At 47.8% G+C, this 229,163-nt stretch overlaps 2 protein-coding genes across 2 annotated transcripts; one reads left to right on the top strand and one right to left on the bottom strand.

The window, feature by feature from the left end:
* The first annotated feature begins 22,999 nt into the window (after window positions 1-22,999).
* Window positions 23,000-34,932, top strand: GNAT1 (G protein subunit alpha transducin 1). Its single transcript, XM_090021282.1, has 9 exons — window positions 23,000-23,118; window positions 26,952-26,994; window positions 27,491-27,632; window positions 27,918-28,075; window positions 29,027-29,155; window positions 29,969-30,098; window positions 31,066-31,219; window positions 33,069-33,264; window positions 34,792-34,932. Exons 1-8 carry the CDS (start codon window positions 23,013-23,015, stop codon window positions 33,257-33,259), a joined length of 1,053 nt encoding a protein of 350 aa, XP_089877408.1. The 5' UTR covers window positions 23,000-23,012; the 3' UTR covers window positions 33,260-33,264; window positions 34,792-34,932.
* Window positions 34,933-38,191: 3,259 nt separating this feature from the next.
* On the bottom strand, window positions 38,192-223,701 carry GNAI2 (G protein subunit alpha i2). The gene is made up of 9 exons (XM_090021061.1): window positions 223,441-223,701; window positions 122,645-122,687; window positions 117,543-117,684; window positions 111,686-111,846; window positions 70,244-70,372; window positions 57,792-57,921; window positions 54,366-54,519; window positions 40,790-41,014; window positions 38,192-39,422 (listed from the first exon to the last, which is right to left on the bottom strand). Exons 1-8 carry the CDS (start codon window positions 223,556-223,558, stop codon window positions 40,824-40,826), a joined length of 1,068 nt encoding a protein of 355 aa, XP_089877187.1. The 5' UTR covers window positions 223,559-223,701; the 3' UTR covers window positions 38,192-39,422; window positions 40,790-40,823.
* Between the last annotated feature and the right edge of the window lie 5,462 nt (window positions 223,702-229,163).

The raw sequence follows: 229,163 nt of genomic DNA, 5'->3' as shown, positions 1-229,163 counted from the left end.
TCACAAACCCAGGTAATTTATTTCCTGCCATGTCTGTTTATGAGCCGACAGGTCACAGCTGTGGCCAGGGGGGTGTTGTGTTTCTCAGGCCTGGCCTCTCCGGCCCACAGACAAAGACTCCTTGTTCCTCCAGCTCCTTCCACCCTCCTGCTCATCTCCCACTCCTGGACGCAGGCATGCAGCAGACAGGGAAGCAACCTCCAGAACCGCAGGAACAGCTGCATGGGGCATTTCTTGGCCCCATGTGCAGCTGGATACTGTAGTGGGGATGCCAGTAGACAGCTAGAGCTCTGCTCTGCCTGGTGCTCTCTCTCAAGGGGGCTTGGTCTATGGGATCCCTATGGCCCACAAGGGCAGAGGATGCTGATAGCATGGGTGAGACTCCTGGTGTCATGGCCTGGCTCATCAGGCAGCAGGGATAGGTAGATGACCTGGGATTCCCCAGTGAGGTGCTGTTGGCTTCCCCCCACTCCACAGCCAGCTGGGAACACACAGCATGTTTTTCCACAGAAGTCCTGCCCTGTTCAGCTCACAGCGGGTAACGAGGCTGCAGCAAAACTCCAGACCCAGGCAGCTTCCATCGGGGAGGCAGGGCAATTCACCCCTGCGCAGGTGTCCCTACAGCAAGCCCAGAGCAGGACCTGGCCCCAGCTGGGCTGAATGAGGCAGTCAGGGCAGCTAATCCCTTGAAGCCACAGGCAACAGGCCTCATCCACTCCAGCCCTTAAAAGCCAGGCCCAATACACAGTAATAGCAATCTAGGCAAAGGTGAAAGGTCTTGCACTTGACCCTCCAGGTGCTTCCTTGCTGATTCTGTTTTTGACTTCTGATTCTGGTAGGACCCTTGGCCTGCCCTGATTCTAGTTTTTTGCTCTTGATTCTGGTTAACCTCTGGTTCTGGCTTTTGGTTTCTGATCCTGGTTAATCCTCAGTTTACCCTGTCTCTGGCTCTGGCTTTTGACCTCAGTCTGTCTTGACTTTGGCTATGGCTTCACTTCCATTTCCAGCACCAGGTGCCTTCCTACCCCTAGCTCCTGGGAAACCAATCTGGACTGCACCCATGCTTCAGGTGCCTAAACACCAGAGCAGACCACCCAATGTCCTGTTCCTAATGCAATGTGGTGCTGCTCTAGGGATGAGTCAGCTCTGAGCAGCGAAGGACCCTGCCTCCTCTGCTTCAGCAGCTATAATTTATGCAAGAAGTGAGGCAGAGGACTGCAGGATGGGCATTTCAGACTTCTGCAGAACTGGATGCAACTTCTCAGCCACTGAAAAATATCAGTCAATTGGACTGAAACCATTCCCCAGTTGGGGTCAAATTCTGTGAAGAGTTTCCTGTGATAAAATGCTATGTCATCATGCAACCGAGACTGTCTCATGCTGCATAGGAGCAAGGGCGCTAATGGAAGATTGCACTGAGGGCATCCTTGATTTTTGCAGCCTTAATAGTGTGTGTGTGTGGGTGTGTGTGTGTATGTGTGTGTGTGTGTTTCTATGTGCACATGCATGATATTTCCTAGGGATTTTTTTTAAAAGTAACGGGAAAAAATTTAAATCCCACCTATGGCATCATATTGGTTGGAGTAACATGGGCCCTTTATGGTAGGGATGGGCCCTCTGTTTCCATCTCCAGATGTCTGCCACTTGAGCTAACAGAGTAGCAGTGAGCAGTGGTGGATTGATATCCACTCCCCAGGCTACCATTCAAACAGTGAGATGCACCCTTTGTCTAAGCTCTTTCCCAACAGCAGAGAGTGGCGGGGCTCTAGGCTCCTGCCTGTTCTCCCAGTGTCTGACCCTTCCTACCCTATCCCCTCTGACTGTCTCTTCCCCACTCCTGGCTCCTTGTCCCAGTCCCAGACCCCTTGTCCAGCTCTTCTCAATCTGTTCCCTTCAACCATTTCTCTGCTACTAGATCCAAGTTCCAGCCTACTTATCCTGTATCAGTTCTCCCCTGATCCCCATGCTCTACTCTGCCCTGTTCCTAGCTCTAGTACCCATCTATTTGTCCAGTCAATCCCCATTTCCCTGCCCCTAGGTACTTTGCAAACTTGCTTCCCCTTTCTCCCATGCTGTTCCTCCTAATCCTGATGTCCATCCCATTTTCCTTGTCCAGGTGGCCCCAGTCCCCTCTCCCCATCTCCTCATTGGAGCTGTTCCCACCCAGCCAAATGGCTCCCTTGTTTTCACTGCCCAGCTAGTCCCAGATTCTTCACTCCCGCCCTCGCCCTACCAAACTTCTTATTCCAGTCTACTCTTTGTCTGGGTTTAGTCTCTAAATTTCAAAGCTTTATAACATGACCAAATTTGGGTAAGTTATGGGGATGACAAGAAGCATGCCCTTGGCTGAGAGACTGGTGCCTGTCCCTGAACTTGGGAAAGCTAGAACAGTTCCAAAAATAAGGTTGCCATATATTTTCACCATGGGCAAAGTGATGCCTGTTTCCCTGGCCCTGTCCTGTGAAATAACAGAACCATTTTGGTTGATGTAGTCCAACAGGGCAGATTTCAGCCCATTCAGTCAGAGTTTGGCAGTTTCAAGCAACTGAAAACAGACAGTATGGACAGACAGACAGACACATAAGGCACTTCAAGCTCTGCCTTTTTTTAGGTGCTTTTAACTTGCATACAGATGTACAGCTGCCTCCCAGCTGAAGTATCACTATGAAGCACTTCAGCGTTATCCTTGTTTCCTCCAGGGTCAATTTTGGTAATTCAGACTGATTTGTAGCACTGGCACTTTCATCTCTCCACTCAATTTTTATAGTGCTCTAAAGTTGATTAAAGTGCTATAAATATTACATCTGTCCATGAGAGTCTGCTAATGAGCCATGCTGGACAACCTGATAGGCAGTACTCTATACTCTAGGATGGTTTAGGAATAGCGCATCCTGCATCTTTGCAGAGGTTTGGACTTAACTGACCTTTCCAGCCCTCAGATTCTATGATTCTGTAATCTTCATTATAAAGAGAACTAGCAACCGCCTCCTGTAATCTACCTTATTCAGCGTGTGACCCAGGCATAATGTATCTAAACCCCACGCTAAAAGCAGAGGGATTAATTTCCTCATGGGTTTTTTATAATCCCATTGCTCTTGTAAAGCCAGTTCTTGAAGAAGTTTACAACATTCCACAAGATTAGTGATCACTGGATGTGAATGTGAAATACCTCAGCCTGTTTCATGTACAGAAAAACAAATCACTTTACACTGAAATTGAGACGGAAATTTGCCAGTAGCAATTCAGGTTAATGATTGTTATGGAGTGTTTTGACTGTCCCTAAACCAGCATTATAAACCCAAGAAATCTGGAGAAAAAGTTACATTTAAGATAATATCTTAACACTCTAAGGCAAGACATGCAAACATCTAATTACCCTTAACTCTGCCCACTAGTGATACCATGCAGTGACCACAAGGGTAAGGCATTCTAGAGCAGTGGTTCACAACCTTTTTTGTACCAGGACCCATTTGGAAAGATCAGTGGCCAGTCCCGACCCAGAGCCCCTCACTTCTGACCTGCTGTCCCTCAACCCCAGGCCCTGGCTGCCTAGTGTGTGGGGTAGGGGTGGGTGCGTGAGGCAGGGAAAGCCCCAACCAGTCCCCTGCAGACTGCAACTCTCCCAGCATTCAAAGGAAAACCCACAGTTTCACACATTTTTCTTCCTTAAAAGAGAATCCATTTTTACGGTTTGTTGATCCATATTTTTAAGTTTGTTCGCAACCCTTCATATTTTCTTGCAACCCACTGTTCTCAGGGATTCGGTCCCTGTGGCATCACAATGGACCCCGAGAAAGCACTCATAGAGTCATAGAGAAATACGCTGGAAGTGACCTCCAGAGATCATCTAGTCCAAACCCCTTGGCTAGGCAGAGGTCCCTCTCCAAACTGTCCCATACAGCCATAGTCTAAACTCAACATAAGACTACCATCAACCCTGACACAACACAGACCTAATACCCTAACCTGACACAGGTAGAGCACAGGAACTGCAGCAGCCAATATCCTGCTTCTATTAAATGTTGCTGCTTCTATAATGTCTCAGACGGGGCATTTCTAATCATCTGCACATATGCAGACCCAAAACAGCTTAAAATTAACTTCTAAAGGTAACCTCTGACAAACCTACAAAGCAGCTAGTAGCCACATAAGATGGGCTCATAGCTGCTATGAGCCGGAGATGGGGCAGCACCAAGCCACTAGATAGAACATGTAACTCCAGTTCTACATGTGCCGTTGACTACAGCAGGGATGTCAAACTCATTTGGTCCTCTCAGCCGGTCTGTGGGCCAGACTGGAACCAAACCCCTGAGGACTGGCTGCAGCACCCAGCCTAGTGCTTGGGCTGTACTCGGGACCTGGTCCATAATCTACCATACACCACACAGCCTTTGTGGAGCACCGTCTTGTATTCAACCACTCTGGCAGCAACCAGGTACCAGTTCTCTGCACCCTAGGCTCCAACTCTGGAGGTACATTCCCCAACAAGCTGTTATCAGCAGTAGAAACTAGGGCTGTGCAAAATTTCGCCAGATGTTTCGTCTTGAAGCTGTTTCAATCTCAAAACGGTGAAATCGAAATGAAACAAAAGGCTTCAAAACAGCTTTGAAATGAAACAAGGGCACTCGAAACGCACCCCCAGTGAGGAGTACGGCCCAGCCCCGCAGCCCTCCTGGGGGTGCAGGGGATCCCGATCTGCATGCCGGATGACAGAAGGCTACCGCTGCCGGCAAGTGTCAGGACTTTTGCTTTGAACAGTATGAGGTGCAGTTCCCCAGAAACCTCTGCACCTACCTCCTTGAAACTTGGCAGGCTTCATGCCCTCAGAAGAGTCTACCATCCCTTCCATTTTCATCTGGGCAAGAAACGACAAGGTTTTAGGCATTTTCATGATTCCCCATTATAGCCTATGGGAAAATGTCGAAACTCGTCAAAAGAGCAAAGCAGTTTCGACGAAACAAAATGGGACACTGGTTCAAAATGAAATGAAACGACAAAACAAAACACTGGCCCTTCAAAATGGCAAAACGGATGTCGAAACAAAATGATGGTGTTTTGCACAGCCCTAGTACAAATATCTTCCAGCATCCTAGCTGGACTCTAGGCTAAAAGGCTCAAATCCCACATTACCCGTGCCCAGTCCCTCAGAGGTCTGGGAGCAAAGGCCAGCACTTCCACACGGTGGTTCTCTCCCCCTTCCCTTATACATCCTCCCACCACTGCCTGATGGACAAATCATGGCATGGCACCAGTCTCATGTCCATCATCAGCGTGCCCTCCCCTCCCCTACACCCATAGTCCAATAGGAGCCCTAGGCACCAAGTCCCCCTGAGAGCAAACACAAGGGGGAACAGAGCTTTGAGCAACCTCACTGCAGCATCCACCTGCATGCGGAGTTCAAGAAATGGCCATGTGGCTGTTCCTGGGGCCCCACAGTTTGCTTCCCTGTCTGCCATGCGCCTGTGTCCAGGAGCAGGATACAAGCAGAAGGGCAGAAGGAGCTGAAGGAACAAGGAGCCTTTTGTCTGTGTGCCGAAGCAGGCAGGCCTGAGAAACACAACAGCCCCTGGCCATGGCTATGACCTGTCGCCTCATAAACAGACACAGCAGGAAATAAATTACCTGAGTTTGCGATATGAAGGAAGTTTATAGCTGCTGCAAAGTGCGGGAAACCCAGCTGGCAGAGGAGGAAGCGGGTAGGGGGCAGGGACTGGAGTAACTAGGACTAGGAACAACAGGCTAGGGCAAGTGAGTACACGGACTAGGGACAGACATTACACATAAACTGGTTTAAATGATCAGAAACTAGTTTAAACCTATAGATTCCATAGATTTCATAGACATTAGGGCTGGAAGGGACCTCAGAAGATCATCAAGTCCAGCCCCCCGCCCAAAGGGCAGGAAGTCAGCTAGGGTCATAAGATACCAGCAAGATAAGCATCCAATTTGCTCTTGAAGGTGTTCAGAGTAGGTGCTTGAACCACCTCCAATGGCAGGCTGTTCCAGGCCTTGGGGGCTCGGACAGTAAAGAAATTCTTTCTTATGTCCAGTCTGAAATGGTCTTGCAGGAGTTTATAACCATTTGACCTTGTCATCCCCTGGGGCGCTCTGGTGAACAAACGTTCCCCCAGATCCTGGTGGTAACCCCTAATAAACTTATAGGTGTCCATCAGATCACGCCTGAGTCTGCACTTTTCCAGGCTAAAGAGCCCCATGGCTCTCAGCCTGTCGTTGTAAGGTCTGCTTTTCTGACCTCTGATCATGTGTGTGGCTCTTCTCTGCACTCTCTCAAGCTTCTCCACATCCTTTTTGAATTGTGGAGCCCAAAACTGGATGCAGTACTCCAGCTGCGGCCTCACCAAAGCCTAGTACAAGGGGAGAATGACGTCCCGGGATTTGCTTGAGAAGCATCTATGGATGCAAGCCAGAATTTTGGTTGCTTTACTAGCCGCAGCATCGCATTGCAGGCTCATGTTCATCTTGTGGTCAATGATGACCCCCAAGTCTCTTTCTTTCATAGTGCTAGCCAGCATAGCACTGCCGAGCCTATAAGGATGCTGCAGGTTTTTCCTCCCAAGGTGGAGAACCTTGCATTTTTTGGTGTTAAACACCATCAGGTTCTCATCCACCCATTTGCTGAGCCTGTCCAGGTCAGCCTGGATCACCCTCCTGTCTTCTGGTGTGGATGCTTTGCCCCAAAGTTTGGTGTCATCGACGAACTTGGCCAGTCCACTCCTGACTTCAATGTCCACTTCATTAATGAAGATGTTGAACAATGTGGGTCCAAGGTCAGAGCCCTGAGGGACCCCACTGGTCACAGGACACCATGATGAGTGACTGCCATCAATTACAACCCTCTGGGTCAGACCACGGAGCCAATTTCCCAGCCAGCGGATCGTGGTGGAGCCAAGGCCACAACTGGCCAGTTTGGCCAAGAGGTGATCATGGGATACCAGATTGAAGGCTTTTTTGAAGTCAAGATATATGACATCAATCTCATCTCCCTTGTCCAGGTGATAGGTCACCTGGTCGTAGAAGGAAATGAGATTGGTCAAGCAAGACCTACCCACAACAAATCTGTGCTGGCTATCCCTTAGAATGTTGGTGCCGGCCAGTCCATTAAGGATGGCCCCTTTAATAAACTTTTCTAAGATCTTCCCTGGGATAGAAGTCAGGCTGATGGGCCTATAGTTAGCCGGATCAACTTTCCTCCCTTTCTTGAAGATTGGCACCACATTGGCCTCTTCCAGTCTTCAGCCACCGCACCAGAGCGCCAGGAGTGTTCAAAGATCCGTGCCAGGGGCTGGGCTATGATGCTCACCAGCTCCTTGAGTACCCTGGGGTGCAGATTGTCAGGGCCGGCTGACTTGAAAGTATCCAGCTTCTCAAGATGTTCCTTCACGAGGTTAGAATTAATGGAGGGCAGGGGATCTCCCTCACCCAGACCTCCCTGTCCCGTAGCGGGCATGGGTGTCCCATGGGACTGATGAAAGACTGACACAAAGTACCCATTTAATAGGTTGGCTTTTTTCTGGGCGTCAGTTGTCAGTTGCCCCATCTGGTTCAGCAGGGGTCCAATGTTGCCCTTGCTTTTCCTCCAGCTCCCCACATATCTGAAAAAGGACTTTTTGTTGTCCTTGATGCCTGAAGCTAGTTGGAGTTCAGTTGCAGCCTTGGCTTTCCTGGTTTGCTCCCTGCATGACCGGACCAGTGCAGAATAATCCTCCTTGGAGGTGAATCCCATCCTCCATCCTTTGTAGGCTTTTCTTTTTAGCCTTAGGAGGGCTGCTAGATCCCTGGAGAGCCAGGGGGGCTGCTGTGCCCTCTTGCTGCCTTTCCTCTGTGTTGGAATAGATTTAGCTTGTGCATTGAGGATCGCTCCCTTGAGGAGCAACCACTCTTCTTGAACTCCCCTCTCCCTTGGGTCGTGGTTCCTTAGGGCCTGACTGACCAGCCTCCTGAGCTTGTCAAAGTCGGCTTTTCTGAAGTCAAGGACTTCTGTGTTGCTGACTGACTTGCCAGCTTTACAGCAGATGGTGAAGGTGATTAGCTTGTGGTCGCTGTCACCCAGCTTCCCATCGATCACTAGGTCACCGATTAGGTCATCCCCTGTCGCCAGTACCAGGTCGAGCAGCACTTTGCCTCTCATTGGCCTATAGACTTCTTGAGTTAGGTAGAGGTCATCCACACACGAGAAGAAGCTTTGCAACCACTCGGATTTTGCTGAGCAATCCTCCCACGAGATGTCCGGGTAATTGAAGTCACCCATGACAACCATGGTCCTGGAGCATGCGACCTCAGCCAGCTCCCGGGTGAACTCCTGGTCAAGGTCAGGACTTTGGGTGGGAGGTCTGTAGTAGACTCCCACCATTGTGTCCCCTGTGCCATGTTCCCCACAAATTTTAACCCAGAGGGTCTCTAGCTGTCCACCCTGGTCGCCAACATCAGCTTGCAGGGACATGTAGCTTTCCTTAACATAGAGAGCTACACCCCCGCCCCTTTTATCTACACAATCCCCCCTGTACGGGGTATAGCCATTTATACCCATGGTCCAGTCATGGGTGGAGTCCCACCAGGTCTCCGTTATCCCAATGACGTCATAATTCTTTGCACTGAGCAGGAGGACAAGCTCCTCCTGCTTGTTCCCCAAGCTCCTGGCATTAGTGTACAGGCAGGGAAGTGTCTGAACAGATGTTCAGTTCACATAAACCAATTTAAAAATGCCTGGAACCAGTTTGAAATAAAGCTGGTTGAATGTAGTATCGGACTTAACTGATTTGGGTCAAAACGGTTTATGTAATGTTTGTCCCAGACCCTTTGCTTGTTTAAGCTAAACCAGACACCCCCAGCATGCTGACATGTTCTCTGGGCTGGGTGGGGCTCCCTGCTCCACAGCAAAGCTGGCCCCTCCCCTCTGCTCTTTGGCCAGAGCTCCTGTAGAGACCTGCAGGCCAGCGTGGTTTGCTGGCTTCCTCATGCCCCCCCCCCCCCCCGCTCCCCTTCTCACCACTCACTGCTCAAGCAGAGATCCTTTCCTCTTCTCTTCCACAGCACGAACTGTAGCCAGCATGTGGTATGCTAGCTAGTGCTGTGTAAGACAGCTAGGACAGTGTCGACTTAGGGCTTTTTGGAGGTAATCAACAGCTCAGATGGTAATGTCCCTGCATTCCTTCCTTTGGAAAAAAGCTGTTTAAGAAGAGCTTGTAATGAGCAATATTTTGTTTTCTGATAGGGTGTTAAATGCTGATAACAAAGCTGGTAAATATTCTGTTATCAAGGGGGGGAACCCCACCCTAATCACAGTGAGTGTGGGGGGGGGCTGGCCACACACCCTCAGCTCAGCCCTGAAGAAGGGAAGGGAGGATTGCTCTAGTGCCACCCAGCTTCTAGCCTGAGACACTGCAGACATGTGCCTGCATTTCTGGGATGTCTGTCCGGTTACAAAACTGATTTTGCCTAGCCAGGTTAAACTAACCTGCAAAGATTGAATCAATTCAGGCTCAGACTTTTTGAATGTCTGTCCCTAGCCATCAGGTCCCTTCCAGCCCTAAACTTCTGTGAAGCTGTAGATTTGATCTGGCTAATTTGTCTGGAACATGAAAAATTTTCAAAAAACCCCTCAGATAAGCAGAGGAGTAATTAGCCTTATTAGTCTGATGAGACAAATGCAGTTCCTTCTGTTCCAGGGAGATACAGAAGATCCCAGATAACTCCCCCCCACTCCAGTTAAACACACAAAGGACTATCAGCTGCTGTTGTTTGGATACAGTAGTACTTCATAGAAGTGCACCCAAACAAGTAGGTTACACCTAGCACTGCCTTCTGTCCGAGAGACTCTGCTATGCGCAGCAGGAGCCAGGAGTCGCAGCAATTAATGCATGTGAAAATACTGCAATTTGCCTTTCTCTGCATTGCAATTTTAATCTGTACTATTTACAATAAAAGCCAACAAACGCTTGCAGGAAAGGACTCCAGACCTAACTGAATGAACAACCCCTCTAAAGAAGAAAATATTAGGAATAAGCAAAGAGCCTGCCAGAAAAGGGGGGAAAAAAGGACCGATTGGTAATGAAAGCTGTTTCGGAGGTCAGAGCTTTAAGAGCTATAGTGAGAATTGCCAAGCGTTATGCTGAGTTAGATTCTGCAAAGGAAATTAAAACAAAAACCAAAAGGTTCTGCAAGCATAGAAGCCAAAAGAAAACAACAGAAGAGAAGTGAGGCTGCTTCCCAGCAAGGACAGGGTGCAGATTAACAGTAATCTAGGTCTGGCCAGAGACTGAATGGCTGATTTGCCTCAGTTTGCAGTCAGGAGAATGCCACTGACCTCAGGGCAAAGACAGGATGGCTAATGAGAATGAGAACTGGAAATGGAAATTACCACAGCGGAGCTGGAAACAAAACTCAAAGAGCTCAATGCACTAGAGACGAGAAACAGGATAATCTTCATTCCAGAGCAATGCAAGAACTGGCACATGCAATTGTAGGTCTGGGAGCAAGGATTTTTAATACATTTATTGGAGGTGGAAATGTCTGAATGGAGAAGAACAAGTGTGGTACCATTCTCTCTCTGCTCCCCGCTCCCCGCTCCTATGTCAAACATCTGTTGGACAGGCATTCTCCCCACCCCCCGGGCTGCTTCAGCCCAGAATCACACAGCTATGATGAGTTTGCTCCATCAGGAAGCAACTTGGGTCCATCTGAGCAGTAATTATCCCCAGCACCACAGTCACCAGACTTGGGCTGAGGCACCAAGCACAAGCAGAAAGTGTGAGTACCCACTGGACACAGGTGCACAAGCGGAGAGAGACTAGGGTTCATGCTTACGCGCCCCCCCCCCCCCCCACGTTCCTGAGACCCCATCTTACCCCTTCCTCAGAACCTCACTTTTATACCAATTCCAAAAAGCTCCCGCACCCACCGGCCGTGTCCCCCATCCACCAAATAGTATCTGCAAAACCTGTGACATCATTCCTAGACGTACTAGTCACCAGCATGAGCTGCTCCACGTGGTAGGTAGCCCAGCTTGGTCTTGTATATTTGAGAAGCTTCTCTCCCCGCAGGCACTCTGGTTTGTCTGGGAGACACTGCTTGCTCATGGCAGCCTTGTGCTTTCAGTGCTGGCTGTGGTCTGTTCCCCAGCATAACAGCCTCTCCTCTCCTGGTACCTGGCTCCCTCCTAGGCACAGGACATGCTGTCGAGAGGACAGCTCCCTCAGCAAGCTGCCACTACAGGGCTTTTTCCTATCCCACCTGGTCAGTAGTCTGTTATCTTTACTTTATGGCCAGTCTAGGAAGGGGGAACCCCCACGGGATGCTTCAGTGGAAAGGCCTCAGATCCTGTGAGCCAGGGCAGGCAGGGTGTAACAGCACAGGTCTGGCTGGGCATTTGTTTCTGCTCTGGAAAAGAATATGGTCTCTCCAGAGCAAATATGACCTAGATCTAAAGGGTATCAATGGAAGCCTTCATGGAGCTCAGTGAGAGCAGGACCAGGTCCTCTATGTGTGGGACAAACCTACTGGGATCAAGTCCAAGATATTACCTGGGGGACCTACAATAAACTGCAGCATTCTTGGACAAAACCCTAATCATCAGGCCCCCTTGAGTCCCCAGGCCAAAGCTGAACTGTTCCCTGCACATCATGCTCTGGTTCCCTGCCTATCCTAGTCCTGTGTATTCCAGCAAAAGCTTGCTTCCCTTCTTGGTGATGATGTGGCAGCATATGCTCCTCCAGCTTTCTTGCAGTGGGTCCTGAGCTGTGGACTGTCAGCAGCTGAGGGAGGGACAGCCCAGCCAGCAACTCCAATCAGACATAGCTTCCTTCCCTTCTTGAGACAGTTCTGCCATACCTGGGGAGAGCGCATGGGAGGCAGGGCTGCCCAGGCCGTGGTATGGAGGGTGGCAATGGGAAAATGTTCAGAGTCATGAACCAAAAATGACAAAGTCGTAAGGGTAATACAGAGTGCCAGAGTGAGGGACTAATATATGGGAGTGAGGAGGGGAACACAACTAGGTTACAGAGAATACAATGTTAGCCAATTAAGCCCCCGGGGGGAATCTTTTCCCATAGTGTATTTCTGTATCTCCGCACTGAACAGGGGCAGAGGTGACAAGAGCTCGTACTCAGCATCAAGCGCCATCAGCAAGCTGGTCTGCAACCAGGACATGGCATCAATCCAGCAAACCATCCTGTTTGGCTGATACAGGCGCCTGCCTCAGACCTGCCACCCCCTTAGTGGAGGGAACAGCTGAGACGTGGAATTCGTTACACCCATGGCAGAGGAAGTGGGATATTCCCCACTTGGATGTGGCAGGTGGTGGAAGGACTTGGCAAGGCTGCAGGGGCAGTGGGGCAGCAGGGGCAGGCCAGCAATTGAACGGCTGAGTGAAAGACAGTATTTATCAGCTAATAGGATCTTTCTGGGTCATTAGCATTGTGGATGCCTGATTGGAGTTGCTGGCTGGGCTATCCCTCCCCCACCTGCTGGCAGTCCACAGCTCAGGACCCATGGCAAGGAAGCTGGAGGAGCATATGCTGCCACATTATCACCAGGAACAGGTAACCAAAACCTCCACCTCCCTTTGGTCGGGTTCCTATTGGAGCCTGCAGCACAGAGCAGCCCTCTCTCCCATGGCAGCAGAGGGCAGCAGCCATCCAGCTGGGGTGACCTTGGCCAGCAAGAGGCTGCACAGAGAAGGCTGGCATGGAGCAACACTGGCCACAGGAGAAAAGAAGCCGACTGGGGTTGTCTGTCCTAGACCAGGCTCTGGGGCAGCCCCTGGAATCCTCTGCCCTCCAGTTCTCCTTGTGTCAGCTGCTTGCCCTGCCCAGCCGGGTCTCTGAAACAGGAGCACGCAGTGGGAGGTCCTTGGCCAGCTGGAGCCAGCTGGGGCCCAGCAAGCCAATGCCAAGGGTGTTCTAATTTCCCCACATGCCTTCCCTTTTGGCCAACGTGGGTGGTGCTCATGTGTCTGGTCTCTGTGGTGTGTGGCTGCGGGTACCTGTGCCCAGGAAAAGCTCATCATAGTGCCCATCTGCCACATCTACCTGGCCCACAGCAATGGTAGTAAATTTGTAGTCGACTTTGCTCCTTACCACTGAGGCCTGGCAGTGCACAGGATACATGGCATTGTATATCATGCGCATGACAGTGATCGCCTGGTCCGGGTACTCCTTGGTTGACTTTGTGGATGGGGTGAAGGTGCCATGCAGGCACTGGAAAGCAGGGCAGCGGGTGAAACAGTGGCATCACTGGTGCCCCTGCTGACCCACCTGTCCCTTCCCAGCCTCATTGGACTGCCCTTGGGTACAAATGTAGTCCTGAGAGGTGCAGCCCACCACTTGAGCCAGCCTACCCCCCAGCATCAGGCAGCAACACTTCAGGGTCACTCCCTCCACTGAGGCCTTTCCCTGTCCTGTGACCATAGTGGGGTGGAGCCCCACAACCATGGGTTTGCAGCAGTACTTGACCTCTGAGTACCACCCCCTAAGCACTCCTGTCGTCAGCGCACAGGTCTGTCCCGGCTGTGTGGGTGAGAGGATCTTAGCCTCACAGCCAGAGCAGGGCCCCAGGGCTCCAATGTGAGCTCTGCCAGTGCCCAGCAGCCACAGGAGACTCAAAGGCCACCATTAGGATGTTCCTGCCGGGCCCTTCTCCACTGGAAAGAGTCCAGCTAAGGGGAGCAGGAGAGAGGTGGGCTGGCTGCACAGGGCTGCCAGGGAACCCGACAGCAGATCTGGAGATTGAGCAGAGCAGCAGGCAAGGAAAGACTGAGGAAGGGCAGCAGAGGGACATGAAGGGCTGAGAGAGAAGGTAGATGCAGGAAAGACCAAGCAGATTCTCCACGAGGAAGGAAGGGCAGAGGAGATGCATGGATGGAGACAGGGAGAAGGGGAAGCAGAGCTGGGGGGCTCTGCTAGGGGAAGGAGAGAGGTGACCCACTTCCGACTCTGCCCTGGACACTGACCCCTCCCTGCATCCATGTAGCAGAGTGGAGGGGCAGTGCTGCACTCACTGCACAGGGATGTCACAGCCCAGACAGACACTGTGGGCAGGCACACTGCCACAGGCACTCACATGGAAGCAGTGGCAATGCTATTCTGTGACATAACTGGAAACCAGTCCCACACAGCTGCCTTGTGATGTACCAGGTGACCCCATCTGTCCCCGTGCTACCAGCCCTTGGTCAACCCTGACGCAGCTCCTGGACAGGCTGTTTCTTCTAGGGCCCCAAGGTCCCTTGTTCTGGGAGACCTGCTCCCTGCGGTGAAAATAGCTGATTCCAGGGTGCTCTTTCCTGCTGCCTCCGCTGGACCGCACAAGGCTCCATCCTGGCCATAGCTCCCATTCCCTCCCCCTCCCTTGTTCTCTCTCCCTCACCAGGGCTGAGAGACCATCCTGCTGGCTGCTGCCTACTGCTGCCAGTTCAGTGGGCCCAGATGTCCCAGTCCTGGCTCCTCCCAGCAAGGGGCTCTGTCAGGAGAACCCTGGGCTGACCTAGATGTGCTGGGGAAGGAGAAGAGCAGGGGGCTTGCTGTGGGGACTCCCAGCAGGAGCCAGAGCCAAGACTGGGCACCATCTGGAACTGATCTGGGGAAAGCAGAGCAAAGCAAAGCAAACAGGCAGGCGCTGGGGCAGAGCGGTGTCCTGCTCTCAGTCACAGCCCATCCATCACTGCCAGGGCAGGTGCTGAAAAGCCATCACAGGGCTGTGCTCTGCCTCCCAGGGAGCCTGGCAGCACCTGCCCAGCCCTGCTGAGAGGCGCTTGGCAGGCTGCCATGGGCAGAGGCCTGGCCTGGCCTGGCAAGAGGGGAGCCCCTGCAGCACCGCACACTCACGACAGAAGCTGGGGCCCTGGGGCCTAGGCAGTGCCCTAAATGTTCTGCGCCCTGCTCAGAGACGCTGCTCTCTGCAGTGAGCCTCAGGAAGCCCAGATGCCCTCTGCTCCCAGCCAGGGGTCATGGTTAGCTTGTCCCTGCCGGAGACTGCACCACTGTGCCTTGTGCTGCAGCACCTGGGTCCAGTGCCTGCTGTGCACTTCCAGAGCTTGTCAAAGAACAGATGAGTCCTGTCTGGTCCTGGCACAGAGCAGATGACCTGGGCCTTCAGGGCCATGCTCCACTTGTTCACTAGGCAGCACTGACCTCCACCATTCCTCTAACCCAGGGGTGTCAAGTGGATGCAGGTCCATGGGCCACATCAGGCCCACACCTTCCCCCCTCACCCACATGCTTGATGCAGTAGAGCGGGCACCCTCCTAGGTTAATCTGAGACACCCGTGGGTGGTGCAGTCTGGGACCCAGCCCCAGCAAGTAGCAAAGGAGCAGCACCAGAGGCTGGATCATGGGACTCTGTGGGGCCATATGTATGACACCATTGTTCTGAACACGGGGAAAACGTTGTCCTCAGGTGTTGAGGGAAACCGTGGGGTGTCCTAGTGGCACTCTCCTGGCTTGTCACTGCCCAGCAGGGGTGCTGTGAGGAGTGCCTAGGAACATGGGCGATTGCAGGGGAATCCCTGGGACTGTATCCCGGCTTGGTTCACCAGGGGTGCAGCTGCTGGGGACAACCCTGTGATACCATTGCCAGTGGGGGACAGCACTGTAGATAGAGGACAGGACTTTTCCAGTTCAGGGACGCTCAGCTCAAGACACAGCCAGTCCCAGCAGGGTGCACTGTAGAGTGCATGGCAGAGGCAGTAGCTCTTGGGGGGTGGGGAGGAAATCTCCCCGGTACTCCACTCCCAGCCATTCCTGATGTGGGGAACTATATGTAGCAATGTGGTAGTGTTCGCTCTGGGACAGCTGCCTGGTCCTCCGTCTGCAGGAAGCACAGTACCTACTAAAAAGATTAGCCCATTATGGGATAGAACAAAGGGCTCTGTGGGGTATCAGCCAATTGTTCCTGGTAGAAGAAGCAGAGTTTGTCATTATTCCCCTCAGCACTGTCTGGGATGTGCAGGTGGGAACAAATGCAGTGTTTGCAACCAGCCATGGGGGAGTGGGAAACCATGCAAATACTCTCCCCAGTGCAAATGCAGCTACTATCTTCCCAGGGAGGCAGGACTACGGCTGCTAGCTAGCTCCTTCTCCTTGTGAGGGCTGAGAGGATAGACTGACTCACCTTGTCACTCCTTGAGAGGCCATTTCCATCCCATCCCTGATTTCTGTGTCACCCTGGTGATGGGTCAGAGTCCGGGCCATAGACTTGAACCCACAACTTACAGGGCACATGGGAGCCCCAAGCCAGCAGGCCTTCTATCTGGAATGTGTGTGCCTGAGTTAGCTTTCCTCAGGGAAGTCTAGTACTCAGCACACATTTACTCCTGGAACATTTACTTGTTGAGAAAAAGTGCTGCTTGTGGCCTGTTTGTACTGGTGCCTGGGAGGCGAGGGAGGCAGTGGAGACATGCTTCTCATTCCTGCATAAATTCCTCACTGAGAGAGGAAGGGGAGTGGAGAAATTCCTGTAGGGCCTCTAGCTGGCTTGGTGCCATTCAGATTTGCTGGAGGTGCCTTTTGAGGGGTGATCTGGACAATACAAGTATGACTAGGCTAAGCTGCTGCTGCTGTGCTTGGTGGGTCCCCACCAGGCAGCCAGCCTCTAGCGATCATCACTGGCACAATGCAGCACTGCAGGCTGCTCTCATTTGGCTGAATTGGTCCTTAGCCTGCCTCCGGGTTGAAGACATAAGCATCCTGTCAGGTCTCAGCTGTCTGGGCATTAGGTTTGCTCCATGATCACAGCCAAGTTCAACCTTCCAGCTGGCCAGTTCCTCCTTGGCCCTCTCTGGAAACACCTCCTGCATTCCCAAATGCTTATCCTGCAAAGTGCCATGATGTCACCTATTGACTGGTGCATTTCTGAGTGCTCTCCAGACTGAGACATGTAGCTGAGCGCTTTTCTCAACAGCTGTTTGCTATGTGACCACTCTCCAGACAGTGGGACCCGCTTCACAAGGCATAGGTCATGGTGGGGGGTGGACAATTCCTCACTAGTGCAAAGGACCCCTTCATGGCAGCAAGCACTTCCCTGAACTCCACAAAGCTGCTCTTGCTTGTGAAGTTCAGTGGCTTGGCATGGGGAACAACTGTACGGGCACAAACTCTGTGCTTACCTCCAGGGGCTGGGTCCCCTCAGGTCATCTCCAGACTTGGATGACAGTGCTGGGCCTTTCTGATGGAGCAGTAGAGGCTCCTGTGTTTAGCTGTGCAGGTCTGGGCTTTGATCCTATCCCAGAAGGTAGAGCTGAACACCCCAGTGGGGGAGCACTGCCTTGCCCCCTACGCCAGCCTGTCCATAGCTCCGGAACAGGAGGGCTCAAAGAGATGCCTTCCCGGAAGGGCAGGGCTGGGAGGGAGAGTTAGGGAAAGACACACAGCTCCCAGCAGGAGGAGGCATAGCACAGGCCAGAAGTCTCCATGTCATGAGACACTGCCAGGGTCACCCTGGCACTGGGAAGAACAAGGTGGTGAGTGAGTCCATTAGTCACCTGACTCATTTGCAGGAGCCCCCCATGCAGATCACTGTGAGGACAGTGCTCAGCAGCAAGTGAACGAGCAGAGCTGCAACAGTTACAAAAGAAGATTAATGAAAGTGGGATAAATTTATGGAAGGGAAGGATGACAGAAAGGTGGTGGACGTGTGTAGCCGTTTGCTATCCCCAGGTTGCAGAGCAGAGTGGAGGGTGTTTGGTTATCCCATGCTTCTGGGCTTGACTGGTTGCCACATGGGACTGGGAAGGAATTATTCCCCCTCCTGCTGCTACAGGTGTTGAGGTTTTTATGCCTTCCTCAAGCACTGGGTGCAACCAAGGCAGGGTGTGCCAGTGCTCTTGCTGAGCATTAAACTCCAGGGTTCCTGGTTAGATGGAGTTCCTCATTTGCTCAGGGTTAGATTGATCTCCACATTTGAGGGCAGGAAATAATTTTATTCTATGGTCAGATTAGAACAGACTATGATGGGGTTTGCCTTCCTATGTAAAGGAATGAAGGGGCATGGCCATCTTCCTTGAATCATTAGTGTGTATTTAAGAAACTTGCAGTGACAGGATGTTGATATAGCCCTACTTTACCTGCAGCAGACTAGAGTCTTCTTGGTGTCCTGGCAGTCATGCAACATTGTTCTTGGAGTTTTAGGAATTGGTTAGGCAAGCACTTATACGGGATGGCTTGGATAGGGATGATCCTGCCTTGAGCTGGGGGCTGAACTAGATGATCTCCTGAGGGCCTAATCCTACTTTTCTATTATTCTGATTCTATAAATTGGGGGTCTTTATCTGAAGTCTGATGGACACCAAACCCAGAAGCCCATGAAGCAGTGACCAGTTGTCCATATAAACAAGTCACTCTAAAACATGACACATGCAGGGATCCATTCCCACCCCTCTGTACTTCTTGCACAAGTACGTGTAATCTCAGCCAATGGAGCCCAGGGCTGTTACATGCCAATGGCAGGAAGGGCTTGTCTGGGAATCATTTCTACAAATGGTAACAACACCTAGGGGTGAGCAGGGCACCAAGCAGGGGCAGGGCATGGTCTACCCACACAGATCCCTGGCCACAGTCTGACAGGGTCTGGCTGTCAGAGTCTGACATCCTCAGTCCCTGCAAGAGGTTCATCTCTGCCATTTGTCCCCCTGGAGCCTTCTGATCCCAACAGGTGCAGCTCCATGAGGCTGGAAGCACAGTCCCTATTCCTTGCCTGCCCCCCCAGCAGCAGGTTCACCCAACTCTTTCCTGGGTTCACAGTGCACACATTAGAGATGCGTCTTCCTATCTGAAGCAGCCATGGGGAGTTGATTCGTACAAGGCCAAGCACCCTGCTGCCTCCTCAGAATGGAGCCTGACGGCCTGCTCTCCCCTTTGTCATCCCAAGGGCAAACAGAGTTGGCCGGTAATCCTTCCCAGGGCTTTATGTCCATCTCTTCCCCTTCTGTTGCTCTCTCACTTCTGAAGTTGCCACACCCTGAGCCCAGCCAGGGAAAGCCACTCTTCCCTGCTGGGTCACAAGTAAGTCTTTTGACATCATGCTTAATTTTTTTAAACAAATTTTCTGAAACTAAACATCAGGAAATGACTGTTTTGTTATTATGCATCCAGGCAAAGCCTTTTTTCCACATTTTATTTCAAGGTTAACCATCAGCAGTGCTTGCTTAATCAGTAACTCTGGCAGTGTATTGCTATTAAATGCAGCTTCATTTCCAATTCCAGGGCCTACCTTAGGCTGAAGTTAAGGTTGAGAGCTCATCTCAGTATGATGTAAGTAAAAACACTGCAGGAATGTCATAATGATTTCCAAAACTGCAAATCCAGAAAATTCAGAGGAAAAGTTAATTAAGGTATACAGATGACCTGCTTTCCTAAATGAATTGGGATTAGATGGCACAGTGCTTTGAAGGAGATGAGGTGCCACATAAATACAGGATAGAGTCCTGCCTCGAAACAGCAGAGTCTGGCTAGATTTTTGGTTCCTGGAGTATTTTATCACTTGACATCCTGGAGCATTGTCCTCTTGAAGTACTCATTTGGCTTACTTAGGGGATCAGGCTTTTCTCAGTAAAAGCTTCAGGGTTCTTTAATTGTGAAAAATAAAAAAATAAAATTTTTTAAAAGCTCAGAAAAAAGATTTAAAAGATTAAAAAGAAAACAATGGTTCCTTCCTTTTACAGCTGCATGTGGTCCTGGCTAAAGAAACTGAGTGCTGTAGAGGACGGTGTTTGCACTGAGGGCAACCAAACCTGGCATGATACCCTGCTGTCCTCCACAAGAGTAAGAGGGCACCAGGCCCTGGATGGAAGCGGGGGATCCAGGGGGCAGGACTCCTCCCTAGTCTGACCTGCCGCAGGAAAGCCTGAGTCTGGCACCATCAGGGGTGTTATGTCCCAGTGCAGTCTTTAGCTGAACTCAGCAGTCACCCACACCCATGCGTGCCTCACAGTTTGGAAGAGCAGCAGCCTGTGGTGGCAATGCCCTTGCCCAGAGCCAGGCCCCTCCATGGAGGCATGCCCAGACTGAGGACAGGGATCTCTGCAGAGAGAAAACAGGGCGACAATGGGATGGGCATGCTCCTGCCCTCTCCTCCATCCTCCAGGGGTACAGTGATAGCCCTGAGTCAGCTCCTTCCCCTGCTTCTCCACACAGCCCAATCCCAAGGATGGCACCTGCACTAGATAAGGGCTGGAAAAGGCAATTGCCATAGGGGCCTCACTCAGAGCAAACTCCCGGCACTGCCCTCTGGGTACAGGTCCAGGCCTGACCCTGACCAGACCTCTGCCAGCTCGGTAGGGGTGGGGAGAAGAGGAATGGCAGGGCTCTGGGGCATGTAGGGGGTGCACAGTAGAGGTGGATAGGGGACTCCACACACATGAATGCAGCAGGCCTGGTGTGCTCACCCTCCCCTTCATCCCGAGGTGCTGGGAGGGATTTGTGGTGGTTTTGCGCCCCCTGGTGGCTGAATGTGGCACTGCTCAGCAGAGAGCTCAACCCCAGCCACACGCTGCTGGTCCAGGCCGCTGCGCCCCTAGCACCCCTTCCGCCCCAGGCCTGCTCGTGGCATGGGGCTAATGCAGTTCAAAGGGCTCTTGATGCCTGATCATCCCAGGTGCACCATTTTCAGGCATAGGGGAGGCCCAGGATATAGGCACCAACCTTTCCACTGTGAGGACCTCGGGGCAATCTGCTCTTGATCACCTGGGTCCTGAGTTCCATGTGCTCAGCCTGGCATCTTGTGACAGGGGATGCCTGGCCTGGGCATGGGGGCACTATCACTCAGGCAGTGCTCCAGCCTCACCATTGCTCACTGCCTGGCCTGGTACTGACCCATTTCCCTTCAGTACTTTGGTGTCACCTGCTTCCCCCTCCCCCCACAATCCAAGGCAGAGTCCCTCTGCCACTGTGCATCTGTCCATCCACCCAGCTGCTTTGGGCTGCTCTGCACACATGGATTTGAGCAGGGTCTTCACTCTTGTGCCCTTCTCTCAACACCCACTCCCCACAGTATGTAGGAGACTCCCAGGACCCTACTCCCAGGGCCATTCCCCCTTCATGTACACCCTGTGCTACTCCGTTTACAGAGCGGAGCATCTGTGGGTGACAGGGACGTGGCACTAGCTCGCCTGGCCTTCTTGTCTCAGCCTCTTGCTGTTCCAGGCCTACACTCCAGTGCCTTGGCCACTTCCCTCCTTTCTCAGATAACCATGATCCCTAGGGCTGTTTTTCAAGCAGTTGCAAGGGATTCATTTAGCTTTTCACCTTTCTGAGTCCTCCCTCCCTTCCCCTCAGGATGCACTTGACAGGAGTTGGGTTTCAGGAAAATCCCAAAGGTTGATCAGCTCGCACTTCCTAGGAGGGGAGAACAGGGTGCCACAAGACACTGGTCCATTATATTGACGGGGGGTGAGGGGGGAGAGGTGCAGGGGGCTGCAAGTTGTGATGAGAGACAGCAGAGCTGTATGAGTAGGAAGCTTGTCCAGCACCAGCCAGATCTCAGTCTCACTCTTTCACAAGAATTATTTTACCTTTAAGAAAGGCAGAAAGTTTCCTCGGAATATCCAGTGCAGCTCCCGCCATGGTACATTCCCCCACACACGTTCCACACCCAGGCAGACCTTTGAGCTTGGGCTACCAAAGACTTAATCCCTCTCCCCACTCTCCATTACAATTCATGGAGTCCCCGAATCCAGCCAGGCACATGCCTCTGTTGGTCCAGAGCCCCATTGCCCTCTGCTGCTGCCATCCATGCCCCAACTCAGTGTTGATTGCAAGCCAACCCCTCCGCATGCCACTACCCAGTACCCTAGCCCCTTCAGCATGCTCTGCCTTGGCTCTGGGCCTGTCCCCTGAAGTGCCGTCAGGCTGCTGGGTGCTGATGTCTCTGGTTCTCCTGAGGCCCAGGTCCAGCTTGAGCTCCGTTCATTGGGGTCATGCAGGCTCTTGGGGACTGGTGGATTGCCTGGGCACAGAGATGCTTGGAATGAGCAAACTGGGAAGTATGATTGAGGGACTGCCAGCCCAGGGGCAGAACACAGCAGGGACTAAGGGCAGACAGGGGCAAGGAGGTTTCCCTGGGGCTTTGCCCCATTCCCTAAGCCCCAGTGGGTCAGCAAGGAGACTTCAGAGTTCACTGCACTCCCTCTCTCTCCCCTTTGCCCCCCAGGAAACTCTGTGCCAGGGAGCTTTGGCCTGCAAGGCAAGGAAGAGCACCCTGCACTGATTCTGTCCATGCCAAAGTGGCCAGCCTGGATTTACCCTGAAGCACCTTAAGCTGGGAAGCCTTGGTCCCTGTGTGTGCTCACAGTGGGACACATGGCCTCTGTTGATGCAAGACACTGTACGTGCAGAGGCTTTGGGTCAGCTGTCTAACACGGAGTCCCCTATATTACCAGCAGAAACCGATTCTGACTTCCGGTGACTTGCCCAAGGTCATAGAATGAGATGTAGGCTCAGGGCACAGCTCGTCTGGTGCCAGCCCCAGGCCACCTCCCCTCACAGGAAGCTGGGGCATGGATGGTGGGCCAGGCTGTGAGGAAGTCCCTGCTTTTACATGTTGATGATGCATCCCTGGATGGGAGCAGATGGAGGCTGGAAATTGTTGCACTCAGCAGGTAGGGGGATTTGTGGGGATTTATCTCAGAGATGGGTTTAAGGCATCAGCTCATGGGGCTGCTCATGCCGCTGAGCACAGCAAGTCTGATCAGAGTGAAACAGAGGGAGGGGAGCCTGGGCCCTACCTGCTCCTTGTCCACCTGTCCTTGCCACAGATTGGGCAGCAGGGAGCACATGACTTCCATGGGCTTCGAAATCCCCCATTGTGGGAGACTGGCTGGCACTGTGCATTGGAAGGAGTGTCATTCTTCTCTGGGGTTCACGACGGAGCAGGAGGCAGCGAGCGGAGGCCTTCCAGAGTTAGTAGTGGGTTCCAGAGGAGACAGGACAAAAGCTCTGGATACTCCCTGGGCTTACACTACTGCTGCTGAGTGGCTGGATCAAGAAGAGGAATATACTGAAAGCCAGATGGGAGCTGGGGCCAGCGCAGAAGAGAAGCACTCGCGGGAGCTAGAGAAGAAGCTCAAGGAAGATGCCGAGAAAGATGCCAGGACAGTCAAGCTGCTCCTACTGGGTATGTGCTGGGTTGGAGGCTGAGCCCCGCTTTTCCCTGATCTCAGCCAACACCCTAGATCCTGCACCACCCCCTCAAACCCCTGCCCTGCCCCTGCCCCTGCCCCTTGGCCCAGAGCTATCCACCAGACGCCCTCAATCCCAAGCCAACCAATACCCAGGTTCTGAGCCAGCATCCAGGCAGTGAGACTGTGATGCTTGTCCTACCCAGGTGGCTGGATATGGTTTGTCATCATGGTGGGAATGCTTGATGGAGGGGCCCTTATACTGGCTTGATGGCTCAGCTTAGGGCAATGCCAGGAGGAAAGAAGAGCTGGCAGCATTTTACTAAGGTATTAAGCATCCACAGGCCTTGGCACTCAGCACCCCTCTCACTCCTCTCCAGATCCAGAGCTGGTGAGAGCCAGAGTCCTGATCAGTGGGAGACAGCATGTACAGCTCTGCCTCTCCATGTCATGTGTGCTGCAATGCAAATGGCCCCAGGAAACTCTGATCTAGCACAGAGAAGGGGATGTTTGCTTATACTTCAGCTTGGCCCCCAGCTGGTGTAAGCAGCACTGTTCTACTGACTGTAGTGGGGTGGATCAGCATGTGATGTGAGCCTATGTAGTCCCCTTGGCTCCCTTAGCACCCACCTTTGTAATTTCATGGCAGTTTTGCAAAGTCCAGCTGGAACCTGGACTTGCTATTGCTAATACTTCATCTTGTAGCCTTGCCAGGGCATTTGGAGATAATGTCTTGGCATCACTGGCAGTCTGACCAACTTGCCTGAGCTGGGAACAAAGCACTTGAACTCCAGGGCTTTGTCCCTGAGTTTGTCAGAGCAAATCATTTACAGTGTGCATGCCCCAGGAGCTGTGGCCGCTGAAGCTTGGAGGAGATGCTGGATTGCTGTGGTTGCCACGTTGCCCTCTCTGAAGCTTTTGCAATGTTGGAAACAGGTTGCAAAGCTACTTTCTCTCCATGCCCTGCCCTACAAAGGTGGGGTGTTAGCATCTCTTTTTCTGCAGGCCTGGTCTGCAAAGCCCGGAGGAGAATGTCCGATCTCATTATCCATGCCCCAAGGATAGACACTGATCATCCATCTTACCTTAATGCCAGCTAAGAAAAGACACTGGGGCCTCTATAATCCTGGCTTGGTATCTCCAGTGCCATGAAAAACAGCATCTGCAGGGAAGCTGATTAATACTGTACACTTCTTCTTGCCCCTGTTCACTGCCAGGTTTGTGCTTAAGACAAGCCCTGAGCACGACACCAATAAGGAGGGTAGGGGCAGGATAACTGAGCAGCTGTCCCCATCTTGGCTGATGGACCAGGAACTGAACTGAGGGTTTTCAGTCCCAAAGCAAATTATTAAACAGTCAATTGGTGAATGGCTAGTGGGTAGTAAGGTGGTAGAAAAAGCTGACAAGGGTTTGTCAAGAACAACTTGCCTTGTCTGATAGGACAGCTGGCCTAGTGAACAAGGGGAAAGCAATGAATGAGATGCAGCCTGACTTCTGTAAGGCTTTCAGCTCTGTCCTACATGACCTTCGCGTGTAACAGCTTCTGCATGAGTCACTGTTAGATGAACATACAGTTGATAAAAAAACTGACCTCAAAGACTAGTTTCCAGTGGTTTATTGTCAAACTGGGAAGGCAACATAGGTAGGTTACTCTAGGCACCTGTCCTAGGCCTGGTTCTATTCAATAACTATCTGGAGGATGAAATATAGGGTTGGCTTAAAAATTGTTGACAATATTGAGCTGGAAGGGCTTGCATGGTGGGGAGGGTAGGATTAGAATTCAAACTGACTTCAGAAGATTGGAAAGATGATCTGAAATCAGCAAGATGAGAATTAATAAAGACAAATGCAAAATATAATGCTTAGGATGGAGAAATCAAACGCACAAATAGGACATAAGTATTCCCTAGCGGGGCAGGGAATAGTAGCAGTATAGGAAAAAAGGATCTGGGGGTTTCTAGCAGGCTACAAACTAAACAGAGTCAATAATGAAATATATTGTTTAAAAGGTAAATCCCAGTCTGAGATATGGTAGCAGAAGAACTATACTTAGGACACAAGAAATAGTTATTCTTATTCAAAGTTGGTGAGACCCAGCAGGTGTGCTATGTTCAGTTTGGGGCTGTAAGAAAAATGAAGAACAACAAGAGTGATGTAAATTTTGGAAGTCATGACCTGTGAAGCTAGATTGAAGGGACTGGCCTTGGTTGATCTACAAAAGAGAAGACATAGCAACAGCCCCAGCCCTATGTTGACATAAGGAGGATGGTGATCAATTGCTCTCCTTGTCTGGTAAAGGAAGGACAAGAAGAAATCAGCTTACTCCACAGCAAAGAAGATTTAGATTGACTCTTAGGAGAAAGTTGCTTAACTCTAAGGTAGTGAATCACAGGCACAGATTCCTGTGGAGAGGTGGAATCTACTTTGGTGGAGGTTTAGAAACAGGTCATACAAAATCTATCCTGGATGGATGGGCCAGGTACACTCAATCCTGCCTCAGGGCAGGGTGACCACTTAAGGCGGAAGTGTAAAGGTGGGTGGGCAAAAGGGGCACAAGTCCCAGGCACTGACTAGAGGGGTGGTGGGGGCTGCCTCACCCTCCCATGCCCTGTTCCCCCCAACACTTCCTCTGTGGCAGCTCTGGCTCCAGCTGCAGGAAGAGCAGAGAAGCAGCAATGGTGTACAATACAGGAGTGGCTGGTAGCTCGCTGCTACTGTGGGAGATGTCAGCTCCTTTTTTTTGTCACTGAAAACCAGTGGTTTTTCAGCTATTCAACATACCTGTCAGCCCCAAAAATAGGAGGTGACATCTCCCCCAGCAATAGCGAACCTCTGGCTATTGCTTCTGTAGTATGTGCCTGATCTGTTATGCCTCAATCTTGAGGTCCCTTCCAGCCCAACTTGCCCCTGATTCTAAAGCACATGTGGGCAGAGCTTGAGCTGAAGTGCCAATCCCCACCCTCCTACCTAGGGTTGGAGCATGCTCCCTCCAGGAACGGGCGCAGCCAGGAATACACAGCGCCCCTTGCCAGTGAGTTCCAGCCTCATTCCAGCAAAGCCCTCCGGAGCAGGGCCCATTGCTCCCATCAGCAGGCTCTGGTTTGCTTTTCCTTCAGTGCCCAGCATGCAAATGCACAAGAAGGTGCTGCCTTACCTACACCAGTGCCTGACCTTCACATTGGCCATAAGTGGCTCTGAGTCATGGTCCATTCAAACCAGAGCCAGCATGAGTGCCAGGTTTAAGCAAATTAAAATGCAGATGACTTGCTGTGACATTGCACTCGAGGGCTTTGGCTGTCCACCAGAAGCCAGGCCCGTACGAAGCTCCATTCCTAGCTGTGCTGCTAGCACACACGCAGAGACAGGTGCAAACCAAAGGCCACATGCTGCACATAAAACCCTGTCCCACTCTGTCACCCTTCAGTGGCTGGATCAGGTCCAGTGGTCTATGCTATGACTCCCCACTTACAGAACTGCTCAGAGAGCAGGGAAGGGGTGGGAAGGCCATGACCCACCCTTATACATCCTGCCCACTTCTTTCTTTATTCCAGATCACCCTGTCTCTTCTCCCTTTTACTGCTCCTTCTTCCTCATGTCCTTCCTCCTCCCCTTTCTTTGGTCCCACCAAGCCATGCTCTTGAGCTGAGAGGAAGAAGAGAAGCTCTGGTGCTTCCTACTCTCTTAGCGGCCCAGAACGTGTGGGTGGACAGATCTAGTGGGTCTGAACCCACAGCCTCCCATGGCAGCCAAGCCCAGGCAGTGGGATGGGTTCCACTTGACTTCTCCACATGTATTTGTGCTTACCTCCATGACTGAATTTGTCCCCTAGGAGCTGGTGAATCCGGAAAGAGTACAATCGTTAAGCAAATGAAGTAAGTGTAATTGGACTCACCCCCCAACCTTAGACCTTTCCCTACAACACCTCCTCTTAGGAGAGCTTGGGGCTGGAATAGCCAGGAGGACCCCGCAGCCAGCACTCTATCCCATTCCCAAGAACCAAGCTTTAAGATGGGATTTTCAGCATTAGCCCCAGTCTGGGTAGCACAGGGCCCTTTCCTGATCCATGGATGTCCCTGTGGTGCCAACTGTGACATGGCAGCATGTAATGTGTGCTCCTGAGAGACACCATTTCCCTCAGTGCCCCAGGAAATGCTTTCCCAGCCTCCAACTGCAACCTGGTGAAGCCCTGACTGCCTATACCCACTACCATGGCATTCCTCCTTGGTCCCTGTAATGTTCAGCTAGTGGGACATTCAAGTCCATGGGCCAGGCAAGATGCCTTCAGTACTTTGCTGAGTATTGGTGGGAGTCCCAGCAGCAGAGCCTGTGGCTCACTCTGAGCTCACCACCGACTCCTGTTCCTGACAGAATTATCCACCAAGATGGTTACTCCCTGGAAGAGTGCTTGGAGTTCATCGCCATCATCTACAGCAACACTCTGCAGTCCATATTGGCCATTGTGCGTGCCATGAGCACGCTGAACATCCAGTATGGGGACTCAGCCAAGCAGGTGAGTCATGGGGGTGAGGTGGGGTGGGGATCAGTGCACACCCCACTATGGGGCTCTCTGTCTCATGCATGGGGTGCAGAAGGAGTTAGTGAAGCTGCTCCAACTTTGCCTAAATAGTCAGCTCTAGCTCAGGCAGGAGAAGTCTGTGCTTTTGATCCTCAGGTCATGTCCTTGCCAGTAACAGCCCACCCTCAGCTGTGGTGCTTCCCCAGTCTCCTGGCTGTCTCACTTCTGGTCCCTTGGGCAGCTGGAAGCAGCTAACACAGCTGTGCTCTCCTTCTGCAGGATGATGCCCGTAAGCTGCTCCACTTGTCTGACACTATCGAGGAGGGTACCATGCCCAAGGAGATGTCTGATATCATCATGCGCCTCTGGAAGGACACTGGCATCCAGGCCTGTTTCGACCGCGCCTCTGAGTACCAGCTGAATGACTCAGCTGGCTAGTACGAGCTTCCCTTTGTATTTCCCTAAGCAGATGGTCCCTAGCTAGTGCTGGGCCCAGGGGATGTGGCCTTTGGAAGGGGAGTAACTAGTTGACCCTATCAGAAGACGGAGCAACTGAAGAAGCTTGACAACCAGTGAGCTGCCTGCTTCCCTTTTGGTGATGGGGAAAGATTGTCTGACCCTGGTGACAACTCGAGACACATTCTCCTGGCCCAGACTCACGCCCCAGCAAGCCATGGCCAGTAAGGGAGGAGACAGGAACACCAGGGTACAGGCTGAGGATGGGCGAGGGCGTAGTGCAGGGTGCTACTGGGATTCTGGGTTGTGGGACTCCCAAGAAGCCCCTCAGCAGTGCTTGGGTAGCTGCCACAGCTCTAAGGGTGGTGTTCTAGTCTTTTCTGGATACCTAGGTGACCTGGTTTGGTTGTCACTTACACACAGATTGGCATGCTCTTTCTGCACATGAATGGCTATGTATATGCCTGGAAATAAAATGCCAATTTGTAAGTGGCGTTTTTGGGGATTGGACCAAGTAGATGACCAAATCCAGTCATCTAGGCATCCAGAAAGGGATATAATCCCACCCTCTCTCCTGAAGACAGAATGAACAGTTAGAAAAACTTCTGCTCCTCTGCTTGTTCCTGGAGGCACAGCACAGGACCTCAGGTAGGCAGGGACTGAGGCTGGAGGAGCTTGGGAAGATCCATCCCCGTACATCTCACAGTTGGGGGCCTGGGATTGGGGATTTCTGTAATGTAACAAGAGTAGCAGGTACCACCCACAGAAGTATCTAGATATCTTATATTTAGGCCCATGTATCACCCTAGGACCAGCAGCCACTTGGCATCTGGTCCCAGATGTGCCAGCTCGGGGTGGGTGAAGAACCCAGCCTGTGCTCTGGGCTTTCAGAACTGGTAAGCATCTCATGCCCTCTCTTTGTGCTTGGGCAGTTACCTGAATGACCTGGAACGTCTGGTCACCCCTGGCTACGTCCCCACAGAGCAGGACGTACTGCGTTCCCGAGTCAAGACCACCGGTATCATCGAGACCCAGTTTTCCTTCAAGGACCTCAATTTCAGGTGTGCTAAGCAATGGAAAAAGGGCCAGTGTCAGTCTATGCAGTCTTTCAGGGTTAAACATATGCTTCAGTAGCTAGCTTCACACTTGGGTGGAGAAAGCACACCCAAGGAAGCAGGCTGACAAAGAGTGGGACATTGAGTCTGGACAGGGCCCCAAGAGACTCTGGGTAATGGAGAATGGGATGCTGGGTTATGCAGGGGACCCTGAACACTTTGTTAGTTTAAAGACATACTCCAAGGTTGGGAGCCACTCCATGTCAGCTTTGGCCCAAAGCCATAGATAGCCAGTGAGTACCCTTGCTGGCTATGACACAGGTGTGCTGATGACTGCACATTTTGGGCAGCTGTCATGGTTGGCACTAATCCGCTCAGGACAGGATGGAGCATGGGAATCAATCTCCCTTGCTACTCTCTAGTGTTTGGTCCTCCATGGTAGGGCTCACGAGAAGTGTGGTAAATTTGTCCTGAACCTGCTCTGTGGAGAACCAGCAGCTTTCTCCAGGGTCACAGGATCCACCATCATGTCCCCACCATGGAAATAGGGTCCTGTTACCTGCTGTGCACAGATTTCCAGTGATCTTGCACGCATCAGACTATGGACCCAGCTATGGACAGCACCAAGCTGCCATCAAGCACACGCAGTCAGAGTTGCCCTGTAAGAAGGTGCCCGGGGGGGAGAGGGAAGCTGTAGCTATGGCTGCAGGTCTGGAAAGGGGAGCTATGCTCTCCAGAGGGGTCTCCCTTTCTGCTGGTGATGCAGTGGGTGAGGTCCTGAGCATAGCTCTTCACAGGTCTCCTTCTTTCTCTCGGCAGGATGTTTGATGTAGGTGGCCAGCGCTCAGAGAGGAAGAAGTGGATTCACTGCTTTGAAGGGGTCACATGCATTATCTTCATTGCTGCCCTCAGCGCCTACGATATGGTCCTGGTGGAGGATGATGAAGTGGTGAGTAGATCTCAGACTCTGGACCCAGGTTAGAACAGCCTGCAAGATGGGGGGCAGGGGTGCAGGCTACCAGAGATGCAATCCACTGGCAGTGGCTGACACAGAACCCATCCTTACCCGGCTGCCCTGGAGATAATGCACGTGCCAAAAAGGGGCTGAGCAGAGCATCAACTGTGCTCCTGTCACACCATCTTTGCTGCCACGCAGAGAGGACTCCTCACCCATGCAGAACCCTCTGAAGCCATCCCATCACAGAGGGCTTCCAAACATACACAGACAGTGTGGTCCAGGCCAAAGACCCTCCACAACCTACCAGCTTTTAGTGTGGATAAGACACACATAGGAACCAGCATTAGGCCCAGGCACCTTGAACTCCCCACCCTGAATGACCTGGACCTGTTTAAAGCTGGGTCAAGTGGGAGCAGCCTTTGACCTCAGTTCAAAATGGAGCTCAGACTTGCAAGGCTGGAGCCATGGCCATGTTTCCATTACAGCCTTTCACATGAATATAATGCCTGGAAATATCTCATCATTTAGCTGCCTTGCTTCTCTGTGTATATATGTCCCAGTAGGCTTCAGGGGATAGCAACATCCAATTGGGATTCAAAAGACATGGGTCCTAGACCCGCATGGGACTGCTTTGTGTCTATTTGCCCCTCTGTAATGTAGGAAGAATGATACTGACTGACTCCCTTGCAAAGTGCTTTATGGCTAAAAGAAGTGGGTTTTGTTATTAGGGGCTCAGACTTGCCAATTATAGGCAAATAAGATGACAGGGATTGTAACATGCAGGCCCTGCACCTTACCCTTGACTGCAGACATACAGAGTGAGTGACTTGAGAACTGGTCAGCCATCAACTTGGCCTGGCTGCCTCCCTCATTTCTCCAGAGGCTGGTAGAGGCTGTAGAGAATCATGGCATATGATATAATGAAAGAAACCTCACATTGTCCCCTGTTCCACCCAAGAACCGCATGCACGAGAGTCTGCACCTCTTCAACAGCATCTGCAACCACCGCTACTTTGCCACCACCTCCATCGTCCTTTTCCTCAACAAGAAGGATGTCTTTACAGAGAAGATCAAGAAGGCCCACCTCAGCATCTGCTTCCCAGACTATGATGGTGAGTTCCCAGTCTGTAGCAGGCCTTTGGCATGGCCAAGCTGGCCCTAAGACAGCTGAGGTTGAACCTCATGGGGGCTTTGCCACTGACTCTGTTCTGGCTGTGCTGTGCTTTTCTCCAGAAAGCAGAGAGGAGGCCAGGTGTATTCCCAGCCCTAAATGGCTTCCTGGAGGAAACAAAAAGAAAAGCTATTACAGGCCTCAGCAGCATCAGTCAGCATGCTGCTCACGTGGATTATCATGGAGCATAGGGAATCGCCCTCACTGTTTCAAAATGGAAAGACAGGACACGTATCCACCCCCCTCCTATCCTCACTGGCGGCATGGCTGGAGCAGAGCCGAGCAGAGCAGGGGCAGATACGAGCTGACCTTTGCAGCTTTGGGGCTCCCTACCCTGCTATCTTTCCCCCAGGAGTCCCACACCAGCCGTGTGCCCCTGCCTACTCAGCAGCAGCAGGGGGATGCTGCCACTGCCCTCACTGTTGCTGAGAGGGCAGAGGGAGCCTGGCCATGGGGGTACAGATAGTGCAGGGCTCCCAGGGAGAAGGCAGCACGGCAGGAAGCCCTGAGGCCACAATGGGGAGCCCACTTCTGCCCTGCACACAGATCTGAGGGGTCACATGCCCCCCATGTCCCCTCCTGGGAGTGCACATAGAGGTGGGGTGCCCTCCCTGGATGATCTGCCTGCGGCTCCATCCTGCTCCATGCCCTGGCCCCAGGCCCCATGCACCACCCTGGCTGGGCAGCACCTCCATTCCCTCCCCCACTGTGGGGGCCTCAATCTGCTCCCCGCCCATGTACCCTTCCCCCACAGAGTTACCTACAGGGAACTATTCTCCATGCTGCCTGTCTGTCTTGCTGGCCACATGCATGTGTGCGGGCATGCACATCCATGTGGAGCCCCCTGCATCCTGCTCCCAGCAGCCCCAAGCAGCCCCTTGCAGGCTGGAACACCCGCCGTTTCCCCAGGTTTTCTGCAGCAAACAGAAAACCTGGATCCCTGAACAACACCGTGAATCTGGGATAAATGCTGTCCTGGAGTCATGAAGCCTGAGTCCTGGACTTGATGGTCCCATTCTGGGACTGTCCCACCCAATTAGGGACAGGTAGTCACCCTAGGAGTTGCTGCTGGTACAGGTCAGAAACCAATCTCACTAAATACTAAGCCAGCTTTATGGGTCCAGTGTGCAGCAGCACATGCCTGTGTTTTACACAAATGGCCACTAGATGTCCCCACTGCCCTGGACAAATGCACACCCCCCCCCTTTCAGGTGTGTCAGGTGCTGAGCCCCAGATGGGGTTCCTAGGAGGCTGAGGGGAGACAGGGATTGGGGAATGGCCTTCTGGGTATATGGACACTGAGGCCCCAGGGTTAGAGGGTAAAATTTTGAGGAGGGTCCTGACCCTGAGTCCTGGGGGTTCTAGCATTGGGATCAGGGGCTGGGAGGGCTGGGGGCTCTGGGGTCTCCCGACATGGGTACGGCTGTTGCTCCTCCCAGCCCCGCTCTCAAGCCTGGGGTCCCCCGCCCCTGCCCTGGCTCTTAAGCCTGCACCGCCCCACCACACTGTTCTCCCAGTCTCCCCCCACCTCCCGGAGCCAGCTCTGTTACGCCACTGAGAGTGGGATCTGGGTCTGGGGGCAAAGCAAGGGAATAAAGCAGAGGAGGCCATGTTAGAGTGGGGAAAAGTGGGGCCCCAGGACTGGACAGGCCATGCAGAGCTCTTCGCAGCCACTTCTAGGAGGCTCTGGGAAACATCAGCACCCCGCTGAACTCTCTGGGTTCAGGGCAGGCAGCCAGCTCATCAGCTTAGCCAGCCCCTAATGCTGTTCTGTCAATGTGCCCCTACAGGACCCAATACATATGAGGATGCGGGCAACTACATCAAGATACAATTCTTGGAGCTGAACATGCGCAGGGACGTGAAAGAGATCTACTCACACATGACCTGTGCTACCGATACTGAGAACGTCAAGTTCGTATTCGATGCTGTTACCGACATTATCATCAAAGAGAACCTCAAAGACTGCGGTCTCTTCTGAGCCAGGTACCACAGGCCTCCTCCCTCCTCCCCCAGGGGCTGCAGGCTCCCTCGATCCCCACATACCAAGTCCTCCATCTCCACTGTGGTTGCCTGCACTACACCGCTGAGTGGGCTGAACGGAGAACAAGGGAGGGAGCTGTGGTCGCTACCTACTCCTGGCAAGAGCTACTGTTGGGCTTGTATGAGCAGGATGGAGGATGAGGAGGAGCCAGTTAATGGGGCTGGGGGTTGGACAGTGAGAATAAGGGAAGGCTGTAGAGGAGGTGGGTGGTGGGACTTAAACACCAGAGGCCCTGGCCACCCATGTTAGCCTGCCAAGGCATGGTGTTGTGTCCAGTACCCTTGCCTCCAGCAGGAAGACTACAGGGCTCAGGCTGTGACTATAGGCTCAGGACCACTGCACTGATCCTTTCCTGTTACTCAGCAACGGCAGGAAATCTCACTGCCAGGCGCTTCCAGCTTCCTTGTTCCTCTGGGGCTGGGCCAGGCTGGAGGTCCTGAGGGGGAAAGCAGCACCCTCAGCCCCAACTCTTGCCACACAAGAGGTGGAGCTGGGCTTTCTTGGGATGAAGTCCGGCATAGTGCACTCTGGTACTTGGGCCTGTTCTTGGGAAGTGACTGGGACTCCACAGCAGGCAGGTGGATGCTCCAGCTCCTCCAGAACAACTATCCTGTCGTGCTGCCCCACAGCGCCCTGTCCCACCTGCAGCTGGCAGAGGTGCTCGGTTAGCAGCTCCTCCTGGCCGGCACTTCACCATGCTGGACAGACAGAGCAGGAGGTGCTGCTTAAAGCTGCCACCAGGTAGTGAGGCAGGGGGGAGCAGGCAGCCAAGCTAGCCACAGGCTCACAGTAGCTACTGGCCTAGTCACAACTGTGTCCTCCCATTCTGGTGCCATCCCACCAGCCCACATAATTCAGCCTCCTCATGGGCTGTGTCCAGCATATGAGAAAGGCCTGGGCAAAAGCTCATGCCAAAGTCTCCTGAGCAGATGCTCAGAAGGCCTGGGCCTTCATTCCTGTCTCCTCATCACCCCCAGCAGTGTCACCCTCAGATGGCACCAGGTGTACAACTGGGGGCAGGGGAGGCTGATGGGGCAGTGGTCAGGGAGAGGCTGGAGGAGGGAGCTGGTCCCAGCTCTTCTGACTCAAGACAAGCCCCAGTTGTGCTGAGCTCCCAGTATGGCGCTGACTCCCTGGAGAGGTGCCCATGGTCATAAGAAGCCAAGGTAGAGCTTCCCCTGCTGTGTGGAGCTGGAAGCGCCCAATCGGACTCCGAGGGCTGGCACATGACCCCCTCCCAACCTCCCTGGCGGAGTCGGGTCCGTGCCAAGGTGCAGAGCGAATATGGGCAGGACTTGGCTTAGGCTGCTCTCTGCCCAGTGAGAAGGAGGCTGTACTGGGAGCCAATTACCCTGCCAGGGCATAAGAGGTAGGGCCTACACCAGCCAGCCCCTTGCTATCTGATATGCTCCTGCTCACCCTCATCCAGCAACATCATAACCAGTCCCTTCCCACCCCTCTCTCCATAGACCTCCTGGGGCTGCAAGGACGTCTTCCCGAGAACACAGACAGCATCTCCTGGACCCAGCAGCTGAGGGCATCTGCCCCAGCTCTTCCCCTACGTAGCACAGTGTGGAGACCAACCCCTGCGCTGACACCAGCACCCTCACCTGCACCACACAGCACTGCATTGGACAGGCAGGACCAGGCCCAACCCTGCACTGCCACTGCCACCACCCCCACCACTTCAGAGTAGGGGGGATCCACCCCTTTCTCAGCACTGAAAGGCTATTTCTGGTACCTTCTTTTACAATGATCCAGATGCCAAGGAGGTGCTGCTAGAGCCAGCCCAGCTGTGCAGGGAGGGTGCATGTGTGGCAGCTGTGCTAAGTGGTGACACCCCCCCCCCCAAACTCCCCACGCAGCCCTTAGCCGTCATGCACAATGCCCCCTATTGCACCACTCCCACACCTCCTGTGCTGCTGTCCATTCTGGGTTTCTGTCCCCTGTTGTGATCCTGGCACAGCTGCCCACTCATATGGCCAATGAAACTCAGCCCACCCCCAAGCATTCCCCTCAGAGCTCTGATTGCACCCTTGGGGACATCCCACCTGGAGCAGTTCTGCTGTGGCAGCTAAGATGAGCCCCAGCCATGGCTTGTGAGTCTGTCTGACCACCCACATTTGGCCCCTGGGATGCACCAAGGCCATCTTGTCCAGGTTGCTTGGTGGCATCTACTCCTTCCACTCTGTAGCAGAGGACCCCCTGCCCTGGGCTTCCCAGCACCAGCCCCCAGGTGAAGAAATGTCTCCCATGTGACCAAGGCTTGAGATGTGGTCACCTCCTTTCCCCTCCAGTCCTCTTCATCTTGCCCCAGAAAGGAAGGGGCCAAGCAGCACTCTGTGCTCAGGGGAATGGACAGATGCCAACACTAGGGATGGGAGGCAACAGCAACAGCAGCCCCCGTCTGTGTCCACAGCTAGCCCAGCTGACCCCAGGCAGGCAGCTGGGTTGATGCAGTATGAATTACTGGATGAACTTGCCCACTGGAGAGAACTTAGTGCTTGGTGCCTCTCCCACCCCCAAAAACACTGGCCCTACTCTAGGGCCAGAGGAAGCAGCAGCAAAGGGCTCCACTACAGGGGTGCTGCTGTGCCCAGAGCACATTTACCCCGATCTCTCAAATGAGATTCCCATTGTCGTGTGGATCCTTGTCCATGTAAACTTGGACCAAGCCTTCCCCCTCCATTCACCCACCCTCAGGCTCTGGGGTGAGTGGCAGTGGGTCCAGCTCTGGCCACGGTATGGTACCACAGCTGGTGACATCCCCCCTGTCCCCAGGCTGGGAAAGAGCTAGAGCCCACCCACATCCCTCTCCTAGGCTCAGAGGAATATTTTGCAATATGCCAGGGGGTGTGGGAAGGGGTGAACCCTCTGCTCCTAGTGCTTTGTGACTGCAGCTGATTCTTGACCTCCCACCCCGCATGAGGGCAGGGCCCTGGCACCCGTCACACTCCATCGCACCCCACTTGTCCAGCAACAGCTCCTTGTCAACCAACCCCACCACCATCACACACCCTTCCATGTGCAAACATTTGTCTTCACCTCCCATCCACAGGGAGGCAGGTCACACTCTTGGCAGGCAGATCCCTTGCTTTCTAGAAGGCTGTCTTGGCTATTAGCACCCCTCCCCTACTCTACCCCTGCATGGGCAGAGTTAAGGGGAAACAGCCCGCTTGGAAATCTCCCCACAGCTGGAGCACTGAAAAGGGAACACAGCTCCCTGCATGCCCGAGCCCAGGACATTGTTTGCAGTGGACTGTGGTGTAGCCTAGCTTCCTGTGTACACAGCGATGGCTTCAGCTTTCCCACCAGATTTCTGCTGGTTCTGGGTCTGGAATGTTTCACCACGGTGGCGATTAGGCGAGATTTAAAATAAAGCATCTTTCAGGCACATGGGGGTGGGGGTGGAGTTGTCTGTTGTGTCCAGTGAATCCTTGTCCCCTTGTCTCCTAGCAAATGTACTCTACTGCATAACATTTTCCTGGCATGAAGCACTGGTGCCCGTGATCCTGTAAGCATATCCAGACAGCACTGCAGCCAGTTTGTTTTCTACCTGGGATTATATCACATCAGATTTATGAATAAAAAGATTTAGCAACACCTTTCACTTACTCTAGCCCTGTGGTACAGTGGGAACCAAGTCGTCTGGAACAGGGGGCTCCCTGGTTAGGAACAAGTCTCAATTGCTGGGCATTGTCAGCTATCCCCCTCCACCAAAGGGCTCCCCTCTGCTACCAGTTGTCTCGAGCCTGGCTATGCTTTACTACAAAAAGAGAAATGTTTGCTCCACTGGCTGTTTGCAAATAAACCAAAACCCAGCAGTAATGACTTCCAGGCTGGAAACTCATGCCAGTCAGGGGAAGGGGCAGGGTTTTTACGGTAGAATTTGAGGGTACCAGGAACACCAAAATGGCATACATCAGCCATTGTGTCTTCTCTTACCAGAAACCCTGGGCTGTGAGGTTCCTCAGCTGCAGTCCCAAAGCAGCCAAGGTTCAGGTCCAGATGCCCATGTGGCATCCCATGTTAGCCCAGACAGCACAGTAGGTCCAGGATCCCAGACAGGCTGTTTGTAAGGGACTTGGTTTTCCAGGTGGGCTCGTTTCAACTCAGGGGTCGGGTCCCTGGAATTTCAGGAACTAGGCATCATGAAGAGTTACTGATGACTAGGGGTTACCAGAAGCATTTCCAAGGGGCCTGTCATCAGTGAAAGGCCAGCAGGTTGGTCAGCTGCAGCAGCTCAGTGCTTTCAGGCTCCCTGTGAGAGAATGAAAGTGTGCAGGGGTGGGCAGATTCAGTGCTGGAGGACAGGTTCTGCATAAACTATCCTTATTCCACAGGCCTCAGTGGACCCATCACCCCCAATACTATCCTAGCACTGGGATCCCCCTTGTTCTGACACCCCTCAAACCTTAATGCATAGACTTCTAGTCCAATGTTGTGTAGTTCTTTCTGCCCCCCACTGCCTCTGCCCCTGCCCGATACTTGCTGCAGTACAGAGATCCACCCAACAATGGATGGGGACCTGCCTTCATGTCACTTGGCTCTTGGATTATAAGCAGAGAACGGGTTTACTGCTCATGATCTAAATGACATGTGAAACCAGGACCCAAGCAGCACCATTTATGATAGCTCCTTCAATGTCTTCTTCCACCACTACCTCAAACTCACCAATGGCAGGAGAAGGCCCAGACAGACTCCCGTTGGGAATCAGCTCCACTTTGGCATTCCCCACTGCTCCAGTCCAGAAGAGGAACCCAGGTTCCCCCCACCTCCCCCAGTATTGAGAAACAGTGCCACCTCCATTTTGGTGAGGCAAGACGCAAAAAAAAAAAAAAAAAAAAAAAAAGAGGCATAAACAGAGCATTTTCTTTCTACAATTTTATTATTTCAAACCGTGTGAACAATTTTGGTAAAACATCATGTGATAAAAGCTAGGCTGCGTCCACTGTTTGCTATTAGCCCCTACTGGCTCTCGATGAGAGAGAAGCTGGGCTGCTTTTGTACAGCAGTGTTTCTTCAACCGACGCTACAGTTAGAGCTAAGAAACTACATTTAAAACAGAGTTGACAGTACAGCAACCTCATGAGCAACCCTGCCTGCTGGCAAGCAACAGGGAAGGAAAGGAATGAAAAAGAAGTTGACGGGATCACCACCACTTAGTCCTTCACTGGCATCTTAGCCCTTAGAAACCTAGTTCTTGCTGATGGGAAGAGACATGTTTAGAGGTCCTGGGATGTGTGCTCTCCCCGGGTGGGGACTGAATCCAGCCTGTGGCGGGGGGGCAGGGGTGGGAGGGGGATGAGGAAAAGGGGAGGTTTTATTTTAACCCAATTCCGAAAACACAAACATGCCAGAGCAAATTATGGAATAGATGTAAACGTACAGACAACCTCAAGGCACAAAATTTTTACTGTAGAAGATTCTGTGAAGACAACTTGACCACTTAGTACTTGACATTTTTAAATAGTTTTTAAAAAGATTTTCTTTTAAAAAGCAACGTAAAATAAGCCTTTTTTAATTTAAAATTTTTAAAGGAATGTTGGTTTATTGTTTTTTTTCTTGCTGGCTTGTGCAAATTACAGGAGTGCAGGAGACCTGCTGGATCCCTGCAGAGAAAAGAGCCACAGTTTAAATGTAAACATTTGGAAGGTGATTTCTTTTAAATTAATAAAAAGGATGATTTGAAGCAATTTCAGCCAGTTAAAAAAAAAAAAAAGTAGTAAAAATTTGGGTTTCCTCATTCAAAAAACAAAAAACAAACCCATTGGAAAGCCTGCAAGCTCATGTTCTAAAGGAAAACAGAATGAAGTGTTACGAACTGTAGCCATAGTTTTGTGATCCATGAGTAAGTCTTTGTGGGCATGAACTGGAGAGAAAACTAATGAACAGGTTCAAATACAAAGCCTGGAAGCAACGGCTGAGGGAACAGTGGGGAAAAACAGAACCTGTCTCTGCAATCATGGTCATTAACCAAAGTCTCTTCATTGGGGAAAAAAAGAAACAAAAAAATGAGAAGCAGAAGTCATTAAATGATGCAGTCCTTTCTTTATCAGCATCAGCCTCTTCCACCTGGTACAAAGCAGTTCAAGTAATCCTAGGGGGAGAGAGACACCCATGAATGTTATGCTGGGGAGGACGGGGAAAGCTGCTTTACCACTAAAACACCAAAGCAGATACTGGCAATCTGTGGGCCAGATCCAGGGAAAAGTGGTGGTGGCAGCTGTTATTCTAGCACTTGCCCCTCTCCCCCCACCTCTGACCCAAACTAGGTCAAACTGGCCCACCGCCTTAAAAGGTCGCCAATTGCTGCACCGAAGGGCTGTAACCTCAACTTCTTGGTGTCCTTTATGGGCCTTCCTACACCGCTCTCTACAGGGAAAGAGCTGGTGGCAGAACAGGACAAAGCAATGGCTCAACTTCTCCAGATCACAGCTGGCACCTCCTGCTATGCAGATGTCTGCAGTGATGGGGCACAGTGCAATCCCCTAGTGCACCTGGTTTTATAAATCAGTGTCTGGCAAGCCCCTGGCTGCTAGAGCTACCCTCCCCATAGCATTTTGTGGGCTGACTTAGCCACAGAACCCTAGGCATTGGCCCCTCCTTGCCACCTACCTGCTGCCCTGCCCTCCCAGGCTCTCCTGAGCCTTCTGCATGGACTCAGGTGTGTGGCAATTACCCCCAATAAAATGTGAAGGCAACAAGGGGTAGGGGTGTCCCTACCCTACCAGCTGCCTCCAGAAAATCCCATGTCTGGGCTTGCTGCACTGGAACAGGACTATTGTCTGCTTGCCCTCAAACCCTACATGCAACCACTTGATGCTAAGGAGGTGATGGCTGGCTCAGATTCCACTGGCACTGCTCAAATCTGTGCCATGTGAAGTGGGAACACTATGCAAGCTACAGACAGAGGCTGCCCTTCTCTCTTGTACGCAGCAGCCCCTCTCTCTCTCCTGTGCTCCTCTTCCTCAACCCCCTTCTGCCAGCAAGATCTACCATGACCTGGTACTCAGCCATTGTTGATGGGATATGCTGCCCTGTTCCATGCAGCACAGCTGTGGCCCACTTCGCTCACCAGGACTACTTCAAAAGGAGGCTGTATATCTGATTGAACACCCTAAGGTGCAGCTTGGCAGGAGGAGACTGGCAGGCCTCCAGATGACTGTCCTGGCCACTTTTGTTGCCTTTACACTCCTGAAGACAAGGGCAAGGGATGCTGCCTCTCCATGAAGAAGGCAATGCAGTAGGACTACCAAGTCCTGGACTATAAGGGATGCTGGCATGCAGGATTTGTGCTCCACAGCCTTCCCACCTTTCAGGCACACCATGGCCATACACTCTCTTCTCTCCCCTCTTCTCACACCCATGCCAGCTGGCCACTAGGCACCTCCCCCCAGACCCTTCCCATGGCATCCACAAATATTAGTGCTGGCCTGTCTATCTCAGATCCCCGGTCAGCCTCACCTTCCCACATTACTCAGCAGGTTTAGTTCCTAGATTAGAAAAGACCACAATCCTTCAGGTTGTTTTTGATGATGACATCGGTGACGGCATCGAAAACAAACTGCACGTTCTTGGTGTCGGTGGCGCATGTGAAATGTGTGTAGATCTCCTTGGTGTCCTTCCTCTTGTTCAGGTCCTCAAACTTGCTCTGGATGTAGCTTGATGCATCATCATACTTGTTAGCCCCTGTGGAGGAAAAGAATGGACACAAATGAGCCCATGCCAAGACTCAACCACCCCAAACCCCAAGCTCTGGCATGCTGGCCCCTTCCCCACTTCCTGCCTCAGTTTCCTGGCAAAGTAGATCCTGACCTAATGTGTGCACTGGGAAGGATTGAGCTTTGCTGTTATGAGTGCTGCACAAAGCAGGGCCACCCCTATACATCAGCTGGTGAAGAATGAAGATGCAAGGTGGGGTAACAGCCAGCTGAAGTAAGAATCCAGAAATCCCAACAGATCACTGGGAAGAACCTGCACTTAATTATAGCAGGTTATAACTGGCGGCTACAGGAATGGTGCTTTGAGGAGGGCTTTGGCTTCCTCAGCCATGACCGGCACATCATGACGAGAGACATGCTGGGATGGGACGGGCTCCACCTTTCCCCTAAAGGTAAGCGTGTGTTCTCTTCTGGGTTGGCGGACCTCCTCCGGCGGGCTTTAAACTAGGCTCGTCGGGGGAAGGGGAAGATGAGGGCGGAGGAAACATCAGACTGCCAGACCAAACAGCACCCACAACTACAGCCCAGCCCAGACCAATGAGCGAAGCAAACAAACAGGTAAGAGAGAGGGGCCAGGGTAATGCTGGGACTAGGGGGTCAGTACACACACCTGCAGGAGGCCTCAAATGCCTCTACACAAACGCTCATAGTATGGGCAACAAGCAGGAGGAACTCACCCTCCTGATGGCTGACACCAACTCGGACATAGTGGGGATTACGGAAACGTGGTGGGACTCTACGCATGCTTGGGCGGTCAATGTCAAGGGCTATAGGCTGTACAGGAGGGACAGGATAGGAAAGAGGGGTGGGGGCGTGGCGCTCTATTAAGGAGGAATACACATCCTCGTTAATTAGCAAGGAGCCAGGGGAGGGGCACTCAAGTGCTTTGGGTTAGAGTACAAGGCAGTCGAGGGGAAAGGGACTTAACGGTGGGAGTCTACTACAGACCTCCCAACCAGGGAGAAGAGCTTGACCAGGAATTCTTGGGTCAGCTCACAGAGGTAGTGAAGGCTAAGGATGTGGTTGTCATGGGGGACCTGAACTTCCCGGACATCTGCTGGGAGAAGCAGTCAGCCAGGTCTGAACGCTCACGTAGGTTCTTGGCCAGAGTGCAGGACCTCCATCTAACCCGGGAGGTGCACAGCCCCACCAGGGGGGACGCCTTGTTGGACCTAGTGCTGGCCACGGGTGATGACCTGGTAAGGGGGCTGCGGGTGCTCGACCAACTGGGCAACAGCGATCATTGCCTGCTGGAATTCACCATCCAGCGCAAGGTGGCAAAGGCATGCAGTAAGGCAGCGACCCTAGATTTTAGGAGGGCAAACTTCAACGAGCTAAGGAGGATAGTTGGAGAAGCGCTGAGGTCCCGGGGGGGGGGGGGAGGGGAGCCAGGTGTCCAAGGAGAGTGGTCCCTCCTTATGGAGATGATCCTCCAAGCCCAAAGAAAGGTAATCCCAACGAGGATCAAAGGGAGCAGGAGAGCACACAAGCCTCCGTGGCTCACCAAAAGCATCCGGGAATGTCTCCTTGCTAAAAAGGAGGCTTACACCCAATGAAAAGAAGGGGTCATCACCAGGGAGGACTATTCTGTAGTTGCTCGGGGATGTAGGGGGGCAGTTAGGAAGGCCAAGGCAGAGATGGAACTGGGACTAGCTTCCCAGATTAAGGACGATAAGAAGTCCTTTTTTAAATACGTAGGGGGTAAAAAGAAGGTCCCTGGTAATGTGGGGCCCTTGCAGGACGCCATGGGAAACTTGGTCATCACACCAGACGGCAAAGCTAACATGTTTAACGATTTCTTTGCCTCCGTCTTCCTAAGTAGGGACCAGAACAGCCACCTCCCTGCTGGGCCCCCCTCGGGCCCGGGGGGAGGCACACCTGGGCCACGGGTTAGCGAGGATTTAGTTAGGGAGCTTCTGGAGGGGTTGGACGTATTCAAGTCAGCTGGTCCGGATGATCTCCACCCTAGAGTTCTAAAGGAACTGGCCGAGGTCATTGCAAGTCCCCTGGCACGGCTTTACGAGCACTCGTGGTGGTCTGGTGAGGTACCGGAGGACTGGAAGGGGGCCAACGTGGTCCCCATCTTCAAAAAAAGGCAGGAAGGAGGACCCGGGAAACTATAGGGCGGTTAGTCTTACCTCAATCCTAGGCAAGCTGTTTGAGAAAATTATGCTGGCACACATCCAGGAGGGGCCAGCAAGGGACTGCATGCTTAGGGGCAACCAACATGGGTTCATCAGTGGCAGGTCCTGTCAGGCCAACCTGGTGGCCTTTTACGATCAGATCACCAGATCATTAGATGCAGGGGTAGCAGTGGATATAATCTTCCTGGACTTCCGGAAGGCTTTTGACACTGTCTCTCACCCCGTTCTCATTAAGAAACTGGGGGGTTGTGGTGTAGACACCCACACAGTCAAATGGGTCGCCAACTGGCTGGAGGGCTGCACCCAGAGGGTGGTAGTGGATGGGTCCTTCTCAACCTGGAAGTGGGCAGTGTTCAAATTTGCTGATGACACTAAGATGTGGGGGGACGTGGGCACACTGGAAGGATGCAACAGGCTACAGTCAGACCTAGACAGGTTACAAGGGTGGGCGGGCGAGAATAGGATGGGTTTCAACACAGACAAGTGCAAGGTGATGCACCTCGGGAGGAACAACCGGCACCATACCTACAGGTTGGGGAACTCCCCTCTTGTCAGCACGGAGGCGGAAAAGGATCTGGGGGTCATCATTGACGCCAAGATGAACATGGGTCGGCAGCGTGGGGAGGCAGTTAGGAAGGCCAACTGCACCTTGGCATGCATCCACAGATGCATCTCAAGCAGGTCTAAAGAGGTGATCCTCCCCCTCTATGCGGCACTGGTCAGGCCGCAGCTGGAGTACTGCGTCCAGTTCTGGGCGCCACACTTCAAGAGGGATGTCGACAGCATGGAGAGGGTCCAGAGGAGGGCCACTCGCATGATCAGGGGACAACAGGGCAGGCCCTATGAGAGGCTACAGGACCTGAACCTGTTCAGCCTCCAAAAGAGAAGGCTGAGGGGGGATCTAGTGGCCTGTTATAAACTAGTCAGGGAGGACCAGCAGGCATTGGGGAAGTCACTGTTCCCCTGAGCACCGCCAGGAGTGACCAGGAATAAGTCACAAGCTGGCAGAGGGTAGATTTAGGTTAGACATCAGGAGGCGCTACTTCACAGTCAGGGCGGCTAGGGTCTGGAACCAGCTTCCAAGAGAAGTGGTGCAGGCCCCTACTCTGGGGATGTTTAAGAGGTTAGATGAACATCTTGCTGGGATCACATGACCCCAGTATTCTTTCCTGCCTATGGCAGGGGGTCGGACTAGATGATCTGCTGAGGTCCCTTCCGACCCTAGAAACTATGAAACTATAGCCTCATCTAGGTCTCACCCAAAAACTATCCCTTCCTATGATGGGGAACCCAAAGCTCTAAGGCTTTCACATGTTAATCTTGGCTACCATGAACACAAAGCTTTGCAGGCAACATCAACATGCCTAGGTTTCACCTGAATCCCTGCCATACTCTTGGCTTCCGTGAGATCCTGGGGCAGTGACTTCAGCAGGTTAGATGAGAACTGGGTGAAGTCACCTTTGATCAGCACCTTTCAATTCCCTGCTGATTCCCTCAGATTTTGTATCATTACGGAGTGCAACGAGAATCCCCCAGTTCAGAGGCATAACAAATGCCCAGGGTAGCAGTGGTTCCAGCTGCCACCACACCACCAGTGATATCACATGGCTGTGGCAGCACCTGCTATCTTTCTGCACCTTGTCCCCAAGTTGGTGCCCCAGTCTAGTTATGCTACTGCCTCAGCCAATCATTACTTACTCTGTGCCTCTATATCTGAGCCCCACTTCCTGCTGTGTGCCATGTCAGAGGTGGGCAAGAACAGTGAAGCTAATACTTTAAAAAGTGTTTCTCCATTATTTTAGGAAGTACTTATCATGAGGTACTTAGCCCCATGGTCTCTGGGCACTATACATTCTAATATTTTTACCCTTTCTAATATTTTTACCTTAATGCCTATACAGGAGGGTAAACAAAGACTGGAAAGACTAGGGGCTTGTCTATACTGGGACACTCTGGCAAATTAATCCAAACTAATTCAAGATAGATTAGTTAAACCACATTAAGTCCCAATATAGATGTTCTTGACCATAGGTTGGTTTTAAATTTATTTTCAAAGTGCATTAAGCTAAACTGAATGAAGGGTTGTTTAATGCAATTCAACCAAACCACTTTCTGAAGTATCCCAGGTAGACTCTGCACATTCCTTAGTAGACAAGCCCAAGGACATGCTGGAATGCTGTGGCAGAGAAGGGATCCAAGCCCATGCATTGCTCCACTCTTTCGTCCACCCTCACCTTGCTAAGATGACCACTACTGTGGTGATCGTTGGTGATGACAGCTGTGCACTGGGCAGAGAGATGTATCCAACATCCCTTGATGACAGCAGCCACAATTAATAACTCAACAATCAAATGCGTCCAAGCTGTTCCCTAATGTGCACCTCAGCATTTGCCAGCACCAGGGTCACAGAGCCGCCTGCTCATCAGCTTTGCCAATTTCCTCTCAGTAAGAGATGGAAGCTTCCACATTTTGCTTTTGAGCAGGTTCTGGATACTTTCAATTCTAGGCTGGCGAGTAGGTGCTCAGTGGCTCTAGTGCTGGGCAGAAAATGTGACAAAGCAGTGTCTGTTTAGTATAACAATGACTGTCCTTGGTTCTGTCTAAAGTATAGACACATTTCCAATATCTTGGTTTTCATTAGACAAAACTTCCTTTTGCAGTATCTGCATGTTGAACCTGCTCGTTAGTACTTCTATTGCAACTGCACCTAGGGTCCCCAAGAACAGAATCAGAGGAATGAAAGGCTGGGAGATACTTCAAGGGCTTGCCCCGTCCTACCTCCTCCTTTGAGGGACCTAAGAGCACTACTACTAGATGTTGGGGCAACCTGCTCTCAACAACCTCCAGTAGCAGGCACTCCACGACCTCTGTAAGTCACCTGTGTTAATTCTTAACTAACCTTAAGAGTTTTTCCTAAATGTTCCCCAATATCTAACCTAAATATCGTTCTTTCTAAAAATTAAGCCAATTTCTTCTCATCCTACCCTCCCTGATCATGGAGAACAACTACTCGCTGTACTCTATGTACTTTGTCTTATGTTATGTTTATGTTTGATTTTGATGTTATTTTTTACTTTTTATGTATTAGAAAATTATCATCAGTCTTCTGGACTAAATAAACCCAATTCTTCAGTCCTGCCTTATCCTCTTAATTCTTATTGCTTCTCCTCTAGGCCCTCTAGTTCGCTCACATCTTCTTTAAAGAGAGTCTGCAATACTCCAGCTGAGACCTCACCAGCACCACACAGAGCAGAATAATGAATAATCTCCTGTGTTTCACATCAAACACTCCTGTTAACATCTTTCTCACTGCGACATCTGCCATTTTTGCAACAGAATTGCACTGTCACCTCATTCAGAATTTGTGGGCCTGTCCCCACTTCACCTTTCCTGCTGTGTAGCTGCCCACCTTACTCGTTGTTTTGTATTTGAGAATTTGATCTTTCCTTCTTATGTGCAGTACTCTGTATTTGTCTTTATCGAGTTTCATCTCATTCATGTCAGCTCTCTAAATTACCAAGATCATTTTTAATTCTCTCATCCTCCTCTCTGCCACAAAACACCCCCTTCCAGCTGGGTGGCATCCCCACACAGATTGTTCTCGTTACTCCATCATCTTTGTCTTTAAACAAAATACTGAATAGGATTGGGCCCCAGGTAGAACCTGCAAGACCACACTTAAGATCTCCCTGTTCAGCAATCAGTAATTGATGGCTGCTGTCAGTACAATTTTCCAAGCACCAAGGTTAAAATTTTTTTTTTTTTTTTTTTTTTTTATCTGAACTGTATTTTGCTAGGTTGCATATTACTACATGGCCATCATGTGAAACAGTCTCAAAAGCTGGGAGTCAAGACATATCGCATCTACTGCTTCTCTCCTACCCCCTAGGCCAGATACCCCGTCAAAGAAGGACTTAGATTGGGCTGACATGATCTGCTTCTGACAAATCTACGTGGGCTGTTTCTTGTTACTGTATCACCTTTGTTTCCAAGTCTGTTAAACAATTTGTTCAGAATCTTTCCAGGTATCACAGTGAAGCCAACTGGTTTATAACTCCCTGGGACCTTCTTTTTCTTCTTTTTTTTTTTTTAAGGTACGACGTTTGCCCTTCTTCAGTCCTCTGGGACCTCCCTCTCATCATGAAGATAATCACTAATGCTGCTTGCAGATGTTGAAAAACAAACAACAAGAAGTGCTTTACCAGAAGAAGCAGCGCATTACTTCAACCTGGCTCTGCAGTATCTGTAAAGATCGGGCACTTCACTGGGGCTTTTTGGTGCTTTTGTCTAATAGCTGATTCAGGGGGCAGCAAGGCAGGCCCTACGAGGAGAGGCTACGGGACCTGAACCTGTCCAGCCTCCACAAGAGAAGGCTGAGGGGGATCTTGTGGCCTGTTACAAACTAGTCGGGGGGACCAGCAGGCATTGGGGGAGCCCCTGTTCCCCCGAGCACCGCCAGGAGTGACTAGGAATAATGGTCACAAGCCAGAGGAAGGTAGATTTAGGCTAGATATCAGGAGGCGCTACTTCATGGTCAGGGGGACTAGGATCTGGAACCAACTTCCAAGCAAAGTGGTGCTGGCTCCTACCCTGGGGGTGTTTAAGAGGAGGCCGGATGAACACCTTGCTGGGGTCATTTGACCCCAGGTACTTTCTCTTGCCATGGCAGGGGGTCAGACATGATGATCTGCTCAGGTCCCGTCCAACCCTACCAACTATGAAACTATGAATCAGCTATTAGATAAAAGTACCCAAAAAGCCCCACTAAAGCACCCAATCTATACAGATGTTAGGTGAGCCAGGTCCAAATAACATGCTGCCTCTTCTGAGCACGTGCTACGCTTAGCATAGGAGCATAGGGAATTTGAAGTGCTGTTTTGTTTTGTTTTTTGAAGTCTGCAAGCAGCCTAATGGACCAGAGTACAGGTTTCCCTTGCCAACCACAGTTTTGAGTATCCACAGTTAATATTCTGTGCACCATTTTGGCTACCGTGGTATACAGTTTTAAGTGACCACAGTTTTCTGTGGCTGCGCATCAGCCTGCCAACCCCCGGCTCTGCTCGTGACTCTCCTTCCTCCGCCCCATAGCCCCTTCTCCCCCAGCCGGAGGTGGCCCCCAGACCTGCCGGAGGCGCATGCAGTGGCAGGGAGCTGCCTTACCCGTAGTGGCAGGGAACAGCAGGCTCACTTGTCACTGTTCCCTGCTGCCCTGCTTCCCTCCCCAATGACACAGCATGGCAGGGAGCAAAGAAGCTCCATGGGAATTTCCTTGCCCACCGCTGCTTGCCTCATGCTGCCCCGGCAACACGCCTCCTGTGCCTGCTGCTGTTTTGAGGGGCACAGCTCTGCGCTGCTGCCCCTGTACAGCCCCAGGTGCAGGAGGTGCAACGCCAAGGCAATGCAGGGTGAGCAGTGGCAGGCAAGGAGATCCCTGTACGGCTTCTATGTTCCCTACGATGCTGGGTTGTGCCATTCAGACAGGTGGGGGCAGAGAACTGCTGTGATGCGATGTGATGTGCTGTGCGGGGCCGGCCGATGTGTCCCTCTCTTTCCCCCTCCTTATAAGAGGCGAACACACTGGGGGAGATGCTACCACTGTGCCCTGGGCACGCTTCATCCCTGCCTGCCAGCATGTACCCGCTATAACCTAAGCACCCCTAGGGGTATGCCTATGCCCGGTTGACCACCCTATGTATTAATGTTAAGTAAAAATGGTTTTTATACACTATACTGTACAGTATTCAAATCCCCAGCCCCATTTTCCCCATAAGCCTTTAGTTTTACCAACTGTGTTTTTGCCAACCACGGGACCTTTTCAGAACCTAACCCCCGCGGTTGGCAAGGGAAACCTGTACTTCAGCCAGTCCCTCGAGTGCTCTGGGGTGAGTTTTCTTAGGCATTCCTGCTGATTTGAACAGCTCTAACTTATCCAACTGTTTTTTAACCTGGACCCTATTTCTGGATCAGGACATCCTAGTCCTTTGCTTCATTCAGGGTCAAAGCTAGAACAGTTCAGGTCACTCGTGCAGATGTAACATTTACAGCATAACAGCTGCTGCATGCTCGAGAGGCAGTTCACCCTCCTCTTTTACAGTTGCTAAAAGGTCGGTTTGTCCACCCCATGGGGTTGGCCACACTGCCTGTTCTCTAGCACTCCCTCTCCATAGGTGGGCCTACAAGTACTGGCTTGAGAAGCTGGATGGGAAGCTGGCAGTGGGTCCTCAGAACCCTCTCCTGCACCACCCCCAGGGCTGCATGGGTCTAATTACCCCAAATGTCAAGGCTGGACCTTGGCAAAATATCTGCTTCTCTTCTGCTCTTAAACTAAAGGGATGCTCTCCCAGGGCTCAGTCCCAGCCTGGCTCTCCATGTCAGCGTAAGGGAAAACATGGTAACTAGAGGTGGTGGCACTAGCTCTGACTCTGGCTGCTGGAGCAGAGTTGCATATACCCCAAAGGAGGGAGTGACTCTCAGCTGTGCCCCCCTTAAAGACTCCAGGGATTCAAGTCTCATGAGGGTCACTGTAAGCATAGCATGAACTGTTGTATCACCTCCTCAGAGCCGTAGCACAGAGGGTCCCCCTTGGTTATACTGGCACATTAGCCAAGGCAGTAGCATGCTGCTGGCACATGCACTACTGGGCATTTAATTCTCTTCCAGGAGTGGTAATGTTTATTTCGGATGTCAGACAAAGGGCTCTGAATTGAACCAAAGGAGAAACAGAGGTGCTTGGTGTGGTAAAACACCCAGGACAGCTCATGAAAGAACGACATAGGGACAGGTTGCTCGCTGCTGTGTTTATTGAACCTATTTCCCACATAAATCCATTTCTGAGGGTGCCAGGCTGCTGCTCCAGAATGTGTTGCTAAGTCTGTTTTGCACTCGGGTAAGACATGCTTCTATTTCAGACGGTTTTTATACCACTGCAGGCTGGGACTAACTGTGAGAGTGGCCTGACCTGCATAACAGCCTGTGGATGAGGGTGGAGAACTGAGCTGGCATTAGCATGCCAGGAAAAGTGCCATAGCTCAGCCTGCCTAATAGAGTCCACTTAAGGAACCTCCAGCAGGCTGCGATTTCCAGAGGGCAGTGGGGGAAACCCTAGTACTGGCTGAGCTCAGAGGGGCCTGGCACAAGACCTCGTACCAGACAGATGGAGCAGGAACCTAGAACTTCCCTTACAGGAGAACAAGAGCTGACTCAGGGCCCTGAAGGACATGCAGGCATCAGCACTCAGGAAGCTTACGTTTGTAACACAAGCTTTACATGTTTGGGCTTCTCCATTTTCTCAGGAAGACATGGTGTGGTTACCTAGGATCTGACATGGTGCAAGACCCCACATCCGCTCACTTCCTGCCAAATCGGCAGGGATGCAAGATGGCAAACAAACTAATGATTAGAAAGCTGGCCATGGAAAAATGACTGTGGGCTGGGACTGGGAGCAGCTGCTTAAGACTGTGCTGACAAATGACAAACACGGAGATACTTGACCACAGAGTTGCTCCCCCAGTCTACACAAGGTCTCACAGTACAAGTTTCAGTTGCCATCATATAAAGGTTAATTTCTCCCTGATCTGGCCCAGTTTGAGTGTCCTAGATGGTTACTACAACAGCACCCAAAAGAAGCAGGGTCAAAATGCTTCTCTAACTCAAGGGTCGATAACTGGGGAGTGCCTGCCTGCTCAGCCATTGGCTGCAGCCAGGACATATGGTGGCAGGCAATCGCAGGACAGCTGCTGGCTGAACTGCACAGTGCAGAGCTGCCTGGTTTATTACTGTAGTGATGCAGTAAATCAGGGCCATGTGGATACTTTTGGGATTGGGGTTATTTTAATTAGGAGGCAGATGGAATTTTAAACCTACTCATCTCAAGAGTGAAGATGATGGCCAGGTGATCCAGCAGCTGGGCACTAGCCTAAGACAGGAGAAAGCTGGGTTGAAATCATTCCTCTGACTCAGACTTCTTAAGTGGCCTCCAGTAATTCACTACTTCTGTTTGTGCCTTTATGCCCCATCTGTGAACTTGCAATGCTACTCCCTGCCTCCGACATGCAGGATGGAAACTGCAATATAAGAATGCTTTCCAGGATGTCAGCATTGTTATCTCCAGTTTGCAATAAGGAAGCAGAGGTAACAAGGAGGAGGTGACTTACCAAAAGAGTGCCCTGCAGCAGAGACTAGAATAGAATCCAGTTCTGCTGAATCCCCAGGCCCGTGGCTCCACTCTAGTCTGTGCTTGTCCTGCCCTACCTCATATGATAGAGACTGTGACAATGGGAACCATCCACGTGCTTGTGGTGCTATCCCTGAAAGGGCAAAACTACTTCCACCAAGGCCAGGCCTGGCAAAGAGCATTCTAGGCAGGTGGTGGATGGGATGCAGGCACAGAAGCAGTCCCTCCATTGAGACCTGCACTGTATTCTTGACTGGGAGGGAATGGAGGCTCTGAGGATCTTTTCCCAGGTCATCAACAGTACATGGAGTTAGCCCTGCAGGCTAAGCACTGCCACAGGCCAGACATGCCCTGCACTGAGGATGGTCACGATGCACTTGGATGCTGCTGATACCAGGCAACAAAGTAGCTGCACTGCTATGCAGCAAACCCCACCCCAGCTTTGAAAAGCTTGCTGCTCTTCTGTAAATATCTCCCATGCTGCTGGAGGGCCCATTCAGCCCACTACTGGAATCTCACGGGAAGAAGCCAGAGACGGATTTAGCGTCCAGAGCTTAATCATCAGGGTCAGGGAGCTGCTCAGTAGCAACCTGTTTCCTGCTCTCCTGACCCACTGTACCTCCTGCACTTCCTTCAGTACAGAAAGAACAAGCATAACAGCACTGGCCTTTCTGGAGGAGATGCCATCATTCTTTCCATCGCTTGCATCTCAAAACCAGGCCACTGAGGAGATGGCCCAAGGGCCTGCCCTGCTGGGAGAACATGCCAGTCTCAACTCATATGTAATGTGGGTACTGCTATGTTCCTCTTCCCTTTGAATCCCCATGCTCTGCACTGAATCCAAGGTGCTTTCCCTATGTATTTGTTGCCTTAAGGTAATGGCTGGGATCCTACATCACAGACCAGAACCCCACTGTATTAGAGACTGTCCTGACATAGTAAAGAGAGCTTATTCTGTTACCATCTGGGCTTGTCCAGGGCCTTGCAGAACTGGATTTGTCTGTGACCAGGATGGCAGGGGGCTACCTCAGCCTTGTGCAAGTGCATACGCAGATTCTGCCTTTCAATAGATGGCAAACTTCTTATTCCAATAGCAAAACTCACTGGGGATCCTGGACAGCTCAATGGGACTCTTCTTTAGGTCAAAAAGTAGGAATCTGTGCACTTGAAGCAGGAGCTTGGCTGATACCATGAAGACTGATCCAGGGACCCTCGAGCTAGATACATGAGCTATTGTAACACAGGATGAAGGCCCAGGCTCTGTAGCCAGGGCTGTAACAGACGCTCACCTGCTGTGATTTGGGTGGGAGCATGACACTGAACATACAAGCTAATCTTTCTTTGAGCTGTCACACTCTCTGTTATACTGTGAAGCAGTCAGGTTCTGATGAGCATACATTTATTAGAGCCAACTCATGCCATTTTTCAGCCAGCTTCTAGAAATCCTGGCCACTAGTTGCAGATGGCTTTGGCAAAGGCAGACTTTGTACAGATACATTTGAAACAGGAACTGCAGGTTGATGAGGCAAAGCCACTAGAAGGAATGGCCCAGCTGGTTTCCTCTTCTCCAAGGCCTCAGAAGTCCTAGATCCAGCTGGGAGAACACCGCTCCTACTGGAATCCTTGGAACGATTCTGTCCGCTTGTTAGTACCTGGGCTCTATTAACTGACCTATTGTTCAAAGTGCATTTAGATTAGTGGTGAGTTAACAAAAAGGACCTGCTGAACAGGACTTGGGTACAGCAACCCACTAGATGTACCTTACAGCCCTGGCTTCCCCAGGTAGCCCTCTGGAAGCTTCATATCCCAGCTTCTCCCTGCATCACCAGGCTGCAGCCTTTAATTGGACAATTACTTTTCCCTTTCAGTTTGTGGTGGCTGTATCCTACCTCTGAGCATGCATCTACTTAGCCAAATCCTCTGTGAAAGCCTGTGATAGTTCCCACACAGGCTCTGCAATATAAAAGCAGCTGGGTCACGTGAGCCTGTGGGCTGAGAAATGCTAGCATGGGTGGGCAGGGCAACCTGGTCCCCATTCTGGGGAATTCTGAAGTGGCAAGAGCCTAATGGAGCTACGAAGCAGACAGCTCCCCTCCCCTAGCACTTTTTGACCTGGTTTATGCACAGGGATAAGCTCTTCAAACCTTATCTTCCTCCCTTCCGTCATGGTTGCCAGATCAGAGCTACCAAAGGGAAACAGCTAAAACCAGGGCTGGTTCTGGTGCACTAGGATGATGCTATTGACTGCAATTTACAGAAAGGTCCTGGATGGGCTTTTCAGCCCAACTCGAAAGGGATTTGCCCCACAGGCCACTACCTCCATGGAGCTGTCCTCCCTGCTGTCCCTTAAATCCAAAGCTCACTGACAATTAAGCGGTACTCCCTGTGGTTACTGCTTACCTGAGTCCATACCAACCCTTTGATTCCATTTCTCTGGTACTGGCAGAAGCCTCCCAAGTCAGGGCATTATCATCAGACTTTAATGAGCCCTATTGATTCTAATCTACACTGAGACCTTATACCAAGCCATACCATACTACCTGGGTGTCAGCTGAGCACCTGCTTATGTACTCACATCCAGGGTTTTTAATCAGGTGTTTCTTGTGAGGCCTATAAACACAACCCTGGCTTAGTGCCATTGGACCTCTACCTGGTAGCTGCCTCTTTACACCCACAGCATGTACCAAGAGGCAGAGATCTTACAACACATCTAGAAAAGCCACACACATATGAGCACGGGGCAAGTATCAACTAAGTCCTTAGCACTTCCATTTCCACCTTTGCTTTGTGACCTGAAAGACCACACAACTTAACGCTACACACAAGAGTGGCCCAAAGAGGGAAAAGGGAGAAGGCTGGGGTGGAAACTCTTAAGAGCTACAAATTTATTGCTCCCTACCAAAGTGGGGTTGGGTCATGGCCCATAACCCTAAGCCTTGCAGAATATGAAGGAACTGAATGGCCACCTGGGTTTCACTGGTCAGAAAAGAGCAACATGTTACCTGTGTATTCTGGGAAGCAGATGGTCAGGGGGCTGTGGATGATCTTCTCCTCAAAGAGGTCCTTCTTGTTCAGGAAGAGAATGATGGATGTGTCTGTGAACCACTTGTTGTTACAGATGCTGTCGAACAGCTTCATGCTCTCATGCATACGATTCTGGCAAGACAACCAACCAAATGCTCAGTGTGCTGAAGAGAACATGCTCAGAACATGAACCTGGTTAGCAGCTAGGCAACTGGCCAGAGCAGAAGAAAAGGATAGCCTTGCGCGAGTCTGGGCTTCCAGAGATCTGGGTTCAAATGTCTTGCACCACTAGATAACCAACGTGACCATAGACAAGGAAAGTTATGTAGGGTGTGCCTGGGCTTCCATTCAGGGTTAATGTCACAAGTAGCCCAGCTCCTACAAGCCATGACTCCTCTCACTATTTACTCTGTGACAGCTTCCTCCCAAAAAACGGAAGGAAAGACAAGTAAGCAAGCAGACTGTCTCCTAGAAATATTAATGGAGATCTTCTAGGAATTAGTCTGCCCACTGCTTGTTTCTTTTTCTGTGCTTGGCTCTAATTATGGTCAGCAGAGATACAGTGAGGTACAAAAAGGGCCATAAATCAGACCCAGAAAGCTGCAGAACTGATGCTGACCCCTCTTTCCTGGTGCTGCAATCTACACTGCAGGCAGGATAGCAAGCCAGGAGGGAAACCTATCTCAGGTCCTGAAGCTCAACAGAGCTTCTGAAGGCAAGTTCACCTGCCACTGGCAGCAGGGAAAGGAAGGGGGAGTCGGGGAGAAGTGGCAGCAGTGTGGACACAGCTTTCAGCTACCTGACCCTGGCACAATTCTGCACTGGCAGGAAGCTACACTACCACCCTAATTACGGAGCAGGAGGCTGAGGAAAGTGGCAGTAGCAGCATGGGAGCAACTCCCAGCTGCCTGGCTCCACCTCAGACACAGGAAAAGCCCCCACCATTGATATGCTGCCTAAGCCACCTGGCCCGAGTGGAACTGGAGTCCAGTTATTCTGGCCCACAGCCCATTAAGACAGCCAATTGCTTGGTGAGAGTGTGGAATGCAGGGCAGAGATACTAGCAGTGCAAACATCCCCTCACTGTCTCTGCTCCAATGGGGATAAAGGTGCCTCCCTGCTCACAGGCTGGTACAAGGGTGAGATGTGCTTATGCTATGGTAATGAGAATTGTGCAGGCACTATCAACAGAATGGCATGAACTGGTTTAAGAATGCAGTGAGACCTTTAACAACCAGCATATCTGCCTTTTGAAAGGATGAAGTCCTGGGCGTTGTAATGGTTCATGGCCTTGTCAATTATCCACCACTTCCCAGTGGGTCCTGCTGCTAGCCTTCACACCTGCATTATCTCAGTGAGGTGTGTGGTGACAAAGGTTGTAGTTTGGACATGTTCTTACTTCGACTACAAAAGTTGGGAATTAGGAGACAGTCACTCAGTTAAACTAAATCAGAGATGGACAGAGGGCCTGCACAGGTTGCTTACTACTCCAGAATAAAACCTGTTGTGTAGCTCTTCTCATTCACTCTCGCCTGTGTTCATTGAACCTGGTGATCACTACTGGGTGGTCATGTTTCTTCTGCATTTGAAGTGGAGTGCTCAGGAAAACTGGTTTTAAAAGTAGTTCTGAGAATGGTTTTAAGCCATGCTAAGTGCTTTTAAGCCATGAATCTCATGATGAGGCAGGCCTCAGACCAGAAAGGCATGCGAGTCGCATCAGATGGAATTCCCAAAGGCCAAACAGTTACAGCAGGTAAATTTAAGACAGCAGCACACAAGGATTTAATCATCAACATTATGTGGACCAAGAGAAAAGAAACAGGAAGAGTAAAAGGAAGATAAATTAGTTTCAAAATGTGCCAGATGCTGGAAAGTGAAAGAAGGGCTGTTCTATGTTTGTAATGCTATTAGGTGATTTGTCATGCCCAGACCTCCTGTAGTTTCTGTGCTACTAGGGTTCAGATCAACTTTATGCTGGCTGAGGCTGCTGGAGCAGGCAGGGAAAGCCATCCAGCAGGAGCTCCCTTCTGGGGTTGGTGCAGTTGCACTTGGAAAGCATAGCCATCGCTATCAATTGCTGGCCCATGTGTTCCTGAAATTGTGTGCTCCCAAAACTAGGGGTACATTGATAGAGATTTTTGCGGGTGATACCTATAGCCAATTTTTTAAGGAGGCATATTGGCCAATACTGATTTGATTTCCAATACCAGCCCAGCAGTGTGGAGAGCTGCCTCCAGCTGGTAAGTCTGGTGTGGTGGGAGAGCAGATCAAGGGCCCTCTGGGGAGGGAGGTGTGGGGTGGAGCAAGGGATGGAGTGGTGGCTTGTCCCAGGGGCGCAGGGAGGGGGTGGGGAGCAACTCCCACTGCCGTATGCTGCTCAGCCAGGAGCCACTGGTCCGGCAGCTTGTCTAGTGCTTGCCTGCTCATCTGGGTGGGGGGGGGGGGGGGGCGGGGGGGGGGGGGAGAGGGAGCGTGTGCCCCCAGATCTGCATGGGGCAGGCTGGGGCTGGACCAAGCTCTTCCCAGCAGGACGGGGCAAGGCGGGGCAGGGCTGCAGTCATAAACTCACCATAGCAGCCCCACCCCGCCCCACCGGGAAGAGCTTGGCACAGCCCCTACCCCAGCCCCATGCTTCCCTCCTCGTCAGGGCCTTGATCTGTTCCCCTTCCACCACACCAGACTTACCAGCTGGAGGCAGCTCTCCATGCTGCTAGGCACTGCAGCTGCGCACACGCACAGGCCATTTATTGGCCAAATTACTGGCCTGATATGGCTGATTTCTGATGCATTAAATTTTCTTTATATTGGTGCCGATCCAATACCAGACCGATGTATTGGTGCACCTCTACCCAAAACACATCAGCCTCATCTTCTGGAATGCCAGGCTTGGGACAGAAGGAAAAGCTGTAACAGTATAGGCTGGTTGAGTGTAAGGGCTCCACATGAAGCCAAAAAACTCTTGGTGATGGCTGAAGTGCTCCTGGAGCTATACTACTGGGTATGGTTTGGGCTCTGAACACATGGCAAGGCAGCACACAACCTGGTTTCTTATGCTGAAGGCATTGACTAATGAGTCTGCCAGGGTGTGCAGCTCCTATACAGGTCTAAACATCAGAGACATTGCTCATTCCTGTTCTCTGATGCAGACAGAATGCTGCAATGGTAGCCAGAAGAGAGCTGGGAAAGATGGAATAAGAAAACCAGAGGGATAGAAACAGCCAAGGAGTATAAAGGAGGCCAAAGAGATCAGGCAGAAGGCTGCAAAACCCACCGTTCAGCAGCCATGCCCGACTGGAGCAACAAGCCCTTAGTGATGACCCTGTCACTCAGAATGGGACAGCCAGCAGGTGTATGTCAAAGCTCAGAGCAATCTAGGCCCAGTCCAACCTCTCTCCTTTACTTACCATCTCCTCGTCCTCAGCCAGAACCAGATCATAAGCACTGAGAGCCACACAGAAGATAATGGCCGTCACTCCTTCGAAGCAATGGATCCACTTCTTCCTCTCCGACCTCTGGCCACCCACGTCAAACATCCTGCAAGCAAACACCCCATGTCACTATGGCACTAGAGCTCATATACCTCTCTACTGGAAAGCTGTCCTAGTTCTTGGAGCAGAGGTCTCCAAGCCAGCTGGCTTTGCTACTGACTGGCTGAAGGACCTCTGACAGGTTTTAATCACTGCTCTCTGTGTTACTTTTCCCCACAAAGAACATCAACCTCACAGAACCAAGAGCTCAGTTAATCAGCTGCAGGCTGCCCTAAGAGGCTCAAAGGCACTAGCAAAGTGAATCATTCTTTCTGTAAGTCTTGTGTAAAGTAGCTCATACGACTTAAATACTCCTTCCTCATCTCCAAAGCATTAGTGGAGCTGGCCAAATTGCAATTCACTGGCTGACAAACTTTGGGGCTGGGTGCAGTTAGGCTCCCTCAGCTCAGAACAGAAACAAGCTCCTTACCTTCACTCTTAGACTTGGACATGAGACATACAGCTGCAACCAGGTCCTCCCCAAACTACAGTTTATAAGCAAATCCACAGTCATTCAGCAGCTTGGATGACTCATCATGGTTCGTGTCAGGACACTACCCGATTGGTACTCAGTAATTTAAGCAGGTAACTGTGTTTTGTTGCCTTTGCCATTCAGGCAAACTCGCAATGCAGTTTAAGCGTGATTAGTGCCTGTATCTGTGCAACTAGGCTACCTGATGCTCCCTGCCATATGCATCTTTGCTGCATGCATGAACCCTCTGGGCACTTAAAGGTATGATGGGAGACCTGCCACATTCTCCTAGAATGCACTTGTACAACTGGGACTGGGTGTCACTGGAGCACAAACATGGGGAACAAACTGTTGCACAGACGCATCTCAATTGTGCTGTACTGGGTCATATGGCTGTCGCCTCCCACAAGTAACTGAAAAATCAGAGTTGGCCTGGAATGAGTTGGAAGCAGAAGTGATTCTCAGGGGAATACTCACAGGCTTCTATCAAGGTGCATTTTAGCATGCGCTAGCTGGTCAAGGCAAATTAAGGCAGCTCCCATCCCTCACAACCCCTGGATCTCTCTCAGCTGTCCAACAGGTGTTAAAACTACAGGTTGCCTTGCCCACATTAGGTTCTAACATGCAGTAGCTAACATGCAGATAGAAATGTATCCTTTCCCTACTGTACATCTTGTAAGAAGACAGGCATGTTTTTACCCCAAGTTAGTCAACGTGAGGTAAAAGCCTATTTAAGACAGAGAAGGTTGCCAATACAAAAACTACCAATGATTCAGTTTGAGGTGGGACGTTACAACATGCTTAAGGGGAAAGCATCCTTTTTTCCCCCCAAGGAGGCATTTTTTCAGCTCTTATAAGAGTGTGGAGTATGTTCTGACCCCAGGAACAAAGGACGGATCTCTAGGAAGACACTGCCAAGAAGAGCTTGGAAGAAAAAGCAGTTCCCTCTGCCCATTTGTCAGGGGGAACTTTAACAGCCTTGTACATATCTGGACTGCTGGACAGATAGCTTGATGGAAATACTTGGCTTTGGAGCAGATTATACTCATCGTATGCATCATCACTGAGCTAAATAGGATTAGAGCACAGTGTTATGGCACAACATGCAGGTGGTCCCAGGGATTAGGACCCGACTGGTTTAATGCATGTACTTTCTGTGTTAACCTGGTGAGCATGGTACACGGCAACCCATCCCCTGGCTGTCAGAATGTGCAGAGCAAGAGTCAGGGACTGTTATTCCCTGCTCTGCTGCTGAACTGATGCATGGTGCTGAGCCAATCAACTTCAGCTTTCCCCACTTGTAAAATGGGAATTATCAGGACCTGCCACAGGTAAGGTGCAGACAGTGCTCTGAATAACAGCACTGTATCATGAGCTCACAATAGCATCCTAGCTTCTTGGGGGTGCAGCAGGACCTTCCTGCTGCTCAAATCTAAGCTCTGGTGTCAAATCTGGCATGTTCAGCTATCTCCACACAGAGCTGCATGCAGAGGGGTAAAAAACAAAAAACAAAAACAAAAAAACAAAAACAAAAAAACCCCAAACAATTTAGTGAAACTGGTTCTAATGAATTGATATTGGTTCCACTACAGTCAGTAAATGACAAACTGACCTTATTTAAGTGCATCTACACAAGGAGGGTTGCCATGATGTAGGTAAATTGGTGTACAGCTGCACACACACAACAAATAAATTGTGCCAGGCCAGATTCAGCTGTGATCAGATGGATTTAAGCTGCTCCACTGTCCATCTTCTGAGATGGACAAACTGCAGCCCTACCAGACCTCTAGCCACCCAGAGATGTGCAGGAGAAACATGCTGGAGAAGACTGAATTTCTGATACTGAAAACAAATGAAAACCCAACTGTTTCAGGCCTTTTTTCACACATCATTAAAACATCAAAGATGGCTGAAATCCAAATGTATCCCCCATGCCAAATATGAGGCACTGTGAGCAATCTCACTAGACAAGGATTCCCTGCTCTCATGGCCATTATTGGAGGAAAAGGAGCAAGTGTGGCTGTCACTGGGAAAAAATCAGAGTTTATTATATGCAAAATATTTTCTGTGTTACGGTTAACTCTATTAGAGACAAAAAAGTGCTTCTGCATGTTAAGCAAATGCAGAAGAGAGAACCAGTCCCTTCTGATCTCCCAGAAGCAGAAACAAATCAGGGCAGTTTATACACTGACTTAGTTCTGTCCAAACCACTTCTTTCCACATCCAATGACAGCATGATCCAGTAGGTGAGCTGGCCTGGGAAGAGAACAGCACAAGGCTATGCTGAACTGTCCCAATTTGGACATGGCCCATAGGGACCATGACTCCTAGCATGTAGCACCCTTCTTTGTTTCAAACAGAGGTCTGGAAGTCTTACAGGTTTCTACAGCATTGAGTCTCAAGGCAACTGGGTATTGAGGATCCTGGTGGAGTCTTCTATTCTGGCCATGGTGACAGAAGCTGCTCAACACAGATCCACTAGATCAGGGGTGCTCAACCTCCAGCCCATGGGCCAAATGTAAATTGTGGAACCTTGGAATCCAGCCTGCGGGACCCACCATGGGTCAGGAAATGGGGGTGGGGGGGAGCAGTAGCAGTACCACCACCCCTTCCCACTGTCAAAAACCCAAGCCCCATAGGGAATCTGAGCCAAGCCACAAACCTCCCCCTACACAGCCAGATGGGGTCTAAGCCACATCCCCTTTCCTCCACATGGCCAGATCGGGGTGGGCTGTGCCCCATTCTCACAGCAGTACTAGGCCGTTCCCTCTCCTCTGGGTGGCTGGTTCAAGGGCAGTCCATGCTCACTTCTCCTGTCCCCCTTCTCCTGCCCTCTGTGGGGCCAGTCCATGCCCCCTTCCCTCTGCTCAGCAAGGCTGGGGGCAAGGCAGACACCCCTCCCTCTTTAGGGCTGGATCAAGACTGGCTGCCCACCCTCCCCCTCTGCACAGCACCATGGGATCCCACTTCACCCAAAACAGGCACCACATTGGGTCCACCTGCCAAATCTGGCCCATAGAGGGACCAGACACTGCCCATCCAGCCCACCAGACAAAAAAGGTTGAGCACCTTTAGGATGAGCCTAATATCTGGTAGTCAACTCTAGAGCCAAGACCCCCAACTGAGAATACTTCATTTATGGCTCTTGCCCGCTTTGTGGATACATTTTCCCCTGGTTTACAACAGGGTAAGTAGTTCTGCTCTGACACCTGCACATGGATCTGCCCCTCTTATGCAAATTGCTGGAAGCCATCCAGCTTCCAGCAATCTACCCACCCAGGACTCAGACACTCAAAGTCTAGGCACCGCCCTACTTTCTGCCCTTGCTTGAGGTGGCCAAGTACACTGTACCTGATTCTACCTCATGTTACAAATCAAGAGAATTTGAGATGTCCTAGTCAACAACTAGCACCTCTGGACACAAAAACCCTTCCCTACTCGTTTCGTTTTGCTCCTTCTGTAGCAGGCTCTAGGCTGAGTCTGAGGCTCTTTTATGACATACATGAATAATTTTCTCCATGCTCACCCAGCACCAGTGGCAATAAAGAACAAGGCTGACAAGCGCTCACAGATCTGCATTCCAACATCACTCCTACACAGGCCCGTATTACAATTCTCTGGACGCAGATCTGTTTTCTTTACATGGCAATTGATCAGCCCTTCATGTGCCTCGTCTCATCATTTCAGTTGCCTAAGAAATAGGGGTGAAAAGTTATCTAGTCTCTCTCTCCACAGTTCCTCAGAATGCATTTCCTACAGCAATATTAATAAAGTATTTGTACACTCTCTGTGGACCTGCTTACAACTGCCTGCACCAAGGGGGATCAGACTTTCTTTCTCCAAAGCCTTGTATTTACTGTGGGAAGGGGAAAGAAATGTTATTGCATAGTAATGCCTTAGCAAGCCAGTTCTCATACATGTTAATTAAGAGAATTTCTGGAAATTCTCCAAAGGGCAGACACAGTTGACATCCATGTCAGGATCACTGAAGTGCAACTATGATGGCCTGGCAACATGTTGAGGATGTTGGATGGTCACATACCAAAGCTTCTCTACTGGGAGTTGGCCTCTGGCAAACAAAACAGCAGCAGACTTCACAAATGCATTAGGGACTGCTCAAAGGCTCATACAAGGCCTGCAACACTGATTCCTATAACCTTAAGCATGGGACAGGACAACCTGGCACTGGATAACCTTTTCAGGTGTAACCTTTCTTGAGAGCCAGCACATCCAAGATCATGAGATGAGGCACTTGAAACATCCTGTTTGATGGAATGAAAGACTACTCTCTGAAGATGGAGACAGGCCAAAAGGAGATGGCTAGGGTACACATACGGTAGGAAACACAAGGCTTATCCTAACTTACTAACAAGTATAAAAACTCTTATCTGCCTCATTCACACTAGGATGTTATGATTTATCCAATATCACATGATTTTCTCCAAGCAAGAACTTGCTCAGCACACGTGCACTTCACCTCCCAGGTCATACACAAGAACTTGGGCATGGCATGGCACAGCACTGCCAGCCACTTGGTGCTGCTTGGTGAAGGAACTCTAGCCCTAGCAGTGAGCACAGAAGCTAGAAATGAAGATGCTCTTTCCTACAGATCATCTCCCCAGGAGTATTTATGGCCATGGCCACTTTAGTAACAAAGGTTGGGACATAAGCACAATGCAGAGTACAGCAAGATGGCACACGTGCCACTGAGAACACCTTTTGGCAATACAGTTTCATTGTGCTTAGGCATGACCAGGAAGAAGCCCCGCTTGGGTCTCCAACGCAAAGTAAACTGGCAAGGAAGCACCATCTTTCCTGAAAAGTTAACAAATTCAATAAGGAACAAACCAGAAACAAGTCAGGATTCCTACACTGCCTGTCTTCTCAGAGTGCCTCGGAAGAACTGAGTTGCCCTTGAACAACACAGACCCACAGATGACACAAGCCTGTGAAAGGACTAAGTCTCTTTGACTTCAGCAGACTTTGAGCTAGACTGTTTTAGAGCAGTGAATTGTTTGTGTGTGCAGGCAGATGGGATTAGATGATGTTCAAGGTCCCTTCTGCTTCCGTGGTTCCATGATTCAAATCCATGGCATTTCTGGGGCTTGCAGTTTGTGACATCTAAAAAGCAACAATGTAGATATCACTTAAGCATGGTTGTCCATTGGGTTTTAGTCCTGGGTCACAAGATACTTCCACCCGTTATACTCTGATTAGAGTCAACTGGATCTACCAACCAACAGGATTCACCAACCAACAGGATGCAGCAGGAATTAAGTCACAGTTTGGACATCACACCTTAACATGACTTGAGGAAGAGCAACGCATTCTTCTTCAGGGTATATGATATCCAGTTATGCAACATCTCAAAAGCAAAGATCACCAACACTTCGGTAATAAAAAAACAGGCAGGGAGTTTTTCCTCTGGAAGCGCTCCTTTCCTTCACCAACTACAGGGCACCCTCTTCCTTGTAGACCTCCCTGTACATGTAACACAATGAGCTGGTGCAGTTCACTGCCACCAGATTAAACACAAAAACAGCCTCACTGCCTAGGCCAAGTCTCCACTCTGCTTCCCAGGGCTCCTTGTTACTGAAGTATGCTATCAATGCAGGATATGAAACTTGTTTTGACCTCATCATTTGGTATGACCATGTGCGAAGACTTGTAAACTGGAAAGGGGCTTAGGCCAGCATGTGATTTTAGTTTAGGCAGGAAAAAAATGGAAATGGAAATCTTTTGACACTTTTTATACTGCTTCCCTGAGTGGCATCACATTAGAGATGCAGAGCGCCTAGAGTAGCAAGGAAAGAATTCTTTGGGGGATAATCTAGTTTTTCATCCCTGGAATTTAATCACAGAAGCTGAACCAGGGACTTTGTTTTTCTCCTGAACATCTGCATTTAAAAAGCAAATAAAGGAAAAGACCATAAATGAGCTTTCATATTCTAAGGTGGGGTGGGCAAAATACAGCCTGCGAACTGGATCTGGCCCACAAGGCCATTCTATCTGGCCCACGGGGTGCCGAAAATATTAATTTTCTAAATTCTTATCTGTCTTTTGTTTCTGTTAGATAACTTTTTCAGGTGCAACTCTTCTTGAGAGCTGGCACATCCAGGATCATGAGCCAAGGCACTTGAAACATCCTGTTTGATAGAATGAAAAACTGCTCTCTGACTATGGAAACAGGACAAAAGGAGATGGCAGATGGCTGGGTTTGTTCAATGTCACTTTCCCCTCCCGCACAACACACACACACAGGCTGATATGCCCCAGGGCCCCACACACCCCTAGGGTCAGCTCTGCTCAGGAGATCCTGGAGAGAGGGCTATGCCTCCTACTAGTGAGGAAGGCAAAAAACCATTATAACCTTTGAAAACATTCCTTTCTGCCCCCAAGCATGGTGATCAGTCTGGCCCTGAGCAGAGGAGGAAGACCCTCTAGTCAGGAACCTCTGTTGCTCCCAGCAGGATCACTGGTACACCCTAGCTGAAGTTCTCAGCCTTGGCTGTAGCCAATACACAATGCTTCTGGGGAAAGCTTACAAAACACCCTGACATGTAGGAGAAAGGGGGTGGAGGAGTGGGAGGGGAACAACCAGCGAAGTCTAGAAGCATGGGAAATACTCACAGTAGAACACAGGCATAGTTACACCTAGATCATACACAACCAGTGACTGCCCAACCTCTTCTTGAACACCTCCACCAGTGATGGAGAGTCCACAACTTCCCTAGGCAGTCTACTCTATTGCCTCACTACTCTATCAGTGAAGAAATGTTTTCCTGATATCCAAATCTAAAGCTTACTTTGTTGCAACTTCAAGCCACTGATCCACATGTTCCTCTCTGCAGCAAGAGGGAAAAAATGCTTTCCTCCTTCTTTATGGCAGCCCTTTAAGTATTTGAAATCTGCTATCATGTATCCTCTTAAGTGCCTTTTCTGCAAGCTGAACATGACTAGCTCCTTAAGCCTCTCCTCGTATGACTTGCTTTCCAAGGCCTTTATCATCTTTATCGTCTACCTCTAGACCCTCTAACTTTTCCACATGCTTTTAAAACATGGAGCCCAGAACTTCACACAGTACTCCAAGTGCAAGCTAACCAGCACTAAGTACAGAGGCACTATCACCTCCCACGTCTTGCACCTAATGCTTCTATGGATGGATCCCAAAACTACATTTGCCTTTTGTGCGGCTACATCACGTGGCAGACTCATACTGAGTCTGAGATCTACCAAGACTCCCAAGCCCTTTTCCATAGTGCTGCCATCCAACCAGTGTCACCCATTTTGTATTTGTGTTTTTGATTATTCTTTCTGAGGCACAGCACCTTGCATTTGTCCATATTGAACTTCATCCTGTTAGCTCTAGCCCAACTTTCCAATCCGTTGAGATCCTTCCACATTGCACTGACATCCTTCAACATGTTCACAATCCTTCCTGGTTTCATGACATCTGTAAACTTGCTCAAGAAACTCTCTATGCCAGCACCCAAACCATTAACAAACACGTTGAAAGGCACCGGACCCGGGACAGACCACTGTGGGACTCCACTCAAACCTCCTACATTGTGACATGGACTTGTTAATCATTACCCTTTGCTTGTGGCTATTGAGCCTGTTATCTACCTACCTTGTAGTAATTGTATCCAGCCTGCATTTCTTCACATTGTTTATGAGAAGGTCACGTGGGACCTTGACAAAAGCCTTGCTGAAGTCCAGATACACTATATCTACAGCATTCCCTTCATCCACCCAAGCAATTACTTTGTCAAAAAGGAGACCAGTTCTGTTTGTCACTTTTTGTTCTTCACAGATATGCCATGCTGGCTGCTTCTGATCAACCTGTCCTCCTCCAGATGCTTGCAAATGGCCTTTGTTAGAATATGCTCCAGTAACTTCCCAGGTATTGAGGTGAGGCTAATTCCCCAGGTACTGCTTTTCTTTTTTTGTTTGTTTTGTTTTTAAAGAGGGGCACTACACTGGCCCTGTGCCTGTCTTCTGGTACCTGACCCATCTCCCATGACTTCATGAATATCACTGCCAAAGGCTCCAAGATCTCCTCTCCCAGTTCCTTCGGTACCCTGAAATGAAGTTCATCCAGCCCCAATGACTTGAATTCTTTCAGATCCAAGAAAAGCTCTCTGACCATCCCTCAATTTGCCCCATTTCCTATTGAGATAGTCCTTATTAGGCAGCTGGTTGCAGCTTATTTTTTTATAAAGACTGAGGCAAAGAAACAAAAAAGACAGATCTGCTCAACAGTTACTTTGGTTAGGAGTTCCCCCAGCTTGTTAAAAGAGGACCCACAGCTTCCTTGGTCCTTCTTTTCTGGCCAGCATCCTTATAGAACCATTTCTTGTTGTCTAATTTCCTTTGCCAAGTGCAGCTTGTTCTTTATCTTTGCCTTCCTGATCTTGTCTCTGCAGGTTTTTGCTAGTTCCTAGTAAGCTTTCTGGGTGACCTGCCCATTCTTTCATTGCCTGTATGCTTTCCTTTTGCATTTGAGACATTTTAGATGAGACTTGTGCAACCATGTTGGCCTTTCTTTTTGTGTGTTCATCATGTTGGGACAGTTTCTAGTTGGGCTTCCAGTACCGTGCACTTTAGAAGCTCCCAGCCTTGCTAGATACCTTTATCCCTCAATCTATCCTCCCATCATACAATGCCTATTAACTCCGAGTCAGATGAAATTCCTTTTTGAAATCTAGCATCCTAATTTTGCTGACCTCAAACTTTCCCTGTCTCAGGAATGCTATCATATTGTGATCACTTCCTCTAAAAGTTACCCATCGCTTTCACATCTTCCACCAATTCTTCCCTGTTGGTCAGGACAAAATCCAAAACAGATGATCCCCTAATTGTATCCTCCACTCTCTGGAATGAAAAGTTGTTCTCCATACAAAAGCAAATTCAAAGGTCCATCAAAGCAAATCTTTTTTACAAATGGGGCAACCCAAAATGCAAACCGGTTGGGTCAAAACTACATATTTTGGTTTTGAGCTCTTTAAAATGTTTTTCAGTTAAACCAAAATATATTTCAAGGCCAACTGCCATTTCAAGTTGATAATTTAATGGAAAAAAATATTGAAATAAAATGGTTTCCCAGAATACTTTCCTCCAAAACTGGAAAAAGAAAACCAGTGAAAGATATACATTTACAAAATATTTCAGTTAAGCAAAACCTGCATTTTTAAGTAAAACAATTGCCCCCAAAATGTTATTAGTGAATAACAAGGTGTTATGGGAGCAACACAGATTCATATCAATTCAGGAAGAGATATTTGGATCCAAAGTAATTTCATTAAATTAGGATAAGTAACTCAGCAGGTAGCAGCTTGGGATTTTGCTATTTGTTAAAACGACCCTTCTGTTAATCATTTTACGTCATCCCAGTAGAACTTGCTAACAGATTTATTCAGTGCCAGTAAAGTCCTTAAGGAGGTCGCATGCAATTCTGACCGCTGAATTAAGTGCCTCAAAAAAGCACAGCCCTGAAAATGGACTCGAGTGCTAGTGAAATAAAGCAGCACTTTGTATTTTGTCTTTAGACCCTCATGCTCAATTTTAGTCTTGTTCTGACTACAATGCACCAAAGGAGCAGAGGGGATGACTAGACTGTATCAAAAGAAAAGACTTAATTGGTCTTTCCAATGGTCACAGAGAGGTTAAGTCCACCGGCTGGGCCATGACCTGGGACTGAGGCAGCCTGGATTCAATTCCGTGCTCTACTTGGCTTTCTGCGAGGCTCATACAAATCATTTTGGCTTAGTCTATACTCCTAAGTTTTGTCAGCAAAATCCATTCTTCTGGAGTGGAGTAAAGCTTTGCTTCTGTGAAGGCACAGGTTAGTTCAACAAGGACCTTGAATGAACCTTTCCCTTTCTGTTTCCATACTCCGACCATGAAAAGCTGGATTTTCCCGTGCATGTCCAGCTGTGCATGCCTGCACCATGTTTAGTGAATGGGCTTGAAACCCATATCCCAAGCTGTATGGGTGGTGTTGACTCAGGTTCAGAATTTACTTTCCAGGCTACTTACTGGAGCAAGGCAGACTTACCTAGCGGTAACGATACCCAAAAGGGTCCAGAGCAATGACAAAGGGGTTACACTTTACAGCCAGAATGGTGCCAAAACTTTCAGCCTGAAAGCTACTATTAAGCTGGCAATATCCTATGCTTTTAGCAAGCTGATGCTCCTCACGCTTCAGCCAAGTGACAAGTGTCCTTAGACAGCAGCATTTTGTATACTTATGGAAAGCATAGTTCTACTGTATCTGGTGACCTGGGCTGCAGGGTTAGGAAAAGAACAAAAAAAGTGCATCTGCTCTCAAAAACATTTCCACAATCTTTGGTTGATGGTGGCGTTTCCTTTCAGGGGAACGTTTACTTTTCCTACAGTTTTCCTGCAGGTTCCACTCTACCAGGCTAGCAAGTATGCCTGTGGTGTGCTGCCAAGTGCCAGAAGTCAGATCTTTTTTAATCCGGCCTTCAAACTTGCCAGACTCACTGCAGTGCTAATGAAGAAGTAAGGCACCATGCTATCTGTGGCTTGCCATCATGCTAGCTAGCACAGATTGCTTCAGTCCACCTGCTGTCGGCAGCTAGGGCTTGTGCACACATAGACTATCACCTGCAGAGCTGGTCTGCAGACCCTCAGGAAAGAAGGCAATTTAGCTACAGGAACCACAAATTTAAAAGCTGGAAGTGAAAATATAAACCAAGCGAGAGCCAATATATGCGTCTTATTTCTATTTTATGGGTTAATTTGGCACTTGAGAAAACTGAAGAGCAGCACTGGGTAGCAACACACTGCTCTCATGGCTCTGCTTCCCAGACCTGCTGTATGCCACCCCCTCCCAATGCACTTTTGCCCTGGTAAGCCAGCAGCTTCTCTAATTTCAGCATTTCTACTGCTATCATATTCTGGGTTCCTGCACTCATAACTATTCAGGTACAGGCTCCCCCTCAGCAGCTCTGCCAGTGCACCCCAACACTAGATCTCTTTTTCAGAACCAAAACCAATCTGAAATCACAGAAGATCAAAGAGCACCCCAATGTCACCTCTACCTAATAAAAGGGTGTGGATTCTGTTCTCCAGGGCAATTCCCCATCACAACCCCACATTCCAGAAAGCAGTATTTCTAATAGGTGCATCCATGGTCCCCATTTCTCTGATGTGCCAGGGGCCGTATCACCCTTGTAGACACTTTGCCCCTTTCTACCATATTTCAGTGGAGGATCTCAAAGTCCTGTAGAAAGAATCAGCTAGATGCTGACCCCTTCCCCAACCAGCTAAACATAGCTGTGACATTAAATTCCCCATGTTGGGGGAAACTGAGGCACAAAATTAATAGAGTGACTTGCCTAATGTCCAGCAAGTCAGTGGCAGAAAGTAGATTAAACCCACAGTTCAATGCAGATACTGGAGCTGCAGCTGTTTACTCCAAAATGCCACCTGATTCCTCATCCTGTATAGAGCCTTACTCTAGAGGTCTCTCCTGCCATCAGAAGCACAGAATTACAGGAGGCATGGGGAAGCCAGCTTCGGCTCTGTTTCAGCTACACGTCTATAGTTAAAACTACACTGCAACCTTCCTCCCTGTCCACAGCAGGGTAAAGTGATAAATGGGTCTCTTTTAGCTTCTGAATGAGCAGCCAGGAGGACACACCGCAGGGCTCCAGACTAAGATGCTGTGACTTAAACATGGCCAATCTGTACTGAGAATTACTCTGGTGGCCTGGCAGGTTACCGGGTCCCCAGGGAGAGTTAGGAAGTGCTCTTGGGTGGAGCAGAATCAACCCAAGGGCCACCAGAAAAGTCAGTGATGTGGCCAGTAAGTCTTGCATTCAGAACTTACTTGAAATGCAGGTCCTTAAAGGTGAAGTGAGTCTCTACGATGCCTGTGGTCTTCACCCTGGTCCTCAGCACATCCTGCTGGGTGGGAATGTAATCTGATCTGGCTATCCTCTCCAAGTCATTCAGGTAGCTGCAGAGAGAGCACAAGACAGGGGGACGGGGTGGTATTAGCACAGCAAGAAAAACATGACAGGATACATTTGAACCATCAGGCCTCTGTTCTTAACATCACTGCACAGAGCAAGTGCCTCAGACAGGAGAGGGGAAGGAAAGCAGGAGATCATGCAACATCCCTTCCATGGGGACTCTGACACGGGTGTGAGGATTGAAGGACTGGTAAAAAAAAACTATCACTGACATCTTTTTTTTTTTTAATCCTCGTGCCCAAAGTCCCCCTAATGCCCTGCTTTCTTGGCCAGAGAGGAGGGCAGGGTTACTAGCTTAAATTCCAAGAAGCTGGATCCTCTCATTAATATTAGCTGGCAGCTCCATTTGATGGGATTGAGGGGAGGGAGCAAGGGGAAGGGGAGGGTCACAGGCCAGGCAAACTACATGCAGTGCAGCAAGGCATTGTGGCCAAGGTGAGGCACTGCACACTGGGATATGCAGTCCTGGGGGACCATACACATCTTGCACCAACGTTTGCAACTTCTTGCATTACCATGCAGAGCTTTTCTTCCTTGAAAGAGTCAGAGCTAGCTACACAAGTTTCTTCACCATTTTAACCCTTTGCAGAGCTTTTGAGAAAGCCACAAGCTACCACAGCTGGAAGCCAAGTACAATAAACACGAAAGCCACAGATGCATCCCTGTAACAGCAAGTCACGTGGGCAGGTCCAGGAACTCTGGCTTTGCGAATGGTGCCAACAACACCTTAGGTTTACTGCTGATGGCTGGGTAGAGTAGGTGCAACTGAAGCTTTCCTAGAGCTTGTGGCTGCCTCTCTCCCTTTCTTCAACACCCCACCAAGCCCCTTCTCAGCTAATCAGGACTATGGAGCTGCATTACTATGACACAGCTCTCAGGAAAAAATGGAGAAAGGAAAGTATTCATCACTATGGCAACAAACCACAGAGAGAGCTGAAACAATTTATAGTTCCGTACCATTTATAGTCAGCAAACAAAACCCTGCATTCTGGGAGGAAGGGGGAGGTACCTCTGGGCAAAGGGCTGGGATGGAGAGAGGCAGGGCACTCTTGAAGGCAGAAATACTGTAATGAAAAAACTGTGCCCCCTGGCAAGCACCCCATGCCCCTTCCCCCCAGGAGGCATGCAGTTCTTCCTTATGGACCAGAGGACAGGAGTCACAGGATGCCCCACACACAGCCTGCAGGAATACAGGTCAGTGTGCAGACCTGCTTGGACCAAGTGGGAAAAGGAGCAGAGAATGGTGCATCCTCCCAAAGGCAGGCTCCGATTCTATAAGGAAAAAAAAATTACCAGCCTCAGAGAGCAACAGCACAAGATTTGTGTGCAGCACACGCAGGAGTCAAGGTTTCTCAATACAAGACATCCTTAACTAAGCACGAGCTTTGCACATTCCCCACAGTAAGGCTCAAGTACACAGATCTAAAGTGCTTGGGGCCTCATCCACAAATTTGCTGGTATGAAGGAACACCCATCCTCAGCAGTCTCTACTCAAGAGATGGCACTATATCCAGGCTGCTCTGATCATCACCCATGTACTATACCATCATATATTGGTGGTGTGTGGTACGGTCAGTCCAGCCCATCTCCATGAGCTCTGCAGGGAGATGACCTGACATCTGCTGCAGCCAACTAGAATAGCTTGGCATCTAGGGTCTGTAGAACACACACCTTCCAGACAATTTGTGGGACCAGTCTTTTCTCTCATTTTAAAAGGAGTTAGCAACAAGTTCCGGCACCAGGCAGCACCACAGGTACCAGGAACTCAACAAGAGTGTGGCCAACTGGAGGAACAAGTCCAAAAACCAGTAAGGGAGCGCAGCAGAGCCTCAAAATGCTAAATCACACCCTGCACAGATGCTGCCTGGAAGGTCAGTGCGAGACTGCACTTCCTCAGCACTGTTGCTAAACTGTGTTATTATAAACATGTGCCCTTTAAGCTAATTAGACCAGGCTAAATCGCTGAATTTGTGGCACTATAACCTGATAAGAGCTATGCTAAGCTTGGAGATACTGGATTCCTCCCCAGACCCACAGACCAAAGGCAACTCGGCAAAAGTGAGTCAGGGCAGGCTGGGGAATGGCGGGGGAGTCCACAGCACTGTTTTATGACATGGTAATTTGCACAGCGTAAAGCCATCTATGGGGAAATCATCTAATGCCTATTCCACAGGAGAGTTCCTAGTCTGCCTGCCACACTAATTAATATAGCATTTCCTTCGTTAGGTGTTAAAGACTTCTCCTCTTCAATAGCTGGTGAATGGAAGCCTTAGGAGCAAAATGAATCTTCAGGTAGTCCTTCATGTAACAGAGAGCACAGCCACTAATGAAGCCAGGGGCAAGTGCAAAGTTTCTCCCATGGGAAAACCCAGCTCAGCCCAGGAAGACCCTGCCATGCAGAGCAGTTCTGCTCCAGGTGAGGGCCTCCTGGGCAGAATACTTGACTACCTTGACAGCACTGCAGGCCAAGTGGGATTTGCATATAAGAGCTTGGCTACAGCTCAGGCATCCTGTTGATCACTCCTACTGCCCAGGTATCTGGCTCCTAGATAAATCATTACCACATATACCATAAAGATGCTCTGCAGACGCATCTTTTAAGCTTGCTCCCTCTAGTCTCAGGGAAGGTTCAAATGCCAAAAACGCAGGTCTGATGCAAATCCCTCTGAAGGCAGGATTGGCTAACCTCCTGTCTGGTTCTGGTCTTTTGCAACCACTTGGGTAAAAGCTACAGTTTTGTTGCAGACATGACAGGAACCAGGAAGAAGAAACTCTCAATTCACATTGCTACCTTAGAAGGGAGAAAGCAGGACCCTGAGAATCGCAGTTCAGAGATGCTAGCCTATGGGAAATGGCCCATGTTCCATACAAGCGGGAGGTGAGGAAGGCAGCCAAACACAAAGGAACCTAAAGTAGAGAGGAAGAGTCTTATAACACCACTACCAGAGAGCGTGCCAGCACCAATGGCTAAACAGATCAGTCCCAAAGGACTGATCCCAACACTGAAGTTGATGGAACTAGTGCTGATTAACAGCAGCTGGTACAATCCCAATAGCCTGGGATCCAGCAAACAAGTACACCTGCAGGAAGAGGATGTGCGCCTGTGCACCTGTTAAGTCCTTGAGCTTCAAGCAACGTCCAAAAGGATGCAGTCCCACCCTGCTCTCCCCCTGCTAGCGCACTGTCATCAACTTCTATTTAAAAAAATACTTGCGTGCTACAGTCAGGCTGTTGTAAACTGGCTGCTCAAAAACAGCCGGAAACGCTGCACCTCAAGGCAAAAACAGGAAGTAGAACCTGGAGACAGGGCTGGGGCTGCGCCACGTGCTGCAGCTATTTTGGCCCTGCATATGTACCCATGCTCCTGAGGATGGCAGGTTTAATGTAATAAGTAGTTTACAGGCAGATGCGATACCAAAACTAAACCAGCCCAGTCCGAGTCTCTAGATTAGGAACCCCCCACCTATGAAGGCTGTTTAACCATTGTGTCTGTGTACTACAAAGGCCTGAAAGCAATTTGTTAACCAGATGAAGGGCAAATAAAATTCCTCTCTCAGTAATCTCAGGCACCCAATGCTTGGCACCACATGAACTGACTTTTGCTCTGGGATTCTAAGATTAAAAGCCCTGTAAACTTACTTTTAGAAAAGCAGGAAAGGGTTTTTTGCCAGCCCCCATCTCTCCTGATGACTGCTGCTTTGCATTATCAGTAAATCCTTGCTAATTTCAATACAATGCAGGATCTTTACTTCCTTGGGTAGTGCAGTCATCCCCATGCCTGGGCAGGCATTTGTGGTATGGACACAAAGAGGGCAAGAGGTGCACAGTAACACCTGTCAGTTCAGCCAGTCAAGTGGAATGAAGCACCATGCATGCAATGCTGGAGGAAATCCCAATGTTGGGAAGGGGAAAAATGCAGCAAAAAGCAATTGCCAAACTTCTGGAAAAGTGGAGTGAGGGGGAAGATGTAGTGCAGCACAGGGAGCTTGGCCGTGTAACAATGCCTAGTGACCACACAAGGGAATGGAGAACCGGACATACCACCAGCTCCTGAGAGCGCGGTCAGGAAGTCAGGTGGAACCACCCTTTCCTGCCGTCTTCCAGGGCTCGCCCTGGGGATGCCCATAAAAGGGCTGGTAGCTCGCCCAGCACCTGAAAAGCTGTGACAGCCCCAGTGTCCGAGGATCCTCTGAAATGGGATTTCTGTCCCAGACCAGTGAGTGCCAGGCACTGCCCACTGCATCTGCCAGGAGGCAGCTGCACAATGCTGTGTAGTGCTGTGGAAACAGCTCTGATGCTTCTAGGGTGAAAAGGTTCCCGGGGCCAGTTCCTGAACTTAGAATAATACAGTTGCACTCACGCTACACCACACCAAGGCTAATTAGTCAGTTCACAGTTATGCTAACCAGAAGCACCATGAACTGCTTCAAGTTCCGGATGTCCCTGAAGCATCCAGGACTGTGACCTAGACCCCACTCTGAAAATGGGTCCCTTCGAGCCAGGGCCCTCTGTCTTGCAGACTGGAGGTTATGAGGAGCTGGAAAGTTTGGCATAGAACTGCTCCTCCCTGTCCTGCTGGCATAGTGCATCTAACACAATAGGCTCTCATCTCTGTAGGCATCTGTGAGCCTCAAAAGTGGTTTTTACCATCAGTGATCCCTCCTTTGCATTCCCCTCCACCTCCTGCAGGTAAAGCAGAGCAGTACTGATACCCTATTGTATACGGTGGAAATGGAGACAGTGCTGCTCAGGTGAAGTGGCTCATATCCCAGCAATTCTGTCAGAGTAAGGAACTGAACTGAGGTCTCCCAAGCCTTGAGCATCCTGCCCACTAGACCATGCCTGCTACCCTTCACAGTACACACACAGCAAAGGAATAAGCCACAGAGCTAGAGATGCACTAAAATTTGGAAACCAGGGCAAATCTGTGACACTCCCTCAGTGTGGGATTCCCTGGCTTTTGTCAGTGATCCGTCTCCAATCTCAGCTGCTGCCTTACCCCTGCTGCTCCTGCTATGAAAAGCTCTGTTCCAAAGAGACAAGCTGGAAGACTAGGGAAGGCATTTGCAAAGCCCACCTCAGTGTGGGAACGTCTGAGCCAGCCAGCACACACTGTGCCTGTCACTTTGTTCCTCTGCCTGCCGAGGTTTAATTATGCCTAGTGTAAATGCATTCATTTTCCCCCACATGTACCAGCTCAGAGTCCCCTGCTGTGGGCCAGGTCACCTCTTTTAAACACAGGCACCACAAAGCAAGGAAGGGTGGAGGGCTGCTGGAGTCCTGCTTATCTCAGAAAAAAGCTGATGCAAGATCTTGCAGGGGAACATTGCACTTGGCCTGTGCTTATCACTGCTTTGGGATGGAGGCAATTAAAGCCTCCATATTAGTGTTGCTGTCTTATTAAGCAGTGTTCAAACAACAGACCCTGAAGAAAACAACAAATGCAATTAAAGCAGCTTATTTGCAGACCTTGCCAGCTAAATTACATGTTACGCTTTCTTGTAACTCGTGTGCTCATGCAGATCACTCTGCCTTGCCTGACCCACAGCCTCAGGGATTAATTTGTTGGATCCCAAACAGTGTGTTCACAGTCATGATGATTTCCAGCTATTCCCAAATAACCGGTTGTGTGGATGTTAGAAAAATCAGAGCTGCCACCACACCAGTGGTCAATTTCAGGAGCATCAAATGCAGCAAAGTTGCAAGACCCATTGGCACCATCAGACCCATTTCAACCTTCCTGCTTGTAAACAGACCCTCTTATTTCTCCCCAGAAAGAGGGCCAAGTATCTGGAATTATTCCAGATCCATCACTTTACCCAGTAACTTATAAGACATAACTTGGTCTCATGGTGCAATGCAGTTCTCTTTGAGCCCCTGTTTAGCAAGGAAGGATGATTAGGTGGTATGGCAGGCTTGGGCCTCAGGAGAGCCAGGTTCAAGTCCTGACTCGGCCATAAACTCCTCTTTGGTTGACCCTATACACACCAACACATCTGTGTGTGCACTCCCCATATGCCTAATGGACAGGTACATACCTCACTCGGAGGCAATGAGGACCAACTAGCGATTGCTGACTGAGGATAGAGAACAGGCAAGAAATATTCTCTGTAATTTAAAATTCTATCCTTTAACTCTCTGCTGGTGAGAAACAGCTGGGAATCGACCAATGTCCTTCCAAATGGGAAAACCTGCTCTGTGCTTTTTTAATTCTTCGTTAAGTCATCACCCTTGCATCCCCTGAACACTTGCTCTCTTAAGTAGTACTATGGGACGATAACCAGTACGACAGGGACAAGAGCCCAGGTGAGGTATAATGAGCACCATGGATTCAGCAAACAGATGCATCTTCACCAAAACATTCTTACGCATCCGCACCCCTGAGATTGCCCTGTTCCAGCTGGGGTCCAACCTAGGCTTTCTAAAGGAACACAATCATGATCGGTTTGGGCCTTCCCCTTTAGCAGTTCCCTATTTGATGGTTCTTTGTGCTGTGTTGACAGTTTCATTCCCCATTCCCTTCTCCAGATCCTTGCCACGATTGAGAGCCTCTGTCCAGATGTATCCCCAAGTATAGCTCTTTAGTCCCATTCATTTGATGCCACTGAACAACACTTGACACTACTAAATAGGGAGACCATCTCCAGGTTTGGCTGGGATAGTTCTGGATTTGGTAGGCTGGTCCTGCAGTTGGTCAAAAGTCCCAGGCCAGAATCTGGCAGGGAGGCAGAGTGGTATGATGTGCCAAGCAGGCGGGAGGGCAGGCACCACTGCCACTGTGCAGGAGCAAGGAATGTAGGGACCTCAGATATGGCAAGTTAGATAGGGTGACCAGGTCTGCCTGCCTTGCTTCTGCAAAGCAGCAGCAGTGCCTGCCTGGTGCACCATGCTACTCTGCCTCCCCACTGGACTTCAGCCAGAGACTTTTAACCAACTGGCCAGGACTGACCTACACAATCCAGGACTGTCCCGGCCAAACCAGGACATATGGTCACCCTACTGCTAAACTACTCAAAGCCCTTTGAACATGGAGCTGTCTTAAGTGATCAAATTCTGCTCATGGTAATGTGCAAACTGGAATTTTTCAATTTCTCCTTTGGGGGACACAAATATTGGACACCAGGAGAACATGACAGCTGGTTATTTCAGTTAGATTGTGGAACTCCCTGCCACAGAAATTTTAAGATGTCAAAAAAGACTGACGTGTTCTACTATTTCATCTCAGCTTTCACAAAGGACCCAACTGCCCTGGCAGGTGGAGGGGTCATCTCTCTCAATTATACCGCATCTTGGCCCGCAAAAAAACTTCCTGCAGCAGCTTGGCATCCCTTTGGTCTTAGGACTGGAAAAAAAAAAAAAAATCACTGATCATAGGAATAAGGAGTTATTATGGTTTATCTTCCCCATTTAGGGTCAACACTTCTGTCAAGAAAAGTTTGGTACCAAAACCTGTCTGGATAAAAGACTGAAGCTTATTAGTAGGGTTCAGATAATTCATGCTTATACTACACTACAGATTTAGGTAATTCTCTGCATTCTAAACAGTAGCTTAATGTTCAATTTGGGAATAGTGTAACTGAAGAGTTTCAACAGACCTATCTGCCCAATTTACCAGATGTTTGACTAATTACTTGTATTACCTGGACAAATACATATAATGAGAACATACATAACACTTTGCATTGGAGATTCTGGACAGCCTTCACCAAGGATGGTACATGTCATCACCAATCTACTAAGTGGGAAACTGAGGCAGAAGTTTCTCCCTCTCTCACACACACACACACACACACACACACACACACACACACACTCCTATTACACTGATGTGGGTCCAAAGCAAAACAGAAGTCAGACTGGTCTTTGTTCCAACTTTCTCATGTAGAGAGAGACCTGAGAAGGGAATAAGATCTCAATCACTACTTTCCTGGCAAAGTTTTTGGACAAATGGAAAATTAGAAGGATTATAATGGGATAGGCAGCAAGAAAGGCTAGTTAGCTGCAAGATTAAGTGGGATATTTTTTTCCTGACTATCTAAAACTGATTTTGATTACACCTATTTGACTCAAATAGCTGACAAACACAGTTGGAAAATACAGACTAAATCTCTAAATGCTCTTAATTAAAGGCTGACAAATTTTTCCTAGTACATTTCTACATCCTCCAAAGAGCCCTTCTGCAGGAAAACAGCAATTGCCACATAGAAGCTATCTAGCCAGTATCCTGCCTTCAGAAAAAGGCTGTAAGGATGCGGCCGTCTTTGGAGCCAGGGAGGCAATTTGCCCTCCCCGGCCCAGTATTAAATCCCATCCTGGTCTCCAATGGTTTGAGATTGCCCTGAAGCACAAATTAATTTGACACTGACATTTCTAAAGGTGAACAGAGTAAAATTCTACTTGAAGCCACATTTCAGGGCTTGTTTATCTAGCAACAACAAAAGATTGCACCAATTATTCTTCCTTGCAGGTCACCTTTAAGCAGTTTATCACTCAAGATGCTCTTTCTAGATGGATTCTGATGAGGTTTTTCATTGTGAATCCCCTGCGCTAAGCAGATTTCCTGATGTGATCCATAACAGTCCTTCACAACAGCCCAGACAGTTTGGCTGTTTAAACTGGAGGTGAATCTCTCTTTCACTCCCCAGGTTCACTTTCAAAGGAGAACTCCACTAATGGGGATTCTGTTCTGTGGTATTTTTATTGGACTAAAGTGTGCAGAGGACAAGAGGGGTGAAAACCAGGAGGATGAGCAATGCAGAGTGTCTGAAAGGAGAAGGAACAGTGCATGTGTTTATAAGAGATTTTCTGTGGACTTTCTGGATCTTTTTCTTCTCCAATGAGATTCCTATTTTATGTAAACAGGCACATCACAGAACTGGCTTCCTCCTGTTGCCATGGAAAAATAAAATTGTTTGGTGGAGTTGTTTTTTCACGTACGGCTTCAGTAATTTAGCAATGACCACGCTAGAGCAGAGCAACAGACCACTACTTCAGTATCCCATTTTCAATGGTAACCAGCACTAAAAGCTTCAGAGCAAGGATGCCCAACTTCTGAGTGGCCGGCTGCCACAGGACCCCCACTGCCAGGATATGGGCCCCCTGCCACAATACGTGGGCTCCCAATGCATCACATGAGCTCTCCCTGCTGCATATCACACACAGCCCTCTCACAAGGGCTTTCCCTGCCAGAGGAGTCCTGTGCCCATGCCCTGCCCTGCAGTATCTAACTCACCCCCTTCCCCAGCCATGCAAGTGACTCTATTGTACTGCACTGGTGCAGATGCCACATGGGGTCCCCAGATCCCCCTAAGCCCTCCAGCCACAGGCTCCCTCACAGGCTGTGCTGCACTGCCCTGAGGAATGGGGATAGGTAGCAGAAGCTGGAGGAAAGAAGAAGGGCAGCCCAGGGACTCTAGCAGCAGCAGCAAATTGTAAAGTGGCGAGTGGTATCTCAACCAAGAGCCTAGGGACACAACCTAACCTTCCAGGAGCCACATGCAGCCTGCAAGTTGCCAGGTTCAAAGGAAGATGCCAGAATCCTTGGTAGCAGATTATCTCACATTTAATCATGGCAGGTTAAGTTGCTTCTTGGCTCTCATTAGTTGGAAATCGGCTTAGCCCTGCAGCACAGGCAGTTGCATCCCTTCCTAGTAACCCTTACCTAGATAAGTAACCAATCTTTTGAGGATAAAGACAACAGCCCAAATGCTTGAAACCTAAACCCTCCACTTAAGCCGGTGCAATTTATGAGACTCATCTAGGCAAAGGAAAGCCATGCTGGTTGACCAAAAGAAGAAATCATTCATGACACTATGCAGACATGCACTGGCCAGCATACACACTGTAGCAGCTGGGAAAGGGAAAGGTAATGGCACATGGAAAACACTGAGATGGGAAAAAATTGATCCGGAGTTCGCACATTGCTTTCTTTTCCCCCTCCACCTTTCTCTCTCTCCACTGTGTTGAGTCATGATTCATTCCCAAGTGCACACATCATTTCCCAGGGTTCAAAATATAAAACTCGGAGTCTACAAGGCATCTGTAACAAAGTGTGGTACTGCACTCTGCATACAACAATAAGCACAGAGGAAAAAATATCTCCCAACAATACAGTGACCATGTGTCCCAGTTCAGCCAGGACTGTCCCAGATTTCAGAAGCCAGTCCCAGCCAGCTGTTAAGAATTATAACGGTGTCCCAGACACAGATGTGTCCCGCACAGTCTTGCCAGGAGTTGGAGCGACAGAGTGCCCTGCAGGTGGGTACTACTACCTGCCCAGTGCACCGCCCCACCCTAGCCCCGCTGACTTGCGAGAGCAGTGGAGAGGGTGGAGTAGTGTCCCAGATTTCCTTATGGCCAGCCTACCTAGCAGGCCAATGCAAAAATCCCACAGCTTTCCAGGGATGTTTTCAGATATCCTTTTTATGGATGCAAATTAGTTATCAGTAATCAATTCTTTAAGGATTCAACCTTGGCAGCAGGATTAATCATCCTGTTTGAATTGTGAAAAGGATGAGGTTTTAAACCCTGTTGTTGCATTCTAGCATTCACCGCTAGGGATCCAACCCCACTGCAAGCTCAGCACCAGAGTGCAGACAGAAAAGCAGGGAGACTCCAGAGCTCATGACACCAGCTTCAGAAAGGAATCTATGGCAGGCAAAGCTCTAAAAGTTCTCTTCCAGCAGCTAATACCTCAAAATATTGCAACTTGTCTTCCTCAACACTGGAATTTTAACATGAATACAAATTAACAGCCAACAGAAACTTGTAGGGCTGGACTCCAGACTTAACTGCACAAGCAACCAGCTCAGCAGGAAGATATTAGCAAAGAACCTATCAGAAATGGGAAAAAAAGACCTGTCAGTAAAGAAAGCTATATCTTGGAGGTTAGAACTTACTATATCCCAGCAAGAATTGCCAAATGTCAAGATATTTTAGACATACCAGCTATCAAGAGATTTTGAAAACAAACCTGTAGGGAAAATTAAAAAAAGAATACAGGGAAGAAATTGAAGCTGCTCTGCGCTGAAGATATGGTACAGGTTTAAGTTAATCTGAGTATTGTCCAAAATTTAAGTGCTGCTTTGCCTCAGATGGCAAGAACAGTGACAATGCTGGCATGGAGTGAAATGTAGGGCAGTGAATCAGAACAAGTATGCAGAAATGGAAGTTACCACCATAGAGGTAGAAGCAAAGCTCAAAGAGCTCATTTCACCAAAGCCAGGGAACTAGACAGACAATCCTCAACCCAGACTGCTGAAAAGAGTAACTGGAAGTCACAGGCCCAGTCACAAGGATTTTTAATAACTATCAATGCCTAATAATGGCTATTATGCCTATCCCCTGTACAGGGAATAGCATGCACAGTGCTTATTACCCATGGCTGAGGTAGACCAATAATAACTGGAAGACATATACAGAAGAATTATGAGGATAATTAAGGGAATGGAGAGCCAGGCTCACAAGGAGTTTACTTATTTAGCTTATCAAAACAAAAGATATAGCCTGGTGTCTATCAATACATGCATGATAAACACTATCAATACATGCATGATAAACACCAGGGAAGGAAAAGGGCTGAATGATAAACTGCCCATGAATCAAATTATACCGAAAACTAAAAGGTGGTTTCCCCAAATACTTTAAAAATTGTATTTGATCAGTTTAAAAAAGGTATTACAGGGACCTGGCTACCTGCAAGGGTTAGGGACTGGACCCTTCCATTCCAAGACCCCTAAATCTTTTTTTTTTTAATCTAATCTAGACAAGTCTGTATAGTACCTCTCTCCAAGGGAGGTCCCAGTATTTTACAAACACTCCATAAACCTTGCAGTGATCCTTCTTCTCCACCCCCATTTCACATGATAGGTAAACTAAGGCATGGGGAGCTGGTGGTGGGGCAGGGGATGACAAAATTACTCGACTAAAACCATGCAGAAAGTCAGTATCAGAATCAGGAAAGGCACCCAGGAGTCTTCATTTCTGTTCCCTCGCTATTCCATCAGATAATGCTTATATTCCCATGTGGAGCCAGAGGGGAGTTACAGGCACAGTGATTTCAGAGACATGACGATTGCATTTGGAGCTTTGGTTTGGGCAGACAAGAGGCAGCACATGAAGAACAGAGCCAGCCTCTCAAGGCTTTGGGAAACCAAAGCAGTTTTGAGATGGGGTATTGATTTCTAGGAATAATAATTCAGGACAGAGTATGGGAGGTACAGCATGAAGTTGCAGTGCATAAATAATTAGGGCCAGTGGAAACTTCAGAGAGATTAAAGTCCTGAATTATCTTTGAAGAGTTTGAAACTAGATGCATTAAAATTATGTACCTAATCACAATCCCGATTAGAATTCCATGAGCAAAGCAGTGAGCCAATATTTTGCTGGCAAATTAAAAAAAAAAGTCCTGTGACTCTCAATACTTGCTTTTACACAGAGTTTATCATTAGACATCAAAACACTTTACAGTAATGATGCAGTTTCATACTGCAGATTTGGGAACTGCAGCAGAGGAGAAGCAACTGCCCTTACATCACCCAACAGGCTCATGGCAAAGAGGAAAACAGAACGGTGCTCAGTTGGCTTCACTGCGTTAACAGCCTGGGACTCAGGAAAGCTGGGACACACCAATCTTGTATGACCCTTAACAGTCCATTTTATTTGCTACAATTTAACATCCCATTTCCCAAAGACACCACCGTGACTATCATCCTCCCCCTCTGCCCCCCCAAGGGTGATAAGGATTGTGTACAAGATGACCAGATATGGTGGTGATGGGCCCCAAGCTGCTGTGGCAATTTTAATTGCATCAAATGGTTTTATTTAAATTGTGCAAACCTGCTTATTGCAGGGAAAGAACAGCTCATTCCAGGTTAGCATTACCTTTGCCTGGTTGACTCAAGCTAAATTTATGCAAGGAAGGTAGATATCTATTTAAGAGCAGTCACATAGCTTTTTGCACCCATTCAACTAAATAGTTTTTAGGTCATCTCATTAATTCTACAAGTGCAGCTTTTCACAAGTCAGGTATGTACTACAGAGAGTGCTGCCAACTCCTGTGATCTGCATGTGAATCTCAGCCCCTGGCAGACATTACACTTCAGACATGATTAACTGGCTAACTGTGTCTAAAGTAGCTGGCCACACGTTCAATCAGTTAATGGCATGATAAAATGAGGAATAATTCACAAAGTTATTATACCAAATGTAATTTTGCAGATTGGGGAACTGATTACACAAAGATACGTAATCACTTGGTGTCTGGTTCCTATCATGCTGTAGCAGTTGTTGTGCCTGCCACTCTAAGAATAGCAGGCAGGCTGGGGAGTAGCGGGCAAGCAAGCTCAAGCCCAAATAGGTGGTCACGTGACTGTAGGCAGCTGCCTGATTGGGGGAGGGCTGGGCAGGGAGTGAATAAGCCCAGACCCTGGGAATAGGGCCAGCAGTTGCCTCTGGGGAGCTGGAGGAGCAGCATCTCCCAGTCAAAAGACTGCAGCTCCTGGAACATCTATCTGGAGGTCAGCGTAGGAACTATGGGGATGGAGGAGGTTCCTACTGGTCCTGGGTAAGACCTGAAACTGCCTAAAACAGGGCGGGCATTGATCTCTTTGGGTGCCCGGGAACCCTCCCCTGTTACACATACCTTTAATTCAACATCTGGCCTGTGCCCAGCCTCTAGAGCACAGGGAAGCCTTTCAAGACTCCCCTGTGCTCCACAGGCTTCAAGCACACCTAGGTTGATCAGGGCTCCCAGCAGGGAAGCACATGGTGCACTCCCATGGCTGGAAGCTCCAATCAGCTGATAAAGGCTCCCAGCCCAAGTCCAGGAAACAAGCTTGCTACTTGCCAGTGGAGGGGGAGCCCAGGATCAATGAGGTGATGGGATCTGATGCAGGATTCCACAGTTGCACATCCTGTCATGTATGCACTGATAACTATGAAAGTTTGGCTGGACCTACACCTGAAATTTAAGTGACCAAATTTAAAACAACAGTGAATCTTGCACAGGAATGCAAGATTGTGACTGGGACCAAGCAAAATGAAGCAATCCCCAACTGATTTAATCTCCTGTGCTAGCTGCAAATTACCCAATGTTTTATTATGCTAAACCATTCATTCATAAATAACTGTGTATCCCTACAGGACCATTTCTTCTTTAACACATCCTCCCTTGATTAAGGCATATTTCTCAGAACAGACACTCAGTGTTTGTCTGGGGTTTGCAAATGTCTCCACAGACCATCACTGGTGCAGAGTACTGTGGATTCTGTTCCATTGTTACAACAACTACCCAAGAAGTGTCCTGTGACACAAGGTTCAATGCCCTGAGGTTCAGTCAATCATTTGGTTGAGGTGTAACTGATCAAAACTCTGGACTGAGTTTGCAAAAGCTTGCAAAAACTAGTTTCACAACTGGATGACCCAAAACAGGATCTGAGCAGTTAGCAATTGTAATATGCTACCTGCTTTGTTCAGACTTTTAAACGACCAACTACCAAAAGGAATGCTTTCAAGAATACAACTGAACAATATAAAAAGGAAACAGTTGTCAGCAAAGTGTGCACTCCAAGAAAAAGAGAGAAATCATTGCAACATAGTAACCTGCACCCAGCTGATTGCTCCCCAGGAGGGATACACACCCAGTGAAGACCACAAAGACTGAAACCACTTCCTGCCTGCATTGGTGAGAGAGACTCTCGCAGCTAACATACTAGGACTTTTGTAATAGTGCATTTACTGAATGTTGGGAAAGAGTCTTTCTGTCATTTAGTTTTATAACTTGTGTGTGGTATAGTTATTAAAGCCTTTCTGTCATTAGTTGAACAAGGCGTTGTGTCAATCCTTAACTGCACTAGGTTTGAATTCCACTTTTGACTGCAACATGCATGCCACGGCAGGAAGCACAACTGTTGGGATGCCACATCAGATCCCATCACACCTTTACTTTAGTATTCATCAGGGACCTTAGTAATTGATGGTTTCTCTAAAGGTCCAGTGGCTGAAGTAGTGTGTGCGCACATATCTCAACTTTAAGGAAAATATGTGGTGAAAGAAGTTGGGGGGGGGGGGGGGGGGGGGGAACCTGACCCAGGTACAGCCGTAAGCAGGAGGAGGAAGAGCCTCAAAAAAATCGGTCATCTTCAATAATCTCCTGATGTCCGAACATCTGAGGATGGTGAAGCCAAGAGGTCAGGACTGTAACGGAAGACACCATGAGTTATTGGCACCAGGGAACACACTGCATCCCTACTCACTTTCTGGCACATCTACAGTCTTCACTATAAAGTGAGTATTTGTGGCAAGGGCTGGGAAGCCTTATGTCTTCCCACTGAGCGGGGAGAGGAAGAAAGATCTGTTGTTTAAAACGTAAACTCAAGTCACAAAGGCTTCATTCACGCTCCCCAGACTTGATCTGCATCCCTAATACTTCAAGGTATTTGTGTGCTGCCTGAACTCCTCTAGTACTTTATCTTCTTCTCTCCTGGGGGATTCTGTAGTCCGACTAAGAGCATTTGTCACTAGGAGGAATGGATTTGTGATAGCAGCTTTGTCACAGTGTGATATCCCAGAATGGCAGTGGAGGGACAAAGTTCCATCTACAAAATAGCTCAGAGTAACATGGCAGTGAGAGGATGTGATTATATGAACCAAAACAAATATCATCTGCACTTGGACAAAGACTTAAGCTTGTGCCCTTTTGCTTCTAGTAGAAAGGGGCCCAGAACTGTTTTTGGCTTGTTTTATTCCCCATGTTAAGAATGAGTACACACACAAGGGCTGGCACAAGAGATCTGGATGATTAGACAATTCATGCCATCAGGAGAACCAGGAAAGTAAAATTAACCACTTGAGAAGGAATGGGGATATTTGGTTAAAGCACTTCTTCACTCAACACTCAAAGGTCTGGGTCTCTGATTAAGAGATAAGGTGCACTGGGCTGGGGTCCCTGGACCAGCTGGGTGATTTCAGATCAGAAGGGACAGAATGCATTTAGCTTGCTATCCCTGTTGATCTCAAATTGTTTGTAACAAGTCACCCAGGAGAAAAAAAGTTCCCCCATTTCCATTCTAATTAAATTAAATGGATGCCTCATTCTGGACACGAAGCCAGAAGAGCCCACACTCATTACCACTACACTTATTTTAAAAGAAGCTAAATTGGGAGGATGAACTGTCAGTGACAGGCAGAATAACAGGAACTGAGGGGGAGGCATCTGGATGTCTCCTATTATAGACAGAATCTTGGAATAAGTTTTCAAAGCAAGCAAACTCCAGCTGGGGGAGCTGCCTCTTATGCAACTGAAAGCAGGGGGTGGTGATGATAATGCAAAAAGAGAGGGGTTCACATCTGTGGAAGACCAAGCAGGGATTTCCTCACCTTAGTCCTAAATTTAAAAACCCCGAAGACTAATGCAGAATTTGATATTAACAAAGCATTAAGGCTAAAGAATTATACTCTTAAACACTGGGATTTTCACTGTGAAGAGACCTAACAGCAGCCATTTACCAGTCGAAGCAAGTACAGATATTTTGGCTTCAGCTAAAGAGTTAAATAAAAGAGTGCAGAGGTACAATTGGATACAGCTGCTGCACCAGCTTAACTGTTGAATTAAAGGGGGGGAGAAGGAGCAGGGGAGTCAAGATCTCAGCCCTAACACTGCAATATCAGTGCCTGCACTCAATATATTTCATGCCGTGAGACTTGCACACTAGGAAGATGAATGAATACCAGTAAATGGTCCTGATCTGAAACTAGCAAGATTCCAAACACCATGCATTCTTTCCCCCTTCCAAGCTTTGAGGCTGCGGCTCTCATTCCTCTCACCCCCCCCAGTAGATGAGAATCCATCATCAGCTGTTCATTACATCGCCCTAACACCATTAGGGAAAAAAAAGCACATCTTAATGATAACCAAACTCCCTTCTGTTTAAACAACTGTCATTTAAAAAAACCACACACACAACCTTAAACGGCAGAGAAAACGTCAGCATTGGGCCTTTCCTTTCAACACTCAGCCAGCACAGATGATACATCCTATGGGAATACACAGTAGTGGAAGAAAATACAAGCTTGACACAGAAGAAAAAACCATTCTTCTTGTTGAGAATAATCATTCTTTGAGCAATTTTTCTATTATGAGCAGACACTGGAGCCATTCAAAGGCTACAAAAGTACCATCCCGGGGATAGTTGCCTATTACTATGGAATGAATCCCTGCAGCCCAGTAGCATTAGCTTGTGCCAAAGGAGCCTCTGAAAGTCGAGAGCAAAGATATACAGAGAGGGGTTCTGATTATTTCTTAGTAAGCTAATGGTTAGCTAGCTACCAGTAAAGAAAATACAGCAATCACAGTTACACATGCACCCCCCTTTACTAAATAAAACACACAGGAGCAGAAACATATAACCAGGATGCCAGCTTGCTTAAGACCATAATGCCCACGGGGATTTAGTATCGCTCACCTAGTTAATAACTTTGCCTACTTATTATCCAAGTCAATTTACAGTTAGGAGCTCGAGTTCTGAGATATGACAGTTCCTCTGGGTTTTACCTTCTTTCTCTGAACTGTGCTCTAACTCAGAGGTGCCGAACCCCAGGTTGCAGCCCAGTACCAGGCCACGAAGGGTTGGCTGCCAGATCGGAAGTGACCAGCATACTGCAGACCAGCAGTATAAAAAAGGGTGGGCTGCTGGTTCGCAGCATGCTGGTCACTTATGGTCCGTGGTTTGCTGGTCTGTGGTCTAAAAAGGTTGGGAACCACTGCTCTAAACTAACCTAGGCTGTGAGTCTGAAGGCAAAGATGGTATAGAGCAGAAATCACACTGGAAATTGGTGGGACCTGTGCTAACTCCATTAGGCATTTCTGAATATCATACTTTACTTTTTCTGGTCTGTATCTGCACAAATCTAAAATTAAACATTCACTAAACAGTTTGTACCAGTAAGTAGATATCATTTTTGAACTGTACTAAGTTTTTTTTTAAATTTAGACTTTAGATTTAACACCAAAAATCTCAACAGTGATGTCAGATCAGAGCTAAACACAAAATATCATCTAACCCTCAAACTCAAGCCTACAGATGCTCTTTTCTTGAACACAGAGGTCCTGCCCTTGGCTGCTACATGCCCCAGCATGCCACCCTCCATTTCCATTCAATGTGGCACAAGCTCTGTGCTAACACCCGAAGTATCTTCAGGGGCACTCTGAATAGAAGAAAAGGCAGTTACACATTGTTCTATTAGACAGGAACTAAACATAGCTTCCCATCAGGGTGCCCCACCTTCCCGGGGCAGTTTCGTAACGACACCATTGTGTTCCATCCTCCTGCCATGTGCCAGGGTGTGCACTGGCTTCCAATGCAATGTAGACAGCATCTTATTCCATAGGGCATCCAGAATCTAGTTTTCTGGTGAGGAGCAGTTAATTTTTCTGGGCAGAGGTTACCTGGTATTAATTAAAGGGAGGCCACTCAGAGCAATAAGGGAGAATTTGCAGATGGGCTTAATGTGCCTGTAGTATGTAGCCATCTCTGAGTTCAGGGACTCTCCAGCAAGGCCGTGATGTCAGACAGATCAGTACTCTCCCCACAAAATGTTTATCAGTTTATACTGCTCGTCTGCTGCTTCCTGTTCCCATTGAGCTTAGTTAGTGGTTGGTTCCCTTTTGGCTCCAGACAAATGCTTTCACCAGGCCAACAAGCCTTCCCACTCCCTGCTTCCTTGATTGGCACAGCACTGCTCTGAGAGTTCTCAGGTGAAAGAAAAAATGTTTACAGAGGGTAGATGGGACAAAAAGTTTCTGTCCCACAGGCTCCTGAACCTGGTGCCAGGTGAGGGACTGGAAACACTGTCCAAAGACACATTAACATTTCCTCTCTAAAAGGCCTAGACTGATTCAGCACTTGGGCTGGGAAAATTAAGACCAAGTCTGGGGTGTCAAACTCATCTGCACCCCCAAACTGGATCTGGGGCTGGTCCTAGGCTGAATCCAGACTCAGTGGCAGGGGCTATTAAAAACCCTTAAGGCAGCACAGTGGTTAACAGCTGTGACTTGCCCACCCCACCCCTCCCAGACACCAACATATGTCCACACAATCAGGGCTCCATCTATGAGATTTTGGTGGCAGACCCTGGCCCCCTAATCCTGGCCCCTCTGCGATCTCCATGGGCTGGGTGGAACAGCTCCACGGGCCATATACTTGACATGCCAACAAATTTATTTTGGACACCTTGCTTGGCAGCCTGCCCCGAGACAGTTGTATGTACAATATTACCAACACCTTTCATTTTACAAGCTGAAGCTGTCAATTTGAATGCAGAGAAGAAAGTGCTTAAAAAAAAGACAATCAACATTGGTACAACTGAACTTGGTGGAGTTGAGGTCCATCCTCCTCTTCAAAACAAGTCTCCACACACCCAGGGGAAGCAGCAAGCCAAGGTCGAGTACAGCCCTGTGACCGGGAATTCTTGGTCATCAGAAAGTTTGCAAGTTGCTCGAGTCCATTCCTTCTGCTTAAGTGCAGAATGAAGAGGATGTGAACTTACTTGTGTACTCTGCAAACACGAACAAACTTCTCTCTAGAGGCCTTGAGAAACAACGTACCAATGAGAACACAGAGAAGCTTTCCTTTTACCAAAGACACAGCAGATCTTAGCAAACAGTAGTGCATGACAACTGGAGAACTAGAAAGAACTGTCCAACAAGCAAGACAGGCACTTGGGAGTCGAGATGCCCAGTCCAATTACCTTCCTTCTCCACAGACTCCCTGCATGACCAAGTTCTGAGGGCTGGATACTACCCCATCAGGCACTTAAGTATGATCCTATTCCACCCTGTTTGAGCCTCTGAAATATCCATTAATGCATCTGTTTTTGTAACATGCTATCATCTCAGCCTTGAAACAAAGTTGTACCAAGCAGCAGTGAGGAGGAAGACCCACCTGCCTTTTGCATTCCATTTTTCAGGGGCTAAAAGGAAGGTGGAACAAGATCATAATTAGGCTCCTAATCGGTGGCACAGGCTCTGGCTCCTAGTCTGTCTGGACTGCAGTTTTCCAATGGGGATAACAGCAATATCCTGTAACGGGTGTTGCAAGATGCTCAGATATGGCAGTGATGGGGAAAATAAGTTTCTGGAATAGGAAGAGCTGAAAGTATGTTTGTTAATAGATTTCAGTCTGTGACAAGATGATCTAGAGGAGAACCCAATGGGGCTTTTCAGTCCAGTGTTAGACTGTGGGCATAACTTGTGGTCCAGATGTAGGAGAGGTGGTTTCTGTGCCCAACTACATATACCACCTCTGTTACCTTGCTCTTCCATATAAATATGAGCACTGAAAATCTGGCCTAACTGTAGCCCAAACACAGCCAAAAACACCCTATACTGGCAAGCAAGAGCTCAAAAAGGCATCTCTTTGTTAAGCTTAAGATGTATTGTTAGAAAGCCTGCTTTCTCCAAGCATCTGCAGTTCAGCTGCCTGAATTAACAAGTATACAGTAGAACCAGAAATATCTTGAACTGAAAAACAACTATGCCCTGGAACATATGAATGGGGGTTCCTGATTTGTCATCCTATGCAGACATCTCTGGTTCTGGCAAACTGATGGAGTCCTTTTGCCAATGAGTCACCTGCAGGATCCTTCAGACTCCCCTGCCCCCATACTTACGTAGGTCTAAAAAGCTGCTGCTCTCACTTGCTTAGGCATCTGCACCAAAGCTTATATCAGAAAAGGTGGTCGTATTCTGTATACCGGCCACTTAGGACTTGTATAACTTCCCTGGTAGACTAGTACAAGGTAAGATGTGAATTTAAACTGCTATCATCATAGCATCATCCGGACAATCTCCACTCCAGAGTGCTGAGGGAATTAGCTGAGGTCACTGCGGGACCCCTGGCACGGCTGTACGAGCATTTGTGGTGCTCTGGTGTGGTGCCAGAGGACTGGAAGACGGCCAACGTGGTTCCCACCTTCAAAAAAGGGAGGAAGGAAGACCCAGGAAACTATAGGCCAGTCAGTCTTACCTCGATCCTGGGCAAGCTTTTTGAGAGAATTATTCTGGCACATGTCCATGAGGGGCCAGCAGGGGAGATTATGCTTAGGGACAACCAACACGAACAACCAACACGGGTTCATTAGTGACAGGTCCTGTCAGACCAAACTGGTGGCCTTCTACGACCAGATCACCAAGTCCTTAGATGCAGGGGTAGCAGTGGACGTAGTCTTTCTGGACTTTAGGAAGGCCTTCGACAGTGTCTCTCACCCCATTCTCATTAGAAAACTAGGGGACTGTGGTGTCGACACCTACACAGCCAAACAGGTCACTAACTGGCAGGAGGGCCACACCCAGAGAGTGGTGGTGGATGGGTCATTTTTGACCTGGAGGGATGTGGGCAGTGGGGTCCCCCAGGGCTCGGTGCTCAGGCCTGCACTGTTCAACATCTTCAGACGAGGGGGTAAAAAGCACCCTGTTCAAATTTGCTGATGACACTAAGATGTGGGCACGTTAGAAGGGAGGAATAGGCTACAAATCGGACCTAGATAGGTCCCAGGGGTGGGCAGATGAGAATAGGATGGGATTCAACACTGACAAGTGCAAGGTGCTGCACCTGGGGAGGAAGAACCAGCAGCATACCTACAGGCTGGGGAACTCCCTTCTCATCAGTGCAGAGGCAGAAAAGGATCTTGGAGCCATCACTGATGCCAAGATGAACATGGGCCGGCAGTGTGGGGACGCGGCCAGGAAGGCCAACCGCACCTTGTCATGCATCCACAGATGCATCTCGAGCAGGTCCAAGGAGGTGATCGTCCCTGCCTATGCAACACTGGTCAGGCTGCAGCTGGAGTACTGCGTCCAGTTCTGGGTGCTGCACTTTGAGAGGGATGTGGACAACATGGAGAGGGTCCAGAGGAGGGCTACTCGCATTATCAGGAGGCAGCGGGACAGGTCCTACAAGGAGAGGATAAGGAACCTGAACCTGTTCAGCCTCCACAAGAGAAAGCTGAGGGGGATCTAGTGGCCTGTTACAAACTAGTCAGAGGGAACCAGCAGGCACTGGGGGAGTCCCTGTTCCCCTGAGCACTGCCAGGAGTGACCAGGAATAATGGTCACAAGTTATAAGTTACACTGCATACAGAGTGGACAGATGACCACTTTTCCTGAGGTAGCTGTATACAACCTGTACTGTCACACATTTTTGCTTCTAGCTGGTAGAGGAGCAGGTAATAATAAAAAATCACAGAAAATTTGGGTTGGAAAGGGTCAGAAGTCTAGTCCTACCCACTGTTCAAAGCAGGACCACTCCCAACTAGATCATCCCAGCAGAGACTTAGTCTAGCCCAGTCTTAAAAACCTCCAAGAATGGTGATTCCACAACTTCTCTCAGTAACCTGTTCCAGTGGTTTACTAACCTCCTACCTAGTGATAAAGTTTCTCCTTTGAGCGAACAGCTACTTGATAGGGAGCTGTGAATCCATGACACACAGTGGTGTTATTTAACCCTGGTGAAGTTTACCTGTTATTTTTTCTGGAGTAATTCTACCCCAATTTGAGTTCCACCAGTGCCCATCTATAACTTAACTGAAACATTCAGTTCCCCCGTCCCATCCCTGCCATGTGCACCCCACACAAAGACCAATTACATGAATGTAAAAGTCATGTGTGTGTTCAGTGTCCTGTATAAAACTGGAATCAATATTTAAAAAGGCAAAACAAAGCATATAGCTCCCCAGCTGAAAGCTCTCCCTGGAATCCCACGAACTTCAATGTTGGTCTGATGATACAACTGCAGTGCAACACACCATTACAGCATGAAGGCCTTCAAATGAGTCCCATGCTATCAGCAGATGCTCAGCTCCAGGAGAGGTAGAAAAAAAGCCCATTCTGTCACTCCCTGGGATGATCTGGGGGAAGAGATGGAATCAAGTCTAGCTCTCTTAGAAGGGCAGGTTCAAGCAGCACTCCCATATGGTAGACAGTCCTTAGAGGTTCTCCTGAAATAATCCCCAAGCAGCATTTTCACATCAATTTACTTAGAGAAAAAAATTATTTAGAGCACTTTAAAGACCTGCCAGGGGTCGGACTGCACTTGCATTATATTTGCTCTGCAAAGGGGCTTAGGTATGATTGAACATCAGGCCAAAATAATCACCCAACAACAGGGCACCAGTTAGAGAGTAATGACATTCCAGCTTAAATCAGGACCTCCTGTCAGCAACACAACACAATGGCTTCCTAGAGGCTCAAAATCATGGTGAAGAAAAAGGAAGACTTTTCTGAGTAGAGAGCCTCCATTGGTTGGGGTGGTCATTTCAGTTCAAACTACATCCTCTCCCTACCAGTGGATCCATAAAAGAAACGCGGAGGATAGGGGAATTTGTTGCCTATTGTCAGCTCAGTATTACGGGGGAACCCTTCTACCTGCCATTCCCCAAAGCACAGGACTGCAGTATACATGATCACTGCAGAGTGTATACAAGCATCAGGTATAACTTAGCTGTTTGGATGATTGCAGCCAAGCCAAGAGCAACTCAGGTTACCTGGGTAATGACCCAGTGTGCCTAAGGATATATCCCATGGCTCTTTGTGCTGAGATACTCTAGGATTCTTTACCAATCGATGCCAACTTTAGGAAACTTTGTCTGCCCCTTGGGTAAAGTTGTGGGAAAGTACTGAAGCGATTTCATTTGCATCTTCACTGCAGAGCAAAGAGGTTCCAGCCCAAAATTAAACTAGCAAACTCAGGTACCTGTAGCCACAGACTTAGAGCTAAAATGTGGGCTGCAGAACCTACCAAAGAAATTAGGTAAGCAAGTCCAGTGTAAAGCTAACTTGCATATTTGTGTACAACATAGCAGCCACTACAGTGTAGACCTACTCTGAGACTTTCCTTGGCTCTTTCTATGGGAACTGCCTACTTAAAATCCTAACACCGAGCTTGCTATGTCTCTCATTAGAAGTTGGGACAACCTCCGATTTCCAGACAATTAGCCCAGCCTATACATGGGTACTGGAGAGATGCACACATTATAATTAGAGAGAGAAACTGAAGAACTGTTGATGAAAACTGTATGCTGGCCCCAGCTGTCCATTTCTCCCTTCCTCTCTCTATTGATTAAAATAAGGGAAAGCTTCCAACTTCCCATTTACAAGCTCAGATGGTTTATTCTAAGAGCATTCTCAACAGAACTACTGTTCCTGGGTGACATGCTGAATGGTCCCAATGCTCGGACCCAGAGCTTGCAGTCTGGGATCCTGTGCAATTTAGGGAACAGCCTGCTTGCTACAGCAGGAGAGAATCTGAGGATTTAGAGTTGGAAGCCACATCAAAGCAGCAGGCAGGCTTCCCCAAGGGGGAGTGGATGTAAGCATGCTGTGTTTCCAGTGGGGAGTTTCTCTCTGTGGTTGTTCTACTGGAGAGCACTGGGATTCAAGCAGATTAGGGCATCCAGGTTTCCTTTCCAAAACAGAGTTCTGTTTTCTGTACTGTGCACTCATCTCTGCCACCACCCCCTGAACAGCAGGAAGCTATTCCATGAATACAAAGCCATGGGTATCCTGGAATGACCCCAGGCCTTCCATGTAAATAAGATGTATGCCATTTCCTGAACATTTTTAGACTTTTCCTGCCAATGCAGGACTCTCTGTTGGACCTGTGTCAGTCAAACCCCCACTCCTTGTTTAAATATGTGCCTCTATTTACATGTCCAAGAGGATCTACAGAATTAGGTTGTCCTTAGGACGGAAACATACAACCAGCCATAACTTTGCTCCCAAGCTGGGAGGATATAAGCTCCCACTACTGTGATTAAAAATTTCCCCTTTTTGAACTAATAAGGCCTAGCTCTTATTGCCCATTAGATCTCAAAGTGCCTTAGCACATACTTTTCCCCCACTTCAACAAATGGAGAAACTGAGGTACTGCAGCTTGTCTGGGGGGCAGCAGGAGGGCTGGCTCCCCACTGCTGTACACTTTCCTGGGGAGAAACACATAGGGCAGCACATGCCCCCCCAGATTTGTGTGCAGGCCAGGGGTGGATGTGGGCTGCTCACTGCAGGCTCAGGACTACTGCAGGCAGGGGCCTCCACAGCAAAGCAGGGCAAGGAGGCTCGGTGACGGTGCCAGGAGCCTCTCACTGGTCATACTGCCATGGCGAAGCACCCCCTGCATGCCTGGGAACAGTGGGGGCCACAGCTCCTTGCTGCCGCTGCTGCCAGGTGGGCAGGGGGCACCTTGCCATGGAGGTGTGGCAGCAACGAGCCTCTTAACCTACCAGCATTGGGTCCTGCCCAGTGGGCCATGGAGGCCCTGGGTGAGGACAGCAGGTTGGAGAGCCCCAAATTCACAGTGGGCTGATTGTAGGCACTCCTCCCCCTCCAGGAGTGCTTAGGTGCTGCAGTGGATGGGCAGGGGGCTGTGGGTCCTGGCCCTAGTCCTGTAGCCCTGGCACCTGGGGGACCCCACTCAGCTGCAGGGTGCAGCCCACAACCCAGAGCTGCAAGTGTGACCCCTATGGCAAATAGGTTGAGAACCACTGATCTAGCAGTATAAACAGATGTCACCAAATGAAGCAGATCAGCTGTGGTGGGGTGTGTCCTGCTACAGTAAATCCCTTTCACTGGACAAAATGCATATTGTCCATTGTCTTGCATCAGGGCCCAATCCTGTGGGGAAACAGACAAGCTTACCATGTGTCCTGGGCAATCTCTGGGGCCTATGTTTGTAAGCAGGGAAATCCCAGCTTTCACTTGGCACGTATCTCTGTAAAACAAAAAAGCCCAGGCAGGCTCCCCAGGGCTTTGGGAACCTAAATCGTTTGCAGGAATTCCCAGGCTGACTGTTCACCCACCATAAAGCTAACAGACAACTACCACAATAAAACAGCAGAAACTGTTACCGCCTTTTTAATAATCACAAATTCTGGGCATTTGTGGTATGACAAGGGGTACACACATCAGTTTCCCTGACCTTTATGCCACCATAAAAAAATGTTACGATGGCAAAGGCGAGGTCCATTTCCACCTCAAGTCCTAGCCAATTGCTCTATCCTTTAAGTTGCACTAAGTGATCCCAGATCTTTGCTGCATGGGTGTGTCAAGCAAGAAAGAAGGCACTAGTCTGAGACTTGACAGATCTGGGCTCAATTTCCAGCATGACCTCAGGCAAGTCACTGTATCTCTGTGCCTCACTCTCAGACACAGGAAGAGCCATCCTTTCTTTCAGCTACCTCTGTCTCCTTAGACTGGGAGTTTCAACAGGAAGGGCACTAGGACTTGAACTGTAGTTGGAATCTGACACATCAACCTCTTGCGCACCTTCAGAAACCCCTGGCTTAGGAAGTAAGTCCTCATGGCAAAGCCACTTCATGCTACATGCCTCTAGAGCATTAAGCATAAGGGAATTCCTAATACCAAAGAAAAATAAATAAATCAGCATATGGTATTACAACAGTACCAAATAAGCTACTTGTTACAGTTTTATGTGCGCACATCTGGGTCACATTCACAGGTTTGTCTAAGATTCTTGTGGTTTATTGTTAAACTTCAGCCCCAGAACCTTGGTACTTTTGTGCATCTACCTCCCATGGTTTCAAGAGAGAGGACTTCAGCGCCTAAAACACTTGTGAATCCGGACAGACAAGCAATATGATTACTACCCAGATTTCACTCCATGGTAAATTTACACCACAGTAAGGAGCAGGCACAGGACCAGCAATCTCAAGCTGGGTGTGTGAACTAGGTGCCGTTTCAGCTCCTGGCCACTGAGGTAGGGGGAAGGAAGCAGAGTGGAAATCAGTTTACCTTGCACACAGGACTACCTGAGAATGAAACCAATTACAAGAGCAGCACAAATTTACACCTGGTGAGCCCTTCCTCACTTTCCAAGGAATAATTTTGCCCTGGTACAATGTTACTTGCACTGGATCTATATTATGTGTCCACTCCACTTTTATCGCAGGGTAAACAAGTTGTGTACCTTATATGCTCTCCTAAGCAAGCAAAGGGAAAATAGTGTTTGCCTAATCTGTACACATCAAAAGCAAGACAGTCAGCCTGTTGCTAAGCTAGGACACACTGGCACAGAAGAACAGATAAAGTGCTCATCTGGACTGTTCTCTTGTTATAGGGACAGTTAAGGCAGCTGCCTGTTAGTCTATAAGGTCTCAAGAGGTACAATACATAAGGGCCAGGCATGGTCTCAGCTTTTTGAAGGTTTCTCAATGGCCTACATCAGACTCCCACCTGTGAGTAGAATTTCTTCATCTCCTTAGTTACAGTAACAGAAGAGTGATGACTCCCAAGCCCAGGCTGACAACTGTATCATCCATTTATGTAAAAGCAGCTTTGATCGAGACAAGCAAAAGGTGCTCATTTTTCAACGTCTGCTTTTGCTGTGTGGCAACAGCAAAACTGACCAGCCTTGTAAGCAAAGCTCCACGATACAAACCAAACAGCATCATCAATCTCTGTAAACCACTTCCTAAGGGGTCAAAAAAAACAACCCACAAGAGTTTATTTTCTTAAACTAATTTATGATGACACAGGGGCACTGCAGAGGAAGAAGTTTCAGCTTGCAAACATGCTGACTTGGAGAGAGTTCCCCAAAACCAAGTACTCTGGCAGCATTTGGAAGAACTAGGCAGAATAAACACGTACAAACTTTAGAGCTAACAATTGCCACCACCTGGAGGGGCAATTCTGGGCTAGTTCGGAAGAAGACTACAATAAGTTTCCCTGTAATTGTATCCTTGTTCTTTTGGAGAAGAGACCCAGGCTCAAGTAAAATTCTATGCTGTTGGTCTACATCACCATCCTGGGATGCACCCTTCAGGAGCAGTATTTCCTCTCTTCAGGAATGTGTAGTTCGAACTCCACAGCAGGATATTAAAGCAAGACACCCCAGAAGAAATGCATGCCCAGAACTATTACATTTATCACATACAGGAAAATACAAGATCAACAGTGATTGAGAGCCCAAGACCCTGTTCACAGGTAAAGACCCAGACGCTCAACAACCACTTGTTCTGCTGCCTGGTTATACTTGTGCTATCGTTAACTGCAGATCACTGTTTGCACATGCTTGGTTGTGGCTCTTTCACTATAGACTTCTAAAGCTGAGCTGTCTTGGGACTTGGCCAAAGCTGTGCTGCAAGGACACTGAAGTGTTACTGCATGTTTTGGCCCTGGAAAGACCCATCTTGGCTGTTCAGCCTGAGGATGTCCTCACAAGCTGTCACTCTCAGCGCCCCTAATGTTCTCCAACTCAAACAGAAGAATGGCTTTGAAGAAAGTGTGCTAAATGCCTGCTAGCACTTAGTAGGCTTCACACTGACATCCATCCAAACAAGTCTGACAATACAACTCCAGCCCCTGCAGGCTCTTCCTGACCTTCAAATATTTCTTACTGAACTTCAAAAGGAAGAAGAAAGTTTTCTTGGAAGGTGGTAATGAACTTGAATTTATCTTCAATCAAAGCCTTTGCTCAAAACAGAAAAAAGGGAATGGCAAAATAAGCCAATCCCCCATGGATGATCCTTTGCTGCATGACATTTGCTGCTCGTGGGTTCTTGCTGCAGATCAAGAAGAAACACATACCTTTCTCAGGGTACTTCACATTTTATACTGCACAGACAAACTTGGACAGCTGAAATTTAAGGAAGGAACTAAATTAAGTTAAGCACTATAACATGTTGGATCATATTAAGTAAACAGCATGAATGCTAGAAAAAATGTTTATTTAAATGTTTATATATACACACAACGCAGCATTTTTCAATCCAAAACCTAAAGCCTAGCCCACTGACCCCATATTTAGGGAACAAGAAGATACTCTTATTTTCAAGGGGGCTCAGCAAATAAGTCTTCTGGTAACTTTTGTGGGATTCAGGGAAAGCATCTAGCTCTTCTGGTAAGCACCTTAAATAGGGATTTTCAGAGCTGACCTTTAGACACTAGATTTTGAAAATACTGAGCTATATATACACATATGCTCCCCTTGTAGGCCTAAGTCTACACTGCATGGGCTATAGAAGAAATACAAAGACAGACAAGAGTCCAATACCAATGGATGAGTATAACACAGAGAAACAAAGTTAGTCAGAATGATGGCCTGTTGTCTCAACACATTGGCACCTTATTCTGTCAAGTTCTCTGTAGGCTTTACAAGGAAGGAGTTTTATGAGGGGATTGGAAAGAAAACAATGAGAAGTCTGTTGGGAACCCCCTCTTCCCCAAGGACCAGCACAGGAAAGAGCACAAAAGCCTTTGTTTGAAAATCAAACAACTGGGCAAAGGAGGCTGGTGTCACAGAAGGAGCTAATGCTGAATAGAAGAGGATGGATGGAGGAGACAGGCCAGGACTGAAGACAAATAACAATGCTGGATGTGACAGAAGTGCATGAGCACCAGCAGAGCTCCTCTCAGCCCTCTCAATAGGGCCTCAATGCTGTAGCTTCTTTGCTGCTTTTTAAAGAATGACTGTGAACCTGATGCTAGAGACATACCCAGGAACCAAGGGACACCTATACATGTGCCCAACGCCTGCTTTGACATGTTATAATTAGAATGGGTTGGTTGAGCATGCTCCAGCACCCTCAGCATCACATGTATTCAGCATCCCCGTGTTTCAAAATGTCAGCAGAGGCATCATTTTGAAGTGCAGGATGCTGAATACACAAGATGCTACAGGCATTTTATTAGAGCAGCTGCCAAGAGCTGCTCTAATTAAAGTTACCCCTCCCAACCCTGAAGCATGTGTAAAGATGCCCAGCTGCAGGCATCATACACTTCTTGTGTTGGTACACCTCTGGCAGGACTTAGAGCAACTGGCTCTGCTGGCATGAGTGAGAGTTCAGTACCCAGAGCACATTCAGATTCTGGCTCATGCCAAGATGGCCAGTTCAACAGACACCTACGCTCTGGTCTCTGAACAGGCCCTGGAGGACAAAGTCTCTGCCCCTCTAGCTCTGCAACTGCTTTGTTTATAAAAAGGCTGGTGGCCACACCCCATGCAAAGCAGGTCATATCAGCACAGACACCTGGGACGCTGGCCACTGTGACACAGGGGAGGAGCAGGATAGCTACTGCATGTCCACAGCTCCTGGCTTACACCTGCCTGGACATGCAGGAAAACAATTGTTGAGGAGGGAGCAGAGGGAGGGCTGATGGATTAAGAAGTGACCCAGAAATCAAAGAATGTTAGGCAAAGCATTACCACTACAGCCTGATCCTGAATATCACCAGGATCTTTACAGTGGCCTCTAGCCAGCTCCAGGCCAGGACCATGGGGACGTTAAGTAGCAGAAATCTCTGCTTGACAGAGGATAAGCATTTATTCTTCTCCCCCCACCTGCTTCCTATCAACTGAGGTGCTGGGACACCACCAGCCATGACTCCCATTTGCTGTAACAAAGTAAATTGCTCATCCCTGGGACGATCTGTTTCCACATGCTTCTGGCAGGGAGACAACAAGGGAAAGACCAAACCAAAGAGTCCTCCATCCTTCACTAAGAGACCGCAGTGCATTTACAGATGCACCATCCATCAGGGTGTTTCAGATGGTTTGAACTGAAGGAATAAGGAACTGTGTGGAAGCAGGGAGGGACTTGGAGCCTCCCCCAGGCTGCCTGATGGCTTGGCCTCCTGGGGACGGATGATGCCGTGCACAAGGCTGCAAAATGAGGAAGTGGTTATGAAACATCCTTTTTTCTAGTTGTGTTTTCACTCAGCAGGGGCCATCGCTAGTGCAGCTCCAACACCCTAAAGGGAATTAACAAGTCCTGATTTGCAAGCATACCCCCTCCACAGAATACCTGGAAAAAGCTACTGCTAAAGAGTCAATGCCATTCAAGCTTTGTGCAGCCAGCCCCTTCCTTCCCTCTCCTAATGGACCCATATTCTTTGTACCCTACAAGTCATTAAGCAGAATACCAAAGATGAGATGTGCTGGGGTACTCTCAGGCAGGGCTGCCAACCTAACAACTTATGGACCTCCCACTCACAACTTCTCCCCCCACCCCAGCATCGCAGCTCCATCTAGCTGTGTGGCCCAGCATACCTTCAAGGGGAGAACTGACCAACCCCAGCAGAAAAGACAACAGCCAGGACATGCAGCAGCAACAGCATATGGCTTAAGTGAGAGGGTAAAGGGAACTATGGAGCCTTCTGAGAGGCATAAAGCCCTTACATAGCTCCCTGCAAGGCAGAGCACCACTTGTACTCAAACATGAAGTGGTGCTGCCGTGCTCTCTCTCTGTCCATGGACGCTTGCATTCCAGGTCTATTGCAATGAGACGACAGATTTTTAAACAAGTGGCATTCACTGTTTCTGCATCTTTAATGGATGGCTTTTTTAATGGAATTTACAAGGTAGGGGGGTTTTAATGTCCTTCTTCATGGACTGCCTGTAAATTTATGGGCGGGTGGTAACCCTGCCACTAGGTACAAAGTCCATATGGTCCCCATTGAGAAAAAGAAATGTATCACTCCATCTCCCCTGCATGGAGAAGAGAGAGCATAAAAACCCCTTGGTAATGGCAGGCTTACACAAAGGAAAGGCCTGCCCACTGTTCTACCTCTCTCTGGGTTACCTTGCCAACAACCCCACTCTAAATTCGTTAAACAAATTAGCAGTTGGTTTGTGAAACAGAATGCATGAGGCAGTGGTGTGCTTCTGTTCCAAGAACAGCCATTAGACCCAAGCAGCAGAAAGCTGGTTACACTAAGATGCCCTGAGCTGAAGCACTACTGGGTCTCGCTGTGTTAACAGAGAGCCTTGTTTGAAGACCAGCTTGAAAAAATCCATTGCAACATGGCAGTGACTTGCAAATCCAAACCCTGCCAGCCCAATGCAAACCAGAGGCTCTGGAACACGGGCAAAGGACATGATCAAATCAGGCCACAAAACAACAGTAAAATGACAGGGGGGGTCGGTTTTAGCTGTGTTGGTCTAAGGACATAGGCAGACAAGGTTCTTTCGGTGAATCTGATATCTTTTATTAGACCAACTTAAATAGCTGGAAACATTTTTCGTAGCAAGCTTTCGGGTTTAAAAACCCTTCGGCAGGCCAAGGAAGTATCTGCAGTTGATGTGTGTATAAAAAGACTGAACTCAAAATGACTTGCTCAAGTTCAGAGGGTGTTTTAGTGGCACAGTCATGTTGCCTATTACTGGATTCTAACCTTGGGGATGGGCCTATAGAAGAAAATCCCAAAGCAGAGGCTCAGACTCAGCTGTAGGGAGAAATTATCTGAAGTTCAGAAAGGACAACTTGCAATCACGACAGCTTTCACTGCCTGCCTGAAGAAAGCAAATGTAAATGCAAGCAATTCAATTTATTGCAGCTTTGACACATCAACACTTGAGACAAGTTTGGAAAATGAGCAGGGTGGACTGATTTAAATCAAAATGACTCAAACCATCAATGCTAATCACAACTCAAATCATCAAGCAGGAAACCTTAAAGCGGGGCGGGCAATTATTTTGGGTGGAGGGCAGCTGACTGAGTTTTGAGAAGCCATCAAGGACCGCATGAGAGGCAGCCCACGGCAGATAAATATTAATTTTCTAAATTTTTATGTGCCCTGAGGGCCGGATAGAATAGTCTGGTGGGCCGCATCCGGCCCGCAGGCCGCATTTTGCCCATCCCTGCCTTAAAGTCATCAATTTTAAACTTGTTACCTAAAGAATGACCGATTTTCATTGGCTTCTACAGAAGGCACGGCAGTGCGGCATCTCAGACTAACTCATTCAGAGGCAGGAGCTTCCATAAGCTACACCCTACTTCAAGGGTTAGCAACCCCTGGCATGTGTGCCCAGCACAGCACGCGAGGCCATTTAGCTCAGCACGCCACTTCCGGCCTGGGCTCTAGGCAGCTGTCAGCCACGAAGCCCAGCTTGCAGCCTCCCAGCAGGTGACTGGGAGGCTGCAAGCTTTGCCATGGTTGGCAGCAGCTACCCAGAGCTTGGGCCGGCTGCAGCCGGGAGGCTGCAAACATCTGCTTCCGGCTCCAGCATTAGCTCCATACCGGCGGGTACATACGCACCTCAGAGCAGACTTTGTCCAGTGGCCCAGGAGCCTGGCTCTGTGTGCCTGTGCATCTGGTTCTGTGTGCACACGTGTCTGGTCCTGTGCATGTCCTGGTTCTCCGTGTGCATGTGTCTGGATCTCTCTCCCCTCTCATTTGTCTTTTTTCTCTCTCATTGCAACATGCTCAACAGAAGAGGAATACACAACAAAAGGCAACATTTATGATTATTAAATAGTAAACTAAAATATTTGGAAAAATTCTTCTCTGCAAGCTTTCAGATACAAACACTCTTCTTCAGGCAGTGTCAGCAGTTGTTTTGTGACGCTCCCCTCTGCCTGAAGAAGGGTGTTTGTACCTGAAGGCTTGCAAGATTTTTTGCAACTATTATAGTTGGCCTAATAAAAGAGATCAGATTTACCTAAAGAACCTTCTCTGCACACAGCCCTGTATATAGTCCTTCATTTTTACATGTTGATTATATTGATGAACGAATAATTCACCAGCTTTTTTTACTAGATTTTTTTTAAAACCTGGGATTTGTATCAAACTGTATTTAGATGTAAAATGGAATTCACTTGCATCTTAAACTTGGCAGGGTGGGAAATGCACTGGATTAAAATAAATACCAAAGCAAGTTTCACATTTAAAATTGCAGTCAGTGAGTTAAATGGAAAATGCAGCAACTAGAAAAAGTTCAAGATTTTAGAAAGAGATCTCATTCTCCCAATTCCTCACTTTCAACTCCTGGGCAGAAAGAGGAATCCAAATTTTTCTACTTCTTCAAACCCCAAATCCATTTCTCAGCTCTGAACAAAATCAGATATTGAACTGAAGGAACTACAGTTGAATACAAAAAAAAAAAAAAAAAAAAAAAATGAAGAAAAGAAAGAAACACTCTCAAAACCAACATGGAATACTTCAGCTTTTTGGTTTGGCACATCAACCAGGTCTGGTTCCAGGTGTTTAGCCAGTAATGCTTAGTCTACCACATCAGTTGTTGGACTTATCTTGTACTAGACATGTCCTGCTTGAGTTTTCTTTTTTCTTAACTAGTTTTAATTCTTCCATAAATTTAGGTTATAATAGGTTGAACATGTTGTCAAAAGGTTCACATTTAAGCATTCTAAAATGTATTTAATACATCTAGATCGGTTAGATTTTTGTAAACAATTTTTACCCACCCCAAGAGTAGTCCATAGATAGTTCATAGTAAATCAAGGTTGGGAGAGGTCCCGGGCAATTGGAAAAGGGCAAATATAGTGCCCATCTTTAAGAAAGGGAAGGAGGAGGATTCCAGTGAACTACAGACGAGTCAGCCTCACCTCAGTCACTGAAAAAATCATGGAACAGGTCCTTAAGGAATCCATTTCTAAGTACTTGGAGTAGAAGGTGATTAGGAATAGTCAGCATGGGTTCACCAAAGGCAAGTCATACCTGAATAACTTGATTGCTTTCTGTGATGAGATGACTGGCTTTGTGGGGAGACGAGTGCATGTGGTATGTCTTAAGTTTAGCAAAACTTTTGATATGGTCTCTCACAACATTCTCACAGGCAAGCTAAGGAAATATGGGCTAGATGAATGGGCTGTAAGGTGGATAGAAAACTGGCTGAAGCATCAGGCTCATAGGGTAGTAGACAATGGTTCAATGTTTAGTTGGCAGCCAGTATCGAGTGGAATGCCCCAGGAGTCAGTTTTGTTCAGTATCTTCATTGATGACCTAGAAGACGGCATAGAGTGCACCCTCAGCAAGCTTGCAGATGACACCAAGCTGGAAGGAGTAGTAGGTATGTTGGAGGGTAAGGTTAGGATTCAGAGAGGCCTAGACAAATTGGAGAATTGGACCAAAAGAAATCTCATGAGGTTCAATCAGGACAACTACAAAGTCCTGCGCTTAGGATGGAACAATTGTATGCACAGGTACAGGCTTGTGACTGACTAGCTAAGCAGCGGCTCTGCAGAAAAGGACCAGGGAGTTACAGTGGACAATAAGCTGAATATGAGCCCACGGTATGCTCTTGTTGCCAAGGCGGCTAACATATTGGTAAAAGTGTTGCCATTATTCCCCTGTAATTTAGCACTTATGAGGCCACATCTAGGAGTACTGTGTCCAGTTTTGGGGCCTCCACAACAGAAAGGATGTGGACAAGTTAGAGAGTCCAGTGGAGTGCAACAAAAATGGTTAGGGGGGCTGGGGTACCTGACTTCTGAGGAGAGGCTGAGGGAACTGGGCTTATTTAGTCTAATGAAGAGAAGACAGAGGGGATTTAATAGCAGCCTTCAGATACCCAAAGGGTGGTTCCAAAAGGGGATGGAGTTAGACTGTTCTCAGCGGTGGCAGATGATGGAACAAGGAGCAATGGTCTCAAGTTTGCAGCAAAAAAATTTAGGTTAGATGTTAGGAAAAACTCACTCACTAGGGAGGCAGTAAAACACTGGAACAGGTTACTCAGAGGTTGTGGAATCTTCATCCTTGGAGGTTTCTAAGACCTGGCTAAACTAAGTCTTTGCTGGGATGATCTGGCTTTGAGCAGGGGGGGTTGGATTAGATGACTTCCTGGGGTCCCTTCCAACCCTGATTTTCTATGACGAGGGGGGGGAGAGGGAAAGGATAGAACAACAGAACAGAATGGGATACAAGAGCTTAGGACACTGCCTTGTACTTAAAAGTAGGTTCAGTTTTAGTACCAAGAATTCCAAGAACATGTGCCACAAGGAAAGCCAAAAGGTCAAAGCAGAGCAGAGGAGACCATTAAGTCACCACACATCATGATGCTGTGTGGTAATGCAGAGTCTTGACACCACACTGCATGATACTGAACAGTCCTAGCAGTGCCACCAGATTTTCAGTGGCCTAAACTTCTAACTTGTACAACCCAAGAACTCCAACGCGGCACACTTTACTAAGAATCCATAGACTGGACAATACAATAATGTCATCTTTGAATAGAGAAGTTTCCAATCCGAGACAAAACTGAACGCACTAAGGAAGAGGCTTGGAAATAGCTTTGTTTTACCCACTCAGCCTTCCAAAATAAAATGCTTTTACTAGGGACAGAAGAAGAGAAATGAAGGTGAGGGAATGAGCTCCATGATATATTACAGCTTACACGCCTACTAATCTACCAGATTTCCCACAGTGCCAGTCAAGTATTTGATAGCTCATCCCATAGCCAGGGGTCTGGCCCTACGTATTACTACCGCTCTACTGACTGAACATAATACTTAGTGTCATACAACAAATAAAAATTAATATTTTGTACTTCCATCATACTCTGCACCCAGAGACTTTGAAGTGCTTTGCAAAAAGCTGGTCAGGTCACTATCATTATCCCCATTATACAATTGTGGCAATGCAGACAGAGTGGAATGAGACTTACCAGCATCAGTGGTGAAGGTGGGAACAGCACCAGTGTTTGGTGAAGCCTACTCTTCTGCCCTGGCCACTGTGCTTCCCTGTCTACACCCAGCCAGTGGCAGACTATGACATTTTTCAACCAAACTGCAGATATGACATACCTTCCTCCCCCCCATGCCATCAACCTACCAGATACCCCCACCTTCCTAGACTGCCAGTCATGGACACTTCAGCACTCAAACCCAGGAAATCTGTAACCCTCATCCAGTTCTTCTTAGTAGGTCTGAAATAGGAAACTTAGCAGCACCTAACATCAATCAGCATGGTACCCAAGCTTCCATGGAAGGAGCTTGGTGATAGCACAAGAACACTCCAATTACTGGATGGGTACAATCTAATGTACATTGGGAACTGAATATTAAGACAGTAGATGGTAGCCAATAAGGACAAGAGGAGCGAGTAGACTGACAACACCACTCTTCTGGGGCTACTGTGGCAAGTATTTAGGACAGAAAGCCCCTTTACTGATGCAAACAGCATGAGCTTTCCCAGAGATAAAGGACCAATATTGTGCAGTAAATGGCACAGCATGGCCTAGTTCAGAGGTGGGCAAAATCCAGCTTGTGGAGGGGATTTGTCCAGCCCATGGCATGTTGCTCAGTCCCGCCTAGCTCAGACACTGCCTGGCTGTGGCATGTCCTGCCATCCCAGACACACAGTGGGGCTGGGGCAGCTCTGTGGCAGAACTGCTTCTCTAGGCAGCCTAGGCAGTGGCAGCTCCTTCTGGCTGCCACCACTGCTGGTCCTAGCCCTGTGGTACCAGTGGGGACCCATGCCACAGCCCTGATCTGGCATGCCCCACGCCTGCTCCAGACTTGCCTACCCAGGTTCAGCAGCAGCAACAGGGACTGGGCAGAAACTGTTGCTCAGCGCAGGGCAAAAGTGGTCCTTACTCCTTGCCACTGCCAGCACTTCCTGGTGCAGCTGGCAGAGCCCATGCCAAGCTGCCCGGTCACTGCTGCCCCACTGGGTGACCTGGAGGCAACGGTGACAGCGCTGGAGACGCAGAGCAGCCTGGCACAACACTGGCTCTGCTAGCTGCACCAGGAAGTGCTGGCAGTGGCGGGGGGGCTGCTTTCCCCCACAACACTGAGCAAAGATTTGTGCCCAGCCACTGCCACCATTGCTGAATCTGGGCAGGCAAGTCTGGAACAGGTGTGGGGTGGGGCTTCATGCAGGCCCCCACTGGTACCACGGGGATGGGGCCAGTGGCGGTGGCAGCCAGAAGGAGCTGCTGCCACCTGGGCTGCCTAGCAAGGCAGTCCCGCTGCAGAGCCATCTCAGCCCCACTGCGTGCCCAGGGGTGGCAGAATGTGCCATGGGAGGGCAGTGCAGAGTGGGCACAGGGCATCCTGGGGCTACGCGCAGCTGGAGGTGGCAGGGAGGTGCTGCAGGATATGCAGGCTCTGGACTGTAGTGGAGTGGGGGCAGGTGCTGACTGCCTCAGGGAACATGTGCAGGGGGCTCCCATGTACACCCCACCAAACCCAGAAAGCCTCCCATGCAAACCCCACAACCACACCCTCCCCCCCCACACAAATCACATACCCCATAAACACCACACCCACCCACACCATCCCCCACACCCCTCTACAAGCGCCCCCCACAAACCCCCATGTGCCTCTGGAGGGAGCCTCACTTACTGCTTCGCACACACCCCACCAGATATGCACCCACACAAACACCCCCAGCCACCCTCCACACATCCCACAAACCCTATTACCTGCACATTTCCACAAACCCCCCCACCCACACATCCCCAAACCCATCCACCCATACCCCACCACACCCCTCAATATACAAGACTTTGTTTCATTTTGAGCTATTATGCAATCACCTCTATACACACACACACCCCACAAATACACATACATCAGGACATTTAACAATATTTTTGTTAAATAAAATTAAAGTGTTATTGAGGATGTTTGATTTTTAGTATATAATTTATTTTATTTTCCGGTTGCAAGATGGCAAACCACCTTCCCAAAAGGAGTACTTCTGGGAGCAAGGGGAGGGATTTCTGGTGGCAAATGTCAAGTCAGGGAGCAGGATTTCCAGTCCCAAGATGGTGACCAGGGGGCAGAGCTCAGCCAACCCTGCAGTATTCAACAGCTCACCAAAACGTGTTAAGCAGCCCTCCAGCTGAGACTCTAGAGGACCATCTAAATGTTAAACAAGCAGAAAGGTCCCAAGGACTTCCCCATGGGATGGAGAGGCTTGGAAAGCACCTGGCTATGTGCTGATACAAAAGATACTAAAGAAGCTTTCCTAGGACTACACTGGCTCGCCTCACCCCATAAATTCCACCTAGATTACTTGAGAGACTCCGGTGTGTGAAGAAGGAATGCATCTGTGGTGATTAATAGGCCTGTGTGAAGCTTCAGGTGCAGATTTGATTTGGAGGAGATTTGGCCCAATTTGACAGCTGAATCTCCAAATCCAAACTGAATCATGAGACCAATAAAAAGGTCCGAATCAATCTGAAACTCTCCAATTCAGAAAAGATTCGGAGAGCTTTGGAGATTCGGGTAGTCCCTGCTGGCTGCAGCAGGGAGCTGGACCCGGACTCCATGCTGGTAAGTGTGGGGAGAGGGCTGGAGGGGGGGAGGGGACCATGGGGGGGACCCATGGCAGGCCCCATCCCCTGCCTACTCCCCCAGCCCCCCCTATGGCTGCCCCACCTGGCCCCAGCTCCTAGCTCTTAAAAAAAGCCCTTTTTTACCAGCTGCTGCCAAGCAGGGGGGGCGCTCCCCGCTACCCCTCACTGCGTGGGGGGAGCTCTACCACAAGTTCCCATCCCCCGACCACTCTCCCACCCCCCCATGGCTGCCTTGACCAGCTACTGCAGTGGCCTCAGGGCTTCTGGGGGGTCATGGCAGAGCCCCACCACACAGTATGGGGATCTCCTCCCCCCCAAGCAGGAGCCAGTGAGTAGGGTTTTTGTTGTTGTTGGGGTTTTTTTGTTTTTTGTTTTTTTGTTTTTAAGAGCTGGGGCCAGGCAAGGCCACCATTGATGGTGCTGGAAGAGTGGGCAGGGGATGGGGCCTATCCAATTCAGAGATCTGGATTATTTGACTGTCCCAAATCGAATTACTGTCCCCTGAATCAGCCCAATCCAAAACCAAAGTGAATACTAACCACTTCGCATAGGCCTAGTGATTAACAAACCAGTCATCAGGGTTCAGGCCCAGCTGCAGTATGACCTAGTCCAAGAGCACCTCCTACAACCTACGTCTCCCCAGGGCAGAATCTTGCAAAGTTGCCACGCCAGGGTTCAACATTCAAGATTCATACCACAGCATGAATGAGCCGGCAGCGCAATGACGAAGCCAGCAGGGCAAATAACGCTGTGGCGTATATCAATCAATGCATCTCCAGCAAAACAAAGGAGGTGATTCTCCCGCTGTACTCAGAACTGGTGAGACCGCAGCTGGAGCACTGTGTCCAGTTCTGGGCACTACCACACTTCAACAAAGACACGGACAAGCTTAAGAGTCCAAAGAAGAGCCACCCATATGATCAGAGTCTTACATGGCAAGCCATACAAGGAAAGGCTGAGAGATCTGGGACTCTTCAGCCTGAAGAAAAGATGGCTGAGACTAGGGGAGTACATCAAGCACTTGGTGAGCAACTGTTCACCAGGGTACCTGAGGGGAAAGCTAGGAGTAATAGCCACAAACACCTGGAAGACCAATTCAGGCTCAACATTAGGAAAAGCTTCTTCAGTCAAGGTGTCCAGACTGTGGAATAAGCTCCCTCCAAAGGTGGTGCAATCACCTACCCTGAAAATCTTCAAGAGGAGACTAGCCAGTTACCTTGCTGGGGTCACCTGACCCCAGTTATCTTTTCTGTTTCGTGCAGGGGGCTGGACCCAATGATCTTCCAAGGTGTCTTCTGGCCTTACAATCTATGAATCCTATCCAAATTCAGCTGCCCTGCCAAGTTCCCCTTTGAAAGTAACAAGCCATGTGAATGCAGAGACACTGAAGAGCCTTTTCAAAACAAAGTATCATTTAATCTGAACAGGAGGAATAAAGCACAACAGCAGGAAAGGGGAGGGGGCGTTAAAACACTCTGGGCTCCATGCGTGCACTTCTCTGACCTAGAATTTAGGTGGCCCAGTTTATCCCAGGCATCTCACATCTGGAACTGGAGGCAGCTGCATGCCTGCAGCCTCTGCCACTCTCGCTCAGATTCTGCTCTTCAGAGGTGGCCATTTCTACCACTCAGTTTTCTGTTTGTGGCCAGACTAATGGCTGCAGACAGGCCTCAAAGACAGGCCTACCGGAGATGGCTGCAGACAGAGGTCTCACAACAGTTCTCAATATTGTCTGAAAGCTATCATATGCTTTCCTGCATACACGCAATCTATGGCTGATGGTATTAACCCCTTTGTAGTTCCATAGCAACTAACAAAAACAATCAAATGGAGCAAGAAAAACACTTCTATAATGTGAAACTGGTATCCTTCATGTCCCTCACATCGATGTTGGGAGTGTCTGCTAAGACCACCCCTCTGACTCAACAGCTATACATTGCTCTGATCTAAAAGGTCTCTGTAAGGCATACTATGTTGCATCACCCAACAAAGCTAGTAGTCTCATGATATGGCACCATGGCAATTGTTGGTCAAAGCAATCATGCTAATTGCATATATAAATTTTTATTCATGGAGTAGGATGATATGCATGGGCTGTGTTCCAATCACAGGCAGAAAGCCACCTTGGGTGTGATGCAGCCTTGGCTTTCATGCTCAGCACAAGCTGGCATTTGACACACACCGTGTGAGGCTCTGGCACCTGTTAGCCCTGGTTTCCATCAGGCTTGGGCATGAAAGAGAGGTACTCACTATGCAGCAGAGTCATTCAGCTGGTACTCTCGGGAACGGTTAAAGCAAGCTTGGACTCCGTTATCAGCCCACAGCCTCCGGATCACATTGGCGAGGTCCTCTGGCATGATTCCCTGCTCCTCTGCAGTGCAAGAGAGTGCAAATAGTTGCCGAGCATCATCCTGCAAGAACAGCAAACCACAATCATTAAGAATGCTCCTGAACACCAGGTGCTTCTCACAGATTTGTAAACTCATAGATGTTAGGGGCAGGAAGGGACTTCATGAGATCATCAGGTCCAGCCTTCCACGCGCTTGGGTAGGAAAGACTGCTGGGGTCAGATGATGGGGTTATGACCATCCCCTATAGCAGTGGTCACCAACCAGTCAGTCAATCTCGATCAACTGGTCAATCGTGGAGCCTCTGACAGTCGATCGCAGTCTGTCAGAGGCTCCATGATTGGGAGCAGCAGGACGCACGTGGCTGGGCTGAGTCACACCCCCTGCTGCCCAGGCCAGGCTGGGTAAGTAGGGTCAGAGCCTGGGTAGCTTGTCCAGGATGCAGGGTAGGGGCAGGCTGGGGGCCAGGGAGTGGGGTGGGAGTGGTAGATCCTGGGGTGCCCCTTACTTAAAAAAATTGATCTTCACCATAAAAAGGTTGGAGACCACTGCCCTATAGCAACGGCTGACTGCACTGGAGCTTGTTCAGATCTCTGGCCCACAGGAGTGCAGTGCTCTGCAGCCCTAAGGGGCCTGCATGCAGTTTCCCAGAACTACCCCAAGACCCTGCCAAAGAGAGATTGCATTTCCTTGAATAAAAGGGCAAATAACACTTCAAATCTCTGAAAAGAAGCCATTGCTGTACATGTCACGGCTGTAGCAGGAAAGCTCAGGCTCAAGGACGCTATTGATTTAACTGCAAATGCAGGGCTGACGTCAAGCAGACAAACTAAACATCAATAATTTAAAAAAAAGTGCTGTCATGGCTTATCTTTGGTTACTTCACCCTGGGAGAAAAAGTAACAAGCAATATGGATTAGCCCATAAATTGACCGCCCGCAAACTCGGGCAGGGTCATTCTGGAGTCATTGCTTTTACTCAGCGGTTTTTTCCTTTTTGCTCGCACACAAAATTACAGTAGCTGGGGAATGGGGGTGGGGGGGAAGAGAGCAAGAACAACAGCACTCCTAGCTCATCACACGTCTGCAGGGCTCTTTGGGCAACAATCCATGTACGGACAGACAAACAAGTCAGAGCAAGTTAAAAGGAGTGGGAATTCACCCTAGAGCAGTTGATATGGCAACTGTCTGTATGGGTGTTCCTACCCTGCAGTAGATGGTAACTTAGTCCTATTTCATTCCCACTGCCTTTTGATTCGGTACAAGTTTGCCCATCTGTTCATCCCCTAATACGGAATGCTGGAGATGAACAGGAGCCCCAAGCAGATGATTATGAAGGAACTAGCAAATTGCCTGTCAAGCCTGATGGGGGGGCAGAGCCCTGTGTCAGCCCCGCCCCTCACCTGGGCCTGCTCCTCCTCTTGCCTCCCTGCAACCCTGTGCTTGGGGCCTGGCCCTGCTCCTCCACCCCCATCTGTTCTTCTCTTTCTCCCCACATCGGTGTCGGGCCCCTCCCCCACCCATCCTGCCATTGCCACCACATTGGGCTCAGGCCTGCTCCTCCCTTCCCCCTTTCCCCACTGCATTGGGCCTGCGGCCGCTCCCTCCGTCTGCCCCCCACTGCTTGGGGTCTGGGCCCACACTACCCGCTGCTGCCTCCAAGGATGCCCCCAAACTCCACTGCACTGCTGCCACCTCCTGTCCATAATGCTTTATCTGCACTCAGACTGGCTGCCAGACAACCAATCAGGGTGCAAATAAAACATTATGGGCAGACAGGCAGACTAAGGCTTTTATTCTAATACAAGCCAACTGCCCGTCAAGAATGGAGCAGGGTTGGGGGGAAGACTGGGATGGAGTGCCACCATCTAAGGCAGGAGCGGGCAAAATATGGCCTGCGGGCCGGATCCAGCCCGCAAGGCCATTCTATCTGGCCCATGGGGCCCCTAAAAAAATTAATATTAAGAATTAAGAAAAATTAAGAAATTAATATTTCTATGCCCTTGGTCAAAAATGACAGGAACCAAGGGCAGTAGGACCCAGGGGAAGCCCAGCAGGCTCCAACAACAGTGGGGCCTGCCTGGCTGCCTGAAGCCCCACCCAGGGTTTCTGAGCTGGGAGCATGTGGCTGCCCCAGCGGGGGAATCTCAGGTAAGCTGTGGGGGGGTGGGGGGGAGGGGGCAGAACCCGGGCAAGGACGGAGTGTGTGTGTGTGGAGGGGGGGGGGGAAATGGCCCCTCCCCACCCACACCCAGTGCCCTGTGCTACAGCTGCTTGCAGCCCACATGGGGCTGCCTGTGCCTTCTCCGGACAGCCCCATGCAGGTTGTGAATGTCTGCAGCGTGGGGCACCGGGCATGGGAGGGGCCGCTTCCAACCCCTGCACTCAGCTTTTCCCTGGGCTCCTTCCCTGCGCAGAGAAAAGCGGCTCCTCCCCCACCCTACAGCTGGCCCCCCACGCTGCAGGCGCTCACAACCTGTGCGGGGCTGTCCGGAGCAGGCAGAAGCAGCCCCAGGCAGGCTGAGGGCAGCTGCGTGTGGCGCTGGGCACCTGGCAGGAAGGGGCTGTGTGCTGCCCCCCCTCCTGTACTGCAGGGCTGCTCCCCCACTCTTGGAGCACTCTGATTGGCTGTCTCCATCAGCCAATCAGAGTGTAAATAAAGCGTGACAGACAGACAGAAAGATGTAGGCTTTTATAATATCAGAATTTGGGCCAAGTCTGCAGCAGCAGGAGGACAGGAGGAGCGGGCCTGGGCCAGAGGGAAGAAGGAAGCCTGCTCCTCCCCTCCCCTTGCCGTGTCTGGCCAGGCCAGGCCCACTGCTCTCCCCCCACTCCTGTGGCAGGCCAGCTTCTCTGCCCCGCCTCGGGCTCCACTCCTCCCCCCTCCCTCCCCCACACTGCATCAGGCCTGCTCCTCTCCCCAGCACCACCACCACCACCTTGGCCCTGCAGAGAGTAACAACGGAAGGGGGGAGGGGTGGGTCAAGGCCAGACCTGGTGGCCTCACCCCCACCGCAGCATCCCAACCCCCCTCCCCTCCAAAGAGCAAGGGGGATGGCTGGGCCAGCTCCAGTGGCCTTGCTCCCCCCCACCCCCACTCCATTGCTGCTACCTCCAGGGAGCAGGGTGGGGAGGGGAGGGGCGGGGCAAGGCTAGCTGGCCTGGCCCCCCTCCGCTCTATCCCCTGTGTCCCTGCCATCATGACAGCGCTGCATCAGGCATCCACCTCCTGTCCAAACTTTCTTCACATTGTGATTGGCTATTTCAGTCAGCCAGTCACAGCGCAAATAAAGCATTATGGACAGACAGAGAGACAGATTAAGGTTTTTATAATATTAGAATACTGCAGTTGAAAAAATTCTTCTTAGCAAGCTTTCAGGCACAAACACCTGTTGTAAGGCTGAAGAAGCATCTGCAGATGGTCTGTGCTCTTCCTGGATGGAGTTACTGAGTGAGGATAAGCTCATGCACGCAGGTTCAAATGAATTTGGGATCAGGGAGAAATTTTCCCTTTTGTTCAGACTGGCAAGGATCATTGAAATGGGGCAAGAGGAGGGGGATGCCCTCCTCTGCAACAAAGTGCCTGGTTTTCTGACCGCATTTTAATTTAACTAAGTTCCTGCCACTGCAGGTCCAGCCCTTAGAGGTGCTTCTCACCTGCAGAAAGCTGCAAGTCAGGGATGTTAAGCTTCTTTGGCCCTCCAGGCTGGATCTGGAGCTAGCTCCAACAGAGGTGGTCGGCAGCAGTGCCTGAGCCATTGTGTCAGTTCAGGAGACGCATGAAATAATACAACCATTGCTTGGCCTGTAGCAACTGAACCTGTAAGTTCCGTTTGCAGTGCGACCTGTGAACAGGGAGACTAAGGTCCCCACGCAAGAAGGGAAAGGACTGTTGTGCTGGTGCAGCTGCCAGCTTTGCAACAGATCCAGCTTCTGCAAGCCTCTTGTGAGCCCTGTCATCAGGCCATCCCCCAGCCTGAGCTCTAGCAACAGTGCCAGGGCTCTCACCACAGGTCTGTGCTGTAAGAGGAGCCATTGATAGCAAATGGGGAGAGCTATCAGAACAAGTGTTAACCCATCCCAGATCCTGTCTGCAATGCAAAAGGAAGTGAGTCACACTGATCTTGGTTTGCCTGATCTTGTTATACTAACAATCCTGGGGTGATCCCAGCTGCAAAAGGAGAGCCTCTCCCTTGGCCTGCACCAAGTCTCAAAAGATTTTCAGCTACCATTGTTTGTCCAAGGACAAAATTAACCAGAGGAGCCTTAGGCTGCTGGTACAAACCATCCACATCTGGCTGTTTGGCCACGGTGAAACACTGCATTCTGGGACTGGTAGGAACTGTGGGGGATCTCCACTGCCTTGTCGTCAAGGCTGTCTACAATGCTTCTAATTTCAGATGATCAACCAAAGCAAACATGGATTGGGTAGAAATCTGGCTATTCTTGTTCTCTATTCGGAGGATAAGGGCAAATGCCAAAAAAAAAAAAAATGATTAGCATTTTAAAGCTACAAGACGACGTTTTCTCCCCCCTCTGCCATCACAAGCACTGAAAATGGAAGCAAAAAATAAATCAAAAAAAAAAAATCAAAAAAAAAAAATCAGGCTACAATGGACACGACTGTTCCTCTAAGACGCACGCCAGTGAGCAAAACTGCTCTAAGAAGGGCTGAAGTTAAACCAAATGCTAGAAAAAGTCTCCTGTAACAGAACCACTCCTGCGAGCTGAGAGATCATGAGATTGCAGAATGGCTTACTCAAGAGAACCACCACAAAAAGAAACTTGAGTACCCCCACAGGATTCAATCCAGGTTATCAGCATCTGTCAGCAGCCAGGATCTCACTAATGGAACATGATTTGAAACCAGGGAGAAAGGGATGATGCAGAGCAGGGGTTGTCAACCAGGGGTACCTAGGGGGTACTTGGGATGGCCCCGGGGGGTACGTGCAGTGGTGCAGGGAAGTGGCACACAGCAGTGGTGTGGAGTGGTGAATGGCGGCTGCTGCGTGCAAGTTCCCGACGCCCCCGCCACTGCCATTCACCACCCTGCACCACCACACACCACTTCCCCACTCCCTGCCACGGGGAGGAGCTCAAAGCTGTTCCACCATCTAACCAAACCAGAAGGAAGCATGGCAAGAGATTGGGAAGCACCCACTTAATGAGCCCCACCCTCTTTCGAACAAGCTGTTTAGCCTAATCCCCATCAACCTGATTTTGCTAAAGCTTCAGTGAGTTGGACTGCTAGGTCACTTGGGATACAAATCAATGCTGCAGGCATCCCAGCCAGGCCATTTAGACTGGCTGCTGCTCCTTTCACTGCAGATCTCAGAACACCAAAGGTGGGTTCAGTATTATCTGTACTCATCAGGACACAGTTTGCTTCACAGCACACAGAAAACAGACAGTGAAGCCAGAAACTAAGCCCAGCCATGCTGAATCCCAGCCCCATGCAACAGGGACACTTCTCTCCAGCTGAGATCCAGTAGGTCAGAGGCGGCTAGAGGGAATTCCCTTGGGGCTTTGCAAGCAGCTGCATTACAGCATGCAAGCCTCACACTGACAGATGCACAACTCTTAATAGACTTCTAAGAGCAACGGCTGCTGGCTCCTGCCAGCCTGAATGGGACTGCTGGACCAGCAGCTTAAGTTCCCACCCATCACACAACCCTCAGGTTCAGAAACACATCATATAGAAGATCCAGCCTTCAAGGAAAGGAAAGAAATTTCACAGGGCTTGGAGAAAAGGCAACTCACTGCTCTTGTTGGATCTCCAAAGTCAATCTGCAGGTTCCCCATGGCTTTGATGATGGCCATTATAGACTGGATGGTATTGCTGTAAACCACAGCTTTGTACTGCCTGCATTCCTCTTCTGAGTAGCCATCTTCATGGATAATTCTGGAAGACAAGGAGGGGGCAGGGAAGTGAACAGCGTCAGTTCTTCACAAAACAAGTCAGAAGTTCCTCCAGAAATCACCTTCACACTACACTCAAGACTTCTTCAACAGTGGGGATCTCCAGAAGCCAGCCTGGCTTGCTCAGTACACACTGCCCACTTCAGAAAACAGGAAGCATCCCTATGTGAGGCATTTCCTTGGGAAGGTCTGGCTGCCTGCCATGCAGGTACCATCTCCAGGCATGGCACCAAAAAAAAGGTACCTTGCTGAAAAGCAGCATGGGAGGTCAACATCTGCCCTTTGATGCTGCCCAATTCTCAGGGGAAAAACTGAGCAGAAAGGTGCTAGATACTGACTGGTGAGAGTCCCTCAGCATTGCCTAGGGCAGGGCACGCTTATCCTCACCCTGCTGAGAACACAGGGCACGGCAACTTCCTACTCAAGGACTGGACTTGGACCCAGACCTGGATCTGGATTTAGCTTTCATATTAGCTAATCAAAGTTACCACTGTCAGGCACACCCACATCCACCTTGCCATTAAAAGGCAGGTTACATGGCCTTAACCCCTTTGGACCAGTTAGGAACGGCAAGGCTGAGAATCCCCAGGCCTGAGCCATCCCAGAGGAGCAGCAGGGGGCTGAGGTCTTTTGCCCTTCCTCCCACTCCCCCAAATGCAGATAGTTAAAAGAAAACCCTTGGCTTCACTGTGGCTGAAAGGGTTGCAAAGAGGCACAGAGCAGTGACACTAAACAGATGCTAGTCAGTTCTGTCTGGAGCAGCAAAGTGGTCCCCCACCAGCTAATCAGTTCAGGTTGATTTGCTACTTGTCAGTTTTCTAAGCCTCAGCATTGCCAGGTGTATGATAATTATCGTATTTGTAGGATAATTTCAAGCCTCGTACGATATACGATAGATAGTACTAGTAAAGTGTTAAAAATGTATGATACTTTGTGTCATTAAAATGTGGGAAAAACAAACATGCAAATGACTCCACTGACAAATCAGAGCTGAACTAGCTTACTTGGATCACATGATCTCACCAATTCTCAATTAAATTGGAATTTGACAGGGACTAAAATGAGGAGTAATATTTGCTATTTATCTTTAACTGGAGACTTGCAGTGAGCAATACAGAAGTAACTGCAAAACTATCACATAACTAAATCTCATCGTGTAATATTAAGAGCTTTATTTTAAATGCTATATACAGACTTAAAAAAAATAGAAAGTCAAAGGAGTTTTGCATTTGCCTTGTTTGTAAATCTCAGGCGTGTACCCAATACAGTAAATTGCAAAAGAAAATGAAGAAGATTTACAATACACAGACCTCAACCACAAAACAAAGAGAAAGGAATAATCACAGAAAAAAACTTCAGTTTAGCCAGTCAGAGAAAGGAGTTAAATAAGACTTCATAGTCGATAGTATCAAGTAGAGTAGTGCAGGGTATGATGACAACAGTATATGGCAACATGGTGTTACTTAAAAAAGAAGAATTATTGGCACGCTTACTTGCATACTTATTTTTTCAGTGTACGATAGGTTGTTTTTTCCCCAGAAAATGATTATTTCAGCTTCCAATATAATAATTTCATATTTAAGACCTAGCAATGCTGCTAAGCATGACATGCTAGAATAGAAACAGGGCTACATAGTGGAACCTGCCCAGCTCCAGCACGCTGCAGAGAAGGGAAATGTAAAAACCCCAAAACAGCCAGACTGCAGCACTTCAGGACAGAAACATTTTTTTGGAAACATTACAGCCACTCTTATTATAGTCTAGTCTCCTCCCTGCTAATCTAACAGTGATCTGTTACATTAGGCTCCCATTCTGCAGGGGACCTCACATGCACTCTTAACAAGAGGTACAGAAACAAACAGTGCAATAAAGGATCTGCATATTTAACTACACTTGATTCTGATGAGTTTTTTCTATATTATAAGAACATAGAGATGCACCAAGCAAAAGGCAGGGCCCAGTTACATTAGGTGCTGGACAGATGTAACACAAGATAATCAGGTCTAAAAAGCTGACAATCTAGAGTAGGGGTGGACAAAATGGTGGATCTGGCCAGCACCCGAACTGCATTTCCCAGCAGCCCCTGTCACCATCACTGTAGCTGGTTTCCATGGAGACCCCAGGAACAGCAGTGGCCAGGGTTTCCATGGAGACTAGCCCCAGCAACACTGACAGGGGGCACAACTGAGCAAGGAGCTGCTCCAGGGCTGGGGCTGGGATCTGGCAGCAGTGCTGGCACAGTCTGAAGCCAGGGCAGAGCTGCAATCCACCGCCTCCACACCCCTGCCTGCAGTCACCAGATCGCAGGTCTGCCCTGGCTCTGGACCACAGTCACTGCCGCAAGATCCCAACCCCAGAGCAGCTCCCCACCCAGCTTTACACCCTGCCAGTGCTGATGGGGGCTGGTTTCCATGGAAACTCTGGCCCCACACTGTCATGGCCCTGCCGCTCCTGGAGTCTCCGTGGAAACTGGCTGCAAAAAACACACAAGGGCCACTGGGAAATGGAGTTCACTGCAGGCCCAATCTAGCCCACAGGCCAGTTTTGCCTAGCCCAATCTAGAGAGACCCATGGACCTGTGAACCCCTGCCCTTCTTCCCTCTGGAAAAAAACAGTGGACTGATGCACTGACAATGAAGTTACCTCACTATAGTCACTTAGCGCTGGGAATTCCACCCACCCCTTCCGAGTCCCGGTCCAAATCCAAATCCCTCCCACAAAGCCCTACTGCTTAGTTTCAGTCATGTCCACTGAGGAGCTGCCCGTTCTTCAGCAGTGGATTGCCCTCCTTCCAAGTTACCAAGTACTAAGGAGATAAGGGCCAGTGACAGGAGCAGAAAAAGTAAAGCTCCCAACGTGTTGCGAGCCATAAAGGCTTGGAAATGACTGGTCTCTGAGAATCAGCTTTCTTTACTGTTAGTTGAGGCTTTAGGTTTCCCCAGGAAGCTTATTCCAACAGATCCAGAGGGTTCCTGCAGTCAGGCTCCTCCGTCTTTGCTGTGGAGGGTCTCTCAGTTTCTCTACAACAGATGTTTACAAGTGCAGTTTGCTTTTGCAAAATCCACAGGGTCTTAAAGCAATTCATGGGGAAGGAGGAAGCTCCAAACCCCATCTTCATTATTCCATGGATTGACTTTCAGGGTAAGAGCAGATGATCTGAGGATGTGGCACAATCTCAGACAGCTTGGCTGGGTATTTGTAACAGGATGTCTACACTGGAAGAGATTTGTGCAGAAACCTTTCAGCTGATTGTAAAGCTTGCTAGCTTGGGCACCAGTAGCACAGAGCTCTTCATAGGCTGCAAAACCTCTCCAAGCAACATGGCAGCAAGCAATTAGCCGTGCTCCAAGTTCTGTACACAGCACCTCCTGCTAGGCGCACACTGTGCTGTATGTCCCTGCCATTAGGGAGACACACAAGTGCTTTCAGTTTCCCCACTTTTACCTCTTCCAGCCCAGTTCTTTCCTTTTTATGTAATCATGGCCAGATGCATTTTTGATGTTACCCTCCATATTTAATTGCAGATTGATGAAATATTCAGAAGGCAATTTGCCCTGGGTGGCCAGGAGATTGAAGTTTTGCCTGAATGAATCAAGTGCTGAGTATTTCACACCAGCCCAAATTAATGTCACATCTAAAATTAGATGGCATGGCTACACGGGGAGGTTTAATCAAAAGCAGCAAAGGCTTTTGTTTTGTTCTTCTCTCTTCAAAGTGGCTGTGCCCACCTTACCTCTTGTGGAGCTGGGAATGGGATTAGAATTTGCCATTGTGCAAAGGCCTGCAGAGGTGCCACTAGGTTTACATGACTTGATTGCTGAAACTGAGCAGCTTTATTTAAAAGGCAAAAATAGCATGTAGATAAACATTTCCCTTACCTTCTCCTCTGTTGCAGCTCCTTCACACCAACTACACTGCAACACCAAACCAGCAGTCCATTGTATAGTGAGCCCTTAGCATTCAGTGCAGTGGGAGCAGAGGATAGGGTGGAGACAATTGAGCTGGACAGAGCTCCCCTTTCCAGGCAGTCACTCAAAAAGGGCTCTTGTCCAAAGTAAAAAGGGATGGCTCTGGGGCACCTGCAGGATGAGCAGGCTTAAGCATGGCCTCAGCACTAGGAAGCAATTAGACAAGATGCTTCTGCCATGGATGCTCTTAGCCCACAAGTTGGGCTCAGCCTCTGAGCAAAGTTCATTACAAGATTGGACATGTCCTCAGGATGGAAAATATTTGCTCTAAAGAGGTAGATGCAATGCAAAAACAAAACAGACTGACAAGCCAGTGTAAGAGAGGAGCATTTAATACTGTATCCTGCCTCCCAGAGCAGCATAACCAGTCCTGGTTAGGGAGATGAGCAAGCACCCAGATGCCAGGCAACTCCACAATGGCTGAAACATCAGGGACCCGGCCACCAGACAGTCATCTGAGATGGACCAAACTACACTTAGAACTGCACGGGGAAACTGTTCTGAGCTTGAGGCTAAAGGAAAGGAGAGGTTTAGGAAAGTGACCAGACTTCCTCCTCTGAAGATGCTGTCTGCCTTTGGCAGGGAACATGCAGTCTTAATACAGTGTTAGTAAAATAATTATTTGTTACTATATGGTTGAAACTGCATCTGATTGCTGTCCCCACACCACTGTTAGCCATGCTCAAAATGGGAAAGACGTTTTAAAACAATCAACAACATGAAAATCACTATTTCTGAGAAAGTATTAGAGACCAGCCATAGCCATATAATGGATGTACCTTTACTGGGCCTAATGGAATCTACAGCCTTTATAATTCCTGCACCATTTTTGGTGTTGAAGTCACACACGTTGGCATCACATCACCTACTTAAGAGTATCCGCAGAACACAGGACCCACTGTTCCTCCAGCAGGCTTGTAGGAGTGAGGCAGGCACAAAACTCCAAGAAACAAAATTAAGGGAGATGTTACTTACTTCATCTGTTTGACGATTGTGCTCTTCCCAGATTCTCCTGCACCTGGAGAGAGAGGAAAAAGAAGTGCCATAAGTTGCCACCCTACCCCAGACTTTTCTGCTATGTAGAAGAATGGTCATGCAATGGACAGGGTCACCCAGCTGTGGCTGTTCAGCTTCCAGCCACACACTGGCTCCCAGCACCAGTGTCTCTGATCCTTTTGGTGTATATGTGTTTGATGACACTGTCAAGTACAGCCTGGAGTGCTACCTGACTTGGGATGTTATGGGAACCATGGCTGCAGGTTTGCAGAGAGAGTTTTGAAAAAGGAACAGTGCATATATGGCACAGTATTAACCTGTTCACCCTTATTCTCTGCTCATGCCCCAATGCTACTTCAAGTGCATCTCAAATCCTGGGACACTAGCTGAGTTTTCCAGTGGGAAAACTGGAAGATCGTGGGCTCAGCTGCTCGATGGTTCAGTGGGTGGGAAACTGGCTATAGGATAGGATCCACAGAGTTCTCATGAACAGATCTGCATCATCCTGGTGCGAAGTGGCCAGTGGTGTCTCTCAGGGGTCCATGATTGAACTGGTGCTTTTCAACATCTTTATCAATGATTTGGATGGGGGAGTGAAAAGTTTGCTGGCCAAGTCTCTGGATGACACCAAGTTATGGGGCAATGTGGTCACGTCAGAAGATACTGTAGATACAGGCAGACCTGGACAGGCTCAAGAGTTGGGCAAACCAGATCCAGATGAAGTTTAACACTTCCAAGCGTAAGGTGCTCTATCTGGGGGCAAACAACCCTCAACATATATACAGGCTTGGTGGTGACAGCTTGACTTGCACCATGGCTAAAAGGGACCTAGGGGTAATGACTGACCATCGCATGAACATGAGCCATCCACGTGATGTGGCAGTCAGCAGGGCAAACAATACACTGGCATGCATCAACCAATGCATCTTGTATAAAACTAAGGAAGTGATGCTCCTGCTGTACTCAGCACTGTTGATACCACAGTTGGGAGTACTGTACCCAGTTCTGGGCACTGCACTTCAATAAGGATGTGAAAAACTTGAGAGGGTCCAGAAAAGAGCTACCCATATGATCAGGGACTTGCAAGGCAAGCCATATGAGGAAAGGCTGAGGGACCTGGGCCTCTTCAGCCCAAAGAGAAGGTTGAAAGGGGACTACCGCTATATCAGGAATGCATCAGGAACTCAGTGGACAACTGTTCGCTAAAGGCACCCCCTGGGAAGCCCAGGACCAATGGATACAAACTCCTGGAAGGGTGCTTCAGGCTTAATACCAGGAAAAACTCCTTCACACTCAGGGTGTCCAGACTGTGGAATGAACTCCCTCCAGAGGTGGTACAGTCACCTACCTTGGAGGTTTTCAAGAGGAGACTGGACAGCCACCTCACTGGGGTCACCTAACCCCTGTTGTCTTTCTGCAGGGGGGGGGAGGGGGGGAGGAGCTGGACCCATTGATCTGCAAGGTCCCTTCCAGCCCCTAACAATCTATGACCTATGAGACTGCCAGTGGGACTACAGAAGCATGAGGACATACAGACCAGGGCTTTATAAAAGAAATGCACTTGTGGATGAGGAAAAAAAGGTAAAGAAAATCAAGAAGAGGGTAGGAACAGGCAAGCCTTCTCCCTACCCTGGAACAATGCCAGCTCAGAACAAAAGGCATCAAGGCTGGCATTTTCAAAACTGACTGGTGGTCTCCTGTCCCCAGCTGTAAACACCTTCAGCCCCAATTTGCAGAGGGCTGCTTCTTAACATGACCAAATTCACCAGTCACTTTTGAAAACACAGGCCGAGGGTAAGCGATAAACACAGCAAGCAAGACTCTCAACAGCAACCAAGGCTCCCAGCAGCTAAATCACATGGGGAAAGAGGATAGTTCTGCTGTTGAGCAAAAGACCTCTCACTAGACTAAATTAGTGGAAGAGCTAGGAGCCTCTGGAAACCCCTTAACCTAACCTGAAAGCCCCTGCCATCAAAGGCATCTCCTGATTTTCAAGAAGGGGGTGGGGAGGAACACCTTTCAGCATCTATGTGTAGATAACAGACTGGGCTACAAAAATAAAGAATCTCAGCCATCTCTATATTGCAGAGTCTGTTTGGAAGTGGTGCCACCAGTAGGCAAGTTCTGGGACAGCCCCTCAAACCCTGCAGCATTTGCTCCACCCACCTCAAGGAGTTATGGAGGGAGTTAAAATCTTATCACTATCTGCAAAGGAACTCATGGTGTCATGGGGATTAGAAAACAGACACCTCGAACAAACTTGGATGGGCAGGTCCCTCAAAAATCACATTCTACATAGCGCCAAGTCATGTGCAGGCCGCCTTAGACCTTGGGAAAGGGTTGGGGAAGGAGAACATTGGGCTGCACATCTGAATCTGGCTGCTGGGCACTGGATGTGTGCACCAAGCGATAGATAGGTCTGTTTCCATTACAGGTCTGTTTCCATTACCACTGCCGTTGGAGTTTCTCTGTGCAGTCACCCTGCTCCCACACTGGCTTAACCACTTTGCTGGGTGCCCATTAAACTCACTGACATCCAGAGACAAAAAGAGGCTTAGTTCTTGTCCCCTCTGAGGCAGTCAGAGGAGACGAGACAAACTGCATTGGGTTGCAGCAGCCTCAGGGAGGTCTGTAGCCACTCGACCCAAGGGTGGAAGACAGCCAAAGCAGGTGTGGCACAGTTGTATATTAAGCAGCTATGCTAAAAGAAACATTAAATAGGGCACTTGATAGGTAGATAAGTATGAGATATTAGTGCTCCATAATTAATCAAATCACTCTTAAGTTATTTAAAGCCTCCCAAGCTCTCACTGGCCAAATCGGGGCCATGCCAATGGCATCAGAAACATCCGCTGCCTCTGATCGGGAAAGACAATAGGTAGCAGCTCCTCCAGCTTGCCACCTTCTGCTCCCAGGTGCCAGCAGGGATAGATGGCACAGAAAGGTAAGCCCTATCCAGAGACACATCAGCAGGGGAGTGGACTTCCAGGAAGTCACACACAAGCTGAACACTGACAGGTCCTTCCAGGGAATGAGAGAAAATAGCCCCAGCCACCTTTGACAAGCATCAACCAGAAACCAAGTGTGCCACACTCCATTTGCTGAGGCTGCTGCTCTGCAAGCCAGCTTGGCAGAGGCGGCAGAGCTTCTGCCAACAACACCAAGGTTAATCAGGGAGGATAAGGAATAAGAAGGTACAAGATCTACACTCAAGGCCAAGATCATCCCCTCCTGCCCTAATCAAGCCACTTAAGTAACATTTGTTTCCACTTACAGAGCTTCAGCTAACAAGTTCTGATCCATGAGCTGGAGTCAATAGCCTGGCTACTCCAAAGCCTCATCAGCAGGGATACTGGTTTTCTCCCATTTAAAAAAAATTCCCAATTTTCAGTTAAAAAAATAACCCCAAATCCACATTTTTTCTGTGATTAAAATTAAACACTGCTATATATCTATTTAGAGATATATAGATCTCTCTCTCTCTCTCTACTAGGGAACTGCCCAGCATGAATGACAGAGCATTTCTGGAAGTGTTTACATGCCCAGCCCCCCCGCTCACCCTTTGGGGCAGGCCATGTAAACAGTTCCTCCACTACTGCCTCCAGCCCAACAGTTCATGCTTCCAAACCCAAAGGAGGGCACTGCAGTGTACCTCTGTGAACAATAAAACTATTGGAAACATTGCTGTGGCAGTGCCCTTTCTAGTTCTGCAAAATCTCTTCCAAGAGGGAGTTTCCAAAAGAAGGAAAAATGAAGGCAATCTGCATATGCAGTCAAATAACCCTCACCCTCCCTTGCCTCCCAAGGACTAGCTCAAGCCCAAGCCTACAGTCAGATCACACATCACTCTGCATGTGGATGGAACCCACTGACTACCAGCTAATGGCATAGATCAGAGTGCAGATTTTGGACCTTGATCTACAGCACAGGAGCCAGCAGTACTTTGTTCCTGAATTTCATAATTAATAGGCTCACATATCATAAATATCATAGACATTAGGGCTGGAAGGGACCTCAGGAGATCATCCAGTCCAGCCCCCAGCCTCTTTTCATAAGGCCTGTTCTCCTGCCCCTCTGATCATGTGCATAGCTCTCCTCTGGACTCGCTCAAACTTCTCCACATCCTTTTTAAATTGTGGAGCCCAGCTCCCAACCCCAGGGGCTCTCCAGCAACCTGGTGACCAACTGTTTCTCTGACTTACTCAGCTTAAAATCAAACACTCCATTAAAAACCCCATAAGGCACCTGCTGAATTTTTTATTTTTTTTTTTTAAAAACACAGCAAAGCCCCAATACCATCTGCCCTCTACAACATTACAAATTTTCATCTACCACTCAAGAGCAAACCATGCCCTTTAGTAAGCATTCACTGAACCAGGTCCAGCAACTTTCCTCTGAAAGTCTGCTACCACTGATAAAATAGTGTGCTCCTATTAACAGGAAGAATTTCAGAGGAAGCTCTGTACATGTAGCCAAATCTTAGTAGCCTGGACATCAGGACAGCGACTCTGCTGCTTAAATCTTCTCCAGCCAGGACCTTAGACATATGGCCCCTATGGGGTACAGACTGACGTGTTTACAGATCGCCAGTGTTTGTGAATTAGGATGATTCTGTTCCATTTTAAACTCACCGTTTCCAAATGCCCATGAAAAGGACAGCTGTTTAACACAACCACTCTGCCTACACTGCAGATGGAGGAAGCTAAAACCCAGCCTTGCCTAGCCAGTGACAGGGAAGCCCCTGCCATGTGCAGCACAAGTCCTCAAGGGCTCTGCTGGGCCTCCGTCATGCCCCATGCTTGAGCTCACCCCAAGCCCCTGTGCCAAAGCTCCCTACAGTTGCTCTCAAGTGCTCCAGAGACAAAAGCTGAGAGGGACTTAGGGTGGCAGAGATGTAAAGAGCAGCTTGACAGCACAGCAAACTGGAAGGTCCTTGCCTCGTCTAGTATGCTTACAAAGACACTAATGAGGGGTTCTAGATCTTGCAGTGCAGCCACCCCCTGCCTCAAGACACAACATTGAGCTAAAACGTTCTTAGTCTACATGCAGCAAAGCTACGACCCTAGTACCCATCTATTGCAGGGAGCCTTCCCCCCCCCCCCCCCCGCACCACCCCCCAGCAAGAATGGCAGGAAACTTGTAGCTAGCTATCCCATTGGCATAGCTGACAAAGCATCTTGTATGAGAGGAAGGCAGCAAAGCCTTGCTGATTACATGGCAAACAGCATCTCCCAGCAATGCTGGTGCCCATCAGAGTATATTTTAATCAGCTGAGGAGACTCTGTAGACACTATGCTGGGCACTATGCTGACTCCACAGATCAAACCAGCTGCCTTGCTGGTGCCAAGCCTACACTACAGCTGCTCCATCCCTTTCAAGGAAGCCATTGTCTCTCATCACTGCTAGGTACCCAACAGCGACTCTTGCTGAAGGACAAGGGTCAGCAGATGCTCTTTTAGGCAGCCTGCTGTCAAATTGCCTAGTGCAGGAAAAAATCAAGCAGGCAATAGCAAGCAGCTAATGATGAAGTTGGCCTTCGAGGTGGAGGCAGAGAAGCAGAAGTATTTTCATTAGGGACCTGGATATTCTTTGAATGGCCTAACATGTCAACCCTGCTAATTTTTCTTCTGATGGATAGAAATTTGCAGTCACATTTCTGATCTCAGGAGGAGTCCAGGGAGTAAAAATCTTGAACAGCCTTTCCACATTCCTTTCCCACTTAGCCATTACAAGAAAGTTAAAATATATCTATATCTATATATCTATCAAGCCTGATCTTTCCATGCTCTGCTATTTAACGAACGGAGCATTTAACATGCATTTCCAAGACAGGCCAAACAATCTGCGCACAATGGGGCTGCCTGCTGAGAGAGCTATCCCTCCCATTGCATCGGTCTCCCCCATGCCCTGAAAGGGCTCAGCAGAACAAGCAGCTCAGAATGCTTCAGCCACAATCAAACAAAACCCCACACCATTTACCAAGGCATTTCCATTCCTCAGAGCATATATTTTTTCCAGGCCAGGCTAATCTTTGCCTTTTAACACAGACTAAATCCCATCCCTCGCTCAGAATCCTGCAGGCACGATGATTTTCAAAGCCATAGCAACAAAGCAGACAGTCCTGATGTGGCTGAAAACACAGGCATGCTGCTCTCACTACGACTCTCCCCCAAACTCTGCTCCCTAGCACTGGCCAGCATCAGGCACTTCCTGCAAGCAAAAGGAGTTTCACGCTCCAAGCTCACCACTGCCAGAATCCTTATGACTGCTACCTTTACCCTGCACTAGAAACATTATTCAAATGCTCATTCTAGAGACCTCTCACAGAGAAAGGTGTGAAGTGCTTTGGAGAGGGTTTATTTGTTGGGGAAAAATGCAGTCTGATCAACGAAAACTATATAGTGAATGGTTTGGGCCTCCAAATTGGTGGGACTCTAAACAGTTTCAAGTATCTGACAACTACTGAACAAGCTCTTGAGTCTTCATGTTGAAGAACTATTTAAGGATTTAGTAAAATTGCTTTAACTAGAGCAGATGCACCCAAAAATCAAATTTTTTTTTTTTTGCTCAATCCCAGTCTACCCCCTCATCCCCACAATTTTTTGGGTTTGTCACCAAACCCCAAAATGCCTGAATCATCCACAGGAGTGGGCAATTATTTTGGGCAGAGGGCCACTTACTGCATTTTAGCAAGCCATCGAGGGCCACATGATAAGAAGCCAGGGGCAGATAAATATTTATTTTCTAAATTTTTTTTAGGGGTCTCACGGGCTGGATGGAATGGTCTGATGGGCCACATCCGGCCCCCGGGCCACATTTTGCCCACCCCTGTTCTAACCCCTCTCTCAATACCAAGCACAAGGCAACAAGGTCCAGACCAGTTCATAAAACCTGGGGTTGACACTCAGCTCTACCAAGGACTTACTGAGGCCTTCAAGCCAGGTATGTTGTCAGGGGGTAAGAATCTTGCCTACATCTGTAATACTGTAATGCTTTGAGATCATTGGATGACCCTGCTAAAAAGATAAATAAAATCTTAAAGGAAAATAATCAAAGGACTCTGTCCACCACAGCTCTTAATACTGACAATAGTTCTACCTGCTGCTGCAAAAAGGGTCAGTGTTCAGTCTGAAAATATACGCTGCTCATAGGCACACTAAGTATTGTTTGTTGTTGGCAGCACAAGCAAATGGACTGTGCCTAGTACGGTAAATACACAGGATGGTTTTGTAAGACTGGCTGGATGGGCAATCTCAGCTGGTTTGAATGGAAGCAGCAGTTAACAACTGAGGACTCATGTGGCCAAGACAAAATGAAATGCACTTCTGGCAAGAGCTTACTGCAAGGACAAAAACAGGACTCAACAGCCAGCTGGGGAGGGCATGAGATCCTCAGTTCCCTTCTCTAGCATGTCCCATGCTGTCCTGAGCTGAGCCAAGAGCTCAAACGCAGTGTTAAAACCCAACTCCACTCAAGCAGCCCTTTACAAGAAAGAATGGATGTTGTTGAGGTGTATAGATAATTTGCCTTTGCTTAGTCCAGCTCTGTAAAGACAGCATAATTGTAGCTTGGCTAGCTGAGGCCATCCCATGCAGGCACTCCAAGGTCCTAGGAAGCCTATTGCTCACTCAACACTAGCTGGGCAGAAAAATATCGAAGGGAAAGAACAGTACTTCTTGATAGACAAGGCACCAGATTCTACTCTCCTGGAAGACAGCAGCTGGCCAGGAATTTTGCTGCTAAAAAACAGGGAAGTCTTTTAACTAAGACAGCCAAGCTCAGAGTCAGCTTCACCCAAGAACACAGACTCTTGAGGCTTATGGGAAACAAGCCCATGTCTTCTATTTGCAGATGCACCAGTTTCTTTGCAGACAGAACTCCATGCATGGCCCTCCCCTAGTCTTTGAAGTTCAGAAAATCAGTACCTTAAAGCAGTTGCTAAATACTGGGGGAAAAAAGTGATAATATCTTTCTTTAGTATTATAATATAAATGCTGCTGCCTCCAGCTGTTCTCTATAGTTGCAACATATTCTTGAAACCCAACTGCATCCTAACTCAGAGCCAGATGCATGTTCAGTTGTGGAAGCAGCATTAGACATTATTCATATTTTGGATAATATAATGAAGGTTTTAAAATAAATCTTGATTGCTCAAAAGGCACTCTTTCTGCAAGGTGCAGGAATAAGATTGATTTCTAAGGATACAAGTCATTCCCATCTCCCTGACACCACATGCAGACACTTCCCTTTGTGTTTTCATACAGCCTCTGCTGTCACTTGTTTAGTTTTAGGATTGGTTCAGAAAAAAAGCAAGGGCTTACAATAGATGCAGACTTATGTGCTGTTTTGCTTAGCAGACAAACTCCTGTGTGTACTTTTTTCAGCACAGACTTTTAATCACAGATGTTGCTTTGCTCCTGAAGAACCTAATATTAAGAGACAATTGTGACCCCACACCACCAGTAAAGTCAAGCCCTGACTATAGCAGTTTGCCCAATCCTACAATTTCAACTCAGTTAAAACAATCTGAAACAGAACAGAACAAAAACAAACAAAACCCCCAAAACAGACAAAACAAAAATCAAACTTTTTAGAAATTAAAAGACAGGAAAAAAAAAACTCTATTTTCCACAGCAGCAACCAAAGCCCAGTTCAGGAAAGGGCAATTAGTTATTCGCATTCTGTTTACCTACCCAAGATTTCCAGATACAGGGTTCCCAGCACAGTATCTTTAGGCATTTCATTCGATTTAAGAGGTTACACTTTGGGTTCACACTCCTGTCATTCAGACAAAAATCTGGTACAGGGTGAAGCAAGACGGGCAATCCTAATCTTCTAGAAGCTAGAGGTCTGCACTGTGTTCTAATGCATAGACTAGCAAACAAAAGCATGACAAAAAAATTCACCTTGCTCAAAAAACACTACCTAGTTAACACAAAGATTAAGAGAAACCTTTAAAACAATCCCCTTATGCCCAGATAATGCACACAAGCATTATGCAAACAGGACAGACTTTTCCAATAGGTGCAGCCAGTTCTTATCAAATGTTTTCTTTGGACTTCATTGTTTTGTGCCATAATTCAAGCAAGGTGTGAAAGTGCTTCCAGATCCATATGGATAAAGGACACAATCTAAGATCATTACCCCTCTGGTTTCACTAACCTTGATATCCAGTCCTGTGCCTACCTGCTTGCTTTCATTTGCCATTCTTTCATGGATGACGTAGGCACTTTTATTTTTTAACCAATTATAATATAAAAACACCAGTTCCCATTTTTGTGCATCTGCACTGAAGATGCCTACATGTCATTGTGTAACAACCCCCACCCCGGCCCGGTTTTTCTCTTTCTTTCTCTTTTTTTTTTAAAGCTTAGAAATGACTGGGGAAGGGGAGGGAATGTACTTTTGACACTCTCTCTCTCTCTCTGCCCCTTCTATCCCTTATATGTAGTTATGGGTAGTTATAGGCAAGCTAAGGTAAGTTCTTATATGCCATTATTGTGACAAGCCCCTTTTTATATAGTAAATAGTGCTCTGGTATTTTTGTACTGATTTCTACCGTTTTATACTGTATTCCTATTATGTTTGTATTGGTTTTTATTGTTTTACATGGATATTGTATGATTTAGGCCTGTTCCTGTAAAGTTAGCCAAAGTAATGTCAAGTCTCCATCTTGTACTGTCAAGTCTCCATTTTGTGTCCCCTGCCTGGGCAATACCCTATCCTAATCAAGTTGTAACTGCGACTCATACCTACCCCTCCTATGTAAATTGGTTCCTGGATGAATGGGAAGTGAATGAGGACCTAAAATAGCTCCTGCTGAATGACAGGGCCATCAACTTAATGACCAGGCCATCGCCTTGCACTGACTCCTGCTGATCCACAGACCTACTCCCAGGACCAGAGACAAAACCCAATATTTGAAACAAAGACCCTCCAGAAACCAGCAACTACACCATTGTATCCCACTGGACACTGAGGACACCTAGAACTGCATGACCTCACCTGGCCTGGACATGTCCTGCCCACTGGAGTCACAAGTAGCCCACTCCTATAAAAGGGGTGGTAGAGTATAACCTCCTTGGGATGCCCTCTCCATCTGGACCAGCACTATGCCACATCACCTATCCACCCAGTGACCCTGGACAACACCTTTCTTGGAGAAGACCCTGACTGGCCACTGAGGATCAACTCGCAGCCCAGGACAGGCTTCTTCCTGCAAGCAAGAGACCTGAACTCTGTCTCTGCACAGCTGGACCTCAAATCCCTCCATTAAGCCTTTCCTCTCCTGGTGCATGCATGTGTGTGTGTAATTTTGTATCACGCCTTCCTGTCTAGCAGTGCAATACTGAGATCCCGAGTGTTGATCTGGTGCATGTCATCACAATTGTACTCTGGTACTCTACCGTGACTGTGGGAACAAATGCAAAGATGTTTGAATACACAGGCAGCACAAGAGGAAGACCGACTAAATTAGTAACATAGGTGCAAGTGGAGAGACTGTCCAAAATGCAAATGCATCCCATGTTTTGACCTGGAATAGGTACCGGATTCCAGACACTATCATGTTTAAGCTACTGTCTGCATAGCAAAACGAAGGGCTGACAGCAGCAGCAGCAGCAGCAGCAGCAGCAGCATGTGCTACCTAGCATGCATAGCAGTAGTAAAAATACAGCAGCCAGGGCTTTGGTTAGCCACTACTGTCCAACTTCTCCAAAGCCCCCCAAGTAGTATTAGCAACCAGAATACATGCTAAAGCCTGTGCCACCACATTTACACTGCATTAATTATGTTAACTAAATTAAGCTAGCACATGCCACTAATCACTTTTTGTGCTGTGTGGACTTGTTGCTTAGGTTCCATTTTAGGTATGTGACATGTTTAAAACCAGCCAGGCCACTAACAAAGGCAAGCAAGGCCTGAAATTTAAAGTTACTGGCATAGGATTGTACAGGCCTGGGGAAGAAGCACGTGGGCAGCCTCTACCCTAGACTGCAGGAAGGAAAGCAAAATAGGTCACCCAAAACCTGTAGAAGGAAAGGAAGTGAAATAACAAATCCTAATTCCTTCCCATCCACAGTGGACGCAAGACCAAGATAAAAGCCATTTTTGTTAGGACACGTCTGATTTCATGACATAAAAATGTTAATTCCCACTTAAATTTTATGCATGGCTGCAACACATGGCCTCAAAGCCTGTTCGACATGAAAGATTCACATCTTCCAAACCTTGAGAGGGAAACAGCAGGCTGGGCAGAAGCTGCACTGCCACACTGGAGGCCAGAAAGCAAACAGCCTTCCTCAGTCTCTGGGCCTAGTGATGGGGGCTGTATGCATTATAGGTCTACAGCCCAACCCTTCTCAACAATGCCTGGATTGGCTGGAGAGGGTCACTGGGGTGTTCCCCAGGAAGCAGACTGAAGGCCAAGCCCAGCTCAGGAACTCCTTTGACAATACTGTCAGAGGAACCCCTCTGCCTGCTAAATTCAAAGGGCATTAAGAACCTGACTTGGGATTCTGCATTTCCTTCCAGTCCTGACTATGGTATCTCTGGATATCTCCATGTTTAAAAGACAAGAAAACTCATTAACTCAGCACTGCCCAGCCAACTTGGGATTCCAGCCAGTCCTTTGCAACTCTGGGCTTTCTACATTTGATTTACTGAAGTCTCTCTCCAGGGCAAAGGGATTCAGTTCAGCTGGTGTCAGCTACTTAACTAGGACTCTCCACTTGAAGCCAAGAGCCACTGCCTTCTAGTCTAGTTTCTCAGGACACCAGAACTAGTACATTAAGCAAGGAAGGAATGCCTACAGCTCCAATAAATCAACGTTGAAAGGGCTGAAGACACTCCGATGTCTGTTGCCAAAGGGAAGTTCTCATCTAAAGACTGATTCAATTACCAGGCTGCACTTGTCTGGGAACACTGTATTTGGGATGTATAAAATTGGCTGTATAATTATGTCAATATTGTAATTAGCTAGTAAACAGCAGAGCTGCTTCCTAAACAATATATGGATTAAACTGCCTCCCATCACCCAAGCATCTGCTACATTGACAGGAGACAGAAACTCCTCGCTATAATGCTCCTGCCACAGTGTGTGACATGTGATGCTAGGGTGCTCAGTGAGAAACTGGCACTAGCAGAGCCATATTGCAGGGAAGCCAGAGATGCCTTGTGCTCCATCAGCAGTGAGTGCTCCTCGGGTATAAACAGCCACAGATCCAGAGAGTCACTATATGCACTTCACCTCATTTGGAGCAATCAGACCCACCCATGATTGGCTCCAAAAATGGACAACTTGAAACCCTCTGGGTCAAGTTGCAGGGGGAGAAAGCACAGCAGAAGAGACCCAACTGTAGGTGTATACTGCAGATCACCAAACCAGGGGAAGGAACTCAATCTGCACTTCACCGAAGAACTGACCAAGGCCATACATGCGTGATGACCATGTCATATAGGCAATTTTAATTATCTCCTGGGAGGAACACTCAGCCAACCTGGATCGGTCACAATCCTTCCTGACCTGTGTTGAGGAGCTCTTCCCAACTCAGGAGGTGCACAGGCCAACAAGAGGTGATGCCCTGCTAGACTTGGTCCTGGCCAAAGGAGATGACCTCGTGACCGACTTAAATATAGTGGGAAGTCCAGGCAATAGCTACCACGAAACTACCATGTTCACTATCAGATGCAAGGCAAACAAATCGGATAGCAGGACTGAAGTCTTGCACTTCATAAATGCAAATTTCAACAACCTTAGGTCACTAGTAAGGCAAGTGCTACAGAACCAGGGACCAAAGGCAAAGAGGTGTGTATGAAGAGTGGCTGTTCCTTAAGGACATGATCTTTGAAGCACAAAGGAAGCCCATTCCCATGTGGAGAAAAGGTAACAAAAGGGCTGGGAAGCCCTCTTCGCTAAACAGGGAAAATCAAGGTCCTCTGGCAAAAGAGGCTTATAAACGATGAAAGCTCAGGGTGGGCCCCAAGGAGGACTATTCCACAACAGCCCACATTTGCAGGGAACAGATAAGACAGGCTAAAGCAGCAACAGAACTTAGATTAGCAATGGGAATCAAGAACAACAAGAAGTTGTTCTTTAGGTACATAGGGAACAGAAGGAAAACAAATGTTGCTGCTCAACAACTCACGAGAGCTGGTTACCAGCACCCAAAAGAGAGCTGAACTCCTGAATGCCTACTTTGCCTTGGTCTTTCACCAGACCAAGGGGAAAACCATGCCACGTAGAGTAGGGAATGAGCACAATAAAAATAATTGCTTTCCTACCATTGCCGTAGAATTGGTGTATGACCAGTTAAAAAAAATTAGATGTATACAAGTCAGCAGGACCAGATGATCTTCATCCGAGAGTGCTGAAGGAGCTGGCCAAAGTCATTGAGGAACCCATAGTAAGACTCTTCCACAACTCATGGCGCTCTCGAGAAGTCCCTGAGGACTGGAAGAGGGCCAGTGCTGTGCCCATCCACAAGAAGGGCAGGAGGGAGGACCTGGGTAACTATAAGCCAAATCAGCCTAACTTTTATCCTAGGTAAAATCCTAGAAAAGTTCATCAAGGAGTCTATCTGCGATAAGCTTGCAGAAGGTAAGATTCTGAATGACAGCCAGCATGGCTTAGTCACAGGCAGGTCTTGTCTTACCAACCTCATCCTCTTCTATGACCAGGTAACTCTCCACCTGGACACGAGAGAACAGGTTGACATTGTATACCTCAATTTCCAACAGGCTTTTGATCTAGCATCCTACAGTGTCCTTGTGAGAAAGTTGCAGAATTGTGGGCTTAACTCCAAGACAGCCATGTGGCAAGAAACTGGCTGCAGGATAGACCCCAGAGAGTCATAGTGAATGGATCTGTCTCATCCTGGCAAGAAGTGGGCAGCGGTGTCCTGCAGGGGTTGGTGCTCAGTCCAGTACTTTTCAACGTATTTATTAGCGATTTGGATGTAGAGGTGAAGAGCTCACTGACCAAGTTCACAGACGACACCTAGTTATGGGGGAGCATTGGTATGCTTGATGATAGGCTACAGATACAGGTGGATCGAGACAGGCTGGCAAGTTGGGTGGATTGGAACCTCATGACATTTAAAGTCAAGAAATGTAAAGTGCTTCACTTTGGGACAAGCAACCCCCAACACAGCTACAGGCTTGGCAGCACCAAACTGACTAGCACCATGAATGAAAGGGACCTGGGGGGTAATAATAGACCACAGTATGAGTGAGCCAGCAGTGTGATGCTGTAGCCAGTAGGGCAAATAATATTTTGTCAGGCATCACTTGATGCATCTCCAGCAAGACCAAGGAGGTGATTCTTCCACTCAGCACTAGTGAGACTGCAGATGGAGTCTGCATCCAGTTTTGGGTATCACCCTTTAACAAGGATATGGACAAGCTTAAGAGAGTCCAAAGAAGAGCCATCCATATGATTAGAGTCTTACACGGCAAGCCATATGAGGAAAGGTTGAAGGATCTGGGACTCTTCAGCCTGAGGAAAAGAAGGCCGACAGCAGACCTGGTAGCAGCTTAACGCTACACTAGGGGAGTACATCAAGGGCTCATTGAGCAACTGTTCACCAGGGCACCCAAGGGGAAAACCGAGAGTAATGGCCACAAACTTCTGGAAGATCAATTCAGGCTCAACATTAGGAAAAACTTCACAGTCAGGGTGTCCTGACTGTGGAATAAGCTCCCTCCAGAGGTGGTGCAATTACCTACCCTGGAAGTCTTCAAGACGAGACTAGACAGTCACCTGGCTGGGGTCACCTGACCCATTATCTTTTCTGCTTGGTGGAGGGGGCTGGACCCAATGATCTTTTGAGGTCCCTTCCAGCCTTACAATCTATGAATCTATGAGCCCCACATCTTGGTTGCTCCAGAGTGTGTAAGAATGCTATGGGCCAGATAGATGGCCAAGCCATTTCAAGATATGACCATGGAAGTGCTGGCACAGGAGATTTGCCAAAAGCTGTCCCTCTGCAGCAGCTCTGCCACTGAGGAACAGCCACATGACCACAGGCAATGATCTCCCAGACTAAGTTTGGTCACATCTGGTCATCCCTTTGGTGGCAAGTCCTGCAGGAAGCGGTGCCATCGGTTCTAAGCCAAGTGTCAACTTTCTGAAAGTGTGGGTTGGATAACAGCAAAAGTAGAGTGAACTTAGACACCCTGGTTATTCCCCTGAAATAAGACACCAATTTCACTCCATGACTCAGTTTTTACTCCATACCAGACAGACTGCATGTGTGCATGCCTGAGTACCTCTGTGTAAATGGGGAAGCAGGCAGAACTAAGAGCTCAGCACAGGGAACTGCTTCACTGAACAACAGGAGGCAGACCACAGACATTCACCACGGACACAGTCACTGCACTCTTTAGCTGGATCTTGTTTTGGTCATTTTGCAAGAAACCTGGACAATTGGAATCTCCTAGATTCTTGCCCAGACTTGCATCAAACTAGGCTACCCTTCCACTGAGCTAGCGCCCAGAGACCAAAACATGGGATTAATGGAGCCCCTGGCTTGAGCATCAAGAAACCTGGGCTTTTTAGCACTTAGCAAGCAGGGAACCTTTCTTAAACATGAGAAAACCAAGATGTAGCTCAGTGGCTCTAAAAGATTCATGTAACTTTGCAGCTGGCACTAGCAACTGCAAAGAGATTCTCACTTACAGCTAAGATAATGCCTTCATTCAAGTGCTGTGGCCTTGGTCAGTCTTTGGATCCAACGTGTCTGTACAGAAATGTTAGTCAAGAAAAAACCCCTAGAATCCTAGCTGGATACTCCACAGCTCCATCACACCAATGGAGAAGCCACATTTGCTTAGTACCAACACACTGATAAAGGATATGCCAGTAATGCTGCTGCCACTGCAGAGCAAATCCAAGGAGTGAAAAGCCATATGGGCACCATTCTGCAGTCTCCAGGTCACTCTGTATTCGCAACAATGTAGAACAGAGATCTGCAGCCTTTTGCTGGCATGGGCCAGAGTGTACAAGCCAGCTAGTCACTGCAGGCTTCAAGTCTGCACCTCACCCCTTCCAAGTGGCTGACTGCTAGATTCCCAGCCCCTTTGCAGCAAGGGGAAGCTCAGACACTTCTGCAGTAGAGAGGAGTACTAGAGAGTGAAGGGGTGGGGAGGGACTTATCCCTTACACCAGATCAGACCTCCACAGGCTGGATCAGACCTCTTCACAGGCCACAGGTTGCCATTGCTGACCCTTGATGTCTAACACTCTGGTAATCCAGCAAGGGACAAAAATCCAGTTAAAAAACGGGGCTTTTAACCGATTCCTCTGGGTTATAAAGCCACCAATTTAAACAAGACAGAATGTATTTGTAAAGAAAACAGCTTAATTAGTAATAGAACCCAGCCACATCTAAGAAATTTTACTTGAGTACATTTAACATGGCAGCATCTTCCATTCTCCTGACAAAACTTCTTGCAAATTCAACACGGGCATCATAAGGTTAACATATCCTACCAGGAAAAGCCTCTAAATATACTACATAGTAAATAGCTATACAGAGTGACCCATAGGTGCTCCAATCAAACTGCTTGGCAGAACAGACCATTTTTGATAGCTTCTATTTAGACTCCAGACTTGCAGCTGAAACAATTCTGTCCAAAGGCCATATTAGCAACAAAAGATCAAACACTGGGAGATTACAGGTCTAGGATATATATACAGTAAAACCTGTGTTAACTGGCAGTCTACTATCTGGAACACTCTATTAACTGGAATTTCCAGCTGGATGGACATGGGGAGGGGGTCGTCTCGCACATGGTGGCCACTGCCGCCACCCACCACCTGCACTGCTGTTGTGCTAGATAACTGGAATGTTTAACTACCTGGCACCCCCTTACTCCACTCATGCCAGTTAACACAGCTTCTATGATCAATCAATTGATAGATGGATACTGGGACCTACAAGATCCCAAAACCATAATTCTGTATTAGAGGCTGGGGCTGCATTTTAGTACTGAGTTACAGGTAAGCAAAACATAGTTCAGTCCCCCTCAATATGAATCCCAACTCTGTCCTGGAAGTGATGATCAGAACTTGGCTTTGCTGTCTTCCTACACACCACTTGCGCTGCCAGCCTCTTCCTAGTTAAAATGAGGAAGGATTGTGCTTTCACTCTTTCCTGTTGTACACTAAATCCACTAATCCTATTTGTAGGCAAAATAATGCATGTAGGTCAAACAAGACCGCCTGCTGCTTAAAACAGAATCAAAGGCAATTACAATTAGTAACACTGTGCCTCAGATGCTGGTAAAGAGACATCACAACCGATCACTGTCCAGATTACAGACCCAGAAGAATGTCCCACAGGACTCTTCTGCTCTGATTATGCCCATATTTCTTTACTGTGTGTCTGCTTGGCAATAATGTGGAAACCATCAGTGCTACAGAACTGTTACTATGCAGGCTTTTCCAACCATGGGAGACCAACTATCCCTACAAATTCAGCAGTCTCTTCTCCAATGTCATACATCATGCCCCACGCACAGATCAACAGATCCTCACTGGTACTTCAGTCCATATTAAAATCCCGCCCCCCCTCTTGGTTTCTAGTCCAGCAGCAGTGCTTTTAGATATGTTCATTCCAGCTGTGGGGAAGATTAAAAAAAATTTAAAACTGCTTCACAATTCTAGACTGGCAGATGAAGCTAATTTAAAGAGCAAATGTCATCAAGAGACACTAAGATCTTGATGTTCGTTGAACTACAAAATCCAAATGCGTGTTGCCTACGTCCTGAACATACAAAAGCCTATCACACTTCTCCAGTGCTGACAACTTGCGTTTCAGAGGGCTCATGGGGTGGCATATGATAGAATGCAATGGGAAGGTCCACGCAGGCTGTGTAAGGAAAGTTATAGGTAGGGATTATGTTGAGCATCATGGTGACACTAGGATGAAGATACAAGTTCCAGAAGCTCAATTTTGGTGAAAAAAGCCCTGAAGCACTAAATGCAGTTCATAATCGTGGGTTCCACTGATGTTAGAGGTGTTGATTACTACTAGGGTTATTTCATCACTTCTCCGATAAATAGCCACTTTGTAAACACACCTCATGTCTTGCTTTTACAACTTTTCAAATGAAACACTTACCAAGAATGTGGAAAGCTAGAGATTCAAATTCCAGAGAGAGTGGAAGTCCAACAGTGTTTTTGACAATACTCACTATATTGTGAAACCCTTATTTACGGGGGCACAAAGAACATGCTTTGCTTCTTCCACCAGTAGTTCTCAAGGCCCCTTCCAAAGGAGGTCAATAGCATTAACCTCATTTTACTGATGGAGAAACTCAGAGAAAGTGACTTGCTGGAGATAACCCAGCAGGCTGGTGGACCTGTCAGGACCAGAACTCAAGCCAGAGCTGAATCCATGAAGCCGATTCAGTACGCCATAAAACAGTGCATAAACTATGCTCCTGGCAAAAGTCATCTCTGATTGGGCTTATCATGCTAATTAAATCACATCTCTAAAGCCCAACCTGGGTGGCTATCAGTCTGGAAAAATATATCTGCAGGCACTGGCACATGCTGTCACCAAAAGGTCTTGTACATTTGCTCAGAGGTCTAGTACATTTGCTCCGTGCTATTTGCTTTCTTGGTTAGCAGTTGAGGAACTTGGATCAGGTCTCAAGACTGCTCGAAAGTTATCCCGGCACTCTTGCAACCACCTGAAAATTGCTGACTATCCATTAAAGGGAGCAGATCAGGCCAGTATCGCATGTGATCTGAATGAACTGCAAAAACATTCAACAATTCTCAGGGTTAAGGTAACACAAGAATACATGAAACAACCCAGCATGAGATCAAGATGCAAAGAAACCAAACATGAACAACCACCAGTTAGAATTAAACAAGCAACTAGTTTGGTCCTACTAATTACTGAGGCTGCAGTGGTATGCACAATTACTCAAGCACTCGGAGCAGAGGAGCAAACAGCACCTGCCCTCAGCTACTTTTATATTGAAGCCACTACTCCTGTTAGCATGGAGCCCACACACAACGACAGTATAACCAAGAGGAGGTGAAAGAACCTCTAGGGTCACATCTGGCCATTTGTCAGGACTGGCTCATTCAGCTGTGTTATGAAATGCAAATCTCCAGGCCAGATTAATAGTGCCCCCAAGCCAACTCTCAGGAGACCAAAGTCCAATCAGATCTCAGTGGTAACAGAGTTTCATGATGTTTAGCTTATGTTTCTTTTTCTTGTTTTCACCATCCCTTGGTGCCTAAAATACTCTCTTCATCCTATGCTTGCCCTTTCAGCACATTGGTAAAGCCCTGCTTAGCTTCCTAGTAGACGGCATTTAGATAAGCTATCCGTGTTTATTTAACTATTAAGCCTCAAGCCAGCTAGACACTTGCCCAAGTGCTTCAGTCCAGGTTCTCTTCACAACACAATCACTAGTCTCCATACCTCTGCTTGTCATTCTGAACAATATTGTCACTGCTTCCCTGTACCTGCTTGGATGCACCTGTTGCTTTAGATTCATTGACAAGTAGGGCTGAAATGGGCCTCAGGCCACCTGATCCAGCCCCCTCATCATAGCTGGGTCATCCCTGCCTAAGCCATCCAAGCACTCATCTACCCGGCACTTAAACTTCCAACAAGAGAGAATCCACCTGTCTAGGCAACATGTTCTAGCACTCAGCCACTCTCAAAATGTCTTCCTAATTCTAGTGTGAACATTCCTTGCTGCTGCAATTTAAGCTCCTTGCTTCCTGTCCTAACTCCTGCGGGACAATAATCAATTGCTATTCCCTTCACAAAAACCCTTCTTGCACCTGAAACCTGTAAATACATCCCCACTTAGCATTCTCTTATCGTAGCATCACAGTACTCAGGGTCAGAAGGGACCTAACCAGATCATCGGGTCTGACCCCCTGCCTCAGGCAGAAATGGGTGCTGGGGTCATATCACCCCAGCCAAATATCTGCCCAGCCTCCTCTTGAAGACCCCCAAGGTAGGAGAGAGCACCACCTCACTTGGGAGACCATTCCAGAGCCTGGCAGCCCTAATGGTAAAGTAGTGTCTCCTGATCTCCAGCCTGAACCTTCTCTCTACCAATTTGTGGCTGTTATTCCTAGTAAGCCCCAGTAGTGCCCAGGGGAACACAGCCTCCCCCAATTCCTGCTGGTCCCCCCGGTTAGCTTGTAAACTACCACCAGATCCCCTCACAGCCTTCTCTTGTGGAGGCTGAACAGGTTCAGGCTCTTTAGCCTCTCTTTGTAGAGCCCGATTAAATCCCAATTTCACCAGCCTGCCTTTGTATCAGGGTTTTCTAGATCTCTATTCATTTTGGTTTATGCTCTCTCAGGTTGGAACCATTTCATTTCTGCATTGGTACAACACCTAGCATTACAGGGTGCTAGTCCAGGACTGGGGCTCATAGGTGCTATGGGAATTCAAAAAATACCCAAGAAGCTCTTTCCACTCCAGAGTTTCTAGCAAAGCAGCAACCCGAAAGGAATAATTTTACTAGTACTGCACAGATACGGCTTGGTGTACTTCACAGCACAATGGGTTCAAGTTCTGTTGCAACCACCACTAAAACATGCAATGCTGCTGTACTGCAATGTAGCACACTTCAATGTCACTCTTTGCCACCATTCAGTTCGAGTCAGAACACACTTGACTTCAGTTCTGAAATTGCTTCTGCACTGAAAATGCCAGCCTCATGACACTACTCTCTGCACCTCTGTTCCTGAGCTGTTTTCCACATTACCTAGTCCAAAACACCATGAATGTCAGAAAGTTACACCAACTGACTAAGAGGCTCAACTACCACGAGTTTTAGCTGCTGTGCTCGAATTGGCAGCTTACACTTCTTGCTTCCCAATGGCAAGCTAAAATGTTAGCTTTTAGCTTGCCAACCCTTTTGGAAGCCAGGTAGGGGTGCTGCAGTTTGAAATAACATCTCTATTTTACATGCAGCTGCAAAGAGGGGAAGCTGGATCAAAAGGGAACTAAAACCAAGAAGGTATGTCCTTTGCTGTGCAGGCTGATAAGGACAGGGAAAGTTGATGGGAAATTGCCTAGTATTTAATTTGTTGACTTGCTTTATTTTATAAACCATAAAACCACCTCAGAGGACAGAGAGACTTAGAAAAACATCATTCCAGAGCCTTTATTTCCCCTCCCTTGGCGAGTCTCCCACCACCCATGTTCCATGAAGCTAGGCAGGTCTGGAGGAATGCAAGGAGGATGCACAGTGATCCAAGAAATTCCCCCTTATGGGGCAAGTTGGACAGCAAGAAGCAGCTGCTTTCAGGTCCTGGCAGAAGAGGGAGACAATAGCCATACTGGGACTTTGGCTGCAGGAAAAGTGTCACATCTGGCCAAAGGCTCCCAAGGACTGTCAAGTACATAGAGCTCAATGGCTGCCAGCGCTTCATCCCCGAGTGCCCCACTGGGGGGTGGAAAAGAATGAGGTGGTGGAGTACTGTGGGATGCTGGAGAACTGCTGATTCACATAGATGTCTGAAGTGCTTCAAAAGGACAATGTTTCAAAGATGCTCATTTTTTTAAAGTCATTTCTGAAGTGCTTCATGTCTGTACCCTTGATGTTTGCATGCTGTAAATAAACACCTGTCCCAGGCCTTAGGTGTTACAATATGGCTTCAGAGGCTAGAAACAATTAAGACAACTGGAAGTCAAGATTTTAGATCACAATTATGCACCAAGAGGTGAATTCAGTGGTCTGTTTGGTGGCTGTGCAATTCTGGCCTATGCACGACTGTTTATAGCAGCTATGGATTTTCAGATTTGCTCTGGGCCACTTCTTGCGCCATGGAAGTAAAAGCCCAAGTGGCCCACACAAAAGAGAGAGAGAGAGGGAGAGAGGGAAGGGAGCGTTGTTGAATGAGATGCAAGGCAAAGTGTACAGGAAGGCCCCTGGGGGATCTTATGCTGCAGTACTGCAGACCATGGTTTAATGAACATAGTGAGAATTCTACCGGAGAAAGAGAAATGCACAGGTTTGACCGATGCAACCAAAAGGCTGAAAACGGGAATGGAACGTGTGAAGATGTCTGGAAAAGGATAAAGATTTCACCTGCAAGCAAATCAGCTGTATACTTCAACCAAAGCTGATTTTGCAAAAATCCTTGTATAGACACCCCTCCCTATCTACCACCCTAATCCATTTGCTCTATTAAAGACTGTTAGCATAGTCCAAAGAACTATTTGTAAAATTAATCAGGTTTGTCCCAGCTGTTCTGTTGAAAAGCCTGGGATCCTGGTTTAAAAAAGTCACAGGGTACGTGCACAGCTAACCAGTTACAAATAAATGTTACCTGGAGAGAAACTAGAAAGTGTGTAAAACAAAGGAGGGGTCTGTTTTCAAATATTTTTGAGGTGACTGCTATAGGGAGGATCTTACAAGGTCACACAATGCAGAAAACAACATATTGCAAATATAGTTAAAAAAGACCCACCCCTCCATATTTAAACTGCTCTTTATAATCCAAACTCTTAGAACCATAGCAGAATTTTTCCCACTGTTGGAGGAATGAAAGAACCAGGCAGGAGTAAACTCTTCATGGGTAGGTTATGTCATCTCCAGCCAATGCATCAACCACTGATGCACTGGTTCCTCTTCAGTACAGGATCCTGCACTACATGGATCACAGGAGTGACAAATCTGGCAATTCCCATAGTCCTCATCAGCAGCCACCCTATGGGATTTATATATTCATATACTCCCTGCCCTCCACCCCATGTTGCACCCAAGCATCTCATAATTTAATGCACTTATCTTCCAGCAGAGCTTAGAGGCCTAAGGAAGTAAAAATCAGTGAGATTCAAGAACCTACATAACCAGAAGGATTTGGCTTACATCAACTGGTCAACATCATACAAGGGCTAAGTACAGACAGTTAAAAAGCCTGAGGCTGAGTCAATTAAATCTTCACAGGTTAATCTAAACTGTGTAGATTGAACCAATTATGCAAGTGAACAGACATTCACTTTTGTAGCCTGCAGTAGCCCAGGCCAGAAGCCTGGGGGTGCTAAAACAGCATTTCTCAACCTGTAGGTCAGGAACCAAAAGTGGCTTGCCAGAATATATGGAAGGGCCATAAAGCAAACTTTAAAAGTGGATTCTCCTTTAAAAGAGGAAAATGTGGGAAACTGGCTTTTCCCTTGCAGGTTTGATAGACATTAGGGGCTGGAAGGGACCTCATGAGATCATTGCGTCCAGCCCCTGTCATGGGCAGGAAGTCAGCTGGGATCAAGTGACCCCAGCAAGAAATAATTCCAGCTGTTTTTTGAAGGAGTCCAGAGTAGGTGCTTGCACCACCTCTGGGTGGAGTTTGCTCCAGTCCCTGGATGCATGCACTGTAAAGAACTTTTTTCTTATGTCTAGTCTAAAAATCCTCCTTCCTGGAGTTTATGGCCGTTAGACCTTGTTATCACTTGGGAAGCTGTTCTCCCAGGTCCTGATGTACAACTCTCATGAAGTTGTAGGCTGCCACCAAGTCCTCCTGAGCCTTCTCTTCTCCAGACTGAAAAGTCCCTCAGTCTCCCCTCATATGGCTTTTCCTCCAGGCCTTCGATCATATGAGTGGCTCTCATCTGAACTCAAGCTTTTCCACATCCTTCCTGAAGTGAGGGGCCCAGTACTGGACGCAGTACTCCAGCTGAGGTCTCACCATGGCCGAGTAAAGCAAAAGGAGGACTTCCCTGGTTTTGCTTGAGATGCATCGGTGGATGCATGCCAGAGTTTGGTTAGCTTTGCCCACCACGGCATCACATTGGTAGCTCATATTCATCTTGTAGTCAATCAAGGCCCCCCAAGTGCCGAGCCTGTAAGTATGCTGGGGATTCTTCCTACCAAGGTGCAGTACACCTTGCACTTCTTTGCATTGAAGACCATCAGATTTTGGCTGGCTTACCTTGAGTGTGTCCAAGTCAGCCTGTATCCCCAGCCTGTCAGGAGATGGGACCGCCCTCGCCCATAATTTGGTATCATCCACGAATTTGGCCAGTTCATATCTGACTCCCAAATCCAGATCATCGATAAAGAAAAGAGTACTGGCCTGAGTACCAAGCCCTGAGGGTCTCTGCTGGTAACCCTGCGCCACGTTGATTTGCTCCCTTTAACTTGTAGTCTTTGGGTCCGACCCTGTAGCTGGTTGCCTAGCCACTGGACCGTATGATGATCAAGGCCACAGTTCCCCAGCTTAACCATGAGGACATCACAGGGAACTAGGTCAAAGGCCTTCGTGAAGTCCAGATAAATGACATCCACATTATCTCCCTTGTCCAATGCATATGTTACCTGGTCACAGAAGGAGATGAGGTTGGTCAGGCAAGACCTGCCAGTCACAAAGCCATGTTAGCTGGCATTCAGAAGCTTGCCTTCCATTAGTCTGGTGTTGATGGATCCCTTGACAATTTTCTCCAGGATTTTTCCAGGGATGGACAGACTGATTGATCTATTGTTCCCTGGGTCATCCCTACTCCCTTTCCTGTAGATAGGCATCATGTTGGCTCTTTTCCAGTCATTCGGGACCTAACCCAAGCACCACAATTTTTCAAACATTCCTGCCAAGGGGGTATGCAATGATGTCCGCCAGCTCTTTCAAGATCCTCAGGTGAGTTCTGTCTGGGCCCATGGGCTTATGAATGTCCAGTTTCTCAAGGTGTTCCCTTACCTGATCCACAACGACTTTGGGCCCGTCACCTGCTCCCAAATTGGTTTGTGCCGTTTCTGCCAGTCTGATCCTTGTGGGAGGGTGAAAAACCGATGCAAAAATAGTGATTTAGGAGACTGGCCCTTTCCTGGGCATCTAATGTCAGTTGCCCCATTGGATCTCTCAGGAGGCCAACACTGTCCTTGTTCTTTTTCCTACTTGCCACATATCTAAATAAGGACTTTTTGATGTCCTTGATCCCCGTAGCTAGCCTAAGTTCAGACTGTGCCTTGGCTTTTCTCGACCGCTCTCTGCAGGTGTTGGCAAGTGCTGAGTAATCTTCTTTAGTAATGCTTCCTGTTTTCCAACTGATGTAGGCTACTCTTGAGTTTAACAAGGTCCAACAGTTCCTTATTCAGCCATGGGGGCTTCCTTGCCTGTTGACTACATTTCTTGCAAGAAGGGATGGCTTTGCCCAGTGCTTCAAGTATTATGTTTTTGAGCAATGACCATTCTTCATGTACTCCCTTTTGGGGGGGGAGGGGGGGGGATGACCTCTGGTTGGCAGAGTTCCAGCCTGTGAGGGGCTGCTTGGGGCCCTCCATGCCCAACACACACACACACACACACACACCCATTCCCTGCCCCACACACAGGGGCTAGGGCCTAGCGTCAGTACTGGCCACTGATGTTTACAAATGGGTCCCGATACAAAAAAGTTGAGAACTGCTGCGCTAGATCACTCTTCCTCCTGCTTGACTGGAGCTGACAGCTTGGGCTAAGGCTAGCCTAAGGGGGGGGAGGCTGTGGGGGAGGGACTGCAAAGCATCCTGGGATGCTGGGGGAGTGAGAGTTAACTTGAATCTGGAAAGGATTTGGGACAGAAGTTTAATAAACCGATTTAACCTAAAATCGGTTAAATCTGATATGACATCCATCCAGGTTCATCTTAAAACTGGTTTTGGCCATTTTGAAAGCTGTTTACGTGCAGTGAACTTCTATCAGGTTACAGATTGAATCTGTTTCCAGTCACTTATACTGATTTATGTGCGATATCTGTCCCCAACCAAGGAGTATGTGGCAAAACAGCAAATTGAATTAAGTGTCCAAAGTCCCAAATCAGTGCTTTAATACTTGGACCATAGTTCCTGTCCAGAACAGTCTGTTGCATAACACATTGAGTTGTACAGCACATTATGGTTCAAAGAAAGGGAAACCATCAACACCCACTGGAAAGAAGAAGCATTTTAAAGACCTTCTCAATCAAGAGTCTGTTACTGATGAGAGTGTCCTTACCTCCATCCCACAAAACTCAGAGATGATCTTGGAATCCCTCCAACCCTTGACACAGTGAGGAAAGCCACCAAGCAGATGAAGAACAACAAGGCACCTAGAGCTGATGGAATCCCTGCAGAAATCTTTAAACAGCAGGAAAGGAGCTCACATCACAGCTCCATGTCCTCATCCTAAAGATTTGGAATTATGAGGAAATCCCAGATGAACTCAGGGACGCCATGTTTGCAACAATCTTCCAGAAAGGAAACAAGTCCAACTGGAAAGTACAGAGGGATTGCCTTGCTGCCCACCACAGGAAAGAGCATTATGAGAACCCCCCTGAACCATCTACTTCCACTCGCTGAAGAGCTCCTCCCAGAATCTCAGTGTGGGTTTCGGGATCCCCAGGCTGGTGACCACTGCCCTCTTAACAGGTAAGTCCCGGAGCCTCTTTTTTTAGAACCTGGGCTGAGGGAAAGCTGGGCATACTCCTCCCTGGTCCCCTCTCCTCCCACCACCAGCCCCAGCATGTCAATTTGTCAGGGAGGGAAGAGGTGGGGGCCAGATTGAGGCCCTCACAGTGACTGACTGACTGTGCGCCCAGCAAGGAGCAGGGAAAGATAAGTAAGGCCCCAGCCTGGCTGGGTGGTAGGAGAATTGGAGCCTGGGAGGCTCCTGCAGGCAGTCATTCCTCCCCCCTCTGCCCCCCCATCTGTGGGGCCAGAGGTAGCAGAGACAGCTGCCACTGCACCTCGAGCCCTGCTGCAAGCTGGCCATGTGAGGGCACGGCTCAGCTAAGCAGCAAGGACTCACATGGGGGCGGTAGATCCTGGGGTGCTCTTTAGTTCCAAAGTGATCTTCACCAAAAAAAGGTTGGAGACCACTGACTTAGGGCATCAAGAGGCACAACTGACATGATCTTCACAGCTCATCAGCTACAAGAGAAATGCCAGGAACAACATAAGCCTCTCTACATGGTCTTCTTTGACCTCATGAAGGCTTTTGACTCTGTCAGGACAGAAGTGCTGTCAGCCAAGAAGTAGCGTGGAGGATCCTTCTGAAGTACATGCCCACAGAAACTGGTCTCCATTCTTTGCTTTGCTCCATGATGGTATGTGAATGGTGGCTGTCAGTAACAGATCCATCACAGATCCCCTTGAGGATAAGATGGGAGTTAAGCAAGGCTGGGTCATTGCTCCAACACTCTTCTTGATATTTCTTACTGCAATGCTATACCCACCACCAACCTTCCAGTCAAAGTGAAGCTAAACTGTTTAATCTTAGCCAAAACCAAAACCACCCCAACCTCAATCACCGAGCTGATGACGCTGTAATCTGTGCTCATTCAGAAGCAGACCTTCAGGCAATAGGTGATATCGTTACCGAGGCATACAAGAAAATAGGACCGATGCATAACATTCAGAAGAATAATGAGGTACTCCATCAACAAGCTCTTAATGAGCAATCCCCAGCTCTGATAATTCAGATTCACAGTGGGACTCTGGAGAAAGTAAAGTATTTCCCATACCTCAGAAGCCTGACATTGACAAAGAAATCCAACATCGCCTCAAATGTGCAAGTGCAGCCTTTGCATGCCTGAAGAAATAGGTGTTCAAAGATTATGACATCAGATCAAAAACCAAGATCATGGTTTAATCAAGCAGTTGTAATCCCCACCTTACTTTATGAAGCTGAGACATGGACAATGTACAGGAGACACCTCAAGTTGTTGGAGAAGTATCATCAACTCTGCCTGATGAAAATCCTTTGAATCAAGATAGACACATCAACATTTGCATCCTCTCACAAGCAAACACCAGGAGTAAATCGGGACAATAATCATCAGTCATCAACTTTGCTGTGCTGGCCATGTCAGCCAGATGTCCAACTTCATATTTCCAAAACAAGTTTTATTCTCCCAGTTCAGTATAGGCATATTCTCAAAAGAAGGGCAGAGAAGCTGCTTCAAGGGCATCCTCAAGGCCGACTTGAACAAAAAATACAACATTGACATCAACTCATGGGAGACTATTGCAGAGGACCACCCCAGATGGAGGAAAAGTCTGATGCAAGGATCTTAGTACTTTGAAATGCTACAACAACAGGAGATGGAAAAGTGGGAGCGGCAGAAACAGTATGTCGTGGAGCCACCCACCACACAGAAACACATGCCCAAGTTGCAAGAGTCTGTCAATTCTGGATTGGCCTCAGCAGCCATCTTTGGACCCACAGATAAGACATTCATGGAATACCATCATCCTTGACTGTGAGGAATTGCTGAAGACAACGATGATGATATCAAGACTCACTTCTTTCAGTAATAAGGACAAGAGTTGATTAAGGTCAGAGGAAGACATTATTTATCAAGTATTTCTGGGTAAAGGACAGAACAGAGAGTTTCAGAACAACCATTCCCAACCTAACATTTTACTCTGATCTTATCTTCTCCAGCTGGCTGCCATCCCACTATTGTTATAAGTAGATTATACATGTCCTAAACTGGTGGCTTGGTACGCAGCACATTCCATCATAGTTCATACCTTCCTGTATGTAAAGAAAATGGATGGTGGTAAAGAAAATTACTTGCAAAGAAGAATTTAGTTCAGAGGCCCAGTTTGTAATAAATTCCAAATAAAATGACTATTATTCCAGGACAACCACAACAGGAAACTCCCTGTGTACACAAACCATAAGAAAGAATGACAGATTGTCTTGGGTGGTCTGATGTCACTCGCTAGTGGACCCTGAATCATATCAAGGATGGAGATGCAATGGAATAGCCTTTGCTCTGAAGTTGTGCAAAGCTGCCTAGTCTAAACAGCAAGGCACTGTTCTAGGAATCAGAAGACCAGAGTTCAATTGCTGGTTCTACTACTGACTTGCTGCAACTTCTGACAAATCATTTCCTCTTGAATCCTTTTGTAATGGAGTGAAGGCAACAGCTAACTTCTGACTTTATTTAGATTCAAAAGCAGCAGAGGAACTTCCACTGTTGACAAATGCATCAGCTACAGTTACCGTAACAATTTATCACTTTCAATACAGCTAAACACAAGGCAGAATCCACAAACACATACTGTAATAAAAATAAATGTCATTTTCAATTTGAGATAAAGTCCTCTCCATCCTCTTCTCGGCACCACTTTCCTGCACACTTAGCATCGCAGTCAGTACTACACAAGGGATTTGTACTACATCCAGACAGATTTGTTACTTTAAAAAATGAGTCAAACTTTTGAGAAAGTGTCTCTCTCAACAGCTCATCAATTATTTTAGGGTTTTTAACAGCCAAAGCTTTTAAGGCTCCACTGATAAAGGTGCTAACTGATTAGTTAAACATGAGCAAAAAAAAAAAAAAAAAAAATCAGAGACCAGAGAAGAATTGTATCCTGTTTCCTTGACTAGGCACTTATTTGGCTTTCCAGTTGCACTAAGCAAATATCTGTGCACTCAGACAAACAGAGACAGATTTTCAGATGTTGTCAATTTAGGGCAAGAGGGAGGCAATGGGCCGTGTAAAGTTAAAAAAAACAACGAGCCTCCCCTGCCCTAGGGAGAGATAAGGAGCCAACATGCAAAAACTAAGAGCAGATCTTGGGTTCAGCACGGTCCTAGAGCCAACAAAATTTATAAGTACAACTCCTGAATCTACAATACAGGAAAGATGTATTGAAAGACAGACACCAAAATGGAGAATAGGAAGTCCTGATACAAGAAAGGACTGGAGACTCAGAAGGCCTAGGGTATCTTCCTGGCTCTTCCCCAAGAGACATGCAGGAGAAATTACCATATTTCCCCATTTGTGAAACGGTGGATCACAATGTTTCTTTCAGCTCCTGGGAGCTGTAGATGCTGATGGTTCATGCTTGGAGCAAGCTCGATGCTATAAGAGCAAGCTTGCATCTCAGTGTTGATTAATATGCACAGATCAATTAAGAAAACTAGTTCTCCTTTGTGCGATTCTAGTGTAAAATGTGTAAGGCTATGAGTGAGCTTGACAGAGAAGGGCTATTTCTCCCATCAGGAATTTTACATCCCAGCATGTGACAAGTGGTTAACAACTAGCAAAAAGGTAACTCTCCTTCACAGTGGCAATGCCATCCAGCTGTAAAATCCCTGTTCCACATGCTTAACCATCACCTTAATAGTAGGAGTTGGGGGCTGGATGTAGAGCTCCGTCCAGATCATCCCCAACTGAGGATCTTTGGGGACAGGATAGCCAGGCATATGGGAATGTAAGGGAAGAGCCACAAGACCTCCACAAGACTTCCATGAAGGCTCCAACACCATACTGGCTGGGCCTCGAGTGTGTCATACATGGCAAGAACTCTAGGTCACTCTCACTTTGGAAGTTTCCATCTACTGAGACATGATGTCTGCATCACAAGTTTGAACAGACAGGGCAGCCATGGAACCGGACAAGAGGTGGCCAGGAAGTCACCAGAAGAGCTAACACTCGCAGCTTCTCATGGACGAAGCTAAAGGGAAGATGGTGGGCTGTGCTGATGCCAGGGTGTTGAGCTACCTGGTAAAGAAAGAGTACAGCAAGCTGCCAAGACACCTACTGCAGCAAGACATCCTCCAGCTGTTCAGCAAACACCCCAAGCAATGGGAAGAATCTCATGGAATAAAAGCAGTGAGGAAGGGGAACACACTGCAGCTTGTTTGTGAAAAAAGCAATAAAGAATTAATCAACTACAAATGCATCCAGTTTCATTACTTCAAAACAAATTGAAAAAACACACCCTAGTCCACCTATCCTGGTCCTTGCTAGCTTCTGGGCTGCTTAGATCTTTATTGACCAAACCAGTTGTTCTCAACCTCCCTAAACTAAAAGGCACCCCTCAGAAAATGCTAGCTCTTGGCTCTCACTTATTTTTCTGTAGTCAACCCCCCACAAAAAAAAAAAACCCACACACAAACAAACAAACAGAACAAACCAACACAAAACAAAACCAAAAAAAACTAGTGCAATTCTGTTGCAAAGAACTCAGAAAGCACACAACGGGTCAGAATGATTTTGATGCTGCAGATTACTATTTGAAATCTCTAGGTTTATCTCGTGAATCACATATAGGAATTTGCACACCTAACAGCAGTAACATTGCATGGCACCCGTAAAAGGATCTCATGGCACCCTAGTGTACTGCATCACCCTGGCTGAGAATCACTGGACTAATCTGATGCCCTTGTAAGAAAGCATCTCCATCAGGAGACAGCACTGTAGTCTGGGCCTAGCATAATATAAAAACACAGAGAAAGAGCTGATTTGAAATGGAAGGCATCTGTTTTAAAAGCTATTGCACAGCTCCATTTCTAACCTTTTTGGTCACTCCTGCAAGAACAAAGGAGCCCCTCTGGGCCATGTGGTGCAGGTCACTTGAGACCAAACAAGCTGGAAATGCAGAGCACGAATCCAGCCAAATGACAGAAACCCAGCATTGTGATTTAGGTCAGACAGGTCGCACCCCATGTTTAAAAGCAGCCTTGGATTGCACCTAAAATGGGCACCAACTGGCTAATGGCAGGGCTGCTCAGTCACATGCTACACAGGGGAGGAGATTACAGAGGAGGAAAAGTGAAAACTATGCTAAAATTAACCTATCAAAACACAGGCAATCATTTAGCTAAGCAATATCAGTTGGGAAGAATGCAATGCAGCTGAGATGCTGAGGCAGCAGAGGGACTGCAACAATAGTGCTGACAGCTTGCCCATGCCTCCAAGTACCGCTGCCATCTCAACATGCAGTCTGGTCTTTACCTCTAACATGACCAAAGCTTCTTTTACACCTGGAGGGATGCTAGGCTTAAGCTCCAACCAGTCACGCTGGCTGGGAACAGCAAGGACAGATGAGCACACAAGAATGCTTGGACAGGTTTTTGGCAAGACCCTCCACTGTCACCTCAGTCCAGACGATTCTGTGAAGCTGGCAAAGGGCAAGGGTAGAGCACGCTATTCCTTTAAGTGCTTCTGTGTCTGAACAAGATATTTAGGTCTTCTCATGAGACTGAGCTTTAGCAACTTCACATCTGCGCACCAAGCCAGGGGTCCTTTTAAGCCTGTAACTGATTCAGATTCTTTCCCTTTGCTCTGCAGGGAGAGGACATCAGGGCAGCCAGTTTGGGACTTCACATACACTGGGAAGTATTTACCTGGGCCTTTTACCCCGCTAAATACACCTGCTAATTTTAGCATGTTTGAGAACAATAATCCCCTGTGCAGAGAGTGGTTGTCTCAGTTCACACAGTACACCAGGGTGTAATCTGAGTGTCTATGTTAATATCTTAGGATGCTGATTTGCATTGTATGTAAATGAGTTACTGTCTCCATGGAGCGATAAGAATGAACACTGCGTTTCAAAAGGCAGAAGCTGGGAGGAGGGGGGCAAGAATAGACCCAAGGCTCACTGGTTAGAGCCTCTGTGACTGCCCTTTGATGGCCTGCAGAAACTAGAAGGTCCCATCATGCAATTCTCCCAGCCACCCCACTTGAGATGAAACTGATCAGCAGTACATGAGAAAAGCAGGACTACGGCACTGCCCCAGATTTGCACTGGATCCACCTAGCTGCAAAAGAATTCTTTAAAACACCCTGCTTTAAGAGCAGCAGGACTTGTGGGGGGGTGGAAATCAGTACAATAATTCAAATGACAGTACAGTAGACAAGCCACCAGATCAAGAACCTGTAAGCCAGGAAACACCGTGTATGCTCTCACAGAAGCATGATTAGGCATCTTACAGTTACGAGAAGCCCAGCTCCTTATTCTTTCAAATTTTAAGCAGGCCAATTGTGAGAGGGATAGTGTCCTCCTGAAAGACAGTCACTTTTGGTCTAATGTTGGCTCTTGGAAGAAGGAAGTTAGTTATTTCCTCATTCCCCCTCAGTAAATCAAGAATGGGCTCACTTATCATGGGGCAGGAAGAAATTCCATACACGCAATGGGAACACATTGCTCTGTGGTTTTATAGAAACCGGCCTTCATTGCAGAGACCACAAGCACAGATGCCAATCCTGAGAGCTCTGAAATCTGAGTTCAGGCCTACCCACATCACCAAACCAAAACACTCTTCAGCAGAGCTGAGCTGGCCAGAAGAACTGAGCTATGGAAATCAGAGGTGTCCGGTTCCATTTCTCATCACAAGGCAAGCTCCAAAGCAAACAATGAGGGGATTCAAAACCCCAACAAGGCTAGATGGAAAGAGAAAAATCCTTTCTAGCACTATCTCCAGCTTTGTGTCTATAAATGTTTTACAGTTGCTAATGGGAGACAACCCACTTTGTGTCAAGCTAAGAATTTAAAGTCTGCTGAGGTGAAGACAATGATAATCCAAAGTCTATATTTATCTTTAAATCTGATTTTTACTGTTAGACATGGCATAGTTTCCATAATACATGCTCTGTGGGAGAAGCTTCCCTAATCCCCATGAATAAGGTAGACTTTTCAATGAAAAAATACAACTGATGCAACTCAAATTGGTAGGATGCGACAAAGCCATACCATGCCTCAACTGACTCCAAGAAGAGGCACAGCCACATGAGAGTAACGACACCTAAAAGATGCTCATTTCTAGGCTGGGTAGGAGCACAATGCCGTATTAGGAATGTCTTGTGGTAGGTGGGGGTGATAGCCTCACACAAAGACTCTTCCCATTGACTGACAACCTACATCTCCACTGAGGTCTTCTTCAGCCTAGAAGAGGAACAGACATAAATAGATACTCCTCTTTTGACTAGTTATTCTTGGTCTTGCATATTAGGAGTCTCCCTGGCTGTTAGCTCTGGAGAGAACTGCAAAACACTAAAAGCCTACTCTTTCTCCAGTCATTTTGCATTTGCACACCACATTTAAGGGCAATTTATTAGTGCTCCCTTACTTACTCCTCTTCAACCAAGAACAGGAGTCAACTAATGGAAGTCAAACTGGTAGCAGGTCTCTGAGCTCCTAAAGAAAGATGGAAGGTCTAAGGGGTCCTGAAGCATCTCAGAGCTCACACATCCTCTGCTTAGCACAACTAAAACTAGAAACTTTGTCCAGACTTAGAAATGTTCCCCATGGAACTAAAAAAAAGCATGCAATTCCGATAAAATGAACCTGCCTTAATGCTGATACAAGGTATACAGAGACTACAGGTCATCCCCCACTCCCCACACACCCTATTTAGTGAGCAGTGATTCATACTGGGTGGGGTAAGATTGCATAAAAATTTAACTTGCACATGATAAGAAGCAGGTAAAGAATATGGATATCAGAAACAGCCTTTCAGCTATATCATGAACAGCCCTTTACTAAGGAGCAACTTTTGTCCCCTCTTGAAGCAGCAATCTGGCACCAAGTATAAGAGAAGACTCTATCAACCCATTCACTTCCAGTATTTGGCCTCAGATTGGCAGAAGCTGCAGACTGGGATGGGATGGGGATGGGGATGCAAGGAAGGCACAGAGCACCTTTCTGTTCTGGTTCAACAGTTCACAAGCAGCTCTCACCACAACTGACTTCTGAGAAATTCAGTACAGACTGAGCTTCCACATTGTACTTACATTTTCACTCCCCCACCCCGCCTGCCAGGACTTCTTGCACAGGGATACATCCTTCTTGTGAATGAAGGAAGAGTATTCTTAATTTGACATCTGAAAAAATGCCAGGCTTTACTGCTCTCACAGGCATGCTAAAGAGACCCGTCACAGGCCATTGGTACAGCTCACATATGGCCTCTCACAGGCCATTTTACTTTTAATCAAGGTGATATTCATTCAAATGCATCCATCAGGAATTAAACAAAAGCAAGCCTAGAAAGGAGCCAAAAGCATCTGAACACATGTACAAACATGATCACAGGAAAAAACCAGAGCACGGACAAATGCAGTGTTAAATCAGGGTCAATAGTGGAGATGAGGCTCAACCAGCAAACCACATGGGCGTTTCTTCTTATTCTCTCCCCTACCAAAGTTGCTGCGAGTCTACCAGCAACAATGGGAAGGTCTTCATTTCTCCTTATTAGCAAGTGATTTGCTGTTGACACCATATTTTTCTGCTTCTGTTGAGTCAGCAAGTTGGAGTCCATATCTCCCCCTGCTAAGAAAATAATTCAGAAGGTCTCTTTGTAATGCCTGTGAAGAAGCAGTAAAGCCTGGCATTATTTTTTCAGATGGCGAATTAAGAATACTCTTCATTCATTCACAAGGTCAGGTCTTTGTGGCCTACTCCAGGGGTGGGCAAAATGTGGCCCATGGGCCAGATGTGGTCTGCCAGGCTATTCCATCCAGCCTGCGGGGCCCCTGAAAAATTTAGAAAATTAATATTTATCTGCCCCTGGCTGCCTGTTATACAGCTCTCGATGGCTTGCCAAAACTCAGTAAGTGGCCCTCCACCCAAAATAAATTGCCTGCCCCAACCTACTCCATAGTCTCCTCCCCCAAAAATAATGCATGAGAGACATGCCGCCTAAACTATCACGTTTTGCCCATAAAAAAAATAGGTACCAAGTGCACCAAGGAATTTATAAGGCAATGCCACCGTTAGAAGAGAACACGTGAGAAGTTACTCATGCTAGAAGGGGCTCCACTGTCATGGTGAGAGTGGTGGGAAGTATGAAGAGAGGTATGGGTAGGTATGGCAGCAGGCACATGGCATGCTGTGCAGCTTCAAAAGGCAATTGTAGCGGGGTGCAGAGTGCAGCAGCAGCCCGCTGCTCTCCGGGAGTTTTATGCCCTTGGGCTGGCTCACCCCATCCCTGCGGCAGGGCCAGCAAAAAGGCGGCCTGGGACTTTCCAGGAACACAGGGGAGCACAGGGAGGGGCACCCCCCAGTGTGCGCACCCTGGGGCAGGCATGGGGTGGCACATGCCCCCCGTTCTGTGAGCAGGCAGAAGTGGGCATGGTGCTGCTCCAGACCTGCGCAGGATGCCACCTGCCCACTGCCAGAGCCGCCAGAGGCACTTGGCCATCATGCAGGATGCACAAGGCATCCCATGTGGCTCTGGAGGCAGCGGGGTGTGTAGGGCAGCTCCTGCTGCTGTACACACTCCAGGACAGTCATGGGGGGCATGTGCCCCCCCGATCTGTGTGAAGGGCAGAGATGGGCTCCATGCTACTGCTGTCACTGCCTCTGGACATCACACAGCCTGCCTCTGCCCACACAGAGCAGGGGGCACATGGCCCCCCATGCCTGCCCCAGGGTACACACAGCAGGGGGAACCCCCAGAGTCCCTGGAAAGGCCCAGACCACGTTTGTGAAGGTCCTGCTGTGGGGATGGGGTGAACCAGCTCGAGGAGAGAAAACCCCTAGGCTGCCACTTTGCTCTTCATGGCGCTACAGCTGCCTCTGGAGCCACAGGACGCTATGTGCCTGCCACTGCCGAGTGGGCAGGGGATGCAGTGCAGCCAGTGTGCAGAAGGCACAGGCACACGGCATCATGTGCAGCTCCCAGAGCAGAAGCAGTGTGGTGCAGAGCCCAATTTGCAGCAAGCTGCCTCTGCCCCACACACAGATCTGGGGGGCGCATGCAATGGTGGAGAGCCATGCCTCCCCCAGTCTCTCTGGACAAGCCGCCCGTGGATCCATCCCACGATCTGTCTCGGCCCCAGGGTCCCATTCACCCCTGCCCCACTTCCTCCCTCACTGTGGGGGCCTTGATCTGCCCCTCTTCCCCCTCTACAGACTAACCAGCTGGGTGCTGAGCATGGTATGAGCTTGTCAGTCAAGCCACAGCCCCCTAGCCCTGCTGCTGCCCCTCACTCTTAACCCATAGTACCCTGCATGCTGCCAGGGCATGAGGGGACCCAGGCTCCAAACCCCCCACACAACCCCACAGCCCCCCATTCCTTCACAAAATTTCCCCCATGCACATAAACCCCACCCCCACCCATATAAAGTACCTGCATAATTTTGAGTTTTTCTGTGCCTAATTTTGAGTTTTTAGCTGTGTGATTAAAAAAAAAAAAAGTGTCACAATTGCAATTTTAATCGCACAACTAATCACAATCGATTTTTTTTTTATTCTACCTAGTTTATATGGCTACCACAACTGGAAAAAAAAGTTTTATGATTACTAAAGGTTTTGATATTGTTTTAATACATAGCCTGTTTCCTATATATGTATGAAAAATGTGCTGGTGGTACTTAAGGTTGTATCACTTGAAATGGGTGGTACTCAATCTGTCAAGAGTTTGGGAACCACTGATCTGGAGGAAAATAAAGGACAAGTCCATGCAGCTCACTCAATATATTGCTTTGTTTGCAAAAATGCAAAACCAAATCACAACAGCCGATACAAAAATCCTGATCAGCAACACCTTGCAGAGTTGCCTTTGGAAACCAACACTCACTCATTCCTCCAGCAGAGCCAGCAGTTCCCCAGCCAGGAGCCTTACATCTGGAATATTCAACTCGTGGACAAAGTATAATCCCTAAAGAATGTCCCAGTGGTGATTTTCTCTCTCGTAAAGTCTAATCCCAAATTCAGATATCACGTGCAGGGGAGAAACTGATTTGCACAGCCCGGGAAGGGATGGAAACTCATTCACCAAGGATCCTGGCCACATGGGTATCTAGCATAACCAGATTGGTATTTGTGGTCCACATTAATGCTCCATACTCAAAGCAAAGACAAAAGTATGGGGAAAATTCAGAGCAGAATCACGAGGCCCTTCCTTTTAAATACAGTTTGAATAGTCTACTGAACTCAAGGGCACAAAAGACTTCTAGAGGCTGAAGACTACAAAATTCATATTTCTTTACCACTACCACCAAGCCATTCTATAGCACTTGCTGGTTTACAGACGAGGAAACAGGCACAAGAGGTGAAGAGAGACTCACCTAACCAAGGTTACCCAAAAGACCAGTGGCAAAGCTGAGAGCAGAACCCAGGTTGACTGAGTCCCCAGCCGAGCACCTCCGTTTAAGCCAGTGGTTCACAACCAGGCTGCCACTATGGAGATGAGACTCAGCCAGCAAACCACGTGGGATGTTTCTTATTCTCCCCTCTGCCAAAGGTGCTGCAACTACCAGCAACAATATGGAGGTGTTTGTTTTTCCTTAGCAAGTGATTCACTGTTGAACCCTTTTCAAAGGGGTTGTGGTGCCACAGCAAGGTGAAATTTCTCCGCACATTCCTGTAACCAGGAAACCCTTATGGGGCCAGAACAGAAAGTGGCTATAGCAGGAGGGTACTCCTGCCTGCATTAGGTTTATCTGCACCCCTTTCTGCCAGAGTTTCTGGCATGCCCTCACATATGCCTCCTGGAAAACAGGGTAACAATACATTCAGGAAAGTTAGAGAGAGGTGCTACAAGCCAAAAAAGCTCAGAATCACTGCTTTAAGCAATCGAGTTTCCTCCTGTAAAGCAATTACACCTCAAGATGGAACGATAGATAAAAATTTTATACTGGACATTCACCTGCATGCACAGAAATAGCCAGATACAACTGAAATCTCTTAAGACAATGCACCTCATCTGAGAGGCTGGCTTATACACAAATTAGAGAGACATGTCATGTCATTTCCCTTGCAAATCACTAGCCTGGCTCATCTTCAGCATGGCGGCTTCTACCACATACCTAATCTGCTTGTGTTTGCAAAACTAAAGATCGCTGCTCCAAATTTTTCCCTTTATGCTACAGAAAAGCAATCCACACCACAGTTTTTAGTGCCAAATCATAGAAAATTAGAGTTGGAAGGGACCTCAGGAAGTTATCTAGAGCAGTGGTCTCCAAAGTGGGGTGCACACACCCCAGAGGGTGCACAAGACGATCCACTGGGGTACGGGAAGAAAATATTAGAAATTCTATTGATATAAATATACATATATTGGGGGGGTGCTCAAATTTTTTTTACTGATGGGGTGCGCGATCAAAAAAGTTTGGAGACCACTGATCTAAAGTCCAACCCCCCTGCTCAAAGTAGGGCCACCCCCAACTAGATCATCCTACACAGGGCTTGTCTAGCCAGGTCTTAAAACCTCTAAAGGATGGAGATTCCACAACCTCTTTGGGTAGGCTGTTCCAGTGCTTTACTGTATTAATCTTGTAGCATGAAAGATTTTCCTTTGAGCAAACACCTACTTGGTGGGGAGCTGTGAATCCATGACACAAAGAACTGGCCATCCTGCAACATAGCATTGTATTCTCTTTTACCTCCATAACTAGCACAGACACAGAATAACCAATTGAGTACCCTGTCTTCGTTGAATACATTCATGCCAACATTTTGCCCCTTCCCCCACCCCTCTTCCAAAGTTCATGAAGGGTGAACACCCCATCTGCTGCCTTGATACCTTAATCTGTCATTTGTGTCTGTTGGTCCCAGGATCTCATAGCACTCCAGGCCCCTTGCAGTCCCTTTCTAGCAGCTTGAAAGAAGGGTTCTGTAGAGCAGCAAACTATGTGCAATGTTTTTCTGGCAGCACAAGCTGAGTACCTAAACTGGCTGGCACTAGGACCCAGCTACCATGCTTCTCCCCACTGCCCAGTCACAGGCAGCCTTGCTGTCAATTGCTATTGAAGCCCCCTGGCTCCTTGGGTTGGATCCAATGGTTCTGTGGACCAGATGCAGCCTGCAGGTCACCAACCTCGCTGAAGTCACCCGAGCCGCACAGCTCCAGCTTATCTTCTTTTCCTCCTTACCCTGTACTGGGGCTACACGTCCTCCTATCGGGCCCTAGTGAGTGGAATCCATTCTCCCTGACAAGGCCAGTCACCCTACACCACTGCTCCTTGCTCAGTTTACCAAGCACTTTTTAGTTCCTGAAGTACATCTAGCATGGTTCAGTACCCACCGGGAGGTGCAGCAGCTTTAAGTCCCAGTTTATGGAAATGGGAGTCTCCTCCCTTGCTTGCTCTGAGGGCCTTATGGCTAACGGCAAGCAAAACTTGGGGGCACCTCTGGGCTTGGGCCTGCCAAAGGTTTTGGAAACATCTGAAGCTCCAGGTGTGGGTGGAGGATGTCTCCAGTAGTAGAGCCACTTACAGTCTGGACTCTTGGATTTGGAATTAGTTTTGGCTAATTTGGTCTTGGATACAAAATTTTAAAAAAAAATAAATAAAAAAAATCAGCTGATCACAGGTCACTAATCTTGCAAATAAGAGCAGAGACAAAAATGGAAGTCAAGACTGAGGAATGACTAATGAAAGGGCTAATCCCTTTTAATGCCCTCTAGAACACAGAAATTCAGTTAACATTAACATTATGAGCTACAGGGCAGTTCAGCTCAACAGCTTCAAGCATCTGCCTGATGACAAACCTGAGCTGGAAATTAAAGAATATGATGCTGCTGTTTCTAAAGCACCAGCTCAGAGGGTAGCCAAGTTCTCCTGACCACCTTGGTTTCTCTAAACAGTTTTTCACCATAAGTCAGGAGCACACCAAAACTGCACCAGGCTGCCAGGTACCATCATCAGCTGACTGTCAGGCTCAGCAACTCAAGATTAGCCAAGATACAATTTAAGTTAGTAAAACAGAGGCCTCCATGATGTAAGTTAGGGGAACGATCACTCTTTATTAATAGACTCCCATGTCATCAGGGAATGGAAGAGTGCATCGTCTCGCCAGGGCTTTCTGCCAGCCCTGCTGTGGGGGCTGCAGTTCAGACTTCAGCTATCCAAATCCAGGGCTGTTTGAATTCCAACCTGAACAGCTGCTGCTGTGGCAGAAGGCACGAATATCATCTCATTTCTATTCCCTCTCCTAACTTCTCTCTTCACTTCTCTCTCCCCCACAGGCCCTAAATTACTCGCAGATGTAGTTTCACAACAAAACTATACCAAGACAAAATTGAAAGCAAAAGAAATTACCTCGGACAGCAAACAGTAACTAAAGCAGCCCTTTCAGGCTCCATACAAGTCACTGGCTGCAACGTACCTCTGGTTCCAAGAAGGGCATTGGGAGCAGCACAGACGACTTGCCTTTGTACTGGTCCCAGAGACATCCAGTTGAGTAGGAACATTTGTGAAAAGGCAAACACTCCGATTAGTCTAAAATTTGTCCCCTCAGCCCCTTCATAATGAAGTTAGAGGGGAAAGAGGGTTCAAAAGGACCTCAAAACATTTAAACCATTGCTCAACACACTGTCCAACCCGTCTCAGGCCATTTTCAAAGGAATCTAAACATCTGTATTAATTTTGGTCCTATGGAAAAAAGGGGGGGGGAGGGGGGCGGGGGTTGGGGGAAGAGATGCATTTCAGCCTGGAAAGAAAGTTTTCATTCCTGGCCTTCCAGGCACAAGTTTAAATCACAACAGGTCAGACACTAAGAAGGGATTTTAGTAATTGCAGTGATGAGAGAACAGTTTGGGCTGGAAGGTAGCTCCAATACTTCAGAGTTTATCCTCCAAACAGATTTTGCTACCCTTAAACTATCTGTGGAAAATGAGTATCAAGTCTCAGTCTGAACAGCTTCCCAGATACAAGACCTCAACCTGCCAGGGCAGCTTGTTCCAACAGAACATTCACACGGTGACAACATTTTTCCTAATGCTCACCCCAAATTCTACCTGCTGCATCTTAAGTTTGGTGACTGCTCTTTTGTTTTCATAGCCTAATAGGAATAGGCACTCCATCTCTTGTCACAGCTAATGCAGGTTTTAATGTGTGGAGTTTCCCCTCCCCTCATCACTCCGACAAAATATCTATCATCTTCCTCCCACCCCCATCTCACACACTAGCATGCCTTCCCGCAAAGCCACTGCCCTCACAGCCCAAAAAAAGCTCACTCTTCTTCACCCAGGAAGCCAAGCCGATTGGCATGGGGTAGAAATTTAACACTAAAAATCTCTCAATAAACCAAGATTCTACCACAATACCAAAAAGATGGTGTCTAACAATAAGGAGTTTGTTGGGTGTCTATGTTCATTTTCCCTCCACCCCAAACATACCCAGGTGGCTTTAATTTACAACTGCTTCAAAGCATCAACCATGTTAACCTATAAAGGGCCCAAAAGACTTGAAGATGTACAGAAGTCATACGTTAAAATAGTTTGCTGCAAGCTCTCATTTTTCATTTCTTCCTTTTGTTGGATTCCCGTAAATTCTCTCCCATTTCTCTTTTGGCACGGATAGTATAAGCAAAGCCCAGCCCAACAGCCAGACATGGCACAGACAGACATTTTACTAAGTTTTACCAAAAATCGTCATTAGTACTATTGTGATGTGTGTAAATAAAGGCCCTAAACAAGATTAAAACTCATGGCAACAGCTGCTGCTCATCTCTAGAGTCTGTAAGCTCTCCAGGCCAAGGACTGCTCTTCTTTTGTAGAAGAAAGGTGGTTTATTTGCAGATGGGGACTCAAAGACAAAGCAAGTTGTCTGGGGAGTCTGTGACAAAGCCAGGAACAGAACCCAGAATTCATCTCCATTAGATCAACTGTGCTCTTAAACTGCTTTTAGAGTGAAAAAACAACCAGTATTTTTAAGTACCCAAGGCAGAGAAAATATGGGGTAGCAGTGAGGGTAGTAGCCGTGTCCCAGGAAACCAGGATTGCAGTCTCTGACACAGACAGACTGTACATTACCCTGGACAAATCCTAGGGCTGGTGCCTGTAAAATGGGTTTAAAGAGCATTGCCCTGCCTCCTAGGTTGTTACAGAATGTGGTGCATAAAGGGAGCCATGTAAAGGGCTCTAAATACAGAATTCAGTAGCCTCTGGAGTGTTACAAATGCCAGAAAAATACAGCAAGAAGGCAGAGAATACAAAAAGGCAGGTGGTAGGGAATAAAGTCTGATTTAGTTTGGGGGGAGGGGAAGACTAAATGGTACTGTATTTGGATCTAGAAGTCAAACATGCTCAGAAGGACACAACTGGGAAGCAGCAATGGCAGCAGCACAGCTTAACGTCAGCAGCACGGTCTAGCTGAGTGATATGCAGAGCAAGGAAATCAGCACCCCTACATTAAGCCAAAGGCCACATTGAGAACGCTACCCGATGCAGGCTACGCCAGGACCAGAAAGACCTCAAACCAAAGGGAATGTACCATCAAGCAACCAAAGCAATATAATGATAAAGCCCACATCCTCCAGGTGCTGATGGAAAAGCTAAGAGATCTTAACCTGGAGGGCAAGACTATTCACTGGTATTGGAAAGGACAGAGTACCAGTTTGGAAAGGAATATTTTGCCTGGTTCAAGAGGATGCACTTACTATTAAGACCATACAAGGAAATATTTAGGCCACCATCTCTATTACTTACGTCTATTAGGCTTTGGCGGCCATACCCAATTCTGCCAACAGAAGTTCTGGCAGCACAAAGCCACTGCCAATGCCAAGCCACCGGAGCACATACACACCCATACACTTCCAAGAGCTCCGCTCAGCAGCTGCTCTGCTAGATCAAAGTGCATGCTGGGAAGGTACCAGCTGCTGAAGGAAGCATGGCAACAAGCAGCAGGCATGGAAGTGTCTACGTGTGCCTTCTTCCAGCTGCCAAGCAGCACTCAGAAGAGCTGGGGTAACACCATCGGCAACAGGGTTCAGTCACTACATAGTAACTCTGAGTGTAGACAGTATACGAGTTCTGCCATTAGCTCACTACCATCAGACTATGGAATAGGCCTGTAAGGGCTTGTGTCCACTGCAGTACTACCTATGAGTTCTGCTTCTAACCCAACTCCTGTCCACACACATTAAGTCTTCAGCTTCAGTTAAATGGTGCATTAAAAACCTCAAGCCAGCTGACCCATCCGGGGGGAAAGGGGGGGGGATTGACGTTCAGGTGCTAATAATGATCCTTGAGCAAATAATGCTGTGAGGATGTAACAGATCAAATTATGACAGCTCAGCTTTTAATCCAATCACTCTGGAGTGCTAATCTAAATCACTCTGGCCTGTTTTGCAGTGCAGTCTCTCCAGCTCAACAGCAGTCAGAGTGCTGCAACTCAAGCAAAGCATTTCAGTGAAGGGGATCCCTAACCCCCTGGGACAAACATAACTGAACTAGACAAAGCCACAGAACAGATGTCCAGACTGGGCTAGCTTCAGGATGAGGTACTATCACAGTGTGTTAGCCTGGTCTCTCACGCAGAAGGACCTGCCCAGCTCTAGGAGGATTCTTGTCAACCAGGCACCACCAGCTCAGTTCCTGAAGTTTCAGCAAGTTCAAGCTCAAATTTCAGCAAGGGACGTTTAGGTTGGAAAGTAGGAAAAACTTTTCTCACTAGGAAGGCAGTAAAGCACTGGAACAGGCTACCCAGAGAGGTTGTGGAATCTCCCTTGTTAGAAGTTTTTAAGACCCAGCTAGACAAAGCTTTGGCTGGGATGATCTAGCTGGGGATGATTCCGCTTTGAGCAGGGAGTTGGACTAGCCGACCTCCTGAGGTCCCACCAACCCGAATTTTCTATGATTCTGTGAAACCCAGACAATCAGCTGTTTTGAAAGAGGAAGAAAAGGAACAACAGTAACTCCTTTGCTTAAGGCTGTGGCAATATACCAGTGGCTTGCTAAAGAGGTCCAAATCATAATGGACAGCAATGGAAAGTAGTTTAAAAAGTGACAGTACTATCAAATCACTTCAGCATGACTGCTGCCAGCCAGCGCCTAATGAACTGATAATCCAAGGGCTCTTGGCACAAGCCAGGGATGCTGCTAACACCTGACCTGAAAAGCCCTCCAATGCAGTAAGAGTTAATTATATATTCCCCCTCTCACTGGGGACGCAGCTTTCCCTCCCTCACTTCCATTACTCACCAACTGCTTCCAAGTCTGATGGCTGCTGATTACAGAACCAAGTTCACTGTACTGTGAAACATCACATTACCGTGCCATTGTTCACTCTGAAGATGCATGACAAGGAGCCAACACTGCAAAACTGTTGCCAGCCATTTCCTTACAATTGTTCACAAACAAATACCCTTACTTGAGGGTACAGTCCTTGATCATTCACTCTACCACAGTTCCAGTTCTACAATCTTGCCCTTTCTAAGAAGAGGACAAAGGATGAGAAGGACTTGGTCCCCATCATTTCCAAGCTAAATTTATTCAGAGCCAGTTTACTTCCACTGGTTCTGTGCCAATACTACCCAAGTAGCTTTTCTCCCTCCCTGGTGTTCACCCCAATGTAGTTATGGATAACAATCATATGCCCTCTCAGACTTGTTTAACTGAACAAAATGAAGGCTATTTCTTTTCAATCGCTTTCATTATCATGAGTCAAGCAGCAGTTGCCATCTTCACATGGGCAGCAAGTTACTGGTATCGAGTAATAGAGCAAATCTTTTAAAAGAGCAAAAGCTTTCCATTTACTGTGGTCACAGCCCACAGATCCCTCTCTTTAAACTCTGCCATTTTAAGTGACCGTGGATGGCTTCTTGACAGAATGAATTCGAAATACAAATTGTGGTTTCTTCCAAATGCATGTTTATATATAGATTTTGATCTATAAACATGCAGCTGGAAGAAACAAAGACCACATTTCTTGCACTGAAAAAGCAAACCATGAAAGAATGCATTTGAAAGACTTCTCATCTTGGGTGGGACTCTGTCCACTAGTATTTAAAAACTCAGTCAGGGAATTGAATGCGTTTAATTAGCAAGTCTGTTTCTCTGCAGAAAACTCCCAGAAAGGAGAGCAGCCAGACATAAATGAGGTAACAATTTACACATTCCTCCGAACGGTTACTAGATTTAAAAAAAAGAAAAAAAAGAAAAAAAAAATCAAACTTCAGAGCAACATGTCTACATTGTAATAAAGAAAGTACAGGTTATCTACACAGCAATTACATATCTAGGATTACTCTTGCATTCAGTCAAAACTGCTGCCAACTCACACTATGATATGCCCACCATAATCCACTTCACTCCTACCTCTTATTCTTACCAAGAGAAGCCTCAATAGGCAAATATGCTATTCAGCAAGTTAAGGCTCTTAAACAAAACCTTTAGTCATAAAATACTCTATCCCCAAGCCTGCTTGAGGATCTTGGGTCTCTGGACTAAATTACCAGCTAAAAAGAGGCTTATTTTTGCTATTCCCATGTCATATAACTCTCTGTAAATGGTTAAATAGTCAGACTATTTTTCTTTAAAACACTCGATCTGGCCAAAACTTGTGTGTTGGAGGACATTTGGGAATGGGTTACCCAGATCCTTAGATCTCTAGAAGTTCCCAGCTCATTCCAGAATCCAATACCTTATGGCCCGCCCTGCTAATTCTCAGTGTCTCCCTGGGTAAAATCCTAACCCCACTGAAGTTGATGGCAAAATTCCCATCAACGTCAATAGAACCCAGATTTCACCCAGCATGTCCCATGGCAGGGGCTCTTTTCCTCCAGTCCATAATCTTTCTACCCCACTTACCAAGACACTGTCATACATAAGGTAAAGGATCCTTCTTGCACATAGTCCCAAGACAGCTCCTTTAACCCCAGAATTAGAAGCCTTTGATGTGCTATGCTGAACCATGTGTATTGGGTTGCCAAACATTTCTAAACCTCAAGCTTCTCACTTTGTAATCAGTGCACCAAGAGGTGGTTACTGAACACTCCTTTCTCTCTAACCCTTCCATCATCTGTAATGCTCCCTGTCAAAATCTGGTTTCCACTACTGTCATCTACTGATGCTACCACTGATAGAGCTACTCTACCTGGTACCAGAAGAAATTTGGAGGGGGGCGGGGGCATGGGAAAAAAAAAAGACCAGACAGAATCCTGCTGCCCTTCATACATACACTTTTACAGATGAGAATGGGCTATAAAAGGATCTATGGGAAATTTCCATAGTCTATTTCTTACTGTGCTACCTTTCCTTGGAGGCCTGTGCCATGACAGGCCCTTTAGTGTAAGCTGCATAAACTCACCCTGCCCAGGAGCTTATTCATGTTAGGCCCTTGCTTCAGCAAACTAGATGATGCATGGCTTACATCTAACTTGAAAAGATGCTATTTGGCTGCAATCCTGCGTGACTGACCTGAACAAGAGAAAAAAGTGCATTTGGTTTAGAAAGAACTTTTAAGTTCCCCTCAGCTCCATTTAAAGATCCCCAAAAGATTTTTAAGGGCAGCATCATTAACATAGTCTTCGTCAGAGAACCAAACACAAACCTTTCATACCAATGAGAAACTACACTCAGTGGATCAGAAAATTCTTTCAGGAACCAAAAGGCCCAGGCAGATCAAAACATGGCCACTGATTGACACTTGACCCTCAGCCAAATCTGATGGCTTATATACAAAGCAACCTTCAATCTGGGGAGATTGGGGGGAGGGGGTGCAGAAAGATTCTAGAATGTAAATGCTACAGTTTGATGAGAAAAGATCTTGAAAGGCAAGCAAGACTACAGGAATTAGCAAATTAGTAAGCCCCGTCTTTCCTAGTTGTTCAAGCAATCAGCAGCATAATCAGTCGGCTGGTGTGAGGTCAAACAAAAAACTCAATTTTGAAAAAACAGGAGACACACTGACCACTACAGACAGGTGGCATACCTCCAGAAGATCCTGTTCCAAGTACTTTTTTCATTCTAAATGGCACAGATACCAACATTACCACCTACTTCTTAAATAGTGCTTTTCTGCAGTATGCATCAAAAGCATTTTAAAAAGGAACTAAGTACCATTCTGATAATTTTATAGATGGGGAATCTGAGGCTCAAAAAGATAAAGCCTTTCTACATGCAATGACTGTTACGGATGTCAGTGCTGCAAGTGCTATCTTTAGGGACACAAGGCCTAGTTAAGGGTCCTTGATGAACATTTCTGCCTGTTCAAATAGACTATTGATAAGGGGGCACAAGAGAAACAGAATCAGAATTTCACAATTACATAAAACTTTCCTACCTACCAGTAGGGAGACTATATAGCAAGACATTCCATAGAATAAAGAAACCCATGAACACCCTGAATAGGTCTATCACCATTTCCTGTTAAACTTAAACTAAATTTATATTAAACTTTGTAATTTAGACTAGTAATAACTCCCTCTAGATTTTCCATGACAGAAGCCGCAACATAATGAATGTGGCCCATCATACACAAAGCATTCTTCCTCTGGAACGTACCATGGCTTTCAGTCTGTCTTCATTTTAGTCAAGCTGTCTCTCAGCGGCACAGTTCACCACTGGGAATGCCTAGTATCTGTTCTGTCCCTTTCTACTTCCATTCCCTTACAGATGGGCAGACTGACTGTGAACCCACCCCAGGGCACATATCTACACCAGATGGGTAATAGGAGTCCAATTCTTCCTCTCAGCAGACCTGGGACATTCACTGCACGCTAACGATTCCCTCTTGATTTCCAAAACACTGTTGAAGACAAACTCATGGTCTCTAGCCTCAATTACTCCAGAATGAAAAAAGTTCACCTGGAAGGGAAGGGAAAGGGAAGCCCATACCGCAGACACAGAAGTATTAGCATTTCAGAGTTATTATAGCAACAGCAATGTTACCTGTGCTATAGAGTATGACTAGAGAACTCTCTTCAAGTCCTGGAACAGGGAAAGAAAGAAAAAGAAAAAAGATCTCAAATATTAGACCAGGGGTTGGGAACATTTTTGGGCAGAGTGCCAAAAACACCTGCAACCTGTAAGATGCTGTAGTGCCAGGGCAGATGGTAGAAGAGCCACAAGGGGCCAAGTCCTTGTTGTTGCCCTGTAGCCCTGCCCCCTTCCACACCATCTACCCAGAGGCATTAATGCCAAGCAAAATGCCTTCGAGTGCCACACTCTGGCACCCATGCTGGGGGTTGTCTACCCCCATGTTAGACTTAAAGCCCTCCAGTAAGTGCCCTGCGCTCCTGAAGTATAGGAGAGTCAGTCAGGACACAACACAGATGAAAATGATCTTGACACAGCTGGGAAAAGTGGTTGTGAAACTCCAGCAAGATGCTAAGTACAATTCTAAGCCAGCCTACACTGATGGTCTAAAGGCCTAAAGCAATCCCTTCTGAAGAGCTGTAAAAACAGAAGCATCTGTTTATAATCATTGTCTTGAACAGTAATTACCATGATCGGCACTATAAAAAAAAAACTGCCTGCTCTTCATTAAAACATTTACTGGTCAACCTCAATCTGCCTATGTTACAGACTCAATTAACAAAAAAACCCCTCTAATTGGTTTCTGCTCCAGGTTCCCCACCTTCATGCTGGTGGTTAACAAAGGAGCTAGGCAAACCTGCACAATAGGAAGGCCTATTTATTTATAGCCAACCCATTCCCTTTCAAGAGAAGACATGATAAGAGACTTGGCACCCCAGGAGTCAAGTAGGAACTGATAATCAACTGAATCCCTTGGCAGAGGAAGGGAGGCAAGAATAAAGCAGAAGTGTTAAGGAGTAGTGGCTTTCTGGCAGAAGTGCCTGCTTACTCAATCACTGCTGTGACATCATGCTCGAGGTGGTAAAACTCTGTTGGGTGCTGGAATTAAGATGGAAGGAATTCAAACCACAGCATCCACTTGCATGCATTTGCAGATGACAATTTTACCAGAGTCTCCAGGAACAGCTGTGCAAGGATTCTTCTTGCCTGCATTCATCCTAATTGTGCAACTGGCTTTTGCTCTAAACATGAGCTCTCTCATGGCAGGGGTTGGCAACCTCTGGCCCACAGAGCCAGGGAGGCTTTGCCAGCGTTTCAAAAGCAGCACTGCAGGGGATGAACAGTGACTGTGGTTACATCTCCAACTCTTAACAGCAGTGGCACAGGCCAGGTTGGAAGCAGCTCAAGCTCAGAGCTAAGCTCTGTTAGTGGCCCCCTGCTGTAACACACTGCTGACCCTTTTCTTAAGGGGTTTCCAAAAGCTAATTTTTGGCCAGCTCTCAACACCTAACTTTAACTCAGCCTGACTTGTGCTACTAAAGTTGTTCAGCACATGGAACTCATCCCTTTGGACTCTGAGTTACCAACTTAAATAAGAGCATTGAGAACCGACTGTTCTGATGATTTACTATTATAGCAGTGCCTAGGGACCTTAAATCAAGGACAAGAGCCATTGCACCAGGTGCTGAAGAGAGACAAAGATAACAGCTCTATCCCTGGGAGCTCACAGTATGTGTGCCAAACAAGATACAACAGGTGGACAGGAAATACAAACAGGGCCTGGGATGCTGAGGAAACAGCAAACCAGACTGACATCTGCCTCCCCTCATATATACACTGCACTGTCCAACAGCCTCAAACAGTTTTTGCATCAGCAGTGAACTTGAAGGTCATGTCTGTGTTGTGATCAGCCATGTTAGGGAGAGCTGGAATGCTCCACCCTGACACCGAGGCAACTAACTTAGAGCGATGCTGGGTGACATCAACAAGCTGTCTCGGACATGCTCAGGGTGTCATATGCACAGAGCAGGCATGCCAGGCTGCACTCCAGTCCTCCAGTTCTTGACAGGGAGGTAGTGCAGACATGCTCCATCTGTCCTTCCTGACCACCAGTGGTAAATCACTGCAGCCTCTTGAATAGAGACTCAGAGATCACTTCCCCAGTTTCCATAATCTGTTCAGCTGAACCAACAGGAGCCATAATGCAGATGAAGCTGCAGTACTTTGGCATTTGATGCCACAAATCTGGATAAGAGCAGGTGCAAAGCTTCAGCAACTATCTTGCAAACTGCATCCAGCGTGCTATCATGAAGAAGAAATCACTCCTTGAACTCCCCAGTGTAGATGGCAGTGACATGTGCTGTAGCAGGTGGATTTCAGAAACATTCTTGTCCTTAAGGGACTGAAAGCTGAGTAGCATGGCAGCAGTGCTTTAAATCTAGGATCTTGTCCCCACCCCCCAGCTCCAGAAGGCACTGCCCCTAGGCAGATTTATTTTCAAATGCTTTCCTTCCCTAGATACCTTCCCCTTGTACTCCAGTCTTATGAAGTGCAACCATATCCCTGTAAAAACACTGGTGGAGGACAGGGAAGGAACTTTATTGTACAAATTGGCTTCACAGGTGAGAGTTCCCATATTGGGTCCCAAAACACTGAAAAGCCAGAGTTCAAGCCAGCCTGGACTCTTCAGTACATAAAGAAAAGGAGAGTTCAAAATATACTAACCAGACTCACCCACACTAAACAGGATTTTGCCATTAGTAAGACCTGGCTATTAACTACAATGTGCTTCCAAACACAACTGTCCTTGTCCACACCAAAAATAAACTCATGTTTATCATTAACTAATCTGCCTTCTAACAGTCCTAAGCACGGATGAAGCAAAAACAAGACCTCAGAGGGCCCGATTTATACGACTAAAGCATTTAAACCACTGTCGTCTTTCAAGAATCAAAAGGACTGTATCAGGTAGGCTTGGTGCAAGACATGAGTAACTCCAGCCAAGTTAATGAACAAGAGAAACATAAACAAGTTCTGGATCAGATCCCACGTGCTCATGGCTCACACACAGGGTTTAGGGGTGGGAAGCGATAAAAACCATCTCTTCATACCCCCTTTGAAGATAATTTGGCCTGACACAGAAAAGAACAAACCATCTTGCACCACATGAAGGCTTAAGATTTTTCAAAGTCTATTCAGAGAAGGCAGAGTTTAAACTATGTTTTGAAGTAGTTTTTCAATCTTACCATTAAACTTATGCTCAGTTTGGGTGAGGGGGTTGGTTTGTTTGGGGGGTTTTGCAGGGGAGGGGGACAGTTAGGGTTTTTTCTAGCGGGGTGGTTTAACCTTCCTTTATTCACTGCACTGAAGGGCTCCAGAGCCTCATTAAAATTTTGACAGCATAATCTGTCCTGATTAATCAGATTGTTAAGTGTCCATTTTCAAGGGGTAAAAGGGAGCATAAAACACTATTCCCATACCTCAGATGTGCTATATGAATGCAGTTTGCACCTCCCCAGGTGTTAAAGCCAGGCATAAATTAGCAGCATCTCAGCAAACAGTAATACTCCGCTGGGGAGCATTCAAATCAGGCCTCTGAATCAGGGTAGTCTTTGAAAATGGTTAATTCCTCTCAGAAGCAGCAGCAGCAGAACAAATTTAAGTCTAAACTCTGCCCTCTTTATCCATGCCAAGGGGCTCCAAATCTTGAGAAGGTGACATTTAGAGATCGGGAGGAGGAACAGGCATTTACATGTGCCAGTATGGAAAATGGGGCCATAATTAGGGCAGCAATGCAGTGTGCAAGCTCCTTTCTTCAGTTCACACTTCATTTTCAAATGTTTTGGAAAGGTCTCCTAAAATATTACCTCTCCTCCCATCATCCCTTTCAACCCAAGGCTTGAGGATATTAATCAGCAAAGGCTGTTGGTTTTTTAAACCCAAATCTAGCTTCAGGGCTTCGTGATAACCAGGCACTGCATGCAGTCTGCCACAGCCAGCGCGGCTGATCACGTTCTCAAGATTTGCCATGTGGCTTGGCCATGAGACCAAAGCCAGCATCGATTCTTGGGAGGCTACTGGAGAATGGAAGTGCTGGCCAAAGCCCTTACTTACACTAGCAGCCAGCTGCTTAGATGTCAGGCTTGTCTGGAGCAATCCTTGTTTGCCTGGGCCTTCCCCATTGCATCTGCTCTGTTCTCACTGGCTCTCTGGCCTTTGTGACTAGTATGGGCAACCCCACATTGCTCTGCCCACCACTGACAGACCAGTGCTTCCACCCTTGCCTCTGTCACCACTTGTGCAATCCCTCACACTCGCTATGGAAAATCCCTCCATCTTACCCCCTAGGCTGTTCCTTTGGTCTAGGTTTTCTTGTCCACAGCTTTCCCACCCAGGTTCTCTCTATAATCAGACAAGTCCCCTACCCTCCCACCTTGAGGCCTTGTTTCCATAACTGCAATTATCTACCTGATCCTGTAGGATAACACAGCTTTCTTTTCACATCACCCCCAAACTAAGCCCTGAAATGAGCTGGTTCAGTGAGCCAGTGCTCTCCCCTCCCCCTCAGATACCATCGTCTCAAGCTCCAGAAGCAAGCTCAGTCACTCCTGTAGCACTTTTGCAGAGACAACCTTCAAACTGTGACAATACATGATAGATTCAGTGGTGTGATCAGCCCAGCACCAGATGTTACAAAGGAAGGTGTAAGAACCCCCCAAATAACAGACATAAAATAACCTGGCCCTGACATCCTCATCCTAGTCTCTGGGTTTCAGAGATCAGCTCAAATTCTGAAGCACAAGATTTAATACATACCTCTTTCAAAGATGTGCTGTAGCACCCAGCAACTGTTCTGGATATTCTCAATGAGAAGGCCATAAAAAGTTGTACAAATTGGATAAGTACAAGATTGAGAGCATAGGACTCCAGCTCAGAAAGGGAGGGCTATTCACAATTCACATCTCCCCATATTCTATCCAATTACTCCTCTCCCTCTCCAGTCCTAGAAATTGCTCATGAGAATCAAAAAGGAATAAAAGCCAATTCAGGGTAACCCCCTTCCCCCAGCCATACCTCCTCTTCTCCCTATTCAAACTAACATCAGCACCCATATAAACTGTAAACATTTGGGCACTGGGTGCTGCCTCTCCCTCACCCTTCTCATGCAGAAGCCACATTTTAAACAGCAGATGCTTTGGAGACGGAGCTATATGACAACCCCTTAAAATAAGCCTGAACTACAGTTTGCACAGAACGCTTTTGCTTGGATTTGCCTTTCAAATAGTCTGATCTGTCTAACAGGCTAGCTTCAATTTGACATGGATGGCATAGTAGCAGTGTGCACGCTCCAACTGTGAAGGCCACATTCTTATTTCCAAATGCTTGCCACATGTTGGGGAGGATGGTGTGGTGGTTAGGGCATTAGTGGATGGGGGAGACCAGGGTTTGGCTTCCTAGAGAATCATTGCCTAATCTTGGGTATAGGCTGGATTAAGTGATTTGCCCAAGTTCCTCATCTGTGCAAAAGCACATGGCACTTGCATGGGGAATCTGGGGAATTGTTCAAAAACTACAGCATTATGAGCCATGTAAGTACCTAAACCAGATTCTGGAAAGAGTCTTGATTCCTATCTGAATGTGGGGGGAGCTGGGGGAAGATGGACTTGGAACAGAACAGATGCTACAAATCTATTTTCAGAGTACTAACTGTCGGATTCACTGCAGCTACCGAACAGCTGGCAAATGCCAAGCATATGTAAAAGACACTGGATCTGTGGCCTTGCCTCACTCAGCAATAGGCCAATTCAACAAATCAACAGCCTTCAAGAATCCTTCCCTTTTCTCCCACCCCACTTTAAAGTTCAAACAAAGATTCATCTCCATTCCTACTTCAGGATCAGCAGTGTCACCTGCTGAATAAAAGGGCTGCGCCTGACAGGAGACAAGAGTTGAGAAAGAGAGGCGGCCACAATGGCTCCTCCTCCTTCACCCTCAGTAAGGTTTAATAGGCAGAAGGGGAGACTAAGACAAACCCTCCTCTGCAAAACTGACTACCCTATTTCCTATTTACAGTCATTGTGGGAATCCTGCAAGACAATCCCAAACTCTCCTCCCCTCCAACACCCACTGCTGGAATTGAAGTTGTCATTGTAATGCTGCCATGCCCAACACCACTTCAACCCAAGCAATCCCAAACTGACAAGATCTACTTGCTTTCCAAATGTCTGGTCCAGCATTTATACTCACTTCTACTCGGTCACATCTTACAGATTTAAAGATCACTTCCAAACATGTTCACTATTGGTTTACAAATCAGAGCAAAACAATATTTTAATTTGCTACAGTGATACTGTGGGTCAGCACACAACAGACTATAGCGCATGGAAAAAGTTGCCACATCAGTGCAAGACCCCAGGGATTGCTGGGGAGTGACAGCACAGGGCCGGGGCTAGGGACAGAGCTGTGATCTGCTGCATGCACACCCCTGCAACGGGCAGGGGCATGCAGGGACAGATTGCAGCTCTGCCCTGTCCCCCTCCCTGTCACTGCCCAGAAATCCTGGGGTCTCCATGGAGGCCATCTGAGACTTGCGCAGGCAGTGCGAGCGGCCAGGCAGACAAGATGTAGCCACAGTCAGGCAGTGAGCTCCATCTGGGGCTGGGATCATGGGGCAGTGACAGCACAAGGCTGAGGCCTGGGACAGAGCCGCGATCTACCCTCTGCACACCCCTACCCATGACACCCATGCCCACTGCAGGGCCACACAAGCAGAGGATCATGGCTCTGACGCAGCCACAGCACCATGCTGTCACTGTCCTGTGATCCTGGCCTCTCCTGTCCATCCCACTCCAAGATGTTGCTTCCCACCTGCTCATGGCCCCATCTGAACTGCCTGGCCATGTGCAGAGGCCCCTTAGAGAGAGTTTTGGTAAACCATGATGAAGGTGCTAGCCTGGCCCGCGACAGCTCACCAAAACAACTTGTGGTTCACAGAACAAACCAGGTGCAGGCTGATGGGTCTGCCCAACCCTGATGAAACCCATGCCACTGCTTCTTCACAGTTGTTTTCTACCTGAGCTAGCCAAATTAAAACCAAGGATGTACATGTTCACCTGTGCTGTAACATCAGCACTTACAACAGACACCCCCTCAAAGAATATGACAGTAAGTGTAACTGCACAGTTAGGTTCACAGAATAAGCCGGGTGGAGGACGCTGGTTAGGGAAGATCTACAGGAACAGTCAATCTGGGTGGTTTCTGAATGCTCAAGCAGCAGCAGCTTCAGACACCAAACAGGCCTGTCCCCAGCTGGTGAACACTCCATGGATACTAGCGCACACACACACACACACACACACACACACACACACCCCCCCCCCCGAGGCAAAGAAACAGGACCCCAACAGCTTCTACCCTGCTAGTTACTCCCCAGGGGGAAGAATATGACCTATTCTCCCCAGGCCAAGCCTCCCTATCTGCAAGATGTCATAAACCTTGCTTATCTGAGAAATAAAAAGGTACTGTCAAGCTAAAAAAAAAGGAATAGAAGCACCAAGTCACATGTATACCTCAAGACCAAGTGGCTGTATTACTGAACCTCTCCCCATTTCAACAGCCTTAAACCAATAGCACTCCAAATGTTGAAATGGAGACACAGAGCTCCTTCCAGCTTGAGTGGGCCTCCATCAGCTGAGCAGAAGGATCACAGCTGGTAAAATCATTACTTCTGGGAATCAAAGCAAAGGGCAGACCTAGGAGAACCCTATACATGTTCTACTATACCATTCCCAACCCTGGTGGCATATCCACCTTCTCCATTCCTTGCTCCCCAGGGTGTCAGCTTGAATGTGGAGCTGAGGGAAAAGGGATGTATGTGGTTACAAAACATGTACGGCTGGGGTGAAGAGAGGGGAAATGTGGAAAGCCCTAGTGCAAGAGCCATCAGATGGTGAAAGTCTCTGCAGGGAAGCAATATAAACACCACCAACTACTAGGCATGAAAATGGGCATAACGGCAATAGAAACATATGCCCCTGTTTCTCCTTTGAGGGGGACAAACCAAGCAATACGCACCAGGTCTCCCTTTTCTTTTCTACTTCCTAGGCCACCTAACCAACCTACACATGTACATAAGCCCAATATTTATGCTAAAATTATTGTACTTTTATAAGAAGGACTAGAAATCAAGCCCCCCCCTCCCGCCCACTAGGTGCTGTATGTACTTAGTAAGGAGACAAACTTGCCTGGATTTACCTTCTAATTCAGTGCTCCTTAGCCTTTGTGGCCCATAGGCCACACCACCGAACAAGCAATGTGCTGCGGCCTGCGCCCCCTGTCAAGCCCCTCTGGCCATGAGCAGTGAGGGAGGGTTCCAAAAGCACCTAAGACTCCCCCCATTTGTAAAATGGCTTGAGACTAAGGATTGGGCAATTTGCCCAGGATCTTTCAGTCTAGGACAGGCCTATAGACTAAATCCAGATTCCCAGAGTCCTAGTCCAGTGCCTCAGCCAGAAAACATCCATTTGCTCTAGGAAAGAGAGAAAGTAGCTCGGTGCGGGCATTCATCACTGTTCCAGAGTCACACCCGACCAGGTCACATGGAATTTCTTCACACTTCAAGAAGTTACTGCAAAAAGTCAGAGCTGTGGGATAAGGAAAAAACTGGCTTCCCACCTTGAAAGGTTTTCACCCACCCCCCACCCCCCGCCGCCCCAACCACATGGATAGCCCCCAGCTCTCTCAACAGTCCACATTCTTCAATATTGTAAGGGGGGAGGGGGAGAAACTCCTCCTGAGTGATGAAAAAGCACAAACTTTCCATGTCAGTGCATGTTAGTATTAGTATATTCTACCACTCTCACTGAATGGAGATGTCTGCAATTCAAAAAGCAAAAAATGCATGTACTATGGCACTGCAAAATTCAGGAGCATAATCACAGGCATAGGCAAAAACTCAAGAAACAGCTTTTCTGCAAACACATCTGGTTTGACATACTGGCTCCTCCCCTCCCCCCTTCCCACCCCACTCAGCCCCTGGACCCTCTGTAGAGAACAAAGCTTCCTGCTCCATCTCCTCATTTCCCCACTTATACAGCCAAAAGCCTTTCACACACAGTAATGTGAAATATGATTGTCTTAATTCCCAGTGGCTGGAGACCTGAGGAAGGGAATTAAGTCATCCTAAATCCTCACTAGACAATATGCTCCATGCCCAGCCTCCCCCCACCCCCAAACACACACTTAAAGGATGGAAATGGATTATTCTTTGTCTCTCAGGCACACTGATGGTGGGGGAGGGAGGAGAAGGAGGGGAAAGAGGGGGCTGGAGAGATACCTCACTGTGTAAGGAACTAGAATAGCTCATTAGCAACTTCAGTTGCCAGATTTTTGGTGACTGTCAATTTTTTCTTCTCCAAAGAAAAACCATCTACGCAGATCATCTGTGAAGCATGAAATAAACACACCCCATGCATCTTGTTACTGCATGACAGTACGATGCATTGCTTTCTGAATGCTAATTCCAGGGGAGATGGTAACTGCTGGAAAAGACGACAGCCTTCCCACTGCATGCATTTCATTCAACACTGAAAGGAAGAAGCTAAAACAGGGTAAGAGAAGACAAGTCAAACCCAGAGCAATAAGAAATCAAAATTACTGGAATGCAAGTGTATAAAACATTGGAAGGTATACCATGCAGTATGCCCTGGTTATATCCAGGAATTACACAGGCACATGCACCCTATTACAGAACTTTGAACAGCCATATACAGCCAAATGCGATTCCCCTGCCACACTTAGCTGTGACACTGGACAATGTCTCTAGAAAGCAGTTGTCTTTGGAAGGGCAATATTTTCCCCATTCCAGAAGTGACTGAACTTCCCTCTCCCCATTCAAATAATCTGATGCCTTAATACATTTGGATACTTTCAATACCCCTTTTCCCCACCTGGGTTCAGTACTGAATTTCACAGAAAACACATTCTTGGGCATGTTGTGCCACTGTTCCTGGTTTCTCCCTGCAGTTCTATACTAGGAATTCCACAGCATGCAAACACCAGCCATCATCATTTCTCAAATTGTATTCCATTACAGAAAAGGCTACAGGCTGTTAGGTAATGTACAGATCCATTAAAATACACTAATCAGAATCCAAAAAGTCCATCTTTCTGCACTGTACAATCTTGCATTTGTTTATCCAGGACTTCAAGAAACATGGTGTCACACAAGGGATGCTTAACTGGAAATACAGTCTGTGACATCTGCTGATAACTAGCCACATGGATAGGGTGCCAGAGCCTTTCCAGGCGAGTTTCTGCCACTCTAGCCAAGCTGAGCATTTCCATTCTCTTCCCTCACAGCTGCTGTTTCTGCTCCTACCAGAGCTTCCATTTCACATATGGATGCAAAGGGGAGAAAAAAACAACACACTTTATGATGTTCTTAGCACTGCTGAATAAGTAACATCCATTTGCTAAATGTAACAATTAACTAAATAGGTTGCCAGCAAGTGAGCAGGATTTCCTGATATATGAATGTTTAAAAACCAGACAAAAAAAAGATATTTCTGGCTAAATGAAAAGCCCCTTATAGCAACCTTCAGTGGCAAAAGATCCCATTCAGCAGGATTTTCCTTTTCCTGTCTATTCTTCCTCAGCCACAGGTGTTAAGGCCTTTAAGATGCAAATATGCCTGCAGCTCCATTAGCAAGGACCGTGCAGCTGTACTTTTATTAGCCCTCAGGTCTCAGCTATCCCAATCAGAGAAGCCTCAAGGGAGATGCATATGGTGAAGTACTGTCAAGTACATCACTTCTGTCTGAAAGCTGAATTCACTGAAGGCCCAAGTAGGAGCAAGTCTCTCAGGATGTAGTTAACTCAGATTTAGTCTGCCACTGTTCACCAACCCCTCTGATCTGGGTTTGGAAGTACTCTATTCCTGGGCTAATTTACCCAGTTATGGACTGAAACCGGGCCACTTTTGCAGCAGGGCTCAGGATGAATCCAATGGCCTTCCTACTCTTCCCTCAACCCCAGGCCACATGCACACATCTGTAAAGGACAAGCAAAGAGAAAATCCTAGAGCAGATCAGCACAAAGAGCCATGAATATGCCCCCAGATATGCACAGAACAGTAAAGACAGGCACAACTTTGCAGTGGAGACACTGGCACAGAAGTAAACCTAGTTCAGGGGTCAGGGCCTTTGTTCGAAGGAGAGCTAGCTCTGCAGCAAAGATGCTACCATCTGCCTCAGCTCTTCTCATCTTAAAATAAATGCCACAGTGGAGACAGAGCTGGAGCTGCAAGGGCCAACCCTCATCTTCTACACTAACTTCCTTCTGTTGTCTTCAACTAGAAGTTATGCTTGCAAGAGCAGTGAACAGTTGTGTATTTAATGTGAATTTAAGATAGTGAAAAGAGCCATGTCAGCATCAGGAGGAGAATGCCTAACTGCAGAACAGGTACTATGCACATCTCCTACATAAATACATCTCAAACCTGGCCCCTGGATGACAGGACGAGCAGGAAGTTTGGGTCACTAGCAAAGCCCTACTTTGAAAGTGGTGACCGAGCAGAAAGAGCAGCCATTCCCACACGTGTAACTATCTCAGGACAGATTTTGCCCCAGTCCTGCAGTTGAAGCTATGGGGGGTGCTTCCCCATACCCACCCCAGTATCCATGTGAAGTCTATCTATGGCAGTCAGACCCAGGCTTGTAGCATCCGGCCCTCTCACCAGCTGACACCTGTAGTTTCCATTGAACACATCAGCATTTCTGAAGTGCAAGAAATTTTGGATTTTGTGCGGTTTTTTTTAAACCAACTTCAAGTGACTTGGTGGCTGGATCCAAAAAAATCCAACATTAAATCTTTTAATGAAGCTTCGTCAGTGAGATAAATTATTTAGTTCCAGTATATTTTGTGATATAAGCTTTCAGTGCTTCCTTTAGTGCAGCCGTGACATGTACTACAATATTTAAGGAGTTTACCCACACTTGTAAGGGCACGATGCCAGTGACTTGCTTGGAGTGGATCTCCTCTAGACACCTTAGCTTGCCACCTGATTAGCAGCTCAGTGTGTCAGTAAATGTCTGCCCCTGAAACAATCAGGACTTGTCCTATATATCAAGAAGTGCAAGGTGACGTTTCCAGAAGAGTCTTCATAGAAGTTTTTCCCCTTGCATAATTTGGCTCTTAGTGAATGGCCATTATCATGTTTCATTAACCCTTTGTCCTGCCTCTAGAACACACAGCAGGCTAAACAGGAGTATGGTGGAAAACATACAAAGATAAAGTTATCACAAAATTTGTAAAAGCCACATGAACCTTCCTACTACTAAATCTAGGCTGATCTGATCTGCCTGGATTTTTCTCAAATGCAACTTTTTCAAGCAGCGTTGCTGCAGGAAGGTAAGAGGCACTGGTCCAAGACACCTGCTCCAAAGGTCCAGCATTCTCCCTCTCGGCATTCATCTCAGAAACCACCTGGGTCATTTCTTGAGCTGTACTCACTGGAGATGGAATCTTGGACGTTTAGAGAGTTCAGCTGGCCAAATTTTGACCTGCTAGTTATTCCCCTTTCAAACAGCTAGGTCATACTCAAGAATTCAAAAATAGCAGTTCTCAGTGCCCCTAGCTGGAACTCACATGGGTTTACAGACTGTAGGGGCAGGACTCTCCAAAGATTTCTGGGAGCGGTCCTTTTGCCATCTGCACGAACAGGGAACACTGAAACCTAGGACCTCTTGGATGCTACAGATATTCCGAAGACGCACCAATCGCCTGGACCTGGCGGTTGTCAGTGGTTCTCTACACACATAAGGTTTGGAAAACCAAAGACTATCTGTGCACACCAAGGCATCTGCAGCACTTTAAAAATTCATCAAATTACATTTTCCCTTAGAGCTTACATGAATCACAGCAACGCATCTGCTGTCTGAGCAAGAAACAAGCTCCACACTCTTCAGCAGTGCAATTTAGACATGAAGCAATGAAATGTGTTGGCTAACCAACTGTTCTGCCCATGGAAAAGCAAACTGCCCTGCAGAAGTTAACTGAATGCCCTCCATCTACACAGCACTCCACATTGACCCTGTCCACCCTCCAACTTACAGGAATACAGTACAGCAAAATGTGGATGTGGGAAGGATGGAAAACATGGAGGATGAAACAAGGTAAACAGCAGTGTGAAGAGGAGGATGACAAGTAACAGTTACAGAGGATGCAGAAGAATGCAAGAGGTGAAGTGACGACAGATGTTTGGGCAGAACTGTGGAGAGCTCTAGAAGAGGAAGATGGCAAGTTTATATGCAAGAAAAGAAAAAAATCCCTTTGTTACTTTCAGAAGAGAAGAGTAACTCAGCTGGGTGACAGGCAAGGTGAACAGCAGGCTAAGAGAAGGATTGTATTAAACAGTCACCAAATCAGTGCACTGATTAAACACACCCTGGCCAAGGCCTGGATCCTCATTCATTCAGAAGACCAACTGGACGGGTGATGAGCTCTAAACCCCATAAAAACATATCAGCAAAAGGTAGTAATAAGAAGGACGTTGAGATGGCAGATGGTGACAAATAAGCTTGGTGTTGCAGCTATGAACACAGAGGCAACACGCAGGATGAGAGCAGCAGGAAGATTACAGTACCAGCCTATTTGTAAGATTCTGGAAGGGAAACAGCAAGAAGTGGTATTGAGGTAACATTAAACAAGGGAAGCAAGCAATGAATGAGCCAATGCTTATGGCTGGGGCCTAGAAATAGAGACGTGGGTTCACACCCCTGCTTTGCTAAAGAGTCCAAACACAACTTCCAGCAAGCCACTTAGCTTCTCTGGGTCCAATTTCAGCATCCGATAAATTATGACAACGGTCACGCCCCATCTCGGGGACATTTTCAAGGTATATAAAGGTTACAGTAGTGAGCAGCCATATTAGGAATAAAAGAACCAACTAAGCTCTTTAGAAGAAGCTATGGTCCATTCTCATTTCTAAAGAGATAACAAAAAGGTTAGTCTATTCTCATGCCATTATGAGTGCATCAAAACAGCTTTATGTCTTACTACCATAGACTTGCCCTGGTATCCATCTGGGTTCTGTATACCCATGGGACTGCACACATATACAGAGCAGCCAGTTCCTCCTGCATATTAGATGGCGAAGCAGTTGTCTTAGGAAACAGGGGTCAAAGAACAAACTGATGGCAATAAGAGGAAAGGAAGCAACAGCTGTTAGTGGATGAGAGGAGACTATTTTGTAGCTTGCCTTATGGTGCACTAATATTTTCTCTGGCATGCTACTCCTTCAAAATCCAGGCACAGATGGCAGTGGTTGCAAGGCAAAGCTGAAAAATATTTCTTATTTATCAGCTATAAGTCCAGGTTAGAACATGGTATGAGTGGGGGAGACAGTCTAGTAGATAATGGATTTTTAAGAATCTTAAGCACGGACACGTTCCTGTATGTTTTTATCAGTACTTTCGAGATGCTGGTCTTTCAATTAGTGTTATTAAGGACGGCTCAAAGAACCAGAATTTAAACGGTCACCTGCTTCTGTTTATGAAGAAAAGTAGTGACTAATGTATACTGCAAGTCATTCAGGGCTTCCTTTAGCACTTACTCCAAGCGTTGAATTGCTCTGGAAGATGACTGGAATTTCATCTGCAAATACACTTTATACGTGCAGCATAAAATTACCCTTAAATTCCCAATATACAGAATATATCAAACTATAATTTTTCTTCCTAGAACAGAAATAGGCAGTGAATGTTATATTGTGAGGCTTATTTCCACTGTGTACTCTGAAGGACTGGGGTTTAGCTACTGACAAGATTTATTAGAAGTAGTTGGCAAAAACAAAACAAAACCATAAAACAAGAAAGTATTTTGAAAAGACAAAAGTTTTTAGGAACTGTTCCCAGTGAATAGGAGTCACTAGCCAAGAAACATGGTGCCATCTCTAGGTGAATGGAAGATGAATGGACAGACTTCTTTTGTGGACCACTTACCCCTCCCACTAGTGATCAGATATCATTGAATCAACTAGAGCAATTGCTTACACTGAAAAGTATTATCAACGGTCTTTTGAGGAGACTAAGCAATCGGAAACAAGGGGAAGAGCTAAAAACAAAACGAAAAAAAAAGAGCCAGCACCATGGGACCAACCAGCTTTCTGTAGACCACAGACCCAATCCATGAATAGCAGGATTCCTTGACAGTTGCTGGCATTAGCCAGAAATTGTTTCCACCAAATACATACTTAAATCTTTGTTGTGTATAGGGTGAGACTTATTTCTTTAACCTAACAAACACTAAAAATACTTGTATATCCAACCCCATTCACTCAACATTTCTGTAAGCATTTATTCTATAGGAACAATGCTTCAAGAGGTACATCAGAAACCCACTAGTTAGAGCTCTGAAAGAGAAAAGAGGGAAGACTAAGGGTCATCACCTTCAATCCTGGTTTTCCCTGATAAAATTCTCTGATAAAAACTCCTGCAATTAAAATGAAAGGCCTCACCCCCTCCCCCAGCCCTATTCATGCCTCTCGCCCCCCATCCACAGCCCCCTGCCCCCTCCCAGCACTCCTGGAGGGGGCCCCCATGCCAGGGCTATGGGGCCAGGGGTCCCAGCAGGAGGTAGCAGCTGCTGCATCAGAGCAAAGCCCAGCTCCCCCCATTGCTGCCTACCTGCTGTGGGCTCAGGGGTGGAGCCAGCTCCCTGCTGCTACACAAACTCCCAGGGGCATGGGGGGAGCCCATGCCCCTCAGATCTGTGCACAGGGCGGGCTGGAGCTCCTGCCCTGCTGCTCTTTCCCAGGGCCTCTGCAGCCCACTGTGTACAACCCGGCACTACAGGGCACAGCAAAGCCATGCGGGGATCTCCTTGCCACTGCAAGCTCTGCATTGCCCTGGATGTGCATCCCCTGGGTGCGTGGCAGCAGTCAGGGGCACAATCCTGTGCCCCCACCCCCGCCACGCACACAGGGGACAACTCACCAGGGTGGCATGGAGCTCGCAGTGGCAACCAGCTTTCCAGCATGGCCCAGTTCTGCCCTGCTGCACCAGGTGGGACCTGCTGGGCTGTGGAGGCCCTGGGAGAGGGTACCAGGTCAGAAGCCTGAGCCCACAGCAGGCAGCCCACACCACCCCCACCCCACACACAGTTCTGTGGGGCAGGGATCTACTCCTCCCCCCCAGAAGTGTGAGCAGTGGTGGGGAGCTGGCTCTACCCCCAGCTGAGCTGCCTGTGGTCCTATCCTGCTGCCCGCCCAGATCCCTCGGCTGCACATTGCTGCCCTAGACCCCAAAGCCTGCACTCCGCCTAGCTGGGCAGCAGCCCCACTTTCTCCCTCCCTTTCTATGGGAGCTTCAATCCCCACCACCCTCCCCTTACCTGCAGGACCTGACCTCCAGGATCCTTGGCGGCCAGGTGCATATACATGCGCATGGTGCCCCCTGCCTAAGTTCTCTGCCAGCCTGCAAAGAGCTCTCCTTAAAACTGCAAAATCCGCATTTTCCGCCGGTAAAGGAGAAAATCTGTATTTTCCTTCAGTTTTCCATGGGAACCGGAAAACCAAGATCCCTGGTCATCACCACCAGAGCCTAGACTCCAAAAGTCACAGCAGAGAGAAAGGACAAAATTGGGCCTCGTTTAGAGCCATCCCCACAATGGGTAGAACTGACTAGCACCTTGGCAGTTTCGTTCTGACTCTGGAGGAAGCTCTGAGCAGCAGCAAAAACCTCGGATCCCTCTGCTTCCCTGATCAAGTAGAGGAAGCAGTGTACTGGCTTATATTGGCAGAGCGGAAAAGGGCCCTCTCCTAACCACTAAGGCTAGAAACTTCTCTCCCTCTCCCCTCCCCCCCGCAATTCCAGATTTGCTTCTGTGATAATTGATGTTTTTAAGGCCCTTCCCTTGACAAGAAAACATTTCCAGTATGCCAGATGGATTTTGAGCCATGTCTTAGGGAAGAGTAATTACTGCCCTAGGAAAAAAGCAGGAAGAGAGAGGGGAGAACTTCCCGCCAGATTTTCCTTTGTATCTACAATAGATAGAAAATTACTTTAAAAATACTTGCATTAAGACACAGCAATACAAAATGTTTTTACAAATGGCCATCTGATTTCTATACAGAGTTGGCAGGATTCCAACAGGATACTGTATTTCCAAAATGACTAAGAGAATGATTGACAGACACAGCTTCCCATTCATTGTTCACCTCCTCTCAAAAAATCACACAGACTTGCAGGTAGATGTCGTCACCTTCAAAACAGAACTGTGGCAAGCTACCATACCTGCTACTGAGCTAAAGGCAGCATTCAAAAATCCCCCAGGAGGGCGACACCATCTCATTAACATCCTGCACACAGAACCAGAAGCCATCAAACATTCCCTTGATTTATTTCTCATATAAATTGGCCAGCTATATTACTCTCAGCTACCTGATGAGTCTCCAAAGACTGGGTGTATTCATTTGTATTAATCAGACCTGCACCAGAGCACTCCATAAACATGATCCCTGTCATCGGTGACAAGTAGGGGGTGCACCCCCTGCAAATGCACCCCCTGAGCTTGGCAGTGCACCACCTGCAGGCAGTTGCTGCTCACCAACCCCTCCTCCAGCCCCGGACAACACTGCTGGCAGCATCTGTGGGTGGTCCCCGATCACAGCTGGCCGCCACTGCTGGCATCTGGTCGCCAACCACTGGTCCGCACTTGCCCCCTCCCCCCCACACGTAACACTGTGGCTGCTTGCGGGAGTTCCCCACTTGCTACTGCCATGCTCCTCCTCCCCCTCTCAGCCTCTGGGAGCACACAGTGTCCATGATCCCCATGACGTTTAGGACCTACCCACACTGAAGTTGCATGAAAGCTTCCTCCAAATTACTTTGAAACCCCCAATCCCTACCTACTCTTCTCCTATGATTAGTCAGAACTCAGAAGAGATGAGTTTTACTGCCACCTTGTATAAGGGGGCGGGCCTACTCTGGAAGCACGTAACTAACCCAGAGATCACCCGCTGTTCGGCAGGGATCCTGGTTTTTCCCTGATAAAAAAAAAAGGCAAATTCTCTGATGAAAACCCCAAAAGCCTTATTAAAATTAAAGGCCCCCCACAGCCCTGCCCATGCCCCTCACTCCCCCCACAATAGCCCTCTAGCTCAACTGGTGCCCCTCACTCCTCTCCCCCCCCTGCCCAGAACTCCCCAGGCCTACTCATACCCCTTGGCCCCCACTCACAGCTCCTGCTCCCCAGCTGACAGGGCTACAGGGCCAGGGAACCAGGTCTGCAGCTCCCTGCCCCCAACAGAAGGCTGCGGCTGCTGCACCTGAAGGAGCTTGGAGCCGGCTCCCCCACTGCTGCTGTGGGCTCGGGTGGGGGCAGTTCCCAGCAGCAGTGAGCACTTCCAGGTGGCAGGGGGGGACCCACGCCCCCCAAATATGTGCAGGCAGTGTGTGCAGCTTCCCTGAAGGGCCGACGGCGCGGGGCTCCAGGTCTCCATGCTACCAGCTGGGCAGGCACCTCCTGCGGGAAGCTGACTGGGGCCTGAGGGAGCCAGGAGGTGTTGGGGAAAGCCCCACATGGAGTGCCCGTCCAGCCGGCAGCACATGGACCTGAAGCAGTACAGTATCGGCCCTTCAGGGAAGCCACACATGGAGGCATGGAACCTGCTTGGGCTGATATTGCGCCACTCTGGGTCCATTTGGGTGGGCAACTCCGTGTTTTTCCTTAACACCTCCTCACTCCCTTAGCACCCAGCCAGCTTCCCCCCACAACCCTGCAGGCACCCCCCAGCAAGCCCCCTTTATCTCACAAGCTCCAGGAATGAAAGTGAGCCTGAACCCAGCCTTGAGTGACTGAGTCTCAGGCCCTGCCCTTCTCCCATCTCCCTTCCCCTCTGGGCAGGGTTGGGTGTTTCTTGCCCTTTTTGCAATCAGTTCTTGCAGGCTGGAGCTCTGCCCGCCTGTAGAGCTCTTTGCAAAACCAGAAAATCTGCAGGTTTCTTTGCTAAAAGGTAACATCCATTTTTTCCTCTAACAAAATAGGGAAATCTGTAGTTTTCTCTGTTTTTCCATGGGAAACAGAAAACCCAGACCCCTGCGGATCAGCAGTACCTGGAAGACAGTGGCCCACAAGGAAGCAAGTTGGCAGCCTCAGTGCAGCAACTAGCAGTAAGTCCATCCCAAAGGAACCATCATTACAACTCTCAGCCTCTTTAAGAAGCCAAAGGACTGAGGAAGCCTAATAAAGAATCCAATTCTTCCTTTTCACACTGAGGGACGCCTGTTCTGGTCAGGGTTGAGATCTGGAAGAGCATTAACTCTGGTTAGCTTCCCCCCCATTGTACTTCTTCTGTAGATCAAGAACTTCAGTTTAGTACTTTACACCAGTGCTAGATTCAGAATAAAAGAACTAAAGCCTTTAAAAAACAGGAAACTGAAGTCTAGCTATTGTATTTTATTCTCTGGAGAGCAGCACTGTAATGGCAGCAACTAAGCTGTCATTAGAAACCAGTTAAGAACATTTCTTGTTCCCCATTAGTGACTAGCAGGTTGTGCATCTGTGATTTATAGGTAGGAACTGGAGAGTCTGGGAACACATATTGCTGGAACTGCACTGCCAAGTGATACTCTCAGCTGTCCTACACATCATCTACACCATCTCTGAAGGCCTCACAAGCTTCTGCGATCCTATAACTTTCCAGAGTGTGGTAGAAGATAGCATCACTGTGAATCTGTTCAGGATGTGTTATTACCACAGCCACCTTCTGCTTCTGGATACAAGGGATCAGCAGCAAGCCCATCAAGCAGCCAGGCCAATTATCCCTGTAACACAGACAGAGGCTATGGCCAAAGGGGTATGAAAAAGTCACAGACCACAGCTGATATTCTCCCAGCAAAACCTGTGGATATAGCTGTCAGCTGTGGACAGATACTCTCAGCAGAGCTCCTAATGGTCAAGTGAGCAGGTATCTCTCATAACAAAAAGGCTCACTTTGTCAGCAACTCTGCATCCATCCTATGGGGCTTGGCTACCTGGCACCACCACTGCAGCTAAGCAGTGGTAGCTCCCACAGAACAGATCAAGCTTTATAAAACAGTCTTCTCTGAAGGAGGAAGCTGTGCTACCCTCATTCTTACAAGGTCCTTTTCATGAGTTTGCAGTTACCAGACCCTTCCAGGGTAACCATCAGCTGGATTTCTCACACAAATCTGGTGCATGGATCTTTCTGCGTTCCCCTCCATTTCTCAAGCTTCCTTTGTACATCATGAAAACAGGCCACAGTACAAGCTTATTAATACTGCTCCACTACAGTTCATCATCTGTAAATCACAGGCCTGATAACATCCTCCTGTGCCAAGGTATATGCCAGCTAATGGGATACCTGAAGAAAGGAATAAAGTATCTAAAAAGATGCACCACTGCTGCCCAAAGGCAAAGGTTTCTGTGCCTTCCCCTGAAGCAGCTAGAGTGGGTGAGCAACTGAGCTGGGATAATGCAATACCTAGACAATGACCTGACTTGGCATGATGGCCAGGCTTACAGCTGCCTGCTGCAGGGTTATGTTATGAAACTTATTTTGTCCTAACTTTTTCATTTCTTCTACCAAGTTCAGAAAAATTAATTTAAAACAGCATTGTAGATGCCCAAGTTAACCTCCCTTCCCCATTTGTATTCAAGCAAATTGACAAAACTTTTATGCAAATTGTCAGAATAGCTGTTAAGTCTCTAGGGCCAGTTAACAGCTGCAAAGCACTGGGATGGTTTAAAACCACAAGTCACAACTACTGGCTTCTGCTTCAGGTTGCAAGAATGTTTTGGAAGCATCACAGCTGCCTGAGGCCAGAAAGGATCACACAGATGATCCTGGGCCCAAGAAAGTTAGTGTCAATCTAAAAATGGTCCAAACATTACACATCACAGCCAGAGTACCCAATACTAAGGCTCTTTAATACAAATAACATAGTGTGCTACAGGAAGAGAGGAGGAGACAGGGATGTCCCCAACACCTAGGAAAAGGCCTCTTAGCCCTATCTGAAAAGCTCTCCATGGTGCATACTGATACCTGAGCATCTTTACAATACCATCACTTGGAACAGGAAGCTATTTCTTTGCAATTGGCATGCAATTCAAGCACAAAGATTGGGCCTCATGAAACTATTCTCACTTGGGGGTTTTGTTTTTGGTTTTTTGTTTTAAAAAACTGGGTGACAATGAGTTCATAGAGCCTCATGTTGCGTCTTTGAACCAGAAGAACTGTTGGCTTAGATCAAAATTGCACTTAAGAGATTCAAAAACACTCAGTCATTTAATAGACAAAGGGTTGAGAACAGGGTTCCTGCAATACAATCAATGGGCTTTCAAAACTGCTTCAATGGGATGTCTCTGAGACCCCATGCTGGATAACAGGGACAGATGGATGTGGATTTTTTTTTTTTTTTTAAACTCCATGAGCAATTGAGGTAGAATTGAAGTCAAAGTGTAATTCTTGGCATACCTGACATGCTAAAATCATCATTATTTGTCTGTACATTTATTGTAAGAGTCATCATGCAAGATTTAATACCTGCAATAAAAGGGCAAACAAAACAGAAATATCTGCATTATGATCTTCCCAAATTGATCTAACTATGTGAACTCAGGAACTGGTCTTAGACCTAAAGCTCCACCATCCCAGCATGGATTTTAATGATCGATTATATAAACAGGTATGGCAAAATACAGTGCACCTGTTAAAGGGACTGGGTGCTTTATGCTAAACAAGGCCTTCTGAATTACTAGTCTGCTTGTATCCCTCTTCTTCCCCCGCCCATCAAATTTGTTTGATCACAGTGAAGTATGCAAACTATTTCAGGAAGGAGAAGCAATTTAAAAAAAGGACAAACTTGAAACTAATTCACTTCACAAAGTTAGTTACAAAGTTGCTCTCAAGTTTGACTTTGTTGTTTTATAATCACAAACCCTGCTTCAAGAAATAGCTTTTCCCCTTCTTTTTTGTCGTTGTATGAAAAGATCACACACAGACTAAAAGGAGAAAGTGTCTATATGTAAAGTGCTATCAAAGGTAGAAAGTAAACAGTGAAATCAGACAAAAAAATACAAACCTTTCCGGAATAGGTTATTGCACAAAAACAAGCTGGACAGTCTGCTGGATGTTATGTTCTCACCCACATTTTGTTTGCGGATGGCCCTGAGAAGGAAAGCATTTCACATGCATTTACCAGTATACTGGTGAACAGCAGCAGATGACGCTTTTACCTGAGAGCAAGTTGTAAGCTTGCCCTTGCCAGAATTTAAAAAAAAAAATGTACCTTTACACATACAATAATTTAGGCATGCTGTAATTTAGGTGTTAGTTAAGAGAGACAGACAAGGCCTTTTCAACACATGATTTAAGTTAATTGCACCCCTTTTACCTCTGATGTCACAATGTCATCACACAAGAATTGGTGCCCTCATTAATTAAACCAGACAGTCCTGGGCCAGGCATCCACCCCGTGCCATTTAGAAAGACACATGATTTATGGAGTCATCCCTGCTGCTACATCCTAAGGCTTTTATCATCTGAAATCCCCAACTACCGTTAGCAGGGACATTACTTTACATTTCTCAGGCCTGAAGAGCGTCTCTTTCAACCCAGTTCTACTAAGGCAAATCCCAGAGGCAAGTCTCCTATAAATTATAAGCTTTTGGCTGGATGAAAAGCAGCCTGAGGGTTTTTTACTAGGTGAATGTGAGCACATTTAAGGAGCTGAGGTAGTGGGTCCAGATCCTAAGCTGCTCTAGCCTGCTCTGGGGCTGCCCAACAGACTGCAGCTCTCCCTGGGATCTTCAAAGCATCCCCACAGATGCAGCGCACTCTGACACTCGGCTCACCTCCTCATCTACCCCCCACCCCATCATCACAGGAAGCACCAGAAGGTGCCTGCAGTCTAAGCTGCTAATGTTTAGGGCAATTCTCCCTAGCCAGGCAATGGGCTTTCAGTGCTTTTCATGCTAAACCAGCACTGGAATGCATGATGACAGTCTTACCATCCCTGTCATCAAGGAATAATTAAAGCAAATAAAGCACTGGAAATTCTCCCAATTACATTCCCCCCCGCCCAGGCACTTCCTACCATGCCCCCCACTCCTGTCTCTAGCTACCTACATGAACAAGGGCTGAAATGTCCAAGTGCCAATACTCAGCGGAGACCAGCACTGAGCTTTTCACAGTAACTTTCCATAAAAACCAAATGCCCTTGCTCCTCCCCTCGGAAGCCCAAAAGCAGCTAACGCCAGCTTTAACTTGCAGGGCAGACTTGTAGGAAACTTAAGTCTGGTGAGACGGCCCAAGTCAGTCCCAGCCAGTCCTTCCCCTCAACAGGAAATGAAGGGCACTTCTGGCCGTTAAATTCCCCCCCACCTCCATTATGCATGTCTGTCACATGCAGACTACTGCTTAGGCTCCGACAGCCAGAGGTTTTTTGTTCGTAAACCAGCACATTGCAGCATTCTGCACCCATCTGGACAGCATCTAATTCATCTGGATTTCATCACTAAGCAGGACACTGACCCAGAAAACTCCTCTGAAGTCTGTATGAAGGGCTGTGGAAGAAGAAGGGGGAAGTGAGGGAGAGAGATAACAAGGATAGGAAGGGGCCAGCTGCCTGGATGTCCAGATCTGTTGTTTATCCAAATTCTAGCTAGAACAGATGCAAACGGAAAAGCAGGAACTGTCTGACCACTGAGCAGCCTGCATTCGTGGCAGCCCCTCCACAAGCTCGCACTGAATCAGTCGCCTATCTTTAGAAACTAGCTTTGCTCTGCCTGCCACTTGCCAAACTCTTTTCACAGCAGGGCGAGGTTATGCTGATGAGAAGCGGCTAAGTGCACAAATTCCCCCGTTAACAGCTCACACTGGGCAGGAGTTTATTTATATTTGCGCTCCAAACATCTGCCCTGAGGGGTGCTCAGCATAATACAACTTATCCTTGACTTCCAAACACCATGCCAAATGCAGCTTTAATCAAAGAGAGGACCCAGCAGCACCCGCAGCTGCGGCATGACAGTCGAGAGAAGAGGTTTGACACTAAAGGCTACTCCCTTCTGCCACAAGCAAAAACAGCCTCTTAGAAATGCTATTTCTGACCAGAGAAAAGAGGATGATGTAAGACGCGCTGCATCACATCCTGTGTCCCAACTTCCGAGATGGAACAGCAGCTCGGAGGTTGGGCCATGTCTTTTTTTAAGCTTGCAGCATGAGCTTATGTTAACCAGCTACAGCCCTTCCAGCCTGGCCATGCAATCAAGGAGTCAAAGCAGAGAGGAAGAGTCATCACTTGGTAGGTCAGAGGTCTATACAGCATGTGAAGCATGAGTTTTATATGTTCTAGGAAAGCAAAACCAGCACCTTGTATAAAGCTTGCACCCTCTCCCAGATAGCCTGATATAATACAGAGGAGAAAGGGGAGCCATGTGTCAACCGCCCCATTCTAAAATCCAGCTACCATACACAAACAATATAAAAATCCATATTGAAATCCTCAGGACACCACACCATAGCGGTGCCATGATTCCCTTGTCTTCAAAGCAGGACAGGAAACTTTTTGTCAGAGCCAGTGGAGAGAAGTTTCCTACTTCACCATTGCTTTTGACAAGGCCTCTGCAGAAATACTCCTTTTAGCATCCTAGAAACAATACCTTGTGATTCAGTGCAGAGAACTCCACATGGACAGAAAAAAAAACTGCTTTACCAACAGTGGGAAAATGATAAACCAACTGCCACTCAAGACTCAGATCAGTAAAACCCACCTCTGGTACAAAGCCTCCAAATCACAACCATCTGCACCTATTGCCCCTATGACTACTTATCCAAAGGAGGCATACCCAGCTATACTATAACCAAGCCCAATCCTATCTACTCTTGCTAAATCTGTTCATTCACCTATTAGATCTTGTCCTCATCCTGGACCCTAGGACCCAGAAACATCAGTTTTGCCGACCTGTCTATTTAGCATACTCCTAGGAGACCCTACTTTATATAGAAGCTACTACTTGGCAGTACCACAATTTAAAATAAACAGCATTAAATGCAAGATGTACTGCTACCAAAGCACAGGCATATTGCTTTTTTCCAAGGAGGCAAGCTATGCACCTAAGCATGAAATGTTACAGATAGCAGCTGCTTTATAGTTAAAGCAGCAACCTAACTTTTCATCAAAGCCTAGGTACTAGACTCATCGCAAAGCTCATGTACACAGCACCAGAAGCTTGTTCCTGAAACCCTGTCTAGGTGCAGCAAGCAGATGTGTATTTAAATGAATGCTTAGGTTTCCCATCTCCAAGCTCCTCTACGGAGAGAGATAAAGGAAGCTGACATGATCTGTGCCGGTTCCATTACTGCCCACACCCTTCGGAATAGAAGCGGCAAAACAGACAAATCATGTCAGCTTCACTCTTCTGTTATCTGGGGAAGCAGCAGTGGCAGTGTTATTCACCGAGATGGATGGGAAGGGACATGTAGGGCTAAAACCTTTGCTAGTCTCAACCCCAGCAAAACACCTAGGTACCCAGATGCATAGACAGCACACAAAAAGCAACCAGTAAGCTCCTCTCCCCAGTCTGCTTATCTCTGGGCCTCAAGTTAATCTCTTCCCCTTGTCCGCTAACTGAAGTCACAGGGAAAATAGGTTAAAAGGGCCCTCAGGAATTCAACCCCCACTCAAGGCAGGATCATCCCCATCTAAACCAACTTAGGCAAACGTTCGTCTAACCTGCTCTAAAAACTTTTATCAGCTGAGATTCTACCACCCCACTGAGTAATCTGTTCTAAGTGCTTGATAACCCCACAGCTGGAAATCTCAACATCCAAGGCAACTCTCCCCCATGCCCTCTTGCTACAATTTAAGCCTATGACTTTCTGATCTCTGTGTCCACTTAGAACAACTGATCACCGTCCTCTTTCTATAACAAGCCTTTCTGTATTTGCAACCTGGCATCAAATCCCCACGTCCATCTTCTCTTCTCTAGAACAGATAACAGAGCCCAGTTCTTCCAACACATCCTTTAAATCAGGTTTTCTATGCCTCTAGTAAAAGGTTACATGCAAGCTGGTCAGCACACAGCCTGTGAGCCCTGGAATACCCAGACTTCTGGGCTGCCAAAGATCTTGCGCAGTGCTCTGCCCAAGGGTAACACTTGGTAACAGGAAGAGGCCCTCTGCATAGTAATTACTTCACAGTGCTGAAGACAAAGCTGCTGTTGCCAGCAGGTTAACTAAGGAGAAGAGAGTAAAAAGCCAACAGTGCAATTAGTGCTTGCAGCCTTATTGGCTCATTGTCTTGTGAGCAGTGGGCCTCCCTGCTCGCTCCAGTTCTATTCTAGAGAGGCTCCTACGCTGCATTCATCACGACAGAATCTGCTAAAGCAGAACTGGAAGGCGCTCAGTGTGACTAACATCTGTCACGTGTTTCTCCTCGTGTTGCCCTGGGGGGAGAAGCATGTGCAGCAAAGCATCTCCCTTTGATAGGAATTTGATGTATGCTGATATACACAACATACTGCTTCACACACACTTTGAATTTGGCTTCTGTGGCAGATGGCAGCTTGCACTTGGACTACAAGGTGGACAAGTCTATGATGGTCTGCAGTCCACTGCACAGGTCATCTTCCTGCAAAAACAAGCATGGAATCGGTACCCAACATGTCATTCCCAGCTCCATCACAGCACATGCCTTGGCCTGATCTCCATTGAGAGAATGTCAGTCCACTTTGCTGGACTTTAAGGCAATGAGGGGAGCAGTGCTGGCCTGCCTTTAAACCAACAGACATCCTCTGCAGAGAGCAAGCAAAAATTACATTTCCACACCATGTCTCAGGCTAGAAAGAGACAGGGCCAAATGGAGCAATTTAACCGATTCACTTCGCTGGGCAGAACATGTTGCTCTTTTCCCCCCCACCCTAGATGGTCCAGGACAAGGAGCAATTTGATTTCCTCACTGCTCCAGACCTGTGCTGCGTGTCTGAGGCAGCAGAGGAAAACCCTTCCACGTACAGCCAGCCCTACAGGGCTGGGGAACACCTGACATTTTCCACTGCCCCAAACCCACCAGGAACACTGAGGGATCCCCCACCCAGCATGGATCTGGGGCAGCAGAAAACACTGGCTATTCCTCCATGCCAGCCAGCCCCATGGGACTGGCTGAGCATGGAAGCATTCCCCACCCTCACTGGCCCCAGACTAGATTTCCCCTGCCCAACCAGTCCCACAGGGCTGGCTGAGAGGGGAAGCACTTTCCCCTGCTGCCCCAAACCCACTGTGCAAGTCTGCACCATTGGGAAAGAGGTTTTTTTCCCCCCTGTCCAACCAGCCTTGCAGGGCTGGCTTAGAGGGAATGGGCCACAAGGTAATAGAGTCTGCTGCAATAAGACAGAATCGATTACTACCTTTTGTTGCACCACAACAAAGGGTAAGGACACCCATTTCCACCCTCAAAGGGGTGCCTTTCAAGGCCATGTTTTAGCAGGTCAGAAAAAAGTAGAAGCAAAGGACACAGAACTTTTCAAAAGAATACAATAGTACTGAAGGCCATTGTTTCCCCTTTCTCATCATATACAACTTGAGGCTATTATGGCTCCAAGGCAGACTGCCTCAGTTTAACCCTGCAAAAGGCAAAGATTTTTGTGGATGATATCTTTTATTATGGTTGAGATAATGCTAGACAAGCTTTTGAATGCAAGGCATTCATCATGTCTAAGCATACAGGTCAGCTTACCCCAGTAACTTCTACAGCACAGTAACACTCCAACCTACCAGCCATTTAACATATAAAAGAAGGCACAGCAGGGTGGGTCTCAAACTATGAAACAGACTGGCTTGTTTTGGCCAAGCACCTCTTCCACTCCTACAGACCAACCCAATCCCATCAGCAATGAGGAGAGAACTACTGGGACCAGGTTACAAGCAAAGCCAATCTGACATGCTGCTTCAGACTCTAAAGAGATAGGGCCATACACAAACAGCCAAAGAGAGATACAGGTAGGACTGGGTGCTGCCACAGAAGACAAGAGGGCAAGTAACAGGCCACAGCTCATTACAAAGCATTTGAGGGAATGCAAAACATCACAAGTCAGTCCAAAAATGGATTGATCTGCAACCAAAGCAATCAAGCCAGGTTCCAGAGGGAATCCCCTTTCTAGGTGCTGGTTAGCTTCACTGCTGTTACTGGCAAGAGTTGTACCTGTGCACACCTGTCTACTGAGAGACTGAAACACACACATTGAGCCACCTTAATTCAGTGACCAGGGCCTGACAACCCTAGAGGTACAATCGCACTCTCTTCTGACTCCCAGCAGCAGCAAAGAGGGAACGGTGTGTTCAACATGAGACAGGACACAGGGTCCACCGCCGCAAAATATCATAAGGTATTTTAATTTAACAAACTCCCTGCTGCATCAGTGCACAGGCACTGGGGGTCCCCTGCTGATCCCAACATGTTGTAATGCTCTTTTCAGTCTGGTGCTGTGGAGAACTAGGCAGAGTGGATGTTCTTGTAGACCCTTTTGGACAAATGCTTGCCTGTGAACAGAGGACTGGACTTGATGGCGTGGGAGGCCCCATCCACCCCATGCTCCTATAATGTCTGCCACTGCAAACAGGAGACCCATCCTGAGCTTCAAGGGCATATCTGGTTCTCTTAACAGGCTAGCAGAGTTCTCGTTACCCTGATCACTTTAAGCGCAAAGTATTAAATATAAGCTCTAGCTTCTGAAATTAAGGCCACTGCAAAGCACAGCTTCTGTAGCTCCACTCCAGCTCACTTCCAACAGCAGATCCTGTGCCCCTCCTTCCCCCCACACCCCAGCAGCGAGCTGGCATGTTAAGGCAAGACCTAGGAGTTCAGAGCCACTGAGACTATCTTAATGGAATCCCTCAGCCTCCTCCATTTGGCTCACTCCTGATGCAGACAGGACACACAAAGGACTGGTAAGGATTCACAAAGGCACAAATTAATGCTCCTTTTCTCAGGCTGGGAGGGGATTCAACTTTGCCCAATTCTGCAATCTACAGTGTGGGGAGGGGGGAAGGAGGGGATGCTCCCCTCCAAATAAGGAAGTCTATAAATTACTGCCAGAAGAAACCCGGCCCAGCAATGTTCTTTGTTTGCAGCACAGTTGCTGTGCACTTCCTGAGTGCTTCAAGGTATTTTTGTTCAGCTCTTCCTTTGTCTCTTTTTAAAAACAGCTAAAGGGAAGCAAGTGTCATGCAGGAAGGGAACGACTGACGCTTGCACTTGCAAAGCAATGAACTGAGACTGCCCAGAATGCTAACCCAGCCAAGTCCTCAGCCACAAAGGGCCAGGGCGTTGCTCGCAGACCTTCTCTGGGTCACACTAGCCCCTTTGGCCAGTCAATTTGGAGACAGTTTTCTGACATTTCAGTACCAGCAAAAGCCTAAGCTGCTAATTGCAATGGAAAAAAAAGTGCAATTCCAGAAGAGGTAATGCACTTACAGGAGCAAAATAAAGGATCTTTATGAACATCACCCCTAGCTTATATCTGGCACAATTCACCATTGCCTTTCTTTGGAAACAGCATTGAGATCACAATCATTACCCCCATTTTACAGCCAGACACACTGAAGCAGAGAAAGAGAAGTCACTTGCCCAAGGTTACTCAACAGGGTAGTGGCAGAGCCAAGTACACAACCAGGCTGGACCACATGGGGGAGGAAAACAAACAAAAAAAACCCCAAAAAGCCCCTAACTTTTGCTGATAGAAGCTGCTCTGTACCAAGAAGGTTTGGTGATATTGCTCTGCCACTTCATAGATGAGACCTAAGAGAAGCTCTATCTGTCAACAATGATATGAGCTGCCTCCCCTGGAAACTCCAGCAGAAGGCTATATGGAAAGGCAATACTCAATAAATACTGATCCAATAAGTACTTATTTCATGGTCTTCTCCCGTGCAACATCATCACAAACCTTGGTATTTAGTGGTCTAAATTCTCATTCTCATTTGGTGTTCTAAATGCATAAGATTATTTGAGAATCTCAGATCTCCCTAAAAATACCAAGCCCTTAAATGACAGAAATTTAAAAAAAAAATTCTTGTATTGGTTCATAATCTCCATATGTGACAGTCACATACTACAAGTTCAGCGCAGGGGAAAGCGGCCTCTCCCCCTCACCACCACTGGGCAGTTGTTGCTGCAGCCAGATGGTGCAGAGCAGGCACGGGGTGTGCTGGGGCTGCACACTGCTGGGGGCAAGGAGGTGCTGCAGGGCACTCGGGTTCTGGGCTGTTGCGGGGTGGGGTTGGATGTTTCCAGCTCAGGGGGGGCCTCCCATACACAACCCACATACCCTCAAACCCTTCCCGCAAAACTCACTGCCACACTTTCCCCCACACACACACCCCACAAATACTGTACCCACCCACAGTTCTCCACAAACCCCCACACCCACCCATCCATACCACCCCCCCAACACCAATGCACACCCCACACACTATACAAGAGTACGACTGCATTTTGAGCTATTATGCAATCACTTCTACATAAACAGCGCAAAGGCACACAAATCTGGACAATTACATTAAATTAAAATATATTATTATGGTGTTTCATTTTTTAGTATACAATTTGTTTGTTTGTTTTCCCATTCTAAGATGACAAACCCTCTTCCCCAAAGGAGTACTTCCACGGGCAAGGGGAGAGACTTCCAGTCGCAAAGGCCAGACATTAGGGGCGGGACTTCAAGTCCCAAGATGGCAACCAAGGGGCAGGGTACCTATCAAGGAGTGGGGCTACCCAAGTGGCCCTCAACAGCTTGCCAAAACTCAGTAAGCAGCCCTCCGCCCAAAAGAACTGCCCGCCCCTGGCTTACCTCCATCTCAGCTTTTTCTTCCTAATTGATCCTGCAGCAAAACTAAAGTCAAGCATCAGTCACTCGAACAGCAGAGGACTTGGATTTCACAGTGGAAAGAGGAACATAAACAACTGTGGTCCAGTCTGCAAGGCACCAGACTAGGGGACAGGACTCCTGGATTTTATTTTTGGCTCTGCCATCAGCCTACAGGGTAACCTCCAAGTCCCTTCCTCTCCATCCGCCTTGGCATGAACTTGAGGGCAGGGACTGTGTCCTCTAGCTACTAACGCAAGCCAGATACAGCCCACAGGCTGGATGGATCAGGTCTGCCAGGCAATTTCATCTGGCCTGCGAGTGCCCACCAACTAACTGTACCCCACCCAGGCCACATCCCTCACTCCCACCCTCACACACAAAAGATGGGGCTGCTGCTGCTACTGCTGCAGGCACCAGGGGACCTGCTCAGCTTCCCCAGTGTCCCGCTCCCTCCCAGGACCAGGTAAGGAAGCAGTGGGGTAGGGGAGAGCTGCAGCTGGGGGACAGCACAGAGCATGGAGCAGGGGCTGGCAGCAGGTCAGACCCCGTGCCCAAGGGAGTGGTAGGAGCATGGGTTGGCAGGGTGTGGGGACCCGCAACACGCTCCCCAATGGTGCACAGTGCCACCAGCTGCACAGGCAGCAGCAGGGGGCCCCAGGGCACTTGGGGTGCTTGTGCCATGAGCAAGCACTACCACCTGGCAGCGCATGGCTCCAGCAAGTGCTGCATGTGGTGGCAAGAAGCGCAGCCAGGCCAGCCCGCCTCTATTGTGTGGGGCTCCACCAGGTGCACATGGAGCTGGGGGCACTGCCCAGCCAGGGCGGTAAATGGGGCCCTGGGGCCAGGACGAGGAGCAGGATGGAGCCACAGGCAGCTCATCCAAGGGATGTTGGGGAGGGAGGGAAGGGAGGCTCCCACCACTGCACACACCCCGGGGGAGGCATGGGGGGCATGTGCCCCCCAAAAAATCTGTACGCAGGGCAGAGGCAAGCTGCCTGCTGTGGGCTCGGGGCTTTCTGCCCTGCTGCTTTTGCCCTGGGAGCTGCATGCTGGCTGTACATCCCCTGCCTGTTTGGCAGCAGTGGCGGTGGTGAGATGTGCCTCCCACCGCCGGGCAGGCAGAGCATGTAGCATGGCCAGCATGGGGCTCCTGGGGCAAGGGTGAAAACCCCTGAGCCCACAGCAAGTAGCCTGTCTCCACCCTCGCCCTGCTCAGCTCCACTAAAAGCATCCCCACACTTAAAAAATGGTGGGGGTGGCACTTGAACTAAAGCCCATTTGACAAGCTTTAGTTCAAGCACCACCGCTGCCATTTTTAAGTGCTGCGATGCTGATCCCCTGGATGAGCCACCTGCAGCTTTGTCCCACTCCTGGCCCCAGGTCCCATTTGCTGCCTCAGCTGTGCAGCACCCCCAAGCCCTGCCCCTGTCCCCTCCCTCCCTCACCATGGGGGCCCCAATCTGCTCCCCACCCCATGCCCCTTCCCTCCACATACTGCAGGGAGCTGCTCTCCATACTGCCCGGCCGTTCTCCTGTAAATCAACTATCCGATCAGCATTGGCCTATATGCCTGGTGAATAACTGGTTAATCGATATCAGCCGAGAAAGTCTCTATCGGCGCCCCTAGTGGGTCTTTGACTTTAAGTGTATGATTTTTTTTCTGGTTCCAAGATGGCAAACCCCTCATCCCCTTCCCCCAGAAGAAGTACTTCTGTGGCCAAGGGGAGGGAATTCCAGTGGTAAAGGTTAGGGGTGGGGCTTCCAGTCCCAATATGGCAACCAGGGGGCAGGGCACTAGTCAAAGGGGCGGGGCTACTTTTGCAGCCCTCTGACAGCTCACCCAAACTGTTTAAACCGCCCTCCAGCCAAAATAATTGCCCGTCCCTGCACTAACGTAACATGAACAGTAAGGCACAATAGCAACTATGCAAAGACAGACGTCAAACCCTCAAAGACTTGGGCATTGATTTATTTTACATAACACCTAACCAAAACTCGTTTGCGTATGAGGGCTATTATCACTAAACCGGGCAGTTTGAACTGGCAACCTTAAGACAAAAAGCTTACAAACAGAAAGGGACTGGGTGCCTGATGGCTCAGTACAAGAAGGCAGTGAAATGCTGGCACTTTTTCACAGAGACTACCACCATTTCAGTGTTTTACCCATGCATCTCCTCTGAACGTTTCAGTGATTACTGCCAATCCATTAACTCTGCAAATCCCCCAAATAAGAGGTCAGAGAGAGAGAGAGAGTGTGTGTGTGTGTGTGTGTGTGTGGTTTGGGGGGGTGGGGGGGAGGGGGGAAATATCAAAAAACCCACTTTCAGCCAAATGTCTGATATAGGAAACCATCTCCAGCAGAATCCAGGCCCAACACCAGAGGCTGAAACACTGCAGTAACCGTAGCCCCTCAATACCAATACTGGTAGCTCATGACTTTCTGCTAAATTTGAAAACCTCCAAAGACACAAGCCTAGTAAGTGGATGCTGCTCTAGAAGACCTGCCCAGTGCTGGGGGCTGCAGAACAAAAGCCTACAACAAAACCAATGTCTTTGGTCTGAAATGAGGAAGAGCATGGGCTCTGCGTGTGATCAAACCTCCTCCGGATTCTGAGCAACCCAAGGATGTCCTCCTGACATCCCAGCCTGCTGCTTAGGTCAAACATGCACAGCCAAAAAAGGAGCACTAAAATAAAATAAAATACTGCAACAGCAGACTTTTGCAGCCAGCAAGTATTCCCCCACTAGAGTAGCGCAGGTTTTTTTGGCAGATTCCTACTAGCCTGCAGATTTTGTTCTCCAAAATATGGGTTCCAGAGTAATGGATCCTTTCCGAGATGCGCATCAAATGGGCCATCTGTTAGGCCATTAACATTCCTGCCTCACTGTCACACTTTTACAGCATGGGAAGTAAGTGTCAGAGCCAGCCCACTGAATAAACAAAGCGTGGCAGCCAACTCTGAAGACAACCTGCTAATCCCTGCCCCTGGCCCTGTGCAGTTTTCCAGCTCCACAGAAAAGGGAAGCAGCTTGAGCTGATGGCTCAACATATGGTAAACTACCCTGTTGCATGGCAGACAAAGGTTCAAGGACCAAAAATCCCCCACTCCCTGCAATAAGGCAGAGGGGGATAGGGACCCAAGTCACTCATAAGCACCACCAAGTAGCAACGTCCAGGCCCAGATCTCATTGCTTTTGCATGCATGAGGTTTCTGCTGCTCTATATTTTAAATAGTTTTATAGTGGGATTTCAAAGCAGTTGGTGGGTATACAATTCAGAGAACACAAAGGAATTCTGTAGACCCTGTGTACGTACTACACACTTGTGCACTAACAGTTTATACCAATCCCCCATTTCCCTTCCATAGTCAGGTATTAAAATTCCATCTGCTACTGGGGATTTGCCAGTGCTTGGTTTCAGCTGTTATTATAGATTTCCCAGTGCTTAATACTGCTAATAAAGTAAAAGGAACAAAAGAGTTCACAGTTAGGGGAGCTTGCCATTATCCTAGCTATGGAAGATCAGTTTAAGTTTTCAAAAAAGAAAACATCTGCTCCAGTATCCTGCATGCATTGCAGAATGCCATCCCAATGTGTATCAATTCATGATCACTGAATAAAGCACAAGAGGAGACCTAGAGTCTTTCTATGTAAAGCCAGCTTGGCCCAACTCATAGGATTTCACTGTTGGCCACCAAGACCAAGGCCAAAATCTGCCAAGGCCAGAGCCATGCCTCTGTGACACCAGATACCTTCTACAGTAATTGTCTCATGCACATCCTACATCCAGCTTGTTTGTTTTATATATCCCAGCTCCTTATCTGCACTCCCTCCTCCCATTAGGGCAATGTTTGAGCACCTTGCAATCTCCAAGTGTTTTTTATTCTTACAGCATCACCAGGTTCAGAAGTGCTGCTTAACAGATGGGAAACCAAGGAACCTACAGGTTATGGGCTAAATCCAGTTTCCCCTCACGTGCCCACGTGGCAGGCACACAGCCACAGAGCTGAGCTTTCGGCACTTGCACACAGTTTGGGATTCTGCTTCAGCCTATGATGTAACAGAACCACCAAGGAGGGAAGGAAGACATGGAGGGACAGGTCCTTCCCACAGTTTTTTTCCGCCCCGCATATGGACAGGCCCTTTCCTGGTTTCCCTAACCACCTTTCCCCAGCCAGGTGGTTAGGGAATTTGTCAGGACCTCTTTCTTTCCACCATATCAGGCAACTTATCAAACCACACACCCTCTGGTTTCTTTTTCTCCATGTCCCACGTCTCTCTCTCTTTTGGGCCAGTTTCAGAAGGGTCTGGGCAATGCTTGGGCAGTGGCCTAGGTTACAGTACTACACTGAGAAGCAGAAAACACAGCTTCAAACCCCTATGGGTGAAGGGAGATAGAGCCCAGGTCTCCTGCCCCCTGGGTAACTACCCTAACCACTAAGCTCTTGAGCTGAAACATAGGAAGGCTGCTTCTCCTAGCATCTGATACTTGTAAGACATGGGCTTTGCCAAACTGTTTTGGGACCTACTTCAGTTCACACACATACCTGAGCATTACCATTTCACTGGTGGGGCCCAGCATGCAGCCCTACTGAGCACATTCACTGGGCACACACATGCTTGCACAATCAGAGCTGAATTACAAGTTATGTCTAAGTGCTAAAACTGCAGCTGCACACCTGTGTACATGCCACTTAACAAATAGCCCTAAGTGACTTGTGCAAGGTAAGACAGAGCACCACAGGGCCCAGAGTTCAAGTGCCCAAGTCCTATTACAGCAACTGGGCTGTCCTTCCTCATTAACACGCTTACAATCACTCAGGCTCATAGCACTCAGTGACAGCTCGTATTTTAGGGATCAGAACCACAGACCTGTTGCCATTGACCCTCCAGTACCAGTGAAACAGAAGAGCGGAAGTTTCTTTAGAGCCTGGGAAGGGTAGAGGAAACAGACTCCCCAAAGGTGATCTTTGAGCAGACTGTAAATCCCTTTGAGCAGAGTGAGATCTTTTACCATGCCCTTCCTGGGCTCTTGTCTCAAAGAAAAAGGATCTGCCTGTACCAGGCACTAGTGAAGAAGCTTTTGTGAACGCAGAGGTGACCCATACCATTCACCAAGGAGCAACTGCACAAGGGAAGGGGATGGCTGATCTGAGGCATAAAAATAGGCTGAATCACAGAAAAATCTACCTTATTTAATTCCTAAGCAATATGGCAAGTAAAAAGTAACTGTGGTGTCTCACAAAGACCTTTTACACCTTGCTGGACTCAACCAAATGTGTAAGAACCAGCTGCAGTGAAGCCACTTCCCCCCCACCCCCACACACACACACCAGCACCCTTTTTTTTTCCTTCACCCAAAAGGCATGAAATTCCCTGGGCCTGAACAAATGCAGTTCTAGAGATCTCTCCACCTACAGCTATGGGGAGACTGGCCTAGTCATTTTCAAGGAAATAACCTTAATATGTATATTGATGATTCAACAGCAATGAAGAATGAAACAATGAAACAGCAAAAGTGCAACTAAAAACTCCCCCTTCCAAGGGAGAAAACTTAGTACACAGGAAGCCAAATCAAAATACACGTGAAGAAATTAATAAAAGTAGATTAACTGGACTGTAAAGAAGCAAAACTGATCTGACTCAAAAAGAAAGAGCTTTTCTCTTGCTTGTTCTAAGGACCACTTCTGTAACATAGTCATACATTCCAACTCAATGTCCAAGGTTTACCAGTAAAATCCAGATGCACACACATTAATGCTGGCTCCTTATTAGAGCCAGCAACAAGACTGCTGCTGATTTTAAATCTTTAGATAAAGACTAAATCTTCTTCCCAGTTCCGTGAGCCAGCCCCTTTTCCTGATCTCTGCTTTCCTGCATTGCCCCAGTAAAAGCCAGCACAGTTCTAGCAGACTAACTCTCCCAGCTCTCCGTTGATCAAATGATACTTAGCAGGAAACAAACTTAGCCTTACCCCTAAAAAGCAAACCCCATTTGCAAGGGCATTTTCCTGTGGAATCAGATTGTCTTGAATAGCAGCCAGAAAAAAAATGTATTCTTCTGCTAGCGTAAAATTCTCCCTAGTGCTTTGACAGTTCGTCAATAATATGCTCCTCCTCTTAGACCTAAATAAGAGTAGATAATCTAGCAGGAGACCTGCTTCTAACATATACTGGAGCCCTTTGATATCAGCAAAGCATCTGTTCCTCAAATAGATTCAGTCAAGGGAATAAAAATGCCCCATAGCCCATGGGAAACAGCCATTCCCAGGTTGCAATTTGTGATGAACTTTCTAGTATTTTGCTTCAGTGTTAATGACACATTATCCATAATGAGCAATCCTGTAAGGGATTGAAAAGCTCTCCTCCAGGACCATAAACTCAACACTTGTTCCTCTAAATGGTTTCTAAAGATACCGTACCATTTCATCTCCCAAATCATACTCCAGAGGCCAGAAAAAAAGCATGTGCACTCCAAAAACACTGAAGACAATTCAAAAAGCCTTCACCACATAAAAAGCTGTACACAGACAAGTTCCCCCAATACCAAGTGGCTCAGGACACGCACCATGACAAGCGTCTATATCCATGACAAGCGTCTATATGGTGCTTTCTAACCCTCAATAGAGGGAGCTATAGCCATGCAGGCAGACAGCAAGCCAATGTCAGCTAAGTTCCATTCTGATGGTTGGAAGGTTTCCTGCCACTTTCTTCGCGTCACAGCTGATCTGAAGCACAGCACACAAATGACAGCCCCCACTGGATTGTACTGGTCCTTCCAGGAAGGAGAAGGTCACTCCAGGGCTGTGGCACATTGCCGTTCTTTGTCTGACACTTGCCCCCTCCCCCACCTTGCCTCAAGAACAGGAGTTCATGGCTGCAAGCCCTACAGAGCTTGCATGCCGCTTACCAGAATAAGAACCGGTGCTGCCCTTCTAAGAAGCTGCTATTAAAACAGTGGGCCCTGCTGCCTGATGCTGGTGGCCTTAATATGGCACTTTTTCCTAAAGAGAGCCAGGCACAACCCCAGATCTCTTCCGTTGCTCACAGCAGTTTTGTGGGGAAGAACAGAACCTTCAATCAGCACAAAACCATTGCCAAGCCATGCCTGTTTACATGCGTCAGGATGCAGTTAAGGATTTGCAAGGCCCTCTGGGGCACAACAGAGAAATCTCTTCTCTTCAGAAAACAAGGAGGAGGCCACGCATGTGCACTGCTCGGGTGGCAGCTTAGTCAGTGTCTCAGCGCAGGAATGGTGATTCAGAGGAGACTTGCCATCCTGGAAACTCTTGGTGTTTTTCAGATGGGGCCTAAACACACAGTAACTGCAGAATGGGGAAATAAGCCAAAGGGTTACCAACAACACCCCCAAAGCACAACAGACTGCAAGGCATTCACACAGGCAGCACAAGCTTCATCTCCACCCTGGAGCCTTTTCCACCTAGTACTACTGTCAGTCTTAGCTGTTCACTCATGCATCTCAAGGCCCTTTACAGAGGTGGGTCAGCACCATCTCCATTTTACAAATAGAGAAAGGGAGGCACAGAGAGGAAGCAGCTCAACCAAGGACCTGAAATAAATCTGTGGCACAGCCAAGAGTAAAAATGCGGTATATGCAAACAAGCCAAACAACAGAATCGGGAGAAGTCTGACCAGTCTCCTCCATTTTATGAGAAGTCCTTTAAAGCACACACTGGCTGGCATGTTTTCAAACACAATAAAAATATTGGACCAATTTCTTTCCCAGGATGTTAAATTATAATGGACACAAGTCAAATGTTCACAACATATTTAGCATGCAATTACATTAAAAAATTGAATTAGTGAAATCCCATTCCTCAGATAAAACTGACTATTTCCAGAAGCAGGGTCAAGGGCAACTCACTGGACTTCCATAAAGCTAGGTTACCCCTCCCTCTCTCAAACAGACATAACCATCTTGGCTCCAAGAGGACAATGTTCTCAAAGCCAGAGCAGGTGGGCAGGCACCTGGTCTGCTCCAGACCAAGTCTTGGGCATGCACTAAGAGAAAGGGAATTTGCATGCCAAGACTACACAGCACAAGGCATCTGAAAAGAGCTGGCATTGCCTGTCCTGTATTCCTATATCTGGCCTGAGGCAAACCAACGTGCCTTTCATAGATTTCATAGACATCAGGGCTGGAAGGGACCTCGGAAGATCATCAAGTCCAGCCTCCTACCCAAAGGGCAGGAAGTCAGCTGGGGTCATAGGATCCCAGCAAGATAAGCATCCAATTTACTCTTGAAGGTGTTCAATGTAGGTGCTTGAACCACCTCCGATGGCAGGCTGTTCCAGACCTTGGGGGCTCGGACAGTAAAGAAATTCTTCCTTATGTCCAGCCTGAAACGGTCTCGCAGTAGTTTATGACCGTTCGACCTCGTCATCCCTTGGGGCGCTCTGGTGAACAAATGTTCCCCCAGATCCTGGTGGTCACCCCTGATAAACTTATAGGTGGCCATCAGATCACCCCTGCGCCTGCGCTTTTCCAGGCTAAAGAGCCCCATGGCTCTCAGTCTCTCTTCATAAGGCCTGTTTTCCTGACCTCCGATCATGCGCGTGGCTCTTCTCTGGACTCTCTCAAGCTTCTCCACATCCTTTTTGAATTGTGGAGCCCAAAACTGGATGCAGTACTCCAGCTGCGGCCTCACCAAGGCCAAATACAAGGGGAGAACGAGTCACTAGGGAAAAATGCACCTAAGCGGCTGGGCAGAGGACTGGAGCTTATCCTTACTGTGGAGGGAGCTGCTGAATGGAGCTTCCCCATCTCTCTCCAGTCATGAACAACTGGCTTAAAAGAGTCAAACAGCACTCATCTACATGACACCTTTACTGTGGAGCTGCCTAATTAGTCCCACAGTAAGCATCTCAGCATCTACACATGCGGTCCTACTAGGTCACAATAAACCAATAAACTCCATCACAGGTTAGTACTTGTAAATACAGTTCAACCCACATGTAGATGCTTATGGGGCTGGCTGAGACATGAGGGTGCTTTAGCATGGAGGCTGCCTGCCGGCTAGCCCCACACTAGAGCACCCTAGTACTCCTGCCAGCCCCCTCCACACCACAATGAGCTAGGTCAGAGCAGCCCCAGCCTGGCAGGCTGACCCCAGGGCCCCTGCCAGCCAGGGCTGCTCTGACCCAGCTCACTGTGCTGTGGTCCCAGGCGAATGTTCAAATGCAGTGCCCAAGAGCAATAAACTTGAGTGTGATATGTGCCAGAGTTTATTGCTGCATATTAACAGCACAAGGAGATGCACCCACAATGGGCTACAATAGACTCCCCCAGCTCAGGGCAGTAGCATACCGTATACCTCCCATCCCTCAAAAATCAATCAGCTGACCCCTAAGCCCTGTGGAGGGAAAGTCAATTCTCAATTCTAATTTCTACCACTCCTTAGTATTTTTCACTGGCAGAGGGTAACTTTAGTTTTCCACTCCCACACATTTGCCATACCTTGAGTCATCACAAGATGGACTTGTCTCCTTTTGAAGCTGCAGCAGTCACTTCAGGCAACCCTGCAGCTGTAAGCAAAGCTGCATTCTCCACTCCTTCCCACAGATTTTCTATCCCTGGGCCTTTGTAAACCTGCTTCCAGCTAATGCTTTAAACAAAATTGCCAGTTGAGAGTTTTGTACATATTGTATACTCATACACTGATGCCAGCTAGAGGTAAAAGTTTTACTGGTACAGGTACATTGATAACAGTCCGGATGGGTGCCTTATCTCAGTTTATCTCGTTTCCTTTCCCAGCGTCTTTGCTGGTAGAAAGCACCTTTATAAACATAATTGCATCTACTACAGGAGAGCTGTGCTGTACTGTACTGGCTCTAGTTCTACAGGTAGAGTTAAAGGGGTAGGTACAATTCTCATGCACAGAAGCCCTCAGGTTGCAAAGTGACAAAGATGTTATTTCCCCTTCAAAAACCGTCTCTACAGAGCATAAAGCTGAGCTTTCAGTGGGATAAATTATATCAACTTAATAAGAGAGCTTAAATGCTTAGCTTTAAAAAGAGAAAGCAGATATAATCTAAAATGGCTACCTACTCAGACTTCAAATTTCCTAATCTGTTCTGCAGTGTTTTAAAATCTTTCCCTTTGTAAACCAAGACTCAAGCGCACAGTTCTGTATCCCTTACAGTCAGTTCCCAAAACCCATTGGATAGAGATCTTCCCTACATTGCCATAAAAGCATTATCAAGGTCATCAGCTCTTGCAAGGAAAAGCATAGACAAAAATAAAATAATAATAATAATAATCATTATCATTATACCACATCCAAGGGAAGGTACTCTGAACGACTTGGAGATTCACCCTAACTCAAGATCAAGGATTCCTCCAAGTCCTACATCCCAATGCTCTTCTAAAGTTATGTACCTTTTCCTCCTCCATCCATCTGTATCCATCCAAAAAGGCCAGAAAACAACTCATTTATCATTACCTGGATTAAAGAGGCACTGCTGGGTTAAAAATCCTATTAAGGAAGCTGTTCTTTTTTTGTGCCAAAGCATTAGAGTTAATTAATGCTTTAAGTATTCAATTTTCTTTTCAGTAGTTCTACTTTCCTTTCACTGTGACAAGAGGCAAGCAAGGCAGGAAGGCAGACTAGTCAGCTGCTTGTCAATTTCTCTTCCCAGGGCTCACGAAGCAGAAGCAGCTTAAACCCTGCAGGAGATGCTGTAGCAGAGCTTCCACAGGTCTCTCATGGAAATGTGCTCACTGTTAAAAGTATTCTATAGAGCCAAACTCTGGAGCTAGATCCACCATGACAGATTTCCCTAAAACTTCTGGATTCAACCCAAACAAAAGTAAAGATTGAGCCTCTGTGTCTTCCCATAGTGCTGAGCCCAGTCATGCCACGATGCAGCTGTGAGCTGGAAAAATATTCCAGGTAAGACTGACTGATGGGCAAGCAAGTGCAACCACCAGGCCACTGAGTCATAATTTCCTCATTTGCTAACTGCTGTTGAGTAGTGAACTCACAGGAGATGGGAGGGACCCCAACACAATCAGGGGGAGAGCCCAGTGAACTACTTTTAATAATCTAACAATCTTTGCTTCAAAGAAGGTCTCCTGGTCTACACTGAAGCAAGAAACATGAGCAACAAACTTGAGGAAATGGAGGCTGTGAGCATTCAGCACCACCTGGATGGGGCAAGGACAAGTAAGACCTGACATGGATTCTTCATTCTAACACTAAAAAACATTTGCCTTACTACTTTATGTACAGGATTAGATCCAAGTACTAAAGCGTGGAAGAGGAAAGGGTGCACTGCATCAGCAAAAACATTACTGTCTCCGCCACCCAATCAAGAGGCTACAAAGATGCAGAGACACATTCAGAGCCCAGAGCTCCACCAACTGGACTTGGAAAACCAAGCCTCAAAGTCACATGCAGCTCCTCCCTTCCTCTATTTTTGCGCAACAAGAGGAGAGCGAGCTCTGCCCCTTGTAACCAAGTTTTCCTGCAAGAGGCCAGTTCCCAGAGGGGTGTGGGGGAGTTTCAGTCAGTTGTGTACTTGATTTATAAGCAAAATAAAATTAAAAAATAACCATCCAGCCCGTGCATCCAGGCACCTCCTGGAATGAGGTGAAGAGTTACATTTCCTGCAGCAGAGAGGTGGTGGGGTGGGGAGGGAGCTGTCTTCTAAACAGCATTTGTAACTCTTCAAAATGGACAGCAGTACAGATCACCACTAAGACTCCAAGAACTAATCAATATTGGCCGGATCACGACTCTAGTCACCTAACCTTTAAAATCTTCTCATTTAAAAACTACCCTGAATGTCATATATTAGAGAAAGTAAAGAGAAAATTGCTTAGTCGTAGATCTAATTTATGCAATGTCAATTAATCCGTCTCTCCTTTCCACATCCCTCCAGAAGTTACGCAATTAACTGCGGCCAGAAAAGTTCATTTTTACCCATGCTATGACCCAAGATAAAACAGCATCTCAGCCAAGAGTAGTTTCCTGAAGACAGGATTTTAAGGAATTTCTTTTCTTTTTTTTTTTTTTTTGGGGGGGGGGTGGTGTCTAGGTGTTGGCACATGGACAGAAAATTATGCCCAATATAAGGAAGTAAATTAAATTTAGAATACATTAGACAATTGTAGGGTAGATGGGAAACTAACTCAGGCAAAATAATCTAGTACAGCACAAAACTTCTTTTCCTCCTTTAAATAAATACAGAGCTACTTGCCCCACCAGATGTTACCAAGAGAAAAGTGTCTTAACCTTCACAATCTAAAAACAATTTGGTTGCCTGGGAAGGAGCTTGCTTACAGGCATTGTCAAAGTGACTGAAGACAACTCAGAACCCCAGAGGTAAAAACTGAGGCAGCAATCCCTGAAAAGATTTTTCCTACTCAAGTCAGTGATCTCTGCCCTGACAACCACTCCCCTTTCCCCCCCACAAATACCCCCTTTCTTAACGATTGGGCTTTATATGGGGTGAGGAGATAAGACTGGTGCTACATTACTGAAAAAGTCCAAGGGAACTAGTTTTAATTGAAATAACTAGATACATTTTGAAGGTTTAAATGCCTTCTTGAACAGATATGCTTTCCAATTCACACTGAACAAGAATCCTACCTCATGCCAGGAAAGGGATAAATCGGGAAAATCTTTTTAAAATAGGTCTCTCTCATAAATAGGCTCCCAGAGACCTCCAAATAGTTCTCTGGGAATGCTAAACTTGAGAGCTAATCAATTAAAAAAGTTAGTAGGAGTTGCAGGTAACTGCACCTCTCCCCCCACTGCCAAGTTCCCTATCAATTATTGTGGATTTACAAGTACTTTTAAACACGTCTCTCCTTGTCACTGCAGGAAAGATTTATGCAGAGAGCCAAGTATAAAGCTCTGTACTCAATGACAATACTGTGGTCTAGTCCGTCTCACTAAAAGGGAGGGGGTGGGGGGAGGGACAGGACTAGAAAGAGAAAATAGTCCGTTACAGCAACCTAAGGTAAGCTGTTAAGACAAGAGCCCCAGTACCCACAGGCAGCTGAGCTGAAGGACGCACTGCCCCCAGACAGGATCTCAGCTGCAAAGGGGAACAGGGCTCTTCATTGCCTTACTTCTCCCCATCAGGAGAAACTACAATTGGTTGCCTCCAATGCTGCCCATGATCTTCTTAAAACTTGCGTGCAACTGACATAACCAGTTTCACTTCTGCCTACAGCAAGTTTAATAAAAGCATCAAAACTAACAAGAATCTTAATATTTTCACCCTTCTACAATTAGTCAGACCTCCAAGCAGCAGCAAAAGTGCCAGTGTTGTCCACAGGCCAAGAAAAGTAATATTACATCAGTTAATATTTGCTTCAGCAGATCCTCTTCAACATCATAAGGGTTAGAAGTTTTGTTTGTTTTGGGTTTGGGGGGGGGGGTTGGGGGGAGGGACTTTTTTTTTTTTTTTTTAATTAATATTTCATCATGCAGAATTTTAACTCCAGGATCTTCCCTCCACCCTCCCCCAATAAGAAAACTGGGAAAAAAAAAATACTAAATCACAATCAACCGAGGCATTTGTTAAGCACCAAGCCACACTAAGAGCTGAGAGAAAGGACTTGAAGAGGAGGGAACTGGCCTGGGCATAGCTGCAGAAACACCCAACTTTGGCAAGAACCTGCGAGCAGCCTTCAACGTCACAGCAGCATTAACTCCAGCTATCTTCTCTCAGGTTAGCCTGCCCCAAGTGACAGCAGCCACATGAAACGCTTATATTCACGTGGCACTAAGACTTCTCGGGGTATATGCCCTGGCTGCTACTGCAGGGCCAGATGAATTAAAAGCAACAAAAAGATCAAGCTACGGCTCTGTACACATGGTTGGGACTCAAGTTAGGAACTTCTGAGTGAGAAGTTACCTTTGTAATGAAAGCCAGCTCTAAGATGGGATCCAACCCTGCAAAACCAACAGAGACATCTTTCAAAGTCAGCAGACAGCCTAATAGCTCTGGGGCAGTTTCTGCACTTTGATTACTCTCCATACTCGCTAGGTCTGACTTCACTACAATACATCTCTGATGGCAAGAACTACATGGATGGAGACAATTTAAGAAGCAATAGTTTCAAAAAACAAATAAGAACTCTCCTGCCAAGGATCAATCATGTGGTCCTTATTTCTAATCAACGAGCCAACCAAATGTCACAGGATAATGGCCTGCTACTACGAAACAACAAAGGGCAATTCATTCATTTAAGTAAACAACTGATGCAAAGCAAGGATGTTTGATTTTACAGGCAGGAGACATATATGCCATACTAATATGTTGCGACTTCAATGACTTCACTTCTATTATTGCAAGTGACTGATAAAGATATAATTATTTGCCTGCAGGGTACTAGTGCAGTAAAGTAAGTTTTTTTCCCTACTGTATTATTATTGAACAATTACAGTGAGATTCTAGACAGCATGGTTAAACACGCGACTAAATAAAAACAGTTTAGCTATTGAGAAACTTCAAGTATCCTGGAATTAAAAACCGAAGACTTCCAAATGGCCAGAGAACAAAACTTCCTAGCAAGCAATGATCAGATCCTCAGTAACCTTAAGAACCAGAATCCATTTGTGGAGTTGTACAGCTCAGAAAGGATCTGCTGGCACAACACTGCATTCATGTTATTCCGCAGCATGTTCATGACTCAATGAGATGTAAGAAGTGTCTTTGTGATCTGCACACACACTAACTGTGCCTATAGGCCAAAATAATGCACCTATCCAAAAAGTCTACTGTAGTCAGAACAGCGCCTGCCAATCCATCCAGGCAGCAAGGAACAGAGGCAAACAGAAGACTGTAAGCTTTAATGCTTTATGCTAGGGGCCAGCAACCTACAACCCATGGGCTGGGTCCATATCAGAGGCTTCAACCCAGGGCGCTCTCCATACTGCTGTGGGCACTCTGCATGGACTGCTACAGAGATGAGCGGTGGTGGATGCCAGATCCTAGCACCCAGCCTCCCACCTGTGACCTGGGCTGGGTCATTCTGACTCACGTGGAAATCTTGCTTACCCTACTGTAAGCACATTACATCTCTGACATTGCTCTGCTCACACTAGCTTCCCATTGTGCTGTTAAACATCTGCTTACTTAAAGCCCTTCTCCATCATATTGTTATGGTCTCCTGCTGGGCAAGTGTGCCCAAGAATTTAGTTATCCTTGCAGTAAAATTCAGAAGACTCTGGCCTGCTGTTCAGTTTGCACAGATAAAGAAATTAGCCTTGATGAGCTGTTGAATTCAGGGGCCGGAGCGGTTCCAGTTTTCTCCCACTGCTCTTACAAGAGAACAATTACTGCTGCTGTTCCAAAATGTTAATTCTGCTACAATATTCCACTATGTTCACAGCTGGCTGACAGATAATGTCTCATGCTTCAGGAAAGCAAACACTGGGCTGAGATTAATCACTAGTATCTTTGTTTGCTGCACCTTCTCATCAATCAACTTTTGTTTTAGATATTACATTATGTTATTTTATTTTTAATTTTACAAATCTCTGATCCACAGAGATAAAGTACTTCAGGGTGCAGTAAACCAATTATGAAGCAGCCATTAAGAAAATAAAGTTTGTTTCCATCTACCTCCCACTCCTCCCTAGAGGCAAAGCTCAGATCTTAATTTAAACTTCTCATGCTGACACACAAAAATAACTGCTCTATTGGGAGAGACCCGTGTCAATCAGGAAGGTAAGGGCTGATTTTCAGAGAATGGGAATTCAAAACAGAACACAGCCAGCACTGCAGCACACAAAAGAAACTCTCCGTGCAGCTTCATGGTCAGTAAAATCTCTCTTTGGTTGCAAGATAGCATGTGTAGTTTGATTCAGAAATAGTTTCCATAGCAAACTGAACCATCTTTGATAGCAGTAGTAGCAGACAGATCATCAACTTGGGATAAAAGCTCCAAATTCATTTCGTTGGTCTTAATCACTAACAAATCCATCACTACTATAGTTATTTTCTCTTGTGCAACTGGCTATTTTTTATACTGATTGATGAGAAAAACTCCAGGTTCCCCTACATCAGACAGAGGAAATGTGCTGGGACAGAGCTCAATTTAAAAGCAGCAAGTTGTTTTGTGGTAGTATATGGCCTGGTGGGCTAAACATTTAGAGACTTCAGGTCTCTGTAGCAGTAAATAAGACAAAACTCAGCATAAGATAGAGGAGGAAGGGAACAACAGTTTGTATTGCACAACTTAAAACTTCCCTGAAAGGTTTGTAAGAGAGGAAATGGCCGATTCAAATCTTCAGGCAAGAACCATACACTGATGATTTAGTCACATGGCTATTCTAATTGGACAGCATTTGGGTGCAAAACACTGAAGACAAGGTAAGTTTTAGGAGCGAGTGCCTGTCCGTGAAGAGCGGGACTGCAAAGTTTTGATTTGACAGAGGATGTGTTGAGACCTCCGCCCAGTTTTCAGCCACAGCACACGCACAAAAGCTGTGGTGTTTGCTGAAAAGCATTAACCGAGCTTGAATTAGGCATGAGCTCTCTGATCACTGCAGCTGCTCTCCCCAACACAGACAAACATACTGATAAAACCCCTGTTACTACCCTCTGCTCCAGAGGCTCACAAAGCAGTAGTTCATAACAGCTTGACAGTGTAAGATTGTTACCAAAGCACAGCATGCTAGAAAAAGAAAAAGAAAGTCCATCTAAAAACTGGAACACGAGGGCCTAGTTTATGATCTTTGTATTGTCAAGACACCACTTTGTAAAAGCCAACAGATCTGCTAAACAAAATAAACCCAGGTTTCAGAGTCACTGCTATTGGAAACTCATGTTCATGTTCCCCTGAAACAATTAACAATCATAATCTCCCGCCCAGGGAATCACCTTTGACTTATCTTTAATGTCTATGCAGTCTATCAGCCATTCCCAGTCTACTTGTTCAAACTCATCTGCCAGCAACTGTTAACCACGCATATTTTTAGCCTCTCAAAGAAGAACATTTTCTGGCACACAAGTAACAGAATGAAGTTGGACTTTCTCAAGAGAAATTGGTTTGATCTTGATGAGGTGAATGGTGAGAAGAGTTTGGGAAGTTCCACAGGCTCCTGAGCTATGCATGAAGTGACTCCTGGAACACCTTATTAAAATATGAACTAGTAACAGGAGTTTACTGCTTAGATTCACAATACTGTAACTGGCCTGAAACTGACAAGGGCAGCTAGAAATTGCAAAGTTACTAGCATTAGCCACAATCTAGACCAGTGATTCTCAACCAGGGTGCCATAAGATCCTGGCACCTTTACAGGTGCAAACACCTGCACACAATTCATAAAATAAATCCGGAGATTTCATATCAGGGGTGCTGGTTGTAGCCATGTTGATCTAAGGACACAGGCAGACAAGATTCTTTGGGTAAATGTGATACCTTTTATTAGACCAACTAAAATAGGTGGAAAAATTCTTCTTTGCAAGCCTTCTGGTACGTACACCCTTCTTCAGGCAGAGTGCTTCCCTCTGCCAGAAAAAGGGTATTTCTATTCCAGAAGGCTTGCAAAGAAGAATTTTTCCACCTATTTTAGTTGGTCTAACAAAAGGTATCACATTTACCCAAAGAACCTTGTGTGAGATTTCATATAAGAATCCATGCTGTCAAAAATATTCTGACTTGCTGTGGTCTGAATTTGTTGCAACAAAAAATGGCTCTATTATTTTTCTGTACTCCAAAAAAACAAGTGAAAGTTAAGGCACCCTTTGTAAAATGCCAGCTTTTAAGTCTGAAGAGGTTAAGCACCATTGATCTAGACAAAAGTATCCTCCATAATTGAATTATTTGAACTGGTTTTTGCAGAGAATAGCCTGGGTTTTTTCAACCCCTTCAATTTAATTTTTAAGTATTTTCCAGACATGTCTCATCTTAAAAATAAGGCAATAATGACTCAAGACTTCAGCACTATTTACACTTGAACAGCTGCTTGAAACAATTTAATTTTTCTATCTACTTCTGGCATTAGAAAGCCCACCAAGATCAGAAACATCTTTGGTAAATACTGACCAATTCAAAGGGGGGGGGAAATGGGATTATGTTTGGCTCCGCTCCAACTTAAAGGTACAATTTGGGAATAAAATAATCCATTCTACACTGGACATGTGAAAACAAGCACTTGCCATATGGCTTGACTGAGAGCAGAACACATACATTAATCATCTGCTCGGGGCTGCCAAGACATTTTCTTTTCTTTCATTTTATTGTGACAGGTAACAATCAAGCACTAATGGTCATTTTGGCCCTCCTCCTGCAAACACTTATGTCCATACTTAAACTTCACTCATGTGACTGGCCCACCTGCACTCCTCATATGAGGAAAGTTATGATCATGAGTAAGTGCCTGCAGGATAGAGGCCTCTGTTAATGAGTACCATAAGGGATGGAGAATAGTATTATTTATGAATTAGCCATCTGACAGATTTCTATTTTGCAAGCCTAGTATACATTTGGTATTCATTGCAACCCTGACTATGCCTGGAACATATTTGATGGGCGTATCCATTTCATCTAGATGATTTTATCAGAGTGCTAACAAATAGAGATGACAGGCTCTAAGAAACCTATTTAACACAGGTGGAAATTCAAATACAAAGTGTCAAATGCCTTAGGATATTATTTTTAGTATTTTATGGATACGGTTGCTGCCCTGTGTCTTATTTATCCAGCAAATTCACCTAGCGAGCTGCAAATCCACAGGCCACCGTGAGCATGCTTATGTTGCAAACTACACAGGCCAACAGATGCAAAACTTGAACAAGAAAAAAAAAAATCCAGCATGGGTTTTTGTTTGTACTACTAAAGATACCACACCCATCACATTCAAAAGCTCTAATAAATATTTAAAAATAAATAGGGGGATGAGCATCTTAAAAAAAAAAAAAAAAAAAAAAGCACTACAAGAAATGCAAGTATTGCGTTTCAATTTCTACCAAGTAGCTTGTAAAAGAAAAACAAGCTCAGTCTGTGCTCCAGCACATCGCACAAGTGAGGTTACTCATATACATGCTTCCATAAACTGGGCTTTTGGACCTTTTCCCCAACTAAGCCCCCACCCCATTCTGCAAACAGATCCCAATGACTGAAAAGCTGTATTTAAGTCAGGGAGCCATCTTTCTACCCCACACCCACTGATCTCAGTACAAGATCGTGGCTTAGCCTTCTTCTTTGCCAGCCCTGACCATACCAGCACATCCCAAAACCATGGAGAGTTGGATCTACTTTTGTATATTGAAATACCCTAAAAAAATATCAATCTGTCTGGCCTACTAACAAATACACCCAGGGATTTTCCCTTAAAAGGATGTACATTGTTGGTACACAACAAACATTAACAAAATCAAGAAATTATGGCTTTGTCCATAAGGCACATTTTAAAATACATGATATTATTTATTCAGATGCAAAAGTTGTATTAACAAATACATGGCTGCTCAATTTCACCATTGTTTCCTGCCACTCCATTTCCTCTATTTAAAAATCAACATCAAACATTTTCTATTTGCACTGCTTAAACCAGCAATGATTTTCTCCTGTCACACCACTTTTTATATCCTATGCCCTTCACCCCATAATAGTTCAGCTTTCCACCTCAAATAAGTTTTTCTTTCACTATGTGAACATTATCTAATCCTAGGTCAGGTTTGAAAACCTGAATCAGGAATTGCTCTCCTTGGGCATTTCAGAAGCAAAATGAAACCCAATTAGAAATTCTTTTTAAAATGTGCTCACTTCCCCAAAGGCAAAGAACAGAGACCTGTGAGATAGCTGAGATTAGTATCTATAAAGTGCTTTGAAGACAGCAAGCCTTATGCAAGTGCTAAGTATAATCCTTATTAACATCAGACCATCCTAAATCTGAAAAGTCTTCAGTCTGGATTGAAAGTTTGCTGCCAACTAAAAAAAAAGGCAGAGAACAAGCTGAAAAAATATTTTAGGAGTAATAAACATAGCAACATTTGCTATGCAGCAAACTGCAGCCAATATCAAGGAGTACTGAATTCACTTTGCTTGTCAAGATATATTTTTCATGCAGCAACACACCCTTCAAAGTTATCCAAAAGGTGCCAAAGTTGAGGCATTTTCTCCCTTGCAAAAAGTATTTCCCTCCATCGAACCGTTATTTTGGCAATGAAAATCAACTGATGACCCCTCCCTGTGGGCTTCCTCCTTCACAAGGGAGAAAGGACTAAGAAAGCAGGAGGATTAGTTTCCAGTCAATGTTTACTTTTCTAGTTTGGAGGGAGGGAAGGAAAGGGGGTAGGGTAGGGTAAGAAAAAGGAGGGGCAAGAGAAGCAGGTTTCTTGAGTCACAGTGCTGACCACAGCTGCAGGAGCCCTAGCTCCCACTAACCTAAGATTAAAAAGGACCTACCCCGGCCCTCTTTATACCTCCTGGTAGAGAGAGTTGTGTGCCCAGTCTGACTGAGCAGAGTTTTGGAAATGCAGGGCTAAGAAACAAAAATAGTTTTGCCTTCCTGGGCTGCATTGCTAGTGGAGGAGCCCGACTCACAGCTGGGTGCACAATGCAGTCATCACAGAAGTCAAAGGTGGAATGACGGCTTCCAATCCCCGCCCTTGTCACCATCACCCTCAGCAGCAGGCACCTCCAGCTCTGCCCAACAGCGTGTTCCCTGCCCCCAGCATCAACAGCTCATCATCCACATCAGCACAAGTGGCAGAGCTGGGAACCAGGCACTCACAAAGCCCTCTCCAGGACTGTTCATACAAGGGGGCACTGGGGAAAACGGAGTGATGGGAATCCAGTTGAAGAACAGGGGAGAAGCATAACAGACAGACAAGGGTATATTTGACCAGGGTCACTGGAAGATTAACATGGACAGATGAACAACATTTTTGGAAGCGGGGAGGAAAAAAAACAAACAAACAGGAGAGCGTGGTGTGTCTGGACAGCTAGGGGATACGTGGATACACAGGGCGGTATTTCAGGATGTGGATATGGTATTCTGAGGTTAACTGGGGAATGGAGGCTTTCTGGAGAGGGACAGGCAGCTGGGTGCAGAGGGACACCAGTGCAACTCCGAGGCAGAGGAGGTACCTAGGAGGAGTAAGTTCTTTAGTTGAGACAATGGGAGGAGTTGTTTTGCAGGCTCTATCTGGCCTGAAAGTGGGGTGAAGGCGGCCTTAACGGACACCATGGGGGTGTATGAACCAGAGTCTCAGGGGCGGGAGCACACTGAGCAGGGTGTATCTACAGGTTTTGAAGGACAAGTATGTTATCAGGGGCAATCTATGGGAACTGCAACCTGTACCTAGGGCGAGGTGAGCAGGTACTGCTAAAGCTTCATCTAACCCAGCTGGGGACACTCCTGGGCCGCTATGGGAGTTCACTGAAGACTGCAAGCCATGTGGGTGCATCTAGGAAAGGGGGGGGGGCTGGGATTATCTGTGGGGTCGAAGGGATGCAGATCCCCAAGCCTGGCACATGAGGGGGTGCCTGGATCTGGGATGCCCACGGCAGCTGAGATGCAGCAGTGGGTGACAAGCCAGGGGTGCCCAAGAAGGAAGCATTCAGGGGAGGGTTTCTCCAGCAGCCAGGCTCGGGGCCCCGCTTAGGATGCGGCCGGGGGAGGCGGGGCGGGGCGGGGCGGGGCGCGGAGGAGCTGGGGACAGGCAGGGCCGGGGGAGGCCGAGCCGGATGGATGAGCCTGAGCCGGGGCCGGGGCCGGGGCCGGGGCCTCACCGAGCAACAGCAGCTTGACCTCGCGGGCCGCCTTCTCGCCGTCCTCCCGCAGGTTCTTGTCGATCATCTTGGACCGCTCGGCGGCCGCTTTGTCCTCGGCGCTCACGGTGCAGCCCATGGCGCCGCGGGGCTGGGCTGGGCCCCGGCCCGGGCGTGCGGGAGCGGGGACGGTCAGCGGCGCGGCGCAGCCCGAGCGTCCGGCTGCCGGCGGGGTCTGAGCCGCTCGCTGCCGGCGGGGCGGGGCGGGGGCTGGCGGCGCCCGAAACTCCTGAGTCAGCGCCGGGCCCCGCCCGTGGGCGGCCCCAGCCCCGGAGCCGCCCCGCCCCCCTCCCGCAGGCCCTGCCCACGGCCGGGCCCGCACCAGCCCGACGGGGGTCCCCCGAGCGGCGGGGAAGCGCCGGCTCCAGGGCCCGGACCCGCTGGCGCGGCCGCCCCCGGCCACGAGGCCGCCTGGGCCGCGGTGCGCGGCGGGGGACGAGCGCTCGCACAGCGCGTGGGGCCCAGGCGCCTGCCAGCAAGGCTGGCCCCAAACGATGTCTTTGGCAGCTGTGCCACGAGGTCAGCCCTGTGCCCTGCCCGGGTGCCACGTCCACCCCCTCCCCTGCCCATGTGCTACTGACTCCCCCTCCTTGGCCCAGCTGCTGCTCTGCCGCCTGTCACTTGTGATCTAGTCAGTGGAGGCTCATTCATCAGGTCGGATCACATGCCCTGTCAGGACGCCCTTCATACCTCTTACCTATTAAAGGTGCAGGTGCTGTATTCCTGATATAAACCGAAGATACAGCTCTGATCACTTGGCCTAGACCCTAGATCCAGAAGCACATAATGCCTTAAATAGGGAAGCAACATAAGCACATGCAGAAGCCAATGATGAGGACAGTTCTAGTACCTCAGCTGATGCCATTGCTGGGTGACAACGAGTGGGATTTGGAAACTTGTGAATGGGCAGTCACTTTTCAGACGTCAGCAGGTAACCAGAATCCAAGTTCTGCCTGTTCCAGACACTAGACACATCCATTCAATGGCAATTTACAGCTAGATCTGCTTTATACAAAGCTTTGTGTCAATGTAGCTATGTCAGATAGGGATTAGCTTTTCCTGAAATAGCTATAACAGTGCAGACCCTAGTACTGACAGAGGTTTGTTGTTATAAAAGGTGCTTAGTACCCCCCGCATTTCGTCTATAGCCTCCTCCTGCTTCTTCCTCCCTTAGCAGCACCATTTACCCAACCTGGCTCCAAGCTATCAGCTGTCTCCATTTCCCCTCCATTCCATAGGCCAACTACATAGCCATATTCTCCACATCTGTACAGCCTCTCCTTTTTTCCCAGCCCTGGACATACTCACTACCATGTCCAGGAATTCTTTCCAAGCAATCTTAGTTTCCAATGTAAAATTTAAACAAGACAAACCATTCCCCTGTTCACTATAGCTGCAGTTTCTAGAGGTCTGGCATTGCTTTAACTGCAAGAGCCCAGCTCCCATTATGTAGCCTTTTAAATGAAAGGCAAGGATTTGGAGGGGGGGGGAGGCGATATCTTTTATTAGACTAACCATATAGTTGGGATAAAGCTAGAGAAGCTTTTGAATGCTTTGCTTTCTTTTGTTTAATTTTATCCCAGCTATGTGGTTAGTCCAATAAAATATATTATCCCCTAAAAATCCTTTTTCTCTTGCATAATTCCTTGACCATCATGGCTACAACATCACTCTAAAAGTACTATAGTCCTTTAAAGTCATTACTTGAATCCCCTCACCCCACACATGAACATATAGCTCCTTTGCAGGTGGATCTGATAACTGAATTACACTGGTCCCTGGAACCAAACATTATCTTGTTCTACATATACATAGGAAGGTATGTTCTATCACTTTTATACCAGTTCACCAGTGTCCATATTTGAAGGGACTGTATCATTTTTATTGTACCAGTGTTGCTAGCGATGCAACTTTCTAATATAGACTAAAATTTAAGAAAGATAATGTCTTGTTTGGCCAGTCTGAGCACATCTCAGATGCAGTCATCAGACATGCTATCAAAACTGAGCCCACAATACTAGCCAATCAATTAAACTTTCTTGGTGAAGAAAAATACTTGATACCTTTAAAATGTTACAACATACTGATTACACCCTGGAAGGCATTTGGGCTAAACTGCAAGTCAACAAGATATCCAGACCAGTTAGATTTTCCTTCTAAGATTAATTTGCTCCTGCTCATCATATAGGCATAATTTTTCTGTATGACGTATCAGTGTCATATATATATAGTGAACCCCAAACACAGAAAGTAAGGCTCAAAAGAAAAGTGTTTGTTGTCAAGGTCCATCAAATTGAGGCCCAGGAGAGAATTTTCATACATGCTTTATTTGTTAATAGTCTCAGTTTCAGATTTCCCACACCAGTGCCCCTACAGTTTTGAATGCTGGGCAGAACAAACAATTCATTTATTATTATTATTATCATCATTACTGTTGTTGTTATTACCATACCATGTAAGAATCTTTCATGGACCATGTTCCCACTGTCAGCCACTGTAAAACACAGAATATAAAACTTTTCCCCAAAGAGTTTACAATCTAAGTCCAAGACAAAAAATGACTACAAGCCTGCAGTTGAAGAGGATAAGGGGACAATGACAGGTAGTCATCTCAGCATATCAGCAGCCAGTCAATAGTGGGACTCCCTTTTCTAGCCTTGGACCCCCAACTGCTCTCCCTTTGAGAAAGCATCTTTCCCATTTAGCTATATAGGAAACCCTTGCTATTCGTGGGTTCGGCATTCGTGGTTTCTAATATTCGCGAATGCTGAACCCACATTTTAAATACACTTTATACACTTACAGGAGCTCCTCAGGAACTCTGCGCTTGCTGCCGCTGTGCCCTGCCCCCCACCACCACTGCCACTGGGAGCGCTGCATTCATGAACGCAATGCCTTATTGGCAGATTTCACCATTCACAGGGGATACGAGAACATATCCCCTGCGAATGACGAGGATTGCCTGTATACTACTAAGGTGGTTTTAACTCTTTATACCCTGTCTGTGATCCCAGTCTGAGAACCCATGCTTGTAGTTGCTTGCCAAGAGAAACCAATTATTTTTTTGCCCAGTCTTCTGTTAGTATACTGTCTATGAGTATCCTATTGTTCTTCCAACTTCTTTTATTGTTTAAAATTGTTCAGTAGCTAATACCTGTAAGCAATTATTTGCCTATATTATCAGTTCATTATAAGAATTCAGTATTTCAAGCTGCACTGGTTGATTTGGATGGGACACATAACGTAACTCATGTGATATTGTTTCTATTCCCAAATTGGATGAGTAGTTCTCATAGAATTTGCAAATAACCTGCCACAGTCATTGAAAATTCACTGTTTCCATCATCCTTCCTGCCAATAAATTCATGTGCTAGAGTATACGGGGAATGCAAATGAACACACACACAAGCATGATCATAGGGAAAGCAAATTCTGGTTCTTGTGCTGCCCCCCTGCACTTGCAAGCCCTGGGGTAAGGAGTCTCCATATTACATGCCACCCTGGACACTGGGCTATGGGACACCTGTAGGTTGCTCTAAACCCCTAAGGGTCCCTGTTAATATATGCTCAGACTGTTGTGATCTCCAGCCAGCCCAGAATCCGGACAGTACAAAGATAAAGCCACCTTGGTTCCCCGTTCCCATTTGTTCCTAAGGGGTGCATCTCAGGGACAAACCCCAGGCATCTGACCAGAGGCCCATCTGAAAGTCCCTTGATGATCACAGGTAGGCCAAGAAATGAGTGAGGCTTCCTTCCCCTCTACTCCTAGTTGGTTTCATAAGGCCAGCCTCACTTCCCTGGTATGTGCTTAGTACCTTTACACCCTCTAGTGGTAGAAAGCCATCAAAGTCAGTTTGGTCATTAGCTAGCAGAACAGCGGGGACTTTCATTTTAGCAGCAGGAACAGGGAGCAGGCCAGAGAGCTATAGACCTAGACCTGCCCTGTTGGTAGTGATTTGTGAAGGGTGTTCAGCTTGTTTGTTCAGGTGGATGTGCTAAGCTCTGGAAGAGGGAGTCTGGCTGGTGACTTTGCTATTTTACTCTCCTTGTACCAGAAATAAGGCCAGAAAGCTGAGGTGATTCCCGGTGCTCATTTCCCCTCAGAAGAGTGGCCCAAGCTCTATTGAGCAAAAAGGGAATTTTGTCTTAGAAAAATCTCTAGGATTTGACTCCAGGTTTTTCACTTGAGGTTGTCTGGTCTAGTAGACAGATCCCTGAACAGACACAGGTGCTCTGAGATCTGCTACTATCCTTCTGGCTGACCTTGGGCTACTCAGTTCACCTTGTGCCTCAGCTTTCCAACCTGCAAAATGGAGCCAATGCTACCAAACTCCTTTCTAAGATGTCTTAAGAGCAAATGAAACATTAGGTATTAATACAAAATGGAATTAAACACTTTGTCCCCTGGTTTACTCATCACATCCCAACAGCTTCATATTGAAAATACACTAGATACCTCCTTCTCCAAAGCACCTACCAATGTTCAACATGAACGATCTGCATGGGCAAAGGTTTATTATCAAACAGCCCTGCCTGATTGATGGCATTAGGCATTATTTTAATTCTCTGCTACAACAGCTGGATCTGAGTTCCTAACAGAGGAAAGGTTAACTGGAAATGGCCCTTGCAAACCATGCAGAGGTGCCCTGGCTGAAAGCCTCATCTCTGATCTCAAGCAGGCCTCATAGGGTGGCCTGGGACCATTCTTCATGCACTTCATTGGAAGGAGGGAACTCTGCCATGTGGCTCATTAGGATGAGAGAGTTTCCAGCTCTCTGAAGCCCCTTCCATCCCTGAAGGGGAAAGTATCTCTTATTGAGGGCAAACTCAAATTCCCAATAAAATAAAGAGCTGTTTATTCATTGCAGCTGGAGAAAATACCAACTGTAACCACTAGAGATTCACTGATATATTGGTCTGGTATCTGATCAGCACCGATATAAAGAAAATTGACTGTATCTGAAATCAGCCTGGTGTGGCTAATAAATGGTCCATGCATGTGTGTAGCCACAACACAGCATGTAGGTGGCGAGGAGCATAGCCTAGCAACTTGGAGAGCTGCATCCAGCTGGTAAGTCTGTTGTGGTGGAAGGAGTATGAGGGGGACAGTGAGGGAGGGAGTGAGGCTGGGGCAGGTGCTGCCCAGCTGAGGCAGGGCACATGCGGTACAGAGCCATAGCTTGTCTGGGGGGGGTGGCTCCCACCACTGCACACATCCCAGGAGGGCACGGGGGACAGGGATGTCCCTGGATCTGGGTGGGGCAGGCTGTAGCTGTGGGGCTGGCGTTGGGGTTGTGCCAGGCTCTTCCCAGAAGAAATACTTTAAATACTGTGAACAGTGAGCGGCTACTGTAGCTAGACAGAGCAAAAAAAAGTCTAACTAGGCATTAAAATCCATATGGTTTGAAAAGAACAGTGATGTAATGAGGCTGGCTGCCTGCTTCATGATACAAGGTTTCTGTTAAAAGATGCTTCTATGTTTGCCTTCAAATAAAGTGCTCATCAATGCAGGGAGGAGCAGGAACATCACCAGGTGACACACAGGGCCAGGCAAACCAGGGCAAGGTGTGAACTGAAGATGCTCACAACAGACAAGGGGTAGAGAAGAGTGGCTCATGCAAGATTTTTAAGTGCAGTGCCAAAGGTTGACCGCTCCCTCTTTATGCCACATCCCCAACCCCTGA

The sequence above is a fragment of the Crocodylus siamensis genome, chromosome 11 (assembly GCF_052110815.1).
Source record: "Crocodylus siamensis isolate JL-2025a chromosome 11, ASM5211081v1, whole genome shotgun sequence".
In the NCBI taxonomy this organism is placed as follows: domain Eukaryota; kingdom Metazoa; phylum Chordata; order Crocodylia; family Crocodylidae; genus Crocodylus; species Crocodylus siamensis.
Note: the sequence above shows the minus strand (reverse complement) of the source record. Positions and strands in the feature narration are given on the sequence as shown.

Coding starts and splice junctions, on each gene's coding strand:
- GNAT1 (XM_090021282.1), top strand. CDS start 23,013: ATGGGAGCTGGGGCCAGCGCAGAAGAGAAGCACTCGCGGGAGCTAGAG. Junction 27,633..27,917: donor ATGGGGACTCAGCCAAGCAG/GTGAGTCATGGG, acceptor CTCCTTCTGCAG/GATGATGCCCGTAAGCTGCT. Junction 31,220..33,068: donor CTGCTTCCCAGACTATGATG/GTGAGTTCCCAG, acceptor GTGCCCCTACAG/GACCCAATACATATGAGGAT.
- GNAI2 (XM_090021061.1), bottom strand. CDS start 223,558: ATGGGCTGCACCGTGAGCGCCGAGGACAAAGCGGCCGCCGAGCGGTCC. Junction 57,922..70,243: donor TTTAAGGACCTGCATTTCAA/GTAAGTTCTGAA, acceptor GTTTGCTTGCAG/GATGTTTGACGTGGGTGGCC. Junction 41,015..54,365: donor CTGCTTCCCAGAATACACAG/GTAACATGTTGC, acceptor TTTCCTCCACAG/GGGCTAACAAGTATGATGAT.